Source organism: Oncorhynchus gorbuscha, linkage group LG20 (genome assembly GCF_021184085.1).
Source record: "Oncorhynchus gorbuscha isolate QuinsamMale2020 ecotype Even-year linkage group LG20, OgorEven_v1.0, whole genome shotgun sequence".
Taxonomy (NCBI): domain Eukaryota; kingdom Metazoa; phylum Chordata; class Actinopteri; order Salmoniformes; family Salmonidae; genus Oncorhynchus; species Oncorhynchus gorbuscha.
Window position 1 is genome coordinate 19,438,313 of NC_060192.1, and position 288,358 is coordinate 19,726,670.

A 288,358-nucleotide genomic window follows, 5' to 3' on the forward strand; every position below is an offset into this window, starting at 1 on the left:
AGGGATTTTCTTTTAACCAAAAACAATGAGATCGTCCCCCGATGATGTTTGTTGTAATGGAATGTGTATACAGTATCTTCATAGTGTATATCTGACTACTCCATGCAGGGTTCCATCCTATCAAAGAAGTTGTCTGGACCAATGTCAATATTTTCCATAGTTACTGGCTTGTGTTTGTGTGGGGATGTTCTTATTTATCATGGGAGTGTCTAACACCCCTGGACATGATTGAAATCTGAATCCTGTCTGTTGTTGACAGTAGGTATCCTGGGGTATATGTAATACTCATTATAGGGACTGCTAACCTTCTCTTCATTGACAATCAGATGGATCTAACTATACCTCTCCATTTCAGAACTGTCCCACATCTTTCCTGAAGTCTTTCTGAATGCATAGGCAGGTTTTAGGGTTAGCCAGGCTGGACTCGCTGTGAATATGATGTCCCCTCAGTCAGCAAGCAATGACTTCAGCAGACAAACCACTACTGGGTAAATATAAATAATCTAAAGTTATGGTTTAATATAGCCTATATCTATCCTATTAGTAGATTGGCACAAGGTTGGTTTACACCTGGGTTGCACTGTTCCAATCAAAGCTTACTACCCCCCCCTCTTTTCCTCTCCCCAACGCTCCCTCTACTGTCACATGACTCCACTCCCTTCTCTCATTGGATGGAAACTATTACCATAGTAACCTTGATAAATTGTTGATGTCGCCAGTGAATTTGTGAATGAGAGATAAGAAAGGAGAGAAGTGGGGGAGAGTCAAAGAGCCTATTTTAGTGGTTGTGTGTGTGTGTGTGTGTGTGTGTGTGTGTGTGTGTGTGTGTGTGTGTGTGTGTGTGTGTGTGTGTGTGTGTGTGTGTGTGTGTGTGTGTGTGTGTGTGTGTGTGTGTGTGTGTGTGTGTGAGCCTGTAGGTACAGTTGAAGTCGGAAGTTTACATACACTTAGGTTGGAGTCATTAAAGCTTGTTTTTAAACCACTCCACAAATTTATTGTTAACTAACTAGTTAGCAAGTTTTAGCAAGTTGGTTAGGACATCTGCTTTGTGCATGACACAAGTAATTTTCCCAACAATTGTTTAGACAGATTATTTCACTTATAATTCACTGTATCACAATTTCAGCAGCCGTCATACCACTCAGGAAGGAGACACGTTCTGTCTCCTAGAGATGACTGTACTTTGGTGTGAAAAGTGCAAATCAATCCCAGAACAACAGCAAATGACCTTGTGAAGATGCTGGAGGAAACAAGTACAAAGTATCTATATCCACAGTAAAACGAATCCTGTATCAACATAACCTGAAAGGCCGCTCAGCAAGGAAGAAGCCACTGCTCCAAAACCGCCATAAAAAGCCAGACTAGGGTTTGCAACTGCACATGGGGACAAATATCATACCTTTTGGAGAAATGTCCTCTGGTCTGATGAAACAAAAATAGAATAGAATAGATCGTTTGGAGCAAAAGGGGGGGGGGCTTGCAAGCCGAAGAACACCATCCCAACCGTGAAGTACGGGGGTGGCAGCATCATGTTGTGGTGGGGATTTGCTGCAGGAGGGACTGGTGTACTTCACAAACTAGATGGCATCATGAGGAGGGAAATTATGTGGATATATGGAAGCAACATCTCAAGACATCAGTCAGGAAGTTTAAGCTTGGTTGCAAATGGGTCTTCCAAATGGACAGTGACTCCAAGCATACTTCCAAAGTTGTGGCAAAATGGCTTAAAGACAACAAAGTCTAGTGAAGATTCTGTCGGAAACAGGTACTCTATACCATCTACTGCATCTTGCCTATGCCGTTTGGCCATCGCTCATCCATAATATGTACGTATTCTTATTCATTCATTTTTTGTTGTGAAATTGTTAGATTACTTGTTAGATATTACTGTATGGTCGGAACTAGAAGCACAAGCATTTCGCTACACTCGCATTAACATCTGCTAACCATGTGTATGTGACCAATGAAATTTGATTTGACATCTGGAAATGTTCATATAGACAATCCAGCCTCTGGACTTCCTGACCGGTGTTTAGTGCATCTTTGACCACACAACCACTTTCACTTACACTTCTCTTAGTCCCCTCTTCCTGTGTGCTGTGTGTGTGTCTGTTTGGTGTATGGTAATAAAGTGTGTATTGTATCCCTGTCTCCTACGGGTCACTTACGTCTTCACTGGGGTGCTAGGACAATTCTACCTATATCTAAACTGGCACCTCTATCTGAGTCCACCCCCAGTTGATGGTGCTCTTTTACAATTATGTATTTATTTTACAACCCTAATATTCAGTATTCTGTGAGGCAAGTGGATGATTCTTTCAACAGAGCTTCCTGAGTTATGCGTGCATGTGGAGTTCATCTACATCAGGGGTGTCAAAGTCAAATGGACGGAGGGCCAAATAAAAAATTTAGCTACAAGCCGAGGGCCGGACTGTTCGAATGTTCATTGAAAAATTTTTAAATGACGCATATAGTCTAGTGAACCTAATTGAACCTACTGAAAACCTAACAAATATATTCCAATATGATCAGATAAATAAAGCAATATTTTCTTATGGCTCTGTCAGTAATCTTTAATTTTCAACAGACACAAAAGACAAATTTCCTTTATATAAAAATCCCCATAACATGAACATTAAATGAAAGAAACCGGTATTCAAGGCACCATCAGTAGCCTATATTTTCTATTTTAGCAAAAGTGGGCTAAATTTACTTCAAAGAAAAAAACAATAATAGCCATTTTCTATCATCCACTCAACTGAAATATTTTTAAAATATAATTGGATTGAAATACAATAAAATAAAGTGCAAAAATCTATTAATCAAAAACAACACTTTGTTTAAGGAGAAGTAACATGCAGTGAAAACAAATATTAAACTTTAACTTTTAAACTTGAACTGAGTAAAAACTCTAAATATGTGATTGCACAGTAATGTTCACTTGTTTGAGGTTGAGGGTGATACTTGGTGGTGTCCCATCTTTTCCACAAGTTCATCAATGTTCGGGGTAAGGCTCTGAGCTGAGGAAATCCTCAGAATTGAGTGGAGGTGTTCAGCAGTAAGTCGACTTCTGTGTGATGTTTTGTTCAAGTTCATCAAAGAAAACAGTTGTTCACACAGGTATGTGCTGCCAAACATAGACAACGTTTGAGCAGCCTGGATGCGCAGCTGGGGCATTGTGTCGGGAGGAAACGGGCGAACTCCGCAGCACCCACTGCCGCATATTTTGCCCTCAGTGCATCATTGCATTGGAGGTCAATCAACTCCATTTGGAGGTTTGGTGGTGAGCTTTCCACGTCAACAGCAAATGGGTTACCGAGCAGTTCCAACCTGCTTTTTTGTGCTTCAAAGTCAGCAAATCGGCGTCGAAAGTCAGCGGCAAGCATACCTATTTTATCAGCCAACTGTGCGCTCGGGAACGCACTGGTAGAGAGCTTCTCTTTCATGGTCTGGCAGCTGGGAAAGTGGCTCAAATTTTCTTTCCGCATCTGCGTCTCCCACAGAGTCAGTTTGGTTTTAAATGCCTTCACTGTACTGTACATATCAGAGATGACACGATCCCGACCCTGCAGCTGCAAGTTCATTGCATTCAGATGACTCGTAATGTCACACAGAAAAGCCATTTCACACAGAAACATTTCGTCTCGGAGTTGTGTTGTGTCTTTCCCTTTGCTGTCCAAGAACAGACAAATCTCCTCACGAAGCTCGAAACATCTTTGAAGCACCTTTCCCTGGCTTAGCCATCGCACCTCTGTGTGATAAGGCAAATCACCATGCTCCGTTTCTAACTCCGTCAGAAATGCCTTGAACTGGTGGTGATTCAAACCTTTGGCTCTGATAAAGTTAACTGTGCGCGTGATGATGCTCATTACATGCTCCATTTTCAAGGCTTTACCGCACAACGCTTCCTGGTGTATGATACAATGATAAGCTGTCAGCTCACCTGTCGCGTTTTCCTCTTGCATCTTTTCCCGTATCTTCGCCACCAGTCCGCTCCTGTGTCCACACATCGCAGGTGCTCCGTCGGTTGTCAAACCCACAAGTTTTTCCCAAGGCAGCTCCATCTCATTTACACATCTTGACACCTCTTCATAGAGGTGCATTGTGGGAAATGTAGTATTGGTGCGTGTAAAAGATCTGCGGGCTGCCGGCTTGCTGCGGTCTGCGGGCCGGTTCTAATAATAAATCAAGATCATCCCAGGGGCCGTAAAAAACCTTCTCGCGGGCCGGATGTGGCCCGCGGGCCTTGACTCTGACATATGTGATCTACATGGAGGAGTGGAGAGAGAGATTAGAGAAGCGACAGGGACGAACCTACTAGTGGAGCTGTGAGATTCCTCTTTGTATCCCTTCTTCCTTAGTTTTCCTTTCTCTCCTCTTCTCCTCTTTAGTGACATTCAGCCATGGCTGCTCAGAAATTTAAAAGAGGAGAGAAAAAGAACAGTGGTGTTATTCAAGATGGATGTCAGATCTTGTTTTACTAGCGTACTTGCATGCGGTTCCTTCTCTTAGTAGCCTATGTGTGTGTGTTTATTTATACACTGCTCAAAAAAATAAAGGGAACACTTAAATAACACAATGTAACTCCAAGTCAATCACACTGCTGTGAAATCAAACTGTCCACTTAGGAAGCAACACTGATTGACAAATTTAACTTGCTGTTGTGCAAATGGAATAGACAACAGGTGGAAATTATAGGCAATTAGCAAGACACCCCCAATAAAGGAGTGGTTCTGCAGGTGGTGACCACACACCACTTCTCAGTTCCTATGCTTCCTGGCTGATGTTTTGGTCACTTTTGAATGCTGGCTTGAATGCTCTAGTGGTAGCATGAGACGGAGTCTACAACCCACACAAGTGGCTCAGGTAGTGCAGCTCATCCAGGATGGCACATCAATGCGAGCTGTGGCAAGAAGGTTTGCTGTGTTTGTCAACGTAGTGTCCAGAGCATGGAGGCGCTACCAGGAGACAGGCCAGTACATCAGGAGACGTGGAGGAGGCCGTAGGAGGGCAACAACCCAGCAGCAGGACCGCTACTTCCGCCTTTGTGCAAGCAGGAGCAGGAGGAGCACTGCCAGAGCCCTGCAAAATGATCTCCAGCAGGCCACAAATGTGCATGTGTCTGCTCAAACGGTCAGAAACAGACTCCATGAGGGTGGTATGAGGGCCCGACGTCCACAGGTGGGGGTTGTGCTTACAGCCCAACACCGTGCAGGACGTTTGGCATTTGCCAGAGAACCCCAATATTGGCAAATTCGCCACTGGCGCCCTGTGCTCTTCACAGATGAAAGCAGGTTCACACTGAGCACATGTGACAGGCGTGACAGAGTCCGGGGACGCCGTGGAGAACATTCTGCTGCCTGCAACATCCTCCAGCATGACCCGTTTGGCGGTGGGTCAGTCATGGTGTGGGGTGGCATTTCTTTGGGGGGCCGCACAGTCCTCCATGTGCTCGCCAGAGGTAGCCTGACTGCCATTAGGTACCGAGATATGAGACCCCTTGAGAGACCATATGCTGGTGCGGTTGGCCCTGGGTTCCTCCTAATGCAAGACAATGCTAGACCTCATGTGGCTGGAGTGTGTCAGCAGTTCCTGCAAGAGGAAGGCATTGATGCTATGGACTGGCCCGCCCATTCCCCAGACCTGAATCCAATTGAGCACATCTGGGACATAATGTCTCGCTCCATCCACCAACGCAACGTTGCACCACAGACTGTCCACGAGTTGGCAGATGATTTAGTCCAGGTCTGTGAGGAGATCCCTCAGGAGACCATCCACCACCTCATCAGGAGCATGCCCAGGGGTTTTAGGGAGGTCATACAGGCACGTGGAGGCTACACACACTACTGAGCCTCATTTTGACTTGTTTTAAGGACATTACATCAAAGTTGGATCAGCCTGTAGTGTGGTTTTCCACTTTAATTTTGAGTGTGACTCCATATCCAGACCTCCATGGGTTGATAAATTTGATTTCCATTGATAATTTTTGTGTGATTTTGTTGTCAGCACATTCAACTATGTAAAGAAAAAAGTATTTAATAAGAATATTTCATTCATTCAGATCTAGGATGTGTTATTTTAGTGATCCCTTCATTTTTTTGAGCAGTATATATATATATATATATACACACACACACACACACACACACACACACACACACACACACACACACACACACACACACACACACACACACACACACACACACACACACACACACACACACACACACACTACCATTCAAACGTTTGTGGTTACTTAGAAATGTCCTTGTTTTTAAAAGAAAAGCACACTATTTTTTAGTCCATTTAAAATAACATCAGAAATAACATTGATCAGAAATACAGTGTACACATTGTTAACATTGTTAACTTCTAGACATCAGGACTGCAATTAATCACCACAGACTAGCAGAATCTTTTTCTTCTTTCACGACTCTGACGAGCCCGAGACTGAGGATATATGGCTCCCTCGGGAACAGGCCCCGACTCCCATGATCTGCGTGAAGAGGAGGTAGAGAAAGAGAGGCTGGAGAGCGGGCTGCCTTGTGAGAATTCGAAGGTGATTGAATAAACCCCCACTTCCCTCAATTCTGCTAGCAAACATTGGACAATAAAATCGCCGAGTTATGGAAAAGATTAAACTACCAACGGGACATTAAAAACAGTAACATCTTATGCTTCACAGAGTCGTGGCTGAACGACTACAATTACAACATACAGCTGGCTGGTTATACGATTAAACCGGCAGGATAGAACCGTGGCGTCTGGTAAGACAAGAGGTGGTGGACTATGTATTTTTGTAAATAACAGCTGGTGCACTATCTAAGGAAGTCTCGAGCTATTGCTCGCCTGAGGTTGAGTATATCATGACACCCTGAAGACCACACTACCTACCGAGAGAGTTCTCATGTGTATTCTTCATAGCTGTTTACATACCACCTCAGAGGTTGGCACTAAAATAGCATTGAATGAGTTGTATTCCGCCATAAGCAAACAAGAAAACGCTCACCCAGAGGTGGCGCTACTAGTAGCCGGGGACTTTAATGCAGAGGAACTTAAATCAGTTTTACCAAATTCCTATCAACATGTTAAATGTGCAACCAGAGGGAAAAGAACTCTGGACCACCTATAACACACACAGAGATGCATACAAAGCTCTCCCTCGCTCTCCATTTGGCAAATCTGACCATAATTCCATCCTCCTGATTCCTGCTTACAAGCCCCAGTGACTAGATCAATAAAAAAGTGGTCAGATTTAAGCAGATGCTAAGCTACAGGACTATTTTGCTAGCACAAACTAGAATATGTTCCAGGATTCCTCCAATGTCATTGAGGAGTACACCACATCAGTCATTGGCTTCATCCATAACTGCATCGATGATGTCATCCCCACAGTGACCATACGTACATACCCCAACCAGAAGCCATGGATTACAGTCTGCATCCGCACTGAGCTAAAGGCTAGAGCTGCCACTTTCAAGGGGCGGGACTCTGATCCGGAAGCTTACAAGAAATCCGGCTATGCCCTCCGACGAAACATCAAACAAGCAAAGTGTCAATACAGGACGAAGATCGAGTCGTACTACACCAGATCTGATGCTCGTCGGATGTGGCAGGGCTTGCAAACCATTACAGACTACAAAGGGAGGCACCGCCGAGAGAAGCCCAGTGACACGAGCCTACCAGATGTGCTAAACTACTTCTATGCTCGCTTCGAGGCAAATAACACTGAATCATGCATGAGAGCACCAGCTGTACAGGAAGACTGTGTGATCACGCTCTCCCCGCAGCCGATATGAGTAAGACCTTTTAAACAGGTCAACATTCACAAGACCACAGGGCCAGACGAATTACCTGGACGTGTACTGCGAGCATACGCTGACCATCTAGCAAGTGTCTTCACTGACATTTTCAAGCTCTCCCTGTCCGAATCTGTAATACTAACATGTTTTAAGCAGACCACCATAATGCCTGTGCCCAAGAACACTAAAGTAACCTGCCTAAATGACTACTGACCCATAGTACTCATGTCTGTATCCATGAAGTGCTTTGAAAGTCTGGTCATGGCTCACATCAACACCATCATCCCAGAAACCCTAGACCCATTCCAATTTGCATACCGCCCCAGCAGATCCACAGATGATGCAATTTCTATTGCACTCCACACTACCCTTTTCCACCTGGACAAAAGGAATACCGATGTGAGAATGCTATTCATTAACTATAGCTCAACGTTCAACACCATAGTGCCCTCAAAGCTCATCAATAAGCTAAGGAACCTGGGACTAAACACCTCCCTGTGCAACAGGATCCTGGACTTCCTGATGGGCCGCCCCCAAGTGGTAAGGGTAGGTAACAACACATCCGCCACGCTGATCCTCAACACAGGGGCCCCTCAGGGGTGCGTGCTCAGCCCCCTCCTGTACTTGCTGTTCACTCATGACTGCACAGCCAGGCACGAATCCAACACCATTAAATTTGCTGATGACACATCAGTGGTAGGCCTGATCACCGACAACAACGAGACAGCCTATAGGGAGGAGGTCAGAGACCTAGCCATGTGGTGCCAGGACAACAACCTCTCCCTCAACGTGATCAAGACAAAGCATTTCATTGTAAGGTGAAATACCTGTTGTATTCGTCGCATGTGACTAATAACATTTGATTTGATTTGAAATTACTATTGTAGCTGTAAATGGCAGATTTTTTTAATGGAATATCTACATAGGCGTACAAAGGCCCATTATCAGCAACCATCACTCCTGTGTTCCAATGGTACGTTGTGTTAGCTAATCCAAGTTTAGCATTTTCGTTAGAAAACATTTGCAATTATGTTAGGACAGCTGAACACTGTTGTGCTGATTTTAAATTAGCAATAAAACTGGCCTTCTTTAGACTAGTTGAGTATCCGGAGCATCAGCATTTGTGTGTTTGATTATAGGCTCAAAATGGCCAGAAACAAAGCCCTTTCTTCTGAAACTCGTCAGTCTAATCTTGTTCTGAGAAATTAAGGCTATTCCATGCGAGAAATTGACAAGAAACTGAAGATCTCGTACAACGCTGTGTACTACTCCCTTCACAGAACAGCACAAACTGGCTCTAACCATAATAGAAAGAGTGGGAGGCCCTGGTGCTGAGCAAGAGGACAAGTACATTAGAGTGTCAAGTTTGAGAAACAGACTCCTCACAAGTCCTCAACTGGCAGCTTCATTAAATAGTACCCGCAAATCACCAGTCTCAACTTGAACAGTTAAGAGGAAACTCTGGGATGCTGGCCTTTAAAGAACATTTTAAAAAACTAACTAGGCAAGTCAGTTACTAACAAATTCTTATTTATGATGACGGACTACCCCAGCCAAACCCAGACGATGCTAGGCCAATATTGCGCCGCCCCATGGGTCTCCCAGTGTCTGTAGTGACACCTCTAGCACTGAGATTTCAAACTTATTTTATAAAGCCCTTCTTACATCAGCTGATATCTCAAAGTGCTGTACAGAAACCCAGCCTAAAACCCCAAACAGCAAGCAATGCAGGTGAAGGAGCACAGTGGCTAGGAAAAACTCCCTAGAAAGGCCAGAACCTAGGAAGAAACCTAGAGAGGGACCAGGCTATGAGGGGTGGCCAGTCCTCTTCTGGCTGTGCCGGGTGGAGATTATAACAGAACGGGGCCAAGATGTTCAAATATTCATAGATGACCAACAGGGTCAAATGATAATAATCACAGTGGTTGTCGAGGGTGCAACAGGTCAGCACCTCAGGAGTAAATGTCAGTTGGCTTTTCATAGCAGATCATTCAGAGCATCTCTACCGCTCTGGGACAAGGAGCACACCCGGCAAACAGGTCAGGGTTCCATAACCGCAGGCAGAACAGGTGAAACTGGAGCAGCAACACAGCCAGGTGGACTGGGGACAGCAAGGAGTCATCAGGCCAGGTAGTCCTGAGGCATGGTCCTAGGGCTCAGGTCCTCAGAGAAAGAAAGGAATAGCATACTTAAATTCACACAGGACACAGGATAAGACAGGCGAAATACTCCAGATATAACAGACTGACCCTAGCCCCCTGACACAAACTACTGCAGCATAAATACTGAAGGCTGAGACAGGAGATGTCAGGAGACAATGTGGCCCCATACGACGATACCCCCGGACAGGGCCAAACAGGCAGGATATAACCCCACCCACTTTGCCAAAGCACAGCCCCCACACCACTAGAGGGATATCTTCAACCACCAACTTACCACCCTGAGACAAGGCCGAGTATAGCCCACAAAGATCTCCGCCACGGCACAACCCAAGGGTGGTGCCAACCCAGACAGATCACGTCAGTGACTCAACCCCTCTTAGGGACGGCATGGAAGAGCACCCGTAAGCCAGTGACTCCGTCTCTGTAATAGGGTTAGAGGCAGAGAATCCCAGTGGAGAGAGGGGAACCGGCCAGGCAGAGACAGCAAGTGCGGTTCGTTGCTCCAGTGCCTTTCCGTTCACCTTCACACTCCTGGGCCAGACGACACTCAATCATAGGACCTACTGAATAGATGAGTCTTCAATAAAGACTTTTAAAGGTTGAGGCCAAGTCTGCGTCTCTCACATGGGTAGGCAGACCATTCCATAAATGGTCTGTTTGCTTAGTAATGCTAGGGACAGTTTGGAGGCCTGCATCTTGTGACTGTAGCGTACGTGTGGGTATGTACGGCAGCACCAAATCTGAAGGATAGGTAGGAGCAAGCCCATATAATGCTTTGTAGGTTTGCAGTAAAACCTTGAAATCAGCCCCTGCCTTAACAGGAAGCCAGTGTAGAGAGGCTAGCACTGGAGTAATATGATCAAATGTTTTGGTTCTAGTCAATATTCTAGCAGCCGTGTTTAGCACTAACTGAAGTTTATTTAGTGCTTTATCCGGGTAGCCGGAAAGTAGAGCATTGCAGTAGTCGAACCTAGAAGTGACAAAAGCATGGATGAATTTTTTTAGTTTCAGATTTTTCCAATGTTACGTAGATGGAAAAAAGCTGTCCTTGAAACAGACTTGATATGTTCGTCAAAAGAGAGATCAGGGTCTAGAGTAACGCTGAGGTCCTTCACAATTTTATTTGAGACGACTGTACAACCATCAAGATTAATTGTCATATTCAACAGAAGATCTCTTTGTTTCTTGGGACCTAGAACAAGCATCTCTGTATTGTCTGAATGTAAAAGTAGAACATTTGCAGCCATCCACTTCCTTATGTCTGAAACACAGGCTTCCAGCGAGGGCAATTTTGGGACTTCACCATGTTTCATCGAAATGTACATGTCATCCGCATAGCAGGGAAAGTTAACATTATGTTTCCGAATGACTTCACCAAGAGGTAAAATATATAGTGAAAACAATAGTGGTCCTAAAACGGAATGTCGAGGACCACCAAAATTCACAGAGACAAAATGATATCTTTCCGACAGATAACATCTAAACTAGGCCAGAACTTGTCCGTGTAGACCAATTTGGGTTTACAATCTCTCCAAAAGAATGTGGTGATCGATGGTATCAAAAGTAGCACTAAGGTCTAGGAGCACGAGGACAGATGCAGAGCCTCGGTCTGATGCCATTAAAAGGTCACTTACCACCTTCACAAGTGCAGTCTCAGTGCTATGATGGGGTCTAAAACCAGACTGAAGTGTTTCGTATATATTGTTTGTCTTCAGGAAGGCAGTGAGTTGCTGTGCAACAGCTTTTTCTAAATGTTTTGAGAGGAATGGGAGATTCGATATAGACCGATTAGTCTTTAAAATATTTTCTGGGTCAAGGTTTGGCTTTTTCAAGAGAGGCTTTATTACTGCCACTTTTAGTGAGTTTGGTATACATCTGGTGGATAGAGAGCTGTTTATTATGTTCAACATAGGAGGGCCAAGCACAGGAAGCAGCTCTTTCAATAGTTTAGTTGAAATAGGGTCCAGTATGCAGCTTGACGGTTTAGAGGCCATGATTATTTTCATCATTGTGTCAAGAGATATAGTACTAAAACACTTGAGTGTCTCCCTTGATCCTAGATCCTGGCAGAGTTGTGCAGACTCAGGATAACTGAGCTTTGGAGGAATATGCAGATTTAAAGAGGAGTCCATAATTTGCTTTCTAATGATCATGTTCTTTTCCTCAAAGAAGTTCATGAATTTATCACTGCTGAAGTGAAAGCCATCCTCTCTTGGGGAATGTTGTTTTTTAGTTAGCTTTGCGACTTATTGTCCTCAATTAAGTTGGAAAGATAGGATGATCGAGCAGCAGTGAGGGCTCTTCGATACTGCACGGTAATGTCTTTCCAAGCTAGTTGGAAGACTTCCTGTTTGGTGTGGAGCCATTTCTGTTCCAATTTTCTGAAAGCTTGCTTCAGAGCTCGGGTATTTTCTGTATACATGGAGCTAGTTTCTTATGACAAATATTTTTAGATTTTTGGGGTGCGACTGCATCTAGGGTATTGCGCAAGGTTAAATTGAGTTCCTCGGTTAGGTGGTTAACTGATTTTTGTACTCTGATGTCCTTGGGTAGGCGGAGGGAGTCTGGAAGGGCATCTAGGAATCTTTGGGTTGTCCTAGAATTTATAGCACGACTTTTGATGATCCTTGGTTGGGGTCTGAGCAGATTATTTGTTGCGATTGCAAACATAATAAAATGGTGGTCCGATAGTCCAGGATTATGAGGAAAAACATTAAGATCCACAACATTTATTCCACGGGACAAAACTAGATCCAGAGTATGACTGTGGCAGTGAGTAGGTCCAGAGACATGTTGGACAAAACCCACTGAGTTGATGATGGCTCCGAAAGCCTTTTGGAGTGGGTCTGTGGACTTTTCCATGTGAATATTAAAGTCACCAAAAATTTGAATTTTATCTGCTATGACTACAAGGTCCAATAGGAATTCAGGGACCTCAATGAGGAACGCTTTATATGGCCCGGGAGGCCTGTAAACAGTAGCTATAAAAAGTGATTGAGTAGGCTGCATAGATTTCATGACTAGAAGCTCAAAAGACCTAAACATATTTTTTTTGTAAATTGATATTTGCTATCATAAATGTTAGCATCACCTCCGCCTTTGCAGGATGCGTGGGGGGGATATGGTCACTAGTGTAACCAGGAGGTGAGGCCTCATTTAACACAGTAAATTCATCAGGCTTAACATTTACATTTACATTTAAGTCATTTAGCAGACGCTCTTATCCAGAGCGACTTACAAATTGGCCATGTTTCAGTCAGGCCAATCACTTCAAGATTATGATCAGTCATTAGTTCATTATAACTGCCTTGGATGTGAGGGATCTAACATTAAGTAGCCCTATTTTGAGATGTGAGGTATCACAATCTCTTTCAATAATGGAAGGAATGGAGGAGTTCTTTATTCCAGTGAGATTGTTAAGGCAAACACCGCCATGTTTAGTTTTGCTCAACCTAGGTCGAGGCACAGACACGGTCTCAATGGGGATAGCTGAGCTGACTACACTGACTGAGCTAATGGCAGACTCCACTAAGCTGGCAGGCTGACTAACAGCCTGGTGCTTGGCCTGCACCCAATTTCATTGTGGAGCTAGGGGAGTTAGAGCCCTGTCTATGAGAGATGAGAGCACCCCTCCAGCTAGGATGCAGTCCGTCACTCCTCAACAGTCCAGGCTTGGTCCTGTTTGTGGGTGAGTCCCAGAAAGAGGGTCAATTATCTACAAATTCTATCTTTTGGGAGGGTCAGAAAAGAGTTTTCAACTAGCGATTGAGTTGAGACTTTGCTGTAGAGCTCATCACTCCCCCTAACTGGGAGGGGGCCAGAGACAATTACTCGATGCCAACACGTCTTTCTTTCAGTGCCTTAGACCACTGCACCGCTCGGGAGCCCCAAGAGAACTGGCAGGTGTGTGAGCTGTAGTAGTAGATCAGTACAGCATGAAATGTGAATGCATGTTGTGTGTTTTAATGTCCAGATTGGATGTGGATCACCATATGCGTGGCGACAACAGTCATATATTTGCTTTTGTGTGTGTGTGTGTGTGTGTGTGTGTGTGTGTGTGTGTGTGTGTGTGTGTGTGTGTGTGTGTGTGTGTGTGTGTGTGTGTGTGTGTGTGTGTGTGTGTGTGTGTGTGTGTGTGTGTGTGTGTGTGTGTGTGTGTGTGTGCTATACAAGCATTAACCATTTTTTATGCTAACCTGGCTCAGAGATTGGGTGTTTGTCTTGTCTTGACAGTCCTGTTTGTCCCTATGTGTGCTGAATAGGTTATTTGAGTTTGAGAGTGGCTTGTGTGCTGGTCTGTGTTATGGCCCTGCAACACTGTAGCCATCGGGTGTCCGGCATTGCCGTCAGCCGTTGAGAGAATGCTTCCTCTGAAATGAATGAAAGCTACTTCACTGCCCGTGTTGAGCTCGCGTTGCATCGCGTCTAATGGCAGCGTCCAAGCTCAACAATTGCAGAAGTTAAATAATTGATGACTGGCGCTCTTTTTCATTCTATCTTGTGAATTGAAATAATTCCAAATAAAGTTGATTTTGGTTGCATATGGCCTCGACAAAACACCATTGGTTGTTTTACTAAGATTTATGAAATCAAGAAGCTACTACTACTAGCTAGCTACATTGACTGGCTAGGTTCATAATTTAAACAAAAGCAATTTGTGTAATTAGAGGATAATTTAGTACAACCACTAGCAACAATTTTGTACTTGTACTTACACATGTGTCTGGTACCATTCCATTCCAGCCATTACAATAAAAATGTTCTCCTATATTTCCTCCCACCAGCCTCCTCTGATGTGAAGGGCCATGGCTGTTTTCTGATCATGTTGACAGGGTTATGTGTGGAAGACTGCTTGTAATAGTTCTGCTTGTGTGCAAACAGTGGAGTGTGTATGAAGAAGGCATTATGACAGGGAAATAAATCACACATTTCTTGACATTGGAAAAGGCTACTGAAAATAATGTGATTTACTCCAAATGAAACCAGAAACTCTCATACTCATCAACCCTTTCATTTAGTTTTGCTTGGAATGTAATGATCTAATGTTTTTAAATCCCTATAAAGGCATTTTTTGTGTGTGAGCTCTGATTTTGAACTCAATGCCTGCGTGTGCATTCGGTAAACCCAGTCAGAGGTTTAGAAGAGAGGACATGGTCCTTCTTATCCATCTACAGACAAGTTAACAGTTCTGTTCTGCTACAGCTTCAACATAGGCTAGTTTCTCTCGCTCTGCCTGCTCATCTTTTGATATCTCTCTCTTTTGTCTCTTTCTGCAATTTCTCCCTGCCTATCCCTCCTCTCTCTCTTGACTAGTCCTGAGTGAGGCTGATTTTCAGGCTCCAGTTCCTCACCTACACAAACACAGCCAGCTCTGCTCTGTCTCTGCCCCTGGGAACTGGCAATCATGTTTGCCCAAGGCCTCACTTTCCCTCGGTACTAAGAACTGCATTCTGAGCTACACACGCACTTATTATGCACTATACTAGTACACACGCACACTTATCCTGCCCGGTCATATGTAATTCCGTTGTACAGTACTCAAAGGAATATATACATAGTAAGACACAGAAAGACAAATTGCAAGATTGGCAAGAGTCCCCATTTTCCAGCAATAGCCACTGTATTTGTTATCCACTTATTCTGTGTGGAACAAAATCAATACATTGTGTGCTATTCTGATGTGGAGGAAGAATTCACACCTTTGTTGCTGGAAGTGTGGGCGCAGGCGCGGTGCCGTTCTGGGAAGGGGGCGGTGTCGTGGTCATCAGAAGGGGCGGGGCGGAGGTGGGTGTGTGACACAGCTGATGCACGCATCCTCTAGATGCCTCAATCACCCGATCTTTGCTACGGGTACTAGCGGCTGCAGCTTTCCCCGACCAGAGCCACACGAGTAGGCCTAGGCTACACTCCCGCTCCACCGTCGCTATCTGCGAACCTCGAATCGGACAGCTCACCGAGGAGCAGTGCTGTGCCTGCCGCTAATAGTAAGTGTGGAGCTGCTGTTTGAGCGGAGCGCTCCATCATTTCCACAGAGAAATACGCGCACCTAGTAGGCGACGCAGCGCGGCGCACATCGACACCTGCGTTTTTCTATTTTTATCGCCATTCACTGCATTGCCAATCCATTATCCTGCCGCTTTACATGGTGCACGCTGACGGGGAGAAGGATTTGGGTGATTCAAATGTTGTTGTGCAGAGCAATGAGGGAGAGGGATACCGTTCTTGTTCATATTGCTTATTGGAGTGAAAGTAAAGACGGCGAGATGGGAATGTGGCAAAAGCGAGCGGTTGTGCGCGCGAGTTGTAGTTTACGACGCTCACTCGAGCACGACCCTCCGCTTCCCCCACGGGGGGAGAGCTATTTCCCTGACCCACACGCACATTATGCAGGCCTAATTCGTGAACGGAATGAAATGCAGGGGGAAATGGGTAGATCGTGTTAATTATCTCGTTCTTCTCGTCCTTCGTTGTTGGGTTAGGGCTTTTTCGCTGGTATGGGGAAACGAGTGATGTTTCTCCATTGTGCTCTAGCATCGCCGCGTCAGCTGACAGTCACCCTGCCTGTGCACATCTGTGCGGTGAAAGGGTTGACGGAGGTTGTTTTAGCTGCTACAAAAAGAATGAAGATCATTTTTATATATTAAGAGCATAAATTGACAGACCAAGAGCAAATGTCCTACAGTAGAATTTAGACCTACCTTGGCACTTAACAGGAATAGAGCTTGCATAGGCAATAAGGCTGATTTTATTAGGCCTACATCACTACCAAACAGATGTAGCAAACACTGTATTATTGACATGTCCTGAAGCATATTATAAGTATGTGTATGTATGTGTGTGTGTGTGTGAACTAAAAGTGAGGGCTAACATGTCAGTTGTAGGTATATGGACAGTAATTTGATGATAATGGCAAGGGAGCTCTGATAAAATAGGCCTATTGAATATATTCTACTGTCTAGTGTTTACCTCTGTGCCCAGTGTTAATGCTCTGGAGGTCTTCTAGACCTAGTTTATATGAGGCCTTGAATTAAGTGAAGTGTGTGTGTAGTGGGAAGTGGTCACTTTGTTTGGGGGACAGTTTGTTTGCATTTGAGTTGTGTATATAGGGATCTATGTATGGACAATGCAGTGACAATATGGGGAGAGCATATATTGCAGGTGTGTGTGTGTACACCTATTAAATACCTCAGTGCATTTCAGCACAGGACAAGAGATTGAGAAGAATGACCTTTTTGAGAGATTTGAGGAATCGGTAAGTGTGTGAATGAGGGCACACAAGAAAGAGTGTGTGTGTGTGTGTGTGTGTGTGTGTGTGTGTGTGTGTGTGTGTGTGTGTGTGTGTGTGTGTGTGTGTGTGTGTGTGTGTGTGTGTGTGTGTGTGTGTGTGTGTGTGTGTGTGTGTGTGTGTGCCGTGCTCTCTCTGTATGAAGCATGGAGCCGATGATGTAATGCCTAGGAGTGTGTAACTGTGACAGTGAGGAGTGTAGGCACGTGCCACAGCTCAGCCAACACTGGAACAGGTCCCTCTACTGGCCCTGGGGCAGTAACGCACCCTATCTAGTTTTGAACAGCACCTTATCCCAAGGATTCAGTACTCACACTTTCACATTCGGTTCTGTTCTCATGTCCTACCTGAGATGGAATGTTAATTCTTACCTTACTATAGCAAAGTAGCATGGTAGATTAATGTGCACGGTCTTGGATTCAGGCATGAAGAGACAATGGAGAGAGAGAATTCACTCAACGGTTTGGCCGCATCTTTGCCCTGATAGGACTAGTATAGTCTACACTTGGTACAATGCACTATAAATCCAGATATTACCTTTAGGTCAATGTTCAATCAGTGATAGTTGAGTAATCAGATAGTGTTCTCCGTCTGTGGTTCAGGGGACAGTGAAATAATGATAATATAGTATGTATTCCTTATTGCACTTAGTGATGCATACACAGACATGATGTACTCTCTTTATATGCACACATACTTGGCATGACCTTCTTCTCAATGAAGTATTGATGATTTGACTCGTTTTTCCTTCTATTAGTCAGACAGTTGAAAAATACATTTTTGTTTGTCATTATCATTGGCGCAGGGGGAAGAACTTGTGTCTGTGTGTATTTGCATTTGTTTGCATGTGTGTCTCTTCAGGCATGAAGAGAAAATGGAGAGAGAGAATTTGCACAATGGTTTGGCTGCATCTTTGCTCAGAAAGGAGTAGTAGGCAACACTTGGTACAGTGCACTATAAATCCAGATATTACATAGGTCAATGTTCAATCAGTGATAGTTGAGTAATCAGATGGTGTTCCCTGTGGGTGTGGTTCAGGGACAGAATATTTGTTGGCATTTGTGTATGTTTTATCAGTTTTCGTGTGTATATAAGACAGAAGGCATATGTTAACATGCAAATGTACCAGGTGTGCAAAAAACCTGCTCTGCTAACCATCAACAAATAGTGAGAGAAAGGGTGTGAAACGAACAATACGAAGATTGTGTGAGCAGTGAGCACAGTAAGCTTTCCTTCTATGATTGTACCTCAATTGCAAATCCTGAATATGTCTGTTAATGTAGATGTGGAATGTAGTTAATATTTTGATTGAAACACTAATCAAGTAGTTATCGTCTATTAACTCAAATAAATCATATTGATGAGCTAGGCTACTTGTTAACCCTTTAAAGTTAAACTGACCGCATTAAACTACTTTGCAGATATTAAACAAACAGACAATCGTAATATCAGTTATAAATATACAATTCCCAGTTTATGCTTCAAAACCAACTTTATAAGAGGTTGTTAAAAAAAGTTTCACTTGACTCAAAATACCATGAATACTTTTTGGTTAGGGTGGCGTCACGGATGTGAAACGGCGAGCTTAGTTAGCGGTGGTACGCGCTAAATAGCGATGGGTAACGATGCTTCGTGGGTGACTGTTGTTGATGTGTGCAGAGGGTCCCTGGTTCGCGCCCGGGTATGGGCGAGGGGACCGTTTAAAGTTATACTGTTACAGTGACAGCCTATTATGACCATCTGCAAGCTTAGCAGCAAAGGCTGGACAAATATTTATCTATTTTGTTGTAATGTTAAAATACTATACAGCTTCCTATGTACATACGTGAACATCGGACCATATTTTTTTCCCCAAATAAAACAATAGCCAGTTTGGGTCGCTGTTGCATGTTTCTTTGTAAAAACAAATAGGCTATGTCTGGCCTGAAAATGTGTTTTTTTTTCTATATGGGCCCGTGCACTGATTGAGTTTGACACCCCTGAACTAGCGTATCTATTTATTTAGTGAGCTATAAACATGGAGCCTAACTTTAGCTAGCTAGCTGCTAGGAGGATGGCATGGCATTGGAGGAGTGGGTGAGTGACTGACTGACTTTCCCCTCATATCGTTTTTCAGTGGCTACAGCTAGAGATCCAGGTGTCATATGGTTAGCTAGCAAAACAATGTATATCGCTTAGCTAGCTATGCTGAAATTGAGCAACTGTTATCCAGTTAGCATATCTCTTAGTCGTCAATAAAATGCATTTGGCATCGATCAAATGGGCGGGAAGGCAGGCAGGTTCCGATTCAGTTGTTTAAAACGTAGGTTGGGACAAGCAGGCAAACTGCAGAATGACGAGCAGGTTACTTTTCTGTTTCTCAGTGCAATTTTGTAGCCTACTAGTTTAACGAGTCTGAGAGGGTTTATCTAATGTTCCGTTGTTAGATTTGAGCTAATATCGCTCTGACTACCATTAGTTGTTGATCTTGCTATTGTTGATTGTTGATGTGCATAGGCAACTGAGGGAGAGAGAGCCTGCCTTTTCATGGTTGTTTGATCAATAGGGCTGTAAAATTCCCAAATGTAAGAGGGCGCCCATGGTTTTTACATATTTACAGAAATCCATTCAGGTGTGTTTTGTGGCTTTTGGTGAATGCGTTCTAATTATCTAATGTCACGCTGATGCTGCTGCCTATTAACACACACTCCAGTTCAAAGTGAATGATGGCCAGCCTGTGTGGCAAATTGCTTATTTGCATATAGGCATACTGTAACTCTGATTGGCTATGCCGCACCGTTCTGCGTAGTCGCTGGTCCTGGACAAGACAGTTGTTTTTAGTAGGTTTTATTTGCTGCAGTGTCTATTAATTGTCCAAACGCAACTACACTGAATTCCCAAACATTCTATGAACTTATGAAAGAGTGAAAATTACCATATCTAAGTGCTCGCTTGTCAGCAAATGCAAGAAAAGGTGTCATATTCTTCCTAGAGATGTGTATAAACAGATTTTAAAAAATATTTCATGTTGCTAAAATTGTCAGTTCCACTTTAATGTCAACTGTTTTTACAGTTATACAAGATGTGCTTTCATTTTTATTGCATAAACAATTTTCTCAACTGAAAAAACACATTTGAATATTAATTTTCATATGATTTGGAATAAGGTATAAGGTATAATAACTGTATAAGGAGGAATTTCTGCTAAAATTGATACCTCAAATTGTCCTTTATTAGCCTTTACATAATTTTTGGGATAATATTCAATGTACTTCATGTACAGTGCTTTCGGAAACTATTTAGACCCCTTGACTTTTTCCAGATTTTGTTACGATACAGCCTTATTCTAAAATGTATTTAAAAAAAAATTATCATCAATCTACACACAATACTCCACGATGACAAAGCAAAAACAGGTTTTTAGAGATTTTTGCAAATGTATAAAAAACAACACCACATTTACATAAGTATTCAGACCACTTTGTTAAAGCACCTTTGGAAGCGATTACAACCTCATTTTCTTTGGTATGACGCTACAAGCTTCGCACACCTGTATTTAGGGAGTTTCTCCCATTCTTCTCTGCAGATTCTCGCAAGCTTTGTCAGGTTGGATGGGGAGCGTCGCTGCACAGCTATTTTCAGGTCTTTCCAGATATGTTAGATTGAGTTCAAGTCCGGGCTCTGGATGGGCCACACAAGGACATTCAGAGACTTGTCCCGAAGCCACTCCAACGTTGTCTTGGCTGTGTGCTTCGATTTGTTGTCCTGTTGGAAGGTGAACCTTCACCCCAGTCTGAGGTCCTGAGCACTCTGGAGCAGGTTTTTATCAAGGATCTCTATGTACTTTAGTCCGTTCATCTTTTCATCGATCCTGACTAGTTTCCCAGTCCCTGCTGATAAAAATCATCCCCACAGCATGATGCTGCCACCACCATGCTTCACCATGGGGATGGTGTCAGGTTTCCTCCAGATGTGATGCTTGGCATTCAGGCCAAAGAGTTCAATCTTTGTTTCATCAGACTAGAGAATCTTGTTTCTCATGGTCTGAGTCTTTAGGAGCCTTTTGGCAAACTCCAAGTGGCGGTCACGTGCCTTTTACTGAAGAGTGGCTTCAGTCTGTCCAATCTAGCATAAAGGCCTGATTTGGTGGAGTGCTGCAGAGATGGTTGTCCTTCTGGAAGGTTCTCCCATCTCCACAGAGGAACTCTGTCAGTGACCATCGGGTTCTTGAGTACCTCCCTGACCAAGGCCCTTCTCCCCCGATTGCTCAGTTTGGCCAGGCGTCCAGTTCTAGGAAGAGTCTTGGTGCTCCCAAACTTCTTCCATTTAATAATGATGAAGGCCACTGTGTTCTTGGGGACCTTCAATGCTGCATAAATGTTTTGGTACCCTTCCCCAGATCTATGCCTCGACACAATCCTGTCTCGGACCTCAACGGAAAATTCCTTAAACCTCATTGCTTGCTTTTTGCTCTGACATGCACTGTCAACTGTGGGACCTTATATAGACAGGTGTGGGCCTTTCCAAATCATGTCCAATCAATTGAATTTAGCACAGTTGGACTTCAATCAAGCTGTAGAAGGATGATCAATGGAAACAGGATGTTATGTAACAAAATGTGGGAAAAAGTCAATGGGTCTGAATACTTTCTGAATGTACTGTAAGTAACAAAAGTAAATGTAATTGCTAAAATACTTAAATATCAACATTAAAAGTATACACCGCGGCGGCAGGGTAGCCTAGTGGTTAGAGCGTTGGACTAGTATCCGGAAGGTTGCATATTAGAGTCAGTAAGGATGACCAGGGATGTTATCTTGATAAGTGAATTGGATCATTTCCCTGTCCTAAGCATTCAAAATGTAACATACTTTTGGGTGTCAGAGAAAATGTGTAGAGTAAAAAGGTTTTAACATTTTATTTAGTGAAGTGTGTGTCTTCTGTACAGTATGTCAACCCCTTTACTCTCTTCCTTGTATTTGTGTGTAGTATATAATTAACTTCTTTATTTTGTGTCAGTTTGTCATCTCAATAGTAACCTTAGCCCTGATTCAAACACCACTCTGTCGCCACACCAAACTAAAAAATGTCACTTTCTCTTTGGAAGAGAGAAGATCGAGTGCCGTTTGAAACCATTGTGTACCTAATTTTTTCCACAAAGAAATTACACATTTTTAAAAAATGAAAAGCTGAAATGTCTTGTCAATAGGTATTCAACCCCTTTGTATGGCAAGCCTAAATAAATTCAGGAGTAAAAATGTGCTTAATAAGTCACCATCAGTTGCATGGACTCAGTCTGTGAGCAATAATAGTGTTTAACATGATTTTCAAATGTCTACCTCATCTTTGTACCCCACATATACAATTATCTGTAAGGTTCCTGAGTCAAGCAGTGAATTTCCAACACGTTTAACCACAAAGACCAGGAAGGTTTTTCAATGCTTTGCAAAGAAGGGCACCTATTGGTAGATGAGTAAACATTTAAAACAGACACTGAATATCCCTTTGAGCATGGTGAAGTTATTAATTACACTTTGGATGGTTTATCAGTACACCCAGTCACTACAAAGATACATGCGTCTTTTTGAACTCGTTTGACAGAAGGGAAGGGAACTGCTCAGGGATTTCACCATGAGGCCAATGGGGACGTTAAACCCGTTCTAGAGTTTAATAGCTGTGATAGGAGAACTCCAAAATACTAATCTAATTTAAAGTGTGAAAAGAAGGAAGAATTCCAAACACATGCATCATGTTTGCAACAGGGCACTAAAGTAGTACTGCAATGTCCTGAATACAAAGTGTTATGTTCTGAGCAAATCCAATTGCTGAGTACCACTCTCCATATTTTCAAGCATAGTGGTGGCTGTATCATGTTATGGGTATGCTTGTAATTGTTAAGGACTGGGATTTTCCTAGAAAAAATCCTGGTTCAGTCTGCTTTCCACCAGACACTGGGAGATCTATTCACCTTTCAGCACAATAACCTAAAACAGAAGGCCAAATACACACTGGTTATCAAGAAGACAGTGAATGTTCCTGAGTGGCCTAGTTACAGTTTTGACTTAAATCTGCTTGAATATCTATTGCAAGACTTGAAAATGATTGTCCAGCAATGATCAACAACCAATTTGACAGAACTTGAAGAATTCTGAAAATAATAATGGGCAAATACTGTACAATCAAGGTGTGCAAAGCTCTTAATGACTTACAGGAAAAACTCAATAATGTCCAATAAAGGGGTGTGACTACTTCTGAAATTAGATATTTATGTATGTCATTTTCAATAAATGTATTTAAAAAAATGCTAAGCACATTTTATTCACTTTGTCATTGTGGGGTGTTGTGTGTAGATGGGTGAGATTTTTAAAAAATGTTATCAATTTTTAATTCCGGCTGTAACACAACAAAATGTGGAATAAGTCAAGGAGTATGAATACTTTCTGAGGGCACTGTAGGTGCCGGTACTCATTTGGTGCCGTACTGTTTACATTTACTGTTTACATTTTAGGTGCAAGAGCTCCACAATACTTTTGAGCTAATATTCTACAAGAGGAACAGGAGCAGTAGAACATTTGAGGTGCTGATACTCAGCTCCTGCCCAAGTCAAGCACGGATGGTCTCAGATATCGCAGTTGGAGGACTTCTTCATCCTCCTCCTTCTGTTACGTATAGTGTGTGTTTGTGTGGGCATGTACTCTCTCTTTACCTTCTCCCTCTCGATGTCTCTGTGTGTCCTGCAGTGCATGTCGGCTGGTGCTGCCTCCCTGCCCTCCATCATGGCACGTGTGGAGTGTGGGGGGATGAGTGAGAAGGGGCGCCCCCAGGGCATGGGAATTGTGGCCAGCGGGGTATTCTCCTCAACCAACACCTCTGGCCAGCAGCAATAGCAGCAGGAGATCGCCATGCGGAGCGTGGGCACCCGCACCACCCAGCAGAACAGCCTGCCTCGTGCCCCACCACCACCCCCCTCCACTTCCACCCACAGGGGCAGGGGCTTGGAAGATAGGAGTTACAGCATCGAGAGGTCCTCTCAGCAACCTCCTCCCCTGACCCATGCTAAGGGGACTACGGCTGACGAACGAAGCTTTGCCACAGTGGAGCACTCTTCTTCTTACTACGGCATCGAGCGTCCTCTGCCGCTCTGCGAGAGAGCAGAGAGAGAGAGGCCCCCCGCCCATAACAATGGAAGCAGACAAGTCTCCAATGGAAATAGGGGCGTTTCCAATGGGAACCGAGCAGTGGTGGGTAACAGTGAGAGGCAGGTGTCCAATGCAGTGTTTTTGAATGGAGGCGGGCGGTGTGATGGGCGGGACCAGAGGGATGGGGGGCGAGAAGTGCAGAGAGGGGCAGTGAGTTTGGACGTTTGCGGGAACAACGAGGTCTCGCTGAACAATGATCGAAACAGTAGCCAACAACTAGCTCAGTACAAAGAGGCGGGCGCCAGCGCAGCCAAACTGGATAACCATAACAACCCCCCCAACATCCTCCCCATCTCTGGGAAGCTGGAGAAGGTTCAGGTGAGTCTCCTCTCTCTCTCTCTCTCTCTCTCTCTCTCTCTCTCTCTCTCTCTCTCTGTGTGTGTGTCCAAATACAGGCTGTAAGTTGAGTATGAGGGTGCATGTTGAAAGTGTGTTGTGCATGTGTGTGTATTTGTACAGGAATGTATATAAAAAGCTGTCATAAATTGATATACTGTACTTTGTTACCTAGCTGCCTGAGTTATTTCTCCTCTCCCCTCAACTCCTCCATGCATTCTAATAGCATTAGCCTTTACTTAGCTGTTACTGTTCTTTATGATAGATTTCTGAAAAGGTCTCATACTGGACATTTGTTTTTTGTATATCTGCATATAATTTGTGTACCGGTACATTAACAAACCACAGTAAATGCTCTTAATCCCCATTTGAAATTCACATGTAGCGTCAGTATGCTTGCTGCTTAATTAATTACACGTATAGCAGCATATTCATAATCTCTGTCAACCTAATTGTCAGATAATGTATGTTATACAGTCCTTGCGTTACATTTCACCACCAATGCCATTTTCCATCATCCCCCATCCAGAGCAACGATGGATTGGTCCGCCCCTCTGCCTTCAAGCCTGTAGTGCCCAAGAGCTTCCATTCCATGCAGAATCTGGTGTGCCCCCCCCAGACCGGAAGAGGGGGCCGCAGCCCCGGAGGAGGGGTCGGAGGTGGGGCTGGAGGGGGTGGGGGTCCCAGTCTACCTGGACCCCTCAGAGAGACAGACAGCTCTGGCAGCCAGGGTGGAGGTACCAGAGGCGGGGGAGGTGGTGGCAGTAGGGGTGGAGGTCAGGGGAGCCTCTCCGACTCAGGGAGGAACTCTCTAACCAGCCTGCCCACCTACGCTGGCTCCAGCTCGGGCTACGGGCCCCCGCCTGTCCTAGGGCCTCTGAGTGCCTCCACCAGCCACATCAACCGCCTGGGGACCACAGGGGCCCTGGAGAAGATGGACAAGCCTGGTGGCGTTAGCGGTAATAGTGGATACCAGAACGGACTGAGTACCTCGGATAGTGGTCGCTCCTCCTCTGGGAAGAGCTCCTCATCCTATCAGAGGCTCAGCCACCTGAGTGACGCCCCCCCCCTCCGCCCCTCGCCCTCCTCCGATGACGTCATCCAGGACCTGGAGGATCGGCTATGGGAGAGAGAGCAAGAGGTGAGTTGAGACAGATGTAGATGACGAGAGAGGGAGAGAGGAAAAGGGAGAAGAAAGAATGGATACTACTGGGGGGTGCAGGAGGAGATTTAATATATTATATTGTAGAAGAAAGCAACAAACAAATAGTGCCAGTGGTGCAAATTATCACAACTATAGGACAGTGAATGCAGTTATTTTATATAATCACAATAAATTGTTATTTGAAATTTGAGGAATTTGCATAACCCATGGAGGGCATAGGTAACTGTACTAGTGATCTTACTGTTTACCTAATACTGTCTATGGCTTAAGAATAACCCATACATAGCTTACACGTTCCTGTTATTTTTTATTTATTTTTTATTTATACTATTTTGATATTGAGTACTGCACTGTTGGGAAGGGCTTGAAAGTTAAGCATTTCACAGTACTTGTGCATGTGATAAATACAACTTGAAACTAAAACCGCTGGGAAACTGGTTGGGTGAGTTGATAAACTGGTCAGGTGGGTGTGCCCTAAACTCGCCGAGCGGACAACTGTATTTTTATTAGCTGACGGTAAACCAGGTAAGACCCATTAGGTCTTTGGTCTGAAATAGTAGTACAAGTTATTCAAGTACTGAGGGCTTGGAGGTAGCGATATTTGACTAGTGGGGCAGTAACCTCGATGATGGATGGCAGCCATTTTGTGAATTCCCCATCACCCCCTGCAGCTACATGTGAATTACAGATGAGTTACTTCCTTTCCTCCTCTCCCAGGTGCTCCACATGCGCCGTAATCTGGACCAGAGTGAGGTGGCCATCGTCCAGGTGTTTGAGGAGAAGCAGCGCGTGTGGGAGCGCCAGATGGACGAGCTGCGGCAGAATTATGCCTCACGCCTGCAGCAGGTGATGGCTCCTTAGTTCACAGATTGTGGTCGTAGGCTATACACAATAGCATTTGCCATGGCTGCATGGCAAACACTGAGAAAGACAAAGAATGAGCGTTGAGAAGTAGTTTAGTCAAATTCTGTGCAAAATTTTTCCCACTTACCTTATTTCAAATAGTACACTCAATATGGCCGCCTCCAGTATACCCATTGTCGAATGTTGATTTGAATCGGGAATCTCCATTCTACCAAATGTATTTCTACCCAGGTGACGCGTCGCGCCCAGCGCTCCCAGAGTGCCTTGCAGGCCCAGATCACCCGTCTGTCGCAGGACAAGCGACGGCTGCATGAGGAGATGGCTGCGCTGCTGGCCCAGAGAGAGGAGCTGGAGAGGAAGTGCCTGGACTACAGGAAGGAGCAGGCTGACATCCTGCCACGCCTGGAGGAGACCAAATGGGAGGTGAGAGAGGGGACCCGGGGGTTAAGAGGGTAGTGTGCATGGCTGGGTGTGGGATACTAGAGAGATGGGTGAGGTTTACAAGTTAACTGGGAGGAAGGTAAACTTTAGGGAGCATGACAAGTGAGAGGGAGAATGTGAAAAGGAGTGCTGAGAATAAATAGTAGATGTCCATGCTAAAAGCGACAAAGGGCAATACTGTCTAAACCAATGGTCAGATGTGTCCTATTTGTTCTGTGCAAATGCTTTTTGATCATTAGCACACAATGCAGCAGTAGCTGTCCTATACTGTAAGTGCACATCCATTACACAGACTCATGCCCTTTACATTGGTGCTTGTTGATCTCTTTTTCAACCATGTCCATGTCTTTCATCCCCCTCCCTGTCAGGTGTGTCAGAAGGCAGGGGAGATCTCCCTGCTGAAGCAGCAGCTGAGGGAGAGCCAGGCGGAGGTGACCCAGCGGGCGGGGGAGATGGTGGCCCTGCGGGGCCAGCTGAAGGAGGCCAACGCCCAGTTGAGGGACTGGGAAGAGGCCATGTTGGGCCTCAAGGACTCCTACAGCACCAAGAGCCTGGAGCTGGAGCGCTGCGAGGGGGAGCTGCAGAAGACTCTGTCCGAGGTAGGGTTGAGGTCTGGAGAGTCAGAGACGGACCTGAAACACTAACTACCACTTGAAGGGTTGTTCTGGTCTGTGCACCACACGTTTTGAGCTCTTGAGTCACTCACATGCATACAGTACAGATACAGTCATTCAAATACACTTTGAAAGACACAAACAATACTCTCTCTCACATGACACGCATTAAGTGAATTAGCTACCACTTACTCTCTTAACTCCTGATTGACTCTCCGGCCTCTCCTCCCTGTGTCTCTCCAGGTCTCTCAGCTGAGGGACAAGCTGGGAATATTTGAGGCTGAGGTGGTAGGGCTGAAGCGGGCCCTGGGTGAGCTCAATGTGAGGGATAGGGCTGTCGAGGCTAGTGGTGGAGGGAGCAGGGAAGCATCCAGGACCAGAGTGGGGCTTCCCTCGCCACACAGCCCACCTGAAGGCTCCGCCTTCTCCTACCCGGCCCTGCCTCCACCTCCCGCCCCCCCCCCAGATGCCATACTGAGTTTGCAGAGCGATGAGGTTCAGTGCCAGGATGCCCACCATCGCCAGGAGGCTCACATGCGTCAGGAAACTCATCAGCGTCAAGAGGCCCAACTGCGGCAGGAAATCCACCAGCAGCGCCAGGAGGCCCACCAGCAGTGGGAGGAGGCAGGGGACCTGCGCCGGCAGCTGGAGCACCTCCAAGGCGAGCTGCGTCTGGAACGACAGCAGCGTGAGCGACAGGCACTCACCTTCAAGAAGGAGCGCCATGTGTGGATGGACGAGAAAGAGCATGTGCTCAAGTACCAGGCCCAGCTGCAGCTCAGCTATGTGGAGACCCTGCAGAAGAACCAGGCCCTGGAGCTTCGCGTGGGCCAGCTGGGCTCCAAGCTCACCTCCACCAACACCACCCCCTCGCCCACCTCACCACCCCCACTGTCCCCCATCCCCCTGCCTGCCCCTGTCACTCCCCTACCCTCCCTCTCTCTCTCCCCACCTCCCCTTGCTGAGGACAAGAAGCTCCCTCCCGCCCTCCACCAGCTGGCCCCTCCCTGGCCGGTACTCACCCGTCTGGAGAGGATAGAATCCACAGAGATCTAGATTCTATGTGCTCTAGATCCATAATGCTCCAGATCCATAATGCTCCAGAACACTACAGAGCCGTTCAATTTAGCTTATACACACTTTTATAATAATTCAACAGTATCACATATCAATAGCATTCATTTTGTAGTCCTAAATAGTTGTACTCACTGCTACCCCGGGGCGGTCCTAGGACGCACTGCACTACGGATGGCAGAGAGAGGCATGGGGAAGGAAAAGAACAGTTTACTCTGGTTTTCAAAGACGCTCTTCAAGCCACCCTGTATGTAGGTTTTAGTTCTATTGATCGGCAATCCACTGAACATTTAGGTTGGGGTGAATTTTGGGATCAAGAGTAGCACACTATTGGAAAAGCTATTGTTGCATTGACATTAGCATGAAATGAAATGAATATATTATAAAGCGAAGACAGTCTGGGAGAAAGATTCTCCTCAAGGCAGCCTCTAGAAATTATGTGAAATTTAAAAAATCTCAATTTAAATCAAGCCAAATACTACTACTAAACATGTACTACTACAGTTGTCAAATACTGTAAAAGTAAGGATAAGGAAACTACCCTGCAGATTCTGTCTGGGCCTATTTGTAAATTGTCACAATAACTGACAGTGTAAAGACCGAGAATGAAATATTTTTGATTTAGAGTTTGATTTTGATTTTTTTTAAAATTATTAATTTCACCTTTATTTAACCAGGTAGGCCAGTTGAGAACAAGTTCTCATTTACAACTGCGACCTGGCCAAGATAAAGCAAAGCAGTGCGACAAAAACAACACAGAGTTACACATGGAATTAACAAACGTACAGTCAATAACACAATAGAAAAATCTGTATACAGTATGTGCAAAATGAAGAAAGGAGGTAAGGCAATAAATAGGCCAATAGTGGCGTAGTAATTACAATTTAGCAATTTACACTGGAGTGATGTGTAGATGAGGATGTGCAAGTAGAAATACTGGTATGCAGAAAAACAAATATGGGGATGAGGTAGATAGTTGGTTGGATGGGCTATTTACAGATGGGCTGTATACAGCTGCAGCGATCTGTAAGCTGCTCTGACAGCTGACGCTTAAAGTGATTTTTGCAATTTGTTCCAGGCATTGGCAGCAGAAAACTGGAAGGAAAGGCGGCCAAAGGGGTGTTGGCTTTGGGGATGACCGGTGAAATATATCTGCTGGAGCGCATGCTATGGGTGGGTGTTGCTTTGGTGACCAGTGAGCTGAGATAAGGCAGAGCTTTACCTAGCAAAGACTTATAGATGACCTGGAGCCAGTGGGTTTGGCGACGATTATGTAGTGGGGACCAGCCAACGAGAGCATACAGGTCGCAGTGGTGGGTAGTATACGGAGCTTTGGTGACAAAACGGATGGCACTGTGATAGACTGCATCGAAATTGAGCTGAGTTGAGTGTTGGAGGCTATTTTGTAAATGACATCGCCGAAGTCAAGAATCAGTAGGATAGTCAGTTTTACGAGGGTATGTTTGGCAGCATGAGTGAAGGAGGCTTTGTTGCGAAATAGGACGCCGATTCCAGATTTAACTTTGGATTGGAGATTCTTAATGTGAGTCTGGAAGGAGAGTTTACAGTCTAGCCAGACACCTACTACACCATTTGTAGTAGTGATGCTAGTCGGGTGGGCGGGCGGGCAGCGATCAGTTGAAGAGCATGCATTTAGTTTTACTAGCATTTAAGAGCAGATGAAGGCCACGGAAGAGTGTTGTATGGCGTAAAACACAGCTTTATCAACCTCTGTACATAAAGGGTCTTGAAGAACAACATTGAATACTACTGGTGTCAGATTTGCAGCATGACTGTTGGGCATGTGTTGTTACTGTATGCCCTTAACAAGTTGGCCAGGGCCAGTTCGTCTGTTTTAATTCACATGGTTAACATTAGGAACAAGATATGATTCAGGTAAACAGGGGGAGATCCATCCATACAGCCTCCCCCTGTGACTTTATTGGTGCTTTAAGAACACACCAAATCACGAAGGAAACAAACCAAAAGGTTAAGATACAGAAGCTGTTTTAAGGGGTGTGAGATGTGTTTTTCAGGAGTGTGTTGCATTGTGTTATTAAGGGGGGGGGGCGTTTAATAATGTGCTTGGTTGAGATGGGAAAATGAGGCTTCAGAACCCTAAAGGCTGGGATTGCATGACAGGATCAGTTGTATTAACCAATCAGGGATCTCCAAAGCTTTGATGGGTCTGCAGCTGTGAATGATTGACGGCACATTGTATTTGTTGGGCGTAGAAGGCTTTGTTTCCTCCATCTCCAGTGATGCCGCACATGTAGATTCCTCTGTGCTATCAGTAGCTGCAGTGACTGAGGACAGCCACCTTGTGGCGACAACAACTGACACAAAATGACTCAATCAATCCCAGGATGACGAATCAGCTGCAAACCTCTTAGCATTTTACTTTGTTTCGAAACTATGTAGGCGACAGCTAAAAGCAGCTTGTAATTTGTTGACGTTCTAGATGCTTTTGGTCTCCATTGATATTTCTTAAAGTGACAAAAAGGGGTGTGTTAGTGATTAATTAATGATTACTTAAACATAAAGGTTGGTCAATGAAGCTGCTTATCTACGCAAAGTGTATATTTAAGATCACTAGCAGCAGGTGGTAGCTGAGCCAGCAGACATGATGGTGTTGGATGCTAATCGTAAAATTCAGACTTTATAGGAAGAGTAATGCATTTTTGGAATGATTCTTTGAGATAATGGAGTGTACTTGTGTGGTGTACTTGTTTGAACAGGTCCCACCCTCATTTGAAAAAAACTATGTATATGTCAATATATACTACCTTTATAGATCTCTAGAATATATTTGGCTATATGGGACATTTTACAATATATTAAAACTATTCTAAACATTAGTGTGTACAGTATATGTTGACATATATTTTTTCATGGGTCTGGGAAATTTAGAGAATATCTTTGAAGTCAGGGGTGAAAGAAGTGAGGACTTAAAAAAGAATTAATGTTAAAGGGAGGATAAGAAGAGGAAAAGAAAGAGGTAGAGCAAGGGATGGAGGGCCCACACCCTCAGTTTTGGGGCAACATTTGCTGCTATGTACTTTTGTTGTGTCCTGCTGTGTTCTTAGTAGAAACAGAAAGGCAGTGTACTTGGATGTAAATATTATTGTTATTTATTATGTGTACATATTTATTCAAATATATCAAGCTTATTACGTGTGAATAATTTAAGAGGATTATTATGAATTAATGAGACAGACATTTCCGCTTTTATTTTTTAAACTATATCAATATAAATATATAAATATATACATATATATGAAATCTTTTTAATTTTGATCTACTACATGGTACAGTACAACTGAAGCTATTGTTCAAAAACGAATATGTTAGATTTTGTGTGTTTCAACTCTTGTAATGTCTTAAAAGACAAAATGGTATCAAGTTTCTTTTTGTATTTATTTTGTGTTACTGAAAAATGGCTTGAAGAAAACATATCTTAGCAAATATGAATTTAATGATTAAAGATGTGATTAAATCTTGAATAACTCATTTTGTTGCCCACAGGGTGTTCACACATGCTCACTATGAATAAAGCTCAATACTCAATATCTGACTTTCAATTTTAAACATGTTGAAGTAGTTCTAATCTCTTATTAGAAATACAGTTGGCCAAGCATTGTCAAGTTAGGATAATTGGATACAGTTGGTCAATTACTTCCAATTTCAGTATTAGGATAGTATCATGTAATATATTGATTGATTGCATGATTTCACATTCATTTGAGCAACTGCATAAGTAGGAAAACCCTGCCTTCCACATCTGCAGAATTCATTTAATATATACTAGGAGAGCGGTCTAGTGCACAGCTACTTCGACAAAGAGTTCGCTTTCGCTGACGTTACTATTTTTGTACTCGCACAGCGCCGTAGGTCAGAGCTCATCAGCGACCTTACAGACAAGGATGTTTCTGAAATGTCATAAAAAAATGATATATACTTTTCCTTGTGCAAGATATTGCAATTATCGGTGAGTTTGCTTTGTTTTGTATATATGGCAAACTGCAACTGGCTAGTATTGTGGAATAAATTAGCTAGCTAATACAATTTATCATACTTAGCTAACGTTAGCTAGCAACTCATTCCAAAGTGGCTACCTGATTAGTTAAGATTAGCTACTGAAAACTTCAGGGGAGAGCTCGCCAGTCTACTGTACTGTGTTCTTCTTTGCCACCAATGTTATAGCTTACCCGGCGTTATCAATTATGTATATTAATATCCTAACGTTAGTTAGCTATAGGAAACCCAGCTAGCTAGCTATATCCTGAACAAGATTCCACATGGCCCTCGTATAGGCTGTTCTGTTAATATGGATGAAGTAGAAATGTCATCTCTAGAATTGAAGCAGCATGCACCTTACATTTTAGGAACAATATATCTATAGTTACAGCTTCTATCTCAAGGCCATCAGACTGTTAAACAGCCACCACTAACATTGAGTGGCTGCTGCCAAGACACTGTCATTGACACTGACCCAACTCCAGCCATTTTAATAATGGGAATTGATGGGAAATGATGTAAATATATCACTAGCCACTTTAAACAATGCTACCCTTACCTAATGTTACTTACCCTACATTATTCATCTCATATGTATATACTGTACTCTACATCATCGACTGCATTCTTATGTAATACATGTATCACTAGCCACTTTAACTATGCCACTTTGTTTACTTTGTCTACACACTCATCTCATATGTATATACTGTACTCGATACCATCTACTGTATGCTGCTCTGTACCATCACTCATTCATATATCCTTATGTACATATTCCTTATCCCCTTACACTGTGTATAAGACAGTAGTTTTGGAATTGTTAGTTAGATTACTTGTTGGTTATCACTGCATTGTCGGAACTAGAAGCACAAGCATTTCGCTACACTCGCATTAACATCTGCTAACCATGTGTATGTGACAAACAACATTTGATTTGATTTAAACCAACAACCTAATAATTCCTGCACATTCTCTGCCTTTCAGCTTCTGAGGTGGATGTCTGTGGGATCATTATGCCATGTGGCTAGGCTACGCCGTCTCTCCCTAGCCCTCCATTGGCAGTTCCACAGAGCTCGGCATCTGCACAACGCTTATGGAGAACCTGAAACGGAGGGACTCGATGAGGAGGATGGGAGGGAAGGGGTACATCCCGGGGGCTACAGGTTACAGTACAACCCCTCCTCTTACTATCGGCCTCAGCATGACCCTGGAGCCTCCCTGAGCAGGTTGGAGATGGAGGAGCAGTGTCAGTCCACCGTCACCTCTGCCTTCAGGCAGCTGAGTAACCGCTACAGTGTCAGCTCCTCACGCCGCCTATCCAGCACCAAGAACACTCTGCTGGACCTGGCCTTCAACAGAGGCACTGGGGCTAAGGCAGAAAGGGCAACCCCCTACCGCACAGAACCCCTAACCCCAGACGTCAAAGGCGACCCCCGTGCCTTCCAGACATGCCGCCCAGAGTACTCAGCCATGACCCTTGACCTGTCCCAGCGGCCTGCCCCAGTCCATTCCAAGCAGGCCTTTTTCCTGTTGCACAAAGTAACCATCCTGAAGGGCAGCATGGAGCCTGTGGATGTAACTGGTTTCCTCACCAAACTTAGCCACCTGCACCCTGACCAGACACCTTTAGTGAGGGGTGACACGCGTTTCATCATGCTGCTCCGCTACTCAGTGGAAAACCTGAGTCACTTCAGCCACTCCCAGCTACTGAAGGTGCTGAGGTCGTTCGTTTGGCTGGGCCTGCCCCCCACTCACAGCATGCTGGGGCTGTATGAGGCTGAGCTGGGCCGCAGGGCCGGGGAGATGGGCCTCCACCAGCTGCTGTTGGCTGCAGACCTGTGGCGCTGCCTTAGGAGGTCTGTGCCTCAGTACCTGCAGTGCCTGTATGACTGCGCCAGCCTGCACTTAGGCCAGGTAGGTGTCCCTGAGATAGTCCAGCTTCTGTATCTGATGGGGGAGGGCAGGCACTGCCCCAAAGAGCTAGTTCACCCCTTAGAGCAGATACTAATGCGTCACCTGGACCAGCTGGAGCCAGAGGAGGTAGGTGCTGTGTGCCTGGGCCTGTTCAAGTCCCAGACAGCACTCTCGGAAGGATCGGTGAACCGGCTGGTGGACAGGGCCCACTCGGTTGTGTATGAGATGAGTGACTTTGCCATGGTGAATGTAATGAAGCTGCTGCGTTTTAGCTACCTGGACCATCGGGCTTGGCTTGAGGTCATGGCGCATGAGGTGCCTCGCCGTGCCCCCAGCATGGGCGTCCAGGGTCTGATGCATGTGGCACTGGCCTGCTCGTCCCTGCATTACCGCAACGAACGCATCCTCCTGGCTGTTGCTGAGCGCCTGCCGTCGTTAGCGCCACACTGTCGGAGCAAAGACTCGGGCAAGCTGATATGGGCCTTTGGGACCCTAGGTGTCTTGCCCAGCCAGTGCCCTAACTTCTACCCCAGCCTCATTGAGGCCCTCCGGCAGAGAGAGGATGAGTTCCAGCGCTATCCTGAGCACCTCCTAACCGGCCTCCTCGGCCTGGCATTTATCTGTCAGCTCCCTGAGGACCTTGTGGCGTTAGCTTTGAGCCCCGAGTTTGTTAGCCTAGCCACCAGGTCCAAACAGCTGGATCTGAAGAAAGACTTGTTCACTCTGGATGGGACAGTGGCGTTGGAGCTGCCTCACTGGACTGGCCCGCGGCTGAGTAGAGAGCTGCGGGAGGAGACAACGGAGATTCTGTGGCGCTTTGCCCAGAAGGACGTGTGTCAGAAGGTTGAGGTCCTGGAGGCAGAGGCTGTGTTACGGGACCTTTTGGGTGGAGAGGAGTTTGTGAGCAAACTAATGATCCTGCCTCACACCCGCTCCATCGACCTGGAGGTGCATTTGAACCCTGTCGGACAGCCGCTACCTGTGACCTCAGTGCAGACATACCCCATTTCTTCTGGCTCTTCTACTCAGGGCTGGGAGAAGATCAACACAGGAGTCACTCTCACCGAGGACCTTTTGACTCAACTTACCAATGGCAGAAAGACCCCCCTTCCCCCAACCCAAGCTTTTCAACTGCCCCTCCTCCGAAGGACAGAGCCGGATGAGGGAGGGGGGCTGTTCAGTGTGGGAGTCGATCTGACGGACGGGCTTGTGGGGACTCTGACCAAACGTAACAACCCAGGCCCACTCCCCAGGGACTCCCACAAAGCCTCCATAGCCCCCATCAGACTGGCCATCCAGGTGACGAACAGGAACCACTACTGCTACCGCTCTCCACAGCTGCTGGGGCTGCACGCCATGAAAAGGAGGCAGCTGAAGCTGACTGGATACCGAGTGGTGGAGCTGCCTCACCGTGAGTGGTTCCCTCTGCTGAGGCGAACCCACGCTGAGAAACTGGCCTATATGCACTGCAAGGTTTACGGCACCCTTGACTGACGTGTTCACGTGTGTTTTTTTTTCAGTAAGCTTATGGGCAATCCTTGTTGAGAGGCTGTTGAATAATGTCAGACTTTTACCTTGTCAGCTCGGGGATTTGATCCAGCAACCTTTCGGTTACTGGCCCAACACTCTAACCACGAGGCTGCCTGCCACCCCTGATCAGTGTGAGAGGTGTCAAATAAATGTTATGACTGCAAGATTTTGAACAGCAGCCAAACATGACTTCTGCATGTTCTTCATGTGTGGGATGGGACATTTTTTGTTGCTAGGCCTAAGCTAAATGGTAAAAGAGGATCTATTAAGCGAATTTAATGTATGAATACTTTGAATGTACAGTACATATCACTTCCCCACTGTTGACATGTTTGCAGTATTCCATTAAATGTTTGATGGTTCATTAAAAACCGCTTCAGAGAACTCATTTTAGTATCTTCTGTGTCATAACTCGGGGTGGTAGGCGACATGCAGTACCTTCGGGAAGTATTCAGACCCCAGCTTTATTCTAAAATTGATTAAATTGTTTTTTCCCCCTTATTAATCTACAAACAGTAGCCCATTTTTTAAAACAGTTTTTTATTAAAAGTAAAAAACAAAAGACATTACATTTACAGAAGTATTAAGACCCTATACTCAGTACTTTGTTTGATTGGGTTCAAGTCTGGTTTCTGGCTGGCCCACTCAAGGACATTCAACGACTTGTCCCTAAGCTACCCCTGCATTGTCTTGGCTGTGTGCTTCGGGTCGTTGTCCTGTTGGAAGATGAACCTTCGCCCCAGTCTGAAGTTTAGTGCACTCTGGAGCAGGTTCATCAAGGACCTCTCTGTACTTTGCTCCGTTCATCTTTGCCTCGATTCTGACGAGTCTCCCAGTCACTGCCGCTGAAAAACAACCCCATAGCATGATGCCGTCACCACCATGCTTCGCCGTAGGGATGGTGCCAGGTTTCCTCCAGACGTGACACTTTGCATTTAGGCTAAGAGTTCAATCTTAATTTCATCAGACTAAGAGATTACTTTTTCTAATGGTCAAAGTCCTTTTTAGGTGCCTTTTGGCAAACTCCAAGCGGGCTGTTGTGTATTTTACTGAAGAGTGGCTTCCGTCTGTCCACTCTACCATAAAGGCCTGATATGTGGAGTGCTGCAGAAATGGTTGTCCTTCTGGAAGGTATGAGCTTTGTCAGTGACTATCAGATTCTTGGTCACCTCCCTGACCAAGGCCCTTCTACCCCAATTGCTCAGTTTGGACCGGGTGGCCAGCTCTAGGAAGAGTCTTGGTGGTTCTAAACTTCTTCCATTTAAGAATGGTGGATGACACTTTGTTCTTGTGGACCTTCAATGCTGCAGACATTTTTTGGTACCCTTTCCCAGATCTGTGCCTCCACACAATCCTGTCTCGGAGCTCTACTGACAATTCCTTCGACCTCATTGCTTGGTTTTTGCTCTGACATGCACTGTCAACTGTGGGACCTTTATATAGACAGGCGTGTGCCTTTCCAAATAATGTCCAATCAATTGAATTTACCACCGGTGGACTCCAAGTTGAAACATCTCAAGGATGATCAATGGAAACCGGCTCCATCTGAGCTCAATTTCGAGTCTCATAGCAAAGGGTCTGAATACTTTTTTTGTTTGTATAAATTTGCAAACATGTCTGAAAACCCCATAATGACAAAGCAAAAACAGGTTTTGTGTGTAGATTGCTGAGGATTTTTTTAAATCCATTTTAGAATAAGGCTAAAACATAACAATGTGGAGAGTCAAGGGGTCTTATAACTTTCCGAAGGCACTGTAGCCTATCAGACCCCCCCCCCCCCCCCTCGATTTTATGGGTTTTTAATATTGCGATATTTACCAGCTTATAACCTTACGTTTTGTGCCATTTACCCCCAGTCCAGCTGTCTATACAGTATAGATATCTGATTCATGTCTGCCACATATGTGATTTGGCCTAAAATGTTCTATTATATTTCGCCAACCCCTAAATCCAGCAGTTCTTTTTTTCTCCCAGCTATGTATTTCTGCTTCACTATGCACATGCATTCATGTATTTCATTTAATTAAGAAAAGTTATGAGGTTTTCATGTTATTGAGTGGAGGCACATATGTGAAGGGTTTAAATTACCATTTGTTAATGTTAATCAGGAATTCAAAGTAGGATCTTAAATCTAAAGCCCATGTGCCCTTTTGTACGTGCAGGAAATTAAAATATTCTTGATTGACTGTTCATCCACCTGGTTCTCCAGATTTGAGTTATTAGTGTGTGAGTTTGTTTGCGTGTGGGTGAGAGTAATCGAAGGCCAAGCGTACAAAATGAAGAACACTAAACGATAATCAGAGGTGTGGTGCAACTTCATGACCAGAATTGATACGCCTTTATTTATCCAGTTGTGTTCTTGAGGCAGGGAGTATAAAAAGGGACAGCATGTGTTATTTATAGGAGATTTTCTATTCGCTACATGTCAACAACTATACATCCTTTACTTTGACAAAGTGTTTTAAATCAGAAAAAAATGACACAAGGCATGGCATGAACAATTACCGTCAACATGAAGGTTTTCACATTTGTCATAGCCATATTCTTCATTTCATGTGTTAATTTACAAAACACTAATGGCCCTTTTTAAAAGAGGCTATTCAGTCAAGAAATAGGTTGTGCCAAATCTTCCAAAAGTCTCAACGCATCACTGTACATTTGACTTATGTCTCTCTGAATGAGGTCGTTCGAGTGTTACAGTGTTTCAATGTTTTCTCAAAAGACCAAAGACTTCACCTTACAATGTCAGCTGTTTCTTATAGAGAGCAGGGTCAATCATTCTCTGAGTCTTTTGATACTTGGTGACCAACTGTTCTCCATCATGTTTACTCGTTCTATGAAGGTCAAAGCTTTTCAATGTCCCTTTGAACTTAACAGCATGCACCAACACAATAAAAGTGTCCGTGCCCTTTAGTCCACGTTTGTGTAAGCCAGCGGACCCACTGACCTGACTGACCAACTGTGGTTAAACCGGGGTCATCTGTACAATGCAAGACTATGTTAGCATGCCGAGCTAAAGCCTAGGCATTAGCTTTGGAGGTTAGAGTAAGTTGTCAGGTCTCAAGGAAAGGATACTCATCATGCGACTGTAGTTCACTGAACCACCTGTTACATAACCAGACCTTAAATGGTCTGACCTGGTCAGGGAAAAACTCTGGCCCTATGCCCAATAACTGGAAGGAATGGAGGAAGGTGAACATTTCTACACACCAATTTGGCCTGTCATGCTGGGTTTCTCAATTGGCATTGCATAGCCTCAACGTGACAGAAATTGTGAAATTGTGCCATTGAGAAAGCTGTTATTTGCCACTTTGGAATGTGGTCACTAGTGAATTGTTTAACATGCTTTTGTCTTGCACTTGTCTCCTTTTGCTTTCTGTGATTTAAGAGATTCTAAAGTGCGTCTTATCCTTTATCCTGCCCGTGTCTGCGTGCCTCACTCCGTGTCTATCCTCCACGTCAATATACCCTTCCTTTTCAGGAGGAGACGAAGCATGAGTCAGAACTGTCCTTGGAGAGGAAGTTGTGATGTTCTTTTCTCCCTATAGCCATATCCACTACATCTTGTGTTTGTTCCTCATGGATTCAAGTACTGAAAATACATCTTTGCCAATATTGTTCCTTCAACCTACATACTGGAACTGAATAAATATCTGTCCTACCTTTGTATAAGCATTATACAGGATCAGCCATAGTAATACGGCACACTCTTGCTCAAGGGCACATTGACAGATTTTTCACCTTGTTGGCTCGGGTATTCGAACCAGCGACCTTTCGGGTTACTGGCCCAATGCTGTTTCTGCTAGGCTACCTCCCACCCTGTCGTATGTCCGTCATGTGAATATTTGACATAGTATGTAGCTTATTTTTGAGGTATTGACATTAAGTGGGGATGTTTCTGAACAAAATCACGAGAATGTTCAGGAAAAAAAGTGACTGCAGTGCTATTTTTATTTTTTTCACCTTTATTTAACTAGGTAGGCTAGTTGAGAACAAGTTCTTATTTACAACTGCGACCTGGCCAAGATAAAGCAAAGCAGTGTGACACAAACAACAACACAGAGTTACACATGGAATAACAAACATACGTCAATAATAAAATAGAAAAAGTATATATACAGTGTGTGCAATGAATAGGCCATAGTGGCTAAATAATTACAATATAGCAATTAAACGCGAGTGATAAATGTACAGAATATGAGTGTGCAAGTAGAGATACTGGGGTGCAAAGGAGCCAAATAAATAAAATAACAGTATGGGGATGAGGTAGTTGGATGGGCTATTTACAGATGGGCTATGTACAGGTGCAGTGATCTGTGAGCTGCTCTGACAGCTGGTGCGTAAAGCTAGTGAGGGAGATACGAGTCTCCAGCATCAGTGATTTTTGCAGTTTGTTTCAGTCATTGGCAGCAGAGAACTGGAAGGAAAGGCTTCCGAAGGAAGTGCAGTTAACTCCAATGAACTTATCCTCTGCTCAGAAGTAACTCTGGGTCTTCCTTTCCTGTGCCACCAGTTCCATCATAGCACTTGATGGTTTTTGCAACTACACCATGGACTAGCTCACTCTCTCTGCCTGTCTCATTACACTACAATCAGTGCCGGCTGCGAACAATGATCAGCGGGAAAATCCACATTTCCACATTTTTGATGCTGTATTTGTAATGATATAAAATATAAGCAGCAGATTCACCAAATGGTTTCTGTGCCAATGCACCATACATAACCAATGCAACACCACAATCAAGTAGAGTATGTCAATCTCGACAAACAGACAATACATCACTCCCTACTCAGCATTGGTTTAAGAATCTCTGATTGTAATGAAACTTTTTGGTGTTTTGTAACCGATGTCTCGATTAATCTAATGGCCATTGCATAGTTTGGATGCTGGAATTATTTTATTTTTTTCTCCCCAATTTTTAGTTACCATCTTGTCTCATCTCTGCAACTCCCGTACTGACTCGGGAGAGGCAAAGGTCAAGAGCGATGCATCCTCCGAAACACGACACAACCAAGCAAGCACTGCTTCTTGACACAATGCCCACTTAACCCGGAAGCCAGTCACACCAATGTGTTGGAGGAAACACTGTACACCTGGCGATAGTGTCAGCATGCATGTGCCCAGCCCACAACAGGAGTCGCTAGACCGCGCTGGCCAAACCCTCCCCTAACCCGGACGACGCTGGGCCAATTGTGCGCCGCCCCATGGGTCTCCCAGTCACGGCCAGCTGCGACAGAGCCTGGACTCGAACCAGGATCTCTAGAACACATGTTAAGCTTTCCTGAATTAATGGGCCTGCTGGGAACATAAGCCTATGTGGCCACATTATATAGGAGAATGATGATCGGCAGCAGACAACGCATCAGAAGTAAAAAATACAGCCAGACTGGCCTGCTACTGTGCCATTCTATAATCTGTCGACCCACAACTGATCCAAATGGAATGAAACATAAAAATAAGAGGGCTTTCACGGCATTATTAAAATAATATTTTAATGCAATTATAGTTCATGAGTGGCACAGCGGTCTAAGGCACTGTATGCATCTCTGTGCAAGAGGTGTCACTACAGTTCCTGGTATGAATACAGGCTGTATCGCATCCGGCCGTGATTGGGAGTTCCATAGGGCGTCGCCAGGGTAGGCCGTCTTTGTAAATAAGAATTTGTTCTTATCTTACTTGCCTAGTTAAATATTTTTTTTAAATGCAGAATTGGAGTGTTGTTGGTTAGTCTAGGTACGATAAGTTTATTGTCCCAAAATAGGATCAATAGGGGAGCTTTTTGAACTGTGTCTTGACTGTTATTTCATGCGCAATGACGCACCTGGCCTCTCGGCTGCCAATTAGATTTGTGAAGATTTGAAAGATTTTGTGTGGTATGATTGCTAGTTAAGGTATTGCAGATATTGACTAAAACTACCACTATAGTTTACTATATGGTGCTTTTGTAAAGTATTTAGACACCTTGACCTTTTCCACTTTTTGTTGTTACAGCCTTATTCTAAAATTAATGAAATTGTTATTTTCCTCAGCAATCTACACACAATACTCCATAATGACAAAGCAAAAACAGGTTTTTATACATTTTTGCAAATGTATAAAAATAGAAAAAAATGGAAATATCACATTTACAGAAATATTCAGACCCTTTACTCAGTACTTTGTTGCAGAACCTTTGGTAGTGATTACAGCCTTGAATCTTCTTGGGTATGACGCTACAAGCTTGGCACCCCTGCATTTGGGGAGTTTCTCCCATTTTTCTCTGCAGATCCTCTCAAGCTCTGTCAGGTTAGATGGGGTGCGTCGCAGCACAGATCATTTCAGGTCTCTCCAGAGATGTTCGATCGAGTTCAAGTCCGGGCTCTGGCTGGGCCATTCAAGGACATTCAGAGACTTGTCCCGAAGCCACTCCTGCGTTGTCTTGGCTGTGTGCTTAGGGTCGTTGTCCTGTTGGAAAGTGAACCTTTGCCCCAGTCTGAGGTCCTGAGCGCTCTGGAGCAGGTTTTCATCAAGGATGTCTCTGTACTTTGCTCTGTCCATCTTTCCCTTGATCCTAACTAGTCTCCCAGTCCCTGCCGCTGAACAACATCCCCGCAGCATGATGCTGCCATCACCATGCTTCACCGTAGGGATGGTGCCCATTTTCCTCCAGACTTGACACTTGGCAATCAGGCCAGAGTTCAATCTTCATTTCATCAGACCAAATAAACTTTTTTCTCATGGTCTGAGAGTCTTTAGGTGCCTTTTGGCAAACTTCAAGCGGGCTGTCATGTGCCTTTTACTGAGGAGTGGCTTCCTTCTGTCCACTCTACCATAAAGGCCTGATTGGTGGAGTTCTGCAGAGATGGTTGTTCTTCTGGAAGGTTCTCCCATTTTGACAGAGTAACTCTGGAGCGCTTTGAGAGTGACCATCAGGTTCTTGGTCTCCTCCCTGACAAAGCCCCTTCTCCCCCAATTGCTCAGTTTGGCCCGGGTGGCCAGCGCTAGGAAGAGTCTTGGGGGTTTCAAATGTCTTCCATTTAAAAATGATGGAGGCCACTGTGTTCTTCGGAACATTCAATGCTGCAGACATTTTATTGGTACCCTTCCCCAGATCTGTGCCTTGACACAATCCTATATCAGTGCTCTACAGACAATTCCTTCGACCTCATGGCTTGGTTTTTGCTCTGACATGCACTGTCAACTTCGGGACCTTATATAAACAGGTGTGCCTTTCCAAATCATGTCCAATCAATTGAATTTACTTGAGATGAGATGCATGCAGTGCCTTAGACCGCTGTGCCACTCGGGAACTATAATTGCATTCAAATATAATTTTAATAATGCCATGAAAGCCCTCTTATTCACAGCAAAGTGTCTGTGTACTTATGTAAATAATGTATGTTTTTATTTGTAATACATTTGCAAACATTTCTAAAAACCTGTTATCGCTTTGTCATTATGAGTTATGTGTAGATCAATGAGGGGAAAAAATATTTAATCCATTTCAGAATAAGGGTGTAAGGGTGTAACGTAACAAAATGTGGAAAAAGTCAAGAGGTCTGAATACTTTACAAATGCACTTTAGATAGAGGGCAGGATAGACAGTTGACTATATTGACCTGTGGTATAGTAAGCACATGGAAAAGAGTAGTGCATATGGGAAGTACCAAAACACATTTATAGGGGAGGCACATGCAAGCAGATGAGGACATTATATTGTAAAATCTGCAAATGTAAATCACAGGAAAAAATCACTACCCTCCTCTGTGCTCAATTAAAAAAACAACGCTCCCAAAGCAATAAAAAAAGGTAGACAACCCTCCCCTCTTTTGGACCAGACCAGACCCCACCCCAGTAAATGTTGAACTGTCCCTTGCTAACTAATCTTACTCTGTATTAAATGATGTCATCAACCCCATACATCATGTTCCTTCGATCAAGGCCTTTAGTCACCTTGGTTAGGGTTCAAAGGTTAAACAGGCACAATAGAGTGCGGGGAACAAAATGTATTAATTCATCTTTAAAATCATTCTCTGTGAGATTACCAATGTGGTTCGAGGGCCCATCCAACTAAGGTTAGTTCCTTCAGTCGCCTTGAAGGAAATGAGTAAATTCCGGAGAAAAGACCATGCTTTATGTGTTGTGGCCTTTAAAGCCTATTGGATATTTGCTGTCATTATCCATCCACTATCTAGAGTTAGCTCTGCACAATGTCAACAAAGTACTGATGCAAAATAAATGTTTGTGGGGAGTTGTGAAGGTAAACATTTTATACCAGATTTAAACATTTTATATCTCTCTCTGGTTCTATTTCAGCAAGCTACATACAGTTGCAAGAAGAAGTATGTGATCCCTTTGGAATTACCTGGAATTCTACATAAATTGGTCATATTTGATCTGATCATCTAGATCACAACAATAGACAAACACAGTCTGCTTAAACTAATAACACACAAACAATGATATGTTTTCATGTCTTGATTGAACACACCGTGTAAACATTTACAGTGCAGGATGGGGAAAGTATGTGAACCCTTGGATTTAATAACTGGTTGACCCTTTGGCAGTAATAAACTCAACCAACAGAATTTTGGACCATTCATCTTTACAAAACAGTTTCAGTTCAGCAATATTCGTAGTATGTCTGGTGTGAACCGCTCTTGAGGTCATGCCACAGCATTTTAAAATCAGGTTGAGGTCAGGATTCTGACTGGGCCACTCCAGAAGGCGTATTTTCTTCTGTTGACACCCTTTTGTTGTTGATTTACTTCTTGTTTTGGGTCGTTGTCCTGTTGAACTTCAATTGGCGGACAGATAGCTTTACATTCTCCTGCAAAATGTCTTGATAAACTTGGGAATTCATTTTTCAAATCAAATTTTATTTGTCACATTCACATGGTTAGCAGATGTTCATGCGAGTGTAGCGAAATGCTTGTGCTTCTAGTTCCGACCATGCAGTAATATCTAACAAGTAATCTAACCTAACAATTTCACAACAAGTACCTTATACACACAAGTGTAAATGCCTTACGGTTGTGGGCGGAGCAGTTGCCGTACCAGGTGGCGATGCCCTCGATTGTGCATCTGTAAAGGTTTGTCAGTGTTTTTGGTGACAAGCCGAAATTCTTCAGCCTCCTGAGGTTGAAGAGGCGCTGCTGCACCTTCATCACCATGCTGTCTGTGTGGGTGGACCATTTCAGTTCGTCCGTGATGTGTATGCCGAGGAACTTAAAACTTTCCACCCTCTCCACTACTTTTCCGTCGATGTGGATAGGGGGCTGCTCCCTCTGCTGTTTCCTGAAGTCCACGGTCATCTCTTTTGTTTTGTTGACATTGAGTGTGAGGCTATTTTCCTGACACCACACTCCGAGGGCCCTCACCTCCTCCCTGTAGGCCATCTCGTCGTTGTTTGTAATCAAGCCTACCACTGTAGTGTGGTCTGCAAACTTCATGATTGAGTTGGAGGTGTGCATGGCCACACAGTCGTGGATGAACAGGGTGTACAGGAGAGGGCTGAGAACGCACCCTTGTGGGGCCCCAGTGTTGAGGATCAGCGGGGTGGAGATGTTGTTACATACCCTCATCACCTGGGGGCGGCCCGTCAGGAAGTCCAGGACCCAGTTGCACAGGGCGAGGTCGACACCCAGACCCTCTTGTCCAGATTGGTTAGGGCAGTGTGCAGTGTGATTGCGATTGCATCGTCTGTGGACCTATTGGGGCGGTAAGCAAATTGGAGTGGGTCTGGGGTGTCAGGTAGGGTGGAGGTGATATGGTCTTTGACGAGTCTCTTAAAGCACTTCATGATGAAGGAAGTGAGTGCTACGGGGCGGTAGTCATTTAGCTCAGTTACCTTAGCTTTCTTGGGAACAGGAACAATGGTGACCCTCTTGAAGCATGTGGGAACAGCAGACTGGGATAAGGATTGATTCAATATGTCTGTAAACACACCAACCAGCTGGTCTGCGCATGCTCTGAGGACACCTGCAGCCTTGCGAGTTTTAACACGTTTAATGTTTTAATCACGTTGGCTGCACTGAAGGAGAGCCCACAGGTTTTGATAGCGGGCCGTGTCAATGGCACTGTATTGTCCTCAAAGCGAGCAAAGAAGTTGTTTAGCTTGTCTGGGAGCCAGACATCTTGGTCGGCGACGGGGCTGGTTTTTCTTTTGTAATCCGTGATTGACTGTAGACCCTGCCACATACCTCTCATGTCTGAGGCGTTGAATTGCGACTCTACTTTGTCTCTTTACTCTTTTAGCTTGTTTGTTTGCCTTGAGGGAATAGCTACACTGTTTGTATTTGGTCATGTTTCCGGTCACCTTGCCCTGATTAAAAGCAGTGGTTCGCACTTTCAGTTTTGCACGAATGCTGCCATCAATCCACGGTTTCTGGTTGGGGAATGTTTTAATAGACGCTGTGCATCGGTACAACATCACCGATGCACCGATGCACTTGTTCATAAACTCGCTCACCAAATCAGCGTATTCATCAATGTTGTTGTTCGACGCTATGCGGAACATATCCCAGTCCACGTGATCAAAGCAATCTTGAAACATGGAATCGGATTGGTCGTACCAGAGTTGAACAGACCTGAGCACAGGTGCTTACTGTTTTAGTTTCTGTCTATAGGCTGGGAGCAACAAAATGGAGTCGTGGTCAGCTTTTCCGAAAGGAGGGCGGGGGAGGGCCTTATATGCGTTGCGGAAGTTAGAATAACAACGATCCAGTGTTTTGCCAGCCCGTGTCACGCAATCGATATGCTGATAAAATTTAGGGAGCCTTGTTTTCAGATTAGCCTTGTTAAAATCCCCAGCTACAATAAATGCAGCCTCAGGATATGTGGTTTCCATCAATGATAGCCAGCTCTCCAGGCCCTAAAGCAGCAAAGCAGCCCCATACCATGATGCTCCCTCTACCATACTTTACAGTTGAGATGAGGTTTTGATGTTGGTGTGCTGTGCCTTTTTTTCTCCACACGTATTGTTGTGTGTTCCTTCCAAACAACTTAACTTTAGTTTAATCTGTCCACAGAATATTTTGCCGTAAGCGCTGTGGAACATCCAGATGCTCTTTTGCTAACTTCAGACGTGCATAAATGTTTTTTTTGGACAACAGTGACTTTTTCTGTGGTGTCCTCCCATGACCACCATTCTTGTCTAGTGTTTTACGTATCGTAGACCCGTCAGAGATGTTAGCATGTTTCAGAGATTTCTGTAAGTCTTTAGCTGACACGCTAGGATTCTTCTTAACCTCATTGAGCATTCTGCACTGTGCTCTTTGTAGGACAGCGGACTCCTAGGGAGAGTAGCAATATTGCTCAACTTTCTCCATTTATAAACAATTTGTCTTACTGTGGACTGATGAACATCAAGGCTTTAGAGATACTTTTGTAACCCTTTCCAGCTTTATGCAAGTCAATAATTCTTAATCTTAGGTCTTCTGAGATCTATTTTGTTCAAGGCATGGTTCACATCAGGCAATGCTTCTTGTGAGTAGCAAACTCAAATTGTGTGAGTATTTTTTTATAGGGCAGGGCAGTTCTAACCAACTTCTCCAATCTCGTCTTATTGGTTGGACTCCAGGTTAGCTGACTCAAATAAGCTTTTGGAGAAGTCATTATCCCTAGGGGTTCACATACTTTTCCCAACCTACACTGTGAATGTTTAAATTATGTATTCAATATAGATAAGAAAAATACAATAATTTGTGTGTTTTTAGTTTAAGCACACTGTGTTTGTCTGTTGTGACTAAGATGAATATCAGAAATGCAGGTATTTCCAAAGGGTTCACATACTTTTTCTTGCCACTGTAACTGGAAGGTAACCAGAATATTATTCCTTCTTTCACTGCATTTGAGGCAGCAGGTAGCCTAGTGGTTAGAGTGTTGGGCCAGTAACCGAAAGGTTGCTAGATCGAATCCCCAAGCTGACAATGTACTAATCTGTCATTCTGAACAAGGCAGTTAACCCACTGTTCCTTGGCAATCATTGTAAATAAGAATTTGTTCTTCACTGACTTGCCTAGTTAAATTTAAAAAAATACAATTTCACTGCACTCAGAGACAACTGAATAAATGCGCTAAAGGAGTCAATAGAATGCAGATGTTCCGTTGACCAGATTGGAACACCTTCAACAAATCTGATCTAACAAAGTGGATATTTGTCAAATCTGTCATGATTGATGTATTGTAACAGTCCCATAATGTGGTTACTTAAGTCCGATTTGTCTGTTTTCGCTGCATAACATGTAGAAGTTCTCTTTTCAGGTTTAGTATAAGTGACTGCTAAATGCTAACTCCTGTTTTTATAAACTGGTTAGCATAGCTACCATACAGAAATCAGTGGTGATAGTCAAATTCAGGGATGTTTATGAATAATGACTAAATTATTTATACATTTAAATCAGAACGAAAACTAAACAGAATACTACTATGTTACTCTATGGATGTATGAATCTTATTATAATCACAATACTGAATGTAATGTGTATAGTTTTCGTCAAGAATTAGAAGGACTTTCTGTTCCTTGTTAGAAAATAATGGAGCTATCGTCAGACTGGCTGGAATGCTGTGTTCCTTACAGGACATCCTGTCTCTACCCAGGGAGGAGAGAGACCTTGGGCTAGTAGTAGATTGTTTAACAGGTGGCAGACAATGTGGGAAGGCTTGTGAACTATATTGCCATTTTATCTGAGAGGAGACATTTATGACAAAATAGTAGGTATATAAACTAATGTACATAATTTTATATGTAGTACTCTCGAGAATAAATGCTATTGATTGATTTTGAGACTGGTTTCTGTCCATTTTATGCAAATAAGTATCTACAAATTCTTAGAAATGAGCAGAGTGTTTTAATTGAATTGTTTGGTGAACATATAGGAATGAAATTCCTTTAACAAGTTTGAACTGTAATGCAGTTGATTGGTAGGGATGACCTGAACATGTGTTTAGGGTTGACATCCATACAAGCATTATACTCCGATCTTCACCTCAACATAGTGTGAAATACACATTATTAATAAATATTCTAAATGTAGGCAAATGTTACTGGGGGGCGATAAGGAGACAGACTCAGGGTCTTTCCTCCAAAGTGTTTCCATTGTTTTGGTCGAGTTCGATTGACCTCTGTACCGCATCTATACAAGAAGGCGTGCTTTTCTGATCTTGTACTTCTAAAACTCTCTAATATGCGTGACGCGGGGTTTAGTTTCTTGGCAATGACATTGTCTAGGCCACAAGCAACATGGTTAAAGGTGGGTATGACGCATTTATTCAATTACGTCCCGATTTCATAACTACTTTGTTTCCTATGTCCTTCTCAAAGCAGAGGACGTGTGCCAGAGGCCGCTGGTCCTTTTAAGTGGATTGTCAAATTGAAATGGAAGTGTGTCATGACATAGAGTCACTGAAGGATGTGGAGGGAGTTATAGAAGAGGTTGTTTGCAAAGTTTCCAGCTCTGTGCTCAAGGCTCAGAAACAAATAGACTATTGTGGAAGGGAATATACAGTGAATAATTTCAATGACAGGGCTTCATGATAAACAACAGATTGTTCACATGAAAATCATGATAAAGGGCAGGAAAAATAGGTTGACTTTGGGCTCTATTCAATCAGATCCACTTTAGCCTATATAACAGTATAGACTTTACGTCCGTCCCCCCGACCTGGGCGCGAACCAGCGACGCTCTGCACCCGTCAACAGTCACCCTCGAAGCATCGTTAGCCATCTCTCCACAGAGCTGCAAGGGGAACCACTACTTCAAGGTCTTAGAGCAAGTGACGTCACCGATTGAAACGTCACTACGCTAACTAGCTAGCCATTTCACATCGGCTACACCTACATCTGCATAGCGGATGTTTAGGCTGTGTCAGAGGCGGAACTGCGTTAGAGCTATCAAATCCGCAAGTGGCTCCTGACATTAGCTTATACCTAAAGCCAACATTGTCATTGGCTGCACGGAGTTGATTTAACAGAAATCCCATTCAGCCTTGTTTACAAGTTTGAACACTGGAAGGTGAGATGTAATTTACACCATGACTAAGATGATATAAATCCTCATTTTGTTGAATGATTTTTCAATTTGGGCTTAATTATTTATATATAGCCTCCACTTTCTTGTTCTGAACTTCTAACGTGAGTGGGGCAGGTGTTGCTTCATGACAATGATCGCAAGAGCAGCTGCTAACCCGATTGGACAGCTCCAACGCAGTTCCACCTCCCAACAAAAACATCTGCAATGCTGCTATGCGGGTGTCTGCTTGTCACCATTAACTCTTGATCTGATTGGATCTAGGCCTTAATATTTGGATAATTGTTTTTTCATTAATTATTAGTTTAAGGTATATATAAAGTATATCAATACATTTAACGCATACATTATTTATTTAATAACTTTTTTTTAAATGAGGACATTTAAAATGTGTATTTCAGTTCAAACAGGAGGAAATTTTGTTAAGTTACAGCCTCATTCGAAAATGTATTAAATCAATTAAATAAAAAATGTTCATCAATCTACATACATAAGTAGTCAGACCCTTTGCTATGAGACTCGAAATCAAATTGTATTTATTTACATTTACATTTAAGTCATTTAGCAGACGCTCTTATCCAGAGCGACTTACAAATTGGTGCATTCACCTTATGACATCCAGTGGAACAGTCACTTTACAATAGTGCATCTAAATCTTAAAGGGGGGGGTGAGAGGGATTACTTATCCTATCCTAGGTATTCCTTAAAGAGGTGGGGTTTCAGGTGTCTCCGGAAGGTGGTGATTGACTCCGCTGTCCTGGCGTCGTGAGGGAGTTTGTTCCACCATTGGGGGGCCAGCGCAGCGAACAGTTTTGACTGGGCTGAGCGGGAGCTGTACTTCCTCAGTGGTAGGGAGGCGAGCAGGCCAGAGGTGGATGAACGCAGTGCCCTTGTTTGGGTGTAGGGCCTGATCAGAGCCTGGAGGTACTGAGGTGCCGTTCCCCTCACAGCTCCGTAGGCAAGCACCATGGTCTTGTAGCGGATGCGAGCTTCAACTGGAAGCCAGTGGAGAGAACGGAGGAGCGGGGTGACGTGAGAGAACTTGGGAAGGTTGAACACCAGACGGGCTACGGCATTCTGGATGAGTTGAAGGGGTTTAATGGCACAGGCAGGGAGCCCAACCAACAGCGAGTTGCAGTAATCCAGACGGGAGATGACAAGTGCCTGGATTAGGACCTGCGCCGCTTCCTGTGTGAGGCAGGGTCGTACTCTGCGGATGTTGTAGAGCATGAACCTACAGGAACGGGCCACCGCCTTGATGTTGGTTGAGAACGACAGGGTGTTGTCCAGGATCACGCCAAGGTTCTTAGCGCTCTGGGAGGAGGACACAATGGAGTTGTCAACCGTGATGGCGAGATCATGGAACGGGCAGTCCTTCCCCGGGAGGAAGAGCAGCTCCGTCTTGCCGAGGTTCAGCTTGAGGTGGTGATCCGTCATCCACACTGATATGTCTGCCAGACATGCAGAGATGCGATTCGCCACCTGGTCGTCAGAAGGGGGAAAGGAGAAGATTAATTGTGTGTCGTCTGCATAGCAATGATAGGAGAGACCATGTGAGGTTATGACAGAGCTTGGTGTATAGTGAGACTTGGTGTATAGCGAGAATAGGAGAGGGCCAAGAACAGAGCCCTGGGGGACACCAGTGGTGAGAGCGCGTGGTGAGGAGACAGATTCTCGCCATGCCACCTGGTAGGAGCGGCCTGTCAGGTAGGACGCAATCCAAGCGTGGGCCGCGCCGGAAATGCCCAACTCGGAGAGGGTGGAGAGGAGGATCTGATGGTTCACAGTATCGAACGCAGCCGATAGATCTAGAAGGATGAGAGCAGAGGAGAGAGAGTTAGTTTTAGCAGTGCGGAGCGCCTCCGTGATACAGAGGAGAGCAGTCTCAGTTGAATGACTAGTATTGAAACCTGACTGATTTGGATCAAGAAGGTCATTCAGAGAGAGATAGCGGGAGAGCTGGCCAAGGACGGCACGTTCAAGAGTTTTGGAGAGAAAAGAAAGAAGGGATACTGGTCTGTAATTGTTGACATCGGAGGGATCGAGTGTAGGTTTTTTCAGAAGGGGTGCAACTCTCGCTCTCTTGAAGACGGAAGGGACGTAGCCAGCGGTCAGGGATGAGTTGATGAGCGAGGTGAGGTAAGGGAGAAGGTCTCCGGAAATGGTCTGGAGAAGAGAGGAGGGGATAGGGTCAAGCGGGCAGGTTGTTGGGCGGCCGGCCGTCACAAGACGCGAGATTTCATCTGGAGAGAGAGGGGAGAAAGAGGTCAGAGCACAGGGTAGGGCAGTGTGAGCAGAACCAGCGGTGTCGTTTGACTTAGCAAACGAGGATCGGATGTCGTCGACCTTCTTTTCAAAATGGTTGACGAAGTCATCTGCAGAGAGGGAGGAGGGGGGGGAGGATTCAGGAGGGAGGAGAAGGTGGCAAAGAGCTTCCTAGGGTTAGAGGCAGATGCTTGGAATTTAGCGTGGTAGAAAGTGGCTTTAGCAGCAGAGACAGAGGAGGAAAATGTAGAGAGGAGGGAGTGAAAGGATGCCAGGTCCGCAGGGAGGCGAGTTTTCCTCCATTTCCGCTCGGCTGCCCGGAGCCCTGTTCTGTGAGCTCGCAATGAGTCATCGAGCCACGGAGCGGGAGGGGAGGACCGAGCCGGCCTGGAGGATAGGGGACATAGAGAGTCAAAGGATGCAGAGAGGGAGGAGAGGAGGGTTGAGGAGGCAGAATCAGGAGATAGGTTGGAGAAGGTTTGAGCGGAGGGAAGAGATGATAGGATGGAAGAGGAGAGAGTAGCGGGGGAGAGAGAGCGAAGGTTGGGACGGCGCGATACCATCCGAGTAGGGGCAGTGTGGGAGGTGTTGGATGAGAGCGAGAGGGAAAAGGATACAAGGTAGTGGTCGGAGACTTGGAGGGGAGTTGCAATGAGGTTAGTGGAAGAACAGCATCTAGTAAAGATGAGGTCGAGCGTATTGCCTGCCTTGTGAGTAGGGGGGGAAGGTGAGAGGGTGAGGTCAAAAGAGGAGAGGAGTGGAAAGAAGGAGGCAGAGAGGAAAGAGTCAAAGGTAGACGTGGGGAGGTTAAAGTCGCCCAGAACTGTGAGAGGTGAGCCTTCCTCAGGAAAGTAGCTTATCAAGGCATCAAGCTCATTGATGAACTCTCCGAGGGAACCTGGAGGGCGATAAATGATAAGGATGTTAAGCTTGAAAGGGCTGGTAACTGTGACAGCATGGAATTCAAAGGAGGCGATAGACAGATGGGTAAGGGGAGAAAGAGAGAATGACCACTTGGGAGAGATGAGGATCCCGGTGCCACCACCCCGCTGACCAGAAGCTCTCGGGGTGTGCGAGAACACGTGGGCGGACGAAGAGAGAGCAGTAGGAGTAGCAGTGTTGTCTGTGGTGATCCATGTTTCCGTCAGTGCCAAGAAGTCGAGGGACTGGAGGGAGGCATAGGCTGAGATTAACTCTGCCTTGTTGACCGCAGATTGGCAGTTCCAGAGGCTACCGGAGACCTGGAACTCCACGTGGGTCGTGCGCGCTGGGACCACCAGAGTAGGGTGGCCGCGGCCACGCGGTGTGGAGCGTTTGTATGGTCTGTGCAGAGAGGAGAGAACAGGGATAAACAGACACATAGTTGACAGGCTACAGAAGAGGCTGGGACCACCAGAGTAGTGTGTGTATTTGTCACACACACATGGTTAGCAAATGTTAATGTGATTGTAGCGAAATGCTTGTGTTTTTAGTTCTGACAGTGCAATAATATTTAACAAGTAATCTAACAATTCCCCAACTACCTAATACACACAAATCTAAAGTGGTGAATGAAAATATGTACATGTAAGTATATGGATGAGCGATGGTCGAGGGGCATAAGCAAGGTAAACTAGATGGTATAAAATAGAGTATATACATGTGATATGTAATGTAAGATATGTAAACATTATTAATGTGGCATTATTTAGAGTGCATTGTATAAAGTGACTTGTGATCTATTTACAGTGCCTTGCGAAAGTATTCGGCCCCCTTGAACTTTGCGACCTTTTGCCACATTTCAGGCTTCAAACATAAAGATATAAAACTGTATTTATTTGTGAAGAATCAACAACAAGTGGGACACAATCATGAAGTGGAACGACATTTATTGGATATTTCAAACTTTTTTAACAAATCAGAAACTAAAAAATTGGGCGTGCAAAATTATTCAGCCCCTTTACTTTCAGTGCAGCAAACTCTCTCCAGAAGTTCAGTGAAGATCTCTGAATGATCCAATGTTGACCTAAATGACTAATGATGATAAATACAATCCACCTGTGTGTAATCAAGTCTCCGTATAAATGCACCTGCACTGTGATAGTCTCAGAGGTCCGTTAAAAGCGCAGAGAGCATCATGAAGAACAAGGAACACACCAGGCAGGTCCGAGATACTGTTGTGAAGAAGTTTAAAGCCGGATTTGGATACAAAAAGATTTCCCAAGCTTTAAACATCCCAAGGAGCACTGTGCAAGCGATAATATTGAAATGGAAGGAGTATCAGACCACTGCAAATCTACCAAGACCTGGCCGTCCCTCTAAACTTTCAGCTCATACAAGGAGAAGACTGATCAGAGATGCAGCCAAGAGGCCCATGATCACTCTGGATGTACTGCAGAGATCTACAGCTGATGTGGGAGACTCTGTCCATAGGACAACAATCAGTCGTATATTGCACAAATCTGGCCTTTATGGAAGAGTGGCAAGAAGAAAGCCATTTCTTAAAGATATCCATAAAAAGTGTTGTTTAAAGTTTGCCACAAGCCACCTGGGAGACACACCAAACATGTGGAAGAAGGTGCTCTGGTCAGATGAAACCATAATTGAACATTTTGGCAACAATGCAAAACGTTATGTTTGTCGTAAAAGCAACACAGCTCATCACCCTGAACACCCTATCCCCACTGTCAAACATGGTGGTGGCAGCATCATGGTTTGGGCTGCTTTTCTTCAGCAGGGACAGGGAAGATGGTTCAAATTGATGGGAAGATGGATGGAGCCAAATACAGGACCATTCTGGAAGAAAACCTGATGGAGTCTGCAAAAGACCTGAGACTGGGACGGAGATTTGTCTTCCAACAAGACAATGATCCAAAACATAAAGCAAAATCTACAATGGAATGGTTCAAAAATAAACATATCCAGGTGTTAGAATGGCCAAGTCAAAGTCCAGACCTGAATCCAATCGAGAATCTGTGGAAAGAACTGAAAACTGCTGTTCACAAATGCTCTCCATCCAACCTCACTGAGCTCGAGCTGTTTTGCAAGGAGGAATGGGAAAAAATGTCAGTCTCTCGATGTGCAAAACTGATAGAGACATACCCCAAGCGACTTACAGCTGTAATCACAGCAAAAGGTGGCGCTACAAAGTATTAACTTAAGGGGGCTGAATAATTTTGCACGCCCAATTTTTCAGTTTTTGATTTGTTAAAAAAGTTTGAAATATCCAATAAACGTCGTTCCACTTCATGATTGTGTCCCACTTGTTGTTGGTTCTTCACAAAAAAATACTGTTTTATATGTTTGAAGCCTGAAATGTAACAAAAGGTCGCAAAGTTCAAGGGGGCCGAATACTTTCGCAAGGCACTGTTATAAAGTGGCCAGTGATTGGGTCTCAATGTAAGCAGCATCCTCTCTGAGTTGGTGATTGCTGTTTAGCAGTCTGATGGCCTTGAGATAGAAGCTGTTTTTTAGTCTCTCGGTCCCAGCTTTGATGCACCTGTACTGACCTCGCCTTCTGGATGGTAGAGGTGTGAACAGACAGTGGCTCAGGTGGTTGATGTCCTTGATGATCTTTTTGGCCTTCCTGTGGCATTGGGTGCTGTAGGTGTCATGGAGGGCAGGTAGTTTGCCCCCGGTGATGTGTTGTGCAGACCGCACCACCCTCTGGAGAGACTTGAGGTTGTGGGCGGAGCAGTTGCTGTACCAGGCTGTGATACAGTTCGACAGGATGCTCTCGATTGTGCATCTGTAAAAGTTTGTCAAGGTTTTGGGTGACAAGACACATTTCTTCAGTCTCTTGGAGGTTGAAGAGGTGCTGTTGCTCCTTCACCACACTGTATGTGTGAGTGGACCATTTCAGTGTGTCTGATGTGTACATGTAACGGATGTGAAACGGCTAGCTTAGTTAGCGGTGTGCGCTAAATAGCGTTTCAATCGGTTACGTCACTTGCTCTGAGACCTTGAAGTAGTAGTTCCCCTTGCTCTGCAAGGGCCGCGGCTTTTGTGGAGCGATGGGTAACGATGCTTCGTGGGTGACTGTTGTTGATGTGTGCAGAAGGTCCCTGGTTCGCGCCCGGGTATGGGCGAGGGGACGGTTTAAAGTTATTCTGTTACATTGATGCTGTTGCCCCGGATTACTGGTTGCTGCGGAAAAAGGAGGAAGGTCAAAAGGGGGGTGAGTGTAACGGATGTGAAACGGCTAGCTTAGTTAGCGGTGTGCGCTAAATAGCATTTCAATCGGTTACGTCACTTGCTCTGAGACCTTGAAGTAGTAGTTCCCCTTGCTCTGCAAGGGCCGCGGCTTTTGTGGAGCGATGGGTAACGATGCTTCGAGGGTGACTGTTGTCGATGTGTGCAGAGGGTCCCTGGTTCGCGCCCGGGTATGGGCGAGGGGACAGATGTAAAGTTATTCTGTTACATACACCAAGGAACTTAAAACTTTCCATCTTCTCCACTGCTGTCCCTACGATGTGGATAGGGGGATGCTCACTCTGAAGTCCACGATTATCTCCTTTGTTTTGTTGACGTTGACTGAGAGGTTGTTTTCCTGACACCACACTCCGAGTGCCCTCACCTCCTCCCTGTAGGTTATCTCGTTGTTGATAATCAAGCCCACTACTGTTGTGTCGTCTGCAAACTTGATGATTGAGTTGGAGGCGTGCATGGCCACGCAGACGTGGGTGAACAGGGAGTACAGTAGGGGGCTGAGCATGCACACTTGAGGGGGCCCCAGTGTTGAGGATCAGCGAAGTGGAAGTGTTGTTTCCTACCTTCAACACCTCGAGGCGGCCCGTCAGAAAGTCCAGGACCCAATTGCACAGGTCGAGACCCAGGGCCTCCAGCTTGATGAGGAACTTGGAGGGTACTATGGTGTTGGTACTATGGGTACTACTTGCTCAATTGGTGACTGACTAAACACTTTTTTGCCCCACTGTACATCCTGTTTGAGCTTTTGCCTTTAAGACGGAAGGAACAAGCATCGTCGTGGTTGGATTTGCCAAAGGGAGAGCTTTGTATGCATCACAGAAGTTAGAGTATCAGTGGTCGAGGGTTTTGCGCATGCGCATAGCGCAATCAATATGCTGGAAGAATTTAGGTAGACTTGTTCTCAAATTTGCATTGTTAAAATCCCCAGCTACAATAAGTGGGGCCTCAGGATGTATGGTTTCCAGTTTGCATATAGTCCAGTGAAGTTCCTTTAGGGCCGTCTTGGTGTCTGCTTGAGGGGGAATGTACACAGCTGTGACTATAACTGACGAGAATTCTCTGTTGGCGCGATGCATGGAGAAGCCCGGTGGCTGAACCAATTCCTACAGCATATCCCGAAAGAGCCATGTTTCCGTGAAACAGAGACTGTTACAATCTCTGAGATCTCTCTCCGGAAGGCGACCCTTGCTCAAATTACATATACCTTGTTGTCAATAGATTGGACATTGGCTAGTAGTATACTCGGGAGCCTGGTCAGGTGGCCGGTTCACCTGCCCCTTCTGCGACGTCATTGTTTTGGATCGTCTACTGGAATTATCTCCATTGTTCTGGATGGTGGTCCAAACAGAGGATCCGATTCAGTAAAATCTTATTCCTGGTCGTAATGTTGGTAAAGTTGACATTGCTCTTCTATCCAATAGTTATTCCAGGCTGTATGTAATAAGACTTAAGATTTCCTGGGGTAACAATGTCAGAATACGTTAAAAAAAATACTGCATAGTTTCTTAAGAACTCGAAGCGAGGCGACCATCTGTTGGCTCCAGAGATGGTCGCCAGTATGGCGAGCAGTATGTTGGCACCATACTGTTCTTAAGCTCAGGTGCATCCTGCTTCTATTGATCATCCTTGAGATGTTTCTACAGTCGTGGCCAAAAGTTTTGAGAATGACACAAATTAAAATTTTCAGAAAGTCTGCTGCCTCAGTGTCTTTATATGTTTTTGTCAGATGTTACTATGACATACTGAAGTATAATTATGAGCATTTCATAAGTGTCAAAGGCTTTTATTGACAATTACATGAAGTTGACGCAAAGAATCAATATTTGCAGTGTTGACCCTTTTTCAAGACCTCTGCAATCCGCCCTGGCATGCTGTCAATTAACTTCTGGGCCACATCCTGACTGATGGCAGCCCATTCTTACATAATCAACGCTTGGAGTTTGTCAGAATTTGTGGGTTTTTGTTTGTCCACCCGCCTCTTGAGGTTTGACCACAAGTTCTCAATGGGATTAAGGTCTGGGGAGTTTCATGGTCACGGACCCAAAATATCGATGTTTTGTTCCCCAAGCCAATTAGTTATCACTTTTGCCTTATGGCAAGGTGCTCCATCATGCTGGAAAAGGCATTGTTCGTCACCAAACTGTTCCTGGATGGTTGGGAGATACGGCCTTGATCCCGGGCTGTGTCGCAGCTGGAGCCCGGTCTTGAACCCTATCGAACATCTCTGGAGAGACCTGAAAATAGCTGCGCAGCGACGCTCCCCATCCAACCTGACAGAGCTTGAGAGGATCTGCAGAGAAGAATGGGAGAAACTCCCCAAATACAGGTATGCCAGGCTCCTAGCGTCATACCCAAGAAGACTCAAGGCTGTAATATCTGTCAAAGGCGCTTCAACAAGGTACTGAGTAAAGGGTCTGAATACTTATGTAAATGTAATATTTTTTATTTTGAATAAATTTGCTAACATTTCTAAAAACCTGTTTTTGCTTTGTCAGTATGGGGTAGTGTGTAGACTGATGAGGGATTAAAACCAATCTATTTCAGAATAAGACCAATTTAACTAAATCTGGAAAAGTGAAGGGGTCTGAATACTTTCTGAATGCACTGTAAGTGCTGTACGATGTCGGTCTCTCCACACACACAGGCACACACTGTCCCCTGACGCATCTCTGCGTTGGAGTCTGACTTCTGACCCTCTTCAGAGATGGTCTTTGATGCCTTGTTTGTCACTTCTTCTCTGAGTAATTGTTGTAACGAGACACTTATTGAGATTTTACTATTCCAATGCCAGTATGATACACAACAAGCCACCTGTTATGACATTAAGAATTAACACTCATTTAGAAAGGCACATTTGAATTTCCAATAGCTTGATATATTCCTAAATAATGGTGTCAAATGGCACTGCATAAATATGGTTATTTAAAACCTTACACTAGCTATAGCTTTTTTTTTATCTGTCCCTTGCCATGTCCTACTGATATGGTTTATTCCAAGGTACTGGAGAGCTACTCTCATATAGACGATTGTTACATTCAGAATGGTTTATTTCCCAGTTCTCTCACCACTGCCATAACTCTACAGTAGACTATGTATGGAATCATTGGGCAGTCTAAGAAATGTGTGTGCCAAGCTGCACCATTGGCTAATCTACCCAACATCATTAGGACGTCTGTATCTTCTACCACACCATGTGCTGTACTAAACTGTACTAGTTGTACTGGCTGTATTTTTTTTACATCACAGCATTACCATGAAGCCATAGGGGTGGGGGTAGAAATTGTTCTTTTTGCTCCATCCGTTTGATGGCTCCCCATGACTTCTCACTATTGCTCCATTTTGTTTGTCGCCTTGCATATGAATGGCTGGTTTAGTGTAACAGTCATAAATATTCAGAGCAATTAGCCTTGTCATCCCTGTAAAGGGACTGACAGCATCTTCTCATAATCAGAGGTCCTGGTTGATGTGCCTTAAACAAAATGGAAGATTTCTGATGCAGCTCATCACCCTGGGTCTTCGCTGCTTGCTCTGTCTGTCTGTCTGTCTAATAGCTTGTCACAAGCACACCACTCTGGATCAATGTCACACCGTTTGTTTCTCCATCACTCACAGTTCTTTCTTGGCCATCCCTCTTCTCAGTCTGTCCTATGATTGGAATGCAAAGGGTTAATTAAGGGGAGACAACTTGTATGACCTAAAATGAGATTTAAGAACAAATGATCTGTATGTTGTAAAAATACAGGTTTAGGATATTTTTTTGAGACAATTATTAACCTCATTGGCAATATATGGAGTTGAATGGTTCCATTTCTTTGTAATGCATCTTATTGGAATGTCTATAGCTTCACATAATTTCAAGGCAATATCCATTTGGTCTGACAGTGGGCAGGTGTAAAGGGTAGTCTCCCGTCAACTCCTTGAAGTATACAGACAGACGGTTTCAAACTGTCAGGCTCATCCATCTTATTCTAAGTGTCATTCCTCTATTCTAATATACTTTTTATAATCCAAATGGGAGAGATTAATTTTGAAAGCTGAGTCATCAAATATCAGATCGGACATTGGGGGTGGACCCATTGGGGTGCAAAGTGTTGTGGTGACGTAGGCGCAAAGCGTAAGCTTTATCAATTGGTACGATCCCTATAAATAACGGAAAGTTCCTAGCAGACATTCGAAAAGAAAAACCGAGCCCTTTGAAAGAGTTCAGTTGTAGCCGACAGTATCAATTGGACGAAGCACTTCAGACTGAACAAGATGCCATATTCTACGTTTCCACTGCTGTGGGTCCTGGGGCTCCTCGCGCTCTCCTCCGCGTGCTACATCCAGAACTGTCCGCGAGGCGGGAAGCGCTCTTTTCCTGATCTTCCACGACAGGTGAGTTTATTCGTCGATTTAAAAATGGGAAGTAAAGTTACTGATGTGTTCCCAAGTAAGTTTATTTTTTTAAATATATTTTTTTAGTTCGTTTATAGTTACAGTAACGAGTGCTTTGGTGTTTATGAAACTTTATTGGTGCAAATAACCTATTGCTTGAATTAAGAAGCCTATTTATTCGAATCAGTTAGGCCTATTTATGAAACTGAAATCATTGTCAGATTAGTATCAAAGCAGCTTCGTGTGTATAGCCTATACGCTGCCACATTCATTGCGCAAAATAGGGATGATTTTGGCGACATAATGGTCCTTCATGTGACTCCTTGCTCATGCTTGCAAAATTAAATCATGGCTCAAAGTAGGCTAGATACTAACGTTATTCATTTCAACCTCAAATGCAGTAATCAGCGGGAATTATACATGCAGGTGTTGTGTAGCCGTGTTTCCAATGCGCTATGGTCGTGCGTAATGGCCAAAAGGCACCGTCTGCTGGCCACTCTACCATTAGCACAGGGATTAACAATGGATGCTTTCATTTCCAGTGCATGTCGTGTGGCCCCGGGGACAGGGGCCGCTGCTTTGGCCCCAATATCTGCTGTGGGGAGGGAATGGGCTGTTACATGGGCTCCCCAGAGGCAGCTGGTTGTGTGGAGGAGAACTACCTGCCCTCCCCCTGCGAGGCTGGAGGAAGAGTGTGTGGCTCTGAGGGAAGCTGTGCTGCATCCGGAGTCTGCTGTGACTCAGGTAAGACAATTAGTCAGTAAATTGAAAGGTGAGCTTTGAAAAACAGTTGCTAAAATGTTTTACTAATGGGAGGTGACTTGTGCACTTACTTGAATCCAAATATATTTTTGCATCATCCACTTGTCATAATACTATTGAACTTTTTTTTTTACAGAGAGTTGTGCGCTAGACCCAGACTGCCTAGAGGACAGTAAACGTCAGTCACCCAGCGAACAGAACGCTGCCTTAATGGGTGGTTTGGCAGGAGACCTGCTGCGGATCCTACATGCCACCAGCAGAGGGAGACCTCAGTAACCAACCACTGCCCATCCCTCACCTGAACACACCCAGAATAGAGCTTAAATTCACCATTTCACATGCACTACTACAAAAACAAACCTCACACAGATTCACAGACACACAGCAGAAGTAGAGAGCAGGCTTGCTACGTAAGGGTGAAATTTATCAGCTCTACATGAATGTTTACTGTGTGCTCAGTAGCCTTCAGTAAGTTGTAATTTCTAATGCTTCAACTCAAATATGCATTGTGCAATCTACTGGGGTGGAAGGGATGTAAATATGTAGTTAATAAATATTTTCTTGCACTATTAAAATGTGTATTTTCTATGGCTTACTGAGAGGTACAGTAACAGGCAAACAGCAGCTTTATAGGGATCGTTCACCACAAAAACAAAGGGGTTCTTGTCAGGGTTGGTGACAATAACTATGTCTAATTTCAAGTGAATTTATTAATTGTTTTGCATTCCTATGGAGCACATTTTTTCATTCAAGTCTGGAATACCAAGCAGGTAGCCTACCAGTTAGAGCGGTGGGCCAGTAACTGAAAGATGGCTAGTTCGAATCCCCAAGCCAACAAGGTGAAAAATCTGTTAATATGCCCTTGAGCAAGGAACTTAACAATAATTGCTTGAGTGTCCCCGTTGACCCTGGCCGTGACCCCACTGAGGGTGTCTCAGGGAGAGTGGGCTAAGCAAAAAATAAATTTACAATTCACACTTGTACATGTGTGAAATAGGACAAATAAGCACCTACCAAATTATTATTAAGATTTGGCACCATAATCTTTGATTTTAGGATGAACTTTCCCTTTCAGGTGATACTACAATGTGGGTGTATTAAAAAGCTGACAGTTTCTTGATAAATTCTTTATATCTATTTCTTACTTAAACAATACAACCATAAAAAAACTCAAACGAATCAATCGTAAAATTTAACCCCTTGCTGAACCAGGGCTAAAATGAACAGAGAAAAAAATATATCCAAAAACTGGATAAAAGTAATTCTTTTTTTCTTTAAATACATTTACAAAAGATCATAAATCCGTTGAAATGAATAAAAACAAACATTTTGGTCATTGACAGAGAAAGACATGACCTCTAGTAAGGTCTCACCAGGCACAGCTTAGCTACAGTACAAGGTTACATTATGGTTGCTCCAGTCTGAGCGACCTTGTGCAGTGACACACAGTCAAACATGTTAACAAATAACATTCAACCATTGTGTGCCATGGAGCGCTACACGCAACTCATGTGCTGTGAGAAGCATTGAAAAAAAAAAAAAAAAAAAAAAAAAAACACAATTCCTCACTGAATGTCCCAATCATCATTACATTTCACTGTAGTCACTGGGAATTAGCGTAGATATCAGTCTCGTCATCAAAGTTATAATTTGCTTTAAAAAACCCACCAGGAAATGAATATTAAAAACAAATAACTTTTCTTGTGAAGTCACTTCATGTTAACACAGCTTTCTACACTTAGATATTCTTGAACATAACATTATAGCATCTGAAAAGGTTAACAACTTCAGAACATGAATCTCAGTAACAAATCTATTTTTTTTTGCCAAATACAAACACATTGGGTAACTGGTTGTGGACCACTGACAAACGTTTGTGTGTGGTGGTGGTTCAAAACACATTTAGGAAATAAAACTAGCCCTCGATCTGTTATAATGACACATAACCAAGTCAAGTGGTGAGGTCCTGAAGGTCAGTGCAATCTCTCATGGCTAAAGAGGGAGGAAATACATGTAATGACCACATTGCCAACTAGTAATGGTATTTAATACAAATAATCAAATGGACATAGCAAAAGAACAGGTCAAGGCTCAGTAAAATAAAACCATAGTTTGGTGCATTGTAAAATGAGAAATGGGACTATCCAAGAGTGAGCAGTTATTTTGTCAGATTTTCTTAAACACTGTGCAAATTCTATTTCTGGAGTCACGTTGTGTGTAACCTGTGGTTATCTGATGATAAAAATTGGTCCTGTTGTACCTCATGTTGCTGTGGTTTCCCTGAGAGTCTCTCCCATAGCTGCAGCAGCTGGCCTCCAGCCTGGGGCTCCAACTCCTACACCAGGAAGCAGAGAGGGAGGAGAAGTGAGGAAGGAGAGTGAAATGTAACTAATTTTGTTTTCATCTCAGTCATAGAAATATATACACCATAGATGGAAATGAGCTATTTAGCAATATATTGGTTGTGCATCCTCCCCGACAAATCTCACTTGATGTCTTGCAGGGCATTTTAGTGGGTGTGTTTTGGCAAGATGGTTTAATGAGTCTTCAACTTTTGAATATTCTTTGTTGACAATATTGTTCTCTGATAGTGGGATCATCTTGAACCCACATCTTAACAGTAGTCTGTGAGGTCATTCTGACCATATTAGCTGTGTAACATATGTTTGTTCATTGGATTATATTGGTCCTAGTCTTTGGAAATGTTGTGCCTGTATTGATGTTAGTCAGGTAACCCACCTGTCCGTCTCTGCTGATCTGCACCTTCTTGTTGTCGTTCCAGGGGTTGAGCAGCTGTTGTGTACACTGGAAGGGCAGGCTCTCCTTCCTGGTCCACTCCACACTGAAGACCCCCCCCAGCCCTGTGGAGCCCCAGTCCTGACAGCGCTCCTGTCCAATGACCGATGTCATCCGTGCATAGCCCTGAGGCATGAAAATTACATGTTACAGCCTGCCATTCTCCATTTACTCTCACTTACACACACACACACACACACACACCTGGAAGTGTCCAGAGCCCTGCACAGAGAAGACCAAGAAGACAAGGCTGCTCTCCAGGAAGGCTCTGTTGAGTTTGAGCTCGTTGCTGGGCGTGGTGGACCAGATGCCTTTCTGCTGGGAGATGTCAATGTTCCTCAGGTTGCTGCTCTTCATGATGAAGTAACGCACCGGTGCAACGCCTGGCCTCGGGGACGGAGACTTGGAGCACTGAGGGAGACATTGAGTTGAGAAACTATGATATATTTAGATTTACACACTGGGATAAAGGACTTTAACCATTGCTGGAGACAAACCTATAGTAATAATGATATTGGTTATTTGTGTACCTTTCCTGATGAGGTGGGTGAGGGGCTGGGACAGGGGCTGGGGAAGCCGAGTGAAGCCGATTCAGGAGACTTGGGGGTGGAGGAGTGGTCGTCTGTGGGGCGCCTGGAGCCCCTGTCCCTGCTGCCATGGGGGGCTTTGGGGTGCAGGAGGGCCGAGGCAGGGGAGAGTCTTGAGGACCTGGAGGAAGAGGGGTGGATGGTCTGAGGGGTTAGAGGAGTGGCCTGGAACTGGACATAGATCAGGTTTACAAAAATGTAATTAACAGGTTGATATAGCCTTCGCTAACCTATAAGGCAGGGGTAGGAAACTAGACTCAGCCACGGGCGGATTCTTGTTGGAGCAGATGGTCGGGAAGCCGGAACATAATTATAATAATTTGTACACTGCAAATTGACTACAACTAAGCCCAAAGAGATTGTTGTTGTACAATCAATAAAAATAACAATCATTTCATACCTAGATCACATTGAGACACGATCGTGTCTAATTTATTCTTGGGAACAGATTTCCTAAATTAAACAACTTCTTTGCGGAACTCCTTGTGATTTCTTTTTATGCCACCCCCCCAAAAGCTATATCTATCTATCTATATACACACATACACACGCACACATCTTGCAGGCCAGTTTTGGTCTGCCTGTTGCCGACCCCTGCTATAAGGCATTGTACTGTAAATACTGAGATAAAACATTTGATCATAGTTGGTCCATTTCCCATACTGACACATCTAAACCCCTCTCCTCACCTGTCTGTCGCTGTGTGTGAGGGGGCGGGAATGAGGGGTTCGTCAGGGAGCTCCGGGATGTCAGGGCTGGCTGTGGGGCCGAGGGTTCTCCTGCTGTTGGCGTTCCTCCAGGAGGAGGTCTGGGGGAGCTCCTCAGAGGACATGGGCCGGGGCCTCTGGCCAATCCCTGTGGGCTGCTGCAGCCCTGCAGTATGATCCTCAGCCCCCAGCACCTGGAGACAGGATGAGGATGGATGGGTCAGTGACAGCTAACAGGCAGGACTACTAACAAAAGGCTTGACAGCTAACAGGCTTACAGGCCCATTTACTGTGGTATTTCCAACATTTCTTTCATAATTTAAGGCAGAGTGTAAAACTGACCGACACCAGGGCCCGTATGGTGGCCTCATCCAGCTGGGACCAGGGCTTGGAGGGAGAGCGGATCCTCCTCAGGAATAAACCGTGCCACTTCTGCCTCAGCTGGAACACCAGACCCACCATCTGACAGACAGAAGGATGGGAGGGAGGGAGGAGAGAGTGGGTTATACAGCTAAGAATATAATGAACACTAAATGCAAACTGCTGTTTAAATGAAATGCCAAGTTGTATTGCTTGAAGGGCACGTTGAGTATATTAGCACTGCAAAATAACCAACCTTGATCCTCACCTCTTTGTCCAGTTTGAAGTTGAGCCACTCATCAATCTTCATCTGAGCCAGGTTGGCTGTGGAGCGATCCTCAATCTCACTGTCACTGCTCTCATTCACCACATCATCTACAGCAGGCACATAGGAGGTTAGGTTGTTGTTTACAGAATACACATCTAGTGACCATACAGGCAGAGAGTGATATCTACAAGTAGGACTGGGCAATATAGCCAAAATATAATATCACTAAATTTCTCATGTTTGAGAGTATTCAGTATTTTATGCTTCTGAACAAAAGTTCTAAATATATTAAAGAGTAGTGCTTGACCCTAGGATGGCAACAAATGGATTCTTAGTGGTTTTAAAGGCTTTCTCCAATGAATATTTTATACACAACCAAACGAGGACAAAACTGACAGAAAAGTAGTCCAATTTGGAGAACTTTCATTTATTTAGCACTGGATGAACCTATCATTATAGACAATATTGTAAAAATCCACTGGTATTCACAATATACTACCCAGCCCTATCTACAAGTCTCTTTGGAGTAGTCATGACACATTGGTTTCCTTACAAGCAGTCTATGGACAGGGTATGACAGCAATCCATGCTTTGGTTTAGTTTCTCTGGCACTGTTTCCACATGCTAATGTTTTTACATTTGTGGCACAAATCCCATTCAAGTCATGGGACCGTTATTAGCATTTCTCACACATGTTCAAATCATCCGAAAGTATCTAAAATTGATTGTAAAGCTAGACAAAGTCACTTATGGATGTTTACAACAGGATGCGTGAAAAATGCTAAAATTGGTCCCCTTACTTAAAACCTCTACGGGATCGGTGTCCCCCCTGCAGGTCTGAGTTAAGTAGGCCATTGTGAATAGCATGAGGTTGTAAGTAACACATTTTTTTCCCCAGAACATAAGACATATCTGATATGGGCAGAAAGATTAACAAGAATTTAAGCTAACTACACTGTCCAATTTACAGTAGCTATTACAGTGAAAGAATGCCATGCTATTGTTTAAGGAGAGTGCACAATTATGAACTTGAAAATGTATTAATAAACCAAATAGGCACATTTGGGCAGTCTTGATACAACATTTTGAACATATATGCAATGGTTCATTGGATTAGTGTAAAACTTTGCACACACTGCTGCCATCTAGTGGCCAAATCTAAATTGCACCTGGGCTGGAATAATAAGTTATGGCCTTTCTCGTATTTCAAAGATGGTACCAAACGCATGTTTTTTTCTTTGTATTGTCTTTTACCAGATCTAATGTGTCATATTATCCTACACTAATTTCACATTTCCACAAACTTCAAAGTGTTTCCATTCAAATGGTATCAAGAATATGCACATCCTTGCTTCGGGTTCTGAGCTACAGGCAGTTAGATTTGGGCATGTCATTTTTTGCAATTAAAAAAAAAGGAGTCAGATCCTTAAGAGGTTTTTGAGATTTGTGCTACAAATGCTAAAACGTTAGCATGTTAAAACAGTGCCAGAGAAACAAAACCAAAGCATGGATTTCTGTCATACCTTGTCCATAGACCGCTTACAGGGTAAGGAAAGCAATATATAATTTTGAAATTTGGATGAACTGTCCCTTTAAGTATATTACAAATACAGGCAAAACTTGAGTAACTAAATTCTTACATTTATTTCAATTAAAATATTATACACAACGTGTAGCAAAGGATGTTTTCAGTTAGATAACACTACCTTTCTGAACAGCAGGTTCTTGTAGGGCTGTGCTGGGCAGTTTGGCACAGCCCCCGAAGATGGCTATGGTTATGGGGGAGACCACAGAGCAGCAGCGGATGCTGGCTATCCTATGGGCTCGCGTCATCTCGTCATAGATCAACCAATCGGTGGGCAGGGACTGGACGGCTGCCACCTGACCATTGGCTGGGGGGATCTACGAGATGAAGGAAGTACAAACATGTTTTTAGTTTGTTGCTTTGAGTCAGGGTTGGTTTGAGTTTATAGGGTTTGAGTATATATGGTTTGGACTAAATGTAAGCGTACAGTAAAACAAAAAAAAGATGAAGATAGGTGCTTCCTATCTTTAAAAAACTGCACTAAACAGGGTTCACTGAAGACTCTTTGCTCCACTAAGAGTTAATTAAGAAGTCAGTCAAGTAGGTGAAGATAGGATGTGTGCTAGCTACCTTCTTGTGGGGCTGTGGCTGGCTGAGGATGGAGGTGGGGTGGAAGCGGACCCTCTTCTCCTTGGCCCCAGACAGAGAACAGCTCTCACGGTCCACATGGATCAGGTTGGGGTACATTCCCGCCACCAGGGCTGCCTTCACCACTGACCAGTTCTCAGAGTTCAGGTTCACGTCACGGATGTCCCCGCCGCCCCGTGCCCGCACAAAGCCTGATGGTGGAATACACAATGGAAAAGATTTTTCTTTCTGAAAAATGTTCTGTGAGGGAGCTGTCCTTCGAGGGAGCCGTGGTGGTGATGTGTGTGAGAGAGTGTAGGGGAGGGGGGAGGTGGGAGGGACAAAGGAAAATTCCACAGGATATGAGTTGCAGTGGTGCTGTGTGTGGGGGTGGGGCACAGGACAGGGTGGGCACCAAGACATGTGGATGACTCACAAGGCTATTCATTTCACAGTTGGAGGTTGTGTGGGCTTCAGTAAAGCATTAGTCTTTATCCAACACCACTTACAGTCAAATTAATACATTCGGTATACAAACAACCTTTGTCCACCATGCTCCACCTGAGCCCTCAGAACCACTGTATTACTGAGAAGGAGAGCATACAACAAGATAGATAAGGCTGACCTATGGCTCGGAGCTGTCCTAGCAGCTGGGTCCTCATCCCTATGATGATCTCCATGGTAGCCTGGGACAGGAAGTTCTTCTCACAGAAGGACCTTTCCCAGCCATCTGTGCGTGCCTTCTGCCAAGCCTACATACAACACAGCAGGTGAGATGTAGTTAGGAACATGTCGCTTGGACAGTGTTTTTTTCATTCAGATTTGTGCAGTCAAATCAAGCTAATAACAACTGAAAAACATTTAGCTCTAAACATCAACAGCAATTTGACAGTTTTTTCATTAAACCCCAAATTCCCCCCGTTACCTGGAAGGCTCGGAGCAGGGCCATATGGTCGCTGAATGTCCCTGCAGTAAAGCGTTTCCGGCACAGCATGGATGCCCTCTTCTGGGAGGCCTGGGAGGGCAGCACAAAGGGGTCGCGATGGGCCAGCGTGCAGGCGATGGTCAAGATGGGGTCTAGGCACTTGAGCACCACGGCACATAACACCATCTTTCCCAGGTGGGGCTCCACAGGCAGGTCAGCCAGGTGGTAGCCCAGCTCCGTCAGGTCCTCCCACGGGTCCATGGCGTCTATGGTCTATGGATGGGTGATCAATTTAATGGTTAGTGTTGTGTTCTATCTATGGTCATTATGTAGAGTCACAGTGCCAAGAACTGATGCCCTCCACCTCCATAACAAAAATAGTCAATGATAAAGGACAGAAGATATAATATTATTCAGGTCATGATTGGTTCAAAACAAAAAATATATTTTACCTTGAGCATCTGCACTGCGTTTTTTACAATGAGGATGGGGGGTGGTTCGGGTGCTTTGGATAGGAATTCAGCGATGGAACAGGTGATTGGGGCCAACAGCTTGGTGTGGAGACAGAGTTCCTGAAAGAGAGAGAGAAATGGGAGGAGTTAACTACCACAATCAACGCTGCCTTATGAGTGTGTGAGGAGTATGCTTGCATGCAAGGGTTTATAATAACTTTATTTGTATAAAGTATGCTTCATACATTCTGCTTGAAGTGTTTGTACCTGCAGGGGCATCCTTAGTAGCTGGGGCACCTGGTACTCCAGCATGTTGTTAAAGCGGAGACGACTGAAGAGGTGGAAGCAGATCCCTGGTCGGCAACGTCCAGCTCTGTCAAACAACACAAGACTCATTCAAGAGGGGGCATAAGACATTATGAGGTTTCATAAGAGATGATACTACCTTATGATATGTCTATAGAGTGCCTCTGTGGTAGGGCTCAGATGTACACTGTGCCTCACCTGCCCTTCCTCTGAAGAGAGCTGGCCTTGGAGATCCACACCATCTTCAGCATGGTTACATGGTTCAGGGCATCAAAGGACTTCTGTGATAGTGAAACAAATCACGTATCAGATTTACTATTCTGTCACGGAGGCGTGCCGTACTCCGCGGTCAGGGAGCGTACTCCGCGGTCAGGGAGCGTACTCCGCGGTCAGGGAGCGTACTCCGCGGTCAGGGAGCGTACTCCGCGGTCAGGGAGCGTACTCCGCGGTCAGGAGCGTACTCCGCGGTCAGGAGCGTACTCCGCGGTCAGGGAGCGTACTCCGCGGTCAGGGAGCGTACTCCGCGGTCAGGGAGGCGTGCCGTACTCCGCCAGGGAGGCGTGACAGACCGCTTGGAGTTTGCCAAAAGGCACCTAAAGGACTGTCAGACTGATGAATCCAAGATTGAACTTTTCTCTGGCACCATGCCGTGGGCATATTTTTCAGTGGCAAGGACTGGGAGACTAGTCAGGATGGAGAGAAAGATTAATGGAGCAAAGTACAGAGAGAGATCATTGATGAAAACCTGCTCCAGAGCGCTCAGGACCTCAGACTGGTGTGAAGGTTCACCTTCCAACAGCACACAGCAAAGACAACGCATGAGTGGTTTCGGGATCTGAATGTCCTTGAGTGGCCCAGCCAGAGCCCGGACTTAAACCCAATCAAAGAGAATGGGAGAAACTCCCCTAATACAGGTGTGCCATTGTATATAAACCACCAGCACACAACAATGAGAGACTGGAGCCTGGAGTCACTTATTGTTGTGCAACATGCCCCAGGTAATCTAATTACAGTATGGAATTCAACTAAAATATTTGCCAGCTAGATTTCTTATAACTATTAAGTTAAACTGTCTAAAATGTGATAAATGCACTGCAGTTGGGCATTTGGTTTGCTAGTTGATACACACTACCCTCTATAGTGCCTTGCGGTCAGAGGCCGAGAAGTTGCCATACCAGGCAGTGATGCAACCCGTCAGGATGCTCTAGATGGTGCAACAGTAGAATCTTTTGAGGATCTGAGGATCCATGCCAAATCTTTTCAGTCTCCTGAATAGGTTTTGTCGTGCCCTCTTCACGACTCTCTTGGTGTGCTTGGACCATGTTAGTTTGTTTTTGATGTGGACGCCAAGGAACTTGAAGCTCTCAACCTGATCCACTAAAGCCCTGTCGATGAGAATGGGGACGTACTCGCGCCTACTTTTCCTGTAGTCCACAATCACCTCTTTTGTCTTGATCACATTGAGAGGCTCTCCCACTACGCTCTCCTCATCAAATGCCATCATCTCTCCCTTCTGCTAAATACTTCTCCCTCTTGGCCCCTCCCGCACCGTGGCTGAGTGACGAATTGCGACCTTACAGAACATGCCTACTGGCACCTCCGGAGGACCTATCATCCTCACTCCCTCCTCTCTACCTTCTGTTCCTCTGTATCCGCTGCTAAAGCCACTTTCTACCACTCAAAATTTTAAGTTTCTGTCTCTAACCCCAGGAAACTCTTTTCAAGTTCTCCTCCCTCGTTATTCCTCCACCCCCTCTCAGTGGACGATTTTGTCAACCACTGTGAAAAGGTTGACGACATTCGCTTAGCCTATTGAGTCCGCTGGCCCCACAGAACTACCCTATGCCTTAACCTCTTTCTCCACTCTCTCTCCAGATTAAATCCGGCAACTAGTGAGGTCAGGCCACCGGACAACCTGCCCGTTTGACCCCATCCCCTCCTCCAGACCATCTCTGGAGACCTTCTCCCATTCCTCATCAACTCATCCCTGACGACTGGCTGCATCCTCTCGGACTTCAAAATGGCCAATCACTAACGCTAACCCTAACCCTCTTCAAGAAAGCAACCCTCGAGGCCTCTAACATCAAACTAGACTCCTTTTTTTTCTCTTTCCAAAACACACTCGCTATCAGAACAATTTTCTTGACCCCAACCAGTCAGGCTTCAAGACGGGTGACTCATCCGAGACTACTCTTCTCTGTGTCATGGAGGCTCTCTGCACTGCCAAAGCTGACTGTCTCTCTTTTCTTCTCATTCTCCTAGATCTATCCGCTGCCTTTGACACAGCGAACCATCCAATCCTCTTCGCCATCCATCTCAGGGCTGGACGTCTAAAGGCTCTGCACACTTTTGGATTGCATCCTACCTAGCAGTCCGCTGCTAACAGGTGACGTGAAGAGGATGTGTCTGCAACACATACTCTCACTACTGGTGTCCCCCAGGGCTCGGTTCTAGGCCCTCTCCTCTTCATACACCAAGTCAATCGGTTCCATCCTGTCCTCACATTGTCTCTCTCCAAGCTCTTCACTTTCCTGGCACTCCAATGGTGGAACCAGCTTCCTTCCCCCTGAAACTAGTACAGCAGAGTCTCTGCCCATCTTCAGAAAATATCTGAAACCATACCTCTTCAAAAGAGCATCTTAAATAATGCCACCCCCCCCTCGCAAAAATGTACTTATTAGGACTGATATGTGGTTGGCCCATCTTAACTTCTTGGATATAGGGGGCGCTCTTTTAACTTTTGGATTAAAAAAACATTCATTTTAAACAAGATATTTTGTCACGAAAAGATGCTCGACTATGCATATAATTGACAGCTTTGGAAAGAAAACACTGACGTTTACAAAACTGCAAAGATAGTCTGTGAGTGCCACACAACTAATGCTACAGGCGAAACCAAGATGAAACTTCAAACAGGAAGTGAGCCAGATTTGAGGCGCTGTGTTCCAATGTCTCCTTATATGGCTGTGAATGCGCCAGGAACGAGCCTAGACTTTCTGTCGTTTCCCCAAGGTGTCTGCAGCATTGTGACGTATTTGTAGGCATATCATTGGAAGATTGACCATAAGAGACTACGTTTACCAGGTGTCCGCCTGGTGTCCTCCGTCGAAATTGGTGCGTAATCTCCAGCTGCATGTATTTTCCCATGTGATTCAGAGGAGAAACCAAACTGCCACGAATGACTTATCATCGAATAGATATGTGAAAAACACCTTGAGGATTGATTCTAAACAACATTTGCCATGTTTCTGTCGATATTATGGAGTTAATTTGGAAAAGAGTTCAGCGTTTTGATGACTGAATTTTCGGGGGGGTTTTCTCAGCCAAACGTGACGAACAAAACGGAGCGATTTCTCCTATACAAATAATATTTTTGGAAAAACTGAACATTTGCTATCTAACTGAGAGTCTCCTCATTGAAAACACCCGAAGTTCTTCAAAGGTAAATTATTTTATTTGAATGCTTTTCTTGTTTTTGTGAAAATGTTGCCTGCTGAATGCTATGCTTAATGCTATGCTAGCTATCAATACTCTTACACAAATTATTGTTTTGCTATGGTTGAAAAGCATATTTTGAAAATCTGAGATGACAGTGTTGTTAACAAAAGGCTAAGCTTGAGAGCCTATATTTATTTCATTTCATTTGCGATTTTCATGAATAGTTAACATTGCGTTATGGTAATGAGCTTGACGCTATAATTACGATCCCGGATATGGGATTGCTCGTCGCGACAGGTTAAGATAGTGCTTTCAACTAAGTCACTCTGGATATGAGTGTCTGCTAAATGACAAATGTCAATGTAAAATGTGTGCAGTAGACTTGTTTTCAAACCTCTTTTACTTTTCCCGCGTCAATGACAAATACGACATCGTTGACAGTGATACTCGTCTCTGCGATGTTAGTGGAGAGAATCTGAGGAAGAGAGGAAAATACTTGATTTCTGAACAAGAAGCTGGGGTTGAATGGTATTTTGGTTTACAGGGGCAATCAGCAGTTGCAACAAAACATTTTGTTTTTTTACATACAAATTGATATTACCATTGACTCTGAGAATATAACTTATAAATGCCTCATGAGCTTAGTTCATGTCTCGTACTCCATCAGAACCCAAAATATAAGCTTGTTTTACTGTGTTTGTAAACAAACACTATATAGCTTCAAAACATGATTAAAACTATAATTTTGATATCATAACTATGAATTTGAGAGTGGTTACATTTCTCTAGCCCCATCCCTCAGCTTTTTACAGAAACAGAGGCGGGGAGTACGCTTTGTTATTGTTTCTACTGCTGACTGTCGCTTTAAGGAACACTTTGGACCCAAGTGGTCAAACTGATCTTTGGTGTGTTAGCCAGCACAGTAGATGTAAAAATACTCACTATTTTCCGGATACCAGCTGGAGTGTTCCTCAGCACTTTCTTCTGATCCGAGGTCTGCATGTTGGAGTGGAGTGTAAAGACCTGGTAGCTATGGAGAAACAACACACAGATCTGAGGTTCTAGATGTGGTTCAAACAGGACAAATAAACAAAAAAAATATCTTCATCATCTCCTCCAAATAATCCATATTTCTTGTATAAATAGGTCTATTTGGCCATTTTTGTAAATTTAGTCAGGTTTACTAATCTGACTTGCAAATGTGTTCGGTGTAAATCAACATTTGGGTTGCATAAGCAGGAACATGGAGTAACAGCATGTAAAAAAAAAAACGAAAAACAGATTGATGTACAGAATAATTTACATAAATAGACAAGAGCTATGTTGAAATACCAATGGCCCAATTATGAACTGTTGAGTGATACATTGCTCTTGCCAGTCATTTAACTGACGGTACCTTTGAGAGTGGTCTGTGAATCTTTTATCGTCGTACAGGATACGGTCCCTCAGACCCACTATCTCATCGTATCCGGGGAGGAAGATCAAAACGGCACCTGACATGGAAAATATTTCAAATAAACTTGTCATTCTATACAAGCAAGGAAAATTGGCACTTACATTTTGTATCAAACATTTTGAAAAGTAAAAGAATACAAGACATCCAGTAGTTACTAGACAAGAGAATCTCTCACCGTCTTCTGAGCTGGTGCAAATGTTGTGTAGCAGGTGCATGATGAGGTCCAGGTCCACCCTCTCATCGTCAAAGCTGTGGTGGTATTCCTTGAGCAGCTCCTGGTCCTCCGGACTCATTTCTGTGGTGGCAGCCTGCACCAGGGACCACTCGTCCAGCTTCCCCGCCTCCAGGGATGAGCTACCAAGGGAATGAGGCTTTCTGTTATCATCCTCCACAAACAATGCCAAGGTTTCCATGTGGTCATTCATAATAATGACAAATGGTGATCTTACAGGTAGGATTCTAGTAGGTCCACCACTTCTGCCTGCTGGAAGTGCTTGGCCCAGTCCAGCGCAGTCCTGAAACAAACCAAATACTGATCAAGATTTCAGACTTAGTAATGGTTTATAGAGTAACTAAAAATAAGATGCATTTATACAGTTATTTAATAAACCCGTACCAGCCATTGGAGGCCTTGATTCTGACGCTGGCTCCCATACTCAAAAGCTGCTCAATCTGACTGAGGAAGCCTCGACCTGCTGCCACCATGAGTGGAGTGGCGCTCGTTTCACTGTGCATGAAGTCCACTGAGGAGCAGAAGGGGAGGAGGACATATCTGGCTGATAACTATTGAAAATATTACTCTCAAAAATATACATTTTTGATAACATTGGTGTCATTATTTTTTACACAAATAAGACACTATATAAACAAAAAGCATATGGACAACCCTTCAAATCATTTGCTGACAGGTGTATAAAATCAAGCACAAAGCAATGAAATCTCCATAGACAAACATTGTCAGTAGAATGTCATTACTAAGGAGCTCAGTGACTTTCAACGTGGCATTGTCATAAGATGCCACTTTTCCAACAAGTCAATTTGTCAAATTAAGTACTGTTATTGCGAAGTGGAAACATCTAGGAGCAACAACGGCTCAGCCGTGAGGTGGTAGGCCTCAAAAACTCACAGAATGGGAACACTTAAAAATGGTTTGTCCTCATTTGCAACACTTACTACTGAGTTCTAAACTGCCTCTGGAAGCAAAGTCAGCATAATAGCTGTTCGTCGGGACATTCATGAAATGGGTTTCCATGGCCAAGCAGCCACACTCAAGCCTAAGATCACCAAGCCCAATGCCAAGAGTTGGCTGGCGTAAAGCTCGCCCGCCATTTGACTCTGGAGCACTGGAAACGTGTTCTCTCGAGTGATGAATCACGCTTCACCAATCTGGGTTTGGCAGATGCCAGGAAAACGCTACCTGCCCTAATGCATAGTGCCAAATGTAAAGTTTGGTGGAGGAATAATGGTCTGGGGCTGTTTTTCATGGTTCGGGCTAGGTTTCTAAGTTCTAATGAAGGGAAATCTTTATGCTACCAGCATACAATGACATTCTTGATGATTAAACTTTGTGGCAACAGTTTGGGAAACAACCTTTCCTGTTTCAGCATGACAATGCCTTTGTGCACAAAGTGAGATCCATACAGAAATGGTTTGTTGAGATTGGTGAGGAAGAACTTGACTGGCCTGCACAGAGCCCTGACCACATTCCCATCGAACTCCTTGGGATGAATTGGAACGCCGACTGTGCCTGACCTCACTAATGCTCATTGCTGAATGGAATTAAGTTCCACAGCAATGTTCCAACCTCTAGTGGAAAGCCTTCCCAGAAGAGTAGAGGCTGTTATAGCAGCAAAATGCCAACGATTTTGGAATGAGATGTTCAACAAGCCGGTGTCCACATACTTTGGTAATGTAGTGTAGATATAAGAATAAACTGTAGCACATAATTAAAGATGTACACAAAACCCAGCTTACCGCTGACGTTCTCACTCAGGATGAGATTGAAGAGCTGGATGAAGGCGTCAGCGTCCTGGTTGAGGAAGATGTCTGAGATGCAGGCATCCATCTCCTTCAGCAGCCACGGGTCCAATGATGCCACATCTTTCTCATTCTGGAACAAGACACCCTGTATCAAACTAATAGCAAACCCAGTGCTACTTTTAGTAAGAACCAGCAAATATACCCTCTGTGACGTTGGTGAAGTAAAGAGTGAATAATCAGAAAATAAGTAGTGGTATCACTTTGATGCATACAGAGTAAATACTGAAAATAACTGAAGCAACTGGGAGAAAATAAAATCATTAAGGATGTAATGATTCACCAATAAACATTTGAACCGGGACCAATGCCGAAGATATGAGTGCGTCGGTCTGCGGGACCCCTAACAAATCCAAAATGTAGCATGCATCGGTCAGGAAATCTATTTAAACGTTACGAATCGCTGGTTCACTAAATTTATTTTCTCAAAATTACTTTCTACCTTCCAAAAATACCTCATCTTTTGTGACAACTGGGTTCTCTCCTTTAGTGTCAAAGCAAGCATGTAATTGTGTTGACAGTCACAAGTAATTTAATAATTTTGAATGCTTGACAACCCGAGGCAATATCAGTTGTGTGCAGCTTTGCACGTTGACCAAGGAGAGGTAGGCTTTGCTGACCGGACCACTTGCGTGCCTGTGCCATTGCGAGCATGTTGATTCTGTCCACCCATACCAGACGTGATCAGGACACCCAGGTTGAAATATCAAAACGAACTCTGAACCAACTATATTAATTTGGGGACAGGTCGTAAAGCATTAAACATGTATGCCAATTTAGCTAGCTAATTTGTCCTGGGATATAAACATCAGGTTGTTATTTTACCTGAAATGCACAAGGTCCTCTACCCCAACAATTAATCCACAGATAAAAGGGTGAAAGTTTGTTTCTAGTAATGTCCTCCTTGAGACTTCTTATTCTTCTTTGAACTTTACATGGCGATTGGCAACCAACTTTAAAGAGCATTAACACTACCAACTGAACTGGAGTGTGGACCTCAGTTCATCTTTCAAATCACCCACGTGGGTATATGCTCCTAAACACCAATGAGGAGATCGGAGAGGCGGGTCTTGCAGCACCTGGCTACACAGACGCTCGTTGATGCGAGTGAGCAGTGTGGGTGCAATGATTGAATAACATATGTACATTTATTTTGCAACACTTGCGCACGCGACACGAGCAGCATGTTACTCCTTATCTGGCACATCTGCGAGTCACCTTGGTAAAATGGCTTGCGCAATATTATGCTTTAGTTGAATGACAAAGAATGTCATTTTCTAGGTTATTTTTAGCAGATGTGCTATACATTTTATCTGGCTATACATGATCAGGGCTTACATTCACATTTATTTTGATTGTTCAGGTTAACCATCAGTAATAGTATGTTTGTAGTTTTATTTGAAATCTTCAATACAGTCATTTTTAGATATACAAGGTAAAGTTGATCATTTCATAACAAGGACAAGAAGAAAGGATAAGTGAAACTCATGGCTAGAAGGGATACAACTTTAGTCAAATGAAATATTAAAAGTACGCTTTTGCTAACCTTAACATAATTATCCTAACCTGCTGCGTATGTTCTCCTAACCCGCAAAGAAAAGTCAAATTTGACGTAAGATGTATCACATCTAGCCAAAACGAGGTTATTCCTGAGTTGTCAAAACCCCTCAAACTCAACTCTGGATCTCAAAGCTTCAACTTGGACAATAGACAGCTGTACTGTGTGCTTTACATTTACATTTACATTTAAGTCATTTAGAAGACGCTCTTATCCAGAGCGACTTACAAATTGGCTTTAAAGCTAACACAATTGTCATTAAGCTTAACTTTTCCTTCACACTATATATTTATATTCATTGGCTATCTCATAGCTTTTTAAAGCTAAATATTGATACATTAGTAGCTCTAACACTTTTAAATCAGAAAGCTCAGAAAGACCCAAGCTCAGAGGCCCAAGCTCAGAGAGGTGCAGCGCATGAGGTCCATTCAGCAGCAGATTTTACATTTAGAATGGAAAATGAATGCGTTTATGGAACAAATGTTAGTGCATTGTAACACACGGACTTAAATGTATTGTTCCTGTATCGTATCAGAGCCCACGTATCTAGATACGCATCGAATTGTCTTAAAGGGAAAGACACACATCCCTAGAAAACATGGATATTGACAAATGAGAATGGCCCATATCCACTTGTTCTCACCAGCTGGGTGAAAACACTGTCCCCTCCATCGTCCAGCAGGTCGTTCTCCTGAAGGACACAGGAGGCCGAGGTGGTCTTCTCCCTCTGGGGCTCCTGGCGGGAGCCACCCTCACGCACCTTACACCACTCTGTCAAAGACATCTGTTGCTTTTCCTCTGCCAGGGACGACACACACATACACTCATTCATTCTGGGAGACACTGGACATCAAAGTGGAAATCAAAGAAACAATGAATGACCAATGGTTGGTAGTTACCCCTCTGGATCTCCTTTTTGTATTTCCTCATGTCTTTGTTTGAATAGCCTGTTGTCCTCAAGATGTCTTCCAGGAAAAGTTGCTTCACCTCAAATGGTCTTCCTTTGACTAGAGAAAAGCATACATTCATAATTTCTCATTTTGATTCATTTCACTTAACAAATCAGTGCTGGCAGGACCAGTCAAGACAAGCACTTAGCCCCTTCCATACAGAGGTCTTCCCCTGCAATTACCTGGCTTTTGCAGATAATGGTTTCAATGGTGAATCCCCGTCCCAATTTCAAATGAATAGATTAAGTGATTCTGTAGTGATTTCTGCACTCTAGTCTCTGTAGGTGGTCTATCCAAACACATTGAGATGACTTACTGTGGATGACAGGACAGGAGCCAAAGTAGCGGAGGAACAGCTCCACGTCCAGGGCAGCACTGGACAGGATGAGCTTCAGATTAGGCATCGTCTGGAGCATGTCCCTCATCTTGGTCAGCAGGAAGTCACTCAGACCATCCCGCTCGTGAACCTCATCCTGATTGGATAAGAGGTTGGAAGTACAGGCAACAGGATTCAGTCATTGACATGATTTCACACACCAGACCCAGAGATTTTTATAACTAACCCAAGATTGACCACCACCTGTCGTTTCCAATGGGAGAAAATTAATCAGTGGGTAGAACAAGTAAGGAAGTGGACAGAGCCAAGCACAAACTAGCGAGATCTTATTAGCGTGTTCTAGCATGCGTTTTAATATTTCTGTTAGTGAATACCTACTCTGTAAAGTGCGTGTGTGCAAAAGCTAAATTCACCCTTTGACTCTTAAACAATATAATTTTTTGAAACTTTGGCAAAGAGTAAAGTCTACAAAACTTAGTCCATTCTGTTCATAACAGATTTTAGTTTTGGGAACAAAAATCTATATTGGAGATCAAAATGTTTCATTGATGACAAAATTTGCTTAATGTCGGCCAAAATCCATCTCGCTCCATCTTCTCACCCTGGACTTCCTCATCACCATATTTGGTGGTGAGAGGAAATGCCAACCAGATGCTTCAGATTTATACATCCGGTGAAACATCTGGCTCAATGTTTTATCTGTGGCAGACCTGACAACTTTGAATAATTTTTATGAGTACCACTTCAGCACAGCGGTGTGCGTGTTACACCCACACTGCTAAAATCGTAGTAATTTTTTTTGTGTGCCTAATAATGATGTTGGCAGAAGACTGCCTTAGTAGGAATGGTAGGAATGGTAAGCTATAGACTGTTATGGGTACTTGGTACTACAAGACCCTGGTAATTGTCTACAGTGCAGCAAGAGGTACTGCCCCTCCCTACCTTCAGGTTATGCTCAAAAACTACAGCCCAACCTGAGTACTCTGTTCTGCCACCTCTGGTTTCTTGGCCCTCCTACCCCTTTGGGAATGCAGCTCCCGTTCAGCCCAGTCCAAGCTCTTCTCTACCCTGGCATCCCAATGGTGGAACCAGCTTCCACCTGAAGCTAGGAGAGCAGAGTCCCTGCCCATCTTCTGAAACCCCACCTCTTCAAAGAGTATGTTAAATAATCCCAGAGCACTCAGACCAAATAAATTGTCTTTCGTGAACAAACAATCACACTTGACTTTCTTTCCCCCCCCTTACTAGCTCCGAATTTACTGATAGCTACTTTGAGGGAAAATGTACTTACTACGACAGGTGGTTGTCCCACCTATCCATTTTAAGATTAATGCACTAACTGTAAGTCACTCTGGATAAGAGTATCTGCTAAATGACTCAAATGTAAATGTAACTGGCTGACCTCAGTAGCCAACTAGAAATATGTTTAAATTTACAATCAGGGCTATCCTTAGGATTTTCTGATAAGGTGGTGTTGATGTAGGACTATGGTTGGTAGGGGGGAGGTAATTTAATTTCAGTCATTTCATCCCTCAGGAAGTTGAAGCATTTTGTATTTTTGAAAAACCTGTAACTGCAATTGTAGCCAACACAGAAGTCTTGTGCCTTATCCTAAAGGATATTGAGGTGGTCTGTAATGATTATAGTTTCAAGTTTTAGTGTCACTTGCACAAATACAGTGAAATGCCTTTCCTACAAGCTCTTAAATTCTATTTAATAGGTGTCTTTATGTGGATAGAAAATGTAAACAGGCTTAATTTTGCTTGGGGAGAAAATGCTTAATTCAATTATGGGATGCAATGTAGTAGTCTTGCTTACTGTAGGATATTTGAAATATGAAACAACTGGACTAGGCCTATATGAGCTTGTTTCAGATCTCCATTCCTGACCTCATCCATTTAGTCGGGTTTGACTACTCGGCTACCATTCATTCAGCATGCCTTGTCATTGGTAAACTGACTACTATCACATCATTAGCAGCCTACTGTTGACAGACAGCTATATGAGATTTATTAACATAGACTGTTAACGATTAGTATGGCTAACATAACTCTGTGAAGGATGGTATTAGCGGAATAGCTCTGTCTGCCATGTCAGTTTCCATCCACATAGCGAAGTGCCCTGAACTACCGCAACACAACAAATGTTACCTTGCTCGTCAATGTGCGTGCGCCTACTACGGTTGTGGAGCTCAAAGGATGTGCGGGCAAGAAAGTGTCCTCACTTAATTTACTAAACACTGTAGCTAACTACCTTCAACGAAATGTGCTTGACTAACACTGAAAAGGGGTGGGAAAAAAATGGAGAACGAACTGTTTGCAGATGCATCAACAGACAAAGAGAGCTGCCATCCAGGTCCAGGGAGGAAAATAAACTCAGGAAAAAAAGAAACGTCCCCTTTTCAGTCTTTCAAAGATAATTCATAAAAATCCAAATACTTCAGATCTTCATTGTAAAGCGTTTAAACACTGTTTCCCCATTCCTGGTCAATGAAACCTAAACAATTAATGAACATGCACCTGTGGATGGGTCGTTAAGACACTAACAGCTTACAGACAGTAGGCAATTAAGGTCACAGTTATGAAAACTTAGGACAATAAAGAGGCCTTTCTACTGACTCTGAAAAACACCAAAAGAAAGATGCCCAGGGTCCCTGCTCATCTGCGTGAACGTGTCTTAGGCATGCTGCAAGGAGGCATGAGGACTGCAGATGTGGCCAGGGCAATAAATTGCAATGTCCGTACTGTGAGATGCCTAAGACAGCGCTACAGGGAGACAGGACGGACAGCTGATCGTCCTCACATTGGCAGACCACGTGTAACAACACCTGCACAGGATCGGTACATCCTAACATCACACCTGCGGGACAGGTACAGGATGGCAACAATCACCCGAGTTACACCAGGAACGCACAATCCCTCCATCAGTGCTCAGACTGTCCGCAATAGGCTGATAGAAGCTGGACTGAGGGCTTGTAGGCCTGTTGTAAGGCAAGACCTCACCAGACATCACCGGCAACAACGTCACCTATGGGCACAAACCCACTGTCGCTGGACCAGACATGACTGGCAAAAAGTGCTCTCCACTGACGAGTCGCGGTTGTCTCACCAGGGGTGATGGCCCGATTCACGTTTATCGTCGAAGGAATGAGCGTTACACCGAGGCCTATACTCTGGAACGGGATCGATTTGGAGGTGGAGGGTCCGGCATGGTCTGGGGCGGTGTGTCACAGCATCATCGGACTGAGCTTGTCATTGCAGGCAATCTCAACGCTGTGCGTTACAGGGAAGATATCCTCCTCCCTCATGTTGTACCCTTCCTGCAGGCTCATCCTGACATAACCCTCCAGCATGACAATGCCACCAGCCATACTGCTTGTTCTGTGCATGATTTCCTGGAAGACAGGAATGTCAGTGTTCTAAAATGGCCAGCGAAGAGCCCGGATCTCAATCCCATTGAGCACTTCTGGGACCTGCTGGATTGGAGGGTGAGGGCTAGGGCCATTCCCCATAGAAATGCCCGGGCCCCTGCAGGTGCCTTGGTGGAAGAGGGGAGTAACATCTCACAGTAAGAACTGGCAAATCTGGTGCAGTCTATGAGGAAGAGATGCACTGCAGTACTTAATGCAGCTGGAGGCCACGCCAGATACTGACTGTTACTTTTGATTTTGACCCCCTTTTGTTCAGGGACACATTATTCCATTTCTGTTTCTGGGCCAGAGCGGAGAGCTAGAGATTTTTTCTCCTTGGCCAAGTCATCTGATAGGCTCAGAACCGGTTGTGTCAAAAAACATCAATGTGCCAACTGGGTAGTCTTTCATGCCAGTGTACTTTGACCTCAAATTGCGTGCATGCATACAGTAAAGGCAGTGAACGATAACAAAAGGGCTTGTACTAACCACAATGACGTGAGTAACAGTGGACATTGTGGTGTCTCCGGCCATCAGTGTTCTCAGCAGGACTCCGCTTGTGCAGAAGGTCAGCAGCGTCTTAGGAGAAACTCTAAAGGGTCAACCAGAGTCATTAATTTCCTCACAGTAACTCAGCCAAAGCAAACAGAGACAGTGCCTCCCTCACTCCATCTCTTTGCTCCTACCTGCTCTCCAGGCGGATCTGGTAGCCAATGGTCTGACCGATGCTCTCTCCTCTCTCCGCAGCAACCCGCTCTGCCACAGCGATGGCTGCCAGACGCCGTGGCTGTGTGCAGAAGATCCGACAGGGGATCCCATTTCGGCTGCAGTCGTCCAGGAGGAACTGTGGGATCTGGAATGGCAAAACACTTCCCATTTAGTTTCTAGATGATCAGGAACTCTATTTACAAATGTAATACCTTACCATACCAATGCAATGCCTTTGTAGGCTATACAGTGCCTTCAGAAAGGAGGGTTTGGCTGACAGGGATGTCCTTGTCCCATCGCACACTAGTGATTCGTGTGGCGGGCCGGGCGCAGTGCACGCTGACACGGTCGCTAGGTGTACAGTGTTTCCTCCGACACATTGGTGCGGCTGGCTTCCGGGTTAAGTGGGCATTGTTTCAAGGAGCAGTGTGGCTAGGATGGGTTGTGTTTCGGAGGACTCGCGGTTCTCGACCTTCGCCTCTCCCGAGTCCGTATGGGAGTTGCAGCGATGGGACAAGACCATAACTACCAATTGGATACCACGAAATTGGGAAAAGGTAAAAAAAAAAAAATACATAACTACTTTTTTATTTTTAATATTACACTTTGTATGGTGTATCAATACACCCAATCACCACATAGATACAGGCATCCTTCCTAAGAAAACCGCTCAGGGACTTCACTATGAGGCCAATGGTGACATTAAAACAGTTACAGTTTAATGGCTGTGATAGGAGAAAACTGAGAACAGAACAACAACATTATAGGTACTCCACAATGCAAACCTAAATGATTGAGTGAAAAGAAGGAAGCCTGTACAGATGACAAATAAATATATATAATATAAATATACACTGGAGTTGCTTACGAAGATGACATTGAATGCTTGAAAATCTCTGACAAGACTTAAATGTCTGTCTAGCAATGATGAGCAACCAACTTGACAGAGTATGAAGAATTTTTTAAATAATAAAATGTGCAAATATTGTACAAACCAGACTTACCCATTAAGACTCACAGCTGTAATTGCTGTGAAAGGTGGTTCTAACATGTATTGACTCAGGGTGTGCCCATTATTCTTTTGAAAATTCTTCAAGCTCTGTCAAATTAGTTGTTGATCATTGCTAGACAACCATTTTCAGGTCTTGCCATATATATTTAAGTCAAAACTCAGCCACTCAGGAACATTCACAAACTTCTTGATAAGCAACACCAGTGTAGATTAGGCCTTGTGTTTTAGGTTATTGTTCTTTTGTAAGGTGAATTTATCTTACAGTGTCTGGTGGAAAGTAGACTGAACCAGGTTTTCCTCTAAGATTTTGCCTCCATTCTGTTGATTTTTTATCCTGAAAACCTCCCCAGTCCTTAACGATTACAAGCATACCCATAACATGATACAGGAACGACTATGCTTGAAAATATATTGAGTGGTACTCAGCAATGTGTTGTATTGGATTTGCCCCAAATATAACACATTGTATTCAGGACAAAAAGTGAACTACTTTGTCAAATCTTTTTGCTGTATTACTTTAGTGCCTTTTTGCAAACAGGATGCATGTTTTTGAATATTTTTTATTCTGTTCAGGCTTCCTTCGGTCTCAATTAGGTTAGTATTGGGAAGTAACTATAATTTCCTCCGTTTTTTCCTTTCACAGCGTTTAAACTCAGTAAATGTTTTAAAGACATTATTGGCCTCATGGTGAAATCCCTGAGTGGCTTCCTTCCTCTCCGGCAATTGTGTTAAGGACGCCTGTATCTTTGTAGTGACCGGGTGTATTGATACACCATCCAAAGTGTAATTAATAACTTCACCATGATCAAAAGGACATTTAATGTCAGTTATATATTTTTTTACCCATCTTCCAATAGGTGCCCTTCTTTGCGAGGCACCCTAAAACCTTGGTCTTTGAGGTTGAATCGGTTTGAATTTCACTGCGCAACTGAGGGACCTTACAGATAATTGTATGTGTGGGGTACAGAGATGAGGTAGTCATTAAAAATCATGTTAAACACTATTATTGCACACAGATTGAGTTCATGCAACTGATGGTGACTTATAACACACATTTTTACTCCTGAACAAATTTGTGTTTACCATAACAAAGAGTTTGAATACTTATTGACTAAAGACATTTCAGCTTTTCATTTGTTATTAATTTGTTTTAAAAAATTAAAATCTAAACATAATTCCACTTTAACATTATGGGGTACTGTGTGGAGGCCAGAGACACAAAATCTAAATCAATTTTAAATTCAGACAACAAAATGTTGAAAAAGTCAAGTGACGCGAATTCTTTATGGCACTTTATGTGGACAGTGATGTAAAATGTTTCTCCCCCTCACCTGTGTAGTTTTCCCCGAGCCGGTCTCCCCCACCACTAGGACAACACGGTTGTCTTTGATGACCTGGACGATCTCCTCCTGGCGCTCGTACACAGGAAGTGAGCTACGGAAGAAGTCCAGTTCAGATGGGCCCCTCTTCTGGGGCACCTGGGGAATGCCGTTGTTGAGCCGCCCACTGGTCCGGTTCTTGTCACGGCTGCTCTCTGGTGGAGAAAAAAAAGAGGGGCAGAGGAATGTTAAAACTTTGAATTGTCAACACATTTTAACAGATAGATAATTTATTCATTCATCAGTACATTGTTATTAAAAACAAAGGTTGACAAGGACTCCCATTGACATCAATGTATTATTAACCCTGAAATATAACTGCCACTCACCAGCCTCAATGGCCACAGACAAGCCCCTCTCAGTGCGAGGCAGTAGGTCTGTGCGCTCCTTGTTGGTGATGGGGAACCGCTGCAGCAGGCTCCGCACAGCGTGCTTGGAATTGTGGGAAAGGTTGAAAGTCATGATGGACTGGGCCGTCTCCGAGCCATCCTTCTTTCTGATAGTGAGGGTCCGGCTTGATCCTTTTCTGAAAATGAATGAAATAAGGATGTTAGACTTGAAGCACAGCACACTTTAGTAAATCTGATGGATGCTTTTAGGGAGTTACATTTCCAGTACAATATTGAGGAGGGATACACAAATGTTTCTATTCAAGTACTGCTTTTAAAACAGGAGTATCCAAGGTTGACCTAAGACTACGGGCTCTGACACCTGATGTCAAGTTGTATTGCTTACCCTCTGCTTTTAGAGATATATCCAAGGGACTGTGCAAAGCGATGGATGAAGGCTCTCTCAGTACTAGACAGGGAGGAAGGAAACTCCATTTCTGTAAAATCAAAAGAACTAATGTAGTATACTACATCACATAATCCAAATGTCTCCATGAATCACCACTTCATCACATGAGTAGAATTAACATTTTATGTTACCTTTTTGCTCACTGTACTGAAACCTCTCAAGGGAGATGTTCACAGCAATCTTAACTTCTTCGTCGATGCGTATGTCTTTCAGCCCTTTGCCCCTGGGCCCCCCACCACCAGAGTGTTTTGATTTGGCCATGGCAGGTTTGGGTGAGGCATTACTAGGACGTGACATGATGCACTGTAGAACAAGTGTTAATAAGATGTAGCTAGTTAATAAGCAACCAACCTGCAATCTCCCTAGATGACGGTCACATTTTAGTTACTTGGACTAGCTAACTAGAGACAAAAGGGTTGAGCTACCATGCAAGTGGCCAGATGCTGACAAATATTCACTGTTAACTACTTCTGACTGACTCTCCTCTACCCAACGTTAGTTAGTCATAAACTCGGACATAACTTAAGTTAGCTAGCCATAGCTTTCACCAGAGGCTGAGCTTCTGTGACTGACAGTGTGAGCCATACATTACTTTTAGCAAATCGTTGAGTAAAAATCGAACTAATGACGTGTTGATTTTGTTAGCCACCTTAGCAAACTCGTTAGTAACTCAGAAAGATAGCGAGCTAGCTATTAAAAATTAATGTTAGCTAACCCAGTAACGTTACTGGTAGCTAGCTATCGTTAGCCAGGTTGCTAGCTAGCTAGCGGAATTAAGCTAGCTAACGTGTCATTGAACTTTATCCATCGTTGAGTTAATTATACATGCATGTCATAGATACAATGTTTCACATACAGCTAGGTAACGTTTTAACTAGCTAATACCGATGTCAGATAACCCTCGTGCGCCTCTGTTCGTCTAATCCAGCAGTTTGTAAACGCTGACCGACTTCATGAGATTCAGATAAATCACCACTAGAGGTGCATGATCAGAGATACTTCAGAAGAGATGGAAAACAACATTGGAATCGAATTTATGCCCAATGTGTGCGTTGCACATGGTACGTCATTGGGCCGCGCGGAGCATTCTGGGCGAATCAGGGACAAAGGAGAGCTCTTGTTCAAGGAGTGAATGGGAGTCAATTGGGTGCTAGCTCAAAAAAACAACATTAACATGAATTGCATCAACAAGAATTACAATACTACAAATATTGTCCGAGATGTGATATAATTAACTTGCTATGTGTAATATTGTACAGATTTGGAATCGTGACATTACGTACTTTCGATGAAAATAGGCACGTTTCTCAACTCATACCCTGACTTGTAAAAGTCACACATATGCCCAGGCCGGGAGCAGGCAAACAGGCCCAACCCCCACTCTTGCACTAGCCCAAGCCAATGGCATGTATCAGATGCTCAGCCGGCTCTGCTCACACTTACTGTCCTGAGACCAAACCACACAACCAAAAACATTGGACACTTTATGGAACACAAAGCCTTCACTATCTCATCCTGGAATATCAAAGGCCTGAGGTCATCTGCCTTTGGCCTAAAGAGCAGGAACCTGCACTTCATCAAAAAAATTGGAAATACAGACATTGTCATCCTACAAGAAACATGGTATAGAGGAGACGGACCCACTAGTTGTCCTCTAGGTTACAGAGAGCTGGTAGTCCCATCCACCAAACTACCAGGTGTGTAAGAGGGAAGGGACTACGGGTGTATGCTAATTTGGTATAGAGCAGACGTAACTCACTCCATTAAATTAATCAAAACAGGAACATTTAACATTTGGCTAGAAATTCAAAAGGAAATGATCTTAACAGAGAAAAATGATCTCCTGTGTGCTACCTATATCCCCCCACTAGAATCCCCATACTTTAATGAAGACAGCTTTTCAATAATTTCCAGGCCCAGGGACATGTACTCGTCTGTGGCGACTTCAATGCCAGAACCGGACAAGAACATAACATGCTCAGCACACAGGGGTCAAACACCTGCCTAGAGGTGACAGCAGTCCCTCCCTCATATGCCCCCCTAGGCACAACTATGACAACATAACCAATAAAAACGGGTCACAACTCCTGCAGCTCTGTCGCACCCTGGGTATGTACATAGTCAATGGTAGGCTTCGAGGGGACTCCTACGGTAGGTGGTGCACCTATAGCTCATCTCTTGGCAGTAGTACTGTAGACTACTTTATCACTGACCTTAAACCAGAGTCTCTCAGTGTTCACAGTCAGCCCACTGACTCCCCTATCAGATCACAGCAAAATCACAGTCTACTTTAACTGAGCAATACTCAGTCATGAGGCATCAAAGCCAAAGTAATACTAAGAAATGCTATAGATGGAAGGAATGTATTGTGGAAACCTAACAAAAAACAGTTAGGCAACATCAAATGCAATCCCTTCTAGATAACTTCAAGGACAAAACATTCCACTGTAATAGTGAAGGTGTAAATTTGGCAGTAGAAAATGTTAACAGTATATTTAACCTCTCAACTTCCCTATCTAATCTAAACCGAAGAAAATTAACAACAATGATAAATGGTTTGATGAAGAATGCAAAAACCTAAGAAAGAAATTGAGAAACCTGTCCAACCAAAAACATAGAGATCCTGAAAACCTGAGTCTATGACTTCACTATGGTGAATCACTAAAACAATACAGAAATACACTAGGGAAAAATAAGGAACAGCACATCAGAAATCAGCTCAATGTAATTGAAGAATTCATAGACTAACCACTTCTGGGAAAATTGGAAAACACGAAACAAACAACAACACGAAGAATTATCTATCCAAAATGGATATGTATGTACATATACATGATCAAATAAAAATCATAGAATCAACTATTACAGACTACCAGAGCCCACTGGATTCTCCAAATACCTTGAATGAACGACAGGACGAAATATAAACCCTCCAACCCAAAACGGCCTGAGGTGTTGATGGTATCCTCAATGAAATTATAAAATATACAGACAATAAATTCCAATTGGCTATACTAAAACTCTTTAACATCACCCTTAGCTCTGGCATTTTCCCCAATATTTGGAACCAAGGACTGATCACCCCAATCCAAAAAAGTGGAGACAAATTTGACCCCAATAACTACCACTATGCATCAACAGCAACCTTGGGAAAATCCTCTGCATTATCATTAACAGCAGACTCGTACATTTCCTCAGTGAAAACAATGCACTGAGCAAATGTCAAATTAGCTTTTTACCAAATTATCTTACGACAGACCACATTTTCACCCTGCACACCCTAATTGACAAACAAACCAAAACAAAGGCAAAGTCTTCTCATGCTTTGTTGATTTCATCTCTATTTGGCATGAGGGTCTGCTATACAAATTGATGGAAAGTAGTGTTGGGGGAAAAACATACAACATTATAAAATCCATGTACACAAACAACAAGTGTGCAGTTAAAATAGGCAAAAAACACACACATTTCTTCCCACAGGGCCGTGGGGTGAGACCGGGATCAAATCAAATCAAATCAAATCAAATTTATTTATATAGCCCTTCGTACATCAGCTGATATCTCAAAGTGCTGTACAGAAACCCAGCCTAAAACCCCAAACAGCAAACAATGCAGGTGTAAAAGCACGGTGGCTAGGAAAAACTCCCTAGAAAGGCCAAAACCTAGGAAGAAACCTAGAGAGGAACCGGGCTATGTGGGGTGGCCAGTCCTCTTCTGGCTGTGCCGGGTAGAGATTATAACAGAACATGACCAAGATGTTCAAATGTTCATAAATGACCAGCATGGTCAAATAATAATAAGGCAGAACAGTTGAAACTGTAGCAGCAGCACAGTCAGGTGGACTGGGGACAGCAAGGAGCCATCATGTCAGGTAGTCCTGGGGCACGGTCCTAGGGCTCAGGTCCTCAGAGAGAGAGAAAGAAAGAGAGAATTAGAGAGAGCATATGTGGGGTGGCCAGTCCTCTTCTGGCTGTGCCGGGTGGAGATTATAACAGAACGTGGCCAAGATGTTCAAATGTTCATAAATGACCAGCATGGTTGAATAATAGTAAGGCAGAACAGTTGAAACTGGAGCAGGAGCATGGCCAGGTGGACTGGGGACAGCAAGGAGTCCTCATGTCAGGTAGTCCTGGGACATGGTCCTAGGGCCCAGGCCAGTTGAAACTGGAGCAGCAGCATGGCCAGGTGGACTGGGGTGTCATGCAGGTGAAAGAGGACCCAAAAGCGACTTGGCGAAAACAGAGTCTTTAATCCAGTAAAGTAAATACAAACAAAAAAAACAACTTTCACTCGAAATGACGAGGACAAACTGGAGACTCGATCTTGAACAGCAGGTGAACAGCAGGTTGCCTCGGGAAGGCACTTGAACCAGACAGACTCAGACACCTGCTCACCACGCAGCATCTGAGGAAAACACGACACGACAGGGCGATACACAATCACAGCACGGTGAATTCTAAACAAGGAACCGACAGGACAGGAACGGAACACAAAGGAAGAAATAGGGACTCTAATCATGTTCATAAATGACCAGGGAAAGGATCGGGAACAGGTGTGGGAAGACTAAATGATTGATTAGGGGAATAGGAACAGCTGGGAGCAGGAACAAATGGAACGATAGAGAGAAGAGAGAGCATGAGAGAGTGAGAGAGGGAGGGAGAGAGAGGGATAGAAAGACTGGGGGAAAGAACCTAATAAGACCAGCAGAGGGAAACGAATAGAATGGGGAGCACAGGGACAAGACATGATAATAATTGACAAACATGACAGTACCCCCCCACTCACCGCCCCCACACCACTAGAGGGCGCCTCCTGGCGCACTCGAGGAGGAATCCTGGCGGCAACGGAGGAAATCATCAATGAGTGAACGGTCCAGCACGTCCCGAGACGGAACCCAACTCCTCTCCTCAGGACCGTAACCCTCCCAATCCACTAAGTATTGGTGACCCCGTCCCCTAGAGAACGCATGTCCATGATCTTATGTACCTTGTAAATAGGTGCGCTCTCGACAAGGACGGGAGGGGGGAGGGAAGACGAACGGGGGTGCGAAGAAAGGGCTTAACACAGGAGACATGGAAGACAGGATGGACGCAAACGAAGATGTCGCGGAAGAAGCAGTCGCACAGCGACAGGATTGACGACCTGGGAGACACGGAACGGACCAATGAACCACGGAGTCAACTTACGAGAAGCTGTCGTAAGAGGAAGGTTGCGAGTGGAAAGCCACACTCTCTGGCCGCAACAATACCTTGGACTCTTAATCCTGCGTTTATTGGCGGCTCTCACAGTCTGTGCCCTGTAACGGCAAAGTGCAGACCTCACCCTCCTCCAGGTGCGCTCACAACGTTGGACAAACGCTTGAGCGGAGGGAACGCTGGACTCGGCAAGCTGGGATGAGAACAGAGGAGGCTGGTAACCCAGACTACTCTGAAACGGAGATAACCCGGTAGCAGACGAAGGAAGCGAATTGTGAGCGTATTCTGCCCAGGGGAGCTGTTCTGCCCAAGACGCAGGGTTTCTGAAAGAAAGGCTGCGTAGTATGCGACCAATCGTCTGATTGGCCCTCTCTGCTTGACCGTTAGACTGGGGATGAAACCCGGAAGAGAGACTGACGGACGCACCAATCAAACGACAGAACTCCCTCCAAAACTGTGACGTGAATTGTGGGCCTCTGTCTGAAACGGCGTCTAACGGGAGGCCATGAATTCTGAATACATTCTCAATAATGATTTGTGCCGTCTCCTTAGCGGAAGGAAGTTTAGCGAGGGGAATGAAATGTGCCGCCTTAGAGAACCTATCGACAACCGTAAGAATCACAGTCTTCCCCGCAGACAAAGGCAGACCGGTAATGAAGTCTAAGGCGATGTGAGACCATGGTCGAGAAGGAATGGGGAGCGGTCTGAGACGACCGGCAGGAGGAGAGTTACCCGACTTAGTCTGCGCGCAGTCCGAACAAGCAGCCACGAAACGGCGCGTGTCACGCTCCTGAGTCGGCCACCAAAAGCGCTGGCGAATAGACGCAAGAGTGCCTCGAACACCGGGATGACCAGCTAACTTGGCAGAGTGAGCCCACTGAAGAACAGCCAGACGAGTGGAAACAGGAACGAAAAGGAGGTTACTAGGACAAGCGCGCGGCGACGCAGTGTGCGTGAGTGCTTGCTTAACCTGTCTTTCAATTCCCCAGACTGTTAACCCGACAACACGCCCATAAGGAAGAATCCCCTCGGGATCAGTAGAAGCCACAGAAGAACTAAACAGACGGGATAAGGCATCAGGCTTGGTGTTCTTGCTACCCGGACGGTAAGAAATCACAAACTCGAAACGAGCGAAAAACAACGCCCAACGAGCTTGACGGGCATTAAGTCGTTTGGCAGAACGGATGTACTCAAGGTTCTTATGGTCTGTCCAAACGACAAAAGGAACGGTCGCCCCCTCCAACCACTGTCGCCATTCGCCTAGGGCTAAGCGGATGGCGAGCAGTTCACGGTTACCCACATCATAGTTGCGCTCAGATGGCGACAGGCGATGAGAAAAATAAGCGCAAGGATGAACCTTATCGTCAGACTGGAAGCGCTGGGATAGAATGGCTCCCACGCCTACCTCTGAAGCGTCAACCTCGACAATGAATTGTCTAGTGACGTCAGGAGTAACGAGGATAGGAGCGGACGTAAAACGTTCTTTTAGAAGATCAAAAGCTCCCTGGGCGGAACCGGACCACTTAAAACACGTCTTGACAGAAGTAAGAGCTGTGAGAGGGGCAGCAACTTGACCGAAATTACGAATGAAACGCCGATAGAAATTAGCGAAACCTAAAAAGCGCTGCAACTCGACACGTGACCTTGGAACGGGCCAATCACTGACAGCTTGGACCTTAGCGGAATCCATCTGAATGCCTTCAGCGGAAATAACGGAACCGAGAAAAGTAACGGAGGAGACATGAAAAGAGCACTTCTCAGCCTTTACGTAGAGACAATTCTCTAAAAGGCGCTGTAGAACACGTCGAACGTGCTGAACATGAATCTCGAGTGACGGAGAAAAAATCAGGATATCGTCAAGATAGACAAAAACAAAGATGTTCAGCATGTCTCTCAGAACATCATTAACTAATGCCTGAAAAACAGCTGGCGCATTGGCGAGACCGAACGGCAGAACCCGGTACTCAAAATGCCCTAACGGAGTGTTAAACGCCGTTTTCCACTCGTCCCCCTCTCTGATGCGCACGAGATGGTAAGCGTTACGAAGGTCCAACTTAGTAAAGCACCTGGCTCCCTGCAGAATCTCGAAGGCTGATGACATAAGGGGAAGCGGATAACGATTCTTAACCGTTATGTCATTCAGCCCTCGATAATCCACGCAGGGGCGCAGAGTACCGTCCTTCTTCTTAACAAAAAGAACCCCGCCCCGGCCGGAGAGGAAGAAGGCACTATGGTACCGGCGTCAAGAGACACAGACAAATAATCCTCGAGAGCCTTACGTTCGGGAGCCGACAGAGAGTATAGTCTACCTCGAGGAGGAGTGGTCCCCGGAAGGAGATCAATACTACAATCATACGACCGGTGAGGAGGAAGGGAGTTGGCTCGGGACCGACTGAAGACCGTGCGCAGATCATGATATTCCTCCGGCACTCCTGTCAAATCGCCAGGTTCCTCCTGAGAAGTAGGGACAGAAGAAACGGGAGGGATGGCAGACATTAAACACTTCACATGACAAGAAACGTTCCAGGATAGGATAGAATTACTAGACCAATTAATAGAAGGATTATGACATACTAGCCAGGGATGACCCAAAACAACAGGTGTAAACGGTGAACGGAAAATCAAAAAAGAAATAGTCTCACTGTGGTTACCAGATACTGTGAGGGTTAAAGGTAGTGTCTCAAATCTGATACTGGGAAGATGACTACCATCTAAGGCGAACATGGGCGTAGGCTTCTCTAACTCTCTGAAAGGAATGTCATGTTTCCGAACCCATGCTTCGTCCATGAAACAACCCTCAGCCCCAGAGTCTATCAAGGCACTACATGTAGCACCCGAACCGGTCCAGCGTAGATGGACCGACAAAGTAGTACAGGATTTTGATGGAGAGACTTGAGTAGTTGCGCTCACCTGTAGCCCTCCGCTTACAGATGAGCTCTGGCTTTTACTGGACATGAATTAACAAAATGTCCAGCAACTCCGCAATAGAGGCACAGGCGGTTGGTGATCCTCCGTTCCCTCTCCTTAGTCGAGATGCGAATCCCTCCCAGCTGCATGGGCTCAGTCTCAAAGCCAGAGGAGGGAGATGGTTGCGATGCGGAGCAGGGAAACACCGTTGATGCGAGCTCTCTTCCACGAGCCCGGTGACGAAGATCTACCCGTCGTTCTATGCGGATGGCGAGAGCAATCAAAGAGTCCACATCTGAAGGAACCTCCCGGGAGAGAATCTCATCCTTAACCACTGCGTGGAGTCCCTCCAGAAAACGAGCGAGCAGCGCCGGCTCGTTCCACTCACTAGAGGCAGCAAGAGTGCGAAACTCAATAGAATAATCCGTTATGGACCGTTCACCTTGGCATAAGGAAGCCAGGGCCCTAGAAGCCTCCCTACCAAAAACTGAACGGTCAAAAACCCGAATCATCTCCTCTTTAAAGTTCTGGAACTTGTTAGAGCAATCAGCCCTTGCCTCCCAGATAGCTGTGCCCCATTCTCGAGCCCGGCCAGTAAGGAGTGAAATGACGTAAGCAACCCGAGCTCTCTCTCTAGAGTATGTGTTGGGTTGGAGAGAGAACACAATCTCACACTGCGTGAGAAAGGAGCGGCACTCAGTGGGCTGCCCGGAGTAGCAAGGTGGGTTATTAACCCTAGGTTCTGGAGGCTCGGCAGGCCAGGAAGTAACAGGTGGCACGAGACGTAGACTCTGGAACTGTCCAGAGAGGTCGGAAACCTGAGCGGCCAGGTTCTCCACGGCATGGCGAGCAGCAGACAATTCCTGCTCGTGTCTGCCGAGCATGGCTCCTTGGATCTCGACGGCAGTGTAACGAGCGTCTGAAGTCGCTGGGTCCATTCCTTGGTCGGTTCCTTCTGTCATGCAGGTGAAAGAGGACCCAAAAGCGACTTGGCGAAAACAGAGTCTTTAATCCAGTAAAGTAAATACAAACAAAAAAAACAACTTTCACTCGAAATGACGAGGACAAACTGGAGACTCGATCTTGAACAGCAGGTGAACAGCAGGTTGCCTCGGGAAGGCACTTGAACCAGACAGACTCAGACACCTGCTCACCACGCAGCATCTGAGGAAAACACGACACGACAGGGTGATACACAATCACAGCACGGTGAATTCTAAACAAGGAACCGACAGGACAGGAACGGAACACAAAGGAAGAAATAGGGACTCTAATCAGGGGAAAGGATCGGGAACAGGTGTGGGAAGACTAAATGATTGATTAGGGGAATAGGAACAGCTGGGAGCAGGAACGGAACGATAGAGAGAAGAGAGAGCGAGAGAGTGAGAGAGGGAGGGGGAGAGAGAGGGATAGAAAGAGGGAAAGAACCTAATAAGACCAGCAGAGGGAAACGAATAGAATGGGGAGCACAGGGACAAGACATGATAATAATTGACAAACATGACATGGGGACAGCAAGGAGTCATCATGTCAGGTAGTCCTGGGGCATGGTCCTAGGGCTCAGGTCCTCCGAGAGAGAGAAAGAAAGAGAGAAGGAGAGAATTAGAGAACGCACACTTAGATTCACACAGGACACCTGAATAGGACAGGAGAAGTACTCCAGATAAACAAACTGACCCTAGCCCCCCGACACATAAACTACTGCAGCATAAATACTGGAGGCTGAGACAGGAGGGGTCAGGAGACACTGTGGCCCCATCCGAGGACACCCCCGGACAGGGCCAAACAGGAAGGATATAACCCCACCCACTTTGCCAAAGCACAGCCCCCACACCACTAGAGGGAAATCTTCAACCACCAACTTACCATCCTGAGACAAGGCCGAGTATAGCCCACAAAGATCTCCGACACGGTACAACCCAAGGGGGGGGGGGACCCAGACAGGCCGACCACAACAGTGAATCAACCCACCCAGGTGACGCACCCCCCCCAGGGACGGCACGAGAGAGCAGCTTAAGCCCCACCCTCTTCAACATATATAGTTGAAGTTAGAAGTTGAAGTTGGAAGTCATTAAAACACTCCACAAATTTCTTGTTAACAAACTATAGTTTTGACAAGTCGGTTAGGACATCTACTTTGTGCATGACACAGGTCCTTTTTCCAACAATTGTTTACAGACAGATTATTTCACTTATAATTCACTGTATCACAATTTCAGTGGGTCAGAAGTTTACATACACTAAGTTGACTGTGCCTTTAAACAGCTTGGAAAATTACAGAAAATTGTGTCATGGCTTTAGAAGCTTCTGATAGGCTAATTGGCATCATTTGAGTCAATTGGAGGTGTACCTGTGGATGTATTTTAAGGCCTACCTTCAAACTCAGTGCCTCTTTGCTTGACATCATGGGAAAATCCCCAAAAATCAAACAAGACATCAGAAAAAAAATTGTAGACCTCCACAAGTCTGGTTCATCCTTGGGAGCAATTTCCAAATGCCTGAAGGTACCACGTTCATCTGTACAAACAATAATACGCAAGTATAAACACCATGGGACCACGCAGCTTTGCATGCAACTGCACATGGGGACAAAGGTCGTACTTTTTGGAGAAATGTCCTCTGGTCTGATGAAACAAAAATAGAACTGTTTGGCCATAATGACCATCATTATGTTTGGAGGAAAAAGGGGGAGGCTTGCAAGCCGAAGAACACAATCCCAACCGTGAAGAACGGGGGTGGCAGCATCATCTTGTGGGGGTGCTTTGCTGCAGGAGGGACTGGTGCACTTCACAAAACAGATGGCATCATGAGGAATGACAATTATGTGGATATATTGAAGCAACATCTCAAGACATCAATCAGGAAGTTAGAGATTGGTCGCAAATGGGTCTTCCAAATGACCCCAAGCATACTTCCAAAGTTGTGGCAAAATGGCTTAAGGACAACCAAGTCAAGGTATTGGAGTGGCCATCACAAAGCCCTGACCTCAATCCTATAGAAATTTTGTGGGCAGAACTGAAAAACGTGTGCAAGCAAGGAGGCCTGAAAACCTGACTCAGTTACTCCAGCTCTGTCAGGAGGAATGGACCAAAATTAACCCAACTTATTGTAGGAAGCTTGTGGAAGGCTACCTGAAATGTTTGACCCAAGTTAAACAATTTAAAGGCAATGCTACCAAATACTAATTGAGTGTATGTAAACATCTGACCGACTGGGAATGTGATGAAAGAAATTAAAGCTGAAATAAATCATTCTGAGTATTCTGTCATTTCACATTCTAAAATAAAGTGGTGATCCTAACTGACCTAAGAATTTTTACTAGGATTAAATGTCAGGAAAAACCGAGTTTAAATGTATTTGGCTAAGGTGTATGTAAACTACCGACTTCAACTGTATGTACGTATATGTATGCATTTGTGTATTTATATGTATGTATATATTTGCAAAAAATATATGGGTGATTGTAAGTGATGCAGACAATTGCATTGATGGAAGCTACAATATATGTCATGTATTGTCATATATTGTCATGTCTTGTCCCTGTGTTTTCTCTTCTATTCGTTTCCCCCTGCTGGTCTTATTAGGTTTCTTTCCCTCTCTCTATCCCTCTCTCTATCCCTCTCTCTCTCTATCGTTCCGTTCCTGCTCCCAGCTGTTCCTCATTCTCCTAACGACCTCGTTTACTCTTTCACACCTGTCCCCTATTTTGCCCTCTGATTAAGTCTCTATTTCTCTCTCTGTTTCTGCTTCTGTCCTTGTCGGATCCTTGTTTGCTGTGCTGTGTTCTTGTTCCGTCCTGTCGTGTTTTGCCTTCATCAGATGCTGCGTGTGAGCAGGTGTCTCTGTCAGCTACGGCCTGCGCCTACCCGAAGGGACCTGCAGTCTGTGGCCGCTTATCCTGTTATTCCCCTCTACAAGACTAGAGGATTTCTGTTATCCCCGTTTGGACATTTCCTGTTAAGGATTTCAGGATTTGTTATTTTCTGTTTGGACTTGAATAAACTCAGTTTCTGTTAAGTCGCTTTTGGGTCCTCACTCACCTGCATAACAATATATCTGTAATATTACAGCTGATCTACCCCCTAAATAAATAAATAATAATAATCCAGATTGTGTACTGTCATTCCAGGTTCAGTGTTTGACGTGACTTAGTTGAAATTGGCTTACTAGCTAGGAAGCAAGTGACAATAATGTTATCCAGCCTGCATAGCAACCATTTTCTTTATAATGGATGACCAGTCCTTTTGCATAGCAATGATACAAATATAATTAAGGACTGGGTCACGTCTGTAGCAACATGACCAAAATAACCAGATTCATGGCTGGACAATATCTTCTGGCAGAAAAATGAAATTGTATGAATGTACTTATCAAAATAAAAATGTTAAATGAATTTTTAAAAATTAATTGTTATTTTAACAGTTTTATTAATGCGATAAGGCACACGATGCAGTGCTGTATCATATCGTCACACGTAAATGGGTTAAACACCATTTACCTGGCTGTATTCATGATACAGCACTGCCTCTTGTTTGCTTTCATGTGGCTCGTTCATTGTACAATGTTGACAGCTTCATTTAACACATTGTATTGATAAAATGGTCAAACTCGACTTAATAGCTACACTCACCAACACAGGATAAACTTTATCCCTCATTATGGCCTTGACCAAACCAGTAAGTTGCCCCTCACTAGCTGTACTTCTCAACATGGCTGGACTTATAGTGGTCTTCTCCCCGTTTAATGCGCTTATGCTCATCCTTGAAAAATGCCATTAAGTCTGAAACAGACACCAAGGTCGACATACTGTGCAAACAATTCTCTTGGCTCAGTAAAACAAAAAAAGTATCTACTACTCTGCTAACTAGCTAACTAGCTAAAGTGTAGTCAGTTACTAGCAAAGACAGAGAGAAAGGGGACAGAAAAAGTTCAACACTTTATTCAATTAAATTCAACACTTTATTGAATTCATTAAAATACAGCACATGGATTCCACATGGATTAGGGCACAGAGGTTCTGTGATCTCGCTGGTGAACGTCAGCTGACAGTGTCGGCTAGAGATGACGTGCAGGAGATTTCTGCAGGAATTCGTAGTCTTGCATGAGGTTCTCTGCTAATTAGCATTTCACAGTAAATAGAAGCGAATATATTGGTAAAACTCACCTTGTCCGGGAAAGAATGAAACGGTTATCAAAATTTCACACCAAGGTAAGCCTACACCAAACACATACTTAATTTGAAGTGGTTCTAAAATATCCTATGGAAAAATGAATCGTGGAAAAAGGATTGGAACCATTTCTGTGTTTGACCTCTAGGTTTTAATGTTTGATTCCTTGACGCTTCTTCTGTGAGGTTTATCAGCGGTTGTCATCCAATGTTATGGGGCATAACCACCACCTACTGTACTGGAGTGTATGCCAGAGACAGGGAAGGACTAAATACCACCTGTCAGCCCATTTTCTCTTAAAAAATAGAACACCATTTTTTGACTGTATCTAACGATGTTCTACTCACTATGCTCTTTAAACTCAATTCCTGTGTCCCCTTCTCCCTCATACTGGATCTCAGTATCTCTTTCCCCATCATACTGCCCACACTGTATTAGCACATGCTCCACTGTCTCTGTGAGCATGAATTTGGAGTACCTCATATACTGTGGCTAAATACTTGCAGACTCATCAACATAGCACGAGTCAGAGCATATACTCTAACTTTAAATCAAATCAAATTAATTTATAAAGCCCTTCTTACATCAGCTGATATCTCAAAGTGCTGTACAGAAACCCAGCCTAAAACCCCAAACAGCAAGCAATACAGGTGTAGAAGCACGGTGGCTAGGAAAAACTCCCTAGAAAGGCCAGAACCTAGAAAGAAACCTAGAGAGGAACCAGGCTATGAGAGCAGGGCCAGTCCTCTTCTGGCTGTGCCGGATGGAGATTGTAAAAGAACATGGCCAAGATGTTCAAATGTTCATAGATGACCAGTAGGGTCAAATAATAATAATCCCAGTGGTTGTCGAGGGTGCAACAGGTCAGCACCTCAGGAGTAAATATCAGTTGGCTTTTCATAGCCAATCATAGCCGCTCCTGCTGTCTCTAGAGAGTTGAAAACAGAAGGTCTGGGACAGGTTTACTTTACTATTTTTGGAACTTCCTCCACCCACTGCAAGGCCAACAGTACAGCCATCAGCTCTGCTGTGTATACAGCCAGGTGGTCTGTAATACATTTCCTTACTGCGACCCAACTTTACTGTACAACAAAGGCTGACCCAGTCCGACCTGTCCTTGGATCTTTTGATCCATCTGTATATATTGGTATAGAATTCATATATACTGTATCCAGTTGTCTTTTAAATAACTTTGATGGATCAACCCCCTCCCTGTCTTTCCGTACTCTCTGCAACACTTGTAAATCAACTACCGGAGGTGGGAGTAGCCATGGTGGACTCACAGGGATAGGTACTGTGGGGCTAAAGTCCAAGCTATACAATCTCATCTGCCTCACCCATCCATCTAAAAAATGTATTCTGTCCATGTTCATGATCCCAACATGCCTGTAGTAACCCTTTTGTGGGGTTCAAACCCCCCATGCCCCTGTAATTTAACCCACTAGTTCATTGTCAGCTTTTGCCTTCTTATATGTAATATCATCTCCCCCATCTCCACCTGTAGAGCTGACACTAGAGGCCCCACTACATATTCTGCTACCTTGTGCCTATATGACATCAAGCCTTTCCAATGATATCCTGATAACCATACTTCCATAGTCTATTACAGATTGGATCAAAGCAACATACGTGGTCCTCAGTGAGGAACGCCCAGCCCCCACTCTGTCCCTGTCAGAGAGCTTCACATTTAGAACTTTTTTACATTTTCCCACCACTCTATACGTGTGTTCTGCCCATGTCAGCTTAGTATCAAAGTATACCCCAAGAAACCTGAAGGACCCCACCCTCTCCAAATGTCTCCCATACAACCTCAGGCATATCTCATCTCCCACCTAAAAAACACTGAGTTCTCTACAGAAAACCTGAATCCCCACTTCAATGCCCACCGCTCTACCTCAACCGTTTCATGTACCTTCCTGACTTTGTATGGTACATTTCTTTGCCTCTTCAATTAGGCCCCATCATCTGCAAATAAAGACCTACCAATATCCGTCCATACCTGAGAGTAAACATCATTGATCATGATTGAGAACAAAAGAGGACTAATCACACACCCCTGCGGTGTACCGTTATCCACCAAGTAACTGCCTGACAGAGACATCCTCACCCTCACCTGGATAGATCTTCCAAACAGGAAGTCTTTTATCCAATTGTACATTCTTCCTCCTACCTCCAAAAGATTAAGCTTGATTAGCAACCCCCTCCTTCCACATCATATCGTACGCCTTTTCGACTAATACCATATAGGTCAGGGATCATCAACTAGATTCAGCATGGGACGATTTTTCCTTGAGCGAATGGTAGGGGGCTGGAAAATAACAATTTGTAGAACGCTTTAGTTCTAGCTCCCCATCAACCACTAAATTACTGCAAGTACGAGCAGAATATTCAGTAAAGTTTTTCATAATTACTGTAGGTGGGTGCTTACATTTGTCATATTTCCCACATGTACAAGTATGTATTATACATGTTATAAAATTCATTTTTTTTGCATATCCCACTCCCCCTGAGACACCCTCAGAGAGTGGGGTCTCGGCCAAGGTTCAGCCATTATTTGAGTGTCAATCGCATAGCAATGATCGCAGAGACCATGTGATGAGTGATAATGGCGCCAGAGGGGATGGCTGTCGTTTCACGTGCTCCTAACCAACTGTGCTATTTTTATTTTTTTTGCATTGTTTGTAACTCATTTTGTGCATAATGTCTCTTATGACTGAAAAGAGATTCTGGACATCAGAACAGAGATTACTCACCTCGAACTCGAAAAAATATTTTTTCTTCAATGAGTCCGATGCGAAGATATACTGCTTTGTCGAGACAAGGCCCAACTCCCAGTCATCTGTGTGAAGAAAAGACAGAGAAAAAGGGTGAGGAGGGTGGGGTGTCTTGTAAGAATTTGCCGACGAGTAGGTAAATCATCACTAGCCTCAGTATTATTGGCCAATATGCAATCATTGGAAAACAAACTGGACGATCTACTATTAAGACTATCCTACCAACGGGACATTAAAAACTGTAATATCTTATGTTTCACCGAACCGTGGCTAAACGACGACACAGATAATATAAAGCTGGCTGGCTTCTCCATGCATTGGCAGGACAGAGCAGCTACGTCTGGTAATACGAGCTGTTGTGCAATGTCTAATATAAAAGAAGTCTCAAGGTATTGCTCACCTGAGGTAAAATACCTCATGATAAGCTGTAGACCACACTATCTACCATCTCATCTATATGAAAGCCAGCATCCCGGAGTCGCCTCTTCACTGTTGACGTTGAGACTGGTGTTTTGCGGGTACTATTTAATGAAGCTGCCAGTTGAAGACTTGTGAGGCGTCTGTTTCTCAAACTAGACACTCTAATGTACTTTTCCTCTTGCTCAGTTGTGCACCGGGGCCTCCCACTTCTCTTTCTATTCTTTCTATTCTGGTTAGAACCAGTTTGTGCTATTCTGTGAAGGGGAGTAGCACACAGCATCGTACGAGATCTTCAGTTTCTTGGCAATTTCTCACATGGAATAGCATTCATTTCTCAGAACAAGAATAGGCTGACGAGTTTCAGAAGAAAGTCTTTGTTTCTGGCCATTTTGAGCCTATAATCGAACCCACAAATACTGATGATCCAGATACTCAACTAGTCTAAAGAAGGCCAGTTTTATTGGTTCTTTAATCAGGAAAACAGTTTTCAGCTGTGCTAACATAATTGCAAAATAGTTTTCTAATGATCAATTAGCCTTTTAAAATTATAAACTTGGATTAGCTAACACAACGTGCCATTGGAACACAGGAGTGATGGTTACGGATAATGGGCCTTTGTATGCCTATGTAGATACTCCATTAAAAATCAGCCGTTTCAAGCTACAATAGTCATTTACAATATTAACAATGTTTACACTGTATTTCTGATCTATTTGATTCTATTTTAATGGACAAAAAAAACTTTTCTTTAAAAAATAAGGACATTTCTAAGTGACCCCAAACTTTCGAATGGTAGTGAATATATAAAAACAAAATGTATACAGACAGAAACATAACACAATTTGAAGTCAAATAGGGTAGAGTCTTACAGGTATTGGAAACAACATTGGCTGTGGATACGGTGGAAACATGGTGTCTGAGCAAGTGTGATGTCATTAATGTGTCACGTTCTGACCTTAGTTCTGTTATTTTATCTTTGTTTCAGTATGGTCAGGACGTGAGTTGGGTGGGCAGGCTATGTTTGTTTTTCTATGTTGTCTTTTGAGTTCGGCCTAGTATGGTTCTCAATCAGAGGCGGCTGTCAATTGTTGTCCCTGATTGAGAATCATACTTAAGTAGCCTGGGTTTCACTTTTGGGTTGTGGGTGTTTGTCTTCCGTGTCAGTGTTTGTCACCACACAGGAGTGTTTTGTTCATTTCACGTTTATTGTTTTGTATTTCGTAGTGTTCTGTTTACGTTTTAAAATAAACATTATGGACACTTACCACACTGCGTTTTGGTCCTCCGATCCTTCTCGCTTCTCCTCCTCAGAAGAGGAGGACGAGATCCCTTACATAATGTTTGGGGAACTGTAAGTAAATGTTAGTTTGTATGTTTTTTTTACAAAAAAGGAAGCAAAAAATGTAAATCTAATTATACAAAAAAGTGGCTTTAGCAGCAGACACGTAGGTAGAGAAGGTAGAGAGGAGGGAGTGAAAGGATGATAACTTCTGGAGGACCTTTCCTCCATTTTCGCTTAGCTGCTTGCAGCTCTGTTTCGTAAGCTCACCATGAGTTACTCAGCCATGGAGAAGGAGGGGGAGATCCGAGCCGGCCGGGAGGAAAGGGGACAGTGCGAATCATAGGATGTGGTAAGGGAGGCGAGCAGGGTTGAAGAGGCAGAACCAGGAGACAGGAGGGAGAAGGATTTAGCAGAAGGGAGATATGATAGGATAGAAGAGGAGAAAGGAGTGGGAGAGCGAGAGCGAAGATTGATACGGCGCATGACCATCTGGGTAGGGGATGAGTGGGTAAGGTTGGAGGAGAGAGAGACAGAAAAGTAAACAAAGTAGTGATCAGAAACCTGGAGGGAGGTTGCACTGAGATTAGTAAGCGAACAGCCACTAGTAAAGATCCGGTCAAGCGTAATGCCTGCCTTGTGAGTAGGAGGGGACTGGGAAATGCTGAGGCCAAAAGAGTCAAGGAGGGGAGAGAAAGAGGTAGAAAGAAATGTCAGGAGGTTGAAGTCGCCCAGTACGAAGAGCAGTGAACCATCATCAGGAAATTAGTATATCAAGTAGTCAAGCTCGTTGAGAAACTCTAAGGGCACCCAGTGGGTGATAGATGAAAACAATGTTCATCTTGAGTGGACAAATGACAGTATGGATTTCAAATGAGGAGACGGACAGGTAAGTGAGAGAGAAAAGAGTGGACATGTGCCACCACCGCGATGACCAGATGCTATTGGACTATGAGATAACACGTAGTCAGATGAAGAGAGAGCAGTTGGAGTAGCAGTGTTCTCTTGGTTGATCCATGTCTCCATCTGGGCCAAAATGTCTCGGGACTGAAGGGCAGCATCGGCTGAGATGAACTTGGCATTCTTGACTGCAGATCGGCAGTTCCAAATGCGGCTGGAGACCAAGCCTTGCTTGAAATAGAAGGTAAAACTTAACGATAGTTGTTTATGTTCTGTTCGCTGGAGACATTTATAACTAATGGCGTCCTCTCTTTCCACAGATCAACTCGGCATAACCGTCTTAGTTTTGGCTACGAGACCACCGCTGAGAAAACAGGGGAGACTGAAGCACTAACTGTAATTGCTAATTGCCTAGCAGAGGGGAAGAGTACACTTCCCACTACTAATTGACTAGGAGAAGAGAAGCCACTTTCCCTCCAATACAGCCACTGATTACGAAAACAACAACAGTAACACATTGTCCTGCCCCCTAATCCTGGTTGATGTGTCAACTGCAAGTTATGAGCTCTCAGCAGTTCACACACCAAGTAGGCTCCTGGGAAGACAGACAGTTCTTAAAGTTGATGGCCCTAGCAAGCAAAAAAGACAGTACTAGACAACAACTAATTAATATAAAAATTATACTAACAGTATCTATCAGTCCTGGAGATATCAGGAGTCCCCTGGCTATAGATTGAAGCATCTCGTCTTTAAAGAAACTTGAGCAATTGATGTAGACATAATCTGAGTCACAGCACCAATGTAGGAAGTGGAAGGGGTGAAAGCAGAGGTGATTCGGTTAACTTTAGTCAGGTGACCTTGTGAGACATTTCGACCTGAAGGCACCTAGGAGTCAGCTCAATTGGCTAATGCAAAGTCACAAGTCAAGCAGACAACCAGGTTCACTATCGGGTCAGTTACAACAGTTAAACCAAGGAGCCGAGAAAAGACAGAGTAGAGTACAAGAGGGGGAAAAGATCCATCCACAAACTACATTTGTTCAGACTTTAGACATGATGAAGTCTCCTGTTCTTTGCTGTGAAAGATGGTTTCATAGAGATAGCCAAGCCTACATCTATTATATTTATGTTATCTTGAATTCTACGGACAGTTTGCTGTACCACATGGATCATTAGGCAAATGTATTCTGTAAATAGCTCACAGCCATTACATACTGGTCTATTACCTAGCTAGGCCTATATTATTACTTCAGGTATTCATGTTTCATCAATGAAATGCTTTGTTACTTTGCAACAACATACATGTGGTAACTTTATTGACAGTCCTCGTTTAAATTATAAATAGTTATCAATAGTTTTGCTATTTTAACTATCAAATGTGCAATCATTGTGCATAGTTGTAATGCTGCACAGGGCAATATCCTACAAAGTGCATTGCAATGCTCTGCTAGACTGCGGAAAGACCAACCCACTCCGCCTCACCAGCAGTTTACCCAAAAGCATTTTAACGCCCTCGCTGACCCCCAACAGATGTCGAGCTTGACTTTTACGGCACACGCTGCACCCTTCTTTTCGCAGAAATGACCTAAACCCAAGTTTACATTTGTTTCTATTCAACCCAGTGCCGGCTATTAGCCTACACTTACGGGAAGTGTGATGAAGGAGCAGTTACTTTGTTGAGATTGGATACTAGAAGCGGTAGTAGCCAAGTTAAGAGTATTTATTGAGGGAAGCTCATGGCGGCTGTGAGTGTGAGTAGCGGTAGTAGTGACACATCTAGCACCGGCGAAGAGGAGAGGATGAGGCGGTTGTTTCTGACTTGCGACGGCGACGGTGATGGATACATCAACAGGTATGCTATTTATTAACTACAAGGTGGATTTAGAATTCAATGTTACATGTTGTCCATACATCTAACGTTAGCTACGAGCTGAAAATATTACAATTGATTTAGCTGCGATTCTTTGCTTTAGTTTTGTAATATAAACTAATTTCATTTTCCGGTGAGTTCAGTAGCGAATTTCTCAGATTTGGGTTTGACTTCTTCGAAACCATACCTCGGTATTCGAAATATGCTCAGGCTCGACAACTGGCAAAGGCAACCTACAAAACATCTGCATGCCATGGCGTTGGCTTGAGGTTTTGAAAGTTCGCTAGCTAATTTCCGTTTGACGATAGAAATGTTGCAACAGTGATCTAACTAGATGAAACTAGACCCCCAGACCACTGACTAGCTCCAGAATATAATAAACTGTTGACCAATAACACACTGTACTTCTTATTATGTGACCAACAATATCATAATAATTACCATCCAGTTTTTAGCTTGTTACAAAAAAATGTATCGATGCTCATGTTCTAATAGCTTATGCACTAATGCTGTTCATTACTGCTTTCCCGCGGCCCCATGTTTATTGACGAGGCCTTAGCCTACATAGTGTAAATAAACACCAACCCTCCAACGCCGATCACAGCAACTGGTTTTGATGCAGCACCCAAAGACACATCAAGATGGCATGAGCCAGTCAAGATCACAGAGAAGACTCCTGAGCACAGGGAACTGAAATGGAACATTTGCCCATACTTCGGGATAAGAATCCTTGCCTATTCCGGTCCTAACATAGTCTTGTGAGTGTGAGTTATGGTGGCAGTAAGTTATTAAGTTACAGTTTACACAGCGATATGAGTTCTAATCACAGCGGTGGTCTCTAATTATAAGATGTTTATGAACTCTGACGTGTTGATTGTTCTTGTTAGTAAATAAAGTAGGCCTGCTGAAGGCTATACAGAAGCAGAGTGAGCAGTGAGGGGAAAGTCAAACATGCAGGAGAGGAGCGAGAGCTTAAGAGTATTGGCACTTTTGACTCAACTCAAACACGTCTGTTCTTCTGTTTTTACAGAGAAACCCATGGTTTGCTTAGCCACTTGAGATACTATTTGTGGCCTAGAATGCACGGTATAAAATGGATTGGTTGCCTCTGTAAGGCCTTAAAGGTGACAACTTGAACCATGCATACAAACCCTTAGACATGAAACTGATGAATAAGATATCCATTGTGCTAAATAACTACAGCTTGAAGGGCATACTGGGATCAAATCCCCCTTTTAGGGGAACATATTTTGCCTGACGCGAATTGTGTGCTTTTCAACTTCATCTAAGAAACCTATTTACCCCCTCTAAACCTTTCCTAATATCACTTTTCACTTCTTTGAGAAGTGAAGCACATTTCTCAGGCTGGTGCCCTGGTTAATGTACCAGAAATTCAGGTTAGTGCTGCAACTTGTACACCACTCTTCAGACAATTGAAAACCATTCTCTTCCTCGCTCTCTCTTTTTCCATCTCCTTCTCTCCTGTTAGGAATGACCTGCTGATGGTGTGCAGACAGCTTAACATGGAGGAGTCTGTGGCAGAGATCATGGGCCAGCTGGGAGCGGATGAGCGAGGCAAGATTTCCTTCGAGGACTTCACCCGCTGCCGCATGCAGCTCGTCAACGAGATCCGCAGGGAAGAGGGCGAGCTCTCCCAACGCTCCCAGGACTCTGAAACTAGGAAGCTCAGGGAACACATCACCTCTTGGCCAACCAGCAGCGAGAACAGCCTGGGTGAGTTTGGAGATAGCCAATCACGATAAGGCACAATTGTAAACGGTATTGTTGAACAAGAGACGGCAACTAATCACAGCATAAAACCAACTAAGAACAGGCAACACCAAACAACTAAACCTAACGTCCAACAACTAACCACAAACTACCACTTACTCTTATCCCACAGTCGTTAACCATAAACAACTGACACCAAACCTCTAACAACCACAACATAACCTGCATGACTGAGGCTAGGGTGTTTATCATTGTTGCTAGCCTACACCTTCAGTCACCTTTGTTTGAATTGTTCCTGGAATATCTGCGAGTGCTCATTATTATGTAATGAAATGAGAGCATAATGACCAGGAATGTTTACCTCAAGCCCATTCACGAACATGGGCCATTTATAGTGACTAATTCAATCAGCCTAACTCGACCCACTTTACATGTGCATGAAACCACTTCAAAAGTAATCCACAGAGAACAAAACGTGTACATCTACTTGCACAGGGGAGCAATAAGGCATGCATACAAATATGTAGACTGAGGTTCTCTTGATTTATAACATGTTTCCCCTAGGGGCCCTGTCAGGGGCCAGAGAGAGCTGGGAGTACGACTCTGGGGCCAGGGACCTCCAGAGTCCAGATATCCAGCCTCAGCAAACAAAGACCCAGCAGCAGCCAGCCATCCTCCAGAAGGTCCTGGAACCGCCTGGGACTGTCCTAGAACAGCAGGCTGCCCTTCATATGCTCCTGTCCCAGACCAGCTCCCGCTGTGCCCCCCTTGGGGGAAATTACCTGGAGCTGGCCAACACAGTGAGTATGCCTCTGGTGACACTGGTAGTGCTGGTGGTAATATTGCATTGTATTGATTCCTGGTATGTTTCCTTTAGAATTTTCTTGTGAGCCACCCAATGGGCAAATTAGGCCTAGTTGTTTCTAGTCACAAGCCATTTTCCGGCCCAGTACAAATTGGCTGCCAGTGCCACCCACCATTTGGTAAACACTGATATAGGACATAATGGTAAGATCAGGGAGTATCAGCTGACTACTTAGCCTCTGAGTTATGAGATCTTTATTACGGCCAATGATGAAGGAATGAGTGTGTAATGAATGGTGGTCTGAAGAAATTGGAATTCCAGAACAGACAACAGTGTTTAAGTAAGGTGTCATGGCACCTCCAATCCTCATACTCTGTGTAGTATGTAACACACAGAACCATGTGAAGTGTTGTCATGCTGTGTGAAAGTTGACCATTGAAAATAAATATAATCTCCTTCTGGGAAGGGACTGTCACGTAAAAAAGGGGGGATTGAATTGAGCGTAGGTGTAGTAAGCCTGGTAATGCTCTAGAGGTCAGTGCTGCTTATGATAATGCAATTTTCTCACATTTTCCTCTCCTGTTTATAGTAGCCACCGGCCTGTATGGCTTGACATCATGGTACCCCCTGTTTATGATTAGGAGAGGGTAATTCTAGAGCTATGTATAAGACTGGGCAACGTAGCCATTCATCAATAATGAGGATTTCTCAATTCCAGAAGTGAATTTAATTTAGGTTTACTTCCTGAATGGATTAAGTTGAAATCACATGTATTCTAACTGTGACACCATCCCTGTGTCTTTACTCTTCAGCAAGATAACTTGTCAAACCCACATAACTCTTTTGACTATAGAAACACAGTGGTGTATCGCAATACATTTTCTGCTTGGTCCGGGTAAGGATTCCAACTCTCCCAAAGTGTTGATCGGGTGTCCTGCGGTGGGTGTAGCTGGTGCATGGAAGTCAGGCGCAGGAGAGCAGAGATGAGTGAACAAAGAAGCACTTTACTGAGGCAATAGTAAGAACAGAATGCAACCGCGTCACAAAAACAAATGCCAAAAGAACAAGTGAGGCAGCACAAAGAACAACACTCAAGTATAAAGTACCGGCTGCCACAAATCACGGGTACAAATAAAACCCGGCGCAACCCAGCCAGAAGCGTGCCAACCTAGGCAATAAACAATACCCCACACAGACATGGAGGGAACAGGGATAAATACACATAGTAATCATGAGGAGATGTAAACCAGGTGTGTGGTAAACAAGACAAAACAAATGAAAAAATGAAAGATGGAGCGGCGATGGCTAGAAGACCGGTGACGTCGACCGCCGAATGCCTCCCGAACAAGGATAGGGATGAACTTTGGGGGAAGTCGTGACAGTACCCCCCCTTGACGCGCGGCTCCAGCAGCGCACCGACACCGGCCTCGGCGACGACCCGGAGGGCGAGTTGCAGGGCGATCCGGATGGAGACGGTGGAACTCCCGCAGCATTGAAGGGTCCAATACGTCCCCCACCGTACCCCTCTCAGTCCACGATGTACTGAAGGCCCCTTGCCCGATGCCTCAAATCTAGTATGGAGCGAACAGAGTACGCCGGGGCCCCCTCGATGGTCTGGGACAGGAGCATATGAAGGGCAGCCTGCTGTTCTAGGACAGTCCCAGGCGGTTCCAGGACCTTCTGGAGGATGGCTGGCTGCTGCTGGGTCAATCTACCAAGCTCCCTGCGCACCAAGGACACATGCTCGGTGCTTATATATCAGCGGAGTATATCAGAATGTCATCAATATACACCACTACACCCTGCCCGTGCAGGTCCCTGAAAATCTCTTCCACAAAGGCTTGGAAGACTGATGGGGCATTCATCAACCCGTACAGCATGACGAGGTATTCATTATGCCCTGAGGTAGTACTGAACGCCGTCTTCCACTCGTCTCCCTCCCGGATACGCACCAGGTTGTAAGCCCTCCTGAGATCTGGTTTAGTGAAGAAGCGCGCCCCGTGCATTGACTTAATCGCTGTGGCTGTGAGAGGTAGCGGGTAACTGTACTTCACAGTTATCTGGTTTAGGGCTCAATAGTCAATACACGGGCGCAGACCTCCCTCCTTATTCACAAAAAATAAACTTGAGGAGGCGGGTGAAGTGTAGGACCGACTGTACCCCTGACACAGGGATTCGGAGACATATGTTTCCATAGCCACCGCCTCCACCTGTGACAGGGGATACACGTGACTCCTGGGAAGTGTGGCGTCTACCTATAGGTTTATCGCACAATCCCCCCTACGATGGGGTGGTAATTGAGTCGTCTTCTTCTTGGAGAAGGCGAGAGCCAAATTGGAATATTCGGGGGGGAATGCGCATGGTGGAGACCTGGTCTGGACTTTCCACCGTGGTAGCACCAACGGAAACCCCTACACACCTCCCTGAGCACTCACGCGACCACCCCGTAAGAGCCCCCTGCTGCCATGAGACAGTGGGGTCATGACAGGCTAGCCAGGGAAGGCCTGGCACCACGGGAAACGCAGGAGAGTCAATGAGGAAGAGACTGATTCTCTCCTTGTGACCCCCTGCGTCACCATGCCCAGGGGAGCGGTGGCCCCCCTAATAAACCCGGACCCTAAGGCTGGAATATCTAGAGCGTGAACTGGGAAGGGAACAGCCACTGGAGCAATGGGGATCCCTAAACTATGAGCGAATGCTCATAGTTTAGGGATCCTCGAATTCCCAGCTGCGAATTCCCAGCTGTGCCTTGTGCTGGGAATGCGGGGAAAACTCAGGAAAAATGACATGCAATAACAGGTGTACAACAGATGGCTCTGGGTGTGAATGGTACTGACTCACCTGGGGTGACGCTGGGGTGGCCTGCCTGCTGCCTCGACCCCTAGAGGAACCACCACCCTCACATTTGACCAGCTGGTGGACCTGTCCATCCGGCTGGATAACCTGCTGGCCACCCGCGGACATCCAGATCGGGCTCTGTTGGTTCCATCTGTGACCTCTGCGGTCACAGATAGTGCATGCGAAGGCCCCTCCGGCCTCCCTAAGCGCAGCACCTCCCAGCTCCATATGTATCGGAGCGTTAGTGCTGAAGGATGGAACCAACAGAGCCCGATCTGGATGTCCGCGGGTGGCCAGCAGGTTATCCAGCCGGATGGACAGGTCCACCAGCTGGTCAAATGTGAGGGTGGTGTCCCTGCAGGCCAACTCCCGATGGACATCCTCGCGCAAACTGCAGCGATACTGGTCTATCAGGGCCCAGTCGTTCCATCCCGCTCTGGCGGCCAGGGTCCGAAAGTCTATAGCGAACTCCTGGGCGCTCCTCGTCCCCTGCTGCAGGTGGAAGAGACGTTCACCCGCCGCTCTACCGTCGGGCGGGTGGTCGAAGACTGCCCGGAAACAATGGGTGAACTCCTCGAAGTGGTCCAACACCGCATCTCCTTCCACCCACATGGCGTTGGCCCACTCCAGGGCATCCCCGAGAGGCACGAGACGAGGGCGAACACCCTCTCACGGCCCGAGGGAGCCGGGTGGACTGTCGCCAGGTATGACTCCAACTGCAACAGGAAACCCTGGCAGCGGTCAGCCATTCCATCGTACTCCCTGGGGTGGGCGGGACAAATCCCACTGGAACCGGGTGCAGGGGGAGCAAGTAGTGTAGGCCACTGTTGTTCTGGTGGGGGTGCTGGAGGGACTCCCTGTCCCTCCCAGCGGTCCATTGTTTGGACGACGCGGTCCATGGCAGCGACGAGATGGTGGAGCACCGCTGCGTGCTCCTGGACGCGCTCCTCTACCCCTATAACAGGGGCACTTGCTCCTGCTGACTCGATCAAGGGTGAGGTATTCTGTCATGCGGTGGGTGTATCTGGTGCATGGAAGTCAGGCGCTGGAGAGCAGAGATGAATGAACAAAGAAGCACTTTACTAAGGCAATAGTAAGAACAGAACGCAACCGCGTCACAAAAACAAATGCCCAAAGAACAAGTGAGGCAGCACAAAGTACAACAACCAAGTACAAAGTACCGGCTGCCACAAATCACGGGTACAAATAAAACCCTGCGCAACCCAGACGGAAGCGTGCCAACCTAGGCAATAAACAATACCCCACACAGACATGGAGGGAACAGAGGGCTAAATACACATAGTAACCATGAGGAGATGTAAACCAGGTATGTGGAAAACAAGACAAAACAAATGGAAAAATGAAAGATGGAGCGGCGATGGCTAGAAGACCGGTGACGTCGAACGCCGCCCGAACAAGGAGAGGGACGAACTTCGGCGGAAGTCGTGACATCGGGGCTCTCCTTAGCTTTGAGGAGTGTCATCATAAGGGTATCAGCATTATCTCCATCACCTTCCCTGAGCAGTTCTCACACCATCACACCCCTTCAATAATGCATCCATATTTATTATGAATCATATGGGGCAGTCTCATGAGCTGCCATGTCCCCTTCCTATATCAGCTTTCAGGGCTGGGCGCCTTTTTGGACCCACATAAATTATTTAGTGGTTTATTCCTGAGATTAACATCATGACACCGTCTCTGTGTAGATTAGCACAGACACCGGAGAGAATGGGAGGTTGAACGTTATCAGTGGTCAGTGACAGAGATGTTTGTGTCTGGGTGAGAAAGTGTAGTCACTAGTCACCCCCCCCCGGCCCCCCACACGCAATTAGGAGCCCCACTTTACGGGCTTGTCCTGCCGGCACTGCTATATACAGCCATTTCGATTACAGCCCTAATGGAACATCTGGTTGCTGACACAGGGAGGATGTGTAACTATCAATGCTTTGGTTGTCTGTAGGTCGACCTGGGACTTTATGGACGTGTTTGTGTCATGTTTTTGGATGTTTTCAGACTAGGGAGAACGTACAGAGTGGATGCTATGTAGCCAATTATTTGATTTTCATGCCAATTGGTCCTTTTTTCTACATGTTTATGAAAGGCCGACATGTAAAAGGTCCAAACGTTTTAACTTCCTTCATGCACTCACATAGACCATGTGACTTGTTAGTATGTGGAGGCCTTGTATTATATTCTGTCATTGAAGGCCATTTATTAATATTAGAAGATGCTTTTATACATCAGCTGATGAGTCCAGAGTGAATCCTTCATATTCTCCTGTGTGAATAGAAGTGCGTGTGTGTGCATGTGCATGCGTGGTGTGCGTGAGAGTGAGTGAATGTTTATGTGCATCAGTCAGCGTCCTGTATAGCAGAGAAACATTGCCTTCCCTGGTTGAATAGAATCCCATGCCCCCTCACCCAACACACATTACCCAACTTCGTCTCCCTCTGCACTTAGCAAACAACATTGTGTTTTGGGGGAAATAATGTGTACGTCATTATCTCCCTGAGAAGAAACTTAATTAATGCGTTTGCAGATTGCTTTCTATTGCAGCTAGAGTTCATTCACACTCCTATTCATTAGCTGGTATTTTATTGGCTAGTTAGGGGGGATTAAGGGAATGCTGTTACCTTGTTGGCTGCAGCCAGCATCCAACAAGGGCTGTAAAGGCAGATTAACACTGCCAATGGAATCATCACGTAAACAGATTAAACAATGAGGATGGTATATCACTGTCAATGGGAATTTCTGACCGCATTGAACTGAACCCTAAACTTTTCAACACCCTTTTTTTATTTGGACAGCTCTGTGCACTTTGACCCCGAAAAGAGGACTCTCTTTCTGAAGAGTCTCAGACCCTGTTTGAGTACTTGCACCCTTATTTCTTTCCTTGTGGTAGTCTGTTGGGGTTTGGATAAGTGAAAACACCTGTTGCTGTCATCAATCCAACCCTTGTGACAGTTTTACTTATTTTGCTATTATTCCAACCACATCTGTGTCTCTGTGATAACTGTAAGGGAGGAAGGAAAGGAGAATTTGTAGGCAGAAATATTGGGACAGGGCCCTGATTTGCTTCATGATTACTCGTTCCAGTTGTCTTTAGCCTGAGGGCTGAGCTTCTTTCGGGCCTAGCTGCCTCATAGGTTAAACAAAGAAATCCCACACTACACCATTCTTGAGTACACCGTGTGGCCTTGTAATATATTTTCTAGCCCTTCGGTAAATACTTTACTGTGTTGGGTTGTCTCAGTTGAGCACATCTTGATAATCCTCTCCCTATTTTGAGGAAGTACATATGTACTGGATCACTCAAGTGTTGTTGCCTTTTAGCCAAGCTCTTTCCAGCACCCCTCCTGATTGTATAAAGGTTGGCTGTGAGGGTACTCTGGATTGAAAACCTGGCCAATATGCTGAGCCCAGCACACACAGGCCCTTCTCGTTAGTGTTGGGACGCATGCCTCCTCTCTCCCTCATTCTCTCTCTCTCATACACAATCTAATCATCCCTAACATACATGTTCCCTGGGATTGCAGGCATGATTCATGCCTGTAACACACACATGACATGCTCACATGGATGCGCACACACAGTTAAGTACCATCTCATCAGCGCTGCTGGGATACACTCGCTGATCACACCCATGATTCATGCCTCACACACACAAACACACACACAGTTTAATGCCATCTCATTATTGGGCTCATTAACCGTTGACCCACCAATCACTCAGGCCAGCAGGCCCACTGCATTCAGCAACTTTTATGCTAGTCCATTGTCGATTTCGAAACGCTCAAGTAGTTCACTCTACCTTCATGCAACCTTAGAATGGCCTTGAAAATCAAGATTCCTTGAGTCAAATGGTTGTGCCACTTGATTATTGCAAAGTGAGAAAAATGTTGTCTATTTAACGGTTGCTTGAAAACAGTGGTTCTTTAATACGTGATTCAATATTAACGCCACAATCACTGAAACAGGAGTGTAAAAGAGATGCCTTGCTCTGTAATGCTGGCCGACCACACACACACACACACACACACACACACACACACACACACACACACACACACACACACACACACACACACACACACACACACACACACACACACACACACACACACACACACACACACACACACACACACACACACACACACACACACACACACACACACACACACACACACTTGTTCCCCACCATTACATTAAATCCCATCCTCCTTGAATACTGTATACTGGCAGCGGCAGCACTAGTATATAACCTCCCATTCATGAGAAGGCCACTGTCATTTATTAATTCCATTCATGTGCAGCATGCTCTAGTACTTTACAACCTGATGTATGGTAAGCTAAAGCCACAGGTTGCAACCATACAGGCTGAAATAGGCTATCCATAGTCAGATCTCTCTTTACACTAGTGTTTTGCAAGACACTTTTGTCTGATCTAAATTACATGCCACTTACGAAGGTATTCACCGCCCTCTGCATTTTTCCTATTTTGTTGTATATATATATCATGTGACACTTAGATTGCACACAGGTGGACTTTATTTAGCTAATTATGTGACTTCTGAAGATAATTTGGTTGCACCAGATCTTATTCAGAGGCTTCAGAGCAAAAGATGTGCTAAACTGAGACCACCCACTACATATGCATGCAACACTTTTCAGTTTGTAATTTTTTTAAAGTAATTTTTTTCACTTCACCAATTTGGACTATTTTGTGTATATGTCCATGACATGAAATCCAAATAAAAATATATTTAAATTACTGGTTGTAATGCAACAAAATGGGAAAAACGCCAAGGGGGATGAATACTTTTGCAAGGCACTGTACATTATATAGACCTGTTTAAACAGCCTCTATATGGCAGTTTCTCTTTAAGGATCATGCATGTGTAATTTTCCCACTGGTGTGGATGGTAAGGTTTTGTCCATAGCAGAAGTGCCGAGCTTGCTGTATCTTTCTCACTACTGGTCTCCATCTGGTGTCTCAGTATGAAATCCTCCCATGATATTTTTAAATGTTACCTTTATTTTACTAGGCAAGTCAGTTAAGAACAAATTGTTATTTTCAATGACGGCCTCGGAACAGTGGGTTAACTGCCTGTTCAAGGGCAGAACGACAGATTTGTACCATGTCAGCTCAGGGATTTGAACTTGCAACCTTTCGGTTACTAGTCCAATGCTCTAACCACTAGGCTACCCTGCCGCCCCATATGGGGCCTCAGCCAAGCCCCAAAATAGAGCAAAGTAATCCTAATACATTAATAATACATACATTAATATACAGCTACTAATGGACAGTTTCTAGACATCCAAGACGGCATAAAGACAAATGAATTAATATACAGTACCAGTCAAAAGCTTGTACACACCTACTCATTAGTTTTTTAAAACTATCTTCTACATTGTAGAATAATAGTGAAGACATCAACTATGAAATAACATAAATGGAATCATGTGTTAAATCAAAATATATTTGATATTCTTCCATTTTTATTTTATTTAACTTTTATTTAACCAGGAAGGGCTCATTGAGATTTAAAATCAAAGTTTCAAGAGCGTCCTGGCCAAAATATGCAAGTCATTACAAAAATGACAGACAAACAACATAAAAAAAAATAGCCACCCTTTGTCTTGATGACAGCTTTGCACACTCTTGGCATTCTCACAGCCAGCTTCATGAGGTAGTCACCTCGAATGCATTTAAATTAACAGGTGTGCCTTGTTAAAAGTTCATATGTGGAATTAATTTCCTTCTTAATGCGTTTTTGGCCAGTCGGTTGTGTTGTGACAAGGTAGGGGTGGAATACAGAAGCCCTATTTGGTAAAAGACCAAGTCCATATTACGGCAAGAACAGCTCAAATAAGCAAAGAGGAAATGACAGTCCATCATTACTTTAAGGCATGAAGGTCAGTCAATCAAGAAAATGTCAATAACTTTGAAAGTTTGTTCAAGTGCAGTGGAAAAACCATCAAGTCCTATGGTGAAACTGGCTCTCATGAGGACTACCACTGGAACGGAAGACCCAGAGTTACCTCTGCTGCAGAGGATAAGTTCATTAGAGTTACCAGCCTCATAAATTGCAGCCCAATTAAATGCTTCATAGAGTTCAAGCAACATACACATCTCAACATCAACTGTTCAGAGGAGGCTGCATGACTTGCTGCAAAGAAACCACTACTAAAGGACACCAATAAGAAGAAGAGACTTGCTTAGGCTAAGAAACATGAGCAATGGCTGTTAGATGGGTGGAAATCTGTCCTTTGGTCTGATGAGTCCAAATTTGAGATTTTTGGTTCCAACCAGCGTGTCTTTGTGAGACGCGGAGTGGGTGAGTGGATGATCTCTGCATGTGTGGTTCCCACCATGAAGCATGGGGGAGGAGGTGTGATGGTGTGGGGTTGATTTGCTGGTGACACTGTCAGTGATTTATTTAGAATTCAAGGCACAATTTACCAGCATGTCTACCACAGCATTCTACAGTTATACGCCATCCCATCTGGTTTACGCTTAGTCCAACTATCATTTGTTTTTCAGCAGGCCAATAACCCAACACATCTCCAGGATGTGTAAGGGCTATTTGATCAAGAAGGAGAGTGATTGAGTGCTGCATCAGATGACCTGGCCTCCACAATCACCTGACCGCAACCCAATTGAGATGGTTTGGGATGAGTTGGACCGCAGAGTGAAGGAAAAGCCGCCAACAAGTGCTCAGCATATGTGGGAACTCCTTCAAGACTGTTGGAAAAGCGTTCCAGGTAAAGCTGGTTGAGAGAATGCCAAGAGTGTGCAGAGCTGTTTATCAAGGCAAAGGGTGGCTTAGAGTTACTACATAATTACATATGTGTTATTGCATAGTTTTGATGTCTTTACTATTAATCTAAAATGTAGAATATAGTAAAAATAAGGAAAAACCCTTGAATGAGTTGGTGTGTCCAAACTTTTGACTGGTACTGTATGTTAGTTAACTATGCAGTGTTTGATGAGTGTAGGGAGAAGGACTTGTATTTTGACAAAATGAGCTTACGGAGGGAAAAGTGTTTTTACCAGAGGAAGAGAAGTGCTTGGAGGATGAGGGGAAGAGGAGCAGTCATGCTGAGAGGATGTAGACACAGCCAAGCGGGCTTGCCACATGTTAATGGAGGAGGGGAAGGAAGACGGGGAGAGGAATAGGTAGAGGAGTAGGCAGGGGAGGAAGATACACAGTCACCAGGGGAATGATCCAGAACAGGAATGTGCATCCCGAGCCTCCTGTTTCTTCTCTTGCCTCAGGGAACACACACACACACACACACACACACACACACACACACACACACACACACACACACACACACACACACACACACACACACACACACACACACACACACACACACACACACACACACACACACACACACACACACACACACACACACACACACACACACACACACACACACACACACACCAGGCTATCCATTTTCCACACCAGCCTTGGTTCATGTCTTGTTTGCTGTTTGTGAGTTGCGAGTTGTAAGCTAGCCTGGCTAGTGGTCTTACAAAGCCTATTCCCCCATTTTTACCATCCTCCCAAAGAGCACTCAAGTTTCTACATAGCCTACCCAGTATGAATCCAGACACAGGCAGGCTGATACATGGCACATGCATCAGTCTGAAGCAGCTTGGTTATTCTGGCGCCTCTGTTTAAGTCTCCATCAGCACTATGTGGTATAAAGCTGTAATGGATGACTTATATGTGCCTTAGATTGCTCTTTAAAAAGCACAAGCCTCAGCCATTTCTAAGCAGGCACTAATCCTGATCTTAGCATCGATCACAAGAAAGCTCTCTGCCATCTATCTCTCTGTGTGCTGTATGTCACTGCATGTGAGTAATTGTATTTACCCATTACTTGATGACAATAATTACTTTTGTCCAGGCATTAAGCCCAGAGGTCAGCCTCAACTTGACCTCTGGCATTCAATGAGCCAGAGAGTAGAAATTACATGGCCCACTCTTCCTGGATTGGTAAATGTATTTATCATTGTGAAATGTCAAAGGGAAAACATTCAATTACCCTAAGTACAAAAAGTAATTAAGTTAGACTTTAAGTTGTGGAACGTCCACAGGATAGGAGAACAATAAAGCTATCCTTCTCAGTCACTTCTTTCAAAATGGCAGATGTTGTTTTGACCTTACAGCTGAGCTGAGGAAGAGCTGAATCAATTTGTGCCTAACTCGTGGTCAGTTGCGGATGTCATAACCAGTTGTGACAGGTGTTATGTCAGTCTTATGGCAGCATTATGTCTTCCTGCTTTAGTGGGAGTTTTTCAATAGATCAGACACTGTTATTCAGCAGGTAAGATAGAACTGCCAATGGGGGCGGTGTTGCAATCTACTGCAAAGATAGCCTGCAGAGTTCTGTATTACTATCCAAGTCTATACCCAAACAGTTTGAGCTTCTACTTCTAAAAATTAACCTTTCCAGAAACAAGTCTCTCACTGTTGCCGCTTGCTATAGACCTCCCTCTGCCCCCAGCTGTGCCCCTGATACCATATAATAATAATAATAATATATGCCATTTAGCAGACGCTCGTATCCAAAGCGACTTACAGTCATGTGTGCATACATTCTACGTATGGGTGGTCCCGGGAATGGAACCCACTACCCTGGCGTTACAAGCGCCATGCTCTACCAACTGAGCTACAGAAGGACCACCATATGTGAATTGATTGCCCCCCATCTATCTTCTGAGCTCGTGCTACTAGGTGACCTAAACTGGGACATGCTTAACACCCCAGCCATCCTACAATCTAAGCTTGATGCCCTCAATCTCACACAAATGATCAATGAACCTAACAGGTACAACTCCAAATCCGTATACACGGGCATCCTCACAGATGTCATCCTAACTAAATCACCCTCCAAATACACCTCTGCTGTTTTCAATCAAGATCTCAGTGATCACTGCCTCATTGCCTGCATCCGTAATAGGTCTGCGACCAAACGATCACCCCTCATCACTGTCAAACGCTCCCTAAAACACTTCTGCGAGCAGGCCTTTCTAATCGACCTGGCCGAGGTATCCTGGAATGACATTGACCTCATCCCGTCAGTAGATGATGCCTGGCTATTCTTTAAAGGTGCCTTCCTCACCATCTTAAACAAGCATGCCCCATTCAAAAAATGTAGAACTAGGAATAGATATAGTTCTTGGTTCACTCCAGACCTGTCTGCCCTTGACCAGCACAAAAACATCCTGTGGCATTCTGCATTAACATCGAATAGCCCCCATGATAAGCAGCTTTTCAGGGAAGTTAGGAACAAATATACACAGGCAGTTAGGAAAGCTAAGGCTAGCTTTTTCAAACAGAAATTTGCATCCTGTAGTACTAACTCAAAAATGTTCTGGGACACTGTAAAGTCCATGGAGAATAAGAGCACCTCCTCCCAGCTGCCCACTGCTCTGAAGCTAGGAAACACTGTCACCACCGATAAATCCACTATAATTGAGAATTTCAATAAGCATTTCTCTCTCCGGTCAACTGCCCAGCACCCTCCACAGCAACCCGCTAAAGTCCCCACCATTTCTACTTCACCCAAATCCAGACAGCTGATGTACTGAAAGAGCTTCAAAATCTGGACCCATACAAATCAGCCGGGCTAGACAATCTGGACCCTCTCTTTCTAAAATTATCTGCCGATATTGTTGCAACTCCTATTACTAGCCTGTTCAACCTCTCTTTCATATTGTTTGAGATTCCCAAAGATTGGAAAGCTGCCACGGTTATCCCCCTCTTCAAAGGGGGTGACACTCTAGACCCAAACTGCTACAGACCTATATCTATCCTACCCTGTCTTTCTGCAATCTGGTTTCAGAGCTGGTCATGGGTGCACCTCAGCCACGCTCAAGGTCCTAAACGACATCATACCTGCCATCGATAAGAGACATTACCGTGCAGCTGTATTCATCGACCTGGCCTAGGCTTTCGTCTCTGTCAATCACCACATTCTTATTGGCAGACTCGACAGCCTTGGTTTTTCAAATGATTGCCTCGCCTGGTTACCAACTACTTCTCTGAAAGAGTTCAGTGTGTCAAATCGGAGGCCTGTTGTCCGGACCTCTGGCCGTCTCTATGGGGGTGGCACAGAATTGAATCCTCGGGCCGACTCTCTTCTCTGTCAACGATGTCGCTCTTGCTGCTGGTGATTCTCTGATACACCTCTACTCAGGCGACACAATTCTGTACCTCTGGCCCTTCTTTGGACACTGTGTTAACTAACCTCCAGACGAGCTTCAATGCCATACAACTCTCCTTCCGTGGCCTCCAACTGCTCTTAAATGCAAGTAAAACTAATTGCATGCTATTCAACAGATCACTGCCCGCACCTGCTCGCCCGTCCAGCATCACTACTCTGGATGGCTCTGACTTAGAATACGTGGACAACTACAAATACCAGACTCACATTAAGCATCTCCAATCCAAAATTAAATCTAGAATCGGCTTCCTATATCGCAACAAAGTATCCTTCGCTCATGCTTCCAAACATACCCTCGTAAAACTGACCATCCTACCGATCCTCGACTTCGGTGATGTCATCTATAAAATAGAAACCAACACTCTACTCAACAAACTGGATGCAGTCTATCACAGTGCCATCCGTTTTGTCACCAAAGCCCCATACACTACCCACCATTGCGACCTGTACGCTCTCGTTGGTTGGCCCTCGCTTCATACTCGTCGCCGAACCCACTGGCTACAGGTTATCTACAAGTCTCTACTAGGTAAAGCCCCGCCTTATCTCAGCTCACTGGTCACCATAGCATTACCCACCCGTAGCACGCGCTCCAGCAATTATATCTCACTGGTCACCCCCAAAGCCAATTCCTCCTTTGGTCATCTCTCCTTCCAGTTCTCTGCTGCCAATGACTGGAACAAACTGCAAAAATCTCTGAAGCTGGATACTCATATCTCCCTCACTAGCTTTAAGCGCCAGAGCAGCTCACAGATCAGCAGCTGTCAGAGCAGCTCACAGATCACTGCACCTGTACATAGCCCGTCTGTAAACAGCCCATCTATCTACCTTCCTCATCCCCATACTGTATTTATTTATTTATCTTGCTCCTTTGCACTCCAGTATCTCTACTTCCACATTCATCTTCTGCCGATCCACCATTCCAGTGTTTAATTGCTATATTGTAATTACTTCGCCACCATGGCCTATTTATTGACTTAACTCCCTTATCTTACCTCATTTACACTCACTGTATATAGACTTTTTTTCCTTCTTTGTTCTACTCTATTATTGATTGTATGTTTTGTTTATTCCATGTGTAACTCTGTGTTGTTGTCTTGTGTCGAATTGCTATGCTTTATCTTGGCCAGGTCGCAGTTGCAAATGAGAACTTGTTCTCAACTGGCCTACCTGGTTAAATAAAGGGGAAATTAAATAAAAAAGGTAGAGAAAGAATGGCACCACCTGCCTGGCCCTTAGCCAGGCCTTCCTCTATAGGGGCCAGCTGCTGCACTGTTTGGATAAGTGTCTGTATCTCTGGATAGCCCTAAACCCATAGCCCCCCCTGTGTGCTGGGCTAGCCTTATCGCTATCTGCCCTCAAACCTGAGCCCTCCCTGTGTGCAAGGCTAGCCTTATCGCTATCTGCCGACAACTCCTAGCCCTCCTTGTGTGCTAGTTCTGCTAGCTTTATTGCTATCTGCCCTGCAGCTGATTTGATTTCACACGCAAGCAAGTTGGGTTTCACTGTGTCACTGACTCTGTCCCTCTCCCAGTGCCACTCTTCTTTTCTCTACCTCTTGGAAAAGTGCCCAGAAAAGCATTAGCGACTCTCCAATCTGCCCAGCCAGCACCACTGCACTGCACAGACACTGTCCTCCAAGCTCGGTCAGTTTCTAACAAGGTGTTAGCTGTGATGTGTTGGCCTAGTTTGAAGTTGTAATGGCTCTTTTGGAATAACCTGTGGGTGTTGGAAGGCTGTTGTGGGAACTGTGTGTTAGTGATGAGGTAAGTAAAGCTTCGGAGGTGACGGGACAGGAGGATGAAAATGATGGATGGTATTTTTGTGGATAAAGTCTCTAGGTCATGTCAGCCCTGTAGTATAGTGCTGGGTTGCCAGGTTGGAGTGGATGTAGCTAGAGACCAGACCAGAGCACACTGCATAGGCAGTGGGTCTTGGATATCTATGTGGGCGAGGGGAGAGGATGTTGGCTGTTTTACACTGCTGTGTAGATTGGATGAGTAACGTGCAATCTATCTTCAAGGATGACTCATTTTAGTCTGGTTGGAGAATCGCTTTCTGTTTGGGCATATTTTATTACATACTCAGCTGTATTTTGGGGCTCCCGAGTGGCGCAGCGGTCTAAGGCACTGCATCTCAGTGCTCAAGGCGTTACTACACATCCTAGTTAGATTCCAGGCTGTTTCACAACCGGCCGTGATTGGGAGTCCCATAGGGCGGCGCACAATTGGCCCAACGTTGTCTGGGTTAGGGTTTGGCTGGGGTAGGCCGTCATTTGTAAATAAGAATTTGTTCTTAACTGACTTGCCTAGTTAAATAAAGGTTAAATAAAAATAAAAAATCATTTAAATTGTCTACCTACATGCTGTACTATATTGCTTAACATTGTTCTGGGAGATTGTATTTCCATGTTGTGTAGTGATTGATATGTGAGCTTTCTTCCACTACTAACCTGTTGGATCTGCACTAGTAACAGCCAAGTGTCATTATGTGAACACAGTATTTCTATCTGCCTAGAAAACTTCTCAGGAAAAAGAGAACATTTTGAGGAAAGAAGGGGTCTATTCTCCATATCATTGTTCTCATTTAATTTTCACTGGGCAGGGAGAGAGGGAGAGGGACTAGACTACATGCTCCATACCATTTCTTTGAGTCTCTCAATTAGAAAGTAAACCAGCTCCCAATGTACCGCTTCAAGAATCATACATGCAGGTCTGTCTAATCCTCTGATATACTCTGAGTGCAGAGTTTATCATTTTGTCTCCTGCTACAGCTCATCTTCCCAATTTGTCTCATGCTGTTTGAATTCTTTTCATTTTATTTTAATATCGTCCTCTTAGAATATCAACGTGGAAGTGGTTTCAGCACAGTTCTTTTTTGACCCCCTAGTGAAGTAAATGGGAGGACATTAGCCTGGGAATTTTATAAAATTTGCAATGAAATATGAATTTCTGTTTGATGCTGTGGTGAAGCTTTGTGCTAAATGATGACAGTTTTAAGTATTTATACAGCCTTGCTTTGAAGTATTACTATTGACTTTGAATTCAGTGATCAGGGCATTGTGAGTTTAAATTATTGTTGGTTCATTTTCTAATTTGCATGGCAAGTAAGGGAGAGTTCCAATTAAGGAAATATGCCAGCGTGTGTGTGTGTTTCCCCTCTTCATTCTGTTCTTTGTGTGTTTCCCCTCTTCATTCTGTTCTTTGTGTGTTTGCATGCTGATGAGCAGTGTCCAGCTTGGGGAGCAGCATGATTTGTAGCTGAGCTGAAAGGTCAGGATCATCCAAGTGCTTCCTTAACACCCCTGCTGCGAGTGAGCACGTCTAAATTAGATTATTGTGATGCTCCTGCTGTGTCCATCCACATCTTTGTGGGTGTGTGTATGCTACTCTGCTATGTGGTCTCCTTGGCACCTTGGTCGTTTCTTTAGTGTGGCTTCCTGTTACATCACATGTCATATAAAAAAAATCCAACCAATATCAATAGGGGGAGCTAGGGCTGGGCGATATGACGATATACACTGCTCAAAAAAATAAAGGGAACACTTAAACAACACAATGTAACTCCAAGTCAATCACACTTCTGTGAAATCAAACTGTCCACTTAGGAAGCAACACTGATTGACAATACATTTCACATGCTGTTGTGCAAATGGAATAGACAACAGGTGGAAATTATAGGCAATTACCAAAGGCACCCCCAATAAAGGAGTGGTTCTGCAGGTGACCACTTCTCAGTTCCTATGCTTCCTGGCTGATGTTTTGGTCACTTTTGAATGCTGGCGGTGCTTTCACTCTAGTGGTAGCATGAGACGGAATCTACAAACCACACAAGTGGCTCAGGTACACGCTTGGATTGCGTCCTACCTGACAGGTCGCTCCTACCAGGTGGCGTGGCGAGAATCTGTCTCCTCACCACGCGCTCTCACCACTGGTGTCCCCCAGGGCTCTGTTCTAGGCCCTCTCCTATTCTCGCTATACACCAAGTCACTTGGCTCTGTCATAACCTCACATGGTCTCTCACATGGTCTCTCCTATCATTGCTATGCAGACGACACACAATTAATCTTCTCCTTTCCCCCTTCTGATGACCAGGTGGCGAATCGCATCTCTGCATGTCTGGCAGACATATCAGTGTGGATGACGGATCACCACCTCAAGCTGAACTTCGGCAAGACAGAGCTGCTCTTCCTCCCGGGGAAGGACTGCCCGTTCCATGATCTCGCCATCACGGTTGACAACTCCATTGTGTCCTCCTCCCAGAGCGCTAAGAACCTTGGCGTGATCCTGGACAACAAACTGTCGTTCTCAACTAACATCAAGGCGGTGGCCCGTTCCTGTAGGTTCATGCTCTACAACATCCGCAGAGTACGACCCTGCCTCACACAGGAAGCGGCGCAGGTCCTAATCCAGGCACTTGTCATCTCCCGTCTGGATTACTGCAACTCGCTGTTGGCTGGGCTCCCTGCCTGTGCCATTAAACCCCTACAACTCATCCAGAACGCCGCAGCCCGTCTAGTGTTCAACCTTCCCAAGTTCTCTCACGTCACCCCGCTCCTCCGCTCTCTCCACTGGCTTCCAGTTGAAGCTCGCATCCGCTACAAGACCATGGTGCTTGCCTACGGAGCTGTGAGGGGAACGGCACCTCAGTACCTCCAGGCTCTGATCAGGCCCTACACCCAAATAAGGGCACTGCGTTCATCCACCTCTGGCCTGCTCGCCTCCCTACCACTGAGGAAGTACAGTTCCCGCTCAGCTCAGTCAAAACTGTTCGCTGCTCTGGCTCCCCAATGGTGGAACAAACTCCCTCACGACGCCAGGACAGCGGAGTCAATCACCACCTTCCGGAGACACCTGAAACCCCACCTCTTTAAGGAATACCTAGGATAGGATAAAGTAATCCTTCTCACCCCCCCCCCCCCTTAAAATATTTAGATGCACTATTGTAAAGTGGTTGTTCCACTGGATGTCATAAGGTGAATGCACCAATTTGTAAGTCGCTCTGGATAAGAGCGTCTGCTAAATGACTTAAATGTAAAATGTAAATGTAGGTAGTGCAGCTCATCCAGGATGGCACATCAATGCGAGCTGTGGCAAGAAAGTTTGCTGTGTCTGTCAGCGTAGTGTCCAGAGCATGGAGGCGCTACCAGGAGACAGGCCCAGTACATCAGGAGACGTGGAGGAGGCCGTAGGAGGGCAACAACCCAGCAGCAGGACCGCTACCTCCGCCTTTGTGAAAGGAGGAGCAGGAGGAGCATTGCCAGAGCCCTGTTGTTGTGACAATATACTTTTTTCCCTATCGTTTCATATTATGCTCTCATTTATTTTGTTGTGTCGCAAATCACACTCTTTGCGGCAATGTTTTTCGTCAATTGGACGTCGCGTTGCGTTTTTCCACATGTGCCGTGTGGAAGGATATTTGCGACACAAACAAACATGGAGGAGAGTGAACATGACAGAGAGCACAGAGACACGGAGCTCATACCTAAAAGAGGGGCTACTTTGGTCACATGGACTTGGTTTGGGTATGAAAAGTCTGACACAGACCATATAACCGTCCTCTGCTAAATATGCTGCAGGCCGGTCCCGACAACAGGCTCAAACACCAATAACCTCTTTTACCACCTACGCAAGAATCATGTGAAACATTACGGCGAGAGTCTACAGATGAGACCCAAACAGTACAGTTGAGTGCTCAAAACAAACCCCAGTCTCAGACGTTGCAAGAGGCATTTGCCCTCGCCACACCATATGGTAAAGAATCACGAAGATGGAAGGAGATAACAGCTGTCTTTGCAGAGGTAAGTTGTAACGGCGTGGTCCCAATTTACACGGGCGAGAATCGTGGGTTACGGGAGTTGGTGCTATACACTCGACCCAAGGTACCAAATGCAAATTGATGTGACACGTATTGATGCAAAAATAACATGCAAAACAGGCAAGGCCCCCCCCCCTCCCGAAAAATAACAATCAATTATATGTATATGAACCAAATACATACATACATACATACATACATACATACATACATACATACATACATACATACATACATACATACATACATACATACATACATACATACATACATACATACATACATACATACATACATACATACATACATACATACACATACACACACACACACATACATACATACACACACACACAGTGGGGCAAAAAAGTATTTAGTCAGCCACCAATTGTGCAAGTTCTCCCACTTAAAAAGATGAGAGGCCTAATATTTTCATCATAGGTACACTTCAACTATGAAAGACAAAATGAGAAAAAAATCCAGAAAATCACATTGTAGGATTATTAATTAATTTATTTGCAAATTATGGTGGAAAATAAGTATTTGGTCAATAACAAAAGTTTATCTCAATACTTTGTTATATACCCTTTGTTGGCAATGACAGAGGTCAAACGTTTTCTGTAAGTCTTCACAAGGTTTTCACACACTGTTGCTGGTATTTTGGCCCATTCCTCCATGCAGATCTCCTCTACAGCAGTGATGTTTTGGGGCTGTTGCTGGGCAACACGGACTTTCAACTCCCTCCAAAGATTTTCTATGGGGTTGAGATCTGGAGATTGGCTTGGCCACTCCAGGACCTTGAAATGCTGAAGTCACTCTTTCGTTGCCCGGGGGGTGTGTTTGGGATCATTGTCATGCTGAAAGACCCAGCCACGTTTCATCTTCAATGCCCTTGCTGATGGAAGGAGGTTTTCACTCAAAATCTCACGATACATGGCCCCATTCATTCTTTCCTTTACACGGATCAGTCGTCCTGGTCCCTTTGCAGAAAAAAAGCTCTCGATGTGCAAAACTGATAGAGACATACCCCAAGCGACTTAAAGCTGTAATCGCAGCAAAAGGTGGCGCTACAAAGTATTAACTTAAGGGGGCTGAATAATTTTGCACACCCAATTTTTCAGTTTTTGATTTGTTAAAAAAGTTTGAAATATCCAATAAATGTCGTTCCACTTCATGATTGTGTCCCACTTGTTGTTGATTTTTAACAAAAAAATACAGTTTTATATCTTTATGTTTGAAGCCTGAAATGTGGCTAAAGGTCGCAAAGTTCAAGGGGGCCGAATACTTTCGCAAGGCACTGTATATATATATATATATATATATATATACACACACACACACACACACACACACACACACACACACACACACACACACACACACACACACACACACACACACACACACACACACACACACACACACACACACACACACACACACACACACACACACACACACACACACACACACACAGTGAGGCAAAAATATATATATATATATTAGTCCTTTATTTTTTTGTTTGCAACTATAGTTGAAGTATTTTTTATTTATTTATCTTTTTAGATTTTATTCATTAATATTCAATTTTTTTGTTACATGCTTAATTGAAAATTTGCACACAGGTTCTAAATAAAAGGAGAAATAATCAAATATGAGTAAGTACCTTTTATTTGTTGAGTATAATTCAAAATGTAATAAGAAGTAGGCCTTTTACATGTGGTCATTTTATATAAACTATTTATTTATTACAGAAAATGTGCTATATTGGGATATGTATCGTTATCCTGACATGAAATGACCGGTATCGGGATATGAGATTTTGGCCATATCGCCCAGCCCTAGGGGGAGCTGTTGATTCTTTTTTTCCATTCAAAGCGGTGGGCATGAGGTGGTCGTTCTACCAATTAAAAAAATCCTTACGTGACTGCCTTTTCCCCTTGTCAATTTAGACTAATTCAGATAGGTTAGATTATCATCCATCATTGAACCAAGTAGTCAAATATGCATTACTGGTTGCTCTAAACACTGATTATCAATATATTAATAAAGTGCTCCAATCTGTTCATATTTAATGAGGCCTTAACGAGCCGCTAATGAACTGGTCTACTAGTGCGCTCTACACACTAAAATTAAGATACGAAAGGAGCCACAATGTCAGAAGTGCACTTTAATAGCTTGAACAGCCTCAGAGAAGATATGAGGGGAATGTTCTGGAACAGTGTCATTTCTAGAGCTTCATGGAGGAAAAGAGGAGAGGGAGGTGGGGAAAAAAGACTGGATGCACTCTGTTGAACATACACTACATGGCCAAAAGTATATGAACACTTGCTTGTCTCATTCCAAAATCATGGACATTAATATGGAGGTCGGCCCCCTTTGCTGCTATAACAGCCTCCACTCGTTTGGGAAGGCTTTCCACTAGATGTTGGAACATTGCTGCGGGGACTTGCCTCCCCAAACTGTTGCCACAAAGTTAAAGCACAGAATTGTCTAGAATGTCATTGAATGCTGTAGCGTTAAGATTTCCCTTCACTGGAACTAAGGGGCCTAGCCCAAACCATGAAAAACAGACCCAGTCCATTATTCCTCATCCACCAAACTTTACAGTTGGCACTATACATTGGGGGCAGGTAGCGTTCTCCTGGCATCTGCCAAACCCAGATTTGTCCATCGGACTGCCAGATGGTGAGGCGAAATTCATCACTCCAGTGAATGCGTTTCCACTGCTTTAGAGTCAAACGACAGGCGAGCTTTACACCACTCCAGCCGACGCTTGGCATTGCGCTTGTGTACAGCTGCTTGGCCGTGGAAACTCATTTAATGAAGCTCCTGACAAACAGTTATTGTGGTGACTTTGCATCTAGAGGCAGTTTGGAACTCGGTAGTCAGTGTTGCAACCGAGGATAGACAATTTTTACAAGCTATGCACTTCAGCGCTAGGCAGTCCCATTCTGTGAGCTTGTGTTGCCTACCACTTTGTGGCTGAGCTGTTATTGCTCCTAGACGTCTCCACAAAAACAGCACTTACAGTTGTCCCGGCCAGCTCTAGCACAAATGTGACAATCTGACTTGTTGGAAAGGTGGCATCCTATGACCGTACAACGTTGAAAGTCACTGAGCTCTTCAGTAAGGCAATTCTACTGCCAATGTTTGTTTATGGAGATTGCATGGCTGTGTGCTCAATTTTATACACCTGTCAGCAACGGTTGTGGCTGAAATAGTCAAATCCACTCATTTGTCGGGGTGTCCACATCCTTTTGGTTATTTAGTGTTGGGGCAGTCAGACAGTCTTTTGTGTGAGTGCTGGCCTGAGTTTAGCTAAAAAAAACTGTTGAAAGCTGTGAGAGAAACTCCTACAACTGGAGGGAGGGGGAGCCATAGAGGGAGGGACAAGCAGAGAGGGGGAGGGAGGGACAAGCAGAGAGGGGGGAGGAGGGACAAGCAGAGGGAGAGAGGGAGGGAGGGACAAGCAGAGGGAGGGAGGGACCAGGAGAGGGTGGGAGGGACAAGGAGAGGGTGGGAGGGACAATCAGAGAGGGAGGGATAAGCAGTGAGAGAGTTGGAGTGAGAGAAGGAGGGATAGGGAGTGAGAGCCAGAGTGAGGAAGAGAGAGATCTGCGATTGGATGGTCTGGGAAAGGCACAGAGTAACTTAAAGAATAGGAGGAAGTGAGGGAGGGGGTGCTGCTAAAACTTGAATTTGTATCGGAGAGGGGTAGCAGAGAGAGGAGGGGTGTCAGGAGGAACCCGACAGGCAAACTGCAATCTGACATGCAGAGACGCTGACACACTGGGGAACGCCCCCTGCTACCCACACACGCTGAGCCTGGCCCAGGAGAGTTCTCTCCACACACACTCTGGCCGTGTTGGCAGCGCGTGGAGATGACCAGGGGGAGCGGCATGCAGAAGGCGAGCCAGATAGGAGAGACTCCTGCAGTTTTCCTCAGATACACTCAGGAATGGTTCGCCTGAGGGGCAGCAGGGGCGCTACTGATTTAACAGATAACGGATCATAGAATATGTGCCGGTGTCTGTAACTGTGCACCTCTGAATGGTGTGTGTGAGCGTGTTTGTGTGTGTGGCTGTGTATATACCTCCACCTTTGGTAAGTCTGTGTGTGTGTGTTCACTCTGATCACGGTGTGGAATAAGGGTAGTTTTCTGAATGAAGATGGCTGGCCAAGGCAGCCAGTGGAAACTGGAGACGACAAGCAGCTGAAGACAAGGAACTAAGGGACTGCTTTTTTCTTTCGTCCCTTTTTGTCGTTCCCTTCGTCCGTCTCTCCTTCTTCTTCTCCATCAGGAGGGGGCGAGCCCTGCATTCTTAATCTGTTTGGAGAGTTTGGGAAAATCATGAACTCTTCCGGAGCAGTTGGGAAATTTGGGAGTGAATCCCAGATTGAAGGGGGCAAGGTAAGATGAGTTATCTTTATTTCTAAAAAGTTTGGGTTGGAAGTGGTCACTCATGTCTTTTAGGGTTCCTGTGAAATCTGGTTGTCACTCATTTCTAGGTTATTACAAGTTTTGGCCAAGAGGTAGGTCTCCTTTCTTATAGCCCAAGCGAGTTGGCTGTCATTTCTTGAAGGTTTCAGTCAGAGCTGTCAGTCTGACTTTCATCCCCCTATAAACACTTTTGCCCTCCATGTGGGCAGCGCACGGCTCACTGAGTCTCAAGGCAGCGAGTTGACAGAACATCTGAGTCATCTGGGCTAGTCGTCGTCGTCGTCCCCCCCTTCTCTCTTCCCTGCCGTCCCCCCTGCCTGCAGCATATTAAATCCTGGTGGGGGGGAAGTTTGGTTTAGGCTAAATACTTCTCAAAGTGGGGGAGGATAGGGGGAAGTGAATTAGGATCAAATGCTTTGGGTGTATAAAGATTCACACAGAGAAAATAAAATATTATCTTGCTTGCTAACTAGCACCCAGTTTTCTCTCGCTGTCTTCTCCTTTGACTCTGTAGAACAAGCATAAAACAAACTGCTTGGCTGGTTTGGAAGGCTTTAAACTTTTCCAAGGGTTTTTGAGAGGTGGATAGTAAGCAAGCTCTGACTGTTAGTGAAAGCTCTTCTACAGAACCAAGTGTGTGTTTCAAGGTGTTTGTGGCCTCTTTCCCTTCGTAAGGCGTCAGCATGCCTCACTTCGGCTGGCGGCTAGCCGGAGACGGAGAATTGAAGGAGTGTGCTCGTATACTCCCTTAAAAGACCTTTGCTTGAAAAACAAGAAAAAAGCAGCAATTGTGCTGTTTGTACATTTTGAGACGTCGTAGCTAGTATACACTTCCTAAAAATAGTCTGAATTAATCTAAGATAACTAAAGAAATCGGTCATTCATGCATGATGCACTGCTTTGCTTTATCTTGGCCAGGTTGCAGTTGTAAATGAGAACTTGTCCTCAACTGGCCTACCTGGTTAAGTAAAGGTGGGGGGATCATTGACGTTTTTGCAGAGGAGTTCTAAGTAACACAATTGTACATCTAACTAAGATGTCTGGTGCAGTATTTCTCAATGAGAAGGGGGTGTAGGCTTCGGCTCCCGAACTTCGGCTGGCCTCTAGAATTTTTTTGCGTGTGCCAGAACAGCTGAAAAAAACATTACTAAAGTCCAAAACACCACAAAATGTTGTCATCATATGTGCACTAACTCTTCCGAACTGTTTTGGCTGGGAGCATCCGGACGCCTTTACCCCCACATCGTCCACAGATGAGAACTGTTAAAACTCCCAGAGAGTCACAATGGCTTTCTGTTTTATGAAGACACAGGAAGTGTGGCTCCTTGTAGAGGCTCCTTGTAGAGGCATGTTGTCGGGTGGATCGAGTCCCCCGGGGCCCCTCACTTTTACTTTACTTTATTAGCTTTATTATGGCAGGGACAGTGCACATTTTAATGAACATTTTAGTATAATGGCACATTTTCGAACGTAGTCTCTGGTCAGGTTATTTAAAAACACGTAAAATGACAATACAGATAGATAATGAACACGTACAGAGCAACATATGACAACCCTTAGCAGGTAGACAGGCAAATCACACAAAATGCAACTCAGTCTCCAGTTCTCCAAATGAGTTGAATTTGGGATGAGGGCGTTGTGGTCCAACGGGGTTGTAGCCTGCTGTCTCTTCCACACTGCTGCATCATGGCATCTTAATAGAGCTGTTCAGTGTCACTTTGACTTTGATTTGTAGTTGATGGTGTCGATCAGATTCTGGTCGTTGGTTATTGGTTATTAATCGTTTGTAGAATGGATTCTGACTAAAGAATAAAACATTCTTTGAAAAGCTGCTGGAATTTGTTTAGAACAAAACTTCGGCAGTTTTTTTTGGTCACAGTTTTCTCAGAGGGCTTTGCAGCAGTGTTTTATTGTCTATTCTAGCCTGACTAAAGAGAGCCATGGTTAGTGATTTAACTCCCAGGCCAGACTAGAGCGACCCAAATAAACGTCTAGGGAGTAGGCAGCATCGGCCAAATAAACCTAGAGCGGCGCTGTATAGACTAGAAACAGAGTGACCTTGGGTGAGGTTGAGGTATTCCGTCTTGGTTGTCCAGGGAGGGCTGCCGGGAGAAGACAAATGTAGGGAGCAGGAGGCAAGTATCCAGCCTCCTGTCTAGAGACTCTCGATCTTTGTCTCAACCCTACGGAGCAGGGGTGTCAAACTCATTCCACGGAGAGCCGAGTGTCTGCAGGTTTTTGCATTTTCCTTTCAATTCAGACCTAGATAACCAGGTGAGGGGAGTGCCTTACTAATTATTGACCTTTTAATGCATCAATCAAGTACAAGGGTGGTGCAAAAACCTGCAGACACTCGGCTCTCCGTGGAATGAGTTTGACACCCCTGCTCCGTAGGGTTGAAACAAAGATCGAGAGTCTCTAGACAGGAGGCTGGATACTTGCCTCCTGCTCCCTACATTTGTCTTCTCCCGGCAGCCCTCCCTGGACAGCCAAGACGGAATACCTCAACCTCACCCAAGGTCACTCTGTTTCTAGTCTATACAGCGCCGCTCTAGGTTTATTTGGCCGATGCTGCTATTTCAATGGAGCCAATTTCGAGGGGGAGAGGGAGTTCAGTTTTAGTAACCAACAATGTGTGTTAGAGCTCTTTTGGGACAGAGCAGGGGTTAGAGAGAAAACGATGCATGAACGTGTCAACTTGTACTTCTTCCCCTCACTAACCCTGCAGCTCTGGTAAAGCAATGTTCAGGGGCTTAGGCTATTTCCCCCAGCCACTTCAAGCACAACACTGGCTTTCCCTCTAGAGCCAAACTAGGATCTAAAGCAAACCACATTTCTGCCTGCATGAGCGCCCACTCCCAACCTAAAACGGGGAAAGCATACTCTTCCTTATTAGATGAACCATACTCAGATGATCAAAGACAGCGTGTTTTCCATGTCATTTTATTTCTTCACTCCCCTCACATCAACTCAAAATGTTTTCTTGTCTGGGCAGATGTTTTAGGGGCGGCTTTACCTTCAATTGATGGCAAGGGAAAGCAAACTGGATCTGTCAGTGACTTAACGGCCGCAGCATTGTAAGTGTAGCACTCGGTCATCGTTTGCGCCGCTGATGTTCTAGAGAGTCATAAACAACGGTTGAGGCACTCAATCGATGCAGGGAGGAAGAGATGGTGTAACACTGGAGGTTGCAGGAGCGTAGAGCTTTAGTCCCTGTGCCGCCACTGGTTGGTAGGCAACCTGGATTTACTGTGCCTTTTAAAGTGGTCTTCTAACTCATTCAACTGGAAAACACAAGAGAAGCAGGGGCCTGTAGGTCGAATTTACGAGCTCCTCCTGGTAGGTAGCATGAACCAGAACAATGACTCAGTGTAGGAATGAATAATCGTGGCCCTGTATTTCTTTATCCCCATATTTATTGATGGGTCCCCTCAGTATAATTGAGGGTCTCTAATAACATGTGCTGTCACATATTTATGCCTTTTCTACATTTCTGAATGAATTATGGGAAGGAAGGGAAAATATTGATTGAAGCAAAGTTTGCTGTTTTATTAGGATCCCCATTAGCTGTTGCTAACATTTTAATGGACAAGAACAGATCAAGGACAGAAATACATAAATGTAAAACATCACACACATCCTACATATCAGTACATACACAACAAAAATGAATTGCTCAAACAACGGAGTTGTGCCGTGAGGTCTTGTTTTATCTATTTAAAAAAAAAACTGTTTTGCAGGTTTAAGCAATCACTTAAGCAATCTGAGATTAGGCTTGGGCGATATACCGTGTACCAGCGTATTTCGAAATACAGACTATGATTCGTAAGGGGGGGCGTGCCACGTCACTGCTTATAACTAAGTTAAGTTTAACTAAAGAATCTAAGATGTGTCAAATAAATGATATCCAGCTCAAGGTTCCAGCTATGCATTTGGCTAGATGTCAAGATTAAGTTTCTTGGTTACAGCACAGACGTTCAAGATCCCTGTTGCCTAAATTGTTTTGCGCGTAAAAATACATCTTTTGACGTTAATGAAACATCTGGATATCGCCCAACCCTATCTGAGATGGGAGTTCCAGACAATCATGGCTCTATATAAGACTGAATTAGAATTTGTTCTGGATTTGGAGACTGTGAAAATACCCCCTTTGGCATGTCTGGTGTGGTAAGTGTGTGTGTCAGAGCTCTGTCTAAGTTGACTATGCAAACAATTTGGCATTTTCAACACATTGTTTCTTATAAAAATTATTGCTGCAGTCAGTACTTTTATCCAAGAGAGACTGTACCTGGCCGTTGGGGTTTACTTTCACCCCTGACTAGGCTTACCTCTTCAATTTTATATATCAGTTTGCTTAGTGCTTAATGTGCACTGACTACACTCTACAGTAAGTGTTAAACCATGAATATAAAAATGGAGTTATTTTTTATATATTTGTATTCCCTCATGGAGTCTGCATAGTCTCCGAAGTATGCAGTCTCTAGGCCTATATATTGACCAAGGCATCAGTAACTAACAGACTGTTTTTCGTAACCCTGGCAGTCTCTAACCACCGAGGTTATTTCTTGCAAATATTTTCTGGTTGAGTGCTCTGTACGAAAGTCAGAAGGCTGTATGTAGGGATACACCATTCATCACACAAATGTTTGGGGGGGGGGGGGGGGGGGGGTTGTGCTATACATCATATCTACTTGTTTACAGGGTGGGGGGAGAGAGAGCATATGGACTCAGCTACTCCTTTTATATGGAACATATACAGTGGGTATAGATCACTGTTTCTTTCACCTCCCTAGGGTTCACTTGGAAAAGCCACTGACCAGCATCACTAAAACTCCCCCTCAAATGGGAATCATTGAGCGTTCTTCTCCCCTTCTCCCATAACCATTCCACCTCCAGAGCCCTCACTCATGCGTTCCTTTAGAAAGCCAGCGCCAGCACACCAGAGGTGTGTCGTCGTGGCGATAGTGCTCGAGCAGCATGCATAATGAGATATGGCCATGTGCTTGTTTCTAATTACTCGCTAAGTGGTTCTCTATATCTCTCGCCCTTCATTACCTCTCTCCATAGGCGCAATGTTATGATGAGGACGGCTAGAGCCTCTCCAGAAAGCGATGGCATCCTTAGAAACACACACACACCACCGGCCCTGCTTTAGTTCTGTGGGGGGGGGACATAGTCCTGTGGTTGAAATATCACTCTCGAAACAATAGGGCATGGTCTTGAACAGCAAGAGGCCTCAATGTGTACAGAGGGCTGTTTAGGCTTTTGCATCCTTAGCCGGTGGGATCTCCTACTTCTAAATTCCAATGACCAAGCAATTGGCTTTCGAACAAGCAGCAGCATCCAACAGACTAGCAACAGTCTGCAACAGTATAAGCTCTTATACAGACCCACGTTTTTTTTTAAGGTCTTCATGACTTATTTATCACCAACTACCACAAAATGATGTCAATTAACAAACGTATGAACTTCTTTCACTAGATGCACCATCATCAATATTTTCTATTGAAGCACAGCGAGTTTATTAGCTAGTCCTGGAATAGCATTTCCAGTGCAGCTGCTCCTAAAGTGCTGTGGTCAATCCAGCTGTCATTATACAAGTGCTTTGAAGGAGATAACATGTCATTTTAAAAGGAGAATCAAGATTTTATAAACTTAACATTTATCAGAGCAAACAGCTCACTAATCAAAGCCATAGGCTTTTTATGGTTGTCATGTAGATGTTTATAGTTGTCGTATGTTAATGTTCATAGAAAGCAATTTTAACTGTTTGAAGAATTGATTCATGGTCAGTTTCTGTTCTTCTGTCTGTCATCAGTTTAACTTTAGGTTAAAGACAAATCATGGACATAGCCACTGGTACATTGTGGTACATTGTGGTACATTGCCATAGCAAATTATCCAACTCCTTGCCACTAATTACTAGGCTAACTCTGACAAGCTACAGTAACACATTTTTGCCAATGCATTTCAATTCCATCTCTGTCATAAATCCCACTTTAAATGACTCTGAAGGGTTCGGGATGATACTGTATTTCTGTGATGAATTTGAAAATGCGTGGCTGAAAGAAGGGAAGTATGCCAAAGTTTCCCCTTGTCTATTGACCCACAGGTTTCCAAGGTTTCCCCTGTCTATTGAGCCACAGGTTTCCAAGGTTTCCCCTGTCTATTGACCCACAGGTTTCCAAGGTTTCCCCTGTCTATTGACCCACAGGTTTCCAAGGTTTCCCCTGTCTATTGACCCACAGGTTTCCAAGGTTTCCCCTTGTCTATTGACCCACAGGTTTCCAAGGTTTCCGCTGTCTATTGACCCACAGGTTTCCAAGGTTTCCCTTGTCTATTGACCCACAGGTTTCCAAGGTTTCCCCTGTCTATTGACCCACAGGTTTCCAAGGTTTCCCCTGTCTATTGACCCACAGGTTTCCAAGGTTTCCCCTTGTCTATTGACCCACAGGTTTCCAAGGTTTCCCCTTGTCTATTGACCCACAGGTTTCCAAGGTTTCCCCTGTCTATTGACCCACAGGTTTCCAAGGTTTCCCCTTGTCTATTGACCCACAGGTTTCCCCTTGTCTATTAACCCACAGGTTTCCAAGGTTTCCCCTGTCTATTGACCCACAGGTTTCCAAGGTTTCCCCTTGTCTATTGACCCACAGGTTTCCAAGGTTTCCCCTTGTCTATTGACCCACAGGTTTCCAAGGTTTCCCCTTGTCTATTGACCCACAGGTTTCCAAGGTTTCCCCTTGTCTATTGACCCACAGGTTTCCAAGGTTTCCCTGTCTAATTGACCCACAGGTTTCCAAGGTTTCCCCCTGTCTATTGACCCACAGGTTTCCCCTTGTCTATTAACCCACAGGTTTCCAAGGTTTCCCCTGTCTATTGACCCACAGGTTTCCAAGGTTTCCCCTTGTCTATTGACCCACAGGTTTCCAAGGTTTCCCCTTGTCTATTGACCCACAGGTTTCCAAGGTTTCCCCTGTCTATTGACCCACAGGTTTCCAAGGTTTCCCCTTGTCTATTGACCCACAGGTTTCCAAGGTTTCCCCTGTCTATTGACCCACAGGTTTCCCCTTGTCTATTGACCCACAGGTTTCCAAGGTTTCCCTGTCTATTGACCCACAGGTCTCCAAGGTTTCCCTTGTCTATTGACCCACAGGTTTCCAAGGTTTCCCCTTGTCTATTGACCCACAGGTTTCCAAGGTTTCCCCTTGTCTATTGACCCACAGGTTTCCAAGGTTTCCCCTTGTTTATTGACCCACAGGTTTCCCCTTGTCTATTGACCCACAGGTTTCCAAGGTTTCCCCTGTCTATTGACCCACAGGTCTCCAAGGTTTCCCCTTGTCTATTGACCCACAGGTTTCCAAGGTTTCCCTTGTCTATTGACCCACAGGTTTCCAAGGTTTCCCCTTGTCTATTGACCCACAGGTTTCCAAGGTTTCCCCTTGTCTATTGACCCACAGGTTTCCAAGGTTTCCCTGTCTATTGACCCACAGGTTTCCAAGGTTTCCCTTGTCTATTGACCCACAGGTTTCCAAGGTTTCCCCTGTCTATTGACCCACAGGTTTCCATGGTTTCCCCTGTCTATTGACCCACAGGTTTCCAAGGTTTCCCCTTGTCTATTGACCCACAGGTTTCCAAGGTTTCCCCTGTCTATTGACCCACAGGTTTCCCCTGTCTATTGACCCACAGGTTTCCAAGGTTTCCCCTGTCTATTGACCCACAGGTTTCCAAGGTTTCCCCTGTCTATTGACCCACAGGTTTCCAAGGTTTCCCCTTGTCTATTGACCCACAGGTTTCCAAGGTTTCCCCTTGTCTATTGACCCACAGGTTTCCAAGGTTTCCCCTGTCTATTGACCCACAGGTTTCCAAGGTTTCCCCTTGTCTATTGACCCACAGGTTTCCCCTTGTCTATTAACCCACAGGTTTCCAAGGTTTCCCCTGTCTATTGACCCACAGGTTTCCAAGGTTTCCCCTTGTCTATTGACCCACAGGTTTCCAAGGTTTCCCCTTGTCTATTGACCCACAGGTTTCCAAGGTTTCCCCTTGTCTATTGACCCACAGGTTTCCAAGGTTTCCCCTTGTCTATTGACCCACAGGTTTCCAAGGTTTCCCCTGTCTAATTGACCCACAGGTTTCCAAGGTTTCCCCCTGTCTATTGACCCACAGGTTTCCCCTTGTCTATTAACCCACAGGTTTCCAAGGTTTCCCCTGTCTATTGACCCACAGGTTTCCAAGGTTTCCCCTTGTCTATTGACCCACAGGTTTCCAAGGTTTCCCCTTGTCTATTGACCCACAGGTTTCCAAGGTTTCCCCTGTCTATTGACCCACAGGTTTCCAAGGTTTCCCTTGTCTATTGACCCACAGGTTTCCAAGGTTTCCCCTGTCTATTGACCCACAGGTTTCCCCTTGTCTATTGACCCACAGGTTTCCAAGGTTTCCCCTGTCTATTGACCCACAGGTCTCCAAGGTTTCCCCTTGTCTATTGACCCACAGGTTTCCAAGGTTTCCCCTTGTCTATTGACCCACAGGTTTCCAAGGTTTCCCCTTGTCTATTGACCCACAGGTTTCCAAGGTTTCCCCTTGTTTATTGACCCACAGGTTTCCCCTTGTCTATTGACCCACAGGTTTCCAAGGTTTCCCCTGTCTATTGACCCACAGGTCTCCAAGGTTTCCCCTTGTCTATTGACCCACAGGTTTCCAAGGTTTCCCCTTGTCTATTGACCCACAGGTTTCCAAGGTTTCCCCTTGTCTATTGACCCACAGGTTTCCAAGGTTTCCCCTTGTCTATTGACCCACAGGTTTCCAAGGTTTCCCCTGTCTATTGACCCACAGGTTTCCAAGGTTTCCCCTTGTCTATTGACCCACAGGTTTCCAAGGTTTCCCCTGTCTATTGACCCACAGGTTTCCATGGTTTCCCCTGTCTATTGACCCACAGGTTTCCAAGGTTTCCCCTTGTCTATTGACCCACAGGTTTCCAAGGTTTCCCCTGTCTATTGACCCACAGGTTTCCCCTGTCTATTGACCCACAGGTTTCCAAGGTTTCCCCTGTCTATTGACCCACAGGTTTCCAAGGTTTCCCCTTGTCTATTGACCCACAGGTTTCCCCTTGTCTATTGACCCACAGGTTTCCAAGGTTTCCCCTGTCTATTGACCCACAGGTTTCCAAGGTTTCCCCTTGTCTATTGACCCACAGGTTTCCAAGGTTTACCCTGTCTATTGACCCACAGATTTCCAAGGTTTCCCCTGTCTATTGACCCACAGGTTTCCAAGGTTTCCCCTGTCTATTGACCCACAGGTTTCCAAGGTTTCCCCTGTCTATTGACCCATGTCAGTCTGAAGCTGCAGCTGCCTGATTGAAATCATTTATTTACTGGGGGAGCCCTCTAACTCCCTTCTCTAAATCTTTTGTAGGTAATTAGAGAGAAATACCTGGGCCTCAGAGCGACGAGAGGAGCACTGAGAATCACACACACACACGTATGCCATGCACGTGCGCACACACACACACACTTAGATTGACAAAGTCACACACTTTCGGAGACACACATTCAGAAACATAATCACACAAATGCACAGTTTTTTTGTATCTCAAATTCACTCACACACTGACCTTTCCCCTCCCACTGTCTTTCTCATTCTCTCTGCCATTCTCCCCCATCAGGGATGAGAGACTGGGTAGAGCCACTGCCAATATATATGTAATGGACCTGGAGCATTTGACACTTTGAAATGAGGCCTGAGAGTGAGGAGAAGGAGAATTCACCTTTCATAGTCCAGTAAGCTGCAAAACCAAGGGTTGAGTCTTTCTCCTTCTTTCTCTCTCTCCTACCAGTCAAAACAAACATGGCTATTTTTAGAGGTATATTTTGAAAGGATAAAACCTCTAATACTATTCATTGAGACAATGAACAGGAAAGTGACAAAACAAATGCCATGATGATGGATTTTCTTGGTACATCTCTGGGCACAAGTCTCTGTAATTGAGCAGACTGTTCTTTGTGTGGGCTTGTGTTTTTAGATATGGTTATATAACAGGGGGGAGGACGAGCAGGGAATGAGCAAGCATGCAGAAATGGAGTTGATTCCCCGTGCTTTCACAGATCTTGACAAGCCTTTTCAAGATCGTAAGCCTATGTTTGGGCAGATGCTGAAATGTGCCGCCATGGTTTTCAGATCCTATTGTTATTGAATGTGCTTTAATATTATGTTAGGCTTATTTACATATCATAAAGTGTAGGGCTTTGGTCAAAATGTTGAAACTTATTTTTTCCATATATAGACAGACTAAAACCAACTACATATGCACTAAGCTTGTCTGATGCTTTAAGCACACTGTTTGATTAAATTACAACATTTCAGCCATTTGGTTTCTTACTTGTTACTTACTTGTTTCTGACTTTGAAGTTCTGTTACCGAAATCCGTCATTTGTTTAGGAAAAACCTTGCCTATTCCCTCAACCTTTGCTCTCTTTACGCAAAATGTGTAAGCATCGCATGCATGTGACCAATGGGGCCTGACCTTAATAGCCTATCGTAATCACACCAGTACATTGGTTATAATAAACTCCGAACACAGTAACAGATGACAGCAAAATGCATGCAGAGGACGTGAAAAAGAATGCCCCCCAGCATTGCAATGTGAGCTAAACATTGCACTTGCTCTCAAGATGCGTTTTAAGGCTACGGATGCGAAAGTGAACTTATCATTTCCAAACGTTTAGGTCAGTTGTATGCTGCTTTGCGATCTATTAATTCTTCCTGCTGCTGCGGATATGGCTGGGACAATGCTGGGGGAAAAGGCCCAAAAAACTATACAGACAATACCCTTCATAAAACAACACTGTTTCACAGTGCATCAGTGACATGGCAGGAGATGTTTTGAAAAAGTTACTGCTTCGTATACAAGCCAGTGCATTCTATGCATTACAGCTGGATGAGTCAGCAGATCTGGCTGGGCCGCCACAGCTCCTGGTATATGTCCGTTACATTTATGGGGGGTCAATTAACCTCTTGCTTCTACCTGGCACGCAGGCGTCCCATCTAGAGCTCTGGAAATGCAAATGCGCTACGCTAAATGCTAATAGTATTAGTTAAAACTCAAACGTTCATTAAAATACACATGCAGGGTATTGAATTAAAGCTACACTCGTTGTGAATCCAGGCAACAAGTCAGATTTTTAAAATGCTTTTCGGCGAAAGCATGAGAAGCTATTATCTGATAGCATGTAACACCACAAAAGACCCGCAGGGGACGTAAACAAAATAATTAGCATATTCTGCGCTACACAAACCGCACAATAAAATATAAAACATTCATTACCTTTGACCATCTTCTTTGTTGGCACTCCTAGATGTCCCATAATCACTATTGGGTCTTTTTTTCGATTAAATCGGTCCATATATAGCCTAGATATCGTTCTATGTAGACTGTGTGATAAATGAAAAAAAAATAGCGTTTCATAACGTAACGTCATTTTTTTAAATTCAAAAAGTCGACAATAAACTTTCACAAAACACTTCGAAATACTTTTGTAATGCAACTTTAGGTATTAGTAAACGTTAATAAGCGATGAAATTAATCACGAGACGAAGTGTTTTCTATAGGGATCCATCTTGAAATACTGTCCGTCTATTTCTCAACCAAAATATCCGGTCGGAGACCGGAAGAAATGGGCTGTCTCTTGTTCGTTTGACCAAGAAACAAATCCTAGGCAAATGACAAGACTGTTGACATCGTGTGGAAGCTGTAGGTACTGCAACCTCAGCCATATTTAATGTCTTTCGCCCATAACAATGGGTTGAAGCGGCAGATGGATATATTTTTCCACTTTCAGTGATCAGATTTGCCTGCACTTTTCAATGAAACGCACGTTATGTTAAAGCCACAGCCGTGATTTAGCCAGTTTTATAAACGTCTGAGTGTTTTCTATCCACACATACTAATCATATGCATATTCCTGGCATGAGTAGCAGGGCGCTGAAATGTTGTGAGATTTTTAACAGAATGTTTGAAAAAGTAGGGGGTAAGCTTAACAGGTTAAGAAAGACATCCTCTTCTGGAAACCAGGACAACAGGAGAGGATATTTTTTAATTACTGGACATCTTTGTGACATCAAATGGACTTTGGTGGTAAAGATGTGTTGGTATCTGTACTGATGGCACAAAAGCTATGACAGGGAAACATAGTGGAGTGTTAACGCACGTGCAAGCAGTTGCTCCCGATGCCACTTGGGTACACTGCAGCACCCACTGAGAGGCTCTTGCTGCCAAGGGAATGCCTGACAGCTTGAAAGATGTTTTGGACACGACAGTGAAAATGGTTAACTTGGTTAAAGCAAGGCCCCTGAACCCTCATGTATTTTCTGCACTATGCAATGATATGGGCAGTGACCATGTAACGCTTTTACAACATACAGAAGTGCGCTGGTTATCAAGGGGCAAAGTATTGACACGTTTTTTAAATTGAGAGACAAGCTTAAAGTTTTCTTTACTGACCATAATTTTAAACTTTTCTGACCGCTTGCATTATGACGAGTTTCTCACACGACTGGCCTATCTGGGCGATTTATTTTTCTCTCGCCTGAATGATCTGAATCTAGGATTACAGGGACTCTCCACAACTATATTTAATGCAGGACAAAATTGACGCTATGACTAAGAAGTTGAGCTCTTCTCTGACTGAATTAACAAGGACAACACACAGGGTTTTCCATCATTGTATGATTTTTTTGTGTGTGCCAATGAACTCAAGCTTACAGACAATGTAAAATGTGATATAGCGATGCCCCTGAGTGAGTTGGGTGCGCAATTACGCAGGTACTTTCCAGAAACCGATGACACAAACAACTGGATTCGTTATCCCTTTCATGTCCTGCCTCCAGTCCACTTACCGATATCTGAATAAGAGACCCTCATCGAAATTGCAACAAGCGGTTCTGTGAAAATGGAATTGAATCAGAAGCCACTGCCAGATTTCTGTATTGGGCTGCGCTCAGAGTATCCTGCCTTGGCAAATTGCACTGTTAAGACACTGATGCCCTTTGCAACCACGTACCTATGTGAGAGTGGATTCTCAGCCCTCACTAGCATAAAAACTACATACAGGCACAGTGTCAGGACCCGGTTACGAACCCGGGTCTCCAGAGTGAGAAACAGTCACTTAACCAACTGAGCCACGAATAGTCGGCAGAACCCAGAAGATGAGGCAGACACAGCAGTACTTGAGACGGTGTATTTAATGAAGTAAAAAGTGAAGTTCTTCAGGAAAACATGTAACTCCACACACAACCTCAAAAGGAATCCTACAAGAACAAAGGTTATCCTCCAAGACAAAAAAGGTAAATCCACAAGGTGGAAGGTAAAGCACAAAAAGCCTCAAAAGATACTCAAAAACAAACAAACAAGAACAAAAAACAGAATTCCACAAGAGAGTCCAACAAGAGTTCTCAGAGTACTAGGGCTGGGTGCTAACATACAAACACAGAGCAAAGAACAGAGGAAAACAAAGGGTTTAAATACAATCAGGGGAAACGAGGCACAGATGCAAATAATAATGGGGATCAAGGGAAAACAAAAGGTCAAAAGGCACAATGGGGGCATCTAGTGACCAAAAACCGGAACAACCCTGGCCAAATCCTGACACACAGACTTGTGTGGAAAATGATTTAAGACTGAGACTCTCTCCAACACAACCCAACATTGCAGAGTAATGTCCATCTTTTCAAGCATTCTCATTAACCTGGGGTTAATGACAGATGGTGTGATCAGAAACTGACGTACCTTCAATCTAGTTCAGCTTGTATCTCTTTGGCAGTTATCCTTGGTTCTGTTTCTACCATTCGCACTATCCTTCTGTTCAATCTGGGGTCGATATTCCTCTTGTGGCCGCGCCCAGGGAGGTTGGCTACAGTTCCATGGACCTTAAAGTTCTTAATATTTCCAACTGTTGTCACAGAAACATCAAGCTGCTTGGAGATGGTCTTGTAGCCTTTACCTTTACCATGCTTGTCTATTATTTTCTTTCTGATCTCCTTAGACAAATCTCTCCTTTCTTTTTCTGGCCCATGTTCAGTGTGGTGCAACACAATGATACCAAACAGCACAGTGACCACTTTACTCTGGTCCATGTTCAGTGTGGTGCAACACAATGATACCAAACAGCTCAGTGACCACTTTACTCTGGTCCATGTTCAGTGTGGTGCAACACAATGAAACCAAACAGCTCAGTGACTACTTTACTCTGGTCCATGTTCAGTGTGGTGCACACAATGATACCAAACAGCACAGTGACTACTTTTCTCCATTTAAATAGGCTGACTGACTGATTACAAGATTGGAGATGTGTGATACTAATTAAAGAAAATAATTAGTTTGAAATATCACTATAATCCAATTTATTTATTATATTGTGTGTCCAGGCCATTTTAGAATATCTTTGTAGGATAAGCAATAATGAATCTCATTTTAACAGCTTTTTTTGCTTTATTCTATGACATACCAAAGGCATGCAAGTATACACAATAAAATATATTTTAATTTCATCACTTTTCAGAAGGAATGAAGCATTATTTCAATGAGCTGTCAGGGTACCAACAAATTTGAGCATGTCTGTATGTAAGATGGCTAAATAAAGAGCAAATTGATTGAATATTATTTGTGCCCTGGTCCTATAAGAGCTTTTTTGTCACTTCCCACGAGCCGGATTGTGACAAACTCACACTTATTCATTCTTATGTTTAAGCTGAGAGCTGTTGCTTAGAGCAGGAGTTTTCAAAGTTTTCTTAGCAAAAAATGTTTGTCTTATCATGTGAAATGATACTGGCAAGTAGAAGTAATTAAAATGTTTAAATGAATAGACCTGGTAGACAGTTTTGTTATTTTGACCTCCACAGTGCGTTGGAAGAGGAATTTGCTCCAGGAGCACCGTACTACTATGGCTGACCTTGTAGAACAACACATTTCACTGCACCTATCCGATGTATGTGACAATAACACATCTATATCTATGTCCTCCACCTGTCTATGGTTTGAAGGCTGTCATTTTGGAACAGTCAGTCGAGATGTCTGTTGTCTTGTTTTTTTCATTAGTGTGATTGTGTTTCACTGTATCATGTTTAAATACAGGTATATTCGGGTATGACTATAAGCACAGAACACTTAAAGTACCTCTGTGTTTTCCCCTAGAGAGTTAAATGTGTTCAGGCAACAAGGCTACCATTCATATTAGCCTTAATTGGCCTTTAACAGAATGAGGATTTCTCATACACTATGCCATTACAAATCTACTGCTAGACTAGGCTTTATGTAAAAGTAGGTGAAAGGGGATGTGTAAATGTCTCCTTGTGCTATTTGCTGTTTTCTCATGAGAGGAATGAGCACTGTAGTACTTTGTTTGTATACTTTGCACTGAGAGAGGTTTTTATAGGGGAAACAGAGTATTATTATTAGTTGGGGACCCCCGAGTGGTGCAGGGGTGTAAGACACTGCATCTCAGTGCTAGAGACGTCACTACAGACCCTGGTTCGATTCCAGGCTGTATCACAACTGGCCGTGATTGGCAGTGCCATAGGGTGGCGCACAATTGGCCCAGCGTCGTCCGGATTAGGGTTTGGCCGGGCTAGGCCGTCATTGTAAATACGAATTTGTTCTTAACTGACTTGCCTAGGTAAATAAAGGTTAAATTAAAATACCTTGAGGTAATTTAGTTTTTTTGTGGGAGGAATAAGTGATTGAGAGCTTTATGTACTTTGATGAAGTAAAGTACTTTTTCTCAAGGTGGAGGCTTCACTGCTAATTCCTGGAATCTGTGGTCTCAGGAAGAGAGGTCTCTGTCCAGACTGTGTGTCTGCTGTGTCCAGTAGGAGTTCCAGGTCATGGCCACTCACTCCTGACCTTTCACCCTGGACACAGCCTGTCCTGTCCACTTCATTAATGTCTCTCTACCCCTTTATATATATACACACACACACACACACACACACACACACACACACACACACACACACACACACACACACACACACACACACACACACACACACACACACACACACACACACACACACACACACACACACACACACACACACACACACAGACAGACAGACAGACAGACAGACAGACAGACAGACAGACAGACAGACAGACAGACAGACAGACAGACAGACAGACAGACAGACAGACAGACAGACAGACAGACAGACAGACAGACAGACAGACAGACAGACAGACAGACAGACAGACAGACAGACAGACAGACAGACAGACAGACAGACAGACAGACAGACAGACAGACAGACAGACAGACAGACAGACAGACAGACAGACAGACAGACAGACCAGCTCTGATTCCACATTCCTGTCTCCACGCTGTGTTTCAGTTTGTGTTGCCCTTCCCTGCTCTGTGGAGGGAAAGGGAGGGGGTTAGAAGTCTAGTAGTGCCCAGGGACCGTTCTCAGTGCTCAGTCCAATAGAAGGCAGCTGCACTGACTAACAGGGAAGGCCCCAACGCTGCGACTAACACCCCCCCACTAGGACAGGAAGGAAAGGGCGACATTAACAACAAAAGGTGAAAAAACACACAGAGGAGAGCAGAGCAGCCCTTTGTTTCAGGGGGAACTTACACAGTAAAGCCTCCACAATGGACAGAACACCACCGTGAGAGAGCTTATATTGTAGTTTTAGGAGGGTAAACCCTGAGGCTGTTGTTTTCCAGTAGTAGTGTAGTTCTGTTGGTGGAAACACAATGGCATGCTGGGCGACCGTGTGCTACCTCTGAGCAGGAGATGAAGACAAGCTACAGCCTGGAGGAGAAACACACACAGCGCCTTGGTCAGGGGAAGAGGGGGAGCACCGATAAGGAGAAAAGAGGAGCAAAGAGAGGAGAAGAACAAAGAAAGACTTTGACAAGGGTAGAGGATGAGGTGAGACTTACAGTAGGAAGTAAGAGACAGAGGAGCAAAGCGTGTAAAGGAGGGAAGGCGGGTAAAGAGTAGTTTCAGAGAAGAGGAGTTGGAGCAGCGACGCAAATGAGAAGACTGAGGGGAGGCCCTCTTTGGGGAAGAGAAACAAACGAGAGGATTTGGTAGGAGAGGCCAGAAGAGGGGGAGAGAGAGGAGGGTCGCATGAGGCTCCTCCACAGCTGTCTGTTTGTTTATGAAAGGTGAGTTTGTTCATGCCTGTCAGCCAACCATGTGGTTATTCACAGCTGAGGGAGGGGGCACAGAGGCTCAGAGGGGTGACAGTGGGTGGAGGTGAAGCAGTAGTAGTCTCTGGCAAGTGGTGGTGCGTTAGGTTGACTACTTCCCTTAAAGAGATGCGGTAGACAGACCTACTTCGTTTTCTTGACCAGTCTACCTAGTTTTAATTTATTCAGCCCAGCCCACCCGTTGTTTTATTTTCGTACTTTGTCAAGCAAATGTTTTTCTTTCACGTTTTTAATGGGGGAATTTGTTTATGTTAAGGTCTGTCGTCTAATAACTGCTGCAGTGATCTTTCTATTTTACGGCACCGTTAAGCTACACAAGCTGGATTTGTTTCGTATTATACAGGCTAAAGGAGGAGGGCTTTGTGTGAATGGTAATGAAGATGATTATTTCCTATCTATGCCTTTGTCCCTAGGACATGGCCTGTTATTGGTTGTGCATCAGATTTATCCTGTCGGATGTCACAGATTCCTTCCTTATCCCCCTTATCAGAGGTTGTCTTTCATAAACGCTTTTAGAAGTATTGTACTTTTATCTGTGTTTGCTCTTTTGTAAAACAATCATGCTATAATTCATTAATTCAACTGTCAAAAAGGCTTTTGAATTATACAGAGTATAGATAAATCAGACCGCAAACCATTTTTGGGAAATATACCAATATACCAAAAATATTGGCATTATTGTATATTTTAATATCTAAATATACACTGAGTGTACACAACATTTGGGGCACTTTCTAATATGTAGTTGCACCCTCTTACCCTCAGAAAAGCCTCAATTTGTCTGGATGTGGACTCTACAAGTTGTCGCAAACATTCCACAGAGATGTGGGCCCATGTTGACTCCAATTTTTGTAATTGTTTTATTTCACCTTTATTTAACCAGGTAGGGAAGTTGAGAACAAGTTCTCATTTACAACTGCGAACTGGCCAAGATAAAGCAAAGCAGTTCGACACATACAACAACACAGAGTTACACATGGAGTAAAACAAACATACAGTCAATAATACAGTAGAAAAACAAGTATATATACAATGTGAGCAAATGAGGTGAGATAAGGGAGGTAAACGCAAAAAAAAGAGGCCATGGTGTCGAAGTAAATACAATATAGCAAGTAAAACACTGGAATGGTAGATTTGCAGTGGAAGAATGTGCAAGGTAGAGATAGAAATACTAGGGTGCAAAGGAGAAAAATAACTAAATAAATACAGTAGGGGGAGAGGTAGTTGTTTGTGTCAAGTTGGCTGGATGCCTTTTGGGTGGTGGACCACTCTTGATACACATGGGAAACTGCTGAGAGTGTAAAACCCAACAGCGCTGCAGCTCTTGACACACTCAAACCAGTGCGCCTGGCACCTATTACCATACCCGTTCAAAGGCACTTAAATCTTTTGTCTTGCCCATTCACCCTCTGAATGGCATACAAAAACAATTACTGTCTCTCTCTCAAGGCTTAAAATGGTCTCCTCCCCTTCATATAGACTGATTCAAAGTGGATATAACAAGTGACCTCAATAAGGGATCATAGCTTTCACCTGGATTCACCTGGTCAGTCTGTCATGGAATGAGCATGTTTTGTAAACTCTGTGTACATGTAACTGCCAAAATAAAGAATGCAAAGTATATTGAAAGCAGGTTCTTCCACACAGGTGTGGATCCTGAGTTATTTAAGCAATTAACATCCCATCATACTTCAGGTTATGTATAAAAATGCCCAGTTGCCCATTATTTTGGCTACCATGGCTAGAAGAAGAGATCTCAGTGACTTTTGAAAGGGGGGTCTCAACGGAGCATAGGGGCTGAGTAGCCATGGAAACGGGGTTTGGCGGATCCTAGGAGAATACCACTTGCCCGAATGCATAGTGCCACCTGTAAAGTGTGGTGGAGGAGGAATAATGATCTGGGGCTGATTTTCATGGTTCGGGCTAGGCCCCTTAGTTCCAGTGAAGAGAAATCGTAATGCTACAATGACATTCTAGATGTTAGTTACATGTAATAATGAATAAATTGGCTACATTTATTGAAATGGACAATTCTGTGAAAAGTATTCTGAAAGTTTTAAATTGATATAATACCTGTTAGCAAATGTGTCAGCTAGAGATGATGTGCAGGAGCTTCCAGGGATTTATAATTTTGCATGATATCTACTGTGATGCTAATTAGCATACATGAATTTGAGAGTAAATAGAGACTGATATATTGATAAAAGTCACCTTTTCCTAGAGAGATTTACATGGTTATCAAAACGCCATGCCAGGGTAAGCCTACATGAAACTCAGCCCATATTTTAAGTGTTTATAAAATCCCTTATGGGAAAAATGAATTTCCTTGTTTTACCACTGGATTTTATGGCTATTATAACATCTCCACGGTGTGGCTCTATTTGAGTAGCCATGCTTTCCATTAGCATTTTCATGGGCTGGTGGGTATGTATAAAAGGTCGACCGATTAATCGGAATGGCTGATGAATTAGGGCCGATTTCAAGTTTTCATAACAATCTGAAATCGGTAATTTTGGAGGCCAATTTTGCCTTCTTTTTAAATTTTATTTTAGTTTATATATATATATATATATATTTTTACACCTTTTATTTAATCTTTATTTAACTAGGCAAGTCAGTTAAGAACACATACTTATTTTCAATGACGGCCTAGGAACGGTGGGTTAACTGCTTTGTTCAGGGAACAACAGATTTTTACCTTGTCAGCTCAGGGATTCAATCTTGCAACCTTACGATTAACTAGTCCAACGCCGGCCTCCCGGGTGGCGCAGTGGTTAAGGGCAGCTGTGCCATCAGAGACTCTGGGTTCGCGCCCAGGCTCTGTCGTAGCCGGCCGTGACCGGGAGGTCCATGGGGCGACGCACAATTGGCCTAGCGTCGTCCTGGTTAGGGAGGGCTTGGCCGGTAGGGATGGTAGGGATCGCGCACCAGCGACCTCAGTGGTGGACCGGGCGCAGTGGGAGCTAACCAAGGTTGCCAGGTGCACGGTGTTTCCTCCGACACATTGGTGCGGCTGGCTTCCGGGTTGGATGCGCGCTGTGTTAAGAAGCAGTGCGGCTTGGTTGGGTTGTGTATCGGAGGACGCATGACTTTCAACCTTCGTCTCTCCCGAGCCTGTACGGGAGTTGTAGCGATGAGACAAGATAGTAGCTTTTACACTCTCAGATATATTTTTAAACCTGCATATTTAGCTAAAAGAAATCCAGGTTAGCAGGCAATATTAACCAGGTGAAATTGTGTCACTTCTCTTGCGTTCATTGCACACAGAGTCAGGGTATATGCAACAGTTTGGCCGCCTGGCTCATTGCAAATTAATTTGCCCGAATTTTACGTAATTATGGCATAACATTGAAGGTTGTGCAATGTAACAGGAATATTTAGATTGATGGATGCCACCCGTTAGATAAAATACGGAACGGTTCCATATTTCACTGAAAGAATAAACGTCTTGTTTTCGAGATGATAGTTTCCGGATTCGACCATATTAATGACCTAAGGCTCGCTTTTCTGTGTGTTATTATGGTATAATTAAGTCTATGATTTGATAGAGCAGTCTGACTGAGCGATGGTAGGCACCAGCAGGCTCATAAGCATTCATTCAAACAGCACTTTCGTGCGTTTTGCCAGCAGCTCTGCTGTTTATGACTTCAAGCCTATCAACTCCCTAGATTAGGTTGGTGTAACAATGTGATGTCAAATGGCTAGCTAGTTAGCGGGGTGCACGCTAATAGTGTTTCAAACATCACTTGCTCTGAGACTTGGAGTAGTTGTTCCCCTTGCTCTGCATGAGTAACGCTGCTTCGAGGGTGGCTGTTGTCGTTGTGTTCCTGGTTCGAGCCCAGGTAGGAGCGAGGAGAGGAACGGAAGCTATACTGTTACACTGGCAATACTAAAGTACCTATAAGAACATACAATAGTCAAAGGTATATGAAATACAAATGGTATAGAGAGAAATAGTCCTATAATTCCTATAATAACTACAACCTAAAACGTCTTACCTGGGAATATTGAAGACTCATGTTAAAAGGAACCACCAGCTTTCATATGTTCTCATGTTCTGAGCAAGGAACTTAAACGTTAGCTTTCTTACATGGCACATATTGCACTTTAACTTTCTTCTCCAACACTTTGTTTTTGCATTATTTAAACCAAATTTAACATGTTTCATTATTTATGTGAGGCTAAATTTTATTGATGTATTATATTTATTGATATTAAGTTAAAATAAGTGTTCATTCAGTATTGTTGTAATTGTCATTATTACAAAGGCATTTTAAAAATCGGCCGATTAATCGGCAGTGGCTTTTTTTTGTCCTCCAATAATCGTTATCGGTATCGGAGTTGAAAAATCATAGTCGGTCGACCTCTAGTCTGTATCAGCATGGAGTTAGCTTTCCCTGGGCTCAAGGTTACACTTTCGAATCTCATTTAGGGACTCTCTATGACCATTCCTGGTGTTTATGCCATCCCACTCCCAACACGGCAAATGTAGTCTAGCTGTCATGGTAAGCAACAATTTATTGAAAATTAGTTTTGGCAGGTTCGTATACAAAGTATTCCTAGGGATACAGTACAATGTCCTTGTGAGAGACCTGTGTGCCTAGATGGGGTGGGGGCATTGGGGAGAGGTGGAGGTATTAAGGGTCGGAGGGTTGGCGTGTGTGGGTTTCTCCGGAAATTCCAATGCTTTTAAGGTAATTATAATCCCTGAGAAATGACAAGTGACATATGGGTGGAATGCCGAAAGGAGGGAAGACCACTTCCCATGTGGCATCCAGACATTTCCTCAAAGTAAATAGGATGTGTGTGAATATAGGCTGTCAGAATGTCACACAGACGCATACCACTAGGAGAGCCTTTAAAACACCGCCTAGCCTAAAATGCTAACCTGTTGGCACTTTCATAATGAGAAATACCTCAGCAAAGCCATTTGATCCCAAATCAATTTTGTAGATTAGATTTTGATTTAGTCACATGCACAGGGTTGCAGATGTATGTTAACCTACTAGACGCCCCTCTGCATTGAAAGTTAAGTTAATTTGACTAAAGGCCCATGTCTGTGAAGGGAGTTGTCAGGAGGCCATATACTGGGGCTAATAACAAGAACAACAAAACAATTCTAAGCCACAGTAGGGTTGCAAAATTCCTGGGAACTTTCAATAAATTCCCTGGTTTTCCAGAAATCCTGGTTGCAGGATACCGGATTTCCTGCTTATTCCTTCCTGTATCTGGGATATCGAGAGAACTTGGGACTGTATTAAAGTTCCTGGAATTTTGCAATCCTACACCACATTTGACCTAAACTGAGTATACCAAACATTACAGTGCCTTCAAAAGGTATTCAGACCCCTTGACTTTTTCTGCATTTTGTTACAATACAGCCTTATTTTAAAATGGTTTAAACATGTTTTTTTATCCTCAGCAATCTACACACAATTCCCCATAATGACAAAGCAAAAACAGGTTTTTAGACATTTTTGTTTTTTATTTACATAAGTATTCAAACCCTTTGCTATGAGTCTTGAAATTGAGTGCAGGTGCATCCTGTTTCCATTGATCATCCTTGGGATGTTTCTACAACTTGATTGGAGACCACCTGTGTTAAATTCCATTGATTGGACATGATTTGGAAAGGCGCACAAACCTGTCTATATAAAGGTCTCACAGTTGACAATGCAAGTCAGAGCAAAAACCAAGCCATGAAGTTGAAGGAATTGTCTGTAGAGCTGCTGGGTTTTTCAAGCTCAACAGTTTCCAGAGTGTATCAAGAATGGTCCATCACCCAAAGGACATCCAGCCAACTTGACATGACTGTTGGAAGCAGTGGAGTCAACATGGGCTAGCATCATTGTGGAATACTTTCGACACGTTGTAGTCCATGCCACAATGAATTTAGACTGTTCTGAAGGCAAAAGCGCGTTCAACTCAGTATTGGGATGGTGTTCCTATTGTTTTGTACACTGTGTTCATAATGATATAAAATAATTCTACATGAAGCAATTTCTTGCCTCATTTCGTTTAATGCGCTAGGTACTGTTGCATGAATTGTTCTATACCAATTCAATTGCGAGCACAAGTGGGGGGGAATAAATGTCTCTTGAACTGCATGTTTGAAACCCCTGACCTAACTGTTAAGGCTCTGATTGTTAAGGGTAAAACTGACCCTATATCTGAGTTCAATCAGGAGAGCAATGAATCTCAACACAGAAAAGCTTCAGTGTTAGCATTCTGCCATCAGCCGGCAAGGCCACGTTTTTCCACTTGCCCTGAAAAGAACTCTGCGGATTGCTGCAGCTTTGGCAAAATAAAATGTAGAACACAAGGCCTGGCTCTAATGTATTAAATTAGCCTCCACATCGCAGACTTCCCATGTGATCCATTTGTCTCTGTCTTCTGGCCATAACACAAATTAGACAAATGAATCACGTTGACGTCCCTCAGTATGTGGAGCACCAAACTATTTTTGGTGCAAGGCGGAGAGGTGAGAGATTGCTTCCAGCCTCTTTCGGAGCTTCTTTTTGTGGACCCTGACCGGGCAATTCATCCTTCCATTGGTTGACGTTTTCTTCTTCTGGCCTGAGGAAGGGTAGCTATTTGATAAATAAGCTGCATAGTTAGGCTGAATAAAGCTTGTACCTGCTTCATTCTGCCTTAGTGATGGCTAATGTACAATGTTGCCCTAATTAGTACACATTTCTACTCTTGGTAGTGTACACAGTACAGACATCCTACTCACTACCTAGTGTTTGACTTTTATAGCTTGGGTTTAGCCATAGGCTCTAGAGTACAAATCCCCCTGTACTGTAGGTCTTCTGATTTTTACAATGGTGGTAGAGGCATCAAGACCTTTTAGCTTCAGTTAATAGCTCACAGACACAGATTGGGGACAACCTTCATAAGGTCAATGAGTATGTAGCTTTCAGATTACTCAATTTGACTCAAATTGTTGAGCATACATAACTGACCATGTGGATACCATTTTGATATACGGCACTGTCTTGCATTTAATTGCTAGATATGACTTTTCCATTATCCACTAATGATAATGTATCTCTACCTGGTAATGTATCTCTACCTTCTCTTTCTGGTAAGTAATATTAGAATGAAAGGGTCATGCTTTAGGCTATTTTAAAGGAAGGTGTGTAAGGTTGACATGGACACACTGAGTGGTACTGATGGAGATGTTAAGAGGATTGCCCTCCATCTGAAAAGGACACTTCTGGATTGCTGGGTGGCACCAGTAGAACCACCCTGCCCCCTACTCCCTCAACATAGATAATGGAAGTGCATCATGGGGCTCTATCATTTTACCCATGAGAACTTGCCCCTAGAAGCTGACATGGCTAGGGGAGACAGAGAGAGATGTAGAGGCAAACTCTTCTCATACTTTGTTGATTTCAAAAAATCTTTTGACTCAATTTGGCATGAGGTCTACTATACAAATTGATGGAAAGCGGTGTTGGGGGAAAACATACGATATTATAAAATCCATGTACACAAACAACAATTGGCAAAAAACACTTTTTTTCCACGGTGCCATAGGGTGAGACAGCGATCCCCCTTGAGCCCCCACCCTCTTCAACATGCAGTGTATTCGGAATGTGTTCAGACTCCTTGACTTTTCCCACATTTTTTTACGCTACAATCTTATTCTGAAATGGATTAAATGTTTTTTCCCCCCTCATCAATCTACACACAATACACCATAATGACAAAGCAAAACTTTTTTTTTTTCATGTTTGCAAATGTATTAAAAATCTAAGCAGAAATATCACATTTACATAAGTAGGGCTGTGGCGGTCACAAAATTTTGTCAGACTGTGTTCGTCAAGCAAATAACTGTCGGTCTCACGGTTATTGAGCATTAATTAACAAACACATTTAGCATCTCCTGGCTTCCACACACAGCCTCAAGTCACTGATGCAGACCATTGGAACATCTATATTTTAATAAGTCTTATAAATCCATGTAATATAGCTTACACCTTCACAATAAATCCATTGTTTATTTTAGACAGGTCTAAAGAAGCATGATATTAAAAAAATGTAGTTTATTTCAGAAGAACAGAATAGCATACTCTGAGTTGTTCTTATGTTAGGTCCTCATCTGGCTATGCCGAATTTCTGTGGGCTACACTAGCTCATTTAGCAGACAAGATTTGCTTAGAATTCCATGGCATTATTTTATAGTATGAAAAATAATACAATTGAACAAAGCTGAATAAAATATAAATATAAATAAAAGCTAATACTGTATCGATCTAATCCTAGATTGATTTATATTATCTATGAATTAGGGCTTTTTTGAAATGCTCCCTCCATCCCTCTCGGCTTGAGTGTTAATGGCCCATTCTGAATAGCAGGTGATCCTTGCAGGCCCTCTCACTTCCTGAGAGGATTCATTCAAGGTGTTTCTCTCCCTCAGGACTGATCAGAGATGGCAGAGGAAACACAGTATCGCTGGTTAATTAATTCACACCCGCTGCTTACGCAGCAATACATACTGTACTTGTTCTGTCCAGAGTTATGGTAGTACAATAGTCTTTGTATGGAGTTCTGTGTATAGAGAAATGTAGGAATAGTGAAATGGTGTGAAGAAAAGATTCACCTTGAAGTTGTGTGAATGAACAACACTTTCTTTTTGAGTACTGTGTAGCTGACTTTTCACCAAGAATGTACTATTCAGGAGTTCTTGTAGAAAGTGAGTCCAAAAGATTCTCCTTGAAGTATTGTAAGCCTGTATGGACTACATGCATGTTTTGAATTGTTTTTGTGTAGCCTGTTTGCCAAATGGTGGGTTGCGGACAATTCTTGCTGTTTTTTTTCTTCTTGAGATTGTGCTGTCGCTCTTGTTGCTGGTGATTCTCTGATCCACCTCTACGTAGATGAGACCATTCTGTATACTTCTGGCCCCTCTTTGGACACTGTGTTAACTAACCTCCAGACGAGCTTCAATGCCATACCAATCTCCTTCCGTTGACTGCAACTGCTCTTAAATGCAAGTAAAACTAAATGCATGCTCTTCAACTGATCGCTGCCTGCCCCTGCCCGCCCGTCCAGCATCACTACTCTGGATGGTTCTGACTTAAAATATGTGGACAACTACAAATACCTACGTGTCTGGTTAGACTGTAAACTCTCCTTTGAGACTCACATCAAACATCTCCAATCCAAAATTAAATCTAGAATCGGCTTCCTATTTCGCAAAAAAGCATCTTTCACTCATGCTGCCAAACATACCCTCGTAAAACCGACCATCCTACCGATCCTCGACTTCGGCGATGTCATTTACAAAATAGCCCCCAACACTCTACTCAGCAAATTGGATGCAGTCTATCACAGTGACATCCGTTTTGTCACCAAAGCCCCATATACTACCCACCATTGCAACCTATGCGCTCTCGTTGGCTGGCCCTCGCTTCATATTCGCCGCCAAACTCACTGGCTCCAGGTCATCTACAAGTCTCTGCTAGGTAAAGCCCTGCCTTATCTCAGCTCACTGGTCACCATAGCAACACCCACCCGTAGCACTCTCTCCAGCAGGTATATCTCACTAGTCACCCCAAAGCCAATTTCTCCTTTGGCCGCCTTTCCTTCCAGTTCTCTGCTGCCAATGACTGGAACAAACTGCAAAAATCACTGATGCTGGAGACTCGTATCTCCCTCACTAGCTTTAAGCACCAGCTGTCAGTGCAGCTCACAGATCACTGCACATAGCCCATCTGTAATATAGCCCACCCAACTACCTCATCCCTATACTGTATTTATTTATTTATCTTGCTCCTTTGCACCCCAGTATCTCTACCTGCACATTCAGTGTTTAATTGGTATATTGTAATTACTTATTATTTTTTACCTTACCTCCCTAATCTTACCTCATTTGCACAGACTGTATATAGATTTTTTCTACTGTATTATTGACTGTATGTTTATTTATTCCATGTGTAACTCTGTGTTGTTGTGTGTCGAACTGCTTTGCTTTATTCTTGGCCAGGTCGCAGTTGTAAATGAGAACTTGTTCTCAACTGGTTAAATAAAGGCGATGTAAAAAAAAAATGGTCAAAGGTTAGGCTAGTAACATTTCTTTGTCTAGAGATCCACAAGAAAATTAGAAGTGGTTTAGTTTGGTCTCAGAAGGTTTTGGAACCACTGTACTACAGATATAACTCAAGTAGTGAAAATAAATCCTCAGGGGCTGGTTTGAGTTAGGTTAGCAGTGGAGGCTAACTTTAGCATCACAGATCTGTGTTGGGTATATATGGAGGTTGGTCTGTCTTTTTTTTCCTTCCCTTGAAAACCAAGTCTGCTCCTTTTGTCTAGTTTGGAAAGGACTCTCATTGTAGCTTAGTGGCATGCAGCCCCATTTGTATCTGCACTCAGTCTCTGCCTAGTCATGACAGCTCTAATTCCTCTCTAAAAGTTAAGCCTCCACACTGCATGATGAAACAAAGGTTGTCGCAGAGAAGTTTGTTGTGTTTTTCTGTTGCAGTATGCTGAGGTAAGGGGTAAGAGTTTTCTAATGCCCCTAGGCATATCTTTTGTGAGACTTTCTTCTCGATATGAGAAAGCAGGACTGTGTTTTTTTTTGTTTATTGTGTTAGTCTTAATCTACCATTTAAAAACCTTGTTCATATTTTTCCATGGAAAATGTGGGCCTAAGTCGATTTTTGGCATTAGAAATGTATAAGGCTTAAAGAATGACTGTGAGCAGGCTAACTGAATATGGTTCTAACCCTCTCTTCTCTCCCCTTTCTCTGTAGCTCCAGCTGACAGCCCTGGCCTCGTGGAAGGGGGACTTGGTGGAGCTGAACAAGCGGCTGGTGCAGACGGAGAGAGAAAGAGAGCTGCTAGAGAAGAGACTGGCCAAAGCACAGGTACTCTACCGGACAATATATGTACATATTGTATATTCACATGGATTCATATTCTGTATTGTGAACTCACCTTTTACCTTAACTTAAGCTTACCATTCAAAGTCCCATGCCAAGATAATTGCTGTAATGCTGCGGGTACCACCACCACCACCTCATCTAAAGCCTTACAAATCTGAATAACATTTATGTCCATAAGCCAGCTGCAGTGGATCTCTCATCATGATCAATCATTTGTGAAACCCTGTGTAAATGGTTCCTCTTTCCCCCTCCTCTTTTCTGCACCTGTGGTTTAGAACTCTCTGGTATGCAAAAGTTCCTTTGTAGGATTTGTATCTTTGAATAATAACCCAAACTGCTCTGATGGATGTTAAAGAACTACAGTAAAATGGAATTGAACTGGCTTCACATAAGATATTCTTTCGATGTATGTTTTTTTGAAGAATATCCAGGAATAGCTGACGCGTCACATAGGCACTGATTTGCATGGCTTACCTCCCTCCCAAAACAACCAGTCCTTATGCTCCAATCAGAGTTGTTACTCGTCCGAGAATAGATGCAGAATTCTGATAAACATCATCACGGAGATCATCTTTTGGTTGTTACTATCTAGCATCGAAAGGAACTATTTTCAGCAATCGGGTATCACTTTCCCTTTTCACTTTTTTTTACATTGCTCATAGTATCGTATTATTTACTAGAAGCTTTGCTTTTTAAATAATGAGGAAATTGATTTGGCATGAAGCAACACTCCCCATATCTCACTGGAACCAGGAAGCCTCAGTAACCATGCCAACTGCTTAGCTTCGATCTGCTTTGTAGTTTTCCCAGTCCCAGTGATTGACACTGGCACTCTCCTAGGAGGGAGTTTTGGGCTCTACCTCTCTCTGTGTGTGTGTGTGTGTGTGTGTGTGTGTGTGTGTGTGTGTGTGTGTGTGTGTGTGTGTGTGTGTGTGTGTGTGTGTGTGTGTGCGTGTGCGTGTGCGTGTGCGTGTGCGTGTGCGTGCGTGTGCGTGCGCGTGCGTGTGTGTGCGTGTGCGTGTGTGTGTGTGGACAGAATGAATGGGTGTGTTAATGGTTTTTTATCTAATGGAATGAGTGTAATAGCGAGACAGATTGTGTGAGTACCTGTTCTATAAATGCCTGGGGAATTGTCTTTAAATTAAGAAGCTGTTTACTCAGACATGGCCTTCTGAAGCATCTCCCTCAGGCTGTTAGACTCAGTCTCTCTCTGTGGGCCACCACTGCGTGTCTCCCTGGAACCCTGCAAACAGACACAGCACTGGTTCAAAGAGCTGTGGAATACTTTTGCTGGCACTTACATCGACTATGGGTATTTTCCTCGTGGTGATGTTTTCAAAGAAAAGGCAATCTGTTACTGTAATTTGTGTTAAATATTGATGCTAGAAGCTATTTTGTATGTCGGTTTCCCACCTGTTCCGCTGGATTTAGATGAAGAGGGATAGGCCACGAGTTAAAGAAAATAAAGAAGTAGCTTGAACTGTACTTGCACTGGATGCCATTGTGTTTGGAGAGGAGTGAATAGAATGAAACCTGACATTGGTAGTTGTAGAGAGACTGATCGATTAGATAGTGATGTCATCATACCAAGATTCTACAGATAGCACTAGGCCTATATCAGCACTGGCAGACAATTGAAACATTTGGCTCCCATTTCCACTTTCCAGTGTCTTTTTTTATGATACAAACTATCTACACATCTCATTCTGTTAGTGTCTGCATAGAGAGTAATGACTGGAATCCTTATAAGTCAGGATCTACACAAGTCAATGATGCCTGTCAGGTCCTAACTCAGTACTGAGTTAGGAGCCATGTAGCCTGTATATGAAATAAAACCTGTTGTAAGATGTGCCCACTCTTGACATTTGAACCCTCTCATTGGTCTAAAATAAAAAGTCGTAAATATGCAGGACATTTCAGTTAAACAAGTTTATGCCCAGGATATGTGGTGCCTAGAAGTCTACGGAGGATGTTTGGCTCCAAAAGAGCATGTTTTCCTGAAGTGGATGATTTTGTAGTATTTGACTGTTGTATTGGGGTGACCTTTTGTTCAGAATTCCCCACTCACAAAAATAATTTTGGTGAAAAGCCCACCATAATTTTCTTTTGGTGGGCTTTTCACCTCACAATGTACTTGAGGACAGACAGACCAAGCCTTTGGCCCTTGTAGAAGTTCTTGCCTATTTTTTTATATTTTAATATTTTTTTTATTTCACCTTTATTTAACCAGGTAGGCTAGTTGAGAACAAGTTCTCATTTGCAACTGCGACCTGGCCAATATAAAGCATAGAAATTTGACATATACAACAACACAGAGTTACACATGGAATAAACAAAACATACAGTCAATAATACAGTAGAACAAAAGAAAACAAAATGTATATATACAGTGAGTGCAAATGAGGTAAGTTAAGGAAATAAATAGGCCATGGTGGCGAAGTAATTACAATATAGCAATTAAACACTGGAATGGTAGATCGGCAGAAGGTGAATGTGCAGGTAGAGATACTGGGGTGCAAAGGAGCAAAATAAATAAATAAATACCAGTGTGGGGATGAGGTAGGTAGATAGATGGGCTGTTTACAGTTGGGTTATGTACAGGTGCAGTAATCTGTAAGCGGCTCTGACAGCTGGTGCTTAAAGCTAGTGAGGGAGATGTGAGTCTCCAGCTTCAGATATTTTTGCAATTCGTTCCAGTCATGGGCAGCAGAGAACTGGAAGGATAGACGACCAAAGGAGGCTTTGGCTTTGGGGGTGACCAGTGAGCTATACCTGCTGGAGATACCTGCTGGAGCGAGTGCTACGAGTGAGCTGAGATAAGGCGGGGCTTAACTAGCAGAGACTTGTAGATAACCTGTAGCCAGTGGGTTTGGCGACGAGTATGAAGCGAGGGCCAACCAACGAGAGCGTACAGGTCGCAATGGTGGGTAGTGTATGGGGCTTTGGTGACAAAACGGATGACACTGTGATAGACTGCATCCAGTTTGTTGAGTAGAGTGTTGGATGCTATTTTATAGATGACATCACCGAAGTCGAGGATCGGTAGAATGGTCAGTTTTACGAGGGTGCGTTTAAGAGCAGTTGGAGGCCACGGAAGGAGAGTTGTATGGCATTGAAGCTCGTCTGGAGGTTAGTTAACACAGTGTCCAAGGAGGGGCCAGAAGTATACAGAATGGTGTCGTCTGCGTAGAGGTGGATCAGAGAATCACCAGCAGCAAGAGCAACATCATTGATGTATACAGAAAAGAGAGTCATTCTGAGAATTGAACCCTGTGGCACCCCCATAGAGACTGCTAGAGGTCCGGACAACAGGCCCTCCGATTTGACACACTGAACTCTATCAGAGAAGTAGTTGGTAAACCTGGCGAGGCAATCATTTGAGAAACCAAGGCTGTCGAGTCGCCAATAAGAATGTTGTGATTGACAGAGTCGAAAGCCTAGGCCAGGTCGATGAATACGGCTGCACAGTAATGTCTCTTATCGATGGCGGTTATGATGTCGTTTAGAACCTTGAGCGTGGGTGAGGTGCACCCATGACCAGCTCTGAAACCAGATTGCATAGCGGAGAATGTACGGTGGGATTCGAAATGGTCAGTAATCTCTTTGTTAACGTGGCTTTCGAAGACCTTAGAAAGACAGGGTAGGATAGATATAGGTCTGTAGCAGTTTGGGTCTAGAGTGTCACCCCCTTTGAAGAGGGGGATGACCGTGGCAGCTTTCCAATCTTTGGGATTCTCAGACGATACGAAAGAGAGGTTGAACAGGCTAGTAATAGGGGTTGCAACAATTTCGGCAGATAATTTTTAGAAAGAAAGGGTCCAGATTGTCTAGCCCGGCTGATTTGTAGGGGTCCAGATTTTGCAGCTCTTTCAGAACATCAGCTATCTGGATTTGGGTAAAGGAGAAATGGTGGGGGCTTCTGCGGGTTGCTGTGGAGGGTGCTGGGCAGTTGACCGGGGTAGGGGTAGCCATGTGGAAAACATGGCCAGCCGAAGAGAAGTGCTTATTGAAATTCTCAATTATAGTGGATTTATCGGTGGTGACAGTGTTTCCTAGCTTCATAGTAGTGGGCAGCTGGGAGGAGGTGCTCTTATTCTCCATGGACTTTACAGTGTCCCAGAACTTTTTTGAGTTAGTACTACAGGATGCACATTCCTGTTTGAAAAAGCTTGTCTTAGCTTTTCTAACTGCCTGTGTATATTTGTTCCTTACTTCCCTGAAAAGTTGCATATCACGGGGGCTATTCGATGCTAATGCAGAACGCCACAGGATGTTTTTGTGCTGGTCAAGGGCAGACCGGTCTGTAGTGAACCAAGGACTATATCTATTCCTCGTTCTACATTTTTTGAGAGGGGCATACTTGTTTAAGATGGTGAGGAAGGCATTTTTAAAGAATAGCCAGGCATCATCTACTGACGGGATGAGGTCAATGTCATTCCAGGATACCCCGGCCAGGTCGATTAGAAAGGCCTGCTCGCAGAAGTGTTTCAGGGAGCGTTTGACAGTGATGAGGGGTGGTCGTTTGGCCGCAGACCCATTACGGATGCAGGCAATGAGGCAGTGATCGCTGAGATCTTGATTGAAAACAGCCTATGAAGGTCAGAGCCAAACTGCTCTCAAAATATGTTTTGGCCCTGGCCATAAACCACATGTCACTTTCTATCAGAGACGGTTGTGCCTCTGGGCATCAGTGGACGGGTGTTATGACAGTTGGTGACACGCGTCATACTGTGTGACCTGATAATGGCTGAGTGGAAGCTGCTCTTTGTCCCTGAAGCTCTCCATGGGGTAGGGAGCTATAGCCACTCAGCTATTTGAATTGCCACTGCAGACTCCTGACTCAACCCAGGATAACACACACACACATTGGGGCTCTTGTCTCAACGTGGGGACTTTGATGGCTGTGTCAGCCTGAGGCACGTACCTCGTCACCTGAACCCCCGACCTTTTACACACAGACATTTTTGTTTAGGATGAAGTACACCCCTGACTCTATAAGCTTTTGACTTTTGACCTATTGACCTTTGAATCCTACTCTCAGAAACCTGGGTCTTAGACTTTTTCAATGGGGCGCAATGTTTAGAAGGTCGCATATAGAAAGATTCTACACTAAAGCTGGGCGTTATGAATAAAAATGCATATCGCAATATATTGTCTGAATTTATGGCATAATGACAAATAGTACAATACGTTTATAACAATGTGCACCGTAGGTTTTTTAACGATCCTTTTGTCACGACCGTCGTATGAATAATTAGACCAAGGCGCAGCGTGAGTAGAGTTCCACATTTTAATGATAGTGACACTTCCAAAACAACACAGATATAACGATCGTGAAATACGTAGCGTAGCGCACATTGTCACTCAAACAAAACAATATCCCATATCGCAGGTGGGAAAAAGGACACACTAAGTATGATCCCCCAATTAGAGGCAACGATCATCAGCTGCCTCCAATTGGGAACCATACACACACACCAACATAGAAATATAATACCTAGAACCCCCCCCCCTAGTCACGCCCTGACCTAAAACACCATAGAGAACCCCGAGGGCCCTCTATGGTCAGGGCATGACACCTTTAAACTACTACTACTACTACTACTTGTTGGATGGTTGTACTCATCAGTTGTCCTATTAACAATATTAGCAAACTTATTTAATTTCAATTCACTTCACGTTTAATTTCAATTCACTTCACATGTCTCTACTATAGGCTACATGTCGGAATGAACGATGTCAGTAAAATGCCTGCGATAATTTAAATTGTATCGTCCCAGCTATATTCCACACGACTCAATGTTCTGCATGACAGAGGTTTATGCTTTTTCTATCAATATCATGCAATTCTATTATATTTGTCACATTCATTTGGCAGTGTGATAAAAACAAAAGTATTTATTTATTTATTTAAAACCTGTTGTGACTAGGGGGCAGTATTTTCATTTTTGGGAAAAAAACGTTCCCATAGTAAATGGGATATTTTGTCAGGACAAGATGCTAGAATATGCATATAATTGACAGCTTAGGATAGAAAACACTCTAAAGTTTCCAAAACTGTAAAAATATTGTCTGTGAGTATAACAGAACTGATGTTGCAGGTGAAAGCCTGAGAAAAATCCAATCCGGAAGTGCCTCATGTTTTGAAAGCGCTGCGTTCCAATGCGTCCCTATTGAGCAGTGAATGGGCTATCACTAGATTACTCTTTCTCCGTATTCCCGAAGGTGTCTACAGCATTGTGACGTAGTTTTACGCATTTATGTTGAAGAATACCCGTAAGCGGCTACATTGCGCAAGTGGTCACCTGATGCTCCCAGAGAGATTCTTGCGTAAAATACAGACGTAACCATTACTACAATCGGTCCTACTGAAAAACTAATTGTCCCGATGGATATCTTATCGAAGAGATATTTGAAAAACACCTTGAGGATTGATTATTAACAACGTTTGCCATGTTTCTGTCGACATTATGGAGCTATTTTGGAATATTTTTCGTGACTGCAATTTCCAGGCGATTTCTCAGCCAACCGTGAAGAACAAACGGAGCTATTTCGGCTACAAAAATAATATTTTTGGAAAAAAGGAACATTTGCTATCTAACTGGGAGTCTCGTGAGTGAAAACATCCGAAGCTCATCAAAGGTAAACGATTTAATTTGATTGCTTTTCTGATTTCCGTGACCAAGTTACCTGGTGCTAGCTGGACAAAATGCTATGCAAGGCTATCGATAAACTTACACAAATGCTTGTCTAGCTTTGGCTGTAAAGCATATTTTGAAAATCTGAGATGACTAGGTGATTAACAAAAGGCTAAGCTGTGTCTCCAATATATTTCATTTGTGATTTTCATGAATAGGAATATTTTCTAGGAATATTTATGTCCGTTGCGTTATGCTAATTAGTGTCAGGTGATGATTACACTTTATTACATTTACATTACATTTATTAACCTTTATTTAACTAGGCAAGTCAGTTAAGAACAAATTCTTATTTACAATGACGGCCTACCTCGGGCAAACCCTAACCGGACGACGCTGGGCCAATTGTACGCACAATCACAGCCGGTTGTGATACAGCCTGGAATCGAACCAGGGTCTGTAGTGACGCCTCTAGCACTGACATGCAGTGCCTTAGACCGCTGCGCCACTCGGGAGCCCCACTTTGGAGATTTCTGTATTCATAAACACAGGAATTGTTACAAAACGCTAAAACATTGTGAATAAGTCCATAGTAGTTGTAGGAGAGTTTGTAGTAATGTTAGTGCTTGATTAATGTTCCATTGTGTAACGCACTAGGCAGACCCCTCTTTGTCTGGCTTTGTTTCATTTTCATGTTCAACCGCTGACACAGGCCAGAAAAACATACCAATCTGTGGAGGTCATTCCAGGAAGCGCAGTATAACACACACGCGCTCAAGCCTGATCTCTCTTTCTCACTCTAACTCACTCACCTCTTCTCATCCTCCACTTGTAATATAGCTGAGGGGAAAGCTCATACATTTCTCTCTCTCCCAACCTCTGTGCTCCATGTAGACACTCCCCAGAAAAGCCCTTAGACCTCACACACTTTGTGTGTGTGTGTGTGTGTGTGTGTGTGTGACAACCAACCTTGCAAACCAACAGAGAATTGCCTTTCAAAAATGTGCAAATAACAGAATAGGATGCCGCTTGGATATTAAGGCTTTAGCTCAGTAGGATAACTTGTTATTGGGTTGATTCATAACAAATGTATAATGTGTGTTTTGTCAGTGTGAGCAATCCTATCTGATGCGGGAGCATGAGGACGTTCAGGAGCGGACCACCCTACGATACGAGGAGAGGATCACAGAGCTGCACAGCATCATCGCTGAGCTCAACAAGAAGATAGACCTGCTACAAGGCACTACCATCAGGTGGGTGGCACACACACACACACTCAGACGTTGTTTACTTATTGTAGTGAAATCTAAATCGGAGCATTTGCGTCAGAGGCCTTGTAAGTGTTTGTTTTCCTAGCTCAAGTGCCCTCTCCAGCCCTCTCCACCGGTGCTTAACACACTGATGTGCACCGGAAATAAACGACCAAATAGGCATTGGGTTGAGTGCTTGTCAGGGTTTTCCTGTGGTGAAGTAGAGGACCAAAATGCAGCGTGGTTATATTGACTCATGTTTAATAAAAACAGATAAACATGAACACTAGAAAACAATAAACGTAGAAAACCAAATACAGCCCTATCTGGTGCAAAACACAGAGACAGGAACAATCACCCACAAAACAGGCTACCTAAATATGGTTCCCAATCAGAGACAATGACTAACATCTGCCTCTGATTGAGAACCATATTAGGCCAAACATAGAAATAGACAAACCAGACACACAACATAGAATGCCCACCCAGCTCACGTCCTGACCAACACTAAAACAAGGAAAACACATACGAACGATGGACAGAACGTGACAAACCCCCCCCCCAAGGTGCGGACTCCGAACGCACAACCTAAACCTATGGGGGAGGGTCTGGGTGGGCATCTCTCCGCGGTGGTGGCTCTGGTGCTGGACGTGGACCCCACTCCATAATTGTCTTAGTCCACCTCCTTAGTGTCCCTTGAGTGGCGACCCTCGCCGCTAACCTTGGCCTAGGAAACCTAACAATGGGCCCCACTGGATTGAGGTAGCTCGGGACCGAGGGGAAAGCTCGGGACCGAGGGGAAAGCTCGGGACCGAGGGGAAAGCTCGGGACCGAGGGGAAAGCTCGGGACCGAGGGGAAAGCTCGGGACCGAGGGGAAAGCTCGGGACCGAGGGGAAAGCTCGGGACCGAGGGGAAGCTCGGGACCGAGGGGAAGCTCGGGACCGAGGGGAAGCTCAGGAGTGAGAGGAAGCTCAGGCAGGTTGATGGATCTACCAGATCCTGGCTGGTGGTTCCGGCAGATCCTGGCTGACTTGCGGATCTGGCACTTCTGGCGGATCCTGGCTGACTGGCGGATCCTGGCTGACTGGCGGATCCTGGCGGATCCTGGCGACTGGCGGATCCTGGCGGATCCTGGCCGACTGGCGGATCTGGCAGATCCTGGCTGACTGGCAGATCCTGGTTGACTGGCAGTTCTGGCAGATCCTGGCGGATCCTGGCCGACTGGCGGATCCTGGCCGACTGGCGGATCCTGGCCGACTGGCGGATCCTGGCCGACTGGCGGATCCTGGCCGACTAGCAGTTCTGGCGGATCCTGGCACACTGGCGGATCCTGGCACACTGGCGGATCCTGGCGGATCCTGGCCGACTGGCGGATCCTGGCCGACTGGCGGATCCTGGCTGACCGGCAGATCCTGGCGGATCCTGGCAGTTCTGGCGGATCCTGGCAGTTCTGGCGGATCCTGGCAGAATGGCGGATCCTGGCAGAATGGCGGATCCTGGCAGAATGGCGGATCTAACGGATCCTGGCTGACTGGCAGATCCTGGCCGACTGGCGGATCCTGGCTGACTGGCGGATCCTGGCCGACTGGCGGATCCTGGCCGACTGGCGGATCCTGGTTAACTGGCAGTTCGGGCAGATCCTGGCTGACTGGCACTTCTGGCGGATCCTGGCTGAATGGCGGATCTAACTGATCCTGGCTGACTGGCAGATCCTGGCCGACTGGCGGATCCTGGCTGACTGGCGGATCCTGGCCGACTGGCGGATCTGGCGGATCCTGGCAGACTGGCGGATCCTGGCAGACTGGCAGTTCTGGTGGATCCTGGCTGACTGGCGGATCCTGGCAGACTGGCGGATCCTGGCTGACTGGCAGTTCTGGCGGATCCTGGCAGACTGGCGGATCCGGGCAGACTGGCGGATCTGGGCAGACTGGCGGATCTGGGCAGACTGGCGGCGCTGGGCAGACTGGCGGCGCTGGGCAGACTGGCGGCGCTGGGCAGACTGGCTGCACTGGCGGCGCTGGAAAGACTGGTAGCTCAGACGGGTAGCTCAGACGGCACTGGGCAGACTGGCGGAACTGGCGGCGCTGGGCAGACTGGCGGAACTGGCGGCGCTGGGCAGACTGGCGGAACTGGCGGCGCTGGGCAGACTGGCGGAACTGGCGGCGCTGGGCAGACTGGCGGAACTGGCGGCGCTGGGCAGACTGGCGGAACTGGCGGCGCTGGGCAGACTGGTAGCTCAGACGGCGCTGGGCAGACTGGTAGCTCAGACGGCGCTGGGCAGACTGGAGAAAAAGGCTCTGGCAGCGCTGGACTGAGGAGCACTGGTGCCTCTGGAATGAGGGCCTCTGGCGCCTCTGGCATGAGGGGCGGTAGCTCTGACAGTGCCGGACAGGCAGGAGACTCTGGCTGTGCTGGAGAGGAGGAAGGCTCCGGCAGCGCTGGACAGGCGGGACGCACTGTAGGCCTGATGCGTGGTGCTGGCACTGGTATGCCGTGCATACTATGCCAAACCAACAGCTTTCTTTCTACTCTGTCCAATACATCCTCCACACTCTCAGACTCAGCACTATGCTTCGCCGACAGCTCCAATTCCATCCATGGCTCTGCCCAGGGTCCTTTTCCGTCAAGGATCTCCCTCCAAGTCCATTTATCCAAATAGTGCAGCATCTCCCACTGCTGCTGCTGCTCCTGTTGCTGCTGCCTCTGTTCCTTCTCCTGCTGCCGCTTTTGCCGTTGCCCATTACCACGACGCTTGGTCATTGGTTGGTGGGTGATTCTGTCAGGGTTTTCCTGTGGTGAAGTAAAGGACCAAACCACAGCGTGGTTATATTGACTCATGTTTAATAAAAACAGATAAACATGAACACTAGAAAACAATAAACGTGGAAAACCAAAAACAGCCCTATCTGGTGCAGAACACAGAGACAGGAACAATCACCCACAAAACCCAACACAAAACAGGCTACCTAAATATGGTTCCCAATCAGAGACAATGACTAACACCTGCCTCTGATTGAGAACCATATCAGGCCAAACGTAGAAATAGACAAACCAGACACACAACATAGAATGCCCACCCAGCTCACGTCCTGACCAACACTAAAACAAGGAAAACACATACGAACGATGGACAGAACGTGACAGTGCTAAACAGGACCATTAACCAAACAACTCATTAGCCCCCCAAAATTCCTCCATTTCCAAAATGCGTACTGGTTTTGGTCACACTTTATTTGGATAGTCCGGATTGTCCATCTGTAGATGCTTTACAGGTTTAGAATAAGGGTTAGTGTAAGGGTTAAGGCTAGGGTAAGGGTTAATAGATAGTTACTGTTAGGCCATCTGTAGATGCTCTACAGGTTTAGAATAAGGGTTAGTGTAAGGGTTAAGGCTAGGGTAAGGGTTAATAGATAGTTACTGTTAGGCCATCTATAGATGCTCTACAGACTATCCAAAGAAAGTCTTACCCTGTTTTTTTTATTAGGTAATAGATTCTTATGAATTTTGGAGAAGGGGAATTTTTTGAATCTGTTTTCTTTCACTCTCTGTTTGTGTGTGTTTATGTTTGCATAAACGGTGCCATGCCAAATCAGTGTATCTTGCTTCATGTTGTCAGAACAGCACATAACAGCGGGAGTCAGTACTTTCTATTTGCCAACCTTGTGAGAACTATGTGATGTGTATTTATTGCCCGGCTATTTAATTCACAGACGTGCAATCAAAAGATTGTGTCAAACCAATGAAATGCAACCAAACGACCCTATAATTCAGAGCTACAGGCAAGATGTTACATATTAGTGTTTGGTAGCAGCAGTGACGTTGTTTACTGCAGTACTACTTTCACCAATATTGTTTATTTCTGTATTACATACATAGACCTATTGGATAGAGTTTTGGATAGAATCCATTACTCCAATGCAACTCCAGGCATGTGTGGCAGACAAAATACAGTATCCGAGACGCAGGCACAAGAATCAACATTCATTCAAAATGTGGAAATGTGTGCTGCTTTCATTCGGATCTAAGGAATGTTCCTCGATAAATGTATCTAGCCGTCATTGCAAGGGAGGACAAGTGGTATCAACATAGGTGTCCGTGCTTCATCTAATAGATCATCCGATGTGCTCAGTCTCACAGACGTGTAAACACTGCACTTCTTAGATCTGACATTTCTCCTGCAGGCTGGTCACACCGGGAGCTTTCCTCTCATTAAAACTACACACGATCTTCATGCTTGTGCATATATTTAAATACTTATGCCTGAGAAGTTCAGACTGGGACGTCACTATTGCTTAATTGCAGAGGGTTCTCATCTGAAGCACGAATACACAAGCACGTGTGTGTTTACGTGCTGTATAGAGTTAAACAGCTTGCATATTCATGTGGAAAGTGTGCATATTTGAAAAGGACAAATTCTCGCTACCGCCTTATATTACATTTACATTACATTTAAGTCATTTAGCAGACGCTCTTATCCAGAGCGACTTACAAATTGGTGCATTCACCTTATGACATCCAGTGGAACAGTCACTTTACAATAGTGCATCTAAATCTTAAAGGGGGGATGAGAGGGATTACTTATCCTATCCTAGGTATTCCTTAAAGAGGTGGGGTTTCAGGTGTCTCCGGAAGGTGGTGATTGACTCCGCTGTCCTGGCGTCGTGAGGGAGTTTGTTCCACCATTGGGGGGCCAGAGCAGCGAACAGTTTTGACTGGGCTGAGCGGGAGCTGTACTTCCTCAGTGGTAGGGAGGCGAGCAGGCCAGAGGTGGATGAACGCAGTGCCCTTGTTTGGGTGTAGGGCCTGATCAGAGCCTGGAGGTACTGAGGTGCCGTTCCCCTCACAGCTCCGTAGGCAAGCACCATGGTCTTGTAGCGGATGCGAGCTTCAACTGGAAGCCAGTGGAGAGAACGGAGGAGCGGGGTGACGTGAGAGAACTTGGGAAGGTTGAACACCATACGGGCTGCGGCGTTCTGGATGATTTGAAGGGGTTTAATGGCACAAGCAGGGAGCCCAGCCAACAGCGAGTTGCAGTAATCCAGACGGGAGATGACAAGTGCCTGGATTAGGACCTGCGCCGCTTCCTGTATGAGGCAGGGTCGTACTCTGCAGATGTTGTAGAGCATGAACCTACAGGAACGGGCCACCGCCTTGATGTTGGTTGAGAACGACAGGGTGTTGTCCAGGATCACGCCAAGGTTCTTAGCGCTCTGGGAGGAGGACACAATGGAGTTGTCAACCGTGATGGCGAGATCATGGAACGGGCAGTCCTTCCCCGGGAGGAAGAGCAGCTCCGTCTTGCCGAGGTTCAGCTTGAGGTGGTGATCCGTCATCCACACTGATATGTCTGCCAGACATGCAGAGATGCGATTCGCCACCTGGTCATCAGAAGGGGGAAAGGAGAAGATTAATTGTGTGTCGTCTGCATAGCAATGATAGGAGAGACCATGTGAGGTTATGACAGAGCCAAGTGACTTGGTGTATAGCGAGAATAGGAGAGGGCCTAGAACAGAGCCCTGGGGGACACCAGTGGTGAGAGCGCGTGGTGAGGAGACAGATTCTCGCCACGCCACCTGGTAGGAGCGACCTGTCAGGTAGGACGCAATCCAAGCGTCGGCCGCGCCGGAGATGCCCAACTCGGAGACGGTGGAGAGGAGGATCTGATGGTTCACAGTATCGAAGGCAGCGGATAGATCTAGAAGGATGAGAACAGAGGAGAGAGAAAGGCATAGATTTCCATGTTTAATAAGTCATAGCTAATCACATGAAATAACCTGTAAAACGTCAAAATACAGCCAATTGATGCTAAACTTACAGTATATAGGCTGGATCTCAGAGGGCTTGAATCAAAGGACCTATTATACTGTAGGTTTTCTCAGGTCGTTTTCCAGATATGAACCATGTTAACTATACTCAAGGCTTAAGATTGGCATGATGGTACATCTACACACTTACTGTTTCTATTTTAAGATAAATAGCTGATGCCCTACAAAACAAAATGATTTCTCATTTCCACTGATCGATTCTATACACCATCATCTGTGTGTGTGTGTGTGTGTGTGTGTGTGTGTGTGTGTGTGTGTGTGTGTGTGTGTGTGTGTGTGTGTGTGTGTGTGTGTGTGTGTGTGTGTGTGTGTGTGTGTGTGTGTGTGTGTGTGTGTGTGTGTGTGTGTGTGTGTGTGTGTGTGTGTGTGTGTGTGTGTGTGTGTGTGTGTGTGTGTGTGGTCATGACAACAACATTGAAAAAAAAAAACTTTGCAGTGAATTGTCACACGCGCCTGGTTGCCAAATCAGTTTTATGCTTTAGCTGACTCGTCTGTTTGCCATCATGCCAGGAAATTACAGTGTTATCGAACCACAAACACATCTGTCAACAAGGCTAGTGGCATATCACTTTGCCCTAACTCCGACATAACTCAGTGACCCTCTGCCCCTCAGGGAGGAGGATGAGTTTTCTGAGCTGCGTTCGGAGCTCAGCCACAGCCAGCACGAGGTCAACGAGGACGGACGCAGCGTCGACCAGGACGTGGCCACCGTCTCACTGGCTGAAAACTACTCCACCCTGGCGACCACCAACATGGGTAAGAAAGGACACTGCAGTGCTTGACTGTCAACCCACATACAACTCTTATAAATGAGTTTGTCTTGCTCTGAATACCCTCGTTCTATGGTTTAGTGGACACATTCACAACCAAGCCGGAGTTTGCTCCACTCCATCAGTAGAATGAATGTGTTTATGCTCTCAGGCTAATCTTCGCTTTTCTGTTTCACCAATAACTGCTTTGATCAGTGGTTCATATGAATCATCTCTCCCATGGAGAGACTGTTACCTATCTCTGCCCATAGATGTACTCTGTGACCTACAGTATCTGTGCATATCCTCCCTTGATGGATGGCCTGTTGCCAACCAACTGCTATAGGGTTGATGGCACCCGATACACAATTATCGGCTTCTAGCGGAGATCGAAAGAGGAGCAGTTATGTGCGTGTGTGTATGTGGCAGTGTGTGCACATGTGTGCCCGCATGCACACTCCCGCAATGGAAAATTGATTCAGCAGAGTCCGTGCAGAGCAGTTCCTTCGAGACATTATGTACTCTCCCCTCTATCAATGGTGCTGAGTGCACCCAGCAATCACTTGTCAATGGTAAAGAGCTTCATTGGTTTCTCTTCTTCCCTATTCTCAACGGTGAGCAGAGAGAGAGAAGAAAAACATATTTTTCATTCATTACAGGTCTTTGTCTCCAGCTGTAGCCGACACACACACACACACACACACACACACACACACACACACACACACACACACACACACACACACACACACACACACACACACACACACACACACACACACACACACACACACACACACACACACACACACACACACACACACACACACACACACACACACACACACACAAGGATTAAGTTTTGTTAATCATCACGTTTGTTCGCACAGCACTAATTACTTTCGAATTGTTGGCAAAAACCTGCATTTACTTTGCCCCTCCAGTAGTAGGAGAAGGGGGGACATATGGAAAAACGTCTAAGTCGCTCTCCACATTTCCATATTCCACACAATGTACCCAGGCTATGTTTGTCTAGGTCTGGGAAGATACTAATAATCATCATCATCATCATTGTGGATGCAGTATGGCAGCAGGTGCTCACCATCGGCATGGGGGTATTGGATGCTTTGCAGGGCTTTTATTTATATGCAAATTTAAATGAGTTTCTGATGAGCCAATTTGATTCCTTCTGGAGATATGAAGATGACACAGTGAATAGGGAACTGAAGCTTTGAAAGTGGTACATGCCTTTTAGGGCTGACCCCATTTAGTCGACTGGTTGATTGTTTACTGATAGGCTGTTGGTCGACCAAGATTTCTTTAGTTGGGCAGTAGCAAAACAAATTGCTTCAATCATGGGGTACGAGACACCTGTCTGATTGGCGCCTGCCTGAGTGGACTGATCCATTGTGGAGGCAGTGAGGATGGCACAGTCCGTCACTCTAAGGCTACTGAAATTGTACAGTGCAGACCCCTTGACTTTTTCCACATTTGTTACGGTACAGCCTTATTATAAAAATAAACATTATTATTTTATTTTTTTATCATCGGATGTGATGATCACAATGTAGTATCTAGGAAAACCAATATTCTGAAGGCTGGGCCTAATATAGTGTAAAAGAGGTCATACAATAAGTTTTGTAGTAATTCATATGTTGTTGATGTAAAGAATGTTTGTTGGTCCGTGGTGTGTAATGAGGAGCAAACAACAGACTTTGCACTTGATACATTTATGAAATTGCTTATTCCAGTTACTAATAAGCATGCACCCATTTAAGGAAATGACTGTAAAAACGGTTTATCCCTGTGGATTAATGAGAAATTGAAAAATGGTATGGTTGAGGGATGAGGCAAAAGGAATGGCAAATTAGTCTGGCTGCACAACCGATTGGCAAACGTATTGCAAATTGAGAAATCATGTGACTGAAGTGAATAAAAAGAAGAAGAAACTACACTATGAAACAAAGATAAATGAAAAAAACTTTGGAGCACCTTAAATTAAATTTAGGGAAAAAGGCAAACTGAGCTCCATTTGTTGAATCAGATGGCTCATTCATCACAAAACCAACTGATATTGCCAACTACCTTTTTAATGATTTTCTTTTTGGCAAGATTAGCAAACTTAGGCATGACATGCCAGCAACAAACGCTGACACTACACATCCAAGTATATCGGACCAAATTATGAAAGACAAGCATTGTAATTTTGAATTCTGTAAATACTTTGTTGTTGTCTATCAACAATGACAAGCCACAGGGGTCTGACAATGGAAAATGACTGAGGATAATAGCAGATAATATTGCCACTCTTATTTGCCATATCTTCAGTCTAAGCCTACTAGAAGGTGTGTGCCCCCAATCCCTCTTTTACGCTGCTGCTACTCTGTTTATCATCCATGCATAGTCACTTTAATTATACCTACATGTACATATTACCTCAATTAGCCCGACTAACCGGTGCCCCCGCACATTGACTCTGTACTTGTACCACCTGTATATAGCCACTGTCATTTTACTGTATTTTTTTCTTTCTTTACTTATCTATTGTTTACTTAATACCTATTTTTTACTTAAAATTGCACTGTTGGTTAGGGCTTGTGAGTAAGCATTTCACTGTAAGGTTGTATTCGGCGTACGTGACAAATACACTTTGATTTGATATGGAGGGAACCAAAAGTCATGACTGGCTCAAATAGCCGACCAACCAAGCCTGTTACCAACCCTTAGTAAACTTTTAGAAAAAAATGGTGTTTGACCAGATACAATTCTATTTTACAGTAAACAAATTGACAACAAATTTTCAGCATGCTTATAGGGAAGGACATTCAACAAGTACAGCACTTACACAAATTACTGATTGGCTGAGAGGAATTGATGATAAAAATATTGGGGTGGGCTTTTCTGTTAGACTTTAGTGCAGCTTTTGACATTATCGGTCATAGTCAGCTGCTCGAAAAACGTATTTGCTATGGCTTTACACCCCATGCTATATCGTGGATAAAGAGTTATCTGTCTGACAGAACTCAGAGGGTGTTCTTTAATGGACACCGCTCCAACATAATCCAGGTAGAATCAGGAATACCCCAGGGCAGCTGCTAGGCCCCTTACTTTTTTCGATCTTTACTAATGACATGCCACTGACTTTGAGTAAAGCCAGTGTATCTATGCGGATGACTCAACACTACATGTCAGCTACTACAGCGACTGACACAAATATTTTTTTTAATTTTACCTTTATTTAACCAGGCAAGTCAGTTAAGAACATATTCTTATTTTCAATGACAGCCTGGGAATAGTGGGCTAACTGCCTGTTCAGGGGTAGAACGACAGATTTGGACCTTGTCAGCTCAGGGGTTTGAACTCGCAACCTTCCGGTTACTAGTCCAACGCTCTAACCACTAGGCTACGCTGCCGCCCCTATGTAATTTTTTTCAAATCGCATAAACTGCCTTAATGTTTCTAGACCACAGGATCCATAGTAAATAAATACATATACAAATCAACACATAATGACAACGAAACAACAGGTTTTTAGAAATGTTAGCAAATATACACTGCCGGTCAAAAGTTTTAGGACACCTACTCATTCAAGGGTTTTTCTTTATTTTTTACTATTTTCTACATTGTAGAATAATAATGAAGACCTCAAAACTAAGAAATAACACATACGGAATCATGTAGTAATCATGAAGTAATTTGAGATTCTTCAAAGTAGCCACCCTTTGCCTTGTTGACAGCTTTGCACACTTGGCATTCTCTCAACCAGCTTCATGAGGTAGTCACCTGGAATGCATTTCAATTAACTCCTTCCTTCTTAATGCGTTTGAGCCAGTCAGTCGTGTTGTGAGAAGGTAGGGGGGTATACAGATGATAGCCCTATTTGGTAAAAGACCATATCCATATTATGGCAAGAACAGCTCAAATAAGCAGAGAAACGACAGTCCATCATTGCTTTAAGACATAAAGGTTAGTCAATACTGAACATGTTAATAATTTTGAAAGTTTCTTCAAGTGCAGTCGCAAAAACCATCAAGCGCTATGATGAAACTGGCTCTCATGAGGACGCCACAGGAATGGAAGACCCAGAGTTACCTCTGCTGCAGAGGATAAGTTCATTAGAGTTACCAGCCTCAGAAATTGCAGCCCAAATAAATGCTTCACTGAGTTCAAGTAACAAGTACATCTCAACATCAACTGTTCAGAGGGGACTGCGTGAATCAGGCCTTCATGGTTGAATTGCTGCAAAGAAACCACTACTAAAGGACACCAATAATAAGAAGATACTTGCTTGGGCCAAGAAACATGAGCAATGGACATTAGACCTGTGGAAATTTACAACAGACTCTCTGGTGCGCTTATAATTTATTCAAATTATATTGTAATCTAACAGCACCTGTTAGGCACACATAATATGCACGCAGGGCTCTCTCCTTACTTTATTTTTCTTGAACTCCAGTACTTTCCACAACTAGTCAAATGTTTTCCACACCTGACTTCCCGTTTTACCTCCTGAGCAACCAAACATTCCCCAGTTTAGAGTTTATTTGTCACGTCTTCATCCATTTTGCTGTCACGTGTTATAGTGTTCAAAGTTTGTTATAACAGTTTATTGACGTGATTATGATCTGCTATAGGTCAGACCCTGTAGGTCACGTCTATGCGATGCATACGTGTCACGTAAAAAGAGCCGGGGTTGAGGCAATAGGAAATGTTTTTCCTAAATAAATGAGGGATTTCGGTAACAGAACTTGAGGGATTTCGGTATCAGAAATGGCTGTAATTATGTTACAGCTTCAGCAACGCGGACACCGTAATAAAAACTGTTGATGTTCTGTGGTGGTCGCTGCAGCAGGAGGAGAGAGAGACAACACTATAAACACTGTTGATGTTCTGTGGTGGTCGCTGCAGCAGGAGGAGAGAGAGACAACACTATAAACACTGTTGTTGTTCTGTGGTGGACGCTGCAGCAGGAGGAGAGAGAGACAACACTATAAACACTGTTGTTGTTCTGTGGTGGACGCTGCAGTAGGAGGAGAGAGAGACAACACTATAAACACTGTTGATGTTCTGTGGTGGTCGCTGCAACAGGAGGAGAGAGAGACAACACTATTTACATTTACATTTAAGTCATTTAGCAGACGCTCTTATCCAGAGCGACTTACAAATTGGTGCATTCACCTTATGACATCCACTATAAACACTGTTGATGTTCTGTGGTGGACGCTGCAGCAGGAGGAGAGAGAGACAACACTATAAACACTGTTGATGTTCTGTGGTGGTCGCTGCAGCAGACAACACTATAAACACTGTTGAGCAGCAGGAGGAGAGAGACAACACTATAAACACTGTTGATGTTCTGTGGTGGTCGCTGCAGCAGGAGGAGAGAGAGACAACACTATAAACACTGTTGATGTTCTGTGGTGGACGCTGCAGCAGGAGGAGAGAGAGACAACACTATAAACACTGTTGATGTTCTGTGGTGGTCACTGCAGCAGGAGGAGGCTGGCCAGCACAATCAAATCAATTGTGGTCCAGCTCGCTCTTGTCACGTGTGTGTTTTATGGTTGATTTGATGAAACCACATACTGTAGGGTGTGTCTATATATGGAAAAATACACGTTTAAAAATGTTGACCAATCGATGGTCGAAAGAACAGACGAGCCTTGGTCGACCAAGATCATTTTTTTAGTCGGGGACAGCCCTACATGCCTCAGTTGGTTGGAGCTTGCTGCTTGCCTTGCAGCCCAGGTGTTATCTATAGTTCGCTGTGTTTTACATGTACTGAATTTCAATATTGTCATATAATATGAAAAATAATTGTCCTTCTTGTATCATTGTCTTTCTCTCAAATAGTTGTGGTGTGTGTTATGTTCTCTCTAAACAGCAGATGTGTGTGTGATGCGGTTTAATGAGTGCGTTACTAGCCTGCAGCATGCCAGCAGCAGCGTCACCCAGTTAATCCAGGCACTCAGTTAAACCGTTAGCATTTAGTACATGGCTGGTTAGCAGTATGGACACAGCATACAAAACATCAACACTATGTTCCAAGGTCACCTTGCAGACTACAGTAGCTGTGTTGTTCTAGCCACATTGAGGTATGATTATCTGTTCCTAGATCAGTGTATCTGGCTCTAGTCCTACTATTTTGCACCAGCATCCTGCACACTAGAATTCATTCATCTGGTTCCAGATCCGTTTGACTCTGGACTTCTTCCCTGTACTACAGTGGCCTGAACTCCGTTTGCCTGACATTACATTACATTAGGCTTTAAAACATGAATATGTTCCTAGACCAGTCTGAGCCGGACCTGTGCTTTCTCCCTGTAGACAACTGCAGTGACCTGAACTCAGAGCTGCAGCGGGTTCTGACAGGGTTGGAGAGCGTGCTGTGTGGGAGGAAGAAGAGCACATGCAGCCTGTCTGTGGCCGAGGTGGACCGCCAGATAGAGCAGCTGACCACCGCCAGCCAACACTGTGACCTTGCCATCAAGGTAAGACACCAGAAAATGACTAGAGGCAAATACTGAGACTCATTTTAGGAAATCCTTTTCCTTCCATATAAACACAATGAATTGGTAGGAAAGCCTGAAGGAGGATAAAGAGTGGACGGAGCGAAAGACAAACATGCAGGATAGATTAAAATAGGTTAACCTAATACTGGTACAAACATCTCCTATTAAATGCATTCACAGACGCTTAAAGAAAGGTAAATGGAAAACAGTGAGATTAGTTATAATATAACTGTTGTATGACGTTGAACTGTCCTGCTGGAAGTCCCAAGCCACTTCCAGTAATCTGTCAGCAGGGGTCCTGGGGTGACCCTGGGGTGTACCCACCAGTAACAGCCCGTCTCAGCCTGGGACGCCTGTGTGATTCAGACTGATGTCATAGACTGATGACGGGCCTGATGGTGGTCCCCACGGTGACACCTCAGCTCTGGTAATGGAAACCTGTCTGCCTGGCTGTCGTCTCCGTAGCGATGGGAGTGTCAGCAGTCCTAAGGGGATTTCAGTCTGCTAGCTATTTCTTTCCTCGCAAACAGATAATACAACACACACATACACAGGGAAAGATGGGAGAATGAGAGAGGGAGAACGAAAGGGAAGTAGACCTATAGACACAGAATGTGACAGAGATGTAGAGAAATGAACCGTGAGCGAGAGAGACAGTTATGCTAAAAGGGTAGAGAAAGGAGAGAGGCAAAGTGAAGGACAGAGAAATATAGCAATTGTTTTGCTGATGTTGCTTCCAGAGGCAGTTTGGAAGTCAATAGTGGGTGTTGCAAACAGGGACAGACGATTTTTACGAACTTCAGAACTCAGCGGTTCTGTGAGCTTGTGCGGCTGAGCCATTGTTGCTCCTAGACGTTTCCACTTCACACTAACCGGACTTAGAGTTGACCGGGGCAGCTCTAGCAGGGAAGAAATTTGACGAACTGACTTGTTGGAAAGGTGGCATCCTATAATGATACCACATTGAAAGTCACTGAGCTCTTCGCAAGGTCATTCTACTGCCAACGTTTGTCTATGGATATTGCTTGGCTGTGTGCTCGATTTTATACACCTGTCAGCAACGGGTGTGGCTGAAATGGCAGAATCCACTAATTTGAAGGGGTGTCCACATCATTTTGTATATATAGTGTATGTCCTTCGTGTTAAGACTGTTAAAGGCATAACAGACAATCACTGTAACTGGCATTCAGTTAGTGACTGTCATAGCCCACTCACTGTAAGGTGGGAGAATGGATTTACTTGGCTTTATGTTATCAGCCTGAATGGATCTCCATCACAAACCATTGTGTCAGAGCTGCAATAGAGGACAGATGGAGACATATTACTGTAAAGAAAGAGAAATCAAGGTCCCTATGTTTGATGTTTATTCAGTGATCTACATTTTCTAATAAACTAATTGAACTTGGCTATCAATTTCACTCCCTTTTGTTGGCTGATCACAGTGGACACAACCAATGCTAGTCTGAACCCAGTTACATTTTGTGGGAAGAAAAATAGACACCTTCACAGTTCCAGCGTCCTAATGGTGTCTCTTTCACATCTATAACAACAGAATTTTTGTAATTTGATTGAAACATTTATCCAGTGAGTATGAGAGGTGGAGCTGATTCCTACAACGACATATCCAGTCCTTTCAGATTTGCGAGGAGTCAGCCAAGGGTCTAGTGATGGGTTTGGGACACAGTATCCCATTGTGTGTGGACCCAATCCATTACCATTGACTAAGCCTATAAAAAGAATACCACACAGGCAAATGTGTATCTTCTCCAAGGCCATTTGTTGATATTGGGTGTTCATGCGGCACATACAAGTTTAAGTTACTCCACACGTTCCATAGCAGTAGCTGGGCTTATAAAACCGTACTTTATATAATATAGAGCCCAGGCTGTTATCTCTGGTTTTGAATCTGAATTTAGAGAAGTGAATTTGAATGCATCCAAGAAGTTGAATATAGGAAACTTTGAAAACTTCAAATAATAGTTTGTATCAACAATGAATGCAATATCTTCCATCTTGAAACCGAATGTTAAGTGCATTTGGAAAGTATTCAGACCCCTTGACTTTTCCCACATTTTGTTATGTTACAAACGTATTATTTTTTTAATATCAATTTTAGAATATCCTCATCAATCGCCACACATTACCCCATAAGGACAAAGAAAGAAAAAAATATATACTTTTTTTGCAAATGTATTAAAAATTAAAAATACCTTATTTACCCAAGTATTCAGACCCTTTGCTATGAGACTCAAAATTGACCTCAGGTGCATCCTATTTCCATTGATCATCCAGATGTTTCTATAACTTGATTGGAGTCCATCTATGGTAAATTCAGTTGTTTGGAAATTATTTGGAAAGGTACCTCTATATAATCCCCCACAGTTTTACAGTGCATGTCAGAGCAAAAACCAAGCCATGAGGTTGAAGGAATTGTCCGTAGAGCTCCAAGACAGGATGTTGTCGAGTCAAAGATCTGGGGAAGGGTACCAAAACATTTCTGCAACATTGAAGGTCCCAAAGAACACAGTGGCCTCCATCATTCTGAAATGGGAGAAGTTTGGAACCATATAGACTCTTCCTTGAGCTGGCCACCTGGCTAAACTGAGCAATCAGGGGAGAAGGGCCTTGGTCAGGGAGGTGACCAAGAACCCAATGGTCACTCTGACAGAGCTCCAGAGTTCCTCTGTGGAAATGGGAGAACCTTCCAGAAGGACAACCATCTCTGCAGCAATCCACCAATCAGGCCTTTATGGTAGAGTGGCCAGACGGAAGCCACTCTTCAGTAAAAGGCACATGACACCCGCTTGGAGTTTGCCAAAATGAGAAACAAGATTATTACAATTATTATATTTTTCACATTTATTTCACCAGTTAGGCCAGTTGATGGAATTGATGGAATTAGTTCAATATCCTTCCAGGATATCCGGGGCAGGTCGATTAGAAAGGCCTGCTCGCTGAAGTGTTTTAGGGAGCGTTTGACAGTGATGAGCGGTGGTTGTTTGATCGCAGACCCATTACGAACGCAGGCAACAAGGCAGTGATCACTGAGATCCTGGTTGAAGACAGCAGAGGTGTATTTAGAGGGCAGGTTGGTCAGGATGATAACTATGTGGGTGCCTGTGCAGGCTATCTCTACAGGAGATCACAACTCCACCCCCTTTGGTAGTTCTATCTTTGGTCTGTTGAAACCAAGATTGAAATCTTTGGCCTGAATGCCAAGCGTCATGTCTGGAGGAAACCTGGTACCATCCCTACGGGGAAGCATGGTGGTGGCAGCATCATGCTGTGAGGATGTTTTTCAGCAGCAGGGACTGCGAGACTAGTCAGGATCGAGGGAAAGATGAACAGAGCAAAGTACAGGGAGATCCTTGATGAAAACCTGCTCGAGAGCACTCAGGACCCCAGACTGGTGTGAAGGTTCACCTTCCGACAGGACAACGACCCTAAGCACACAGCCACGGCACGCAGGAGGGTGGAAAAGTCTCTGAATGTCCTTGAGTGGCCCAAACGGACCCAATCGAACATCTCTGTAGAGACCTGAAAATGGCTGTGCAGCAATGCTCCCCATCCGACCTGACAGAGCTTGAGAGGATCTGCATAGAAGAATGGGAGAAACTCCCCAAATACAGGTGTGTCAAGCTTGTAGCGTCATACCCAAGAAGACTCAAGCCTATAATCACTGCCAAAGGTGCTTCAACAAGGTACTGAGTAAAGGGTCTGAATACATATGTAAATATGATATTTCCAAAAACCTGTTTTTGCTTTGTCATTATGGGGTATCGTGTGTAGATTGAATCCATTTTAGAATAAGGCTATAACATAACAAAAAGTGGGAAAAGTCAGGGTGTCTGAATACAGTGCCTTCAGATAGTATTCATACCCATTGACTTATAACACATTTTGTTGTGTTACGGCCTGGATTTAACATATGAATTTAATAAAAACGGCACTGTAAATATTCAATTGAATTTTATAATAGAATTAAATATTTATTCAATTCAGTTTGAAATCGTCCAAATGATGAACTCTGATTCAATTTGTGCATTCCAAATTCCAAAATATGAAATTCCATTTCAGTATCCTAATACAAATGCAAAACTTTTGCTCCATAGCTGGCCTGGTATGAGATCTACAGCGGTCGATGAGACTTGGGAAGCTCATTCCATTTCCTTTCACTGTTTAAACCAATTTCCTCTTCATCAAACCCCTCCCCCCTCTCTCTCCTGCTCTCTCGCTATCGCTCTTGCTCTGTTTGGGAGCTGTGAGAGGGAGATGGATGGATGGAGGGATGAGAGGGCTAGATGGATGGAGGGATAAGAGAGGTTGACTCTCTGGGTTGGAGAGGAGATGAAGGCGGGACTCAAGCGTGTCTCTAAGCCCACTACAAACCTATGAATCACTCTGGCATCAGAGAGTGAGGATCTGTAAAGACAGACATGGTCATAGACTCTAACCATCTGCCATATCTCACACGCGCGCACGCACTCACTCACGCACTCACGCACATACAGTTATACACTCTGAAATATGGGCACTTTGAGAGATCAGGGGTTTCTTACACTAGATTAAAAAATGAAAAAGTCACATGTACATAAATCATAGTCTTGGATACTTGTTCTACTCATGTAAATTGAGACGCATGATGGACTACACTACCCACAAATTATTAACATACAAATTGTGAACTGCTATGTAGGGTAATAGTCTGTGCAAAAATTAATGTGCCTGACATGTTAGATTTTCTTGTTTTGTCTGTCTCACTTTTGTTTTGTCTCCTTATTAGTTTTTCTGATATAATTTTCTTGTCTCTTTCTTGGGGCTACTACAAGATACCAAATGGTTCTTCTTTGTGATGCCAATTCAATGAGTCCCAGAGAATCCACAGTCATTCACATTTGGTTACTAGAATTGTTACCATTCATCTGAATCTCAACACCCTATATACAGTTGAAGTTTACATACACCTTAGCCAAGTACATTTAAAATCAGTTTTTTACAATTCCTGACATTTAATCATTGTAAAAATTCCCTGTCTTAGGTCAGTTTGGATCACCGCTTTATTTTAAGAATGTGAAATGTCAGAATAATAGTAGAGAGAACGATTTCTTTCCTCTTTAATTTCTTTCATCACATTCCCAGTGTGTCAGAAGTTTACATTACACTCAATTAGTATTTGGTAGCATTGCTTTTAAATTCTTTAACTTGGGTCAAACGTTTCGGGTAGCCTTCCACAAGCTTCCCACAATAAGTTGGGTGAATTGAGTTGGCCCATTCCTCCTGACAGAGCTGGTGTAACTGAGTCAGGTTTGTTGGCCTCCTTGCACGCACACGATTTTCTGTAGGATTGAGGTTAGGCCACTCCAACACTTTGACTTTGTTGTCCTTAAGCCATTTTGCCACAACTTTGGAAGAATTCTTGGGGTCATTGTCCAAGCTTTAACTTCCTGACTGATGTCTTAAGATGTTGCTTCAAAATATCCACATAATTGTCCTCACTCATGATGCCATCTGTTTTGTGAAGTACACCAGTCCCTCCTGCAGCAAAGCACCCCCACAACATGATGCTGCCACCCCCGTGCTTCACGGTTGGGATGGTGTTCTTCGGCTTGCAAGCATCCCCTTTTTTCCTCCAAACATAACAATGGTCATTATGGCCAAACAGTTCTATTTTTGTTTCATCAGACCAGAGGACATCTCTTCATGTGCAGTTGCAAACCGTAGTCTGGCTTTTTTATGGCGGTTTTGGAGCAGTGGCTTCTTCCTTGCTGAGTGGCCTTTCAGGTTATGTCGATACTGGACTCGTTTTACTGTGGATATAGATACTTTTGTACCTGTTTCCTCCAGGATCTTCACAAGGTCCTTTGCTGTTGTTCTGGGATTGATTTGCACTTTTCACACCAAAAGAACGTTCATCTCTAGTAGACAGAACGCGCCTCCTTCCTGAGCGGTATGGCGGCTTCGTGGTCCCATGGTGTTTATACTTGCGTACTATTGTTTATAGAGATGAAGGTGGTCTTGGCTGATTTATTTTGGTTTTCCCATGATGTCAAACAAACAGGCACTGAGTTTGAAGGTAGGCCTTGAAATACATCCACAGGTCAAATTTTCGAAGATGTTTAAATGCACAGTCAACTTTGTGTATGTAAACTTCTGACCCACTTGAATTATGATGCAGTGAATTATAAGTGAAATAATCTGTCTGTAAACAATTGTTGGGAAAATGACTTGTGTCATTCACAAAGTAGATGTCCTAACCGACTTGCCAAAACTATAATTTGTTATCAAGAAATGTTTGGAGTGGTTGATAAACAAGTTTTAATGACTCCAACCTAAGTGTATGCAAACTTCCGACTTCAACTGTACACACGGCACTTTAAAATAAAATAATGTTCCGCCTCTTTCCTCCTTTCCCCCAGACGGTGGAGGAGATCGAGGGGGCCTTGGGCCGGGACTTCTACCCCAGCCTGTCGGAGGAGCGTATGCACTGGCAGAAGGAGCTGGCCGGCCTGAGGGAAGAGAACGAGAGCCTGACGGCCATGCTGTGCTCCAAGGAGGAGGACCTGAACCGCTCCAAGGCCACCATGAACGCCATCCGGGAGGAACGTGACCGCTTGAGGCGACGGGTCAGTCAGCTGGGTCCTGTTATTATGATTTTTTAAAAGCATTTTCTTGATTTGGTTTATGGGTTTTGTTCGTTTTTTTTGTGTACCTTTTGAGCCTTTCCACATGACTGTGTTGGCGGCTGACAGACTAGGGTGCATCGTTGCTTATTATTACTAAGACGGGTTTACATACATTTTTATTGAATCTGACCCATAAGTCAATACGATACAAAAAGGTATCTAGTGAGGTGGAAGGAAGAAAGAAGAGACTCAACATAGCTGTATGTTTCTTAGTTTGAATTCGCTTTCATATATTTTATTAGATCCCGAGCTTGAGCCTATTGCCAAATCTCTGGTAAATGTGTCCTAGTGTGAACCTGTTCTAGGCAGAGAACTAAGACTGAATCTGAATGAATAAAAAAATTCTCTCCACAGAGGCTCAAAGCTGCAATTATGGTCCACCATGTCCGTTGGATTGAAAGATCTGCGGTGATCATTTCAAATATAGATATGTTCTCTGATGCTTTGTCGCAAGGCCACTGCATTGACAGACAGTCGCACGTACCATTTCTAATTCCAGGAAGTTTATTCAGGGAAGTCTGAAGGAGAAGAAGACATTACTGTACACCAGTGGCAAGACACGTGTATTTATCCTTGCTCCTGCAAGAATGAACCCTTTGAATTTTCCAGCTGCGAACTGAGTTCTGCTTTCTGAACCAAACTATGGATGGTGCGCCGGTTGGGGCAGCCATCTGAATCAATACGTTGAGCGTTTTTAGACACATAATCAAATCTGGTGTCCTCCCAAGGCTTGCTGGAGCTAGTTAGGACCGTAATGCGATTAGACCGCGAGATGCATCGAGCGAAAAATGGCCAGGCCGACCTAACCAGCCTCACTAATTCTGGCGGGTCCTCAAAGGAGTCCAAGACGCAGCAGAATAAGTGTCCCAGCTCAGCTCAGAGCACTCGTTCCTCCCACCCTCCTAATTTCTCTTCTCCTATTTCCTCTAATGAAATCTGTCTGTTTTACAGAGAAATTGGACAAATGCATTGCATTGCTATTTCAATGTGGGGCTCCTTAAAGGATTTGCTATGCACACACCAGCGCGTCCTTGGGGGCCCGCTTCCCCCCGCTCAGCCTTTTAAAAATATGGATTCCACCTCATTTGAGACTCAAGGTCCAGATACGATCTTAATTTTCCTTCCATAGGCTTTTACCCTCCATTGAAGGACAGGTATTTACTGTGGTAGTAAGCAACTTTTACACCTTTTACAGTACCGGTACTGTATGTGTCTTGTCCACATAATTCAGCGGTGTCAGCATTTTGTTTTACGATACAAAAGAGCGTTTGAATTTAAAGGCCAGATACAGAACACTATATATTGGCATGTCATTGTAAGCCTTCTAAGCTTTTACAATGCACTCCGCTCATAATAAGAATCACATATGTTGGACTCAACCACTTCCAGAGGAAACACCACAGTATAAGGCAGTGTATACTGGACCAAAATGTAAACGCACCATGGTAAGTGTTGGTCCCATGTTTCATGACCTGAAATAAAAGATATGAGAAATTGTCCATACACACAAAAAGCTTATTTCTCTCAAATTTTGTGTGTAAATTTGGTGAGCATTTCTCCTTTGCCAAGACAATCCATCCAGTTGACATTTGTTGCATATGAAGAAGCTGATTAAACAGCATGATCATTACACAGGTGCACCTTGTGCTAGGGACAATAACAAGCCACTCTAAAATGTGCTGTTTTGTCACACAATGCCACAGATGTTTTGAGGGAGTGTACAATTGGCATGCTGACTGCAGGAATGTCCACCAGAGTTGTGGCCAGCCTCACAACCTCAGACCACGTGTAACCACGCCAGCCCAGGACCTTCACTTCCAGCTTCTTCACCTGCGGGATTGTCTGAGACCTGCCACTCGAACAGCTGATGAAACTGAGGAATATTTCTGTCTTTAATAAAGCTCTTTGTGGGGAAAAACTCATTCTGATTGGCTGGCCTGGCGCTGCAATTTTTTAAATATTTTTTTATTTTTTTTATTTCACCTTTATTTAACCAGTTAGGCTAGTTGAGAACAAGTTCTCATTTGCAACTGCGACCTGGCCAAGATAAAGCATAGCAGTGTGAACAGACAACACAGAGTTACACATGGAGTAAACAATTAACAAGTCAATAACGCAGTAGAAAAAAATGGGCAGTCTATATACAATGTGTGCAAAAGGCATGAGGAGGTAGGCGAATAATACAATTTTGCAGATTAACACTGGAGTGATAAATGATCAGATGGTCATGTACAGGTAGAGATATTGGTGTGCAAAAGAGCAGAAAAGTAAATAAATAAAAAACAGTATAAAAACAGTATGGGAATGAGGTAGGTGAAAATGGGTGGGCTATTTACCAATAGACTATGTACAGCTGCAGTGATCGGTTAGCTGCTCGGATAGCTGATGTTTGAAGTTGGTGAGGGAGATAAAAGTCTCCAACTTCAGCGATTTTTGCAGTTCGTTCCAGTCACAGGCAGCAGAGTACTGGAACGAAAGGCGGCCAAATGAGGTGTTGGCTTTAGGGATGATCAGTGAGATACACCTGCTGGAGCGCGTGCTACGGATGGGTGTTGCCATCGTGACCAGTGAACTGAGATAAGGCGGAGATTTACCTAGCATGGACTTGTAGATGACCTGGAGCCAGTGGGTCTGGCGACGAATATGTAGTGAGGGCCAGCCGACTAGAGCATACAAGTCGCAGTGGTGGGTGGTATAAGGTGCTTTAGTGACAAAACGGATGGCACTGTGATAGACTGCATCCAGTTTGCTGAGTAGAGTGTTGGAAGCCATTTTGTAGATGACATCGCCGAAGTCGAGGATCGGTAGGATAGTCAGTTTTACTAGGGTAAGCTTGGCGGCGTGACTGAAGGAGGCTTTGTTGCGGAATAGAAAGCCGACTCTTGATTTGATTTTCGATTGGAGATGTTTGATGTGAGTCTGGAAGGAGAATTTGCAGTCTAGCCAGACACCTAGGTACTTATAGATGTCCACATATTCAAGGTCGGAACCATCCAGGGTGGTGATGCTAGTCGGGCATGCGGGTGCAGGCAGCGATCGGTTGAAAAGCATGCATTTGGTTTTACTCGCGTTTAAGAGCAGTTGGAGGCCACGGAAGGAGTGCTGTATGGCATTGAAGCTCGTTTGGAGGTTAGATAGCACAGTGTCCAATGACGGGCCGAAAGTATATAGAATGGTGTCGTCTGCGTAGAGGTGGATCAGGGAATCGCCCGCAGCAAGAGCAACATCATTGATATATACAGAGAAAAGAGTCGGCCCGAGAATTGAACCCTGTGGCACCCCCATAGAGACTGCCAGAGGACCGGACAGCATGCCCTCCGATTTGACACACTGAACTCTGTCTGCAAAGTAATTGGTGAACCAGGCAAGGCAGTCATCCGAAAAACCGAGGCTATTGAGTCTGCCGATAAGAATATGGTGATTGACAGAGTCGAAAGCCTTGGCGAGGTCGATGAAGACGGCTGCACAGTACTGTCTTTTATCGATGGCGGTTATGATATCGTTTAGTACCTTGAGTGTGGCTGAGGTGCACCCGTGACCGGTTCGGAAACCAGATTGCACAGCGGAGAAGGTACGGTGGGATTTGAGATGGTCAGTGACCTGTTTGTTGACTTGGCTTTCGAAGACCTTAGATAGGCAGGGCAGGATGGATATAGGTCTATAACAGTTTGGGTCCTGTTTTGGACCTGGCTCCCAAGTGGGTATGCCTATGCCCTCCCAGGCCCACCCATGGCTGCGCCCCTTCCCAGTCATGTAAAATCCATGAATTAGGGCCTAATGAATGTATTTCAATTGACTGATTTCCTTATATGAACTTTAACTCAGTAAAATCGTTCAAATTGTTGCATATTGCCGTTTATATTGTTGTTCAGTATACTTTTTAAAATCAGCTGGATACAAGAACAGTCCTGGACAGATGTGCATGTGAGTCAAACAAAGTCCTCGGTTTATAAACTGGCCAGAACCAAATAGAACCAGAATCATATTATTTGCAGTTTCTTTTCTCAGGGATCATGAGGTGAGAAAGCTGGCTAGAGGACTAGTTCATAATGTTCCAGTCATCTCTGTGTCCTCAGCACATGGCAGCCATGTTTTCTTTTTCAGACCCTCGGCTCCCAGGGAGTTTCTCAGGAGAGGAGAACAGGATAAACAGCAGTGTTCAAAGCCATGGCCAAGCTTTCCCTCATTCTTTTACATGCTCTATCTCTCTCTCACTCACATTTATTGGCTTGGGAAACATACTGTATGCTTACATTGCCAAAGCAAGTGAAATTAACAATACAAAGTGAACAGTCATTGTCTATATACAGTTGTCGTGACTTTACATTAATTTATTCTGATGACTGTTATTTAATCCACTAACTATCTTTAATTGTTACCCGACTTTAATAATGTAACAATTATTAGGATTTGGGGCACCACGGAAGAAGATGTTTAGAGAGTTACCATCTCCCAAATTAAGCTATACTGTATAAGGTATTTACCTATTTCATCAATAAACAGTCATGTTATTACTCATTGCAGTGGCTTGTGAAAATGTTTACCCCCTTGGCATTTTTCCTATTTTGTTGCCTTACAACCTGGAATTAAAATCGATTTTATCATTATCATGTATCATTTGATTTACACAACATGCCTACCACTTTGAAGATGCAAAATATTTTTAATTGTGAAGCAAACAAGAAATAAGACAAAAAAACAGAACTATTCACCACCCAAAGTCAATACTTGTAGAGCCACCTTTTGCAGCAATTTCAGCTGCAAGTCTCTTGGGGTATGTCTCTATAAGCTTGGCACATCTAGCCACTGGGATTTTTGCCCATTCTTCAAGGCAAAACTGCTTCAGCTCCTTCAAGTTGGATGGGTTCCACTGGTGTACAGGAATCTTTAAGTCATACCACAGATTCTCAATTGGATTGAGCTTTGACTAGGCCATTCCAAGACATTTAAATGTTTCCCCTTAAACCACTCGAGTGTTGCTATAGCAGTATGCTGTCATTCTGCCCCTGAACAGGCAGTTAACCCACTGTTCCTAGGCCGTCATTGAAAATAAGAATTTGTTCTTAACTGACTTGCCTAGTTAAATAAAGGTAAAATAAAAATAAAATAAAAATTGTCCTGCTGGAATGTGAACCTCCGTCCCAGTCTCAAATCTCTGGATGACTGAAACAGGTTTCCCTCAATAATTTCCCTGTATTTAGCGCCATCATCATTGCTTCAATTTGGACCAGTTTCCCAGTCCCTGCCGATGGGGAAAAAAACAGATCCCTGTCGATGGATTTTTTTCATGCCAAAAAGCTCAATTTGAGTCTCATCTGACCAGAGTACCTTCTTCCATATGTTTGGGGAGTCTCCCACATGCCTTTTGGCCAACACCAAACATGTTTGCTTCTTCTTATTTTTTAAGCAATGGCTTTTTTTCTGGCCACTTTTCCGTAAAGTGTATGGCTTAAAGTGGTCCTATGGACAGATACGCCAATCTCCGCTGTGGAGCTTTGCAGCTCCTTCAGGTTTATCTTTGGTATCTGTGTTGCCTCTCTGATTAATGCCCTACATGCTTGGTCCGTGAGTTTTGGTGGGCAGCCCTCTCTTGGCATGTTTGCCCCTTCCTTAGTGGTGTTGCAGACTCTGAGGCCTTTCAGAACAGGTGTATATATACTGACATCATATGACAGATCATGTGACACTTAGATTTCACACAAGGGGACTTTATTTAACTAATTATTTAAATTACTGGTTGTAATGCAACAAAATAGGGAAAATGCAAAGGGGATGAGTACTTTTGCAAGGCACTGTACTTCTTATCAAATACTCATTCTGAACTATCGTAACGTTCTTGGATCTGCAAAACCCCCAGCCTTGCTCATTATTCAGTACTACACATGGGTTTAATTATTTATTTGCTAGCTAACTAAATAATAACACAGAATTAACATACACACTTTACATGAGACAAAGGTGCCTAGTGGACTGACAAAATATGACGGCTTTTACACAGAGATGGAGAGGGGGAAAAAGAGAGAGACCGAGAAAAACGTAAATATTCTATAACTATTCTCCCATTAAACGTATACTTTGCACATGACCCGCCGCCAATTTGGAATAATAAATCATGAATGTGTTTACATGTGTGAAATGCCTTTGTTCGTTGTTTATTTCGGTCGGAAACAAGCCTTCTCGGAAAGTTGTTAGCCTTCCAGCTGTATGGCTCTGATTGTCTGAAAGGGCCCCTTTCCCGTCTTCTACTGTTGTTCACTCTGGAAGATAACAGCCATGTCGACGGTTCCCATTGGTGATGAGCATAGTAGGATAGTCTCACTTAGATGAGCTTTTCTCAATATCGGACTTAAGACAGCTGTACCAGTGATTTTCTGAGATGAGCTTCTCGCCTCTTCCTCCTCGTGTTGGTATTCAGGATTCGGACCACAATAGACATGAGCTGCAGCTCTTCGTCTCTCTGGTCTAAAGGAAGGTGAGTATTTCTTCACCCCATGCTGAGATTCAGAGTTTCAGCCATTTAAAACATGTAGCTCTCGCCTCACGTTTCCTGGTCTAATGTTAATTTCGTATCAAAGGCTTTTAATGCACTCTGGCCAAAAGGGGCGTTCCATCATGCTGACAAGCTCTCTGACCTCACTCGGGGCGTGGCTACTTAATGTGCAAAGGATATGATTAGAAGTTCTCTCTTACCCGTCCTAAAAGCTCTTTCATATCTTAACAAAAATACTTAAATCATTTTTCATATTGTATTCACAACATATTGGATGAAAACTTGACAGATAAAGTGGGTATCCTTTCCAAGTTGTAGTATTTGGTCCATACCGTTTTTAATAACATCACAAAATGAAAAACAATATGACATTAGTTTCCTATGTCTCCCCACTGACTATTTCCCATGTCGTTACTTTAGAAATATTGTTCCATGATTCACTTTTTTAACGTTAAGAGTTTTCGGGCGGCAAAAATCTCTCTAGACAACAGCATTTCTTTGGTTGATACTAAAGGGTAGAGAGAGAGTTCTCTCCTGCTTAAATTTACGACCAGGTGTGGAGGTTTCAAACCCCCCACGGTTCTCTCTTCCCCTCATTTGTCGGTGGGAGAGGGTCTGGTTATTGTCAGCCATTGCTAAGCTGACCTGACCTATTGTGATCTTCACAGGACAGTCATGACACAGTGTTGTAACAATGTGCAAATACTTAAAGTAGAACATGGGAAAATAAATAAACGTAAATACATGTTTGTTTTTCTTCAAACACCATTGTTAACAGGTCACCAATCTTGCTGCTGTGATTGCACGCTGTGGGTCTGGAATTGTATTTGTTTTCAAATCTTTGTGGGTCTGTGTAATCTGAGGGTATTATGTATCTCTAATATGCTCATACATTTGGCAAGAGGTCAGGAAGTGCAGCTCAGTTTTCAATGGATTTTGCACAGCCTGTACATTCTTAATTTTGGGTCAGTCACAGTGGTCCGGTATTCTGCCACTGTACTCTGTTTAGGGCCAAATAGCGTTCTAGTTTGCTCAGTGAAAAGAAAAATACATATTTACAATGTGTCACGTAATATTGTTTTGCGTTCTCATGATTTCAGTTGGGTCTAATTGTGTTTCCAGGACCAGCTTGCTATCTCTCCCTCTCTCCTACACCCTGTCTGTCCTTGCTCTCCCTCTCTCATTCCCAGTGTCTGCTTCACTGTCAACCTTTCCCCACTCTCCTCTAGCCCCCCTCTTTCTGTCACTCACTTTCTCTTCTGTTTCCGCTCTACCCTTTCTCTCTCTATCTGTCTCTGAAAGTCTCCTCTCCCCTGGCGCCCGTAGTGATGTAGAGGTGGGCAAAATCTGTTCTCGCAGTCTGGCTGGCGGAGGCAGAGACAGAGTTAGTGGCAGATGCAGGCTTATCGCCTCAGCTGTTTTCCAGGCCAGTATGTCTGCCCTAGAGGAAGCCTGATTTAAATTTCAGACCATACATTTGATGTAGATAGATTTACCTGTGCCTATAATGCCACATGTATGTGTGCAATTTAAAGGTTTGCCTATATTATTGACAACATGCAGGTAGCTAACATGATTTTGAATTCTTGTCATGTGTATTCAGCTATCCAGTGCTGCCAACAACTCATGCCATTTGCTGACTGTTTGCGGGTATATATTGTGGTGTCTCTGTGTGTACAATGGGTGCTGTGTAAAGCACAAAAGGCCTTTGTTTTCAAAATCAAGTTTGCTGAGTTTTCACTGTTTATATAGTATTTTCATGAGCCAGGGGTCAAACTAATGTTCTTTCTTTTCCACGCTTTTCCTGGCAGAGGAAGCTCTCTCCCTCTGACACATACACACACCCCAACATTCATGCACACAACCACACACACACACCTGGAGCCTAAACTGCTTAGGGTTGTGAAGAAGTAACAACATATTGACAACAGCATTTGGATTTTGTATTCAAGCTGCAAGCATAACACAGACAAATCCAAGCTTGCATACAAATTCATTGCGAGATCTGGCAAGCCTTTCCAAATAGCTTTTTGATGCTTAATATAGAGTGGGGAGAAGCCTGTCAGCAGTGGAGTGACTCAAGTACCCTGTTGCCTCTGCATTCATGACATTATCACTGTCCCAAAATTCCTGCCTTTGCCCACTGCTTTAAAGAGATGGGATGGATCCTCACATTGTCTAAAACTGGAGCAAGAAGTGGTTAAAGTTGCAACTAACTGAGTCCTTTTGTCAATCCTCTGTATGATGAGGTCATAAGCAGTTGTGGGTTTTCAGCAGGTCTGGGTGCTATTGATGTTTTATTGATGTTATTTTAATGTTTTGCCATGACCACCAGCTTATGTGTGTCTTTGTGTGCCATATAATTTAATAGAACACGTTCACATTAAATAGTCATATAATATATCTCTATGGTGTCTTTATCACCAGGTGCGGGAGCTGCAGACGCGTCTCCAGAGCTCCCAGCCTGCAGGCCTGTCCAGCCCCGGGCGTCTCACCCCCGCCTCCCGTCCAATCAACCCCAGCACTGGGGAACTCAGCACCAGCAGCAGCAGTAACGACATACCTGTGGCCAAGGTAGAACACACACACTATGACATGCATAGTAAGGGGAAGAAAAAAAAGTTCTGCATGTGGAAGTACATTAAAGGGTTAAGACCTCACACGGTCTTGAGTAATAGAATTGATGAAATGGAACATCGTACATTCATATGAGGTAATGCAATGTCTCTCTGGGGATCTTATGAACTCTCCTCTGGAATGACCAAGGACAAACATTTAGTTTTCATTTTGCAATTTTCACCATCTCTTATAGTACTGTCTCTATGAGTTGAATTGCGCGCGCGCACACACACACTAATCTGCATACTAGCCTTTGGCATGTCCAGCCAGGGAGGGACAGTGGTAATCAGGCAACCATTCGCTCTTCCACTGTCCCGTGTGTGTCCTTGACATTGAGCCTCAGAGGGAATACAATACATTAGAGCAATGGACCTTTTCTGAGCCGAGATCACTTTCTGAGTCAAAATGAAGGCTGAGACATACCCCAGATAAAAAAAAAATGTAAACCTTTGCAACATTAACCTATTACAAACAGCTCTGTAGAAGTTTGCATTATGCTATATGCCCAATTCATTATGCAATGCCTGAATTGCCCTGCCAATGATGCTCTTCTCAGACATTACATTTCACACTGGTAATAGATCATCATTTGTTGTATTACTTGAGAGGCACAGCCGAGTGAGCATACATTGAAATAATGTGCTTGCTTTATGTTACTGGACTGCTTGTGCCTGCCTCTGATGGTCAGTCACAGCATGGGGAGTGCATCAGTGGGTTCGCCTCTCACCATCAGACTATCCCTCAGCCTTCCCCGCTTCGCTAAGACCAAAAAGGGGATGGCGAAACTCAAGTCCCATCGCATTAGTTCGGCCTCATGTACAAATTCATGTTGTTGCTCTTATGACCAGAGTAAGTGAAAATATTCCTTGATTTAAAAGAAGACCGTCGCTAATAATAACAATGCAAGCCTATCGATACACGTTGCTACTCATTCATTGAAACTGTAGTGTGAGTGGCTTATAAAAGTGATGACTAAAAATTCAACGTGAACTCACTCATAAAAACAGCAGCTCTTTGCTGTAATTGTTGACCGTCTCTCTTTAGTCATGGTTTTAGATGTTTTGAAATCACAGTATCAACTTCCTTTGCTGTGTGCTCGAGAAAGCTGTAGGTAAAAGCCTGTAGGTGCACTTGATTTTCTCTCCGGGCACGCAGAGTTGGTACCTTCAGACATATGGCAGCTGAAAAAAGTGCACCTACTGCCAACAGTGCGAGACAGAAAAGAGTAGGAATGTAAGGCTGTATTGTTGTTTTTTTTAATATAAATGTTTTGCGATTGACTAGGAATGCCTTGGAGATCAAGCAGTTTGTTGACTTGTTGCTAGGTGGCGGAGCGGGTGAAACTGTCTAAAACCAGGTCGGAGTCTTCCTCCACCGAGAGGCCAATTCTGGGATCAGAGATCAGCAGCATCGGGGTAAGGAGCTACTGGATGCCTATTCAATACTGAAGGCTTTGAGGGGGAAGATGGCAATGTTAAAATAAAGGAAGTAAGATAGAGAGAGGGGTAGACAGAATACGAGAGAGAGCGACAGTAGGTAGGACATTTCCTTGTAGCAGCTGGCCGATGATAACCGCAGCATCAGCAGAAGTGTTAGAGATGGGTATCTATCACCAGTATGGTGTGACAGACCTGGTGTAGCTCATACCCCACTGCTCCCCTCCATCTGCACCCACAAAGCCCCGTTGACACTAAAGATAGATTTGACAACGTCACCTCGAACAGAGGAACAGGGAGGGGGGGGGGTCTATCAACAGACCCAGCTACAGTGCCATCGGAAAGTATTCAGACCCCTTTACTTTTTCACATTTTGTCACATTACAGCCTTATTCTAAAATGGAAACAAGTTCCTCAGCAATCTACACACAATACCCAATAATGACAAAGCGAAAACAGGTTTGTATATATTTTTGCAAATGTATTAAAAACAGAAATACCTTAATTACATAAGTATTCAGACCCTTTGCTATGAGACTCGGATTTGATCCATTGATCATCCTTTTTTATTTATTTTTTATTTCACCTTTATTTAACCAGGTTGGCTAGTTGAGAACAAGTTCTCATTTACAACTGCGACCTGGCCAAGATTAAGCATAGCAGTGTGAACAGACAACAACACAGAGTTACACATGGAGTAAACAATAAACAAGTCAATAACACAGTAGAAAAAAAGAGTCTATATACATTGTGAGCAAAAGGCATGAGGAGGTAGGCGAATAATTACAATTTTGCAGATTAACACTGGAGTGATAAATGATCAGATGGTCATGTGCAGGTAGAGATACTGGTGTGCAAAAGAGCAGAAAAATAATTAAATAAAAACAGTATGGGGATGAGGTAGGTAAATTGGGTGGGCTATATAACGATGGACTATGTACAGCTGCAGCGATCGGTTAGCTGCTCAGATAGCAGATGTTAAAGTTGGTGAGGGAGATAAAAGTCTCCAACTTCAACGATTTTTGCAATTCGTTCCAGTCGCAGGCAGCAGAGAACTCGAAGGAAAGGTGGCCAAATGAGGTGTTGGCTTTAGGGATGATCAGTGAGATACACCTGCTGGAGCGTGTGCTACGGGTGGGTGTTGCCATTGTGACCAGTGAACTGAGCTAAGGCGGAGCTTTACCGAGCATGGACTTGTAGATAACCTGGAGCCAGTGGGTCTGGCGATGAATATGCAGCGAGGGCCAGCCGACTAGAGCATACAGGTCGCAGTGGTGGGTGGTATAAGGTGCTTTAGTAACAAAACGGATGGCACTGTGATAAACTGCATCCAGTTTGCTGAGTAGAGTATTGGAAGCTATTTTGTAGATGACATCGCTGAAGTCGAGGATCGGTAGGATAGTCAGTTTTACTAGGGTAAGTTTGGCGGCGTGAGTGGAGGCTTTGTTGTGGAATAGAAAGACGACTCTAGATTTGATTTTAGATTGGAGATGTTTGATATGAGTCTGGAAGGAGAGTTTACAGTCTAGCCAGACACCTAGGTACTTATAGATGTCCACATATTCTAGGTCGGAACCATCCAGGGTGGTGATGCTAGTCGGGCGTGCGGGTGCAGGCAGCGAACGGTTGAAAAGCATGCATTTGGTTTTACGCGCGTTTAAGAGCAGTTTTTACAACTTGATTGGAGTCCAACTGTGTTAAATTCAATTGATTATACACGATTTGGAAAGGCACACATCTGTTTATATAAGATCCCACAGTTGACAGTGCATGTCGGATCAAAAACCAATTGAGATTGAAGGAATTGTCAGTAGAACTCCGAGACTGGATTGTTTTGATTCATGGATCTGGGGAAGGGTACCAAAACATTTATCCAGCATTGAATGTCTCCAAGAACACAGTGGCTTCCTTCATTCTTAAATGGAAGAAGTTTGGAACCACCAAGACTCTTCCTAGAGCTGGCATCCCAGGCAAACTGAGCAATCCTGGGAAAAGGGCCACCAAGAACCCAGCTCTAGAGTTCGTCTGTGGAGATGGGAGAACCTTCCAGAAGGACAACCATGTCTGCAGCTCTCCACCAGTCAGGCCTTTATGTTAGAGTGGCCAGACGGAAGCCACTCCTCTGTAAAAGGAACATGACAGCCTGCTTGGAGTTTGCCAAAAGGCACCTAAAGACTCTCAAATCATGAGGAACAAGATTCTCTGGTCTGATGAAACCAAGATTGAACTCTTTGGCCTGAATGCCAAACGTCACATCTGGAGGAAACCTGCACCATCCCTATGATGAAGCATGGTGGTGGCAGCATCATGCTGTGAGGATGTTTTTCAGCAGCAGGGACGGGGAGACTAGTCAGGATCGTGGCAAAGATGAACGGAGCAAAGTACAGAGAGATCCTTATTGAAATCCTGGTCACGACCTCAGACTGGGGTGAAGGTTCACCGTCCAACAGGACAACAACCCTAAGCACACAGCCAAGACAACGCAGGAGTGTCTTTGGGATAAGTCTCTGAATGTCTTTGAGTGGCCCAGCCAGAGCCCGGACTTGAACCCGATCAAACATCTCTGGAAAGACCTGAAATAGCTGTGCAGCAACGCTTCCCATCCAACCGGACAGAGCTTGAGATGATCTGCAGAGAAGAATGGGAGAAAATTCCCAAATACAGGTGTTCCAAGCTTGTATCATCATACCCAAGAAGACTCAATGTTGTAATTTCTGCCAAAGGTGCTTAAACAAAGTACTGAGTAAAGGGTCTGAATACTTATGTAAATGTGATATTTCAGTTTATTTCTTATAATTTAGCTAAAAAATCTAAACCTGTTTTTGCTTTGTCATTATGGGGTATTGTGTATAGATTGGTTAGTAAAAAAGCAATTGAGTCAATTTTAGAATAAGGCTGTAACATAACAAAATGTGGAACAAGTCAAGGGGTCTTAATACTTTCCAAAGGCACTGTACAGTACAGTCGTGACCAAAGGTTTTGAGAATGACACAAATATAAATTCACACAAAGTCTGCTGCCTCAGTTTGTGTGATGGCAATTTGCATATACTCCAGAATGTTATGAAGAGTGATCAGATTAATTGCAATTAATTGCGAAGTCCCTCTTTGCCATGCAAATTAACTGATTAACTGAAAAAACATTTCCACTGCATTTCAGCCCTGCCACAAAAGGACCAGCTGACATCATGTCAGTGATTCGCTCGTTAACCCAGGTGTGAGTGTTGATGAGGACCAGGCTGGAGATCATTCTGTCATGCTGATTGAGTTTGAATAACAGACTGGAAGCTTCAAAAGGAGGGTGGTGCTTGGAATCATTGTTCTTCCTCTGTCAACAATAGTTACCTGCAAGGAAACACGTGCTGTCAAATATATTGCTGCCAGTAAGATTGCACCTAAATCAACCATTTATCGGTTCATCAAGAACTTCAAGGAGAGCAGTTCAATTGTTGTGAAGAAGGCTTCAGGGCGCCCAAGAAAGTCCAGCAAGCGCCAGGACCGTCTCCTAAAGTTGATTCAGCTGCGGAATCGGTGCACCATCAGTACAGAGCTTGCTCAGGAATGGCAGCAGGCAGGTGTGAGTGCATCTGCACGCACAGTGAGGCAAAGACTTTTGGAGGATGGCCTGATGTCAAGAAGGGCAGTAAAGAAGCCACTTCTCTCCAGGAAAAACATTGGGGGCAGACTGATAATCTGCAAAAGGTACAGGGATTGGACTGCTGAGGACTGGGGTAAAGTCATTTTCTCTGATGAATCCCCTTTCCGATTGTTTGGGGCATCCGGAAAAAAGCTTGTCCGGAGAAGACAAGGTGAGCGCTACCATCAGTCCTGTGTCATGCCAAAAGTAAAACATCCTGAGACCATTCATGTGTGGGGTTGCTTCTCAGCCAAGGGAGTGGGCTCACTCACAATTTTGCCTAAGAACACAGCCATGAATAAAGAATTGTACCAACACATCCTCCGAGAGCAACTTCTCCCAACCATCCAGGTTGGTGCCGAACAATGCCTTTTCCAGCATGACGGAGCACCTTGCCATAAGGCAAAAGTGATAACTAAGTGGCTCGGGGAACAAAACATTGATATTTTGGGTCCGTGGCCAGGAAACTCCCCAGACCTTAATCCCATTGAGAACTTGTGGTCAATCCTCAAGAGGTGGGTGGACAAACAAAAACCCACAAATTCTGACAAACTCCATGTATTGATTATGCAAGAATTGGCTGCCATCAGCCAGGATGTGGCCCAGAAGTTAATTGGACAGCATGCCAGGGCGGATAGCAGAGGTCTTGAAAATGAAGGGTCAACACTGCAAATATTGACTCTTTGCATCAACTTCATGTAATTGTCAATAAAAGCCTTTCACACTTATGAAATGCATGTAATTATAGTTCAGTATTCAATAGTAACATCTGACAAAAATATCTAAAGACACTGAAGCAACAAACTTTGTGGAAATTAATATTTGTGTCATTCTCAAAACCTTTGGCCACAACTGTTCATCGTTTTATCTCTCTCCTCTTTCATTCCTCTTCTGATGCCCTCTTTTCTCAAGTGCCTATCTCCCTTTCCTTCCCTCTCTTTTCATATCTCCCTCTCTCCCCTTGGTGTGTGTTCAGGTGTGAGTGACAGGAACCAATCCTAATGATTCCAGGGCTTCTCTTTTCCTTGAAGCTCTGGCCACCAAAATTCTCTTTTGCCGGAACCCATCTGGCCCAAAATAGACTTGAAAGAGAGTGAGAGGGAAGAGCGAGAAAGAGATGCAGACTGTTAGTATTCCTCTGGGACTAGGCTGAGACAGATTATGTAAAGGAGGGAGAGCAAAGTTCAATAGAAAACCTGTATAGAATCTCTTGAAAAATAGTTTAATCTCAATAAAACCAATCTGTATAATTAAAGGTTATAAACACATTCTGTATAAACAATGTGGATTAAGAGAGTGGAGGATCACAAAGAAATCCCCTCAGTCTGCCTGACCCATTAAATTCCAATTGTGCGGTTTTTACGTTGTGATTTTTGGCTGCACCTTGACTCACATTGGATGAAGAGCTGTCTACTCCCCTCCATAGATGTAAATGTCAGTCTTTCCCCCATGTACCCCTGTTCCTCCTCCTCCCAGGTGTCCAGTAATGTGGCGGAGCACTTGGCACACTCCCTCCAGGACTGCTCCAACATCCAGGAGATCTTCCAGACCCTCTACTCCCACGGATCAGCCATCTCTGAGAACAAGATCAGGGAGTTTGAGGTGGAGACGGAGAGACTTAACAGGTGACACTCAAACCACGTTGCCTGTCACTTACAGCCCTGATCTTCATCTTATAAGTAATGTTATAATAAAGTTATACTGTATCCCATTAATGCCAAAATGTAGACACACATGTCTATATAAGGTCCCACAGTTGGCAGTGCAACCAAGGCATGAGGTTGAAAGAATTGTCCGTAGTGCTCCGAGACGGGATTGTGTCGAGGCACAAATCTGGGGAAGGGTACAAAAACATTTCTGCAACATTGAAGGTTCCCAAGAACGCAGTGGCCTCCATCATTCTTAAATTAAAGAAGTATGGAACAACCAAGTATCTTCCTAGATCTGGCCAAACTGAGCAATCAGGGGATAAGGGACTTGGTCAGGGAGGTGACCAAGAAACCGATGGTCACTCTGACAGAGCTCCAGAGTTCCTCTGTAGAGATGGGAGAACCTTCCAGAATCAAATCATATCGAATTGTATTTGTCACTTGCGCCGAATACAACAGGTTTAGACCTTACAGTGAAATGCTTATTAAAAGCCCTTAACCAACAATGCAGTTTTAAGAAAATAACAACAACAAAAAAGTAACAAATATACAAATAAAAGTAACAAATAAACAAATAAAAGTAACAAATAATTAAAGAGCAGCGTCAATGTGCGGGGGCACCAGTTAGTCGAGGTAATTGCGGTAATATGTGCATGCCGGTAGAGTTATTAAAGTGACAATGAATAGATAATAAACAGAGTAGCAGCAGCTTAGAAGATTTGGGGGGGGGCAATAAAAATAGTCGCCATTTGAGTAGATGTACAGGAGTCTAATGGCTTCGGGGTAGAAGCTGTTTAGAAACCTCTTGGACTTAGACTTGGCGCTCCGGTACCTACTGCTTGCCGTCTGGTAGCAAAGAGAACAGTCTATGACTAGGGTGGCCGGTGTCTTTGACAATGCGAGTCAAGGTGACAATTGTTTGTGCCTTCCTCTGACACCACCTGGTTTTAGAATACGTCTTAGAATAAGGCTGTAACGTAACAAATGTGGAAAAAGTTGACGGTCTGAATAATTTTCAAATGCATTGTATGTAAGTTTACATCGGTAAAATACACAAATTTGCTTTGTATTGATGTAGGATAAAAAAGGCCATGTTTAAAATGTAAACTGTAGTATTAACATCCCCCTGGCCTACACTAGTTTAGAGGTTCACACTAGAGGTACTTCTCTATCAGCGAGTTTTCATTATGGGCCCTTTAAGAAAGCCCAAGCCTGTGAATGAACCCGATTCAGGCACATGTTCAATATTTATGTCCTAACATGCAGGTGAATTTTTATAAAACCGGTTTTATTTCCAGCTTTTCTTTTCCTCAAAAAGCTCCCTTCAGAAGTCTGTTCCAAGCGAATGAAGTAGTAACTCTTCAAACAGTGTACTTTAAGATCTTTGGGGGGATTTCAAACTTAGCGAATTATGTTATGACGTTTCCTCATAATCCTGACTATTTGGAAATGAGATGTGGAGATCTGAGTGTTCTCAGTAGGAGGGCTTAAGTCGTAATCCTTTGTAATTCCTGTGCGTTTTATCACTTCATTCCAGTCAGAGCTTCAGACTTAGTAGACATTTAAAGCAGATGGATTTGAAATGTTGTGAAACACTGCTTATATACAGTTCTGTAGGTCTGTCTCTCAGGCCAAATCGAATGTCAAGATCGCGGTGATTGTTCAGTTTTCAATTTTTTCGAACAAAGAACACACTCTTTTTTTGAGGCTTATCCAAATGGATAAGGGATAGTTTACCTTGAAATCGAACCATTGTCATACCTCATAAGTGGTATAATACATCATAAATGCGCCAATCCAAAATGAAGGGGATAGCTTGGCACCCGGTAACCTGTGACTTAGATTTTGGGGTGTGTCTACTTAAAGGTTGTTATTTTGCCCATGTTTTTATGGGATGTCTAACCACCAGGCTGCGGACACGCCCTCTTTTCTCTTCATTAAGCCCTGAGTGCTTTATTTACAGCCTTAATTATATGGATAGTTACGTGTCACTAGCTACTCTCATATAATCTACCCATAAAACCAAGGCCATTTGAGTAAGAGAGAGGAGGGTGGCTATAGTTGTACTGTCCGTTTGTCCCCTAACACTCCCTTTACTGCAATAGCTGATGTGTGATGAGCGATCTGGCACAAAATAACTGCCGTGAATCACCCAGGTGGGTGCTTTAAATCGCTGGTGGGGGGGTGAGTTGCAATGTGAAGTGCTTTGAGGTATAACAAGCACTTTATACAGTAAATGTAATCCAATAATGATGACTAATGTGTGTGTTCCAGCCGCATCGAGCACCTGAAGTCTCAGAATGACCTCTTGACCATCACGTTGGAGGAGTGTAAGGGCAACGCAGAGAGGATGAGCATGCTGGTCGGCAAATACGAGTCCAACGCTACCGCCCTACGACTGGCACTGCAGTACAGGTACACAGACACACGGACACACACACTCTCACGCGTGCACACACAAAGCAAGGCCTAACCTAATGGAGCGTGCAAAATACATATTACTCACATTCCCACACTCATGCTTGTGCTCAAGTGCCGAGGTGAAAATCTGAATCCAAATGTCTTCATCCACATCTATGGACAATCTTCATTTTCTTAGCTAACAAAAACCTTTATCAAGCTGTAACCGTCAGAGCCATACTAATGCTACCTCATTAGAAGCCTCTTCCGGTAATTATAATTAGGCTGCTTTCGCGGCGGTCACGGCCTCTTTTGTACGTCGCCTTAGGTAGCAGCCATCCGCAACTCATTAGCATTCTCATCCCCTTGGCCAATCAAGGGGTCTGTGTGTTTGTGTGCGGGCTCTTCTCTGATAAATTGCCCTGAAGGTGCCCATTCAGCAAAGCTAACGCAAACGAGAATCCAAAGGAAAACGGATCTAATCTGAGTGGTATTTATGATTAGCATAATGCTAATCATTCAACTATGCTTATTCTGTGGTGATGTTATGAGATGTAGAAAAGTTCTGTTTTGAACCCTTTTCTTGCGTGGGAAGATTTAGGGAGATGTTCTGCCAATGGCCGACTTCAAATGGAAAAAGTAGCATTTTTAGCTGTTGATGTTGGGTGAATGTTATGTTGTGGGGGCATGATATGGGAATGTTACGTGTGTTTCTCATGGCATTCTGCCATGGCATGTCTCAGGAAGATGGTACTCATGTTGCCTCATCGGCACAGCTTAGCTATGATCAGATGCGTAAACTGACAGACACCGAAAATAGACTGACAGACACCGAAACAGAAACATTATAGCAATAAAAGATCATTAATTGTCTTGCCCATTACACCGGAGTGCACAACACACTGAATAGCCCCCAAATGCTTTGTTAACATCACACCAGTTACATTACACACACACACTCTCTCAATGTATACATTTCCCCCTGTAGCCCTGATGCCAGCGCCTTGATTGAATTCAGCCCCACCAAGTGTGATGTCAGTGAGGCCACGCCGTTGAGTCATTTGGGAAGAGATAGACTTTCATTGGAGCGAGGGTGGATGGGGGACAACTGACAACGTTTTGGTGTTTTTCAGGCAGAAACTTTTTGTGTTCATTCTTGAGAGAGTGACTAACTCATAGTGTTGGAGTGAGCTATTAAAGGGTGTAAAGGTATCCACGGGATTTGTTTTGGTACGGCTGAACTAGCAGTCGTGTGCGTGAGTGCGTAAATGGGAAACGTGTGTCTTTAAATCAGGTCTGGCCCTCTAGTGTCAACGGTCTCTCACACTCACACGCACGCACACACAAACACAAACACCTGACCTACCTCAAATCCACTCAAAATAAAGAGAGACGAGCTACGAGGACAAAATAAATACAATAGATGTTCCATGTCTAAATTGAGTGCAGACTTCAGACTTCCTCTGTGGACAAATGAGGAGTTTTCTTTGTAGGCGTAATACTTGGTTAATTACCCAAGCTCTCTCTGTATTTGTTTGGAGTAGAGGTGTTTTTTTCCCTGTTGTGTAATCATTGACTGATTAAAAGATATTGCCTCGCTAAAAGATTTCCACAGGATTGTTTTTCTTCCATCTCTGAGCCCCAGGCAAACACAGACACACACACAACACATGCTATAATGACTGTAGTTATATAGAAATCAGCACCTCTCAGCCATAGTCCTTTTGAACGCTTGATGAAAGTGCAGCCCAGATAAGTGGACGCAAGAGGCCTCTGCATTCCTCCACTAAGAGTGTGTGTGTGTGTGTGTGTGTGTGTGTGTGTGTGTGTGTGTGTGTGTGTGTGTGTGTGTGTGTGTGTGTGTGTGTGTGTGTGTGTGTGTGTGTGTGTGTGTGTGTGTGTGTGTGTGTGTGTGTGTGTGTGTGTGTGTGTGTGTGTGTGTGTGTGTGTGTGTGTGTGTGAGAGAGAGAGAGTTGATATGTGTTATCATTCAGTAGTTGAGTAGTGCAAATAGGTTTAGCTGACATGTTTGTCTATGGGTTCTTTGTTAATCAGTGATCAGGGGCCTATGAGATACTTTATAAGTGTGTGAGTGTTAACAAAAATAATAATATGTTTTATTGTCACATACACCGGATAGGTGCAGTGAAATGTGTTGTTTTACAGGGTCGGCCATAGAAGTTCGGTGCCACTGGAGCAATTATGGTTAAGTGCCTTGCTCAAGGGCACATCGACAGACTTTTCACCTTGTCGGCTCGTGTGTGTGTTCTGTCTCCCAGTGAACAGTGTATAGAGGCCTATGAGCTGCTGTTGACGCTGGCGGAGAGTGAACAGAGTCTGGTACTGGGCCAGTTCAGAGCTGCCGGAGTGGGCGACGTAGGTGAGTAACACACACACACTCACTCTTCATGCCTACACGGGCTCGTTTGTTCTTTGATCAGTGCAGATTTGTTTCTTCCTACACTCAGAGACCCACAGTTGAACTCCAACCAATCAAAGCAAAGAGGCCACCTCTCAAAAATACTCTTTTAATCTATTACTCATTATATACTCTCTTTTATGAATTGCTCCACTCTCATTTCATTCCTTTGCAAACCTCACCTCCATCACTCCTGTTTTCTCTTCACTTCATACACCCATCATAAACTTTAATCAGACTAAGTAAATATAAAGAACCAGTCCATTTAAAAAAATTGGAGGCCCCTTACACTTCAGTGTTGCGATGCAAAAATTCTAGCAAAGTGAATAGCTCTTAGAATTAAAAAGGTATTGTCAGATATTATTCATTCTAACCAGACAGGTTTTTTGCATCTGGGAAACCAGGCCTGGTATTCATAGCTGACTTTGAAAAGGTTTTTGATAAAGTACGACAGGAACGCAGCGTTGTACGAGATCTTCAGTTTCTTGGCAATTTCTTGCATGAAATAGCCTTCATTTCTCAGAATAAGACTAGACTGGTGAGTTTCAGAAGAAAGCTCTTTGTTTCTGGTCATTTTGAGCCTGTAATCGAACCCACAAATGCTGATGCTCCAGATACTCAACTAGTCTAAAGAAGGCCAGTTTTATTGCTTCTTTCATCAGGACAACAGTTTTCAGCTGTGCTAACATAATTGCAAAAGGGTTTGCTAATGATCAATCAGCCTTTTAAAATGATAAACTTGGATTAGCTAACACAATGTGCCATTGGAACACAGGAGTGATGGTTGCTGATTATGGGCCTCTGTACGCCTATGTAGATATTCCATAAAAGTCAGTCGTTTCCAGCTACAATAATCATTTACAACATTAACAATGTCTACACTGTATTTCTGATCTACTTGATGTTTTTTAATGGACAAAAAAATAGCTTTTCTTTCAAAAACAAGGACATTTCAAAGTGACCCCAAACTTTTGAACAGTTATGTGTGTGTATATAGACCCTTTGTATATATATATATATATATATATATATATATATATATATATATATATATATATATATATATATATATATATATATATATATATATATATATATATATATACACACACACACACACACACACACACACACACACACACACACACACACACACACACACACACACACACACACACACACACACACACACACTGCCTTCGGAAAGTATTCAGACCGCTTGACTTTTTCCATGTTTTGTTACGTTACAGTCTTATTCTAAATTGAATGAAATAATATTTTCCCTAATCAATCTACACACAAGACCCCATAATGTCAAAGCAAAAATAGGTCTTTAGAAATGTTTGCTAATACAAAACAGATATCACATTTGCATAAGTATTCAGACCCTTTACTCAATACTTGAAGCACCTTTGGCAGCGATTACAGAGTCTTTTGGGGCATGATGCTAGAAGCTTGGCATACCTGTATTTGGGGGAGTTTCTCCCATTCTTCTCTGCAGATCATCTCAAGCTCTGTCATGTTGGAGGAGGAGCGTTGCTGCACAGCTATTTTTAGGTCTCTCCAGAGAAGTTCGATCTGGTTCAAGTCCGGGCTCTGGCTGGTTCCCTCAAGGACATTCAGAGACTTTTCCCGAAGGCAGTCCTGCATTGTCTTGGCTGTGTGCTTAGGGTCGTTGTCCTGTTGGAAGGTGAACCTTCGCCCCAGTCTGAGATCTTGAGCACTCTGGAGCAGGTTTTGATGAAGAATCTCTCTGTACTTTGCTCCATTCATCTTTCCCTCGATTCTGAATAGTCTCCCAGTCCCTGCCACTGAAAAACATCCCCACAGCATGATGCTGCCACCACCATGCTTCACCGTATGGATGTTGCCAGGTTTCCTCCAGACGTGATGCTTTGCATTCAGGCCAAAGATTTCAATCTTGGTTTCATCAGACCAGAGAATCTTGTTTCTCATGGTCTGAGAATATTTAGGTGCCTTTTGGCAAACTCCAAGCGGGCTGTTATATGCCTTTTACTGAGGAGTGGCTTCCGCCTGGCCTGATTGGTGGAGTGCTGCAGAGATGGTTGTCCTTCTAGAATGTTCTTCCATCTCCACAGAGGCACTATAGAGCTCTGTCAGAGTGACCATCGGGTTCTTTGTCACCTCCCTGACCAAGTCCCTTCTCCCCCGATTGCTCAGTTTGGCCTGGCGGTTTGGCTTGGTGGTTCCAAACTTCTTCCATTCAATAATGGTGGCCACTGTGTTCTTGGGGACTTTCAATGTTGCAGACTTTATTTTAAGAATGGGAAATGTCAGAATAGTAGCAGAGAGAATTATTTATTTCAGCTTTTATTTTTTTTCATCACATCACAGTCATGTTTGTAAGGCCTCCTTGCTCGCACATGCTTTTTCAGTTCTGCCCACAAATTGTCTATAGGATTGAGGTCAGGGCTTTGTAATGGCCACTCCAATACCTTTACTTTGTTGTCCTTAAGCCATTTTGCCACAACTTTGGAAGTATGCTTGGGGTCATTGTCCATTTGGAAGACCCATTTGTGACCTATCTTTAACTTCCTGACTGACGTCTTGAGATGTTGCTTCAATATATCCACATCATTTTTCTGCCTCATGATGCCATCTATTTTGTGAAGTGCACCAGTCCCTCCTGCAGCAAAGCACCCCCACAACATGACGCCGTGCTTCACGGTTTGGATGGTGTTCTTCGGCTTCCAAGCCTCCCCTTTTTCCTCCAAACATAACGATGGTCATTATGGCCAAACATTTCTATTTTTGTTTCATCAGACCAAAGGACATTTCTCCAAAAAGTACTATCTTTGTCCCCATGTGCGGACTTTTTTATGGCGGTTTTGGAACAATGGCTTCTTCATTGCTGAGCGGCCTTTCAGGTTATGTCGATATAGGACTCATTTTACTGTGGACTTGGATACTTTTGTACCTGTTTCCTCCAGCGTCTTCACGAGGTCCTTTGCTGTTGTTCAGGGATTGATTTGCACTTTTCACACCAAAAGAACGTTCATCTCTAGGAGAGAGAACGCGCCTCCTTCCTGAGCGGTATGACGGCTTCGTGGTCCCATGGTGTTTATACTTGCGTACTATTGTTTATAGAGATGAATTTGGTACCTTCCAGGTGTTTGGAAATTGCTCCCAAGGATGAACCAGACTTGTGGAGGTCTACAATTGTTATCTGAGGTCTTGGCTTGGCTTTCTGAGGTCTTGGCCTCACGACTCCCTTTGTAACACATGCCTCCCTCCTAACCGTTTCCCCTTCAACACAAAACAGTGTTCAGACGAACATCCCTGTATTCATCTAATGCTGACTAACATTACATATAGTATTTGCAGCCTTGAATAGCCACGTATACTGTACATTTTCATTTGGACTACTTCATTCAATCGTGGTTAATGTGGCATATATTTTTAGATGTAGTACATTCAAGACCAAATGTTGGCTTTGTGACAGCCCTGGCAATTACAATGACTCCGGCAAATAAAAGCTAATTGACGTCTCTCTTTCTACTGTGTGTGTGTGTGTGTGTGTGTGTGTGTGTGTGTGTGTGTGTGTGTGTGTGTGTGTGTGTGTGTGTGTGTGTGTGTGTGTGTGTGTGTGTGTGTGTGTGTGTGTGTGTGTGTGTGTGTGTGTGTGTGTGTGTGTGTGTGTGTGTGTGTGTGTGTGTGTGTGTGTGTGTGTGTGTGTGTGTGTGTGTGTGTAGGTGAGAAGTTGGGAGAGGAGAGCATCACTCAAATCCTGAAGAGGGCCCATGACTGCAGGAAGACAGCAGAGAATACAGCCAAGGATCTTCTGGGCAGGCTGGACGGTAGCTGTGGAGCCACATTCGCTGTGACTGGCTGCAGTGTTCAACCATGGGAGAGCCTGTCCTCCAATAGTCACACTAGGTATGTGTGTATATCAGTGGCAGTCGGTGCCGTTTAAGATGACAAAGGATATTTATTTTTATTTTTATGAGCATGGCCTTATTTCTATTACAGCATATTGGATGACTGTCATTCATATTCCATTCACCCAGCTCAATGTAACATTAATAGGTTCAGTCTACTACATAATATCCACATTCCGACCCCTCGCGACCCCCACATTTTGGGAACCGCTGTAGTTTATGCTTTCAATCCATATTGAAACATAATTAAAGCCAACCCTCTGCTCAAGTGCCCATGACAGTTCAGGCAAGGAAGCCGCTCCCTAAACAAAGCTTTCATCTACAGTCACTGCTCTGGGAGAGAAAATACATGACATTCAAATCCGGCTCACATTTAAGTCAGGGGCACAGCAGAAAATTGACAATTAGTGTAGGAGATGAGAGTCTACAGTGCTCTGCAGTGGCTGCACTAGAGCAGTGGTCTCCAACCTTTTCTAGCAAAAATTACTACTCTTACTTTTTTTACAGCTTTCAAATAGGCATATTCTTCTCCTCTACCCTGCCACTCTTCCCCCTGCGTCCTTGGTGTAAAAGAGATGTGTTTTCTGTCAATATACCTGGTAAAATAATGGTTAATAAACATCTCTAAGGGGCCCCATACAATTATTTTTTATATTTTCTGTAATTCTGTTTTATATATACACTGCTCAAAAAAATCAAGGTAACACTTAAACAACACAATGTAACTCCAAGTCAATCACACTTCTGTGAAATCAAACTGTCCACTTAGGAAGCAACACTGATTGACAATACATTTCACATGCTGTTGTGCAAATGGAATAGACAACAGGTGGAAATTATAGGCAATTAGCAAGACACCCCCAATAGAGTGGTTCTGCAAGTGGTAACCACACACCACTTCTCAGTTCCTATGCTTCCTGGCTGATGTTTTGGTCACTTTTGAATGCTGGCGGTGCTTTCACTCTAGTGGTAGCATGAGACGAAGTCTACAACCCACACAAGTGGCTCAGGTAGTGCAGCTCACCCAGGATGGCACATCAATGCGAGCTGTGGCAAGAAGGTTTGCTGTGTCTGTCAGCGTAGTGTCCAGAGCATGGAGGTGCTACCAGGAGACAGGCCAGTACATCAGGAGACGTGGAGGAGGCCGTAGGAGGGCAAACAACCCAGCAGCAGAACCACTACCTCCGCCTTTGTGCAAGGAGGAGCACTGCCAGAGCCCTGCAAAATGACCTCCAGCAGGCCACAAATGTGCATGTGTCTGCTCAAACGGTCAGAAACAGACTCCATGAGGGTGGTATGAGGGCCCGACGTCTACAGGTGGGGGTTGTGCTTACAGCCCAACACCGTGCAGGACGTTTGGCATTTGCCAGAGAACACCAAGATTGGCAAATTCGCCACTGGCGCCCTGTGCTCTTCACAGAGATTTAAGCAGGTTCACACTGAGCACACGTGACAGACGTGACAGAGTCTGGAGACGCCGTGGAGAACGTTCTGCTGCCTGCAACATCCTCCAACATGACCGGTTTGGCGGTGGGTCAGTCATGGTGCGGGGTGGCATTTCTTTGGGGGGCCGAACAGTCCTCCATGTTCTCGTCAGAGGTAACCTGACTGCCAATAGGTACCGAGATGAGATCCTCAGACCCCTTGTGAGACCATATGCTGGTGCGGTTGGCCCTAGGTTCCTCCTAATCCTCCTAAAACAATGCTCGACCTCATGTGGCTGGAGTGTGTCAGCAGTTCCTGCAAGAGGAAGGCATTGATGCTATGGACTGGCCTGCCCGTTCCCCAGACCTGAATCCAATTGAGCACATCTGGAACATCATGTCTTGCTCCATCCACCAACGCCACGTTGCACCACAGACTGTCCAGGAGTTGGCGGATGCTGTAGTCCTGGTCTGGGAGGAGATCCCTCAGGAGACCATCCGCCACCTCATCAGGAGCATGCCCAGGCGTTGTAGGGAGGTCATACAGGCACGTGGAGGCCACACACACTACTGAGCCTCATTTTGACTTGTTTTAAGGGCATTACATCAAAGTTGGATCAGCCTGTAGTGTGATTTTCCACTTTAATTTTGAGTGTGACTCCAAATCCAGACCTCCATGGGTTGATAAATTAGATTTCCATTGATCATTTTTGTGTGATTTTGTTGTCAGCACATTCAACTATGTAAAGAAAAAAGTTTTTAATAAGAATATTTCATTCATTCAGATCTAGGATGTGTTATTTTAGTGTTCCCTTTATTTTTTTGAGCAGTGTATATATATTTTAATTGCTCTCAATATTACAGTATTCTGAGTCCAGGTCAATGCTTAAATCACATCGAATACCAATTTTGAGGTCTGGGGAAATATAAAACAAATACATTTATATTAGTGTAATCACCTTTAATTGCGCATTCAGAAAGCGAGGAATGTGTGGGGGCATATCTGCTGTTAGGCCCACAGCTGCAGCACATGTCGTGGCAGAGTTTAGCAATAAAATGGCCACCCAATTGATACAAATAGTTATCATATATGTCTGTCAGGTAAGCCTAATTTGCAGTTAACATTAATTGAGAAAGTTTTGGGGGTCTTACTGTCTACCCAGACGACTTACCTTTACTAGCATCGTTAACTGGCTACATACGGTGTGATAGAAAAATGTGCACACCAAACAGACACAAGCAATATTTCTGGAAATTAATTAAGCCAATAGCGGCTTACCTGGGGTGGGATAATGTCAATGTAGATTTGATTTGATAGTAGCCAGGAGAAAATATTCTGGGTAGCCATTTGATTAGCTGTTCAGGAGTCTTATAGCTTGGTGGTAGAAGCTGTTTAGAAGCCTCTTGGACCTAGACTTGGCGCTCCTGTACCGTTTGCCGTGTGCGATCAGAGAGAACAGTCTATGACTAGGGTTGCTGGAGTCTTTAACAATGTTTTAGGGCCTTCCTCTGACACTGACTAATATAAAGATCCTGAATGGCAGGAAGCTTGGCCCCGGTGATGTACTGGGCTGTACGCACTACCCTCTGTAGTAAAGGTCGACCGATTATGATTTCTCAATGCCGATTATTGGAGGACTAAAAAAAGCCAATGCCGATTAATCGGCCTATTTTTTTATATATATATATATTTGTAATAATGACAATTACAACAATAATGAATGAACACCTTTTTATTTTAACTTAATATAATACATCAATAAAATCAATTTAGTCTCAAATAAATAATGAAACATGTTCAATTTGATTTAAGTAATGCAAAAACAAAGTGTTGGAGAGGAAAGTAAAAGTGCAATATGTGCCATGTTCCTTGCTCAGAACATGAGAACGTATGAAAGCTGCTGGTTCCTTTTAACATGAGTCTTCAATATTCCCAGTTAAGAAGTTTTAGGTTGTAGTTATTATAGGAATTATAGGACTATTTCTCTCTATACCATTTGTATTTCATATACCTTTGACTATTGGATGTTCTTATAGGCACTATAGTATTGCAACCTTCAATGTTATGTCATAATTATGTACAATTCTGGCAAATTAATTACGGTCTTTGTTAGGTCTTGGTCTTCACACAGTTCGCAACGAGCCAGGCAGCCCAAACTGCTGCATATACCCAGACTCTGCTTGCACAGAACACAAAAGAAATGACACAATTTCCATAGTTAAAATTAATTATTGTTAGCATAGCAGGCTATATTAACTAAATATGCAGGTTTAAAAAATACATACTTGTGTATTGATTTTAAGAAAGGCATTGATGTTTATGATTAGGTAGACATTGGTGCAACGACAGTGCTTTTTTTGCGAATGCGCTTGTTAAATCATCACCCGTTTGGTGAAGTAGACTGATTCGATGATAAATTAACAGGCACCGCATCGATTATATGCAACACAGGACAAACTAGATAATCTGGTAATATCATCAACCATGTGTAGTTAACTAGTGATTATGTTAAGATTGATTGTTTTTTATAAGATAAGTTTAATGCTAGCTAGCAACTTACCTTGGCTCCTTGCTGCACTCACATAACAGGTGGTCAGCCTGCCACGCAGTCTCCTCGTGGAGTGCAATGTAATCGGCCATAATCGGTGTCCAAAAATGCGGATTACCGATTGTTATGAATACTTGAAATCGCCCTTAATTAATCTGCCATTCCGATGAACCTCTCTGGGATATGTGGGACGCTACCGTCCCACCTGGCCAACAGCCAGTGAAAATGCAGAGCGCCAAATTCAAATAAATTACTATAAAAATCTAACTTTCATGAAATCACACATGCAAGATAGCAAATTAAAGCTACACTTGTTGTGAATCCAGCCAACATGTCAGATTTCAAAAAGGCTTTTTGGCGAAAGCAAACTATGCTATTATCTGAGGATAGCACCATAGTAAACAAAGAGAGAGAAGCATATTTCAACCCTGCAGGCGCGACACAAAACGCAGAAATAAAAATATAATTCATGCCTTACCTTTGACGAGCTTCTTTTGTTGGCACTCCAATATGTCCCATAAACATCACAAATGGTCCTTTTGTTCGATTAATTCCGTCAATATATATCCAAAATGTCCATTTATTTGGCGCGTTTGATCCAGAAAAACACCAGTTCCAACTTGCGCAATGTGACTACAAAATATCTCAAAGGTTACCTGTAAACTTTGCCAAAACATTACAAACTACTTTTGTAATAAAACTTGAGGTATTTTTTTTACGTATATAATCGATAAAATTGAAGACGGGATGATCTGTGTTCAATACAGGAAGAAAACAAACTGTAGGTAGCTTTCTGGTCACTCGCCTCTATCTAACAGTACACTTCAAGTTACCCTCGGTCAAGATGGCCGTACTTCTTCATTACACAAAGGAAAAACCTCAACCAATTTCTAAAGACTGTTGACATCCAGTGGAAGCGATAGGAACTGCAAGAAGGTCCCTTGGAAATCTGGATTCCCAATGAACACCGATTGAAAAGAGAGTGACCTCAAAAAAAAAGAAATCTGAATGGTTTGTCCTCGGGGTTTCATCTGCTAAATAAGTTCTGTTATACTCACAGACATGATTCAAACAGTTTTAGAAACTTCAGAGTGTTTTCTATCCAAATTTACTTATAATATGCATATCTTATCTTCTGGGGATGAGTAGCAGGCAGTTGAATTTGGGCATGCATTTCATCCGGATGTGAAAATACTGCCCCCTGTCACCAAGAAGTTAATCGGTCGACCTCTACTCTGTAGTACCTTGCGGTCTGAGGCCGAGCAGTTACCATACCAGGTAGTGATGCAACCCGTCAGGATGCTCTCGATGGTGCAGCTGTAAAACATTTTGATGATCTGAGGACCCGTGCCAAATCTTTTCAGTCTCCTAAGGGGGAAAGGCTTTGTCGTGCCCTCTTCACGACTGTCTTGGTGTGCTTGGACAATGTTAGTTTGTTGGTGATGTGGACGCCAAGGAACTTGAAGCTCTCAACCTGCTCCACTACAGCCCCATCGATAAGAATAGAAGCGTGCTCTTCCTTTTCCTGTAGTCCACAATCATCTCCTTTGTCTTAATCACGTTGAGGGATAGGTTATTGTCCTTTCACCACGTGGTCATATAGGCTGTCTCATTCTCGTCTGTGATCAGGTCTACCACTGTTGTGTCATCAGCAAACTTAATGATGGTGTTAGAGTCGTGCCTGACCGTGCAGTAATGAGTGAACAGCGAGTACAGGAGGGGACTGAGCACCCACCCCTGAGGGGCCCCCGTGTTGAGGTTCAGCGTGGCGGATGTGTTGTTACCTACCCTTACCACCTGGGGGCGGTCCATCAGGAAGTTCCGGATCCAGTTGCAGAGAGAAGCGTTCAGTCCCAGGGTCTGTAATTTAGTGATAAGCTTTGAGGGCACTATGGTGTTGAACACTGAGCTGTTGTCAATGAATAACATTCTCACATGGGTCTTCCTTTTGTCCAGGTGGGAAAGGGTAGTGTGGAGTGCAATAGAGATTGCATCATCTTTGGATCTGTTGGGGCGGTATGCAAATTGGAGTGGGTCTAGTGTTTCTGGGATAATGGTATTGATGTGAGCCATGACCAGCCTTTCAAAGCATTTCATGGCAACAGACGTGAGTGCTATGGGTCAGCAGTCATTTAGATAGGTTACCTTGGCTTTCTTGGCCACAGGGACTGATGGTCCTTGAAAGATGTAGATTTTGCAGACTGGGCCAGGGACAGGTTGAAAATGTCAGTGAAGACGCTAGCCAGCTGGTCAGCGCATGCTCTGAGTACTTGTCCTGGTAATCCATCTGGCCCTGCGGCCTTGTGAATGTTAACCTGTTCTAAGGTCTTACTCACATAGGCTACGGAGAGTGAGATCACAAAGTCATCCAGAACAGCTGGGGTTTTCATGCATGATTCAGTTTTACTTGTTTAGATGTGGGCATAGAAGGCATTTAGCTTGTCTGGTAGGGTCACGTCACTGGGCAGTTCACGGCTGGGTTTCCCTTTGTAATTCCCTTTGTAAGTTTGCAAGCCCTGCCACATCCGACGAGCGTCAGAGCCGGCGTAGTAGTCTTGTATTGATGCTTTGCCTGTATATTGGCTCGTCGGAGGTCATAGTTGGATTTCTTATAAGCTTCCGGATTAGTGTCCCGCACCTTGAAAGTGGCAGCTGTAGCCTTTAGCTCAGTGTGGATGTTGCCTGGATATGATTTACTTACGGTCAATATGGGGACGACGTCGTCAATGCACTTATTAATGAAGAGACTGATGTGGTAACTCTTCAACGTTATCAGATTAATCCTGGAACATATTCCAGTTTGTGCAAAACAGTCCTGTAGCTTAGCATCTGCTTCATCGGGCCACTTCGGTATTGAGCTGGTACTTCCTGTTTTGAGTTATGGTCAGATTTGCCATGGGGAGGGTAGGGAGAGCCTTGTATGCGTTTCTGTCTTTGGAGTAAAGGAGATGTATAATTGTGTCGCTTCCAGTTGCACAGGTGACGTGCTGATATAAAATTGAGGTAAAACAGATTTCAGTTCTCCTTCATTAAAATCATTGACCACGAGAAGTTCCGCCTCTGGGTGTGCGTTTTCTTGTTTGCTTATGGCTGTATACAGCTTGTTGAGTGCACTCTTGGTGCAATTATCGGTTTGTACTGGTAAATAGTCAGCTATGAAAAATATTGATTCAAACTTGGTAAATAGTATGTTCTGCAGCCAATGTTCCCTCCCCAGGTCTGCTGAGCGCCAACTTGAATGTTGTGAAAAGTCTGTGCAACTTTTAGCCACACTAAGCCTGTAACCGCTTGAAATGACCGTTTCAGACAGTAGTCAAGTAGGCAACTGTGGCTATTTGATCATAATGTAGGCCTTCAAGAGCGGTCTACCATAAAAAACAATGGAGAAAACTGCATCCCATAACAATTTAACATGGAAATAACTGTTCTATCATTCAGCCTACATTAGCAGCCAATGTGTCATGTTCAATGTAGGCTACATTCCATGACTTTTAGGAGAGAAAAAACATGCAGTGCTTGACATTAACATTTTTATCCACTTGTCCTTCAGACAAGGAGGTGACTGAAAATGTTGTTGTCGTGTTTGATGCAAGGGTATGGGAATTATTATTCCCATACCCTTATTACAGAGAATCAGACAAATGATGTTACCCTCTGCCTATTGGCTACTTAGCTTATTCAAGCCGGTCTCAAAATACAACACTGCCCCTTAAGACATAAAAAAGCTCTTTACCAGACTCACTTTTCAAAGATGTCTAGACATTTTTACGTTTTGTGCTCTTGTAGGAAGCAATCACTCCCCCATTGCGGACTACAAATGATCTCTAACAGGGCTAATAACTCACTAACTAGCAAAGGATGAACAAATGTGCACACGTGGCGACATGCAGCTCCCGCGTTGATCTCAAAACAAGCGTGTCTTGGTTATGCTGCACGGTGTGTGTGTAGAGCACGGCTGAGTCATGCATGTCAATGCAATATATTCCTACTCCGATGCGTTCTGCCTACAACAAAATCTCTTGCCTCATACCACACTACCGTTCAAAAGTTTGGGGTCACATAGAAATGTCCTTCTGTTTGAAAGAAAAGCAAATCGTTTTGTCCATTAAAATAACATCAAATTGATCAGAAATACAGTGTAGAATTTTTTTTAAAGAAAGCTGCCGACCGGTCTTGACGATGCATGGAAAAGCCAACGAGATGTTGTCATGCAGGTGAAAGAGGACCCAAAAGCGACTTAACAGAAACAGAGTTTATTCAAGTCCAAACAGGGAATAACTGAAATCCTCTAGTCTGTAGAGGGGAATAACAGGAGAAGCGGCCACAGACTGCAGGTCGCTTCGGGTAGGCGCAGGCCGTAGCTGACAGAGACACCTGCTCACACGCAGCATCTGATGAAGGCAAAAACACGACAGGACAGGGCGATACACAATCACAGCACGGTGAATTCTAAACAAGGAACCGACAGGACAGGAACGGAACACAAAGGAATAAATAGGGACTCTAATCAGGGGAAAGGATCGGGAACAGGTGTGGGAAGACTAAATGATGATTAGGGGAATAGGAACAGCTGGGAGCAGGAACGGAACGATAGAGAGAAGAGAGAGCGAGAGAGTGAGAGAGGGAGGGGGAGAGAGAGGGATAGAAAGAGGGAAAGAACCAAATAAGACCAGCAGAGGGAAACGAATAGAATGGGGAGCACAGGGACAAGACATGATAATAAATGACAAACATGACAGTACCCCCCCACTCACCGAGCGCCTCCTGGCGCACTCGAGGAGGAATCCTGGCGGCAACGGAGGAAATCATCGATGAGTGAACGGTCCAGCACGTCCCGAGACGGAACCCAACTCCTCTCCTCAGGACCGTAACCCTCCCAATCCACTAAGTATTGGTGACCCCGTCCCGAGAACGCATGTCCATGATCTTATGTACCTTGTAAATAGGTGCGCTCTCGACAAGGACGGGAGGGGGAGGGAAGACGAACGGGGTGCGAAGAAAGGGCTTAACACAGGAGACATGGAAGACAGGATGGACGCGACGAAGATGTCGCGGAAGAAGCAGTCGCACAGCGACAGGATTGACGACCTGGGAGACACGGAACGGACCAATGAACCGCGGAGTCAACTTACGAGAAGCTGTCGTAAGAGGAAGGTTGCGAGTGGAAAGCCACACTCTCTGGCCGCAACAATACCTTGGACTCTTAATCCTGCGTTTATTGGCGGCTCTCACCGTCTGTGCCCTGTAACGGCAAAGTGCAGACCTCACCCTCCTCCAGGTGCGCTCACAACGTTGGACAAACGCTTGAGCGGAGGGAACGCTGGACTCGGCAAGCTGGGATGAGAACAGAGGAGGCTGGTAACCCAGACTACTCTGAAACGGAGATAACCCGGTAGCAGACGAAGGAAGCGAATTGTGAGCGTATTCTGCCCAGGGGAGCTGTTCTGCCCAAGACGCAGGGTTTCTGAAAGAAAGGCTGCGTAGTATGCGACCAATCGTCTGATTGGCCCTCTCTGCTTGACCGTTAGACTGGGGATGAAACCCGGAAGAGAGACTGACGGACGCACCAATCAAACGACAGAACTCCCTCCAAAACTGTGACGTGAATTGCGGGCCTCTGTCTGAAACGGCGTCTAACGGGAGGCCATGAATTCTGAATACATTCTCAATAATGATTTGTGCCGTCTCCTTAGCGGAAGGAAGTTTAGCGAGGGGAATGAAATGTGCCGCCTTAGAGAACCTATCGACAACCGTAAGAATCACAGTCTTCCCCGCAGACAAAGGCAGACCGGTAATGAAGTCTAAGGCGATGTGAGACCATGGTCGAGAAGGAATGGGGAGCGGTCTGAGACGACCGGCAGGAGGAGAGTTACCCGACTTAGTCTGCGCGCAGTCCGAACAAGCAGCCACGAAACGGCGCGTGTCACGCTCCTGAGTCGGCCACCAAAAGCGCTGGCGAATAGACGCAAGAGTGCCTCGAACACCGGGATGACCAGCTAACTTGGCAGAGTGAGCCCACTGAAGAACAGCCAGACGAGTGGAAACAGGAACGAAAAGGAGGTTACTAGGACAAGCGCGCGGCGACGCAGTATGCGTGAGTGCTTGCTTAACCTGTCTTTCAATTCCCCAGACTGTTAACCCGACAACACGCCCATAAGGAAGAATCCCCTCGGGATCAGTAGAAGCCACAGAAGAACTAAACAGACGGGATAAGGCATCAGGCTTGGTGTTCTTGCTACCCGGACGGTAAGAAATCACAAACTCGAAACGAGCGAAAAACAACGCCCAACGAGCTTGACGGGCATTAAGTCGTTTGGCAGAACGGATGTACTCAAGGTTCTTATGGTCTGTCCAAACGACAAAAGGAACGGTCGCCCCCTCCAACCACTGTCGCCATTCGCCTAGGGCTAAGCGGATGGCGAGCAGTTCACGGTTACCCACATCATAGTTGCGCTCAGATGGCGACAGGCGATGAGAAAAATAAGCGCAAGGATGAACCTTATCGTCAGACTGGAAGCGCTGGGATAGAATGGCTCCCACGCCTACCTCTGAAGCGTCAACCTCGACAATGAATTGTCTAGTGACGTCAGGAGTAACGAGGATAGGAGCGGACGTAAAACGTTCTTTTAGAAGATCAAAAGCTCCCTGGGCGGAACCGGACCACTTAAAACACGTCTTGACAGAAGTAAGAGCTGTGAGAGGGGCAGCAACTTGACCGAAATTACGAATGAAACGCCGATAGAAATTAGCGAAACCTAAAAAGCGCTGCAACTCGACACGTGACCTTGGAACGGGCCAATCACTGACAGCTTGGACCTTAGCGGAATCCATCTGAATGCCTTCAGCGGAAATAACGGAACCGAGAAAAGTAACGGAGGAGACATGAAAAGAGCACTTCTCAGCCTTTACGTAGAGACAATTCTCTAAAAGGCGCTGTAGAACACGTCGAACGTGCTGAACATGAATCTCGAGTGACGGAGAAAAAATCAGGATATCGTCAAGATAGACAAAAACAAAGATGTTCAGCATGTCTCTCAGAACATCATTAACTAATGCCTGAAAAACAGCTGGCGCATTGGCGAGACCGAACGGCAGAACCCGGTACTCAAAATGCCCTAACGGAGTGTTAAACGCCGTTTTCCACTCGTCCCCCTCTCTGATGCGCACGAGATGGTAAGCGTTACGAAGGTCCAACTTAGTAAAGCACCTGGCTCCCTGCAGAATCTCGAAGGCTGATGACATAAGGGGAAGCGGATAACGATTCTTAACCGTTATGTCATTCAGCCCTCGATAATCCACGCAGGGGCGCAGAGTACCGTCCTTCTTCTTAACAAAAAAGAACCCCGCCCCGGCCGGAGAGGAAGAAGGCACTATGGTACCGGCGTCAAGAGACACAGACAAATAATCCTCGAGAGCCTTACGTTCGGGAGCCGACAGAGAGTATAGTCTACCTCGAGGAGGAGTGGTCCCCGGAAGGAGATCAATACTACAATCATACGACCGGTGAGGAGGAAGGGAGTTGGCTCGGGACCGACTGAAGACCGTGCGCAGATCATGATATTCCTCCGGCACTCCTGTCAAATCGCCAGGTTCCTCCTGAGAAGTAGGGACAGAAGAAACGGGAGGGATGGCAGACATTAAACACTTCACATGACAAGAAACGTTCCAGGATAGGATAGAATTACTAGACCAATTAATAGAAGGATTATGACATACTAGCCAGGGATGACCCAAAACAACAGGTGTAAACGGTGAACGGAAAATCAAAAAAGAAATAGTCTCACTGTGGTTACCAGATACTGTGAGGGTTAAAGGTAGTGTCTCAAATCTGATACTGGGAAGATGACTACCATCTAAGTCGAACATGGGCGTAGGCTTCTCTAACTCTCTGAAAGGAATGTCATGTTTCCGAACCCATGCTTCGTCCATGAAACAACCCTCAGCCCCAGAGTCTATCAAGGCACTACATGTAGCACCCGAACCGGTCCAGCGTAGATGGACCGACAAAGTAGTACAGGATTTTGATGGAGAGACTTGAGTAGTTGCGCTCACCTGTAGCCCTCCGCTTACAGATGAGCTCTGGCTTTTACTGGACATGAATTAACAAAATGTCCAGCAACTCCGCAATAGAGGCACAGGCGGTTGGTGATCCTCCGTTCCCTCTCCTTAGTCGAGATGCGAATCCCTCCCAGCTGCATGGGCTCAGTCTCAAAGCCAGAGGAGGGAGATGGTTGCGATGCGGAGCAGGGAAACACCGTTGATGCGAGCTCTCTTCCACGAGCCCGGTGACGAAGATCTACCCGTCGTTCTATGCGGATGGCGAGAGCAATCAAAGAGTCCACATCTGAAGGAACCTCCCGGGAGAGAATCTCATCCTTAACCACTGCGTGGAGTCCCTCCAGAAAACGAGCGAGCAGCGCCGGCTCGTTCCACTCACTAGAGGCAGCAAGAGTGCGAAACTCAATAGAATAATCCGTTATGGACCGTTCACCTTGGCATAAGGAAGCCAGGGCCCTAGAAGCCTCCCCACCAAAAACTGAACGGTCAAAAACCCGAATCATCTCCTCTTTAAAGTTCTGGAACTTGTTAGAGCAATCAGCCCTTGCCTCCCAGATAGCTGTGCCCCATTCTCGAGCCCGGCCAGTAAGGAGTGAAATGACGTAAGCAACCCGAGCTCTCTCTCTAGAGTATGTGTTGGGTTGGAGAGAGAACACAATCTCACACTGCGTGAGAAAGGAGCGGCACTCAGTGGGCTGCCCGGAGTAGCAAGGTGGGTTATTAACCCTAGGTTCTGGAGGCTCGGCAGGCCAGGAAGTAACAGGTGGCACGAGACGTAGACTCTGGAACTGTCCAGAGAGGTCGGAAACCTGAGCGGCCAGGTTCTCCACGGCATGGCGAGCAGCAGACAATTCCTGCTCGTGTCTGCCGAGCATGGCTCCTTGGATCTCGACGGCAGTGTAACGAGCGTCTGAAGTCGCTGGGTCCATTCCTTGGTCGGTTCCTTCTGTCATGCAGGTGAAAGAGGACCCAAAAGCGACTTAACAGAAACAGAGTTTATTCAAGTCCAAACAGGGAATAACTGAAATCCTCTAGTCTGTAGAGGGGAATAACAGGAGAAGCGGCCACAGACTGCAGGTCGCTTCGGGTAGGCGCAGGCCGTAGCTGACAGAGACACCTGCTCACACGCAGCATCTGATGAAGGCAAAAACACGACAGGACAGGGCGATACACAATCACAGCACGGTGAATTCTAAACAAGGAACCGACAGGACAGGAACGGAACACAAAGGAATAAATAGGGACTCTAATCAGGGGAAAGGATCGGGAACAGGTGTGGGAAGACTAAATGATGATTAGGGGAATAGGAACAGCTGGGAGCAGGAACGGAACGATAGAGAGAAGAGAGAGCGAGAGAGTGAGAGAGGGAGGGGGAGAGAGAGGGATAGAAAGAGGGAAAGAACCAAATAAGACCAGCAGAGGGAAACGAATAGAATGGGGAGCACAGGGACAAGACATGATAATAAATGACAAACATGACAGATGTATTCTACTCTGTGAAACATAGAATATTACAGTTCTTCTGGTCCCGATGATAGGACCGTCTCGATTCGATCTTGTCCAGTTTGTTCTTTAGTGACTGTACGTTCACCAACAGAACGGAGGGTAGAGGTGGTATCCACTGCAGCGCAATTTTCATCATCGTCTCCCAAGGACACTTGTGTACAGCAAAGAGTATCAAACAATCAGTGTCTACGTTGTCTATGTTACACACATAGACACTCAACCATGCAAATTGGCGGAGTAATTGTTTATTTGGAGACAAGACATTAGTCTTTCTCTTATACAGATATCGTACACACTCTCACTAAATCACATCCAATATCATACACATCAACCTACTCAGATTTACTACACACATAATATCTTGTCTCAATTTTATAACATCTGTGGCATTGGCTCACAGGCAAACAGGCAACGGAGTAAAACAAATATTGCTAGAACCTATTTCTTGAATTCTAAATATCAGACATTTGAAAGCTCTAATTTTGACCATCATAATACCTCTGATGGCAGTAACTTTACAAGCACTAATTGTGGTCAATGTAACAGCTGTTGGGAGGAGAGGACCAAGATGCAGCGTGGTAAGTCTTCATATTCTTTAATGAATAAACAACTGAACACTGAAAAACGACAAACAAACAGTCCTGTACGGTGAAGGAAAACACAGAACAGAAAATAACCACCCACACCACACAGGTGGGAAAAGGCTACCTAAGTATGATTCTCAATCAGAGACAACGAACGACACCTGCCTCTGATTGAGAACCATACCAGGCCAAACACAAAACCACAACATAGAACAAAGAACATAGACTACCCACCCAACTCACGCCCTGACCATACTAAAACAAAGTCATAACAAAAGAACTAAGGTCAGAACGTGACAGTCAATTTAGACTGAGAATAGTATCTAGTTATGGGAAGGGGTGAAATAAGTATAGCCAGTTATAATTGTAACGGTTTAGCAGATTATTAAAAAAGAGCAGCCTTTTACATGGCAAAAAGAAAAGGAATATAACATACAACATATAACTGTTTACATGAAACGCACTATACATCCTTAGATGAAGATTGCTTGGGAAAAAGGAATGGGGTGGTGAAATAATTTTCTATCGTGGACAAAGGAACTCAAAAGGTGTGATGATATTAATGAACAAAAGTTTCGGTCTGAATGTGCAAATAGTCAGGAATGATTCGCAAGGAAGGTGGATCCAAAATTCTTCCTGAATCTCCAATACAGGAATGCTAACAAAAAAAGAATTTGCAGAAACTTGTTACTGAAGATGGAGTCATCTATCATTCTCTGAATGATATTTAAAAAGAGGAAGCTAATTATTTTAGGCAGATGTTCTCTTTTCCGTCTCCTCCTCTCCCACTGAATGAAGATTACGGTAAGGAATTATTTCCAAATAATATAAATATAAATACGAAAATGAACAAATATACAGAAATATCAGTGCGAAGGCCTAATTACGGAGGAATAACTTTTTGAGGCTATTAAATCCTTTCAGCCTGGAAAACCCCCAGGGCTTGATGGCATACCGGTGTAGAGGTATATCAACTATTTTTTGACATACTAAAAGCTCCATTGTTAGAAATGGTAGTCTGTTAGGTACTCAGCAGGAAGGTCTGATTTCTCTATTATTAAAACAAGACCCAGATGGCAAATATAAAGACCCAGTCTATCTAAAAAACTGGAGGCCCCTTACACTTCAATGTTGTGATGCAAAAATACTAGTGAAATGCATAGCACTCAGAATTAAAAGGGTTTTACCAGGTACTGTTCATCCTGATCAGACAGGTTTGTTACATTAACCCTGGATGCTTCTGTGTGTCGCTCTGAATGGGAGTCTGTTGGATGACTGGTATGATGTAGTTGTTGAGCAGCTTCACTGCAGTATATTCTATGTTTTGGATATTCAATAAAAACAACAGGAAAAAGAGTATCTGGGACGATTTCTACACAGTATTTGGTGACTTAATTTCTTTCCGTGTCAGACTCGCAAGGCACAGATCTAGGAACAGTTTAGCTTCTCTAATTGTGATCTTAACTGTTCAAGGGGAAATGAAGACTACTTTCTAGATGCTAGCTATCATCCAACAGAGCAAAGTTTTATGGTATCTTTGTGTGTGTGTGTGTGTGTGTGTGTGTGTGTGTGTGTGTGTGTGTGTGTGTGTGTGTGTGTGTGTGTGTGTGTGTGTGTGTGTGTGTGTGTGTGTGTGTGTGTGTGTGTGTGTGTGTGTGTGTGTGTGTGTGTGTGTGTGTGTGTGTGTGTGTGTGTGTGTGTGGGCAGCACCACCAGTTCCACGACCAGCTCGTGCGACACAGACTTCTCCAAGGAGGACGAACAGCGACTAAAAGACTACGTGCAGCAGCTAAAGAATGACCGTGCGGCAGTCAAGCTGACCATGCTGGAGCTAGAGAGCGTTCACGTCGACCCCCTCAGCCTTGAGGTCAAGCCCCGCGGAGACACGCACCGTCTGGACCTGGAGAACGCTGTGCTGATGCAGGAGCTCATGGCCATGAAGGTGAGAGGGAGAGGGAGGGAGAAGGAGGGAGCGGGAGGAGAGTGGGAGGGAGAGCATACACACAGGCCTTTTCATTCAATTCTACTCATTTTGCCATGTAGTGGAGAGACATTTTTGCAGTTCTTAATATGATTTCTGAGTGAGAGTGGGGTCCCCCCGGTTATTAATTCAACCACGATTACTACAAGTGCAGATAGCTGGCCGGTGGACTAACTTACCGATCGAAAAAAAACAAAAAGATATGGGCTAATTGAGTCACTGTCGGTTTCCATCAAACCTTTTCATGTCGGGTAAATAATGTCACAACAGACCTGTTGGAAACTGTTTGTATACTTTCCAAATGGCGATAAAACAAAATACATTTTGTGTCATATGGAAGTAAACTTGGAGTCACGTGATGACATGCTGTGTGATCCTCCCACCACGACTTGGGAACACATGCAGTTTATTAGGCTACAGATGAAATAAGTTATGATGAACTTCACAGGGTGGTGAAAGTGCACGGTGATGAGCTTTGATGTTTGGTATACTCAGTGTCTATCCTTATTTCCTCCCTCCCCTTTTCCCTTTCTTCCATATGGTTACAATATGATAAGAATAACTTGATAAGAATAACTTGTAGCTTGTTTATATTAGCTTGCTAACCCTTCCTCCGCCCTCAGGAGGAGATGGCGGAGCTGAAGGCCCAGCTCTACCTGCTGGAGAAGGAGAAGAAGGCAGTGGAGCTGCGGCTGAGCACGCGGGAGGCCCAGGAGCAGGCCTACCTGGTGCACATCGAGCACCTCAAGGCCGAAGTGGAGGAGCAGCAGGAGCAGCGCAGGAGATCCCTCAGCTCCACTGGGAGTAGTAGTAAAGACAAGAGCCAAGCCGCTAAGGTGTGTGGACAACACACACGCATGCACACACACTTGGTCCAAACCCCCCCCCAACATTGGCCTCTAGGATGTATACCGACCGCATGGAAGGGGCAAGTGCCAGGGTGAGGCGCACAAACATTTACGCCCTCTAAATTCTCCAACCCGAAAAGAGACCTCGTCCACCTATGGAGACACAAGCCCCAGACCCAACAGGTCTACCACAAAGCGGGGTTCAGGCTTAGATTGAGGCTTGTAGACAGTGTGTCTCTCTCCAGGACGAAGCAGCATTCACTCTGAACCAGTCAGTCACATGAATCATTGAAGAGGCTGGAGGCTGAGTCACAGCTCTGTCCACTCCCTTCTCTCTCTCTCTGTCTCTCTCCCTCCTCTGTCTTGTTGCCCCCATTCTTCCTCCTCCATCTCCCTCACACCTTGTCAGCCTGTATATATTTGGCTCCTGGAATGAGTGCTACTTTTCTGAGCCCCCATACACAACAGTCCTAAAGCTGAGAGGGCCTGTCACTCTGACAGGTTGGCAGTTGCACACTAGAAGTCTCTACTTCAGACTTTCTCAGTCTGTTGGGGTTCTCCTCTGGGGAGCTGTCTGTCTGTACTCTGAGATGTGGCCCTAGAGAAGGGGCCACTGTGTGTCTGTGAGGGTCCTACTGTATACACACATTGACAGAGATAAAAAATAAACCTGGAGATGGGGAGAGTACAAGAATGGACTTAAGAGTATTGAGAGGGAGGAAAAGTAGAAGAAGGGGGAAAGAAAAGAGAATGGTGAGTACAAGAAAGGAAAAGACAGGAGGAAGGAGGGCAAATGGAGGTGAAGTCTGAGAGTGAGATACTGTACTGCATAAGAGGAGAAGAAACTGAGAGGATGGGAAGAGAAAGTAGACAAATTAGGACTTCCAGAGGCCCAAGTGCAATTCTAAACTATCGAAGACTTTTTTACCTGAATTCCAAGAGGTCTGGGAGATCAATTAGATATCAGAGCACTAAGCCCCTCACACCATCCATAGTCTTTTCTGACCATTTCTTTAATACATATAGACAGAGATCAGTTGTGTATTTGTGTGTGTGCCAGGATTAAGAAAGGGAATAGAATAGAGGTGTGCTTCTCTCTGATCACAGCCTTGAGCTTCCAATGCTTGTGACACTACATTAGCCTTGTAATCCACTGGATACGATAACAGTGCCCTTCCATGTCCCCTGGGACAGGGATTACGTGAACACACACATGCACTTCACATCTCTTGGCATGCACACAACATTCCAACACACACCCTTACAGCTTTACGTGCAGACACACATACACACACTACCTTAAATCTCGAGCCTCCCCCCCTTGCTATCACCGTAGCTCTGTTTGTTCAATAAGGCTCACTCATCGGTTGCTAGGAGCAACCAGCGTTGAATGTGCCAATCAAAGGGCCATCTGTAAATGCAAGTGCTTCTCAGAGTGAAAGACAGAGCAGCCTCTATTATTGCCCCCCCTGCTTTCAAACCAGCTACTCTTTATATCTACAGACCAATTCTTATTGTTAGGGTCTAGAAATGGCCTGTTTGATTGTATTTCACACACGGGGGTAGACTCTAATAGCCACACATACCTCCCACTGTGGGGGAGTGTATACTCATGCATGCTCTCTCTCTCACTCACACACACTCTGTTAGATCATTCCGCTCTGTCAGAGCCCATGATCAGAGCCATTCATCACCTGGAGCGGTGGATGTTTGTGACACACACACACACTGCAAGCCTAATCAAGCAAAATGCACACAGCACAAAGGCTATTACCCAACACGCGTGTGCGCGCTTGCGCTCACACACACACACACAACACTGACCAGTATCTTCCCCTCCTCCATTGTCTCTTCCTATATCCATTTCCCCACTACCTTAATGGAAGCCATGTTCCAATCTCCATCAACAGCCCTGTAATCAAATCAGGCTAGCAGGATAGCAGGCCCTGAATGTATGACAGCATACCTGTAACTCGATAAGCCATGTAGCATGCTCAATGAATACTCTGACATGCTTGTCCAGTGTGAGTCGAGCTGTATTGTTCTGTAGTCCAAGTGTAAGGCAATACAAAGGGATAAGTCGTTGAAGCATTGACTATATATGAATGGACGAAGCCATTGAAGACGTCAAACCATGTTTGAAGTCTCAAGGGGAGTTTTATGTAGACATAACATGCACAGTTCGAGCTAGTCCAGGAACTGACATTGCAGGCTAGTTCAGTGCTGAACCCTCTTATTGAGTATCTCAAGTTGAAAGCTGGCCGGTGTACTGCAGGCTGCCATTAGCTGTTAAATTATCCGTATTACTTTTGTGTGCTATTTTAAAGTAATAGTTTCAAGGACATACATCTGGTGTAATAGAAGCAAATCTTGGTACCATGATTGTCTTCTAAAAATGTTTTTATTTACACTAATATTTTCCACGAAGATTGCCATTTTCCTATTCATTATAGTGGGGGACCCTGCTTTCTGGAAACAACAGCCTGCAGTACACTGGAAGGCCTTGAACTTTGTGGTTTCAATGAGAGGGGGCAGTCGTTCTCCCCTGTGTTGGTGGTAGTGCTGCCACCTATAAGACCAAGCTTTTTACTGCATGTGACAGCTTGAGGTAAAAGCCACAGATCTAGGATCAGATTACCTTCTCCAAATCGCATAGCCACAGGAAGTAGAGGCATTGAATGTGTTGCAGCACCCCCTGATAAATGTAAATAATATTTCCAAAGTTATATAATTACTCCTGTCTGAACACTACCTTAATTTGGGCAGTACACTTGCCAAATATTGAATGGCTTGTTGTGTTGTGGCAACATAAATATTATCCATAGAACCCAGCTAGCACATAACGTTCTGACAGTGGTGTAAAGTACTGAAGAAAAAATACTTTCAAGTACTACTTTAGTAGTATCTGTACTTTACTTTACTATTCATATTTTTACAGCTGTTACTTTTACTTCACTACATTCCTGAAGAAAATATTGAAGATTTTACTCCATACATTTTCCCTGACAACCAAAAGTACTCGTTACATTTTGAATGCTTAGCAGGACAGAATAATTGTCAAATTCACTCACTCATCAAGCTAACACTTGGTCATCTCTACTGCTTCTGGGCTGGCAGACTCACTAAACACAAATGCATCTTTTGTAAATAATGTCATAGTGTTGGAGTGTTCCCCTGGCTATCTGTAAATTTAAAAAAACAAGAACAATTTTAATATTTTGCTTAATATAAGGATTTTTTAAATATTTAAGTATATTTTAGCAATTACATTTAATATTGATACTTAAGTATATTTACATTTACATTTAAGTCATTTAGCAGACGCTCTTATCCAGAGCGACTTACAAATTGGTGCATTCACCTTATGACATCCAGTGGAACAGCCACTTTACAATAGTGCATCTAAATATTTTAAGGGGGGGGGGGGGGTGAGAAGGATTACTTTATCCTATCCTAGGTATTCCTTAAAGAGGTGGGGTTTCAGGTGTCTATTTATTTAAAACCAAATACTTTTAGACTTTTACTCAATTAGTATTTTACTGGCTGACTTTTACTTGAGTAACTTTCTATTAAGGTATCTATACTTTTACTCAAGTATCACAATTGGGTACTTTTTCCACCACTGTGTTCTGAGAACCATATGTTTCTTAGAGCTTGCTAAAAGCGTGGTTGTCCTATGGCCATTTTGTATAAAACTGTCCCATAACATTTTATACAGGTTTCTCATGGTTATTTTTTTTAAAGTTCTCAGAACATTCAAAGAATGTTGAGAAACAATGTTCTTCTGTAGGAATTCCAGTACTTGAGCATTATGATTCCTCATGGTTCAATTTCAAGTCCTGTTCTCAAACATTAAGAAAACTTTCCATAAAAAAACACAGGAAACGGTCAAAGAACGTTCTACGAATGTTATTTCAAAATGTATATATATTCCGTTCTCAGCGTCAACAAATCTCATGGGTATGCTCAAAATGGTTGTCAGTTCTGACTTGAATGGGCACTTTCGTTCTATGGATTCTATTTCTATAGATTTTATTTATCTTTGCGCTGTCAGTGAATGACTAAAGGCCTTTTGCAAATATCAGAATACAATTGCTGGAAATACGTTTGGAAAGCAAATTCCTACTGCTGAAAAGAGAAACTAATTTGGTTAAAAAACATTTTTTTTCTCACAACAACTCTGAAGAACAGCACTGTTTTTAAGTAACTCAGGCCTATCTTGAGACCATCACTGGTACGGTGAGAAGCCTAGGCTACGCATATTCATGCTGTCTTCATAATTGTGTGAGTCAGTGCCACTGGAAAGTTGATTTTGTAGCCTATAATATTTATATATTTCCTCCTAATGTTGTACAATCTGTGTCTCCTTTATTGTTATTGGACCTGGGCCAGGTCAAGACCAAGGCCCGGTTTCCCAAAAGCATCTTAAGGCTAAGTTAATGACAATGAATGCTTTTTGGAAAGGTTGTTTTTTAAATCTGTTTGACAGTGTCAAGAGTAGCCACTCATTTAGGTCCTTTGCGTAGTGTAAAAAATATTCTGATAATGTCTCCTCTCATGTAGGCCTAAATGACGTAGAATTGCATGAAATGCGTTAATAAAAGGACCCTCCCCCAGTGTGTAAATCGTAAAAACGCTTCTGCTTAACTGTATGCCATTAGGCAAATGCGATGATGGAATGTGTTATTATAAAGGGATCTTTGTTAACTTAATCACTGTAAAGCGCTGATCAGAGTCCAAAACGTGTACGCACAACAGTGTTTTAGAATATTGTCCCGATGGCTTTCATAATTTTGCTATAATAATTTTGCTATTCTCATTTTAGAACGTTTTGAAGATTGTTCAACAAATAAGGTGCAAAAAAACGTAAATCAGCTTCTAGTTATCTCAGTAGAGACCAAAGGAATTTCTAGAGTTAACCATCCCTGAGACCAGGTGTGATAACTCGTATGTCTAGTGATGATGTTTGGTACAGTGGGACTTTTTGTAAAAGGGCTATATAATTTAAAAGATAGCAATGTATCAAACCTACGTGACATTGAAGAGGGCCAACCAACTTTCTGGTAGAGAATCCAGTAATGATTACTAAAATTGGTGCCCGTCATAAAGCGCAGTGCGCTATGATAAACTGCATCTGATGGCTTTAATGTAGTGGCAGCTGTGAACATATAGATGTCGCTATAGTCCAATTGTATAAACAATTGTAAACATTTTGATGTCCAATTGGTAGTTACAGTCTGCATATAGTTGCAGTGATATAACTGTATATATATACAGTTGAAGTCGGAAGTTTACATACAGTTATGTTGTTGTCATAAAAAACTTGTTTTTCAACCACTCCACAAAAGTCTTGTTAACAAACTACTTTGGCAAGTCGTTTAGGACATCTACTTTGTGCATGACACAAGTCATTTTTCAGTGGGTCAGAAATTTACATACACTTAGTTGACTGTGCCTTCAAACTCAGTGCCTCTTTACTTGCCATCATGGGAAAATCAAAAGAAATCAGCCAAGACATCAGAAAAAAAGTGGGGTGCACAGGGAGGCAGCATCATGTTGTGGGGGTGCTTTGCTGCAGGAGGGACTGGTGCACTGGGAATATGATGAAAGTAATAAAAGCTGAAAGAAATCATTCTCTTTACTATTATTCTGACATTTCACATTCATAATGTAAAGTGGTGATCCTAACTGACCTAAGACAGGGGATGTTTACTAGTATTAAATGTCAGGAATTGTGAAGACTTGAGTTCAAATGTATTTGGCTAAGATGTATGTAAACCTTCGACTTCAACTGTGTGTGTGTGTGTGTGTGTGTGTGTGTGTGTGTGTGTGTGTGTGTGTGTGTGTGTGTGTGTGTGTGTGTGTGTGTGTGTGTGTGTGTGTGTGTGTGTGTGTGTGTGTGTGTGTGTGTGTGTGTGTGTGTGTGTGTGTATATATATTTAGATCACAAGGGTCACCACCTTTGTTAAGCGGGAGTACATGGGCCGCCTTCCAAACCTTGGGAATAGTCCCAGATATAATCGTTACGTAAAAAATATGAGTTAATGATTCAGAAAACGGGAGCGAGAGCTGCAGCAAAAGTGGATCAAGCATGTCAGCTCCAGTGGATTTTTGAAAATGAAAACAAAGACTTTCTAGAAGTTGACTGGTTAAACGGTGAGTCAGCTAGAGGCTGGCAGAGGGAAGAGCAGTCGATTGACTACACCACCTTTAATTACTGATCTGTCGGCAGCCTAATCACCTCAGCCCATCACTTCACCAGGCGTAGTATGATAATGATTAGTATTAGCACTGTATGGTTGTAGACCAGCTCTTCATGGTATTGTTATGTTCCAGGATTGTGGAGACTCTCCGGCCATCAGCCTATCAGACCTGAGGACACTGAATGATAGCGACCTGGCAGCAGAGCTCACCAACGCACTGAGACGGTAAAAAACCCAACGCACTGTGTGCGCGTGTGTATCTCTGTGTGGATGTCTGTCTATCTGCTATGTGTGTGTGTGTGTGTGTGTTCCTGACTCATCCTGTGTGTGTGTCTCAGGGAGAAGAAGCTAAAGGGGCGTGTCCAGGAGCTAGTGGCAGCGCTGGAAAGACTAACCAAGAGTAGCGAGGTCCGCCACCAGCAGAGTGCCGAGTTCGTCAACGATCTGAAACGAGCAAACAGGTAACCATAGTAACACTCACGGGAAATACGGGAAAACAGGTAACCATAGTAACACTCAGAGGAAATATTTTTTGTGATTAAAAGTGAAAATGTTTGTAGAAAATACATTTGGCTTTATTGTATGTATGTGTGTGTGTGGGGGGGGGTGTATATGGCTACCCATGTACAGTGGAGCAAAAAAGTATTTAGTCAGCCACCAATTGTGCAAGTTCTCCCACTTAAAAAGATGAGAGACCTGTAATTTTCATCATAGGTACACTTCAACTATGACAGACAAAATGAGGAAAGAAATCCAGAGAATCACATTGTAGGATTTTTTATGAATTTATTTGCAAATTATGGTGGAAAATAAGTATTTGGTCACCTACAAACAAGCAAGATTTCTGGCTCTCACAGACCTGTAACTTGTTATCAGTATAAAAGACACCTGTCCACAACCTCAAACAGTCATACTCCAAACTCCACTATGGCCAAGACCAAAGAGCTGTCAAAGGACACCAGAAACAAAATTGTAGACCTGCACCAGGCTGGGAAGACTGATTCTGCAATAGGTAAGCAGCTTGGTTTGAATAAATCAACTGTGGAAGCAATTATTAGGAATGAAGACATACAAGACCACTGATAATCTCCCTCGATCTGGGGCTCCACGCAAGATCTCACCCTGTGGGGTCAAAATGATCACAAGAACGGTGAGCAAAAATCCCAGAACCACACGGGGGGACCTAGTGAATGACCTGCAGAGAGCTGGGACCAAAGTAACAAAGCCTACCATCAGTAACACACTACGCCACCAGGGACTCAAATCCTGCAGTGCCAGACGTGTCCCCCTGCTTAAGCCAGTACATGTCCAGGCCCGTCTGAAGTTTGCTAGAGAGCATTTGGATGACCCAGAAGAAGATTGGGAGAATGTCATATGGTCAGATGAAACCAAAATAGAACTTTTTGGTAAAAACTCAACTCGTCGTGTTTGGAGGACAAAGAATACTGAGTTGCATCCAAAGAACACCATACCTACTGTGAAGCATGGGGGTGTAAACATCATGCTTTGGGGCTGTTTTTCTGCAAAGTGACCAGGACGACTGATCCGTGTAAAGGAAAGAATGAATGGAGCCATGTATCGTGAGATTTTGAGTGAAAACCTCCTTCCATCAGCAAGGGCATTGAAGATGAAACGTGGCTGGGTCTTTCAGCATGACAATGATCCCAAACACACCGCCCGGGCAACGAAGGAGTGGCTTCGTAAGAAGCATTTCAAGGTCCTGGAGTGGCCTAGCCAGTCTCCAGATCTCAACCCCATAGAAAATCTTTGGAGGGAGTTGAAAGTCCTTGTTGCCCAGCAACAGCCCAAAACATCACTGCTCTAGAGGAGATCTGCATGGAGGAATGGGCCAAAATACCAGCAACAGTGTGTGAAAACCTTGTGAAGACTTACAGAAAACGTTTGACCTCTGTCATTGCCAACAAAGGGTATATAACAAAGTATTGAGATAAACTTTTGTTATTGACCAAATACTTATTTTCCACCATAATTTGCAAATAAATTCATTAAAAATCCTACAATGTGATTCTCATTTTGTCTGTCATAGTTGAAGTGTACCTATGATGAAAATTACAGGCCTCTCTCATCTTTTTAAGTGGGAGAACTTGCACAATTGGTGGCTGACTAAATACTTTCTTGCCCCACTGTATAAAGAAGATGTATTCATTCAACAATCCAATGAGTTTATTGGAGCTATTGTTAGGATTCTTTTCTTTTATAACAGTAGTTGGCTTGCATTGTAATACAGGGGTTGCCATCTAGTGGGAAATGGGTGAATTAATGCACTATTCTTTATGGATAGCACAAACACAATTCTCCTCTTAAAACACATTGACGCTTAGTTGCTACATCTAACCATTTATATTTTACTTCAACCCCTTAGTACCTCTGTGACTTGACTCACCACATCAAAACTGAAGTCTGTCTGCATTTTCCTGTCTAGCTATTTGACTCTGTCTCTCCTCTCTAACCTGTCTCTCTCTTCTCTCTTTCCTCTGTCCAGTAACCTGGTGGCTGCGTATGAGAAAGCTAAGAAAAAGCACCAGGGTAAGCTGAAAAAGCTGGAGGCTCAGATGATGGCCATGGTGGAGCGCCACGAGACACAGGTTCGCATGCTCAAACAACGCATCGCCCTGCTGGAGGAGGAAAACTCACGGCCACACACCAATGAGACCTCCCTATGAGAACTGATGAGACATCCCTATCAGAACTCACAAGGCATCACTATGAGAACTCACCAGACGTCGCTTCAGAAACTCACCAGACGTCGCTTCAGAAACTCACCAGACATCGCTATGAGAACTCACCAGACGTCGCTATGAGAACTCACCAGACGTCGCTTCAGAAACTCACCAGACGTCGCTATGAGAACTCACCAGACGTCGCTTCAGAAACTCACCAGACGTCGCTATGAGAACTCACCAGACGTCGCTTCAGAACCTCACCCATCGCAATGAGAAATACATCACTGTGAGAACTTGCAGCCAAACTCACAGCGCCACACCAACAGGACCTCCGGGTGAGCAACGCAAGGAGACTTCATGTCCACATTATTATTTGAAACATCATTACGAGCATCGGTTAGAGTTGGGGACAAGGGAATGGCTGGTATGTGTGTGTGCTGAGAATGTAAGCTTTCCCTACCAACCCATAGACACCCTGCAGTCCTATTCGGCACATACACGTGGGGAGGACACTCTGCGGTGATAGCTGCAAGTTCATTGGCCAGCAGATGGACAGGTAAAACTGCCAGGACCAATTGGAGTTGACGCTACAAATGACAGCTTTCAATCATATCTGCAGAACGACACATTTTGTTTACCACAGAAACCGATAGAGGAAAAGTGTCATTTTATATTTTTTGAGAGGAGCACTATAAGTAAGCAATAAGGCACCTCAGGGGTTTGGGGAATATGGTCAACATACCACGGCTAAAGGCTGTTCTTATGCACGACGCATCGTGGAGTGCCTGGATACAGCCCTTAGACGTGGCATATTGGCCATATACCACAAACCCCTGAGGTGCCTTATTGCTATTATAAACTGGTTACCAACGTAATTAGAGCTGTAAAAATATTTTTTTTATACATACCACAGCTGTCAGCCAATCAGCATTCAGGGCTTGAACCACCCAGTTTATAATATAAACTAACTATCCTTACTGGCAAATTATTAACTATTATATCCCAGTTTATTTCAAATGTTAGCTTTGATTTGGTAGCCTCTTTGTTATTTTGAGGTTTGACTGCAAATTATTTTTGAAACTATTTTTTATCAATGTTGCCATTTAGAGTTATTCCATTTGTTGCCATTTAGAAATATTTCTGGTGATTCCCTTTTAAGGAATACCTTTCTTTCAGCTCTACTTAGCAACTTCCCAGTTTTTAGTCTACAAAGTACACTCTGCCATAGTGAAGACTTACTGAACACATGGGCTCTATTCACTCAAACCTGCTTCCGAGGTTTGATTGGATAGGGCCCTAAGTCAATACCTCAAATTGAGCAAAATGTCCTTCCAATATGAATGGCATTGTTTCAGGTTCAGCCTTCAACTATACAGCAGTGAATCGCAAGAGACTGTAGTAGGTGTGTGCACATGGAGGGGAGATGACAATAGGGGTGTGTGCACATGGAGGGGAGATGACAATAGGGGTGTGTGCACATGGAGGGGAGATGACAATAGGGGTGTGTGCACATGGAGGGGAGATGACAATAGGGGTGTGTGCACATGGAGGGGAGATGACAATAGGGGTGTGTGCACATGGAGGGAGATGACAATAGGGGTGTGTGCACATGGAGGGGAGATGACAATAGGGGTGTGTGCACATGGAGGGGAGATGACAATAGGGGTGTGTGCACATGGAGGGGAGATGACAATAGGGGTGTGTGCACATGGAGGGGAGATGACAATAGGGGTGTGTGCACATGGAGGGGAGATGACAATAGGGGTGTGTGCACATGGAGGGAGATGACAATAGGGGTGTGTGCACATGGAGGGAGATGACAATAGGGGTGTGTGCACATGGAGGTGAGATGACAATAGGGGTGTGTGCACACGGAGGGGAGATGACAATAGGGGTGTGTGCACATGGAGGGGAGATGACAATAGGGGTGTGTGCACATGGAGGGGACATGACAATAGGGGTGTGTGCACATGGAGGTGAGATGACAATAGGGGTGTGTGCACAAGGAGGGGAGATGACAATAGGGGTGTGTGCACACGGAGGGGAGATGACAATAGGGGTGTGTGCACATGGAGGGGAGATGACAATAGGGGTGTGTGCACACGGAGGGGAGATGACAATAGGGGTGTGTGCACATGGAGGGGAGATGACAATAGTGGTGTGTGCACACGGAGGGGAGATGACAATAGGGGTGTGTGCACATGGAGGGGAGATGACAATAGGGGTGTGTGCACATGGAGGGGAGATGACAATAGGGGTGTGTGCACATGGAGGGGAGATGACAATAGGGGTGTGTGCACATGGAGGTGAGATGACAATAGGGGTGTGTGCACATGGAGGGGAGATGACAATAGGGGGGTGTGTGTGTGAGGAGAGAGAAAAGGGTAGAGTGTATAAGAATGTTTAAAGCAGAGATCCAGATGCTTAATTTTGTCATCCCCTTCATGAACACAGATTTGTTGCACACACACAAACATCCTCTCCGGCCAAAGCACTTTTCACTTCCCGCTGGACAATAACACCACATTGCCTTGTTGAGGACTCTTTGTTTTTCTGCAAGACTTAAACCCGGACCTCCAATGTTAACCAATGGCTGCTACTCTCTCTCTCTCTCTCTCTCTCTCTCTCTCTCTCTCTCTCTCTCTCTCTCTCTCTCTCTCTCTCTCTCTCTCTCTCTCTCTCTCTCTCTCTCTCTCTCTCTCTCTCTCTCTCTCTCTCTCTCTCTCTCTCTCTCTCTCTCTCTCTCTCTCTCTCTCTCGCTCTCTCTGCGTGTTTTGGGACGAGGGAAAAACATACTTACTATTCTATAGCAATCTGAGATGCTGCATTCTCACTCTACCTGACTGCTGTTCCGTTCAACATCACTACTGTTGCTAGCTACTATAAATCGGCTTAAACCGGGAGCCTAGCACCCAGGTGACACCCATGTTTCTAGATAACCATCAGTAGCTTGGTATACAGATGTTTTGATTAGGCAGGGGTGGATCAATTCCATCTAATTAATTTCATTTGGAAAATTGTCATTGGCAATATTTTGCTTCAATTCATTAACCAAATTTCCATTGAATTCCTGAGTTTGAATGTATTAACCCCAGTCCTGCTGTTTGGTAAGATTCACTGCTAAAGCAAGCACTGGTGTGTAGACAAGTATAGGAGTGATGTAATTTCCTCTCAATAAACCGTCATAGTTATGACTTATCTCGCAAATACAGTCAGTACCTGTATTTTGTTTCTGTTGTGCTTCTCAGGCATACAACGCAAGTGAATCTGGAGCTCCAGTGGAGTGGTTGGTCTCATCTTCTGTTCTGTGAATGAGACAAGACGGGTTAGGGGGGTGGGCAAAGTTAGGGGGTTGGGGGTAAGGAAGGTGGGTTGGCAAACAAATGACCTTATTTGCACAGATCTGTTTTGGAATCAAATCTTGGCAATCGTTGTTTTGTTGATTTTTAAGAGGTTGTATTTGTTTATATAATAAAGTAATAAACCAATTTAAATAAATGCCAACTGAGTGCTTGTCTGTTTTTCTTATGCTACAAAAACCAGCATTTATTCATTCAGAAGACTAAGTATAAAGTATAATTTAGAAAAGCATGAGATATCTCTGTCTTCCGAGATTTTATTATACTTGTTGTAGTGTTAAGCGTAAATCATAGTCCACAGACGCTAGGATGCAATAATCCAGTGTCCCACTGGACACTACTATCTACTGTTCACCTGTGAAATGAATGGGATTATAATGATGACGAACTCCTCCAAACCAGTCATTGCATACAGAGGTAATGACGCTTTCAGTTTGGATATTCAACGGATATCTGCACTTTCAAAACCATTTGAGCCACTCCAAATAAGTGTCATGTTGGAAAAATTGTGAACAACATTGCACAGGTCTTATTTTCACGATTTGGGCAATAATTTGTTTTGCAAAGCTAATAAACATGTGGAAATCTGAGCAGCATTTTGTATTCCTATATTTTTTACATTCAAATTTCAATAGCTCCTTGGTCATGTGACCTACTGACCTCAAACAAGGTTCTGGGTGTCCAGTAACTACCCTTCTATATTGCACACCCTTTAGTTTGTAGGATCAAAAAGCGACGTCGCTATGAACGCTTGGCCTCCACAAGCCAGTTATCATTGTGGTAACTTTTCTGAAACTTCCTGCTTTCAAGCTAAACATTCAGAAGGATCACGAGACCCCGCTTACTCTACACTTACTCTACACCTCTCATGTCTCTTCACAGTGCCAGACTAGAGCTCAACAGGGTCTTCTTTCCCCGCTGATTCCGTCAAGCCCGTTCCCTTGGCTGTGGTTTTGCTAGATAGTAGGTAGGGACAGTGGGAATCTCATTCATCCATTCATGCGGGTCACTAATTAGATGACGAGGCGTTTGGCTACCTCAAGACACACTTAAGGGCCCGGCGTGCGTCCAGAGTTGCCGCCCCCACCGGTCTGCCGACGGACACCTCCCCGACGAACCCCCCACATGCAGCCCCTTGCGAGACCACGAGATGGGCCGTGCAAATAACTTCCAATGGTGGTGAGAGGAGGGCAACGGAGCGACTGCTCCACTAGCCACGGCTTGAGCCCAGCCTCGCTTCGCACCCCAGCCCGACTGACCCAGCCCTTAGAGCCAATATACTTATCCCGATGTTACGGATCTTTTTTGCTAACTTCCCTTACTTACGTTGTTTTCACATACCAGAGGCTGTTCATCTTGGAGACCTGCTGTGGACATGGGTACGGCCTGGCGTGAGATTTACACCCTCTCCGCTGGATTTTCTAGGGCCAGGGAGAGCTTGCCAGACGCTGCCAAAACCGCAACACTTTCCAGGGGAAAGAGCATGGCCTTGTAGATGACCTGGAGCCAGTGGGTCTGGCGACGAATATGTAGCGAGGGCCAGCCGACTAGAGCATACAAGTCGCAGTGGTGGGTAGTATAAGGTGCTTTAGTGACAAACGGATGGCACTGTGATAAACTGCATCCAGTTTGCTGAGTAGAGTGTTGGAAGCGATTTTGTAGATGACATCGCCGAAGTCGAGGATCGGTAGCATAGTCAGTTTTACTAGGGTAAGCTTGGTAGAGTGAGTGAAGGAGGCTTTGTTGCGGAATAGAAAGCCGACTCTTGATTTGATTTTCGATTGGAGATGTTTGATATGGGTCTGGAAGGAGAGTTTGCAGTCTAGCCAGACACCTAGGTACTTATAGGTGTCCACATATTCAAGGTCGGAACCATCCAGTGTGGTGATGCTAGTCGGGCATGCGGGTGCAGGCAGCGATCGGTTGAAAAGCATGCATTTGGTTTTACTAGCGTTTAACATTTACATTACATTTAAGTCATTTAGCAGATGCTCTTATCCAGAGCGACTTACAAATTGGTGCCTTCACCTTATGACATCCAGTGGAACAGCCACTTTACAATAGTGCATCTAAATATTTTAAGGGGGGGGGGTGAGAAGGATTACTTTATCCTATCCTAAGTATTCCTTAAAGAGATGGGGTTTCAGGTGTCTCCGGAAGGTGGTGATTGACTCCGCTGTCCTGGCGTCGTGAGGAAGTTTGTTCCACCATTGGGGAGCCAGAGCAGCGAACAGTTTTGACTGGGCTGAGCGGGAACTGTACTTCCTCATTGGTAGGGAGGCGAGCAGGCCAGAGGTGGATGAACGCAGTGCCCTTATTTGGGTGTAGGGCCTAATCAGAGCCTGGAGGTACTGAGGTGCCGTTCCCCTCACAGCTCCGTAGGCAAGCACCATGGTCTTGTAGCGGATGCGAGCTTCAACTGGAAGCCAGTGGAGAGAGCGGAGGAGTGGGGTGACGTGAGAGAACTTGGGAAGGTTGAACACTAGACGGGCTGCGGCGTTCTGGATGAGTTGTAGGGGTTTAATGGCACAGGCAGGGAGCCCAGCCAACAGCGAGTTGCAGTAATCCAGACGGGAGATGACAAGTGCCTGGATTAGGACCTGCGCCGCTTCCTGTGTGAGGCAGGGTCGTACTCTGCGGATGTTGTAGAGCATGAACCTACAGGAACGGGCCACCGCCTTGATGTTAGTTGAGAACTACAGGGTGTTGTCCAGGAACACGCCAAGGTTCTTAGCGCTCTGGGAGGAGGACACAATGGAGTTGTCAACCGTGATGGCGAGATCATGGAACAGGCAGTCCTTCCCCGGGAGGAAGAGCAGCTCCGTCTTGCCGAAGTTCAGCTTGAGGTGGTGATCCGTCATCCACACTGATATGTCTGCCAGACATGCAGAGATGCGATTCGCCACCTGGTCATCAGAAGGGGGAAAGGAGAAGATTAATTGTGTGTCGTCTGCATAGCAATGATAGGAGAGACCATGTGAGGTTATGACAGAGCCAAGTGACTTGGTGTATAGCGAGAATAGGAGAGGGCCTAGAACAGAGCCCTGGGGGACACCAGTGGTGAGAGCGCGTGGTGAGGAGACAGATTCTCGCCACGCCACCTGGTAGGAGCGACCTGTCAGGTAGGACGCAATCCAAGCGTGGGCCGCGCCGGAGATGCCCAACTCGGAGAGGGTGGAGAGGAGGATCTGATGGTTCACAGTATCGAAGGCAGCCGATAGGTCTAGAAGGATGAGAGCAGAGGAGAGAGAGTTAGCTTTAGCGGTGCGGAGCGCCTCCATGATACAGAGAAGAGCAGTCTCAGTTGAATGACTAGTCTTGAAACCTGACTGATTTGGATCAAGAAGGTCATTCAGAGAGAGATAGCGGGAGAGCTGACCAAGGACGGCACGTTCAAGAGTTTTGGAGAGAAAAGAAAGAAGGGATACTGATCTGTAGTTGTTAACATCGGAGGGATCGAGTGTAGGTTTTTTCAGAAGGGGTGCAACTCTCGCTCTCTTGAAGACGGAAGGGACGTAGCCAGCGGTCAGGGATAAGTTGATGAGTGAGGTGAGGTAAGGGAGAAGGTCTCCGGAAATGGTCTGGAGAAGAGAGGAGGGGATAGGGTCGAGCGGGCAGGTTGTTGGGCGGCCGGCCGTCACAAGACGCGAGATTTCATCTGGACAGAGAGGGGAGAAAGAGGTCAGAGCACAGGATAGGGCAGTGTGAGCAGAACCAGCGGTGTCGTTTGACTTAGCAAACGAGGATCGGATGTCGTCGACCTTCTTTTCAAAATGGTTGACGAAGTCATCTGCAGAGAGGGAGGAGGGGGGTGGGAGGAGGATTCAGGAGGGAGGAGAAGGTGGCAAAGAGCTTCCTAGGGTTAGAGGCAGATGCTTGGAATTTAGAGTGGTAGAAAGTGGCTTTAGCAGCAGAGACAGAGGAGGAAAATGTAGAGAGGAGGGAGTGAAAGGATGCCAGGTCCGCAGGGAGGCGAGTTTTCCTTCATTTCCGCTCGGCTGCCCGGAGCCCTGTTCTGTGAGCTCGCAATGAGTCATCAATCCATGGAGCGGGAGGGGAGGACCGAGCCGGCCTGGAAGATAGGAGACATAGAGAGTCAAAGGATGCAGAAAGGGAGGAGAGGAGGGTTGAGGAGGCAGAATCAGGAGATAGGTTGGAGAAGGTTTGAGCAGAGGGAAGAGATGATAGTATGGAAGAGGAGAGAGTAGCGGGGGAGAGAGAGCGAAGGTTGGGACGGCACGATACCATCCGAGTAGGGGCAGTGTGGGAAGTGTTGGATGAGAGCGAGAGGGAAAAGGATACAAGGTAGTGGTCGGAGACTTGGAGGGGAGTTGCAATGAGGTTAGTGGAAGAACAGCATCTAGTAAAGATGAGGTCGAGCGTATTGCCTGCCTTGTGAGTAGGGGGGGAAGGTGAGAGGGTGAGGTCAAAAGAGGAGAGGAGTGGAAAGAAGGAGGCAGAGAGGAATGAATCAAAGGTAGACGTGGAGAGGTTAAAGTCGCCCAGAACTGTGAGAGGTGAGCCGCCTGGAGGGCGATAAATGATAAGGATGTTAAGCTTGAAAGGGCTGGTAACTGTGACAGCATGAAATTCAAAGGAGGCGATAGACAGATGGGTAAGGGGAGAAAGAGAGAATGACCACTTGGGAGAGATAAGGATCCCGATGCCACCACCCCGCTGACCAGAAGCTCTCGGGGTGTGCGAGAACACGTGGGCGGACGAAGAGAGAGCAGTAGGAGTAGCAGTGTTATCTGTGGTGATCCATGTTTCTGTCAGTGCCAAGAAGTCGAGGGACTGGAGGGAGGCATAGGCTGAGATGAACTCTGCCTTGTTGGCCGCAGATCGGCAGTTCCAGAGGCTACCGGAGACCTGGAACTCCACATGGGTCGTGCGCGCTGGGACCACCAGATTAGGGAGGCAGCGGCCACGCGGTGTGGAGCGTTTGTATGGTCTGTGCAGAGAGGAGAGAACAGGGATAGACAGACACATAGTTGACAGGCTACAGAAGAGGCTACGCTAATGCAAGGAGATTGGAATGACAAGTGGACTACACGTCTCGAATGTTCAGAAAGTTAAGCTTACGTAGCAAGAATCTTATTGACTAAAATGAATAAAATGATACAGTACTGCTGAAGTAGGCTAGCTGGCAGTGGCTGCGTTGTTGACTTTGTAGGCTAGCTGGCAGTGGCTGCGTTGTTGACACTACACTAATCAAGTCGTTCCGTTGAGTGTAATAGTTTCTACAGTGCTGCTATTCGGGGGCTAGCTGGCTAGCTAGCAGTGTTGATTACGTTACGTTGCGTTAAAAGAACGACAATAGCTGGCTAGCTAACCTAGAAAATCGCTCTAGACTACACAATTATCTTTGATACACAGACGGCTATGTAGCTAGCTATGTAGCTAGCTACGATCAAACAAATCAAACCGTTGTGCTGTAATGAAATGAAATGAAAAATGTGATACTACCTGTGGAGCGAAGCGGAATGCGACCGGGTTGTTGAGTGCGGAAGTTCTATTCAGTAGACGTTGGCTAGCTGTTGGCTAGCTAGCAGTGTCTCCTACGTTAAGGACGACAAATAGCTGGCTAGCTAACCTCGGTAAATTAAGATAATCACTCTAAGACTACACGCTCTAAACTACACAATTATCTTGGATACGAAGACAGCAAAGACAACTATGTAGCTAGCTAACACTACACTAATCAAGTCGTTCAGTTGAGTGTAATAGTTTCTACAGTGCTGCTATTCGGTAGACGGTGGACGTTTGCTAGCTGGCTAGCTGCTGGGCAGATAGCAGTGTAGACTATGTTAGGACGACGAAATACGAAGTTGCAATAGAAGTGCTGACTGTTTCACTTTGTTGTCCTCTTTCTTTTCCTTTTTCTTCTGTCCTTCTTTTGTCCTTATTTTGTCTTCCTTTCTTCTGTTAACTAGATATTTTTTGTTGTTATTCTTTGTAAGCTAGCTAGCTTTTAAGAGCAGTTGGAGGCCACGGAAGGAGTGTTGCATGGCATTGAAGCTCGTTTGGAGGTGAGATAGCACAGTGTCCAATGACGGGCCGAAAGTATATAGAATGGTGTCGTCTGCGTAGAGGTGGATCAGGGAATCGCCCGCAGCAAGACCAACATCATTGATATATACAGAGAAAAGAGTCGGCCCGAGAATTGAACCCTGTGGCACCCCCATAGAGACTGCCAGAGGACCGGACAGCATGCCCTCCGATTTGACACACTGAACTCTGTCTGCAAAGTAATTGGTGAACCAGGCAAGGCAGTCATCCGAAAAACCGAGGCTACTGAGTCTGCTGATAAGAATCTGGTGATTGACAGAGTCGAAAGCCTTGGCAAGGTCGATGAAGACAGCTGCACAGTACTGTCTTTTATCGATGGCGGTTATGATGTCGTTTAGTACCTTGAGTGTGGCTGAGGTGCTATCACCTAACGATCATATGTTGTGCTTTCGCTGTAAAGCCTTTTTGAAATTGGACACGATGGGTAGATTAACTGTTATGCGGGTGAATGAGGACCCAAAAGCGACTTGGCGAAAACAGAGTTTTTAATCCAGTAAGAAACTTTACAAAACAAAAAGCATAATACTACTCGTAAAGACGAGAACAGACTGGAGACTTGATCGAGAACTGCAGGTTGCCTCGGGAAGGCACTTGAACCTAGCAGACTCAGACACCTGCTCACCACGCAGCATCTGAGGGAAACACGACACGACAGGGCAAAACATAGACACAGCACGGTGAATTATAGATGAGGATCCGACGGGGCAGGAACGGAAAACAAGGAGAGAAATAGGGACTCTAATCAGGGAAAAGGATCGGGAACAGGTGTGGGAAGACTAAATGATTGATTAGGGGAATAGGAACAGCTGGGAGCAGGAACGGAACGATAGAGAGAAGAGAGAGCGAGAGAGTGAGAGAGGGAGGGGAGAGAGAGGGATAGAAAGAGGGAAAGAACCTAATAAGACCAGCAGAGGGAAACGAATAGAAGGGGAAGCACAGGGACAAGACATGATAATTAATGACAAAACATGACAGTACCCCCCACTCACCGAGCGCCTCCTGGCGCACTCGAGGAGGAACCCTGGCGGCAACGGAGGAAATCATCAATAAGCGAACGGTCCAGCACGTCCCGAGACGGAACCCAACTCCTCTCCTCAGGACCGTAACCCTCCCAATCCACTAAGTATTGGTGACCCCGTCCCCGAGAACGCATGTCCATGATCTTACGTACCTTGTAAATAGGTGCGCTCTCGACAAGGACGGGAGGGGGAGGGAAGACGAACGGGGGTGCGAAGAAAGGGCTTGACACAGGAGACATGGAAGACAGGATGGACGCGACGAAGATGTCGCGGAAGAAGCAGTCGCACAGCGACAGGATTGACGACCTGGGAGACACGGAACGGACCAATGAACCGCGGAGTCAACTTACGAGAAGCTGTCGTAAGAGGAAGGTTGCGAGTGGAAAGCCACACTCTCTGGCCGCAACAATACCTTGGACTCTTAATCCTGCGTTTATTGGCGGCTCTCACAGTCTGTGCCCTGTAGCGGCAAAGTGCAGACCTCACCCTCCTCCAGGTGCGCTCACAACGTTGGACAAACGCTTGAGCGGAGGGAACGCTGGACTCGGCAAGCTGGGATGAGAACAGAGGAGGCTGGTAACCCAGACTACTCTGAAACGGAGATAACCCGGTAGCAGACGAAGGAAGCGAGTTGTGAGCGTATTCTGCCCAGGGGAGCTGTTCTGCCCAAGACGCAGGGTTTCTGAAAGAAAGGCTGCGTAGTATGCGACCAATCGTCTGATTGGCCCTCTCTGCTTGACCGTTAGACTGGGGATGAAACCCGGAAGAGAGACTGACGGACGCACCAATCAAACGACAGAACTCCCTCCAAAACTGTGACGTGAATTGCGGGCCTCTGTCTGAAACGGCGTCTAACGGGAGGCCATGAATTCTGAACACATTCTCGATAATGATTTGTGCCGTCTCCTTAGCGGAAGGAAGTTTAGCGAGGGGAATGAAATGTGCCGCCTTAGAGAACCTATCGACAACCGTAAGAATCACAGTCTTCCCCGCAGACAAAGGCAGACCGGTAATGAAGTCTAGGGCGATGTGAGACCATGGTCGAGAAGGAATGGGGAGCGGTCTGAGACGACCGGCAGGAGGAGAGTTACCCGACTTAGTCTGCGCGCAGTCCGAACAAGCAGCCACGAAACGGCGCGTGTCACGCTCCTGAGTCGGCCACCAAAAGCGCTGGCGAATAGACGCAAGAGTGCCTCGAACACCGGGATGACCAGCTAACTTGGCAGAGTGAGCCCACTGAAGAACAGCCAGACGAGTGGAAACAGGAACGAAAAGGAGGTTACTAGGACAAGCGCGCGGCGACGCAGTGTGCGTGAGTGCTTGCTTAACCTGTCTTTCAATTCCCCAGACTGTCAACCCGACAACACGCCCATAAGGAAGAATCCCTCGGGATCAGTAGAAGCCACAGAAGAACTAAACAGACGGGATAAGGCATCAGGCTTGGTGTTCTTGCTACCCGGACGGTAAGAAATCACAAACTCGAAACGAGCGAAAAACAACGCCCAACGAGCTTGACGGGCATTAAGTCGTTTGGCAGAACGGATGTACTCAAGGTTCTTATGGTCTGTCCAAACGACAAAAGGAACGGTCGCCCCCTCCAACCACTGTCGCCATTCGCCTAGGGCTAAGCGGATGGCGAGCAGTTCACGGTTACCCACATCATAGTTGCGCTCAGATGGCGACAGGCGATGAGAAAAATAAGCGCAAGGATGAACCTTATCGTCAGACTGGAAGCGCTGGGATAGAATGGCTCCCACGCCTACCTCTGAAGCGTCAACCTCGACAATGAATTGTCTAGTGACGTCAGGAGTAACGAGGATAGGAGCGGACGTAAAACGTTCTTTTAGGAGATCAAAAGCTCCCTGGGCGGAACCGGACCACTTAAAACACGTCTTGACAGAAGTAAGAGCTGTGAGAGGGGCAGCAACTTGACCGAAATTACGAATGAAACGCCGATAGAAATTAGCGAAACCTAAAAAGCGCTGCAACTCGACACGTGACCTTGGAACGGGCCAATCACTGACAGCTTGGACCTTAGCGGAATCCATCTGAATGCCTTCAGCGGAAATAACGGAACCGAGAAAAGTAACGGAGGAGACATGAAAAGAGCACTTCTCAGCCTTTACGTAGAGACAATTCTCTAAAAGGCGCTGTAGAACACGTCGAACGTGCTGAACATGAATCTCGAGTGACGGTGAAAAAATCAGGATATCGTCAAGATAGACAAAAACAAAGATGTTCAGCATGTCTCTCAGAACATCATTAACTAATGCCTGAAAAACAGCTGGCGCATTGGCGAGACCAAACGGCAGAACCCGGTACTCAAAATGCCCTAACGGAGTGTTAAACGCCGTTTTCCACTCGTCCCCCTCTCTGATGCGCACGAGATGGTAAGCGTTACGAAGGTCCAACTTAGTAAAGCACCTGGCTCCCTGCAGAATCTCGAAGGCTGATGACATAAGGGGAAGCGGATAACGATTCTTAACCGTTATGTCATTCAGCCCTCGATAATCCACGCAGGGCGCAGAGTACCGTCCTTCTTCTTAACAAAAAGAACCCCGCCCCGGCCGGAGAGGAAGAAGGCACTATGGTACCGGCGTCAAGAGACACAGATAAATAATCCTCGAGAGCCTTACGTTCGGGAGCCGACAGAGAGTATAGTCTACCCCGAGGAGGAGTGGTCCCCGGAAGGAGATCAATACTACAATCATACGACCGGTGAGGAGGAAGAGAGTTGGCTCGGGACCGACTGAAGACCGTGCGCAGATCATGATATTCCTCCGGCACTCCTGTCAAATCGCCAGGTTCCTCCTGAGAAGTGGGGACAGAAGAAATGGGAGGGATGGCAGACATTAAGCACTTCACATGACAAGATACGTTCCAGGATAGGATAGAATTACAAGACCAATTAATAGAAGGATTATGACATACTAGCCAGGGATGACCCAAAACAACTGGTGTAAAAGGTGAACGAAAAATCAAAAAAGAAATAGTCTCACTGTGGTTACCAGATACTGTGAGAGTTAAAGGTAGTGTCTCAAATCTGATACTGGGAAGATGACTACCATCTAAGGCAAACATGGGCGTAGGCTTGTCTAACTGTCTGAAAGGAATGTTATGTTTCCGAACCCATGCTTCGTCCATGAAACAACCCTCAGCCCCAGAGTCAATCAAGGCACTGCATGTAGCACCCGAACCGGTCCAGCGTAGATGGACCGACATAGTAGTACAGGATCTAGATGAAGAGACCTGAGTAGTAGCGCTCACCAGTAGCCCTCCGCTTACTGATGGGCTCTGGCCTCTTACTGGACATGAATTAACAAAATGTCCATCAAATCCGCAATAGAGGCACAGGCGGTTGGTGATCCTCCGTTCCCTCTCCTTAGTCGAGATGCGAATCCCTCCCAGCTGCATGGGCTCAGTCTCAGAGCCAGAGGAGGGAGATGGTTGCGATGCGGAGCAGGGAAACACCGTTGATGCGAGCTCTCTTCCACGAGCCTGGTGACGAAGATCTACCCGTCGTTCTATGCGGATGGCGAGAGCAATCAAAGAGTCCACACTGGAAGGAACCTCCCGAGAGAGAATCTCATCTTTGACCACTGTGTGGAGTCCCTCCAGAAAACGAGCGAGCAGCGCCGGCTCGTTCCAGTCACTAGAGGCAGCAAGAGTACGAAACTCTATAGAGTAATCCGTTATGGATCGATCACCTTGGCATGGGGAAGCCAGGGCCCTAGAAGCCTCCCCACCAAAAACTGAACGGTCAAAAACCCGAATCATCTCCTCTTTAAAGTTCTGGTAATTGTTAGAACAATCAGCCCTTGCCTCCCAGATAGCTGTGCCCCACTCTCGGGCCCGGCCAGTAAGGAGTGAAATGACGTAAGCAACCCGAGCTCTCTCACTAGAGTATGTGTTGGGTTGGAGAGAGAACACAATATCACACTGGGTGAGAAAGGAGCGGCACTCCGTGGGCTGCCCGGAGTAGCAAGGTGGGTTATTAACCCTAGGTTCCGGAGGCTCGGCAGGCCAGGAAGTAACAGGTGGCACGAGACGAAGACTCTGGAACTGTCCAGAGAGGTCGGAAACCTGAGCGGCCAGGTTCTCCACGGCATGGCGAGCAGCAGACAACTCCTGCTCGTGTCTGCCGAGCATGGCTCCTTGGATCTTGACGGCAGTGTTACGAGCCTCTGTAGTCGCTGGGTCCATTCCTTGGTCGGATCCTTCTGTTATGCGGGTGAATGAGGACCCAAAAGCGACTTGGCGAAAACAGAGTTTTTAATCCAGTAAGAAACTTTACAAAACAAAAAGCATAATACTACTCGTAAAGACGAGAACAGACTGGAGACTTGATCGAGAACTGCAGGTTGCCTCGGGAAGGCACTTGAACCTAGCAGACTCAGACACCTGCTCACCACGCAGCATCTGAGGGAAACACGACACGACAGGGCAAAACATAGACACAGCACGGTGAATTATAGATGAGGATCCGACGGGGCAGGAACGGAAAACAAGGAGAGAAATAGGGACTCTAATCAGGGAAAAGGATCGGGAACAGGTGTGGGAAGACTAAATGATTGATTAGGGGAATAGGAACAGCTGGGAGCAGGAACGGAACGATAGAGAGAAGAGAGAGCGAGAGAGTGAGAGAGGGAGGGGGAGAGAGAGGGATAGAAAGAGGGAAAGAACCTAATAAGACCAGCAGAGGGAAACGAATAGAAGGGGAAGCACAGGGACAAGACATGATAATTAATGACAAAACATGACATTAACAAGTAGTTTATCTTTCATTTGCTGTATTGTACTTGTTAATGTGTGAAAGTTATATATGTATTATATATATATATTTGCGTGCTGCCTTTTCAGCTGAATGTTGTCGAGGCGTTCCGCTAGCGGAACCCCTGCGCTAGAAAGGTTAACACACAGAATAACAGATTTGAGGAAGAGAGCACAGATAAGTAAAAAATTGAAAATAAAAGTAACAAATAATTCAACAGCAGCAGTAAAATACCAATAATGAAGCTATATACAGGGGGTACCGGTACAGAGTCAATGTGTGGGGGCACCGGTTAGTCAAGGTATTTGAGGTAATATGTACATGTAGGTAGAGTTAAGGTGCCTATGCATAGATAATAAACAGAGATTAGCAGTAGCGTAAAAGTGGGGTTTGGATAGCCCTTTTATTAGCTGTTCAGGAGTCTGATGGCTTGGGGGTAGAAACTGTTAAGAAGCCTCTTGGGCTCCCCAGTATCGCTTGCCGTGTGGTAGTAAAGTGAGAGGGTGGCTGGAGTCTTTGACAATTTTTAGGGCCTTCCACTGACACCGCCTGGTATAGAGGTCCTGGATGGCGGGAAGCTTGGCCCCAGTGGTGTACTGGGCCGTACTCACTACCCTCTGTAGTGCCTTGTGGTCAGAGGCCGAGCAGTTGCCATACCAGGCAGTGATGCCACCAGTCAGGATAGTCTTGATGGTGCAGCTGTAGAACCTTTTGAAGATCTGAGGACCCATGCCAAATCTCTTCAGTCTACTGAGGGAGAATAGGCTTTGTCATGCCCTCTTCATGACTGTCTTAGTGTGTTTCGACAATGATAGTTTGTTGGTGATGTAGACACCAAAGAACTTGAAGTTCACAACCTGTTCCACTGCAGCCCGGTCGACTAGAATGGGGGTGTGCTTGGTACTCCTTTTCCTGTAGTCTATATTTCATCTTTGTCTTGATCACGTTGAGGGAGAGGTTGTTGTCCTGGCACCACACAGCCAGGTCTCTGACCTCGTCCCTATAGGCTGTCTCATCGTTGTTGGTGATCAGGCCTAACACTGTTGTGTCATTGGAAAACTTGATGATGTTGTTGGAGTCGTGCCCTGGCCATGCAGTCATGAGTGAACAGGGAGTACAGGAGGGGACTGAGCACCCACCCCTGAGGGGCCCCCGTGGTGAGGATCAGCTTGGCGGATGTATTGTTTCCTACCCTTATCACCTGGGTGCGGCCCGTCAGGAAGTCCAGGATCCAGTTGCAAAGGGAAGTGTTTAGTCCAGGGTCTTTAGCTTAGTGTTGAGCTTTGAGGACACTATGGTGTTGAACGCTGTGCTGTTGTCAATGAATAGCATTCTCACATAGGTGTTCCTTTTGTCCAGATAGATAAAGGCAGTGTTGAGTGCAATAGATATTGCATCATCATCATCTTCTGTTGGGGCGGTATGCAAATTGGAGTGGGTCTAGAGTTTCTGGGATGATAGTGTTGATGTGAGCCATGACCAGCCTTTCAAAGCACTTCATGGCCACAGACTTGCTATGGGTCGGTAGTCATTTAGGCAGGTTACCTTAGTGTTCTTGGGCACTGGAACTATGGTGGTCTATTTGAAACATGTTGGTATGACAGACTCCATCAGGGACAGGTTGAAAAGGTCAGTGAAGACACTTGCCAGTTGGTCAGTGCATGCTTAGAGTACACTTCCTGGTAATCCGTCTGGCCCTGCGGCCTTGTGAACGTAGACCTGTTTAAAGGTCTTACTCTCATCTGCTACAGAGAGCGTGATCACACAGTCATCCGGAACAGCTGATGCTCTCAGGCATGCTTCAGTGTTACTTGCCTCGAAGAAATCATAGAAGTAATTTACCTCATCTGGTAAGCTCGTGTCACTGGGCAGCTCGCGGCTGTGCTTCCCTTTGTAGTCTGTAATAGCTTGCAAGCCCTGCCACATCCGACGAGAGTCGGAGCCGGTGTAATACGTTTCAATCTTAGTCCTGTATTGACAATTTGCCTGTTTGATGGTTCATCAGAGGGCATAGCGGGATTTCTTATAAGCTTCCGGGTTAGAGTCCCGCTCCTTGAAAGCGGCAGCTCTACCCTTTAGCTCATTGCGTATGTTGCCTGTAATCCATGGCTTCTGGTTGGGGTATATACAAACAGTCATTTTGGTGACGACGTCATCGATGCACTTATTGATGAAGCCAGTGACTGATGTGTTGTACTCCTCAATGCCATCGGAAGAATCCCGGAACATATTCCAGTCTTTGCTAGCAAAACTGTCCTGTAGCTTAGCATCTGCTCATCTGACCACTTTCTTATTGACCGAGTCACTGGTGCTTCCTGCTTTAGTTTTTGTTTGTAAGCAGCGAGCGTCTGCGTTGCCAAGCGCTAAAATTGAAGAAGTTGATTCTATTTGTGATGCAGAACGCGCTACAAGTCCTGCCTCTCCCATCTCCTCATTAGTTTTTAGGAACATATACCCATGGTTGTGGTAAGGCACTTTACTTTGAAAGTTAGTTGACAATTGCCAAAGTCCAAAGAAGAAAAATAAGCCTGGAAGGAGGAGAGTCGTTATTTTACCTGAAATGGACGACTCAATGTTTATTTCCCAGGCCAAATTATCAAGCAACAGCAAGCTAGCTAGCTAAATAGGACAAATTAGCTAGGAACTGCAATCTATCTAGCTAAATTCGCATAAATGTTTAATGCTTTTCAACCTGTCCCCAAATGAATATAATTGGTTCAGAGTTTGTTTTGATATTTTATCCTACGTTTCATGATCGTGTTTGGTGTGGAGGGGCAAAATCAATTTGCAGATGCATACGCACGTCTGGTTTGGCATTGTGTTAGTTTCAGCATCAGTTTGTGGTGGTATGTAGACAGCTACGAAAGATACAGATATACTCTCTTGGTAAATAGTGTGGTCTACAGCTTATCCGATACTCCACCTCAGGCGATCAAAACCTTGAGACTTCTTTAGATTTTGTGCACCAGCTGTTGTTTACAAATATACATAGACCACCACCCCTTGTCTTACCAGAGGCCGTTGTTTTATCCTGCCGAAAAAGCTTAAAACCTGCCAACTGTATGTTATTCATGTTGTCCATCAGCCACGACTCGGTGAAACATAAGATATTACAGTTTTTAATGTCCCGTTGGTAGGATATACGTGATCGTAGTTTGTCTATTTTATTATCGATTGATTGAACGTTGGCTAATAGGACCTATGGTAAAGGTAGATTACCCTCTCGGCGACGGATCCTGACAAGGCACCCGGATCTTCGTCCACGATACCTCTGTCTCTTTCTCCTGCGAATGACGGGGATGAGGGCCTTGTCGGGCGTCTGAAGTAAATCCTTCCCGTCCGACAATATGGGGTGAGTAATCGTTGTCCTGATATCTAGAAGCTCTTTTTGGGTCATAAGACAGTGGCAGAAACATTATGTAAAAATTAACTTGCAAATAACACAAAAAAAAACATTAGTTATGGGATTGGTTACGGGATTACGGGATCGTAAAATGGCAGCCATTTCCTTCGGCACCGTCCGCTTTCATTTTTTTGTTGCCAATCAGTTGTGTTCTGACAAGGTGTAGGAGTGGTATACAGAAGATAGCCCTATTTGGTAAAAGTCCAAATTATGGCAAGAACAGCTCAAATAAGCAAAGAGAAACGTCAGTCAATCATTACTTTAAGACTAGAAGGTCAGTCATTCAGAATATTTCAAGAACTTTGAAAGTTTCTTCAAGTGCAATCGCAAAAACCCTCAAGTGCTATGATGAAAGGGTTCTCATGAGGACCGCCACAGGAAAGGAAGACCCAGAGTTACCTCTGCTGCAGAGGATAAGTTCATTAAAGTTAACTGCACCTCAGATTGCAGCCCAAATAAATGGTAGCCAAAATAATGTGCAACTGGGCATTTTTATACATGAACCTAAGCATGATGGGATGTTAATTGCTTAATCAAGTGTCTACTTTATTTTGGCAGTTACCTGTATCTCTCTGCATCGTGTGAGCAGCACCAGATGTTATTGGACCCTGAGCTGGGCCATGGGTAGCAATAGATACAGTATTCTTCCTGTTGTTTTTTTGCAGTCAAAAATATTTAAAGCAACAAATTGACACTTAAACAGAGGTCCCCACCCTAAGAAATAATATTTTAACAGGCAAGACTGAAGGACACCTATGCCCTGTCAGACAGTACAGGCAGAGCAAAGGACCCCTCCGCACTCACTGCCAGCACAAGAAAAGGCTGTTTGATCATCATCATCATTCTGAGAAGGGTCATCGTTGAATTATCTTGACTGGAATCAACTTTAAACTCATAAGATCCACAGACTTCTTTTTTATTTTATTTTATTTTTTACATTTGTCTGAGGTCTTTTCAAATAACTTTTGAAAAGCCACACTGGACGCTTGTATTGTGTACTTTATGTCCATAATATACACCATACAATCTTGAACACATACAGTGGAGTGGGCCTAAGATAAAAGGAAATAACATCATATATGAAATATCACTGTACCATCATTCTCATTGCTGGTCATAAAGACTGCTCTGTTGACGTCGTCATAATATTTAGGCCAACTTCTCTGACGTAGCTCTGTTATATTATCTTCACTGACTGTAAACTGATACCTGTTTTGGTTTATAGGCGAGAGTGAGACTGCTTTAACTCGATACTTGACTCCTAGTGGACTTCATCCAAATGCTTTTGTCCAATAGACTGTAGGCTACTGCCTGTATGGAGGCTTCATCAGACTAGTCTAAATTGGCTTCCTTTCATAGACTTCTGCACTTCATCTGCACTAATCTGAAAACAAAGGGTAAGACATAGCAGTTTGGGGGATTTCAGAAATGTGATATTACCTCTCCGGTTCTTTCATATCAGTGCAGACGAGGGGAAGCAGACAGAGAGAGGGATCCCCTTTAGACTATTGCGATGCACCCTAGGTGTCGGAGTCTATATACAACATTGTTCAGCAATCTTATGCACGTCTTAAAATTATACGATGAGTAAACATACAGTTGAAATCAGAAGTTTACATACACTTAGGTTGGAGTAATTAAAACTCATTTTTCAACCACTCCACAAATTTCTTGTTAACAAACTATAGTTTTGGCAAGTCAGTTAGGACATCTACTTTCTGCATGACACAAGTAATTTTTCCAACAATTGTTTACAACAATTTATTTCACTTATAATTCACTGTATCACAATTCCCGTGGGTCAGAAGTTTACATACACTGAGTTGACTTTGTCTTTAAACAGTTTGGAAAATTCCAGAAAATTATGGCTTTAGAAGCTTCTGATAGGCTAATTGACATCATTTGAATCAATTGGAGGTGTACCTGTGGATGTATTTCAAGGCCTACCTTCAAACGCAGTGTCTCTTTGCTTGACATCATGGGAAAATCAAAAGAAATCCGCCAAGACCTCAGAAATAAAATTGTAGACCACAAGTCTAGTTCAGCCTTGGGAGCAATTTCCAAACGCTTTGAAGGTATCATGTTGATCTGTAGAAACAATGGGACCGCGCAGCCGTCATACCGCTCAGGAAGGAGATGCGTTCTGTCTCCTAGAGATGAATGTACTTTGGTGCGAAGTGCAAATCAATCCCAGAACAACAGCAAAAGACCTTGTGAAGATGCTGGAGGAAACGGGTACAAAAGTTAAAGTTTGGTCACAAATGGGTCTTCCAAATGGACAATGACCCTAAGCATACATCCAAAGTTGTGGCAAAATGGCTTAAGGACAACAAAGGCAAGGTATTAGAGTGGCCATCACAAAGTCCTAACCTCAATCCTATAGAACATTTGTGGGCAGAACTGAAAAAGCGTGTGTGAGCAAGGAGGTCTACAAGCCTGACTCAGTTACGCCAGCTCTGTCAGGAGGAATGGGCCAAAATTCACCCAACTTATTGTGGGAAGCTTGTGGGAGGCTACCTGAAAAGTTTGACCTAAGTAAAACAATTTAAAGGCAATGCTACAAAATACTAATTGTGTGTATGTCAACTTCTGACCCACTGGGGATGTGATGAAATAAATAAAAGCTGAAATAAATCATTATTATTCTGACATTTCAGATTCTTAAAATAAAGCAGTGTTCCTACCTGACCTAAGACAGGGAATTTTTACTAGGATTAAATGTCAGGAATGGTTGAAAAACTGAGTTTAAATGTTTTTGGCTAAGGTGTATGTAAACTTCCTACTTCAACTGTATGATAGCCCTAATAAACCATTCGGATGGAGGAAATGTAGGGAGAATGAAAAATTGGAAAGTATATTTACTCACAGATGCGTTTTTGTTTGTTTGGTGCCATTTTTGGCTCAAGTTCAACCACATCCCAAATGTATGATTAATCATTTTAGTGTGGACATGCCTATAAATAAATCTACTTCAAATACATTCTTATGAAATAGCATAAGGTGTCCTTATCCAATGAGTCAGGGCCCTATTTAGAGGAGTTAGGGTAAGGGTTGACCCAGGAATTGAACGTAAGGCTTAGGTTATGCCAAGATTAGATTAGGGTTGTGAATGAGGCTAGGATTAGGGTTGAACCGGGATGTGTCCATGAAAGGGAAAGGGGGATACCTAGTAAGTTGTCCAACAGAATGTATTCCACTGAAATGTGTCTTCCTCATTTAAACCAACCCCACTGAATCAGAGAGTTGCTGGGGCTGCCTTAATTGATATCCACGTCTTCGGCGCCCAGGGAACAGTGGGTTAACTGCTAGCTAAGGTTAGCGTTGTGGTTGAGGCCAGGGTTGAACCAGGATGTGGATACGAAGCTAGGGTAAACCTGCCCTTTTTATTTTTTACTTTTTGAAAATACTAATATTAATGGACCAAAATGCCCCAACATTTAAAAGTACCGGTAGATGCAAAAATATAATTTTAGCCTGTGGTGCCTGGTCTTAAACATTATAATAAAAACCCATACACCAATGCAACACTGTATAATTTGCATATTCATATGGTCTTCCTGTTTGTTAGATGTAGAATCAACAAAATGGCTGCCGTACAACAGCCACTCTCCCTCCCCACCCTCTGTAGCAGCCTACCTGCAGCTGGGTAGAGCTGGTCAAACTTGGCAGAGCAGGCCTCCTTGCACTGCCTGTCTGTGTTGAGCGGTTCTCATTCCCTTCCAGTCCTTTGTAGAAAAAAGAGAAACAGACGCCTGGTCCCTCATCATAGTAATACAGCAGTTTGTTGTTGTCTTCCTTTCTCTGCACGGACTTCCCCTCATTCATCTTACTACTGCAAAACGGCTCTGACAGAAGGCCACTTGTCAGTAACATAAGTAGTTACAGTACATGTTTTCTTGCCAGATTCCACGGTTCTTCAATAGCAGAAAGTTAGGGTTATGGTTGAGGCTGGGGTTAGGGTTATGGTTGAGGCTAGGGTTGAACTGGGATCTGGACATGAAAATAGGGTTGGGCTAAGGGTTATGACTATGGATAGGGTTACTTCTGTAAGTAAAATGTATTCCCATTGTATGGTTAGGGTTAGTACTTTGATCCTACTTTCTATCCTGCTTTTTGACCCTAGGTTCAGGAGCTCAGCTCTGGGTTGCTCCAGCTCAATGTAACCACTGCACAGGACTTTACATTTAGAAAATGGACAATATTTACTTGAAGCTACAAGAAAGGTAACCATAAGGTCTTGTAGTTGGGGATAGGCTTCTCTATTTCTCAATTTCTGTTTGTGAAATGCTTGATTACTCAACTACAATAAAAACATGAACACTGGAAAAGTGTTGCCAAGATACTGCCAGTCATTTCCATGTTTTATGACTGAAACCATGGGGTCTGTGACCGACAGCGAGACACTCCTAGGTAATAAAAACCTACTTGTTGATAAGGGGTCCAAAGGACGTTCCCTGCCCGTGGACAGTAGCGCATAGAACAGGATTTGAAAAGAAACTTGACATCTTCTGCTGGGGGAATCTACAGTCTTGGCCTACCAGCGTCAAAACGATGGCATATCCACTCTTACATGTCTTTTTACTTGGAGTTATGCTTCCTATAGCTTTGTCCATGAGTGAGTATATTCTGTTTCTTAACATCCTGCATTTTCTCTACGAACCCTTGTTAATCGCTTTGACTGCTTTAACTATAGTATGTGTGCTACTGTAACCAGGTCACTGAGTTCCTACTTTGTCATAATTCCTTTATGTCCAGTTATATAAAGAGCAAAATCAAAGTAAGGCAAACACAGTTACTAAGCCTAGTATTGTAAATAATGTTGTATTTTTTTATGAATGAATTATGTAACCCATCCAATGTAAGGCTGAAGTTACATTTGTGAGTGGGATCATTTATCAATATGATTGTGATGAATATTGAGAAAATGTTGAGAGAAGTGTGAAGATGATGCTAGGAATGGAAAACCTTGCTTTTCAAGCGCAGGTGTGTCAGACTCAGAAATAAAAAAATAAATCAGACAGCTGAGATGGTTCAAATTAGATTTAGAATGCACTTGCAAATCATTAATAGAAACTGTATTTTTGCTGTTGAAGAACTCTGTCAAAACTGGCAAGAGAACATGTACTGTAACTACTCAGTGACTGACAAGTGGCCATCTTCTGTCAGAGCCATTTTGCAGTAGTAAGATGGACGAGGGGAAGGCAATGGAGGGAAAGGAAGACGACAAACAACTGCAGTATTACTACAATGAGGGAAAAGGCGCCTGTTTTCCTTTCTTCTACAAAGGACTGGAAGGGAATGAGAACCGCTTCAACACAGACAGGCAGTGTATGAATGCCTGCTCTGACAAGTTTGAAGAGCTCTACCCAGCTGCAGGTAGGCTGCTACAGAGGGTGGGGAGGGAGAGCGGCTGCTGTATGGCGGCCATTTTTTTAGGTGTAGATTCTAAGAGGATTCATGAACATAAAATATAAGATATTAACAAAACCACATAAAAAGCAAACAGACAGCATACACAGCAATCCTATAATCTGATTATCATGCTACACTAACCTCTCAAAATGATCCATCCATTTAAGGAGGAATCGTCGAGCTGTTCATAGAAGTTTGTCAAACCTATTCATATTCCTCATCTATTCTCTCTGCTTTCTCAGATGGAGTGTGTGGCCTCCCAGTGGACCATGGTAGTTGTTTTGCTATGTTGCTGATGCACTACTACAACGCAGAAGAGGGGAACTGTCGTGTCTTCCACTACAGCGGCTGTCAGGGCAATGGCAACCGCTTCGAGACCCGAGAGCAGTGTCTGCAGACATGCATGGGTCAGTTCACTATTTATTGTTGTGATGCCACTATTTCTCATCTCTTCCTCTGAGGTAATGGCAATATACCTCAATATGCACTAAAAAAAATCAACAACCCATCATATTCAATATAATGAACCTACACAATTCTATATTTCACTCTACTGCCACGTGTAAAGGCTCGTTTATGTATGAAAATAGTTTGTAGACATTGAAGTGCATTTGAATCATTAAGGTGCAATTGTCCTTTACAACAGACATTCACCTGGCTAACTGTTTGGACTGTTCTTCTTAGTCCATTAGAGGTCCTTCCTCCACAACATTATTGCAACTCTGTCTCCATTATGCTTGTTCATCCCGTTCATGTGAGAAATGATTCTTCTGCAGCAAAAGCAGGAAGGTTTGGTGGTGCTATGGAACCAGGAACCAACCCAGATGAGAGTTCCACTAATGCAGGTACATCAATACCTTTGTGTACAGATAAGAAATGAGCTAATATCTTGATGAAAATCTTTGTAATTGAGCTATATTGTGGTTATGAAAGAGTTGCTTTTGTATTTTTGGTTCTTAATCCTAACTGTCTTTGTTGTGTTTGTCTCAGGACTGATTGTGGGTATTTTAGGAGGAATTGTGTTCGCAGTGGCGGTGATCTCTGCTATTGTTCTTTTTGTTGTCCAAAGGTAAGCAAAGGTGCAGCAATGTATTCTTACAAAGTCAATACAGTAAAAATAAATGAAGGAAAGGGGTGAGAATCCATCTTTGAATTTCATGGTAATATCAATAAGTATGTTAACTCTGGAAATTATAGATTCAGATTTAAGATTTAATTACACTGAAATGTTTACATATTTTTTTTACTTCACAGGAAAGAGAAATCAAGAAAAGGAAGTGAGCAGGTACCAACTCTTGAGATGAAGTAAAGATGCATCACCCTCAAGCCTTGTTTTGGATTTTGTTTAAATGTGTTATGTTTTAAATGTTGTACTCTATTTTGGTTTAATAAAAAAGGAAAATGTATCCCATGCCTTATCTATATATTTTTTGGTTTACAAACTGTGGGATGTTGACAAAGTTAGCATGTGATGAGCATTAACCAAACTGTAAATAATGCCTGCATATTGTATGTTGAATTTTGTAACAAGGACTGATCTGATCAACCCTCAAACTGGTCTCAGACGTATAAACTGATCAACTCTCTTTTTCAGAAACCTAAACACTTATTCATGTTCAAATTACAATGCCATGTTTTAAGCAGTGGGGGCTGGTGGGATGAGCTATAGGAGGATGGGCTCATTGTAAGGACTGGAATTAAATAATTGGAACGGAGTCAAATGTGATTGCCATATGTTTGATACCGTTCCATTTATTTCATTCCAGCCATTACAATGAGCCCGTCCTCCTATAGCTCCTCCCACCATCCTCCACTGGTTTTAAGTTAATTATTTTTCAAATAAGTCTATCTTATAAACAATTCAATAGATTGTTGAAAGGATTTACGTTTTTAAATTTGGATATGAATGTTTGCATTTGTTCTTTATTGTACAAACGTGAAAATAAATGCATTTTCATAATTTGGTATGGTCTTTTTCTTCCAAGTTGTCCAAGCACATGGAAAAATAGACTGATATGAAAAAGTCAACTGTTTGTTAAGTGATTGTTTTGCTCTGTGAAATATATATTAAAAAATCCCACTTATGATTTTTGATCTCCCAAAAATCCCTGGCATATTTTAGATGGATTACATTTCAAATGTACTTTAGGTCTTTAAATATAGTTCTATTCAGTTATACTAGAGGGTAGAGATGTTATGTTGTTATACACTAAAGGGAACATTTAAACAACACTATGTAACTCCAAGTCAATCACACTTCTGTGAAATCAAACTGTCCACTTAGGAAGCAACACTGATTGACAATACATTTCACATGCTGTTGTGCAAATGGAATAGACAACAGGTGGAAATTATAGGCAATTAGCAAGACACCCCCAATAAAAGAGTGGTTCTGCAGGTGGTGACCACAGACCACTTCTCAGTTCCTATGCTTCCTGCCTGATGTTTTGGTCACTTTTGAATGCTGGCGGTGCTTTCACTCTAGTGGTAGCATGAGACAGAGTCTACAACCCACACAAGTGGCTCAGGTAGTGCAGCTCATCCAGGATGGCACATCAATGCGAGATGTGGCAAGAAGGTTTGCTGTGTCTGTCAGCGTAGTGTCCAGAGCATGGAGGTGCTAACAGGAGACAGGCCAGTACATCAGAAGACGTGGAGGAGGCCGTAGGAGGGCAACAACCCAGCAGCAGGACCGCTACCTCCGCCTTTGTGCAAGGAGGAGCAGGAGGAGCACTGCCAGAGCCCTGCAAAATGACCTCCAGCAGGCCACAAATGTGCATGTGTCTGCTCAAACGGTCAGAAACAGACTCCATGAGGGTGGTATGAGGGCCTGACGTCTACAGGTGGGGGTTGTGCTTACAGCCCAACACCGTGCAAGACGTTTGGCATTTGCCAGAGAACACCAAGATTGGCAAATTCGCCACTGGCACCCTGTGCTCACAGAGATGAAAGCAGGTTCACACTGAGCACATGTGACAGACGTGACAGAGTCTGGAGACGCCGTGGAGAATGTTCTGCTGCCTGCAACATCCTCCAGCATGACCGGTTTGGCGGTGGGTCAGTCATGGTGTGGGGTGGCATTTCTTTAGGGGGCCGTGCTCGCCAGAGGTAGCCTGACTGCCATTAGGTACCGAGATGAGATCCTTAGAGCCCTTGTGAGATGCTGGTGAGGTTGGACCTGGGTTCCTCCTACTGCAAGACAATGCTAGACCTCATGTGGCTGGAGTGTCAGCAGTTCCTGCAAGAGGAAGGCATTGATGCTATGGATTGGCCCACCTGTTCCCCAGACCTGAATCCAATTGAGCACATCTGGGACATCATGTCTCGCTCCATCCACCAACGCCACGTTGCACCACAGACTGTCCAGGAGTTGGCAGATGCTTTAGTCCAGGTCTGGGAGGAGATCCCTCAGGAGACCATCCGCCACCTCATCAGGAGCATGCCCAGGCGTTTTAGGGAGGTCATACAGGCACGTGGAGGCCACACACACTACTGAGCCTCATTTTGACTTGTTTTAAGGACATTACATCAAAGTTGGATCAGCCTGTAGTGTGGTTTTCCACTTTAATTTTGAGTGTGACTCCAAATCCAGACCTCAATGGGTTGATAAATTTGATTTCCATTGATCATTTTTGTGTGATTTTGTTGTCAGCACATTCAACTATGAAAAGAAAAAAAGTATTTAAGAATATTTCATTCATTCAGATCTAGGATGTGTTATTTCAGTGTTCCGTTTATTTTTTGGAGCAGTGTATAATGCACAGTGTAATAGCACTATAAAATGTCTTTCTTCAGACACCCACATACAGGTGGAAAGATCCCTGTTAGGGGTATCATCTCATGCAAGACCAAGGGAGTAATCCATCTCATCACCTGTTCATGTGGAAAAGCCTACGTAGGACAAACGAAAAGACAATTAAAACAACGCATAGCTGAACACCGCAGCTCAATCAGGTGTAAGAACATTTGATTATCCGGAAGCAGCTCACTTTGTTGAAGCTAACCATCCCATTTCCTCCCTCAAATACACAGGCATTGAGCATGTTGCTCGAACAAGGAGAGGAGGTAACATTGAGATCCCACTACTACAAAAAGAGGCTTACTGGATATCCTATCTAAAAACATTGACCCCTGGTGGTCTGAATATTGACTTTGATCTCAGGCCCTTCTTATGAACACAAGTCTTGTACATGTAACAAAAATCTTCTTTTTACAGCTTATTAGCGTACACTGTTGATGATGATCATTATAAATGAAGGTTGAACCAATATAACATGTAACAAAAATTAAACACAAAATTATGTGAAATTGAATGAAACAACAATGTATGTTGACGCTAATATGATGTACACTATTCCATTATGTTTCTATATGATAACAATAGCATAATATCTTGACACATAATCCCTCCTCAGCTCCTCCAACACTTCCACAATGCATCGTAGTTTAAATGTTGCAAAGTTTCTGGGTCATTTGTGGTGACTGCTATGAGTTTTGGGAAGTGCACAAATGTTCTGAGATATGAACAGTGTTGTGATTTTGTTTTGGAACGCTGTGATAACACGCAGCATGTTACTTGCAGGGATTACATTTTAGAGTAAAAAGTTGCACTGGGAACACATCAATGTAAAATCTTATATTCCACATTCTATTCTATTCTAAAACATATTTTAAAATTATTTTATAATTTTGCTCGCTCTCCCAATTCCACCGCTAGTTACCTGACTTTTTTCTTCCCTTGGTGCTGGAGATTCAGTGTACTCAGATGGCAAGTGATGTCAGTCAACGTGGCCAAATATATTTTCCACTGAGGAATTTTCAAGTCCGGCTCGTCTTCTTATTTGAGAGGAATTTGTGTATTTGGTGGAGGAGACTCAAAAACCACTCAAGTACTCTGCCACAAGATAACCATCTCACCTCGTTGTGCATCACCAAGTCACTGTTAGGAGTGTGTATTGGAGGCGAAGTCAGGTGCAGGAGAGCAGAATGTAGTGAACAGGCACACTTTTTATTCCGGTCAAAATGACAGCACAAAATACATAAAATGTGCCCAAAACACGGAACATAGACAAAAAGTAATGCGCATAACAATATCCACAATATCAAAATACACGTAACACAAACAATCCTACACAAAGACATGATGGGGAACAGAGGGATAAATACATATAAATTGATTGTGGAATAAAAACCAGGTGTGCAGGGAACAAGACAAAACAAATGGATACATGAAAAATGGAGCGGCGATGGCTAGAAAGCCAGTGACGTCGACCACCGAACGCCGCCTGAACAAGGAGAGGTCACTGTATTTTGTCTCATACTCCTGCAGCAGTTCACAAAACTGCCGATGATTCAGTGCTCTTGAAACAATACAGTTGACCACTTGTACAAGCAGTTGCATCACATTCTTCAACTCACTGTTCTTGAGTTTTGCCACGAGTCCCTCCTGATGTATGATGCAATGAAACACAGCGAAGTTGGGGGATCCCTTCTCTCTTCTCATTACCCCGACAAGTCCCTTCTCTTTCCCAGGCACATTTGGAGCTCCATCAGGGCACACACATGCGAGATTTGACCTGTTCAGATTGTTCTCATCCATAAAGGTCTGAAGTGCATTCAACACATCCTCTGCTCTCATTTGACTCTTGCAGTGGTAGTAAGCACAACATTTCTTACCAATTAGATTCATCTTTCGGGAACCAGTGCATATGCATAACTGAGCGATGTCCCAAAAATCTGTGCGTTCGTCCAATGCTATTCTGAAACACGGTGCCGCTGATATATCCACGTTTAGATCCTTACCAATGTACATTCCTATTTCTTCAAACCTTCTTATTATGGTTGTGTCCGATAGTTGCAGTCCTTTAATTTGTCTTAGAATTGCATCTTTGTTACTGAAATAAGCATACATTATTTATACTAGTTTGGTAGTTTGATTCGACCAAAGATGGGGATAAATACCGACTTCGATGCAGCCCAAAACCTTCATTCTGCTCTCCACCTCCCGCCTCTGTATCTAGCCTTGTTGAGAGCCTGGCAACAGTTTACTCAACTGCAGATGTTGATGCAGCAGCTCAACATCATATTATACTGCCACCTATTGGGCAAGCAAAATAGTGCAGTTTGTGTTTGTCTAATTTGACTGCTCAGAAACTATTTGAAATTGTGCTGTATTTGGTAGTCTGCAGGGTTGGGTAGGTTACTTTCTAAATGTAATCCGTTACAGTTACTGTTAAATGTAATCCGTTACCTGTCCAAAATAGTAATCAGTAATGTAACTTTTTGATTACCCAAACTCACTGTTCAAACTCTGATTACATTCAGTTACTTTTAGATTACTTTCCCCTTAAAATGCATTAGAAGAAGACAAAAATGTATGTTACCAATTGAACACATCTATTGCAGGATAAATCCATGTTAAAGTTTACATAGGTGGCCATATATGGATGTTACATTTTACATTATGGGATGGTTATGTAGGCTTCTTCTAACCCATCACTTTCTACTACACATGGGCTCCCGAGTGGGTCTAAGGCTTTGCATCTCAGTGCTAGAGGTGTCACTACAGACCCTGGTCCGATTCCAGGTTGTATCACAACCTTCTGTGATTGGGAGTCCCGTAGAGCGGTGCCCATAATCGTTAGGGTTTGGCCAGGGTAGGCCGTTATTGTAAATAAGAATTTGTTCATAACTGACTTGCCTAGTAAAATAAAAATATATTAATACGAAACAATTATATCTTTACCAAAAACCAAAGTCTATCAGAATTCCAGTCATTCCAATCAATGAATGCAATACCTCTTGAAGAATAGAATTTGGAAGTATAGATTAGCCAAAGTATTTTACCTGAGCATAACCCCAAAAGTAAGGATTTATTAGCCAGCCCTGCTCTGTTGTTTATGATTTTGTTGTCATGGAGGACTGATTGGGCTCATTGATTCAAGTTGAAAAATAAATGCTGCGTTACATGGAATGGCATGCTTTGAGCACTACTGAAAGGTGCTATATACATGTGAGAAATTAATGCCATATCCTGCATTTTCTATGGGTCTATATTGTTTACCTTTTTGTTGGTGACACTTTGATATCTTGATAATAGTGAATCGACTCTGTTGGACGAGCATGCTTTTGCTGCACGGTCGATAGCGCGCCGGACCTCGGGCTCGAAGGTCGAGATTTCGAGACCTGCTCCCTGCTGTTTCATTGCAATATGTTTAAAGGGAAAATCCACAGATGAAACAATAACAAAACGGAACGCCTCGCCTCTGTTTTGGTAAAAATCTGACCACTGCTGTCCTCCTTACTTCCAAGCGTTAATTCAAATTGGATAATCTTTGGATGCTGACACCAGTAGTACAATTGAAAAACAGCTTGGACTGTAGCCTACAAACGCCTATTCCTGCTCTTTTCCCGCGTTCCATCAAACACGGTGTCATCATAGTGGTCTCTGATTTATGGTCAGACTCGCTCACGTTGAACAAATTTACTTTACGCCTTTTTTCAATGCTGTTTTGAATTTCATTGAGAAAACAGAGAAGTGTCAAAGATTTTTTCCACAAACATCCTTTCTGAATTTCAAAGTAATCCTCGAAGTATCTATAATCTGATTACAATATGTTTTGCTGGTATTTTAACAAATTACAGTTCGTTTTTTGTAATCCCGTACGTGTAACACATTACATATAATCTGTTACTCCCCAACCCTGGTAGTCTGTACATTTAAAATATAAATATTACTGCGAGCCGCCAAACAAGACAATATGACTGGACTATATCAACAATTGACGAATGAAACAAATACTAAAATATCGTTTGGGGGAGTTTTCCTTTAACCATTATACGTTTCAATTTCAACGGGATGACGTCAGGGTTGGACGTCCCAATGATACAGTATAGCAATGAAAGAGAGGGAACCCTTGCTTTGCTCGCCTTTTAACTTCAGTACTCCCCTGGGAGTAGAGTAAACTCGGTTCAGTTACGCTGTGTGCACTGCTGTCACAGTAGCCTTTTTACGACATAACACCGCTGTCGTTTTTAGGCGCATATGTTGGATTTTAATGTCAGAAAACTAGGGCAAATGAATTTGTTTTTATCAAGCTTCAGTATAGTCCAGTAACGTTACATATAATTATTTGCATCCGAGTTTATCGAATAAATACGATTTAGAAAGAAATGGAGGGGCTCTTCCACGAAGATTTGGCAGCCTTGTCAGATTTGGATGAACAAAGTTTGTTGGAAACCCTGAGTCAACGGTTCAAACAAGATCGCATCTATGTAAGTACATGTTCAGACTTGAAATGTGCATGTGACTGTTTTGGGGAAATCAACGTGGTTTCAGAGCATGTCCTATTGTTCTGTACGTAAATCCGATACATTCATTTAGTGTGATATGTTACGTTTTCGCATGGTATTAATTTGTGGATGTCCATCATTCGTTTCGTATGATATGTTACGAATGACAATTTGTATGTTACGTTACGAATTGCAATTCGTACGATATGTTACGAATTTGAAAAATGAAGTATGATCTGTTACAAATTCCAATGTCTAATTTGTTGCAGCTAACGTTAGCTAGGTGGCTAACACTAAGGTTAGCTAGCAGGGCTAACGTTAGTGCTAGTGGTTAGTGCAGGGTTTCGTAACTGATTCCCTCGGGAGTGGTTTTATTTGCCCCCCCCCCACCAAGTTTTCTGAGCAAACAAAAACTCAACAATGTTGAAGGGTTGGGATCTATGAACAACACAAATATTCAGTCATATATCAACATGTCATTTTAATTCATGCCATTGTTTGCTGCCAGAACAAAACCTTTGTCAAATAAATTGTAATTGTCAGATGGTTCGTCAACAAGTATAGACTAACAGTTAAATGCTTATTTAGGCCCTTCCCAACAATGCAGAATACAACAAATAAAAAAGAATAATAGTAACACAAGGAATAAATACAAAATGAGATATGATAGCTTGGCTATATACGGTGCATTTGGAAAGCAGACCCCTTGACTTTTTACACATTTTGTTACGTTACAGCCTTGTTCCGAAATGGATTAAATAACATTTTTGCCTCATCAATCTACACACACTACCCCATAATGGTAAAGCGAAAACAACAGTTTTTTAGACATTTTTGCAAATGTATAAAAAAACGAAATACCTTATTTGCTGTGAGACTTGAAATTGAGCTCCGGTGCATCCTGTTTCCATTGATCATCCTTGAAATGATTCTACAACTTCATTGGAGTCCACTTGTAGTCAATTCAATTGATTGGACATAATTTGGAAAGGCACACCTGTCTATATAAGGTCCCACAGTTGACAGTGTATGTCAGAACAAAAACCAAGCCATGAGGTCGAAGGAATTGTGTGTAGAGCTCCGAGACAGGATTGTGCCGAGGCACAGATCTGAAGAAGGGTACCAAAACATTTCTGCAGCACTGAAGGTCCCCAAGAACACAGTGGCCTCCATCATTCTTAAATGGAAGAAGTTTAGAACCACCAAGACTCTTCCTAGTGCTGGCAGCCCGGCCAAACTGAGCAATTGGGGGAGAAGGGTCTTGGTCAGGGAGGTGACCAAGAACACGATGCTCACTCTGACAGAGCTCCTCTGGCGATGGGAGAACCTTCCAGAAGGACACCCATCTCTGCAGCACTCCACCAATCAGGCCTTTATGGTAGAGTGGTCAGACGGAAGCCACTCTTCATCAAAAGGCACGGCAGCACACTTAAAGTTTGCCAAAAGGCACCTAAAGGACTCAGACCATGAAAGACAAGGTTCTTTGGTCTGATGAAACCAAGATTGATGTCTTTGGCCTGAATGCCAAGCGTCACGTCTGGAGGAAACCTTGCACTATCCCTACGGTGAAGCATGGTGGTGGCAGCATCATGCTGTGGGGATGTTTTTCAGGGACTGGAAGATGAGTCAGGATTGAGGGAAAGATGAATGGAGAACACAGCCAAGACCACACAGGAGTGGCTTCTGGGCCAGTCTCAATGTCCTTGAGTGGCCCAGCCAGAGCCCGGAATTGAACCAGATCGAACATCTCTGGAGAGACCTGAAAATACCTGTGCAGTGACACTCCCCATCCAACCAGACAGAGCTTGAGAGGATCTGCAGAGAGGAATGGGGGAAATTCCCCAAATACAAGTGGGCCAAGCTATAGCGTCATACCCAAGAAGACTCGGTAATCGCTGCCAAATGTGCTTTAACAAAGTACTGAGTAAAGGGTCTGAATATTTATGCAAATGTTATATTTATTTGTATAAATTTTTCAAAAATGTAAACTGTTTTTGCAACAGGATGGATAATAGACAGTAGCTGCAGCGTGTGTGTGCGTAGAGTCAGTGACATTGACTCTATGCAGTGACACTGGAGTGGCGTGTGTGTTTGAAAATACAGTACAGTACACATTACATTTACATTTACATTTAAGTCATTTAGCAGACGCTCTTATCCAGAGCGACTTACAATTAATTGGGCGGCAGGTAGCCTAGCGGTTAGTGTTGGGCCAGTAACCTAGTAAACTCTCTCTCTCTTTCCCTCCTACCACCTATCTCTACAAGACCTACATTGGGGACATCTTGGTGGCCATAAATCCATTTAAATACCTCCCTCTCTATGTGAAAGAGGTAAGTACCCCCGACAAGACCAATAAGCATTAAGCTGTGCTGGCAAACTTTCTCCTAAAAGCTGCCTTAGTTATCTTGTGACTCACTATAACCTGGAAAACATTAAAGTTGGCATATTGCAATTAATAATGGCACTTCAACCCAGACTTATTTTCTTGGAATAGGACTAGACACTGAACTTGCAATTGTTTTTGGGACTTTTGAATAGCTCCAACTAATATTGAGGCTTTAGCACTTATGCTTGCCTTTATTATCTTAGGTGACATAACTGACCAGGAATCTTAAAAAAAAAAAAAAATCTACTAAACTATTTGTAGACAATGGCTGTAAAGATGTTCCCCCTTGTATCTGTGCAGGTGTCAGAGAGGTATAAGTACCATGAGAAGAGCAAGCTACCTCCTCATATATTCGCTGTGGCAGACAGAGCCTACCAGTCCATGATGGGAAGGTTAGCCACGGGACCCCGAAACCAATGCATTGTTATCAGGTGAATCCTTTAACAGTACTTATTTTACACTACTGAGCCAAGCTGGACTAGCCTGGTCACATATCCACTATAATAGTCGCTGGAAACATGTTGTAAAGGACAATGAATAGAAAGTATCCAAGCCAGCACTGTAACAACGGTTAATGTAATACACTGGTTAATGTAATAACTTCAATTTTGTATGTAATAAAACCGGGTTAATGTAATAACTTGCTGGTTAACGTAATAAAATGTTCCGCTATTAACCTCTAATTATTACATTAACCGGTGAGTAACAACTTTGTGGATGAATAATGTAATAACTTCAACCAATCATGTAATAACATACCAAAATCAGTGTTTTTATGTACTACTTTTCTCAATTTGATGCACATACAGTTGAAGTCTGATGTTTACATACACTTAGGTTGGAGTCATTAACTTGTTTTTCAACCACTCCACAAATTTCTTGTTAACAACCTATAGTATTGGCAAGTTGGTTAGGACATCTACTTTGTGCATGACACAAGTAATTTTTCCAACAATTGTTTATAGACACTGAATTATAAGTGAAATAATCTATCACAATTCCAGTGGGTCAGAAGTTTACATACACTAAGCTGACTGTGCCTTTAAACGGCTTGGAAAATTCCAGAAAAGGATGGCATAGCTTTAGAAGCTTCTGACAGGCTAATTGACATAATTTGAGTCAATTGGAGGTGTACCAGTGGATGTATTTCAAGGCCTACCTTCAAACTCAGTGCCTCTTTGCTTGACGTCATGGGAAAATCAAAAGAAATCAGCCAAGACTTCAGAAAAAAACTGGTTCATCCTTGGGAACAATTTCCAAACGCCTGAAGGTACCACGTTTATCTGTACAAAAAAATAGTACGCAAGTATAAACACCATGGGACCACGCAGCCGTCATACCGCTCAGGAAGGAGACGTGTTCTGTCTCCTGGAGATGACTTCACAAAATAGATTGCATCATGAGGAAATAAAATTATGTGGATATATTGAAGCAACATCTCAAGACATCAATCATGAAGTTAAAGCTTGGTCGCAAATGGGTCTTCCAAATGGACAATGACCACAAGCATGCGTCCAATGGTGTGGCAAAATGGCTTAAGGACTACAAAGTCAAGGTATTGGATTGGCCATCACAAAGTCCTGACCTCAATCCTATAGAAAATTTGTGGGCAGAACTGAAAAAGTGTGTGTGAGCAAGGAGGCCTACAAACCTGACTCTGTTACACCAGCTCTGTCAGGAGGAATGGGCCAAAGTTCACCCAACTTATTGTGGGAAGCTTGTGAAAGGCTTCCCAAAACGTTTGACCCATTTAAAACTATTTAAAGGCAATGCTACCAAATAGTAATTGACTGTATGTAAACTTCTGACCCACTGGGAATGTGATGAAAGAAATAAAAGCTGAAATAAATAATTTTCTAAATTCTGACATTTCACATTCTTAAAATAAAGTGGTGATCCTAAGACAGGGAATTTTTACTAGGATTAAATGTCAGGAATTGTGAAACTTGAGTTTAAATGTATTTGGCTAAACCTCCAACTTCAACTGTACTACCACCCACTGACAATTACAACTCAAACACATGCCCATCATACAGGAACACTCACAAACACACGTTGAAATGTACACACATGCACAGTCATAGACGCTCACCGGACAATTTTAGGTACACCACCCCATTCTCAAATGGCTCGCTCCTGCAGACGGGGAGTAATGTGGCTTTCTATATAGAGCATGCAGACAGGCATCGTTAGTTACTGTTCTATTGAGTGTTCGAAGGGGCAAAACAAGTGACCTCAGCGACTGAGTGTGGTATGATCGTTGTTTCCAGGTGAGCTGGATCCAGGATCTCAGAAACGGCCGCCCTCCGGGGGTTTTCACACACGACAGTGTCAAGGGTTTGCCGAGAATGGTGCAATAAACAGAAAACATTCATTCGGTGGAAGTCCTGGAGCGAAAACAGCTTGTCGAAGGAAAATGGCAAGAAAAGGTCAAGTTAAGAGGCGGGCCACAAACAGACCAATAATGGCGTAGTACAACAGTGATGTGCAGAATGGCATCTCGGAACGAACAACTGGTCAATCCTTGTCGGATGGGCTATTGCAGAATGGCATCTTCAAACGAACAACTGGTCGATCCTTGTCGGATGGGCTATTGCAGCAGATGACCACACCGGGTTCATCTCCTATCAGCTAAAAACAAGAAGAAGTGGCTCCAGTCGGCACACGATCACAAACACTGGACCATTGAGGAGTGGAAAAACATTGCCTGGAACATGACTGCGAGTTCAGTTCACTTGAGTGGCTTGCGCAGTCCCCAGACCTCAAACCAATTGAGCATCTTTGGGATGAGATGGAATGAGCTGTTCACAGCATGAATGTACTGCCGTCCAATCTGTAGCAACTGAGTGATGCCATCGCATTACCATGGACCAACAACATCCCTGTGGAATGTTTCCAACATCTTGTAGAATTCCCAGAAGAATCGGGCTGTTCTGGAGGCAATGGGAAGTCTGACCCGGTCCTAGATGGGTGTCCTTAAATACATTTGCAGGTGAATGTAAAGACGCACACATTAAAATGTACACACACCAAATTAACTGCGTGCTCATACATGGAGACATAGTTTGAAGTGTGGTTCACCAAACTACCAAACCAAATTGAAATGTAGACACACATACACTCGGGTAACACTTTACTTGATTGGTTTCATAGAAGGTTTCATGAATGCCATTCATGACATCTGTGGAATGGAATTTTAAATAAAAGTTGTAATGGAACACATCTTTACTTAGGTCAGGATTCCAGCACCCCTTTTCGGATATTCACCATTTAAAGGCAATGTTACCCCTGTCGCGAAGATTGCATTGAGTAAATGCTGCAGATTCTTTAAATGTCAACCTGTTTTTATTACCAGTTATATTAGAAATATCTGGTGGGTTTGAGCTGGATGGTTGCTGGTGTTAGAAAAAATATATATAATAAATAAATCTAGGCAAGTCGGTTAAGAACAAGTTCTTATTTACAATGACAGCCTACACCGGCCAAACCTGGATGACGCCAATTGTGCGTCGCCCTATTGGACTCCCAATCATGGCCGGTTGTGATACAGCCTGGATTTTAACCACTGTGTCTGTAGTGACGCCTCTAGCACTGAGATGCAGTTGCTTAGACTGCTGCGCCACTCGGGAGCCCACTTACTGACTGGTTTATTTCTGTGCAGAACTAGCTGAGCGGCGACTGGTGTGGGCGGACTGGAGTTCTGACATCACACAAATTATATTTTTATCAAAAACAATGAATTATAGCACCCAAAGGATACCTCTGATTACATTTATTAGGGGTTTAGCAGCGAAGCTCTTGAAAGCTATTATATTTGTTGACTATTATTATTCCTCTTCTTTACGAATGTGGATACATAGATGTACCAAATTTAGTGCTGACCGGTCCAGCGGTCCTGGAGAAAAATGTATTTTTATTTTACCTTTATTTAACTAGGCAAGTCAGTTAGGAACAAATTCTTATTTTCAGTGACGGCCTAGGAACAGTGGGTTAACTGCCTGTTCAGGGGCAGAACGACAGATTTGTACCTTGTCAGCTCGGGGATTTGAACTTGCAACCTTTCGGTTACTAGTCCAACACTCTAATCACTAGGCTACCCTGTTGCCTCACAAAAAAGACGTTTAAAGTGGTCAACATCATTAAAAATGGTCCAAAAAACCTGAAAATAATATTATATTGCATGAGCAGCTTGATTTTGTGTTCTGATATTTGGCAAGCTTAGTAAACAGTAGAAATATAACTTGTCCTAAGACAATGTGTCCAATTTTTCCTGATGGTGACAGTGGACACATATCTGAACCCAGGAATAGCTGCTTGCAGCTTTAATTATTAAATGTTTTTACTCTGTGTTATAACAATGACATGAACATCCCCTTGTACTTAAACATTTCACACGCCTCTCCCCTCAATGAATTAACCAAAAATTATGATTACAACCTCAAATAACAATAACTGTAGCGACCCTGTGTTTATGAACGTGGAGATCGACTTTACCACTTGCGTTAACAGCATGGACAAGCTCTTTCATTAAACTTGTTGGTTTGTAACAGTCTCTTTCCATTCATCAAATGACCAGTTTGGATGCTGGAATTAGTAGAGTTGATAAACATGCTCAGGTAGCCTACAGGATACTTTTTAAGTAGCCTAATCAAATTAAAACATTGACTGGTTGTGTTGGTGCCACATCTAAAACAAGATCAATAGGGGAGCTTTTCGAGCTGCGTTTCTCATGTCTTCACTGTTCTTTAATGCGCAACGACGCACCTGTCCTCCGCTGCCTATCAGCTATTCCTCTATGTTCTGGTGGATTTATATTGACAATTGGTGCAGATTTGAATGATTTTATTTGTGGTATGATTGGTTGTTTGCTTATTGTAGATCTGGACAAACAATCCACCTACCACTATTGTCACTGAATGGTGGAAAGAGGACAGGATTAGACAGACAAGTAGACTATATTGACCTGTGGTTTCATAAGCGTGTGGAAAAGGCTAGTGCATACGGGAATTACCAAAACACCTTAATAGTGCAAGCAGATGAGGACATTTGGCTATGGAAGAAATGTGTGTGTGTATAGTAAAACCAGGGGGAAAAAAACACAACCCTCCCCAAAGCAAAAAAAAAATAACTTTATCAATCCTCTATTCTCTCCTACCCCAGTAAATTTCGAACTATCCCTTAAAGGACACAGCTGGAGATATACATCCTGTTCAATGTTTTATTACGTTAACCGGCAAGTTATTACATGAACCGTTGTTACAAGCATGGTTCAGTTTGGGTTGGCACGATAGTGTGAATGTTTTTTTTTTTTATTCGCGGTCTTGAACACTATCCAGACATTTCCTGACAATCGGCAACAAACGCCAATGTCAGGGTTTTGTTTTGCTCAGCGTTCGCGGTTCTCTTTTACGCTGACATTGACAGCTTAGCTGTGTCCGTGTTTGTTGTGGCTGCAGATCAGCAGGCTTGCGTCATGTCAGCGTTATCCTGCTGCTAAATGCTGCCATAGTGAAGAGGTCTTGTGTAGCCTCCTGGTGAGAACACACCGTTTTCCTTATCTCCCTCTGGTGACCTTCATCTAGCTTGAAATATGGCACCCTTTTCTATTGCAGATGGAAGAAAAACATTTTTTTTACTGTCTGTCTGTCTGTCTGTCTGTCTGTCTGTCTGTCTGTCTGTCTGTCTGTCTGTCTGTCTGTCTGTCTGTCTGTCTGTCTGTCTGTCTGTCTGTCTGTCTGTCTGTCTGTCTGTCTGTCTGTCTGTCTGTCTGTCTGTCTGTCTGTCTGTCTGTCTGTCTGTCTGTCTGTCTGTCTGTCTGTCTGTCTGTCTGTCTGTCTGTCTGTCTGTCTGTCTGTCTGTCTGTCTGTCTGTCTGTCTGTCTGTCTGTCTGTCTGTCTGTCTGTCTGTCTGTCTGTCTGTCTGTCTGTCTGTCTGTCTGTCTGTCTGTCTGTCTGTCTGTCTGTCTGTCTGTCTGTCTGTCTGTCTGTCTGTCTGTCTGTCTGTCTGTCTGTCTGTCTGTCTGTCTGTCTGTCTGTCTGTCTGTCTGTCTGTCTGTCTGTCTGTCTGTCTGTCTGTCTGTCTGTCTGTCTGTCTGTCTGTCTGTCTGTCTGTCTGTCTGTCTGTCTGTCTGTCTGTCTGTCTGTCTGTCTGTCTGTCTGTCTGTCTGTCTGTCTGTCTGTCTGTCTGTCTGTCTGTCTGTCTGTCTGTCTGTCTGTCTGTCTGTCTGTCTGTCTGTCTGTCTGTCTGTCTGTCTGTCTGTCTGTCTGTCTGTCTGTCTGTCTGTCTGTCTGTCTGTCTGTCTGTCTGTCTGTCTGTCTGTCTGTCTGTCTGTCTGTCTGTCTGTCTGTCTGTCTGTCTGTCTGTCTGTCTGTCTGTCTGTCTGTCTGTCTGTCTGTCTGTCTGTCTGTCTGTCTGTCTGTCTGTCTGTCTGTCTGTCTGTCTGTCTGTCTGTCTGTCTGTCTGTCTGTCTGTCTGTCTGTCTGTCTGTCTGTCTGTCTGTCTGTCTGTCTGTCTGTCTGTCTGTCTGTCTGTCTGTCTGTCTGTCTGTCTGTCTGTCTGTCTGTCTGTCTGTCTGTCTGTCTGTCTGTCTGTCTGTCTGTCTGTCTGTCTGTCTGTCTGTCTGTCTGTCTGTCTGTCTGTCTGTCTGTCTGTCTGTCTGTCTGTCTGTCTGTCTGTCTGTCTGTCTGTCTGTCTGTCTGTCTGTCTGTCTGTCTGTCTGTCTGTCTGTCTGTCTGTCTGTCTGTCTGTCTGTCTGTCTGTCTGTCTGTCTGTCTGTCTGTCTGTCTGTCTGTCTGTCTGTCTGTCTGTCTGTCTGTCTGTCTGTCTGTCTGTCTGTCTGTCTGTCTGTCTGTCTGTCTGTCTGTCTGTCTGTCTGTCTGTCTGTCTGTCTGTCTGTCTGTCTGTCTGTCTGTCTGTCTGTCTGTCTGTCTGTCTGTCTGTCTGTCTGTCTGTCTGTCTGTCTGTCTGTCTGTCTGTCTGTCTGTCTGTCTGTCTGTCTGTCTGTCTGTCTGTCTGTCTGTCTGTCTGTCTGTCTGTCTGTCTGTCTGTCTGTCTGTCTGTCTGTCTGTCTGTCTGTCTGAATCCCCTTATCTGAGCATTTCTCATAACCTACTCTCCTCATGGTTCCTGTGTGTTATCCCCCCCAAATCTCCTGGAAATGATTTTACAGCAGTTTTGGGTCTCTTAATTACAATACCACTACAGCATCCAGTATCAAGCTACAGAGGTTTCCACTACGGTAATGTGGATTCCCCCCTAAGCAATACACTTACACTGAAGGTCTGCCCCGGGGGCAGACCCCGGCATAAAGCTACAGTAAACTTGGTGAACACGAGGGAGGTTCTCCTCAATGGGTTTGTCAGACGTTTAGGAGCTTAACTTTAGCCCTGTCAATCATTCCAGTGGAGGATATTTTGTACTGTACTTTGCTCTCCACTGCTGCAGGCTACAGACCTTCTTTTTTCCTTTTTCTTTTAGATGTTGGTGTATAGATTTTAATACTGTCATTTCAAACACTTTGTCACTTAAATGAATATGCAACCTGCGTGTGAATGTTAAAAAATTTAAGCCACTTTTATCCCTTTTCTCTAAGATATGGCATAACATATAACTTTAGACTGAAAAGTAACATCAGCAAACCAGACCATGGATTCTAGTATTGCAGATACATGTATCTACAGGATGTGTATCTCCAGCTGTGTCCTTTTTAGGGAAGTGATACATGAGGGTTTTCAGGGCCGGAAACAGGTGTTATTGCGAATGATTTGTAGACTGGAAGGGTGAACACCGTGTAGTTTGCATCTGTGGAGATGTTGATTGGTAAACTCCTGCAATGGAAGTGAGATGTTGCTGTTCTGTTTTACATCCACAGAAGTGGATCCATCTGGAAAGAGGGGGGCTTAAATGCTTTAAAGCATGAATGGAAGGACTAATGCACTTTTACAGATCTATGTGGTTGTTGCTTGTATAGTATTTTCCCATTTGTTGTTCCAAGCACACGCCTTCCCAGCAGCCCCGGCAGTGTTTGATGGGGCCAGTCGTTCTGGGTTACAGCGACACCACTGATGAATGAGCCAGTCAGGCGGTGGGAGGGGTTGAATGAGGCTGATAATTGTTTAGGCAACAAGGAAGGACTGTGATTGACGACCTACTAGGGCTGGGCGATATATTCGAGTTTGTTTTAGCGCGATAGGGAAAATGCCTGTATCGCAGTAATCGAGGTTCTGTTATAACGTAACGTTTTACAAATGCAGCATCTCACTGTCTCTTCTGTCAGCCCAATGTTGAATCATGTCCCAATTTCGTGCCAACACATGCACAGAGGTTATCCACCAATCACAGCCCTAGACAGCCTTTCACAAGAAAAGTTTGAGGTGGAAGGAGAATGGATGCATTGACCTATTCCATGGCGAAATACAGTGGGGAGAACAAGTATTTGATACACTGCCGATTTTGCAGGTTTTCCTACTTACAAAGCATGTGGAGGTCTGTAATTTTTATCATAGGTACACTTCAACTGTGAGAGACTGAATCTAAAACAAAAATCCAGAAAATCACATTTGTATGATTTTTAAGTAATTAATTTGAATTTTATTGGTCGAGCAGAACGTCCGAGCCGTACCGAAGTTTGACAGTCCACTACATCAATGAAGACTGGAAATTGCGAAATGTCTGCCTCCAGACGTCTAACTTCCCCGATGATCATACGGGTGAAGTAATGGCACAGGGTCTCAACGACTCTGGCATCATGGAAGATGAGCGAAGACTAACAGGTGTACATGACAACTGACAGCCGGAGCAACATGATAAAAACATTGCTCTTGAACAACTGATTGTATTCCCAAAAATGATTATATAAATTACATATTCAAACATGACTTAACAATAGAATATACGTGTGGGTGTTATTAATTTGTTTTGCACAAATAGGTGTGTGTGTGTATATGTATGTATGTATGTATGTATGTATGTATGTATGTATGTATGTATGTATGTATGTATGTATGTATGTATGTATGTATGTGTGTGTATATATATATTTATATATATTTATATATATATATTTATATATATATATTTATTTATATATATATATATTTATATATTTATATTTATATATTTATATTTATATATATATAAATATTTATATAAATATATATATAAATATATATATAAATATATATATAAATATATATATAAATATATATATAAATATATAAATATATATATAAATACCCTGCCACTACCCTGGCGTTGCAACCATGCTCTACCAACTGAGCGTGTGTGTGTGTGTGTGTGTGTACACACACCTCAATTTCTTGTTATGTGTATATATAAATACAATTTCGTGACTCTTCGAAACCTCTGAATATTTTTTAGATATTACTTTTAGGCCATATCGTCCAGCCCTATGACCTACAGTATACAATGACAGGGAGAGAAAACACTAGCCTAAATGCATAGGTATATCCAAATGTTAGGATGTAAATAACACTTCTTATTGTAATGAGAAAGGGCCAGACAAAAGGTGTCAAATGTTCAATAGACAAAATGTTTATTAAATTACATTGACAGTTTTGCCCCCCACAGCCCCGTCCCCCAATGCACCAACGACCATCAAAAGAGAAAGACAAAGGAAAATAGACAGCAAAAATCATGAAAGCAAAGCCAGCTGAATATGTTTGAGTGCCTGTATGGCACTATTTACATGTGTGTCCATGTATGTGCATTTGTTTGCATTTTACATTTACATTTACATTTAAGTAATTTAGCAGACGCTCTTATCCAGAGCGACTTGTGTGTATATATGCATGTGTTCAAACACCTGCAAGGCTTCAGGCTCAGGCAAACAGGCATTAGCTGTAACAATACTGACCCTCTGTCATTCAAACTGTCTTAATTTATTTTGACTTTCTTTTTGACTTCTTGCTTCATTATAGGACAATAAATATGCTATAGAGTTGCCATGGAGCCTATATTTTACATGGGGATAAGGAAGAAATGCATTCAACTGCCAAGCCTTATCAGTTCTCCCAGGATTTTAAACTGAGTGTTGTTCTTGGACATGAACTTGCAGTTGGTGAATGTAGAGTTGTTGTTTTTGACGCAAACGTTATGCAGAAAGTCAAGAAGACTGATGGAATAATGGAAATACAACCAGCGTTGATGTCATGGAAACATTTAAATTAGATTTAAAACATTTATTTGTGAAATGCCATTTGCAATCAGAGCTTATAACAATAGCCCTAGGCCACGCTTGGCTTTCTCCCCTTGGCAGAATGGCGAATCCTGGTATCAATAGTAGCTTCACTGTATTTAGGCTACACTATCAGCTGCACATGTACATTTGCATGTCCTATTGCTCATGCAAAACCCTGCACTGGTTTTCAAGTACTCACTCATGTGTACTGCTTATCAGTTTGGTAGAGAGATACATCAAGCTCCTGTAATTTGGCTGACAAATGTCCTTCTAATTCTGGGTCACTAGAAACATGAACACATTTGTAAACAATCATGTTGAAGCCTAGCTTAATTAGTAATATGATTCTGAACAAGGTAGATTAAAAAGTCGACATTCTGAGGTGATATTGTGTTATCTGTACCAAATGAATCTGCCAGTCAGTGTTCAGAATGTCTATCTCTCTAGTCTGTGTATTCTAGCAATGCACTGCTTTTTTTTTCTCTTTGAATTTGAGCAATTGAGTAAATTGCCTTATTCAATGTTGTAATACAGCCGTACTACATGGCGCCACTGATACACTGGCACTTATTTAGAATGGTCTCCTGTACTTTGTTACACAGTGGGGAGAGTGGAGCAGGGAAGACCGAGAGCACCAAGCTGCTGCTCAGACAGATCATGGAGCTGTGCAGAGCCAACTCACAGCTGGAGCAACAGATACTACAGGTAAGACTCTACCATGCGCATATCTACACCAATGCTAACATATTGCAGGAAAGAGATCTGTCATTCTCCATACTATGAGCAACAGAAATTGCCAGGAAGACAGAGGTCTGTTATTATACCAATAACAATGCTGACTTATATCAGACAAATGACAGTAATAACAAATTGGGTTGGCTGCTGTAGGTATGATAGACATACTGCAGCCAGACCAGTTTCGACATGTCCCTTCTACCACACTTCAGGATTGCCCTCATACCTCAGTTTAAATCAATATGGACATGGAATTTGCATGATATGAACAGAATGGGACATTCCTCTTATTGCCAATGCCTCAGACATAGTTTGAATATGAGTTGGATGTTGATCCAAGGCTACTTTGCCAGCTTACTTTCAGAGTATGCAGCAGTAGCACTGATGGACTGATGAAGGACGTGTGTTCCCACCTTGACATCATCTTGATATTCACCTCTGTGTGTAGTTGTCACGGTAAATACAGGGCTTGTGACCTGCTCGTAACACTCATTCCGCGTTCAAAACAACTGGGAACTCTGGTCAAATCATGGCGTCAGTGATCTTCAGGTCAGAAAGTCTGAGCTCTAGAAAGAGGCCCAAGTTCCCGAGTTGGATGACTGTTCAAATCTATTTTTCTCAGTCGGAGCTGGTTTCCCAGTTGTTTTGAACGCACTGAAGTCGGAAGTCAAAGATTTCCAAGTTCCCAGTTGTTTTGAACGCGACATCATTCCAACATCTGTGTCAGCCGTCTGTGTGTCAGCCAAGGTGAGTCACTCAGTTGAAAAAGGGATGTTTAAGGTCATACTTTGTTCTTTTACGGTCCCACCTTCAGGTTGACGTGTTTTTTTATGGGCGAGGAAACAATGAAATGTCACGATTGCATCAAAGAAAGGGTTTGGCTTTTCTAAAAATAGCCTTGATTGTTGTATTCCTATAGGCCTGCCCACTGCTTGTTCAAAGGATGTAGCAGTGATAAAGAGGTGTGTTCTAGAAGGTATAATAATGTTGAATAGGTTAGGTTACCTAAGTCCCAGCATTCACCATTCTGTACCAACAAACCGAGCACACCATGCACTATGCAGAGACCCACACTTGGGAAATGAAACATTTGGCGTAGACCTCATTTCATTGCACACCACTCGTAGACATTAGTCTCAGGTTACCTACTATTACCATGGTTCCAACTGAAACAGCTGAGTCTTGTCAAATGGCAAAACATTACCCAGTAACACAAAAGCATGTTTTTCTAGTTAGATGTGTAGCTGATGAGACTGCACAATGGAGTGTACCGGTTTGAACTCGCCCAACATGGAATCCCAGTCCAGAAATGCTACACATTGGGTTGGCTACACCAGTTTGACATCGTATGACATTTTATTTGGTTTGTTTATAAAAATGAATGGAGGAAACCCTCTAAGTCTGAAGTGAATGAGGAATTATAGAGATACCTAGATAAGACTGTTTTGTCTGGCATGTATTAGCTCAAGGTTCTCTCCAATGCTACAAAAACTAATTCTGGATTCTACTACCGTTTTATGCCTATGCATTTGGAAAGTATTCAGGCTCCTTGACTTTTTCTACATTGTTACGTTACAGCCTTATTCTAAAATGTATTCAATTGTTTTCTTCCCTTCATCAGTCTACACACAACACCCCCATATTGACAAATCAAAAACAGGTTTTTAGAAGTATCACACTTACATAAGTATTCAGACCCTTTACTTTGTTGAAGGACCTTTGGCAGCAATTACAGCCTCAAGTCTAATTGGGTTTGACGCTACAAGCTTGGCACACCTGTATTCGGGGGGTTTCTCCCATTCTTCTCTGCCAATCCTCTCAAGCTCTGGCAGGCTTGGATGGGGAGCATCGCTGCATAGTTATTTTCAGGCCTTTCCACAGATGTTCGATCAGGTTCAAGTCCAGGCTCTGGCTGGGCCACTCAAGGACATTCAGAGACTTGGCCCGAAGCCACTCCTGTATTCTCTTCTCTTGGCTGTGTGCTTAGGGTCGTTGTCCTGTTGGAAGGTGAACCTTCGCCCCAGTCTGAGGTCCTGAGTGCTCTGGAGCAGGTTTTCATCAAGGATCTCTCTGTACTTTGCTCCGTTCGTCTTTCCCTCGATCCTGACTAGTCTCCCAGTCCAAGCCGCTGAAAAACATCCCCACGGCATGATGCTGCCACCCATGCTTCACGGTAGGATGTTGCCACGTTTCCTCCAGACGCTTGGCGTTCGTGCCAAAGAGTTCAATCTTCATTTCATCAGACCAGAGAATCTTGTTTCTTATGGTTGGAGAGTCCTTTAGGTTCCTTCAGGTGGGATGTCGTGCATTTTCCTGAGGGGTAGCTTCCATCTGGCCAGTCTTATCATAAAGGCCTTATTGGTGGATTGCTGCAGAGATGGTTGTCCTTCTGAAAGGTTCTCCCATCTCCCCAGAGGAACTCTGGAGCTCTGTCAGTGACCATCAGGGTTCTTGGTCACCTCCCTGACCAAGTCCCTTCTCCCCCGATTGCTCAGTTTGTTGGGCAGCCAGCTCTAGGAAGAGTCTTGGTGGTTCCAAACCTCTTCCATTTA

General features: G+C 44.2%; 7 protein-coding genes across 14 annotated transcripts in view; 6 read left to right on the top strand and 1 right to left on the bottom strand.

Annotated features, from left to right (window-relative positions):
* The first annotated feature begins 15,807 nt into the window (after nt 1-15,807).
* LOC124007257 (leucine zipper putative tumor suppressor 3) lies at nt 15,808-29,661 on the top strand. 2 transcript variants are annotated; one of them, XM_046317688.1, is made up of 7 exons: nt 15,808-15,951; nt 23,969-24,745; nt 25,293-25,904; nt 26,646-26,774; nt 27,024-27,215; nt 27,602-27,832; nt 28,091-29,661. In XM_046317688.1, exons 2-7 carry the CDS (start codon nt 24,131-24,133, stop codon nt 28,901-28,903), a joined length of 2,592 nt encoding a protein of 863 aa, XP_046173644.1. In that variant the 5' UTR covers nt 15,808-15,951; nt 23,969-24,130; the 3' UTR covers nt 28,904-29,661. The 2 variants fall into 2 exon arrangements, with proteins under 2 accessions (XP_046173644.1, XP_046173645.1); XM_046317689.1 differs by lacking the exon at nt 15,808-15,951 and adding an exon at nt 18,336-18,474.
* Nucleotides 29,662-32,760: 3,099 nt separating this feature from the next.
* LOC124007258 (FAST kinase domain-containing protein 5, mitochondrial) lies at nt 32,761-37,190 on the top strand. The gene is made up of 2 exons (XM_046317690.1): nt 32,761-32,909; nt 33,926-37,190. The coding sequence occupies exon 2, from the start codon at nt 33,938-33,940 to the stop codon at nt 36,347-36,349; it is 2,412 nt and encodes an 803-aa protein (XP_046173646.1). The 5' UTR covers nt 32,761-32,909; nt 33,926-33,937; the 3' UTR covers nt 36,350-37,190.
* A 23,817-nt stretch (nt 37,191-61,007) lies between these two features.
* LOC124006934 (vasotocin-neurophysin VT 1) lies at nt 61,008-62,560 on the top strand. Its single transcript, XM_046317122.1, has 3 exons — nt 61,008-61,222; nt 61,765-61,966; nt 62,121-62,560. Exons 1-3 carry the CDS (start codon nt 61,103-61,105, stop codon nt 62,258-62,260), a joined length of 462 nt encoding a protein of 153 aa, XP_046173078.1. The 5' UTR covers nt 61,008-61,102; the 3' UTR covers nt 62,261-62,560.
* Nucleotides 62,561-63,100: 540 nt separating this feature from the next.
* On the bottom strand, nt 63,101-88,644 carry LOC124006933 (3'-5' RNA helicase YTHDC2). Of its 2 annotated transcripts, XM_046317121.1 has the most exons (32): nt 88,505-88,644; nt 87,751-87,922; nt 87,557-87,647; nt 87,151-87,347; nt 86,774-86,976; nt 84,409-84,575; nt 84,212-84,314; nt 80,293-80,449; nt 79,926-80,033; nt 79,670-79,824; nt 77,406-77,541; nt 76,048-76,174; nt 75,881-75,946; nt 75,607-75,785; nt 75,372-75,468; nt 74,918-75,005; nt 74,370-74,450; nt 70,736-70,818; nt 70,499-70,604; nt 70,232-70,351; nt 69,780-70,052; nt 69,480-69,606; nt 68,858-69,066; nt 68,409-68,604; nt 66,703-66,809; nt 66,417-66,536; nt 66,057-66,268; nt 65,311-65,488; nt 64,985-65,191; nt 64,724-64,906; nt 64,245-64,319; nt 63,101-63,976 (listed from the first exon to the last, which is right to left on the bottom strand). In XM_046317121.1, the coding sequence occupies exons 2-32, from the start codon at nt 87,914-87,916 to the stop codon at nt 63,971-63,973; spliced, it is 4,323 nt and encodes a 1,440-aa protein (XP_046173077.1). In that variant the 5' UTR covers nt 87,917-87,922; nt 88,505-88,644; the 3' UTR covers nt 63,101-63,970. The 2 variants fall into 2 exon arrangements, with proteins under 2 accessions (XP_046173077.1, XP_046173076.1); XM_046317120.1 differs by having other exon boundaries at nt 63,101-64,319.
* Nucleotides 88,645-107,787: 19,143 nt separating this feature from the next.
* Nucleotides 107,788-240,964, top strand: LOC124006804 (colorectal mutant cancer protein-like). 3 transcript variants are annotated; one of them, XM_046316963.1, is made up of 19 exons: nt 107,788-108,113; nt 109,621-109,865; nt 110,427-110,662; nt 161,985-162,098; nt 169,865-170,007; nt 176,444-176,586; nt 182,907-183,070; nt 189,508-189,714; nt 198,692-198,838; nt 200,209-200,298; nt 205,432-205,580; nt 207,879-208,019; nt 210,284-210,384; nt 214,137-214,320; nt 230,151-230,385; nt 231,048-231,260; nt 237,609-237,700; nt 237,814-237,936; nt 239,979-240,964. In XM_046316963.1, the coding sequence occupies exons 1-19, from the start codon at nt 107,998-108,000 to the stop codon at nt 240,157-240,159; spliced, it is 3,024 nt and encodes a 1,007-aa protein (XP_046172919.1). In that variant the 5' UTR covers nt 107,788-107,997; the 3' UTR covers nt 240,160-240,964. The 3 variants fall into 3 exon arrangements, with proteins under 3 accessions (XP_046172919.1, XP_046172920.1, XP_046172921.1); XM_046316964.1 differs by having other exon boundaries at nt 110,439-110,662; XM_046316965.1 differs by lacking the exons at nt 107,788-108,113; nt 109,621-109,865; nt 110,427-110,662 and adding an exon at nt 133,173-133,990.
* A 22,266-nt stretch (nt 240,965-263,230) lies between these two features.
* Nucleotides 263,231-266,152, top strand: LOC124006686 (boophilin-H2-like). Its single transcript, XM_046316757.1, has 6 exons — nt 263,231-263,395; nt 263,947-264,156; nt 264,435-264,599; nt 264,969-265,037; nt 265,183-265,261; nt 265,447-266,152. The coding sequence occupies exons 1-6, from the start codon at nt 263,332-263,334 to the stop codon at nt 265,499-265,501; spliced, it is 642 nt and encodes a 213-aa protein (XP_046172713.1). The 5' UTR covers nt 263,231-263,331; the 3' UTR covers nt 265,502-266,152.
* A 5,932-nt stretch (nt 266,153-272,084) lies between these two features.
* The window catches only part of LOC124007021 (unconventional myosin-VIIa-like), a 49,346-nt gene continuing 33,072 nt past the window's right edge, over nt 272,085-288,358 (top strand). Inside the window, exons 1-4 of one of the 4 annotated variants that reach the window (XM_046317266.1) lie at nt 272,085-272,466; nt 274,752-274,817; nt 275,174-275,304; nt 285,674-285,776. In XM_046317266.1, the coding sequence (XP_046173222.1) occupies nt 272,365-272,466; nt 274,752-274,817; nt 275,174-275,304; nt 285,674-285,776 (402 nt within the window). In that variant the 5' untranslated portion in view covers nt 272,085-272,364. Of the gene's footprint in view, nt 272,467-274,751; nt 274,818-275,173; nt 275,305-277,143; nt 277,866-285,306; nt 285,428-285,673; nt 285,777-288,358 lie in introns of those variants that run through there. The other 3 variants (XM_046317262.1, XM_046317263.1, XM_046317264.1) reach the window with 3 other exon arrangements.

Coding starts and splice junctions, on each gene's coding strand:
- LOC124006686 (XM_046316757.1), top strand. CDS start 263,332: ATGGCATATCCACTCTTACATGTCTTTTTACTTGGAGTTATGCTTCCT. Junction 263,396..263,946: donor TCCTATAGCTTTGTCCATGA/GTGAGTATATTC, acceptor ATCTTCTGTCAG/AGCCATTTTGCAGTAGTAAG. Junction 265,038..265,182: donor TGAGAGTTCCACTAATGCAG/GTACATCAATAC, acceptor TGTTTGTCTCAG/GACTGATTGTGGGTATTTTA.
- LOC124006804 (XM_046316963.1), top strand. CDS start 107,998: ATGGCGGCTGTGAGTGTGAGTAGCGGTAGTAGTGACACATCTAGCACC. Junction 183,071..189,507: donor ACTGTGACCTTGCCATCAAG/GTAAGACACCAG, acceptor CCTTTCCCCCAG/ACGGTGGAGGAGATCGAGGG. Junction 200,299..205,431: donor CAGAGATCAGCAGCATCGGG/GTAAGGAGCTAC, acceptor TCCTCCTCCCAG/GTGTCCAGTAATGTGGCGGA.
- LOC124007257 (XM_046317688.1), top strand. CDS start 24,131: ATGCGGAGCGTGGGCACCCGCACCACCCAGCAGAACAGCCTGCCTCGT. Junction 24,746..25,292: donor GGAAGCTGGAGAAGGTTCAG/GTGAGTCTCCTC, acceptor TCCCCCATCCAG/AGCAACGATGGATTGGTCCG. Junction 27,216..27,601: donor TGGAGGAGACCAAATGGGAG/GTGAGAGAGGGG, acceptor CCTCCCTGTCAG/GTGTGTCAGAAGGCAGGGGA.
- LOC124007258 (XM_046317690.1), top strand. CDS start 33,938: ATGTCTGTGGGATCATTATGCCATGTGGCTAGGCTACGCCGTCTCTCC.
- LOC124006933 (XM_046317120.1), bottom strand. CDS start 87,916: ATGTCACGTCCTAGTAATGCCTCACCCAAACCTGCCATGGCCAAATCA. Junction 87,648..87,750: donor TCAGTACAGTGAGCAAAAAG/GTAACATAAAAT, acceptor TTGATTTTACAG/AAATGGAGTTTCCTTCCTCC. Junction 84,315..84,408: donor CAGATCCGCCTGGAGAGCAG/GTAGGAGCAAAG, acceptor TTGACCCTTTAG/AGTTTCTCCTAAGACGCTGC.
- LOC124006934 (XM_046317122.1), top strand. CDS start 61,103: ATGCCATATTCTACGTTTCCACTGCTGTGGGTCCTGGGGCTCCTCGCG. Junction 61,223..61,764: donor TTCCTGATCTTCCACGACAG/GTGAGTTTATTC, acceptor TTTCATTTCCAG/TGCATGTCGTGTGGCCCCGG. Junction 61,967..62,120: donor CGGAGTCTGCTGTGACTCAG/GTAAGACAATTA, acceptor TTTTTTTTACAG/AGAGTTGTGCGCTAGACCCA.